General features: G+C 46.4%; 7 protein-coding genes and 2 non-coding genes across 11 annotated transcripts; 3 read left to right on the top strand and 6 right to left on the bottom strand.

Moving 5' to 3' along the window:
- Window positions 1–1,952: 1,952 nt before the first annotated feature.
- CX3CL1 (C-X3-C motif chemokine ligand 1) lies at window positions 1,953–13,890 on the bottom strand. Of its 3 annotated transcripts, none has more exons than XM_052655919.1 (3): window positions 13,756–13,890; window positions 7,392–7,512; window positions 1,953–5,088 (listed from the first exon to the last, which is right to left on the bottom strand). In XM_052655919.1, the coding sequence occupies exons 1-3, from the start codon at window positions 13,823–13,825 to the stop codon at window positions 3,873–3,875; spliced, it is 1,407 nt and encodes a 468-aa protein (XP_052511879.1). In that variant the 5' UTR covers window positions 13,826–13,890; the 3' UTR covers window positions 1,953–3,872. The 3 variants fall into 3 exon arrangements, with proteins under 3 accessions (XP_052511879.1, XP_052511880.1, XP_052511881.1); XM_052655920.1 differs by having other exon boundaries at window positions 7,392–7,507; window positions 13,756–13,884; XM_052655921.1 differs by lacking the exon at window positions 13,756–13,890 and adding an exon at window positions 13,657–13,739 and having other exon boundaries at window positions 7,392–7,507.
- Window positions 13,891–25,739: 11,849 nt separating this feature from the next.
- CCL22 (C-C motif chemokine ligand 22) lies at window positions 25,740–31,805 on the bottom strand. The gene is made up of 3 exons (XM_052656927.1): window positions 31,733–31,805; window positions 30,219–30,342; window positions 25,740–25,824 (listed from the first exon to the last, which is right to left on the bottom strand). Exons 1-3 carry the CDS (start codon window positions 31,803–31,805, stop codon window positions 25,740–25,742), a joined length of 282 nt encoding a protein of 93 aa, XP_052512887.1.
- A 57,448-nt stretch (window positions 31,806–89,253) lies between these two features.
- TRNAL-CAG (transfer RNA leucine (anticodon CAG)) lies at window positions 89,254–89,336 on the top strand. The gene has a single exon. It is a non-coding gene; the product is annotated as a tRNA-Leu (tRNA).
- Window positions 89,337–89,540: 204 nt separating this feature from the next.
- Window positions 89,541–89,623, bottom strand: TRNAL-CAG (transfer RNA leucine (anticodon CAG)). Its single transcript has one exon. It is a non-coding gene; the product is annotated as a tRNA-Leu (tRNA).
- A 17,005-nt stretch (window positions 89,624–106,628) lies between these two features.
- PLLP (plasmolipin) lies at window positions 106,629–134,522 on the top strand. Its single transcript, XM_052656937.1, has 4 exons — window positions 106,629–106,763; window positions 130,866–131,039; window positions 133,028–133,150; window positions 134,406–134,522. The coding sequence occupies exons 1-4, from the start codon at window positions 106,629–106,631 to the stop codon at window positions 134,520–134,522; spliced, it is 549 nt and encodes a 182-aa protein (XP_052512897.1).
- Window positions 134,523–137,182: 2,660 nt separating this feature from the next.
- On the bottom strand, window positions 137,183–143,682 carry ARL2BP (ADP ribosylation factor like GTPase 2 binding protein). The gene is made up of 6 exons (XM_052655755.1): window positions 143,384–143,682; window positions 142,604–142,665; window positions 140,619–140,725; window positions 139,556–139,641; window positions 139,231–139,327; window positions 137,183–138,598 (listed from the first exon to the last, which is right to left on the bottom strand). The coding sequence occupies exons 1-6, from the start codon at window positions 143,419–143,421 to the stop codon at window positions 138,497–138,499; spliced, it is 492 nt and encodes a 163-aa protein (XP_052511715.1). The 5' UTR covers window positions 143,422–143,682; the 3' UTR covers window positions 137,183–138,496.
- Window positions 143,683–146,630: 2,948 nt separating this feature from the next.
- Window positions 146,631–184,079, bottom strand: RSPRY1 (ring finger and SPRY domain containing 1). Its single transcript, XM_052656248.1, has 15 exons — window positions 183,986–184,079; window positions 171,428–171,932; window positions 166,861–166,913; window positions 166,068–166,180; window positions 164,837–164,963; window positions 164,118–164,176; window positions 162,008–162,074; window positions 161,074–161,205; window positions 160,097–160,212; window positions 159,022–159,165; window positions 154,104–154,215; window positions 152,491–152,593; window positions 151,977–152,129; window positions 149,675–149,779; window positions 146,631–147,449 (listed from the first exon to the last, which is right to left on the bottom strand). Exons 2-15 carry the CDS (start codon window positions 171,775–171,777, stop codon window positions 147,353–147,355), a joined length of 1,731 nt encoding a protein of 576 aa, XP_052512208.1. The 5' UTR covers window positions 171,778–171,932; window positions 183,986–184,079; the 3' UTR covers window positions 146,631–147,352.
- A 312-nt stretch (window positions 184,080–184,391) lies between these two features.
- Window positions 184,392–222,631, top strand: PSME3IP1 (proteasome activator subunit 3 interacting protein 1). Its single transcript, XM_052656181.1, has 7 exons — window positions 184,392–184,588; window positions 195,082–195,219; window positions 195,715–195,813; window positions 196,218–196,339; window positions 200,989–201,119; window positions 208,845–208,909; window positions 221,990–222,631. The coding sequence occupies exons 2-7, from the start codon at window positions 195,093–195,095 to the stop codon at window positions 222,205–222,207; spliced, it is 762 nt and encodes a 253-aa protein (XP_052512141.1). The 5' UTR covers window positions 184,392–184,588; window positions 195,082–195,092; the 3' UTR covers window positions 222,208–222,631.
- A 5,467-nt stretch (window positions 222,632–228,098) lies between these two features.
- Window positions 228,099–280,579, bottom strand: CPNE2 (copine 2). Its single transcript, XM_052656976.1, has 16 exons — window positions 280,477–280,579; window positions 259,704–259,921; window positions 256,930–257,109; window positions 255,103–255,177; window positions 253,211–253,282; window positions 251,778–251,861; window positions 251,400–251,489; window positions 250,315–250,413; window positions 249,774–249,860; window positions 247,415–247,474; window positions 245,453–245,586; window positions 243,349–243,403; window positions 238,470–238,521; window positions 236,908–237,041; window positions 229,920–230,156; window positions 228,099–228,611 (listed from the first exon to the last, which is right to left on the bottom strand). The coding sequence occupies exons 2-16, from the start codon at window positions 259,881–259,883 to the stop codon at window positions 228,504–228,506; spliced, it is 1,647 nt and encodes a 548-aa protein (XP_052512936.1). The 5' UTR covers window positions 259,884–259,921; window positions 280,477–280,579; the 3' UTR covers window positions 228,099–228,503.
- Between the last annotated feature and the right edge of the window lie 5,953 nt (window positions 280,580–286,532).

Below are 286,532 nucleotides of genomic sequence, written 5' to 3'. Positions count from 1 at the left end.
CGGGCAAAAGCCCGACTGGACTTGGAGTGGAACAGGAAAGCTATTGTGTGCTGCCAAGGGCAGTACGAGAATTTGCAGGGACTTCCCTGGTAGTCCAATAGTTAGGACTCTGGGCTCCCACAGCAGGGGGCGTGGGTCCTATCCTGGGTCTGGGAAGTAAGATCCCACAAGTTGAGCGGCGAGGCAGCAATTTCAGATTCTTGCAGAAACTTCAAAGCCAACTGTCTGTGGGGCTCGGCAGGTGGTGAAATGAGGGAAGCTGCACGTAAGAAAAATTAAAGGCCCATCATATGCTGTCTTTCCTGGTCCCACTTTTGATGAAGACTTGGGCTCAGAGAAAAATATCCTCTCTATGAGAAAAACGAGAGAAGGGTGATGATAATGGCAATTGACATGGCCATTGGAATCCGGAGCACCACGAAGTGGAAGGGGTGGTAGAGAATCCAGGATTGTCACCCTGGCCCGCTCCATTTCAAGGGGCAGCCAAGGCTCAGGCCCTACCCACTGTCATCTTGGGGGCGACAGCACACAGTGGGGCTGAGACCTTCCGAATCACTTGAGAGAACCTAGAAAAGTGGGCTGGTGTGTGTAATTTCCTGTTTCTTAAGTGTTGCCTCTAATTAAAAAAAAAAAAATTCCATGTAGACATCAAACCTAAAATGCCTCTAATGCAAAACATTCTGATATTTAATAAACTACTAGTAGAGAACAAAAGATCTGTCTATTAAACTGTGAAAAGTCATTAACTGTAAGACACATCTCGATTCCAAAGGTATTACAACGTGAAAAAAGAAACATGTATCTAAGAATCCATGGAATCATTTGTTCATTCACTCAGTCGTGTCCAAATATTTGAGACCCCATGGACTGCAGCATGCCAGGCTTCCCTATCCTTCACTGTCTCCTGGAGTCTGCCCAAACTCATGTCCGCTGAGTGGGTGATGCCACCCAACCATCTTGTTCTCCTTCTCCTCCTGCCAGCATCCGGGTCTTTTCGAATGAGTCAGCTCTTCGCATCAGGTGGCCAAAGTATTGGAGCTTCAGCTCCAGCATCAGTCCTCCCCGTGAATATTCAGGACTGATGCAATACTCTGTAATAAGCTGGACTTGGCCTTTGGCAATTTGCACAGTTTCCAGTCTACACAACTGTACAGAGCCGCTCGTGATGCCACCTTGGGCACTGGCAGTTCACACTTGAGTCACACCTCTGAATACCCAAGTCCCTTGAGAAGTAATCCCTCTTTGATCTTTATCTGGACCAGCAGTGAGTTGAGGCTGTAAAGAGGAAAATGTGGCCCTGTTTGCTCCCGTGGGTCACTAGATCCCTAATGGTGATACCAAGGCCCTCAAGGTGGTGGCTTAGTAGGCCTGGGCAGTGGGAGGGGCAGGGTGGGGGACTTCATAAGGGAATCTAATTCCTGCCAGGGATGGAAGCTGCTGGAAATCTCCCACCTGGTTTTTTAAAATCTTAAAAACATTTTAAAATTTCTTATAGTGGAGTATAGTTATTAACAATGTGGTGTTAACTTCAGGTGTAGAGTGAAGTCTCACCTGATTTTACGCATGCCCAATGTCACATACCTGGGCAGAGCAGAACTAGGCTAGAGGCTCAGCCGTCCTCACCCCTGTTCCCAGGGCCCCTTCTCCTGCTGCCCCTCTGCCCCAGGCATCTCCAATGCCTCCACAGAGAGTCTTTTGTTTATTTGGGCCACACTGCCCTGCCGCATGCAGGACCCCAGGGCCAGGGATCGAACCAGCGTTGTCTGCAGCAGAAGCACAGAGTCATATCCACTGGTGCACCGGAGAAGTCTCACTTCCCCAGAGAGTCTTGGCTCCTCCTTTGTTCCATCTTCCCAGAGGCCCCGATTGCTGAGTCTGACCCAGGAAAAACAACTATATTGGACCCACAAAACTTTTCAATTTTATTAGTAAAATATAAAATGGCACAGACATTGGCGATAGGGTTGGAAAAGCAAAATGATCAACCAACTCCTTCCAAAGCCCTCCCCAAATTGTCTTTATCCCTGTCCTTCTCCAGAGGACCTCACAAAGTCTGTGGAAGGGGGACCGTTGTCCCCAGCCGCATTATCACAGGTGGGAGCCCCATCACAGGAGCCCCATCCCTTGAAGGTTCCCCATCAAGAAGAACCCAAAAAGTGCATTCAGATCTGCTGTCCTCCTCTCTTAGGTCAGAGTGCCCCCAACCCGAGCCAGACCCTCAGGGGCATCGAGGAGGGCCAGGCAGACAGGGAAAGCTGGCTTCCCTGTCTCTGGACCAGAGCCGCGTGTGCACTCTCTCAGCATCTATCTGCAAAGGAGCATGCCACTTGTACATGGAAGAGCCTGGCCCGTGGGAGGCTCCTCTAGTGGGGTGCAAAGAACACTTTCAGAGACCATCAGAGGGAGGTGGGGAGCTGCCACCAGAGACCCTGAAGGGTGGAACTTGCAGGTCCAGCTCTGATGGTGGGGTGCTGGCCAGTCCAGAGAGCCTTCAGCCCCACCCAGTCCTGCCCAAGCCTTCAGTGCCTAAAAGGGAACCTCTGACGTCATGCCCACAACTTCCCCTCCCCTGCCCATCTCTCCCCACAGGACAGAGTCCCTTTCAGAAATAAACACAAGAACCTCAGGTTTCCATGGTGGACTCTGATCTTATGGAAATTCCTGGCCCTGCCTGTGGTGGGGGCGAAGGGGAGGCAGGAAGAACTCAGAGTGCAGAGGACAGTGTTTTCAAGGAGTGAGAGGTGGAAGAGGAAACCAGGCCGCAGAAAAGAAAGAGAAAATGCTGGACTCGGGTCCCTCAGGAAGAAGTGGAGGAAAGGGCATGGCTACTGCCTGCGGCTGCTCCCTGGCTCCTTTCTGGGAGCCTGCAGGCCTCTGCTCCTCCTACAGCCTGTCACTTGTGACCTGGTAGGCTGTCACAAGTCGTGTAGGGGTGGGGTGGGGGCAGGACCTCCTGGTCACAGCATCCATGGATGTGCCTGTCTCATCGATGGTTGAGAGCATCTCTACTGCTGAAGGTTGAGAAGCTGTATCCAGGGTCTGCAGAAAGGGGTCTCTGGATCAACTAGTGATGCCTGACAGGGATAGCCGTTATTGCCACATATCTACCATCCCTCTTCCCTTTCACAGATGAGACACCAGAGGGATGAATGTCTTCATGGACTGGTGAGGGCCTGGGACTAAACTCCCAGCCTTCACATTCATAGTCAATGTTCCTTCACAGATGCGGAGGTGGGGGGTGGGGGTGGGGGTGGGGCTGGTGAGGGTGGAATCCAAGCCTCATTCCCAAAATACCTGCCCAAGGGCAGAACCTTCGCTGGGAGCAGTCCCAGTAAACACCACACTAACTTCATGCAAGAAAAGACAGGTCCCCGCCTGGGGCATGGGGTCTGTACAGGACCCATGGAAAACTAGCACCGCAGGTGGCCGGGGTGGCTGGCGACCGCAGCGGGACCAAGAGACGTGACGAGGTCTGGGGGAGTGGGCAGGGGAGGCCTGACCGAGGCTCATTTGCGAAATGGGATCCCCGCGGTAACACAGGGGAAGTGGGTTAAAGGGGCCGGGCATTCAGGAAATAGTTGTTCACGGAGGCTGGCATGGTATCTAAGGGACCCTCTAACCAGCCAACAGCAGAGGGGCATTTTTTGTCTTGGGACATTGGAGTGAGCTGGGGAGGCCACCTGCTCTGTCCACAGTAGGTCACGAATGGTCAAGGGTGGCCTCCAGACGCTGGGAGCAGACCCACCCAGATGGCCTCTCCTTGCTCCAACCATCCCAGCTTGGGCCAGGCTCTTGGGTGAGGGTAAGTGTGAGGATGGGGGACCCCGGGCCGCTGAGTTGAATGACTGGACGGACGCAGGCAGGAGGGGATCTCACACTGGCACCAGGACATATGAATTACTGCCACAGCTCCGGGGGACATAGCAGATCCCTTCCACCATATCCCCCACCATCTTGCGGGGGCAGCTCTGCAGTCTCTGGTAGGCAAACATGCCCACCCCCAGGCAGAAGAGGAGACCGAGGAAGGCCAACAGCCCTACGGCCTGCCTTCGCGTGGCCACCTGGGAGTCAGGCACGGACGTCATAAGGATGCCCAGACTCTGGGGGCCTGCAGTGGTGAGAACGGGCTCCTTGGCCTTGGGGAGCTCCTCAGTCTCGGGGGCCCAGCTGCCCGAGGCCAGTGCATCCATGCTGGGGGTCCCTTCAGAGGCTATAGTGACCTCAAAGACTCTGGACACAGTGGCCAACCCCAGGAAGGCCTCCGTGTGAGCTAAAGAGGGACTTGTTTCTTTGGACCCTAGAGAGTTCTTTGATGAGTCCTGTACCTTGATTCCCATAGTTAGGCTTCCAGGCCCACTGCTGTCCTTTAAGACAGCGTGGGAAAGAGTCAGGGCCTGGGTGGAGGGGACCGGGGTGGAGGGGACCAGGGAGGGGAGGGCCTGGGTGGAGGAGACCAGGGTGGGGAGGGTCTGGGTGGGGAGGGTCTCGGTGGGGAGGGTCTGGGTGGAGGGGGCCTGGGTGGAGGGGGCCTGGGTGGAGGGGACCAAGGTGGGGAGGGTCTGGGTGGAGGGGACCGGGGTGGGGAGGGTCTGGGTGGAGGGGGCCTGGGTGGAGGGGACTGGGGTGGGGAGGGTCTGGGTGGAGGGGACCAGGGTGGAGGCGGCCTCAGAGGCTTTCCCCTCAGTCCAGAGGCCTGCCTCAGGTTGGTCGGCAGCAGAACTCTGCCAAGACGTGGTGGTGGTGATGGCAGCCTTGTTGATAAGCTCAGTTTTCTGAGTCCCTCCATCTGGAGCTTTTGAAGTGGAGGAGGACCTGGTCCCCATGGAACCAGCCACTCCTGGCGAAGTCCCCAAGGCACTCTCTGCCCCTAGACCACTGCTTTCGCCTGTGAAATTCACCTCTGAGGCAGAAGACCAGTACATCTCTCTGGCGCCCAGGGGGGTCCTGGGCTCACCCTCACCGATTTGCCTCTCGAATGTGCCGCTCTTTTGAGTCACAGCAGCCTTCTGGTCTAGTTGCTTCATGGCTTTCTGGACCCATTCCTCCTTTGGGTCAGCACAGAATGATTTACCCTTCACAGTCTTCAGGCTGCAAGGAAGGAAGACAAGGGAGCCAGTGATGCTTAGATGCCACGTGGAGTAGGAGCATCACACAAAATCTCTGCAGGTGAGCCGACCTGGCTGGAAATCAAGTCCCCACCACTTACTAGCTATGAGCTGTGAGCTTCTTAACCAAGGCAGCTCAGCTCACAGAACTTCTGTGCTCTCACTTGAGAACTGGAAAGAGTCCTGTCTTCTGCAGGGTGACCAACCATCCCAGAAAAACTGGGACTGAAGGGGTCTTTTGGTGAAAATTTCGGCAAACCAGGACAAGTTGGTCACCCGCTTCTGTGTTATTGTAAAAAAATTTTAAAGATGTAAAGCACCTGGTTCAGAGTGCATGAATGAGAATTCAGTTGCTTAGCCATGTCCAACTCTGTGCGACCCCATGGACTGATCTGTACCAGGCTCCTCTGCCCATGGAATTTTCCAGGCAAGCATACTGGAGTGGATTGCCATTTCCTACTCCAGGGGATCTTCCTGACCAGAAAGATAATAAAAATGTAAGTCATAATGTCATGAACGTGAAGATGGGGTCTCTTCGCTGTGAGCTTTCTGATTGGGAGATATCCCAGGTGTTCTCTGCCACGAGGTGTGTGAATGGCAAGCTTGGTGGTGGAAAAGACTCAATGTCAAAACCTCCTCTTCCTCCTCTCCTTCAGTTGAAAGCTGACCTCTGGACCTCTCTCCTCTCCTAGAGTGTATCCTCAGGCTACAAGGGCCCCTAGGGTGCTACAACTCTCTATATGGTGGCCCTGATGGGACCCTTAAAGTGAAATGTGAGTGAAAGTGTTAGTTGCTCAGTCATGTCTGACTCTTTGTGACCCCATGCACTGTAATCTGCCAGGATCCTCTGTCCATGGCATTCTCCAGGGAAGAATACTGGAGTGGGTCGCCATTCCTTTCTCCAGGGGATCTTCCCAACCCAGGGATCAAACCCAGGTCTCCTGGATTGCAGGCAGATTCTTTACCATCTGAGCCATCAGGGATGCTCAAAGCATGCTGGAGTGGGTGGCCATTCCTTTCTTCAGGACCCTGAGTTCCATCCAAATCTTGAGCTTCCTTTGAAGCCTGCGTGTGGCTTAGTACCAAGACCACAGCTCACAGCTGGCTGCTCCACCCCTGCCCCACACCCTGGCCTGTGCTCCCCATCCAAGAAATTTTGTCTCGTTAAACTTCATACCCTTTCTGCAAAATGGCTACTATATACATCCCCATTTTACAGATTAAAAAACTGAGGCTTAGAGGGGTAATATAAATGTGCCTGTCTCCAATATGTTAGGAAGCCAGAGAGGTCCAGAAAGCGAGCATGACCCTGAAGGACCCACAGGAGCAGTGCTGCCCCAGTGCCGTCATCCCCTCTCTGGAGCATCCCACTTCCCCTTCGCCTACGAAAGAGAAGCAAACATGTAGGGTAGCGTGGGGGAAGCGAGGTTTGACGGGTGAGCAGAGGTCAGGCTGTAGCGCACTTGCCCTCTTAGTAATCAGTGGGAGGAAGTACAATTTTCTTTAGCTGGGCCCCTGCTTCGAACAGGCTGTTTCCTGTTGCCAGGAGTCAGGGTCTGGCTGAGACTGCTTTAGGGCCCAAAGGTCAGTCCTGGGGAAAGGCCTGAGGGCTGGGCAACCAGGCAGTACCCAAGAGGGACCCCAAATGAGCAAGCAGCCAAGATGGCCAGGAGTCCCAACACCCAGAAGGGAAGCTGGCTTGGCTTGACCCTTCCCAGAAGTCTGAAGTCTGAGAGGGATTCTGTTTCCTTATCTGTTCAATGGAGATAATAATCTTGGCCTCTCCTATTGTCAGCAGCTTCCAGGCACACTGCCAAGAGCTTTAGTTTCACTATCTCCTTTCATTCTCCTCAAAACTACCCATTTTAACAGATAAGGAAACCAGAGCCCAGAGAGTAGATAAGATCACTGGGGCCACCCAGACTGTAAGTGGTAAAAGCAGCGTTCACACCAGATCTGCTGGCATCTAGAGGCTGCACTTTCAGAACACCATGTTTTCCTCTCCCATGAAACCCAGCAGGTGCCAGTGCTGCATAAAACACTCTTTGGCCCAGTAGGAATTACCAGCCCGGGTGGCTTCTCCAGGCCATTCAGGAATGCCACGGCTCACGTTTGCTCAGGGCACGGATATTAAGGTCAGAGAGAAGGGCAGCAGGTCAGGAGCAAGAGGAACACTTGCTGAAAGCCCTTGGCCAGGAGCCCAGTTTGGGGTGACAGGATGTGGACATGGATTAGCAGAGACCAGGGGCCTGAAAGGAATGCAGAGGCCGAGAGGGCAGTACCTACATGACAGCTCCATCATTGCAGGACTCCCGATTTCGTTGGTAGCCGACTAGACGAGACACGGGAATCTTCTGGGTCATTTTGTTGCAGGAGAAGTTACACTTGTTCACACCGTGTTGCTGTCCTGACCCCACAGAGGCCCCCAGTCAGCCCGACTGTCTGTGGACATCTGGCTTCCCAGCCCCATGCCAGCTTGTCCCAGACGCACCCTCCTAGTCAGAACCAATGCCCCACACCCTTGACCTCAGCCCCCTGTCCCCAGCCAAACCTCTCTAGGCCTCAGTTTCCCTACCTGTAAAATAGGGACAGCAATAGAATCTATCTCACAAGTTTGTTGTAAGGATGGAGGGAAATGAATTCTTATAAAGCTCTTATTATCCGGCACATCTTGTTTAATTTTAAAATTCAGTTGCTGGAGTGGGTTCACCGGGGGAGAGGAGTGTGAAACTGACAAGGATCTACCTGAGGTTACACAGCCAGCAAGTGATGGAACAGGCTTTCCTGCCAGGCCTGGCTCCCGGCCCTTCTGGACCCGTGACTGACCCGCTGCCATTTCCCTCTACGTGCTCTTACTCTAGTAAGTCACCTGCTCAACTCTCACCCCCTCGCATCGGGATCCCATCCCTCCATCTCAGCCTGATCCATTTCCACAGCCTCTGAGACGCCCCTAGATCTCTGTCCATTCACATCCCATGTGTATTCCCTGTATAGATAATGGTCACCGGCAACTACCGTAATGACACATTCATATGCCCAGACCAAAAAAAAAAAACCAAACACATAAAGGCATACATGCCACCAGGCCGAAGTAGCAGATAACAAAAAATTTAAATATATAACAATAACCACCTTCTAAGCAGTGTGCTGAGTAGACAATCCTTTGTTCTGCATTAAGAGTCAGGATGAGGGTTTCCCTGGTGGCTCAGTAGTAAAGAATCCACCTGCCAATGCAGAAGTCACGGGTTCAATCCCTGATCTGGGAAGATCCCAGATACTGTGGAGCAACTAAGCCTGTGCAGTAAAACTGTTGAGCCTATGCTCTACAGCCGGGGAGCCACAACTGCTGAGTCTGAGTGCCCTCTGGCCTGTGCTCAGCAACAAGAGAAGCCACCGAAATGAGAAGCTGAGCACCACAAGAGAGTAGCCCCTGATCGCCTCAACTAGAGAAAGCAGAGTGCAGCAAAGAAGACCCAGCACAGGCAAAAAGTGAATACAGATGTAAATAAATTGTCTATAAAAAGAGCCAGGATGAACTGGGAAGCAGCTCCAGAGAGGAACCAAATGGGCTGTTTGGATTCCCAAGACAAGCTGGGGGAGCAGGAGTAGGGAGGAGGGATAGAGATGGGGTTGTGCATGGGGTGGGGGCAGAATGGGATAGACAGGAGCTTAAGATGGCTGGGTCCCACATGGAGCCAGACAGAAACCCCAGGACAGAATGACAGTGACTCAACAGACAGTTGAGAACCCAGATGTTTTATATAAACATTCAAAGTGGTTTGCACTGCATCTCTACCTTCCCCTAAAATTTCCAGCAAAATTTGCTCTACTTGGTATAAATTCGAGAGGGGCAGGCCAAAAAATGAAGAGCTTGAGTTTCGGATCGGAGTCAAGGTCATTTGCAGCCAAAGCAAGACCTCAGAGGGTTTTGAAAAATCTAGAGGTTAGGACTTCCAGGGCAGTGGAGCTGAAAGAACAAACTTATTTTATTTCTGCAGAGCTTGGCAGGTCCCCAGTGATCCCTGGGGCTCCACCAGAACACACATCGCTCTTGCACAAAAACTTAATGCACGTGGACACAGAAACCAAATAAGATCCGCCTTCCCAAATACAGGCGGTGCACGCACACCTTCTAAAACCTGCTGCCCCTTCTCTCATCACGCCCCCTGCCTCAGCTCACCCTGCCTTGTGGGGAGTAGGGGGAGTCAGGGCTTGCAAGGTCAGGGCCAGGCCATCAGGGGGCATCACTAGTAGCCCCCAAGGTGGGCAGGGGGGCTCCCCGCAGCTAGTCCTTGAGTCACCAGCTGCCCTTTCTCTCTGAGGAACCAGGATGTGAAAGTTTCCTTGCTGCCTAGTCACCCTATTTTCCCCACAGCGGGACCTCAGGATGACTCAGCAGCCTCCCCACGTCCTGCTGAGCAGAGTCAAGAGTCAGTCCTCTGGACTGGAGTGGCAGGTGACTTCCGGGGGGAATCCCCAGAAAAGTGGTGCCCCTGATGACCTGGAGCCAGGGGGAGGCTGCCCAGTGGGCAGGAGGGACAAACTAGGGAAGCTCAGTGCCCTCTTCTGACTCTGCATCCACTATGCCCACCTCTGGGACTTAATGAGCCACAAAGGCAGCCTGTCTCACAGTCCCCACCTTCTGCCCCAGTGCCTGATGGCCTTGGCCGGGTTCTCGTCTCGCTTTTGCCTGGGAAGGTGGTGTAACTAACTGAGCGGGCTTTCCTTCTAGGAACTGAAGTTTTCTGTTCTGTAACTGGGGATAATGTCTCAACCAGCCAGTCGTCTGCTAACTGTCGTGTGAATGCAGGAGGACAGGGACCTTGAATGTCTTGGTGTCACAGTGTTTCTCATCATCAAGCATAAGGTGGATATAAATATTCATTGAATGAAATAAAGTCTCAGTCTACTTATCGCTCCACCCACCTCCCTACCTGTCTATCCATCCATCCGTTTATCTGCCCCCTCTTGTCAATCTGCTACCCATTCCCTGCCACCCACCTGTCTACCTCCCACCCACCCCTACTCACTCCAGTCCTTCAATCTACCCGTGCCCCCTCACCTACCTACCACCTGTCCACCTAGGCACCCTCCACCCCCTTCATCTACCCATCCCTCCATCTCTCTCCAGCCCACTCACACATGCTTCATCCATCCATCCACTCCCTGATTTGGCGAACATCTATTTGAGTTACTTTTGAGTATCTACAAAGACCCAGGCCCTCTTGTCCTTAACTCTGAACTCTTTCTCCCAGAGGTGCTGATGCTGAGCTCGGAGAGAGTACCTCAGTCCCAATAAATGCTATCAGGTCACCATGTTCACTTGGTCAGCCAACAAATACTGACTTGCCTCTAGCCAGGCCCTGTGTGGAGCAGAGGGATGAAGAAGCCTCATCTCAGCCTCAGAAGTCTCTCAACCTGATGGACGGCTAAGGCAGAACCACAGAGTATCAGAACCTTTCTTAGTAGACCACCTATGGTGTATTGGACCCTAGCTCAGCCCACACACATCTGCTGTCATTAATTCCTGCAAAAAGATTACTTTCATCCTCATTTTAAAGATGTGGAAGCTGAGAATAAGAGAGGTTTAATGACTCGCCCAAGGCCACACAGCTGCTTAGTGGCAGATCTGGTTTTCCTCCCAGCCCCTAAGACAGTCCACTGTTCTAGGCTGCCTTAAACGCCAAGAAAAAACACCATGTTCCAGAACAGACCTCAGAGAGGCTGCAGTTTACATGAGGGAGAGACCCCCCTCCAACTGCAAGTGATCAGAGGAGGTTTCTTGGAGGAAGTGTATATTAGGCTGGAGCTTAAGGACTGGAGCTCAAGGAGGGTTATTGGCAGGAAAAGATGGGAATGTTCTGGATCTCTGGGTTTTTGGGTGATAGAGAGAGAGCTTGAACCGTTACTCAGCTGTGTGTCTCAGACGAGTCACTCAGGTTCTCTGAGCCTCCCTTCCCTATAAAATAGACATAATAATAACTGCTTCATGGGATGGTTATGAGAATAAAGCTTTTAAAATATCTGGACCCTTAGAGCAGGGTTTTCTCGACAGCAAACACCACTGACATTTTGGACCACGTGATTCTTTGTTGTGGAGGCTGTACCGTAGGATGTTTGGCATCACCCCTGGCCTCGATGCACTAGATGCCTGAGTACCTCCCAACCAAAACATAACAACCAAAAATGCGGCCAGAAACTGCCACATGTCTTCTTGGGCGCCAGCTCCGTCACTGAGGACCACTGCCCTAGAGATACCCATGTGATTCTCCCCTGCCTCCCTCAATGCCCCCTTCTCCCCTGACTCCCTACATAAAATCTCAACATCTTCCACACCACCCTTTGATCCTTGTTTTTTTTTAATCACAGCATTTTTTTTTCCTTCTAACAGACCAAATCCTTTACTACTTCATTTTGAGTATTATCTGTCTTTTCCAGTTGATATTCAGCAACCCCAAGAGCTGGGATCACTGGCAGTTTTATTCACTGATGTGGCCCAGCACCTAGAATTTTACCTGGCACATAATAGGTGCTTATCTACTAAATGAATCAACAAAATGCACAAGGAAGCCACTTTGTACATGTAAAATCCCAACCAACGGGAAATAGAGGAATTTTTAATTTAGATTCGACCCGGGCCTGGATCTGACACTCTCAATTTATCCTCCTCTGCCTTTCCCACCCACCCCTACTGCTAATCAGGGGGGCAGACGACAGCAGCTTAATTCAGTTTTTTTTTTTTCCCTCTTTCTTGTCAGAGCTTGAGTGGGAGTGAATGCGTCACTGCTCAGGGAGGAAAATTCTCTGTTCTGACTTGTATCTGCAGGTTTGTTATATAAAGCAGAGAAGCCTCCTGCCTGACACAGCTCTGCAAACCCACATTTGGGAACTGACGCAGCCACCCTGCACCAGCCAGGGCGGTAGCCACAAAGTCCCCAGCTCCCCCTCTCTCCTGGCCTCTCCAGCTTGTAGTCCAATCCCTAAATCCTGCAGGGGCTCCCAGGGGGTCTCTCTGAGTCACACATGTCAGCGTGGCTAAGAATTTCCAAGATGAACTTGGCCAAATGCTCAGTTGTAAAGCAGGAGAGACGGAGTCTCAGAAAGGTCCGAATAATGAGAATATCTCCCAGCAAAACCAGTGTCCAAGATTAGGGTGGGCACCTGATGGTTTTGAAGCCTCAGGCTCCTGGATAGAGTTTCTAGAGTGCCTCCCACCCAGGATCCCTCCTCCATCCTAGCAGAGAAGACCTCCCCCCAACCCAGCTTAGTAGAAGCGATCCTCCTTTTTCTCCCACTTGCCAAGTGTCCTCAGCCTCACCACGCACATATAGGCGATAGCTATATTTAAAGGTGCAGCAGCTGGGATCAAAGAAGGCAATACCGTACTTAGGGTCACAGCTATGCTCAAGCAACCTCCACCCGACTCCTCATCTTCCAGTCCTCACTGTCCCCATACACCTCAGGGCTCAGGGGTTCAAGCCCAGGAAGCAGGAAGGCCAGTAGCGCTTGGCCTGCACCATCTCCACTCGCCTGCTCTCTGCCCCACTGGTGGCTTTTCCCCAAACAGAGGGACTCGGGGGACAGTGCGCTCCATGGAGGTGTCCTGGAAGCCAGAGACTGGTGCTCATTTTCCCAGACTGGCTGTGTGCCCTAAGGCAGCCTCCCGCCCTCTCTGAGCCTGTCTGCCAGATGGCCAGGGTATTCCCAGAGGATAGGGTTGACTCGAAGAGCTCTTGAAGGCAGTGAGCTCCACAGACGCAGCGCGTGCATCCGCGCTCCCTCCTGCACCCACTCTTACCCTCTCCTGTCCTACTTGCTGGCTGTGCATCTTCAGGTCAGCTTCTCAACCTCTTTGGGCCTCCATCCTACTCATGTTGGGTGGGATCAATACATCATGCCCTCCCAGGTCCCAGGCTCCAGAAAGCAAGTGACTGGAGGTGAAAACATTTTCTAAACTGTGCTTTGGAGGAGAAAGACAGTACCCTGTGGGGGGCAAGGGGGATGGGGACAGACATGGGCAGAGGGATAGGGGGCTAGACCAGAGGTACAGTGATGAGCCCAATTCATGAGGTGCAATGACCTTGACCTCCACTGGTCCTGGGTCCCTTCTCCTTGGGAGGCCTTGAAATTGGGCAGGAGAAAGTCCCAACTGTGGCCTGGCTTGGGGCCAAGCCGAGACGACAGGAATCAAGACCGAGGGTTACATATTAACCCCGGAAAGGGAGATGAGCCCACGGTCTGCCAGGGCTCCATCCGAGTGCCCACCGAGAGCCTCCTCAGGCTCCCCACCACCCTCACTCTCCCGGCACCCCACACCTGGCATCGTCTGCTGCCCACACCACCTCCCTGCACTGCCAAGTGGTCGCCACCTTGCTCCCTGCCACCAGGCAGGGACAGTCTCTGGCGAGAGTAAATTTTTCCAGCCAGAGGGCAGACCACACAACCAGAGAGGTGTCCAGCCGCATCCCCCCACCTCACCCCCACACCCAGCTCCTACTTCCCCCACCCAGCGTATATGTCAAGAAGGGGCTACCAGGGATCTCAGCCTTACCCGGGGAAGGCTCTGGGAGCCCTGAAGTCAGGCTTGAGGGGCAGAAGTGGGTCTAGGGGCTCCCCTTACCTCACTCATGCCTGAATCCACCCCACTCACCAGCTAGCAGCACAACCAAATGGCAGAGGACAGCCAAGCAGGGCAGCCACGAGAGAGGCAGAAGACCCATGGCTGGGGCGGGTGGGGGTCCAGGGGTGCCAGGCAGGCGGCAGGGGCCCTTGTCGAAGCTCAGTGCTTGTCCCCTGGCCGCCTGAGCTCTGCTGCGATTTATAATGGGGCTCCTCTGCCTCCGCCTCCGCCTCCAGCCCCCGCAGGCAGCAGGCAGGCGGTGGGAGGGGAGAGGAAGGGAGCGTGTGCAGCAACTGGATTCCTCAGGATGTTGCCAAGGAACCGAGCGAGCAGCTCCCTGGCTCTGGGTGGTGGGGGGACTGGGCTGGCTCCGCATATGGGGATCTGCCTGGGAGGCTGGACCCGGCCTGTTAGGGTTCAAAGGGCTTCCTCTCCTCCCATCTGCTGAGGCTGCCTTCCTACTGGGACCTGGCACATGTCCTAGGGTCTGAGCCGGGGCCCTCGCTCCTACGTGGGCCAAAAACAAAAGGACAGAGGACTGGAGAGTCCTGGCGGCAGGCAGGCAAGCCAGGAGGACTCGGGGGTCCCGCCATCTGGGGTCTGATAAAGTCTGCCCTGGTCTGGGAGGGAGCTCTCCGATGCCAGGAAGGACCTCTAACCCTTAACCTCTCAACGCCCCAGCACCTGAGGGACCTTGTTCATCAAGGTGTTCCCCGAGGCCAGCATGGAACCTGGCAAACAGTAGGGGCTCAATACAGCAAAAGCCTGCGGAAAGAAAGAGGCAGCCCCACTTCACAGGGGCAGATGGGGAAACTGAAGCCCTGAGAGGGGGCCAAGTTATTCACAGAGAGCATCAGAGAGGAGATCCCACCTCCCCCGCCACAGGGAAGAGCAGGCAGGCCCAGGAGGTGGGCGGTTCAGGACACGGCAAAGAGCCCCGGCCTCCCCACCTCCATGCCCACTACCTCTCCTTCCCTCTTTTGCATTTTCCTCATCTCCTCCCTCCCATCACCCACTCACCCACTGTGAGCCCAGGGGAAACACATGGCTGTCACCCCTGGTAACTTGGGGCCTCTCGGGTGGTCCTGAACTCAGCAATATGCCCTGAAAGATCCCTGCCCCTCGTGTGGGCTCCGTGCCCCAATCTGTTCGAGGAGGGAGTTGGGCTGATCACAGAGGAGGGACCCCAGCTCCTCAGCTCCGACTTCCCAGGCTCTCTCTCTGTCAGAGGCCATGACAAGAGGCGCAGGCGCGACTGGCCATCAGCTCCCACCAAACTGGCCGCAGAGCTTGCTGGTGTGAATGGGCGCTGCACAGCAGCTTTCGAGGCTGCCTTCCCCACAGGCAGTGGCAATAACGCCCAAGACTCCAGGAGACTCTAGCAGGAGCCCAGTCAGTCTGGGCAGGAGTTAACCATGAACCCACTCCCATCGAGGCGACTCTGGGCTGCCAGCCAGAGCAAAGCCGCTCTGTCTGTGAGCTATGGCTGCAGGCTATGGAGCCAGTGGGTCTAGGTGGGGCTGGGCAGAGGGGTCATAGCTCCCGGGGCACCTCTCTTTTACCCTAAAGCTGTCTGGGGTGTGGAGCTAGAAGGCTGGACCTTCCTTGACAGGGAGGGGCATCCCTGGCACTGGACAATGTCCACTCAAGCTCAGAGAATCTGTCTAGCCCACGCAGACATAAAGTAGTAAACTTCATATCCCTCAGTGTATAGCTGGGGAAATTGAGGCCCAAAGAGGGACAAGAAGTGATACAAACTGAGGTCCCAGGTTCTTTCTATTCTGCCCATGATGAGAAGTGGCGGGGGGAGCCGGAGGAAGGGGAGGAAGAACAGAACAGGGAGGGGCCGGGGAAGGGGGGGAGGACTTTGTTTAGTTGCTAAGTCCTCTCCCACTCTTTGGGACCCTATGGACTAGCCCGCCAGGCTCCTCTGCCCATGGGATTTCCCAGGCAAGAATACTGCAGTGGGTTGCCATTTCCTCCTCCAGGGGATCTTCTCGACCCAGGGACTGAACCCATGTCTCCTGCATTGACAGGCGGATTCTTTACCACTGAGCTACTGGGAAAACCCAGAAAGAGGAGGAGGGGGAGAGAAAGGAAGAGGGGAAGGGGAGAGGGGGGAGGGGAGAGGCAAGTCCTGGGAAACCCCACATTTCATAAAGGACAAGAACCAGGTTGGACCAAATATTTGGGGGTAGAGACCCTTGTTCTCTTGGCCCCATACTATGATCCAAAGAAGGATTTAGAAAGCAAGGACTTTGGGGTCAGATGATCCTGGTTCTGGCACTATCTCCATGCCATCTCAGACAGCTACCCTGCCTCTCTGATTTCACACTTACTCTGAGATAGGCAGTGTTTTAAGTGCTTTGAATGACTAATTCACCAAATTATGTCACCAAACCCAGGTGTAAACAAGATGCCATTATTGTGGTCCATTTTATAGATGAGGAAATTGAGGCATGCCAAAGTTAAGGAATTTTCTGAGTATCACCATCCCACAAGTGGGAAGCCTGGATGTGCCCCAGCCAGCTAACTCTGGAGTCTGAGGTCCTGACTCCAGATTACACTTTTCTCTCCACCCCCACTGTGAGGACTGCTGTGGGAATTGAGTTTGTGCCCTTAAGGTACCGGTTCAGAGTCTGGCATGGAACAGATACCAAAACATAGAGATAGCGTTGCTATGCTCTGTCCAGCCCTTAAGAATGTCCCCTGTCCTCTTCTGGCCCAGCTTTCGCTCCCACAGAGTTGGAATGGTCACCCCACCTCTCTCATCAGGGTGTTAAGAACTGAGTTTAGATTCAATTCAGACACAGTAGCCAGGGTTTTAGGTTGGTGGGATCTGAGACAAACATGATTCAACCACTTATGAGGGGTATCATCTTGGGCAAGTGACTTAACTGCTCTGAGCCTCAGCTTCCCTGTCTGTAAAATGGGTTGCTAATAGCCCCCTCACCGAATCACTCACTCCCTGCGGAGTTCACAAATCTGAGGACTTTCACGGTGCCTGACACACAGGAACCATTGGTGCTTGTTATTCAACCCTGATGCGTGCCTGGCACTGTGCTGGACAGGGATGGGAGGTGGGGCAGGAGGGGAGGTAGGGAAATAAGTCAAAGTTTTTGCCCTAAGGAGCCCCAGTTCAGTAGTGAAAGAAGATGCAAGTCCTATCTGTCAGAGATTCGAAGGCTGCGGGTCTTAGGGAAAGAGACAGGTCTTTGTTCTTGTCTGGGAATCAACGAAGGTAGGAATGAGAGATGATATTTCAGCCACAAAGTGGGCAGAATTTTGCTTGTTTTTTTTTACATTATTGTTTTGAAAAATTTGTAAACAATAAAAAAGGGATGAAACAAAGAGCTTTCCTGCATTTTTCCGTATTTGATTCATCTTTCTTCTTTTTGCCAAGCCATCTCAAAATGGTTGCCTGATACTTTGCCTCTGAATTCTTCAGCATGTACCTCCACTGAATAAAGACATTGTCTTACATGAATAGGATACTATTATCACACTTAGCAAAACTAACGATTCTCATATCTCTTATGACATTTAGTTAATATTCAAATTTCTCCAATTGTCCCGAAATGTATTATAAGTTTCTTCTCCTGTCTTCCCTCTTTCTCTCTTTCTTCCTTCCTATCTGTCTATCGACTATTGAGCCATGGTCCAATTTAGGTTCATGCATTGCTTATGGTTGTTTCTATTAATCCTATATTAGACTTCTTTTGCATTTTTCATGATTGAATTCCTGAAGAGTCAAGACCATTATCTTGCTCACTGTTTTTCTCACTGCGCGTTGTCTCTGAGGAAGGAATGGGCAGGAAGTCTGCCGTTAAACACTTTGAAGCTGGAGTGAGAAAAGAGGATGCTATTCAGGGAAGAAAGGAAGCTGGGAATCTTCTGAGCTGAGGAATCACCAGAGCAGCACCGGGTAGCAGGAAAGAGGGTTTTCGCAGGGTCAGTGGGATGGTAGGGAAAGAGGTATTCTCACCTATATTCTGTAGACCCACTGGTGGCTAGGACCCTCTATGGGTGCCCCAAAGAACAGGGAGGCTGCATCACTGTTGTGGAACATGGGGGATTCTCCCAGCATCGGAAGCAGGACAGAAGCAAGTGGGGAATGGGGTGGGGAGCCCAGGGCACACCTGTGGGACCCCAGTTTGGTAGGAGGAATGTGGTGGCCAGTGAGATGTCTCTCCAGGTCCCCCTGGGGGCCGCACTCCCTGCCCCAGCCAGCCCCACCTAGCTCCCCTTTTCTGACCTCTAAAGAGGGAAACATACATGCTCCAGACACTTCCCTCTATCTGTGCACGTGCCTGGCCACTCCTTCTTTTTATTGTGGTAAAATAACAATCACTTTGCCAACAAAGGTCCATCTAGTCAAAGCTATGGTTTTTTCAGTAGTCATATACAGATGTGAGAGTTGAACCATAAAAAAGGCTGAGCGCTGAAGAATTGATACTTTCGAATTGTGGTTCTAGAGAAGACTCTTGAGAGTCCCTTGGACTACAAGGATATCAAACCAGTCAGTTCTAAAGGAAATCAACCCTGAATAGTCATTGGAAGGACTCATGCTGAAGCTCCAATACTTTGGCCACTTGATGCAAAGAGCCAACTCAGTGGAAAAGACCCTGATTCTGGGAAGGACTGAGGACAGAAGGAGAAGGGAATGAGATGAGATGGTTGGATGGCATTACTGACTCAATGGACATGAATCTGAGCAAACTCCAGGAGATGTTTAAGGACAGGGAAGCCTGGCGTGCTGTAGTCCATGGGGTCGCAAAGAACTGGATGGGACTTAACGAACAACCACATACATCACTTAAAAAATTAACATTTTAACAAGTGTTCAGTTCAGTGGCATGATGTACATTCACATTGCTGTATACCCATCAGCACAATCCATCTCCAGAATTTTCTCATCTTGCAAAACTGCAAGTTTGGACCCAGTGAACAATAACTCCCATGTCCACCTGCCCACCGCTCCTGGCAACCACCAATCTGCTTTCTGTGTCTAGGAGTCTGACTCCTCGAGGAATCAGACAGTACTTGTCTTTTCGTGACTGCCTTCTTTCGCTTTCAAAGTTCATCCATGTTGTAGCAGGTGTCAAAATTTCCTTCCTTTTAAGGCTGAATCATATTCCACTGTATAGTTAGACAAGACTCTGCTTATGCTTCATCCATCGATGGGTGCTTGGGTTGTTTCCACCTTCTGGCTATTTCAGAAAATGCTGAAGTGAGTAATGGGTTTACAAAGATCTGTTCCTGTCCCTGCTTTCAATTCTTGTGTGTGGATGCCCAGATGTGGGATTTCTGGATTGTATGGTAGTTCTACGTTCAACTTTTTTTTTGAGAAACAGCCATACTGTATTCTTCAGCGACTGTACCACTTTACATTCCCATCACCAATGCACAAAGGTTCCTATTTCCCTACACCCTCACCAACCTTGTGTTTTCATAATAGCCATGTTAATGAATCTGAAGTGGTATCTCATTGTGGTTTTGATTTGCATTTCCCTAAATGTTTAGTGATGTTAAGCACCTTTTCCTGTCGCTGGGGAGGAAGAAAAATTTCCTCTACGTGTCTAGGTTCTTCTGCCTGGTCTAAGAATTAAATTGCCATGAGAGATTCACAGGAGAAAATCAAACAAGAGTTTAATAACATTATATTCACAGGGGAGACCATGGGAAACTGAGTAACTTGCCAAGAGAGCCAAAGCCCTCATATTAAATACCATTTTCAGCTGACGACAAGAGAATGTTGGGGGTAGCAGTTTGAGACTTCAAAGAGGAGGAAGACCATTCACAGGGAGGAAAAAAAAGCACAAATGTTTGGTAAATAAATGCTAGCTGCATCACGCAGAAACAATGGGACACAGACTGGATGTTGATCTCTAGACCTTGCAGTTTCCCAGATCGTACTTAGCTCCATATTCTTCGCAGATACCTCTAGTGATAGTTTTATTCCTGTCACGGGTTCTTCATTTAAAATCTTTCAGTCAGTCAAGGGGGCAGTAACCAAAAAATTTCCCAGGTCTTCTGTTTCTTAAAAATAATCAGCCTAAGATTTCCCTGGTGGCTCAGTAGATGGGAATTCACCTGCCAATGCAGGAGACCCAGAGTCGATCCCTGGTCCAAGAAGATTCCACGTGCTGCGGAGCAACTAAGCCAGAGCACCACAACTACCAAGCCTTCATCTTGCAACTACTGCAGCCTGAGAGTTCTCAGCTGTGCGCTCCAACTGCTGAAGCCCCGGCAACCTAGAACCTGTAAGTCACAAGAAAAGCCACCTCGATGAGAAGCCCATGCACCGCAATTGGAAAGTAGACACAGCTCGCCACAACTAGAGAAAGCCAATGCAAAGCAACAAAGACCCAGAGCAGCCAAAAATGAAGTAAATAAATCAGCCTATAGGATAGAAAGAATGAATTATATTTTCCAATGAGGCTATGTTATGAGACCATGAAATGTAATGCTCTAGAATTCTTTGAAAAAAATATTTCTGTTAAAGTTCAGAGGATATATTAAAATTGCCATAAGCAAAATATATTAATGATGTATAATATTTAAATGAATGTTAATAAGAAAGATAGAAGCAGCTCTTTACTTATGTAGATTTGCATATTAGTTCAGGTCAGTCACTCAGGCATGTTCGACTCTTTGCCACCCCATGGACCACAGCACACCAGGCTTCCCTGGCCATCACCAACTCCTGGAGCTTGCTCATCCTCATGTCCATCGAGTTGATGATGCCATCCAACCATCTCATCCTCTGCCAACCCCTTCTCCTCCTGCCTTCAGTCTTTACCAGCATCCAGGTCTTTTCTAATGAGTCAATTCTTTGCATCAGGTGGCCCAAGTTTGGACCAGTTTCAGCATCAGTCCTTCCAGTGAATATTCAGGACTAATTTCCTTTAGGATTGAATGATTTGATCTCCTTGCAGTCCAAGGGACTCTCAAGAGTCTTCTCCAACACTACAGTTCAAAAGCATCAATTCTTTGGCACTCAGCCTTTGTTATGGTCCAACTCTCACATCCATACATGACTACTGGAAAAACCATAGCTTTGACTAGACAGACCTTTATTGGCAAAGTAATGTCTGCTTTTTAAATATTCTGTCTAGGTTTGTCATAGTTTTTCTTCCAAGGAGCAACCATCTTTTAATTTCATGGCTGCAGCCACCATCTGCAGTGATTTGGGAGCCCAAGAAAATAAAGTTTGTCATTGTTTCCTTGTTACTCCATGTATTTGCCATGAATTGATGGGGCCAGATGCCATGATCTTCACTTTTTGAATGTTGAATTTTAAGCCAACTTTTTCACTCTCCTCTTTCACTTTCATCAGAGGCTCTTTAGTTTCTCCTCGTTTTCTGCCGTAAAGGTGGTATCATCTGCATACCTGAGTTTATTGATATTTCTCCTGGAAATCTTGATTCCAGCTTGTGCTTCATCCAGCCCAGCATTTTGCATGATGGACTCTGCATATAAGTTAAATAAGCAGGGTGACAATATACAACCTTGCCATACTCCTTTCCCAATTTGGAACCAGTCCATTGTTCTATATCTGGTTCTAACTGTTGCTTCTTGACCTACATACAGATTTCTCAGGAGGCAGGTCAGGTGGTCTGGTATTCCCATCTCTTTAAGAGTTTTTCACAGTTTGTTGTGATCCACACAAACAGTGGAAACAGTGACAGACTCTGCAATCAGATGGATATATCTGTCTTTTTCTCCTTTGCCTTTTGCTTCTCTTCTTTTCTCAACTATTTGTAAGGCCTCCTCAGACAACCATTTTGCCTTTTTGCATTTCTTTTTCTTGGGGATGGTTTTGATCACTGCCTCATGTATAATTTGTGAACCTCCGTCCATAGTTCTTTAAATACTCTGTCTATCAGATCTAATCCCTGGAATCTGTCACTTCCACTGTATAATCATAAGGGATTTGATTTAGGTCATACCTGAGTGGTCTAGTGGCTTTTCTTACTTTCTTCAATTTAAGTCTGAATTTGGCAATAAGGAGTTCATGATCTGAGCCACGGTCAGTTCCTGGTCTTGTTTTTGCTGCCTGTATAGGCCTTCTCCATCTTCGGCTACAAAGAATAAAACCAATGTGATTTTGGTATTAATCCTCTGGTGATGTCCAAGTTTAGAGTCGTCTCTTGTGTTGTTGGAAGAGGGTGTTTGCTATGACCAGTGTGTTCCCTTGACAAAACTCTGTTAGCCTTTGCCCTGCTTCATTTTGTACTCCAAGGCCAAACTTGCCAGTTACTCCAGGTAGCTCTTGACTTCCTACTTTTGCATTCCAGTACCCTATGATGAAAAGGACACCCTTTTTATTTTTAATTTTTTGGTGTTAGTTCTAAAAGGTCTTGTAGGTCATCATAGAACCATTCAATTTCAGCTTTTTTGGCATTAGTGGTTGGGGCATATTGTGATATTGAATGGTTTGCCTTGGAAACGAATAGAGATCATTCTGTTGTTTTTGAGATTGCACCCAAGTACTGCATTTCAGACTCTTTTGTTGACTATGAGGGCTACTCCATTTCTTCTACTCCTGCATATTAGACAAGGAGAATTTTAAAGTGGTTACTTTTTAGGAATATGCACAAAACTGAAAATATTTTTATTAGTCCCCAAGTAGTAGAATAAAAATGTTTTTTGTGTTAAAAAAATAATCAGCCTGAATTAACTCATGTCAAGGAGATACACTTTGGACTGGCAAATATTGCCCCCACTAAGAATGTGCTTATTAACCAGTTGAGTATCTTCTTTGGAGAACTGTCCATCCAAGTCTTTGCTTATTTTGTTATTGGGCTGTCTGTACCTTTTTATGCCATCAAATTCTCATAACTACATGTACTATGTGCTTTTATTGCCCACTATTCACAGAGGCAGAAACTGAGGCTCAGAGGGACCAAATAACTTGTTCCAGACACACAGCTGGTGAGAGTTCCTATGTCTGTCTGAACCTGTGACCTATGCCCTTCATGATGCTTTTCCATGCCTCTCAGTTAGTCTTCCGGGTGTCTGGAGCCTCAACCTTGGAAATCTCACTGTGAGAGCCAGATCCAAAAGGGAGCAAAGGCCACTTGTGCCAAGATATCCATGGAACAGACTGTACACTGAGGAATTAATGATGCAGCAAGAGCAGAGAAGTCCTTCTTCTGGTTGTTTTTGGTAGAGCAAGCTGTGTCCAGGAACTCCTCCGGGGAAGCAGACCCATTTGAGGGCCCAGGGAATTTCGGCACCAGATGAACTAGGTACTCCCCAGATCCACTCCCTCTTCTTCCTGGATACACAGCTTGGCTGTACTTCCCAGCATCCTTTGCTGTCAGGGCGGTCATGTGACTGAGTTCTGCCAATGGCACATGGGCAGAAGTGATGAGCCCCTGTTTCTGGCCCAGCTCATGAAGTCCTCCCACAAGCTTCCATTCTCTTTCCCCATCTTCTGGATGATGGATAGGAGACCTGGTCCTGGAGGAGGTTGGGGCCATGAGAAGGAAGCAGCTTGGATCTTTAAATGACCACATGGATGGAAGGTCACCACAGACCAGGAATGCCGGTCAGACTTCATGCGAGAAGACAGAACCTTGTATGAAGTTGAGCCACTGAGATTTGTGGGGTTGCTTTTGCAAGTAGCATCTCCTGACTAATACACTGTCCTCTGTCTCTGTGTTCTCCCTTGAAGGGGGAGGGTTAAGGTTGGGTTATTGAATGAGTGAATGAATATGCTTCTCATAGATCTACCCTTGAGGACTGAATGAATGATTTCATCAACTCCTCCTGTCAAGTGGTCCCAGGGTGGACACATGTCTGGGGTTCCCTGCTGGCACCTGCTCAGCTGCTTCCCAGGTCCTGAGGTCTGGCTGAGACTCCCCACCCTCTCACAGGGTGACCTTGGGCAAGCCAGATCATGTATCAATGTCAAGGGCTTCTCCACTGGGAGAGAGGGGGCCGTGGGTCTCCTGCCCCACCTCATAGGAACAGCACATGCCAAGGAACAAAGCAGACACTGTGGCAGAGGATTTATTTTCCAGAAGGCCTGAGGGGCAGGGGCAGGGGCAGGGGCAGGGGCAGGACAGGAGCAGAGGGAGGTTCCAGAACACTTGAAGGCCATGCGCATGGGCAGCGGGCAGGTTAACACTTCTAGTACCTGTAGTGGACAAATGGCCTTGGGCTCTAGGAGGGGACAGAAGCCCTGAAAGACACTGATTTTTATGCCTTGCAAAGCCACATTCTCTGTGGCTTCCACCTGAGCCTAACAGCAAATCCCTTAAGATGGGTATGCCCATTCTTAAGTGAGGCTCAGGGAGGTTAAACATTCTCCTCAGGGTCACACAGTGACAACCACCCTGCCATGCTGCATCAGGCTCCCTCAGAAAGGAAAAAGCACAGATACCTGGGGAACCTGTGGTCCCCAAAGAGGTGGAGATAAGTCCTAAATCCCAGTCATTAGCCTGGCCACAGCCACCTGAGAACAACCTCCATTCAAGGCTCTTTTCCTTAACTATACCCCACACATTCACCTCAGGGGTCAGGAAATCACTGCCTTGCTCCCCTCCCACACATTTCCTAGAAGTTCTTCCCATCATTTATTTGGACTTTTAAGCATTTGCCCTCTTTACTTATACAAATATAACTAGAGCTTATAATACCAAGCCAAGTGTAGTCATTCACACTGTGGCATGAATTTCATTACTAGCTATTTGGGAAAGGAGGAAGAAAAAATGAAGGACTCTGAAGAGTCCCTCTGAAGAGATCAGGCCTGGATGTTGGAGGTTGGAGGGGCAATAAAAACCCTAGGGAAGCAAGAAGGTTAAAGACTTCTAACATGCAGGTAAAATGGGGAAGAAAGGTGAATCTGGGCAAATTTGAGGCTTCCGAATGGACCCCACCAGCCCTTCTCTGCTGCTGCTGCTGCTGCTGCTGCTGCTGCTGCTGCTAAGTCGCATCAGTCGTGTCTGACTCTGTGCGACCCCATAGACGGAAGCCCACCAGGCTCCTCTGTCCCTGGGATTCTCCACGCAAGAACACTGGAGTGGGTTGCCATTTCCTTCCCCAATGCATGAAAGTGAAAAGTGAAAGTGAAGTTGCTCAGTCGTGTCCGACCCTTAGCGACCCCACGGACTGTAGCCTACCAGGCTCCTCCACCCATGGGATTTCCCAGGCAAGAATACTGGAGAGGGGTGCCATTGCCTTCTCCGAGCCCTTCTCTAGACGACCCTAAGTCTCTGTGCTGATGCATGAGAGCCTTGGGGAAGCAGGAGAGAGAAACTACTTTTACTGACTCAGTCTGCAGCCTCTTACTGAGCTCTGATTCTAAACCAGCCCCTGTGCTCTGTGCTGGAGGCCAGGAGACCAAAGTAACTCAGGTGTGGATGCTGATCTAGCTGGGAGGGCTGGAGGACAAGCTCCCAAGTCCCAAGAATTCTGGGCAGATGGCAATCAGTGTTGTTAAAGGGAGGCAGAGGACCCATGGAAATTTAAAAAACTGAATCTCAATTACTGGCTGCTTAGGTTGAGTGATGATGCCCTGGAGGATAGATGGGGGCAGACAGGTGCAGAAAATGGAAGGACATTCTGGGTGTCAGGAGCAGCCCAGGAAAAGAGCCAGAAGTGGAAAGGTATGACATGGGTTGGGAGAACAGGGAGCTGGAATCCAACATGCATGAAGGGAAATGAGGCAGGACTGGAGACTGAGGTGCCAGGCTCAGGAGCTCTGGCCTCAGCTGAGGGCAATGGGGAGCCATGGAAGGGTTTGGAGCGGAGGAGTGACTGACCAGGGTGGTGGGTCCTCTGGCTTTGGTGGGGCAGAGGGTGGGTTGGAGGGTAAGAGGGGAGATGAGAGTCACAGCTGGAGGCTTGACTGAGGGTGACAGCTGCAGGGATTAAGATCTCTCAGCACTGAGAGAGTCGTTGGCACAGGCTCATGTCAGGAAGCTGCTGTAACAGGAGGGAGGTGGGGATCCATGAGCCTTCCTGGAGGAACCAAGGCCACGGTCATCAGCTCAGGGGCTGCCTCATTGGTTCAGCTTCTGGAGAATCTTCTTCACCCAGTGCTGTTTGGGGTCAGCACAGATCTCTCGGTCCTTCACAGTCAGCAAGCTGGAAGGCAGAAACACCAGGAGGAGAAGGAAGCCTCATTAGCATGCAGCAAGGATGCCATGGTCCACTGCAGATGGTTTGCATACAGCAGGTGACTCATAAATGCAGGTGACTCACATGTCTTAAGAAGGACAGGGGGAAATAAACATCAAGGACTTCCCATACCTTCAGCCCCAGCCCCAAGAGCCAGGACAGGCTAGGAAATAGAATGCCCAAGAGGCTCATAATCACTGCTGACACTGTCTTGGGAGAGAGTATCGGGCAGTGGCCAAGAGCATGAACTTTGGAACCAGCTTATCTGGATTAAAGTTCTGGCTCTGCCACTTGTTAGCGAGTCCCTTAACTTCTTTGAGCTTCTGTTTTCACATTTGTAAAATGGGCATGATAATTGTGGTCCAGCTTCCTGGGAATCTGGTAACGATTTGATGAATTAAAATATAAACTGGAGTGCTCAGAACAGTACACAGCATACAGTAGATGCAACATAATTGTGCCAGGAGCTGGCCCGAAGGTCTTTTTTTAACTTTTTTTTAAAAGGCAGAGGAACCAGAGATCAAATTGCCAATATCCGCTGGATCATGGAAAAAGCAAGAGAGTTTCAGAAAAACATCTATTTCTGCTTTATTGGCTATGCCAAAGCCTTTGACTGTGTGGATCACAATAAACTGTGGAAAATTCTGAAAGAGATGGGAATACCAGACCACCTGACCTGCCTCTTGAGAAACCTGTATGCAGGTCAGGAAGCAGCAGTTAGAACTGGACATGGAACAACAGACTGGTTCCAAGTAGGAAAAGGAGTACGTCAAGGCTGTATATGGTCACCCTGCTTATTTAACTTCTATGCAGAGTACATCATGAGAAACATTGGGCTGGAAGAAGCACAAGCTGGAATCAAGATTGCCAGGAGAAATATCAGTAACCTCAGATATGCAGATGACACCACCTTTATGGCAGAAAGTGAAGAAGAACTAAAGAGCCTCTTGAAAGTGAAAGAGGAGAGTGAAAACGTTGGCTTAAAGCTCAACATTCAGAAAACTAAGATCATGGCATCTGGTCCCATCACTTCATGGGAAATAGATGGGGAAACAGTGGAAACAGTGTCAGACTTTATTTTTGGGGGCTCTGAAATCACTACAGATGGTGATTGTAGCCATGATATTAAAAGACGTTTACTCCTTAGAAGGAGAGTTATGACCAACCTAGATAGCGTATTAAAAAGCAGAGATATTACTTTATCAACAAAGGTTCATCTAGTCAAGGCTATGGTTTTTCCAGTAGTCATATATGGATGTGAGAGTTGGACTATAAAGATGGCTGAGCCCTGAAGAATTGATGCTTTTGAACTGTGGTGTTGGAGAAGACTCTTGAGAGTCCCTTGGACAGCAAAGAGATCCAACCAGTCCCTCCTAAAGGAGATCAGTCCTGGGTGTTCATTGGAAGGACTGATGTTGAAGCTGAAACTCCAGTACTTTGGCCACCTCATGTGAAGAGTTGACTCATTTGAAAAGACCCTGATGCTGGGAAAGACTGAGGGCAGAAGGAGAAGAGGACGATAGAGGATGAGATGGCTGGATGGCATCACCGACTCAATGGACATGAGTTTGGGTAAACTCTGAGAGTTGGTGATGGACAGGGAGGCCTGGTGTGCTGCGGTTCATGGGGTCGCAAAGAGTCAGACACGACTGAGTGACTGAACTGAACTGAACTAATAAAAGTCACATAATATAAAACATACTATTTTAACCATATTTAACTGGACAGTTCAGTGGCACTAAGTACACTCACATTATTGTGCAACTCTTACGATCATCCATCTCCCGAATTTTGCACCTTCCTAAACTGAAAGTCTGTCCCTATTGAACATAACTCCCCACCCACCCTCCCCACTCTCTGGCCCCTGTCATCTACCAATGTACTTTCTGACTATGAATTCAACTATTCTTAGGTACCTCACAGAAGTGGAATCAAATAGTATTTGGCTGCACCTAATGTGTATTGAAATGCATTTTTAAGGTTCACTTGACATATGTTGGCCTGAACTTTTAACATTGATTTTCTTCATAAATCTTTCAACAACCCTGTGAGCCTCCAGTATTCTATCTGCTTCACAGTGAGGAAAGTGAGGCTCAACGACGTAAAGGAACTTGCCCAAGGGCCACAGCTGGTAAGACCTGCCTCATTGTACTTGCTGTAAACTGGACGCTCTGGGGCAGGGCCTTCAGAGAACGTCCCCATCTGGGCCCGCCCCGGAAAGACCTGAGCACAGACAGGAGTGGGGAGCAATAACCCAAGACCACGTGGCAGTTGTGGGCTCGGGCTTCCACTTTTGCCAGAGCTGCAACAAACACCCCTGATCTGCACACATGTGCGCGCACATACACACAGATGACCAATGAACAGAGAGAACAAAGAAGGCAGAAAAGCAGGATTGATCTTGGCCGTGGGCAGCCTGCCCTGGCTGCTCTGTGGCACCAGACAAGGCTCGGCCTCTCTCTGAGCTTTGATCTTCCCATTCATCGAACCACATTCCTTCTAGAATCCCTTCCGGCTCAAGATCCAATAGCCACTCAGTGGCTCAGTGGTAAAGAATCCATGTGTCAAGGCAGGAGACTCAGGTTCAATCCCTGGGTCAGGAAGATCCCCTGGAGAAGGAAATGGCAACCCACTTCAGTGTTCTTGCTGGAAAATCCCATGGACAGAGGACCTGGTGGGCTACCGTCACGGGGTCGCAAAAAAAGCAGCTAAGAAACTGAGTGACTAAACAACAGCAACCGCCTCTCACTGAGCATCTATTACAGGCCAGAAATTGGGTATTACACCTCCCACTTATTATTATTATGCCCTGCGACGCTCAAAAAGGCCCCAGAACTCAGTGTCCACTTATTCACCTGTAGAAAGGAGATTTCACAGTACCTACTACACTGAGTTGTTTGAAGGACTAATATTTGTTAATATTTATAAAGTGTTTATAACAGTAACTGGCATCTAACAAGCACTCTCTACACGTTTGATAAAAATAAATGAAGGTGGTCATTCTCATTATACTGATGGGGAAACTGAGGCCCAGTATTGAAGTCACCAGAACCCTGGCAGGGCTTCCTGCTTCAGTCTTCTTGCATTTTACCCCTTTGAGGGGTGGAAGATGAATGAGAAGGATGAAGATGAGAAGATGGCACAGACCCAAAGAGGATCATAAATCCCCAGGTTCAAACACCCCACCCCCAGCAGACTCCAGGCCAAGGAAAAGGAGCCAAAGAAGCTGAGAGAAAGCAGCAGAGGAGAACAAGGACCCAAGAGTCCTGATTCCAGCCTGGGCAACCTTGAGTAGGTCGTTTCTCCTCACCCCATCCTGAGCCTGTTTCTCCATCTGTGAAGTGGAAATAATAGCACCTCCTTGTAGGATCACTATGAGAATGAAACAGTCATGCTCAGAACAGTGCCTGGCCCAGAGGAAGCACTTAGTGTCAGCTCTTAATATTCTCCTGGTAAGCATGGGTCGCCTCATTGAAAGGGAATGAGATAATGTCATTTGCAGCAACCTGGATGGACCTAGAGACTGTCACACTGAGTGAAGTAAGTCAGACAGAGAAGGAGAAATACCATAAGACATCCCTTATATGTGGAATCTAAAAGGAAAAGATACAAATGAACTTACTTACAAAACAGAAAGAGACTCACAGACTTAGACAACAAACTGATGGTTCCTGGGTGGGCGAAAGGACGGTGAGGAGGCACAGTTAGGGAGTTCGGGATGGACATGTACACACTGCTACATTTAAAGTGGATAAGCAACAATGGCCTACTATATACAGCACAGGGGACTCTGCCCAGTGTTACGTGGCAGCCGGGACGGGAGGGGAGTTGGGAGGAGAATGGATACATGTATATGCATCCCTTTACAGGTCCCTTTGCTACTCATCTGAAATCATCGCAACATTGTTTGTTAATCAGCTATATACCAATAATCAGAAAAAAGAATGGACTGCCTCAGATAACTAAATCTCAGGGCACTGGGGATCCAAGATGCTTCTGATGGGAACATCTTTGCTGAGTCAGCCTACTGCCTGTCCCCTGGACCCTACACTCTACAGCAGCTCTACACTACCGATCTCACCATGCCCGCGGATGCCCCCTCTGCGGTCTCAGAACCAGGCACGTGCTGCCTGGCACAAAGGAAGTGCCTGATAAGATCTGTCGAATGATCACATGGTTTTTTTCCCTGGTACACCCAAGCCTCAGCTGAGCCATCTAGTCCAGCCAGGGACTCCCCTGGCATCTGGGTGTCCAGCTGCATTCCTCCAGCCCCGGCGGGAGCCCACCCATGTGCACACGGATCCTCCTGGGCAACACCCCTCAGGCTCTCTAGGGCCTTGCCTCCCCAGCTCCCTACTCACACCACGCCAGGCCTCCGGCAGGAATTTGAAGTCCAGTAGTAATATTTCACCAAACGCAGGGGCAGAGGGTAACGGATGTAGTCCCGGCAACAGACGCTGTCCTCCACGTTGGCACCGTAGGGGCCTGGGGGAGAGGGTTGTTCAGAGGTGTCACAGGCTGGTCTCCCTTGGCCCTCACCTCTGACTCAGCTTTTCTGTTCTCATGCGAAAGGTTGGTGTCCAGAGGATTCTGGGCCCTCAAAGACCCCGCTCGTGGATCCCTAAGAAGCCACTAAGCACCCGGCGTCCACACTCTGCATCAGCCAGCTCAAAGGAGACGGAGTCAGACTGACTGAGCATCAGCAATGCCCTAAGGGGACTTCCCTGATGGTCCAGGGTTTAGGACTCTGTGCTTCCATTGTAGGGGGCACGGGTTCGATCCCTAGTCAGGGAACAAGGTTCTCTAAGTGGTATTAGCACTTTCCAAAAAAACAAACAAAAAAACAATGCCTAGTGTGGCCACGTGTAAAAAACCCACCAAAACTCAACGAAACAAACGGTACAATGCTGAAGCTCTAGATGGGACCCAGAGACTCTGAACAGGAAGGAGCCTTAGAAGTTTGCTATTTGAGGTGAGGTCCGTGGACCCTCATCAGCATCACTTAAGAGCTTGTCAGAAAAGCTCAGTGCCTCATCCCAGCCGGGCTGAATCAGATGTGCACTTTGAAGAACTCTCCAGGTCTTTGGAGAATTTCCTTTCAGCTCACATCTACTTTAATCCCCTTCCTGGAGAAAATGGTGAGAGTGGGGTCCAGAGAAGGAGGCGGATTTGCCCAGACCACACAGCAGGACCCAGGAGAGTGTCAGGTCAAGGGCTCAGACAGAGTCCAGTCACCCAAGCCCCGGTTCGAGTCTCACTCTGCCCTGAGTCACGTAACAGCTCTGAGACCTAATTTCCTCCTCAGATCCAGGGGGCAATAATAGTACCTACTCTCTGGGGCCTTTAATGCAGGGAAGAGTGCTCAGGAACCCCAGTAAATGAGCAATCACTGTTCCTGACTCCCAGCCCAGTCCTCATTCCCCTACCCAACACAGGGCAGAAGAGCGGATCTTGAGATGCAGAGAGAAATCAACAGCCCAGTGTTGAGGGCAGGTTCCGGAGCAGAAATGGGGCAGCGAGATGGCAGGACCAGTCTTCCAAGGGAATAGCCCTTACCCCTGCTCCCACCTTTCCCCACCCAGGCTGTCCTCCTTCAGGGGCTCCTTCTCCACACCCCAAGACCCCATCCTTGAGTTCTCTAGGGGGGACCCTGGGCCATGCCCACCACCACCCCTAACCCAGCTGAGGCAGACCCTAGACTCCAAGCCCTCAGCCCTGCTCATTTAACAGATGTAAAGACTCAGGTCTGGTAGAAGCAATGGGACTAGCCCAACAGCCTACAGCCTGGCGTCTTCGGCTCTCAGTTCAGTACTCTCTCCACCGCTACTGTCTGACCTTGACTTCTGCAGAGAGCCCTGCCTCTTCCCAATCTCACCTGCCTCTGTTGCTTGAAGTGTCATAGCCAGGAGGATGAGAGCAGCCAGGAGAGGGGTCTGCAGGCTGGCCATCGTTTTGACCTGTATCCCAGCTCAGGTGTCTACAATCGCCAAAGGACAGAGAGGTCTGGTATTTAAATGCTTGCTACACCCACAAGCCTCAGACACTCTTAGTCACCCGTGAGGCCAGAGTCTCTGACATTCACATTATGAAAGAAGAACTCCCGCTTCCTTCAGAGAGGAGGAAATTCTCTGTGGCCAGTAGTCACTCAAAGGGGACCCCCACGCTCACCTCTCCCTGAGTCTCAAGAGATGTGAAATCCCCCTTGAGCTGGGCCTCTTGGAGGCCTGTGCTCCCTGGGGTCTGCTGTCTCTGTAGTCTTGGCCATGTCACTGGACGTCTCTGGGTCTCAGTTTACCCATCTGGAAATGGGGGAGATGTTTTCAGAGTCCCACCGACTTACCCCAGAGGTCGTTTGTAAATCGAGTGAGAATGGGGACAGGAGACAAACAGCCCCAAGCCCTCGCCTGGAACTGAGGCCCGTCTTGTCCCCTTGGTGACCTTCATCGTGGGTCTGTCTTCAAAGGGAGAAGCCTATGGACCCCTTGGCTTATTTTCTCTGCTGCATCGCCAGCGTCCTCCAGGGCTTCTCACAAGGTCTCAACTTGGGCCAGTTCATGGTCATTTACATTTCCAGGTTTCCTTGTGGCTCAGCTGGTAAAGAATCTGCCTACAATGCAGGAGACCTGGATTCGATCCCTGGGTTGGGAAGATCCCCTGGAGAAGGGAAAGGCTACCCACTCCAGTATTCGGGTCTGGAGAATTCAATGAATCACAGAGTCAGATTCGACGGAGTGACTTTCACTTTCTTTTTGTCCTTCTTTCCAGCTGTCTCTACCCTCTTCCTCAGCCACCCCCTTCTCAAACTACCACCATGTCCCACTGATTCTACTTCCTAAGTCTCTCTCAGATCTGTCCCCTTATCTCTGTCCCCATTGTCCCTGACCTGTCCTGGCCACCTACACCCCAGGCTCAGGTGCTGGCCTCTCATTCCCCACTCCACAATGCAGTGACCAGAGGGAGCAGCCCTGATGCCAAGTTCCATGCACCTGCTTCAAAACCCTGCTGCACCCCCGCTAAACCCATTCTCCTGATTGTGACCTTCAAGACCTCTATTCCAGACACGACCCTCCCCCCCAAACTGGTATCCCTCCCATGAGGAATCACATCGCTCTCCTCACAGTTCCTCAAAGAGGTCTGCGGCCTGCCCCTGGCCATGCATGCCCTTTCCACTTCCCTCCTGCATAAACTCCCACTCGTGCATCAGGAGCCGTTTGAAATGTCAGCCTCTAGGTAAGCACACCCCCTCAGGACTTAAAATTCTCTGGGGTGACCTAGAACATGGACTCAAATGGATTACATCATATTTTCTCTTTCTTGGGCTCCTCCCAGAAGCCAAATTGATTCATCCCTTGGAAAGCAGGGTCTCCATTTATTTGCTTGGCAGTCCAGGGTCTCCCAAGATTGGGGTACATTGAGGGTGCTCAGAATACATCTAACGGAGGAGAAAAAAGGGACTTGCCAGTAAGTGGCTGAGCCAGCCTAGAGTTCAGGACTCAGCAGTACTCTACTTGTAAAGGGATCCAGCCATTCATTTATTCATCCATTCCACAAATCCTTATTGAGCCCTTGGTAGACAAAATAAAGAACCCCTCAAAATGTCCACACGTAATTCCCTAAACTTGTGAATATGTGACCTTAAATGGTAAAAAGGACTTTGCAGGTGTGTTTAAATTCAAGCCCTTCAAACAGAGAGACTTCCGGAATTATCTGGATGGACTCAATCCAATCTCAGCATCATTACAAGAAGGGCCAGTAAATGCGTCAGATACAGACAGGATAAGGAATGACATAAGCAGAAATTTACGTGATATGATGCTGTGAGCCCAGGAATGCAGGCAGCCTCGGGGAGGTGGAAAAGGCAAGGAAACAAATTCTCCCCTAGGGATTCCAGAAGGAAAACAGCCCTGCCAACCCCTTGATTTCATACCATTGAGACTGATTTAGGACTTCTGAGTTTCTAAACTGTGCATGGGTGCGTGCTCAGCTGCTTCAGTCGTGCCTGACTCTCTGCGACCCCACGGACTGTAGTCCACCAGGCCCCTCTATCCATGGGATTCTCCGGGCAAGAATACTGGAGTGGGTTGCTGGGCCCTCCTCCAAGGAATCTTCCCCATCCAGTGATCAAATCCATGTCTCCTGCATTGCTGCTGCTGCTGCTAAGTCGCTCCTGCATTGCAGGCAGATTCTTTACCCACTGAGCCACCTCTGAACATGCCACACGGGGCAACTAAGCCCGGGTGCTGCAACTGCTGAGCCTGAAACGAGAGAAGGCCCCGACTGCAACGAGAAGCCTGAGCACTGCAACTAGGGAGCAGCCCCCGCTGACAGCAACTAGAGAGAGCCTGCCTGCAGCAGTGGGGACCCAGCACAGCCAAAACTAAATGAAGAATTGAAAAAGTGAGTGTATTTAATGCCACTGAGCTGTATACTTAAAAAATGGTTACAATGGTAAATTTTACATTATGTATATATTATCAATTAAAAGGAAGAAAACAAAAGCATATGAAAAGATATTTCACATCTTATGTCATCAAGGAATTGCAAATTGAAGCAATGAGGAGATACCACTACACACCTATGAGAATGGCCAATGTCTGGGACAGTGACGACAGTGAGGATGTGGAGCAACATGAACCCACTCATTGCTGGTGCGATGTTAAACAGGACAGCCACTTCGAAAGTCTGGAGGTTTCCTACAAAACTAAGTATGCTTTTCCTGTCTGGTCCAATGATCACAATCCTTGGTATTTACCCAAAGGAAAACTGAAAAATTATGTCCTCACAAAAGCCTATAGTTTAGCAACTTTATTCCTAATTGTCCTTCAGTAGGTGAATGGATAAAACGTGGTACTTCAGACAATGGAATTATTATTCACTGCTAAAAAGAAAAGAGCTATCAAACTGTGAAAAGACACGGAGGAAACTTAGGTGCATATTACCGTTATTGTTGTTTAGTCGCTAAGTCATGTAGCCCACCAGGCAGCCCTGTCCATGGAATTTCCCAGACAAGAATACTGGAGTGGGTTGCCATTTCCTTTTCCAATGACTAGCTAAGTGAGAGAAGCCAATTTGAAAAGGCTAACTACTGTATGACTCCAACTATATGACCTTTTGGAAAAGGCAAAACAATGATAAAAAGATTAGTGGTTACCAGGGGTTAGAGGGAAGAAAAGATGAGTAAGTGGAGCGCAGAGGAGTGTTAGGGCAGTGAAAATACTCCATATAATACCATAACAATGGATACACATCGTTGTATTTTGGTCCATACCCATACACCACACACCAAGAGAGAATAAACCATAATATTATAAACTACAACCAGTCCATTCTGAAGGAGATCAGCCCTGGGATTTCTTTGGAAGGACTGATGCTAAGGCTCAAACTCCAGTACTTTGGCCACCTCATGCAAAGAGTTGACTCACTGGAAAAGACTCTGATGCTGGGAGGGAGTGGGGGCAGGAGGAGAAGGGGATGACAGAGGATGAGATGGCTGGATGGCATCACTGACTCAATGGACTTGAGTCTGAGTGAACTCTGGGAGTTGGTGATGGACAGGGAGGCCTGGCATGCTGCAGTTCATGGGGTCGCAAAGAGTCGGACGCGACTGCCTGAACTGAACTGAACTGATAGCCTTTGGTGGTTACAATGTGTCAAAGTAGGCTCATCAGTTGTCACAAATGCACACTCCGGAGGGGGATGTTAATAGCGAGGGAGCCATGCACGTGTGGCGGCAGGGAGTACACAGGAAATTTCTTTACCCTCCTCTCAGTGTTGCTGTGAACCTAAAACTACTTCAGACAATTGTCTTGAAAGAAAAAAGAAAGGTGTTACCCAGAGTCTAATCAAGCTCTAGCCCTGAATCCCATTTTATAAGAAATACAGGGTCTAGAGGAAGATGAATGATCCCACGAGAAGGCAGATAACTCCAGAAGGTGGGACCTTCCAGGCCTCCTAAAAGAAAGCTGTCCGGGGATCAACACATAGTCAATGTTCTGATTTTACAACATGTGGATCAGGGACATTGAAGATTAAAAGTGATTTAAGAGATAGTCAAACGTGTACAATATATAGACTAGTTGAATCCTTATTTTGAGAAACAGTTATAAAAGATCTTTTCAGGATAAACGGAAATTTATTTATTTTTCTTTTTTCTTTTATTTTTAAAATTTTATTTTTAATCAGAGGATAATTGGTTAACAGTGTTGTGTTAGTTTCTGCTGTACAACCACATGAATCAGCCATATGTATACATATATCCCTGGTGGCTCAGAGCTTAAAGCGTCTGCCCCCAGTGCGGGAGACCCAGGTTCGATACCTGGGTCGGGAAGATCCCCTGGAGAAGGAAATGGTAACCCACTCCAGTATTCTTGCCTGGAGAATCCCATGGACGGAGGAGCCTGGTGGCCTACAGTCCACGGGGTCGCAAGAGTCGGACACGACTGAGCGACTTCACCTTCACCTTCAAACATATATCCAGGCATCCCCGGTGGCTCAGCAGTAAAGAATCCACCTGCAATGCAGGAGACATAGGAGATGTGGGTTCCATCCCTGGGTCGGGAAGATCCCCTGGAGAAGGAAATGGTAACCCACTCCAGTATTCTTGCCTGGAGAATCCCATGGACGGAGGAGCCTGGTGGCCTACAGTCCACGGGGTCGCAAGAGTCGGACACGACTGAGCGACTTCACCTTCACCTTCAAACATATATCCAGGCATCCCCGGTGGCTCAGCAGTAAAGAATCCACCTGCAATGCAGGAGACATAGGAGATGTGGGTTCCATCCCTGGGTCGGGAAGATCCCCTGGAGAAGGAAATGGTAACCCACTCCAGTATTCTTGCCTGGAGAATCCCATGGACGGAGGAGCCTGGTGGCCTACAGTCCACGGGGTCGCAAGAGTCGGACACAACTGAGCGACTTCACCTTCACCTTCAAACATATATCCAGGCATCCCCGGTGGCTCAGCAGTAAAGAATCCACCTGCAATGCAGGAGACATAGGAGATGTGGGTTCCATCCCTGGGTCAGGAAGAGCCCCTGGAGGAGGAGATGGCAACCCACTCCATTATTCTTGCCTGGAGAATCCCATGGACAGAGGAGCCTGGCAGGAAGTGGTCCATGGATTCGCAAAGAGTCGACACAGCTGAAGTGACTAAGCACACAGGAATACACAGATCCCCTCCCTCGTAAGCCTCCTCCCCACCTCACCCCCATCATACCCGTCTAGGTTACCATAGAGCTCCGGGCTAAGCTCCCTGAAACCAGGAAATTTAAATGTAATATGACATTAGGGCTTTACTGTTGATTTGCTTAGGTATGATAAAGACTTTAAAGGTGTGTAGGAGGATGTCCTTGTTTTAAAGAGATGCACCTGAAGTTTTTAGGGGTGAAATTCATGATGTTTTACTTTCAAAGAGTTCAGTTCAGGTGAGGTATTCATGTATATGAGTACATATTGATGTGTGTATATAGACAGACATGTGTGTGTATATGTATGTGCGTATATGCATATGTATGTATGTACTGCACATATATATAGGTGCAAGTGCATACAAGTGTGTAATACCTACATCTGTGTGTTGTATACATATACATGTAAGCATGGACACTTGGTATGTGTGTGTACGCATGCATAGGTATGTGCAAATGTGTGTTACATGTGTGTGTATGCATATACCTGTACGATATCCCAGGGAAAGCAAACACAGCTGGATGTTAACCATGTTACAGTGAGGTGGTAGATACACTGGTGATCCTTAAACTGCTCTAACAACTTTCCTGAGCATTTTAAATGTTTCATAACAAAACATGGGGAGAAAAGAAGAAATATTTTTTAGATGTGGAAGTGATCTTGTGAAAAATGGACCGTCACTGGAGGGAGAGACACAGAACTGGTCTAATGGCTTTTCATCTGAACTTGGGGTTTCCTTCCACAGGGCCTCAGGGTGTGGGCTCAGGGGTTGCCCCCTGGAGAGCACCTTTGTCCCCAGCAGAGTCAGGGCCCCCAGCCTTTCCTGCTGACTCAGCCTCTGCTCCCCAGTACCCCATTTCCCAGGGGTTCGGAAAGAGGGTGAGCCTCACCTGCGCCAGCCGGCCTGCGCTCCCCCAGCCTGCTCCGCCTGTGCAGGAGGAGAGGCAGGCACTGCACTCACGGAGCCCTGAGTTCACAGACAGGGCTCAGGGGACCAGCTGTTAGAAAAAGGCAAGGGGAGTTTCTCTCGGGCTGAAGGTGGGGAATCCCCGGCAGTTACCAAGGAAGGGGATGCTGTCCCTCTTCATGTGGAGAGCTGCCCTGTGCTTCTGTCCTTCCGCAATGCTGGCAATGCATGGGAGGCTCCCAGATCAAACTCTCCTTTCCCCAGGTGTCCTTCTTCTTCTGTGTAAATTATTTTTTCCTTATTAAAAAAAATATATAAAAGTGGAAACCACCCATGTCCATCAGTGGATGAATGGAAACACACACACACAATGGAATATTACTCACCTGGAAAAGGAAGGAAATTGTGACCTGTGCTACAACATGGATAAACCTTGAAGACATTAATGCTAGGTGAAATAAGCCAGTCACAAAAAGACACGTGCTGGAGGATTCCTAGAGGTATCTATGAGGTACCTAGAGGTGGTCAAATCCATAGGCACAAAAAGAAGAATGGTGATTACCAGGGGCTGGAGGAGGAGGGAATGGCGAGTTATTATTTGATGGGATAGAGCTTCTCTTTGGGAAGATGAAAAAGTTCTAGAGGTGGAATGCGGAGACAGTAGCACAATGCAAATGAGCTTAATGCCGCTGAACTGCACACCTTAAAATGATTTAAAGCTTTAAAATGACTTAAAGCTTATGCTAAACTGCTGTTTATTTGCAGAGTTGTTCTGGACTCTTGTGACCCCATGGACTGTAGCCTTCCAGGCTCCTCTGTTCATGGGATTCTCTAGGCAAGAATACTGGAGTGAGTTGCCATTTCCTTCTCCAGGGGATCTTCCCAACCCAGGGGTCGAACTTTCTTCTGCTTGGCAGGCAGATTCTTTACCACTGTGTCATCTGGGAAACCCCTATGTGTATATTACCACTACAAAAATATAGTTATATGTAAATATGTATTTACACAAATACTTAGCTTACATCTGAAAAGATATACAAACGAGTCATCACGTGAGCTGCCCCTAAGGATGGACCTGGGCTAGTGGATGGGGCAGCTGTTTAGAGGAGGAAAGGTTTGCTTTCCACCAAATACCCTTTTGAATGATTTGAAGTGTTTTCCATATGCATGACTGACCTATTCAGAAAGAAAAAAGTTTTAATTCATGCAGCCAAAAAAAAAAGAAAAAGGGTAGGCTGAAAAGCCATTTTCTCACCTCTGACTTCCCCTCCACATTTCATTTCCTTTTCTCAGAAGCAAACAAGCTTGCTGATTTCTTATTTGTCCTTCAAAAACAGTCTATGTAAGCATATATACAAAGGCATTTCTTTGAAAGAAATGGGAGAAAGGCCTAAATAAGGAAGGGAGGAAGGGTGGGAAGGAGGGCAGCATATGTGCGTGTTATGTCCTCAGTCATGTCCATCTCTTTGTGACCCCGTGGACTGTAGCCCTCCAGGCTCCTCTGTCCATGGGAGTCTCCAGGCAAGAATACTGGAGTGGGTTGCCATGCCCTCCTCCAGGGGATCTTCCCGACCCAGGGATCGAACTTATGTCTTTTACGTCTCCTGCATTGGCAGGCCTCTTCTTTACCACTAATACTGTTCTGTTCCTTGCTTCTCTCACCTGAAATGCATCTTGGAAAAGTCCCTATCAGTAGTCTAGATCAGCCTCGTTCTTTCCAGTGGCAATCTGGTTTTTTCTGTATGGATCTACCAAAATTAATATAGCTGGTCTGCTTATTGATGGACGTTTTGGGGGTTTTCCAGTCTTTTGCATTTACATGCTGTTTGCTGTTCATGAGGGGGAACACATCTGGTGGATAAATTCCTAGAAGTAGTGTCTGGACTTTTGCTTCCACTGAGAGGCAAAGAGAAAGTCCCTGCCCTGAGGAGCTGCTGCCTCGGAGCTTCCTCTTTTCAGCAAAGCTGGAGGGGCCCTGGAGAGGGCTCCTCATGGGGCTCTGAGGACCACTCCAGGCTTCTGATTTCTGAGTGGCTGGGATCCCCACCCTGAAATTTTCTGGGGGAAACAGCCTGTCATCCATTTACATGGCAGGGAGGATATGAGCACCCCCAGATTGTCCCACAAATAGAAGGAAGGATATGCATGTTTATCTGAGGGCCTGGGGCAGCAGGTGGACAAGCCTGGGCCTTTGTGAGCAGAGAAAATTGATCAAGAGCCTAGCCAAGATGTGGCTGAGTCCAGAACTCCACCTGGGCCAGACAAGTGGACTGGGAAGCAAGAGGGAAATGGAGAAGGAAGGGTGAGGAAGAAGAAGTAAAAGATTTGGGGATTAATTGGCACAGTGGCAACCACTACAGTAATAAGAGGAGGAAGGAGGAGGAGGAGGAAGAAGGAGGAAAAGGAGAAAAAAAGATGAAGACAGCCCATCGGTACTCACTGAGTGCCAGATGCACCGAACCTTGTGTTTTATACCAACTGTCTCATCGTCCCCCCGCTGAGAAGGGGCCACCATCCTCACCCCCAGTTCTCAGATAAGGAACCTGAGACTCAGAGTCCACAGCCAGTGAGTGGTGAGGCCTGAATTTACACTCAGGTCTGATGCCAGAGTCTAGGTGCATTCTAATCACTCATTTCTGTAGCCAGACTAGGACCGAAGGCACCAGTGAGAGTAATGAGCCCCGTTAGGAGGGCTCAGATGGACTGAGAGTCCATCTCAGGCCAGCGCAGCCAGGGTTACCGTAAGCGCCCTAAGATGAGGAACCAAGGCTTAAAGAATGGAAGCCTGCTGCTAGGGCTGCATGGAGTCTGGCTTTGATCCTTTCTGTTGCTGCGGTTGTTCAATCTCCACGTTGTGTCCAACTCGTAGCGACCCCATGGACCACAGCACACCAGGCCTCCCTGTCCCTCACCATCTCCCGGAGTCTGCCCAAGTCCGTGTCCACTGAAGCGGTGATGCCGTCCAAGCACCTGTCTTCTGTCACCCTAAGTTTTTTTATTTTGTTTTTTGAGATATAATTTATGTACTCTGAAATTCACCCTTTTAAAGCGTATAAAGGATATACAATTCAGTGGTTTTTTAATATATTCACAAGGTATGTATCCATTTCCATTAATTCCAAAACATTTTCATCACCTCAAAAAGAAGCACAGTGCCCATTAGCAGTCCCTCTCCATTTTGCCCTCTCCCCAGACCCTGCTTTCTGTCTCTATGAGTCTGTCTTTTATGGACATTTCATATAAATGAAATCAGGCAATAGGTGGCATTTTGTGTGTTTCATTTTAAGTTCTCAAGTTGCATCCATGTTGTGGCATTATCAGCACTTTATTCTTTTTATGACTAAATAATATTTCCTTATGGATATAACATATTCTGTTTATCCATTTGAATCCTTTCTATTTTGGGGCTGTTATGAATAATGCTGCTATAAACATCTGTGTACAGGCTTTCGTATAAATCTATGTCATATGCGTGTCTAAGCAGGAGAAGAATTTCTGGCTCACATAGTAATTTTATGCTTAACTTTCTGGGGACCTGCCAGAGGGGCCTGGTGGGCGACTGTACATGAGGTCGAGAAAGAGTCAGACACGACTTAGTGACTACCCAGCAGCAACAGCAGAGTGTTTCCGAGGGGGATCTAACATTTTACACTCCCACCAACAATGTGTGAGGCTTCCAATTTTTCAGTTTTCTTGTGAACTCTTGTTATCATCTTCCCGTTTGGTTACAGCCATCCTGATGGGTGTGAAGTGGTATATCATTGTGATTTCAATTCACATTTTTCCTAATGACTAATGATGCTGAGTATCTGATCATGTGAATATTGGCTATTTGTATATCTTCTTTGGAAAAATGTTTATTCATACCCTTTGCCCAGTTTTAAATTGGGTTGCTTATATTTTTGTTGTTGAGTTGTAACAGTTTTTTATGTATCCTAATATTTGATCTTTATTTTCTTCCATTCTTTGGCTTGTCTTTTCACTTTATTGATAGTGCCCTTTGGAGCACAAAAGTTTTAAATTTTGATGATACTAATTTATTTTTTATTTGGTTGCTTATAACAAAGAAAGAGTCATATCTAAGAAACCATTACCTAATCCAAGGGCATGAAGACTTAGCCTTATGTTTCCTTCTTGGTACTTTTAGCTCTTACATTTCCATCTTTGTTTCATTTGGGGGTGATTTTTGTATGTGATATGAAGTAGGGGTCCAGCTACATTCATTTGCATGTGGCTATCCAGTCCCAGCATTCCTTGCTGGAAAGAATCTTCTCTCTTCATTGACTTATCTTGGCACGCTTGTCATAAACCAATTGCCCCTAAATGTATGCTGTCATTTCTGGACTCTCAGTTCTAATCCATTGATCTGTATGCCCATCCTTGTGCCAATAATACTCTTCTAGGACTACCATATTTTCTAATAATATTCTCAGAGGTTTTTTTTTTTAACTTTCAAATGAAATATTTCAAACATAGATAAAATTAAAATAATTTTGGGAACCTACAACCTAGATTTAATAGCAGTTGATATTTTGCTGTGTTTTGGTTCACTTTTTTTTTTTTTTCCATTAAGAAGTAAAATAGTTCAGGGCTTCCCTGGTGGCTCAATGACAAAGAATCCACCTGCCAATGCAGGAGTCACGGGTTCAAGCCCTGATCCGGGAAGATCGCACATGCCGCAGAGCAACTAAGCCTGTGTGCCCTAACTATTGAGCCTGTGCTCTAGAGCCCAGGAACTGCACCTACTGAGCCCTCAAGCTTCCACTGCTGAAGTCCACGCACTCCACAATCAGCCACCGCTTCTAAAGAGCAGCCCCAGCTCGCCACAACCAGAGAAACGCAAGCACAGCAAGGACGACCCAGCAGAGCCTCTGCTGCTGCTGCTGCTGCTGCTGAGTCGCTTCAGTCGTGTCCGACTCTGTGCGACCCCATAGACGGCAGCCCACCAGGCTCCCCTGCCTCTGGGGTTCTCCAGGCAAGAGCACTGGAGTGGGTTGCCATTTCCTTCTCCAGTGCATGAAAGTGAAAAGTCAAAGTGAAGTCGCTCCGTTGTGTCCGACCCTTAGCGACCCCGTGGACTGCAGCCTACCAGGCTCCTCTGTCCATGGGATTTTCCAGGCAAGGGTACTGGAGTGGGGTGCCATTGCCTTCTCCAGCAGAGCCTATAAATAAACAAATAAAATTATTCTTTAAAAGGAAATAAAATAGTTTAGATATAACCAAAGTTATCTTATTCCTAATAGCCCCAGCCATTTCCCCTCCCTCTGTCTCCACGGGTAACCACAAACCACCACTCTGAAGTTGCTGGGGTTCCTTTCTGAGGATGCCATTATCCTTTTATAGCCTTTTATTATGGTACTATTTTGGGGTCTTAATATTTTATGCAAGCAGCATCATACTGAATGTAACCTTTTACAACTGGCCTATTTCACTCAAGCTTATGTTTGTGAGCTTTTTTCATGTTGATCCACATGGATCTAGCACATTCATTTTCACTGTTGTATACAGCAAGTCGAAACAGAACCAATCTATTGCTTGTTTAATCCAGTCCCCTGGCAGTGGACATTTAGGTTTTTTCCAGATGTTGACTATTACTGAGAGTTCTGTAATGAGTGGACATCCTTGCCGGTGTCTTCCTGTTCTCTTCACCTTTTCGCTCACTTTTTGCTCTAAGCTGGGTTCTCCCCTGAGGACTCTGCTTCCCCTGTAGCCTTCTTAGCAAGCCATGGTTCTCTCCCTGAGGACCGCATACCACATGACTGGCATGGGAGAGGATCCTCTTCACTCCTCATAGATCCTTCCAAGCCAGCCTTTCTTCCCATCTTCTCCATAAAACTCCCAGATTCTTTGACACGCAGGTCAGCAGCCTCTCCATCCATTACTCACCCTTTGTTGCAGCCTTGTATACCTCTAGTCACTTCCCGTCCCACAGATAACACTAGCTACCAGCTCATCGTCATTCCCTCCAGCATGATCCTGTCATAGTCATGATGATTTCAACAGCTAGCCTCTCAGTCCCATGACCTTCTCTGCTCCAATAAGCTGATCTTCCACCTACTTCAGCCCCTTACTCCTAAGATACATGTTGCCCATATCATTACCAGTAACTGCAGTTGTATAATTTCAGTTTCCAATACCCCACTCTCCAACTACCGTCACCTCTCAGCCCAGATCATCAGCTTGAATATTCAATTCCAACAATCCTTCCACCACACTCAGATCAGTCCCCTCTCTTTCCCTTGACCCTTGCTCTCCACTCAGGTCTTTGCGTCTCTTGTTATTCAACTCAACTTCCTTGGTCTTTCATTTACAAACATCATTTACTCTCTTTCCCAAGTAACTTCAACTATCTGCTGCCCATTCTTGCTACACCCTAGCAAATCCATGACTGCACGGAGACAACTCTTCACTCGCTGCACTTGCACCCGTGTAGCTGAACGAGGCTGGAGAAAAGCACCCAGTCATGCTAACCAAAAATTCAAGCTCACTAATCTCCCACGGTCCTTCCATTCTGCCCCCAGAGTCCTGCTGTATATTCCTGGCTTGCTTGCTTTTGCATCCTCCTAGACTATTTCATCCTTTCTTCCTTCACTCAAACCTTTAATCCCTCCTCCCTGATCCCCACTCTCAACTGATGACCCTGATTCCTATTTTCCTGAGAAAAGGGAAGTTATCTGAAGAGCACACCCACCTGCAGCTACTGCTTCTACCCATGGATTTCCATCTTCCTTGCTTCTGACTAACCCCCTCTCCTACTCAAGGACATTACTCCTCAGTTCTCCCATTCTTTCCCGCATCATCAATTTCCCCCTCTCTACTGTATCTTGCTCATCTGAATGCAACGTACCGTTACTTCCTGCATCTTAAGAAAACAGTGCCTTGACCCCACATCTGCCTCAAAATACTGTCCATTTATAGCAACACTCAAAAGAAGAGTCTATCCTTGCAGTTTCCAAGTCCCCTTTCCTTGCCTCTCTATTCCCATGCTGATTCCAAAGATTTCTTTGGCATTCCCTGTGATGGAAGATTCATGAGAGAAGATCCACTTCAGAGAGGGGAGGAGGAGAAGAAACTCTGGAGCACATTGTATTTCAAAGGTGTTGACAGAGGTAAAAGAAGATATTTTTGGTCTATGTAGGATGTAGAAATTGTTAAACACATGAAGGATATAAAATGTCTTTCGTGGTTTTAAAAACTATTGGAATTAGGTAAACTAACATGTATTAGATGATGGAATACTAGATGTGGTAACAAACAACCCCCAAATTATATAATGGCTCAGATATGATTAAAAGTTGACTTCCCACCTTGTGAAGTCCAAAATAGGTGTTCCTGATTAATGGGCAGCTCTTCTCCAAGTGGGGGCAGGTGACTCAGTGGTAAAGAATCTGCCTGCCAATGCAGGAGACATAGGTTTGATCCCTGGGTCAGGAAGATCCCCTGGAAAAGGAAACGGCAACCCACTCCAGTATTCTTGCCTAGGAAATCCCATGGACAGAGGAGCTTAGCAGGCTACAGTCCATGGGGTCCCAAAGAGTCGGATGAGACTAAATAACAACTTCTCCAAGTGATGATTCAGGACCCAGGCTCCTTTCATCTGTGCTTCTACTGTAGTTAATGGAGTACTGTGCTGACCTGCAGGAAGCCAAAGAAGGGAAGACAGAGCAGGGAATGAAGCACGGGAGGCTTTTATGTCCAGACCTGGAAGTTGGGGTGCATCTGCTCTGCTCACATTCCAGTGACCAGAATTCAGACACATGGCCTTGCTTAACCACAAGGAAGGCTGAGAAATTCTCTACCTGACTGCCCAAGAAGGAAAGAAAACAGGCTTGATGAAGAGCCAGCCAGTCTTTGCAAATAATGGAAGTCCTCCAAGGACTTCCAATGAGCAGGCAAGAAGAAGATGATTCATCCTCCAGCATCTTATCCTGAATGAACAGCTTGCTCTAGCCTGGATTCAGAGAGCAAGTTCCATTGTAAAACCACATTTGTTTTTTTCTGGGAAGAAATCCCTTAGAAAAGCAAACAATTCTAACATTCTATTTATCTCTCCTGACATTTGATATGTTTAATGGGTTTCCAAATATGGTGTTTCAGTGTTGCATAAAAACAAGAGGCACCTTAAAGCCTGTAGGGTGTGACTAGCGTGGCCGTACCCGAAGTCTAGGACTATGGCATAGCTCCACTTCCAAGTGCAGCGAGAGCTTGGCTAACAAACTTCACACTCCTGGGACTCAGGCTCCAATTCTGTGGAACAAGTAACCCTTGCAATTCCCTTTGCTGGGGAATCAAAGACTTGCTCATTCTCTGCTCGCAGTGATCTTTACAAGAGCCCTTTGGAGCTGAAAGGGCATGAACGGTTATTGCTTATTTCACAGCTGGGGAAAGTCTGAGCTGGAGAGGTGACATGCCTGACTCAGGGAAATCCCACTTCACAGTCCCCAGGCAAGAGGTGGTGACTTAAGTTATGAGAGGAGGTGACATCAGAAGAGGGAAGCAGAAAAGCATGAGGAATGGTGTGGAAGGAGGAATGAAGAAAACCCACGAAAGTACATCTCCAAGCTTGAGGTTCTTTCCATACTGCCTCCTAAGCCTCACTTTCTTGTGATTTGTTGTCTGTGATGCCTGGTGATCTAGTCAAAGAGGGAGGACTATAGAGAAGTAGAGTGGGAACTCAGGGCATCTAGAATCCGCAGGAGCCTTCAGATAGGAGCAGGATGTAGATCACTATTGCTCCCGTGGTCAAAAGCTGCCTGTTTGAGGAAAGGATCCTAAAGGAGGAACCATGAAGTAAAGGAACCCTGCTTTTGCATCCTTTTATTCTGAGCTCCAGGGAGTTGCTGCTCAGGGATGCTGTATCTTCCGCCTAAGCCTGTACCTCTTATCTGAAGAGGGAAGATGATTAAAAAAAAAAAAAAAAGTGACAAAACATTAACCGTGAATCAAGGTGATGGGAATATAGAAATTCTTTATACTACTTTTGCAAGATTGCTATAAGTTTAAAATCACTTCAAAAGCAAAATCAGAGGATTATAAGCACCTAGAAGCCCCCTTATGCTCTGTTCCAATCAGTACTCCCTCAAGGGATGCCCCCATTCTGACTCCTAATATCTAAACCAGTTTTTCTGTTTGAATCATGTAGAAATCATAATTTTGTGTCTGACTTCTTTCTTTCAAAACTGTGTTGATGGGGGACTTCCCAGGTGGTCCAGAGGTTGAGACCCCCAGCTTCCACTGCGGAGGGAGGGGGGAGTGCATATTCGATCCTTGATCAGGGAAGCCCCTCGTGCCACATGTTGAGGCAAAAAAAAAAAAAAGGTGTGAATGAGATTCAGCTATGCTGTTTGTTTGTTTTCAGTTCACTCATTCTCATTTCCCTCTAGCATTCCACTGTAAGAATTCATCATATAGGGGTGGGATTTCCAGAATGACTGAGAACCTCTGAAAACACTCACTCCAAAAGATCAATGGTAAAGCTAGGCAAAATAGCCAAAAGCAATCATTTGAAAACTGGATATTTATCAAAATCATCCATGGTAGGCAGAATAATGACCTAATAAAGATGTTCATGTCCTAATCCCCAGAAACTCTGAATACATTGTTACACGGCAAAGGGGAATTAAGATTGCAGATGGAATTAAGTTTGTTAATTAGCTGATCATAAGATAAAGCCCTTCCTTCATTGGAAGGACTGATGCTGAAGCTGAAGCTCCAATACTTTGGCCACCTGATGGGAAGAACTGACTCATTGAAAAAGACCCTGATGCTGGGAAAGATTGAAAGCAGGAGGAGAAGGGGACGACAGAGGATGAGATGGTTGGATGGCATCACCAACTCAACAGGCATGAGTTTGAGCAAGCTCCGGGAGTTGGTGATGGACAGGGAGGCCTGGCGTGCTGCAGTCCAAGGGGTCACAAAGAGTTGGACACAACTGAGTGACTGAAGTGAATTGAACTGACTGATAAGATAAATGCGGGCGTCTCTAGAAGCCAGAAAAGGTAAAGAAATGCATTCTCCTCCAGGGACGGGGGAGGCTGGTGGGCTGCCATCTATGGGGTCGCACAAAGTCGGACACGACTGAAGCGACTTAGCAGCAGTAGCAGCTAGGTCTCCAGAAGAAAGTAGCCCTGTTGATACCTTGGTTTTCTTTTATTTTTTTTTCCCAAGGATATTTATTTACTTATTTGGCTGCATTGGGTCTTAGTTGTGGCACTCAAGATCTTTGTTGCATCACGAGGAATGTTCTGTTGTGGAGCTCAGATTCTCTAGTTGTAGCTCAAGGGTTTAGTTACTCTGAGGCAAAGGGGATTTGGTTTCCCAGTCAGGGATCAAACCCATGTCCCCTGCATTAGAAGGCAGATTCTTAACCACTGAACCACCAGAGAAGTCCCATTTTGATTTTAATGAGACCTATTTTATATTTCCGACCCATAGAACTATAAGGTAATATATTTTTCTAATTTTAAGCCACAAAGTTTGAGATAATTTGATATAGAAGCAACAGAAAACTAATATAGCATACAAGAAATTGAGAAACATTTACTTAAGAAAATCAACTAAACTTCAGTTAGGAGCGTTTACGTCTGCGGTGTTCAGCCTGAGGCTATGTCCATATTTCTCCTCCCTCAGCTTCATGATATATTAATAGAAGGTCTATCAAAGTGGTGGTAAAGAGGTGACTGTATTGGAGCAGAGTGCAGAAAATTCCATACCCAGAGGCATTATCAAAAACAATAGTGATCTCACTGTCATACAATTAGAGACAAATATCAAAGTTAGTCTAAGGTCTCTGTACTGGTTAGGAAAAGCAGTAGACCAACAGGTCAGCCAGAAGTTTTAACAGGGATATCTGGAGAACAAGACAGCCAAAGTTCTCAGTAAGATTCTACTGGCGGGCGATGTGCATACGAAAGACTGCACAAATCTCAGGGGATACTGGAGAAGATTAGAGCGAGCTACTCAGCATGAGCCTTGAAAACACAGGAATTAAAATCAGGAATAAACTTGTAAACTAGCTATACCCTGCATATATACCTCAAAACACAAATAGATCATTTAGCAAATGGTAGAAGTCTTATTGGCTCAAGAGATTTAAGCACAACTTATGGCCAATCATTGGATAACCATCAAAGAATGCTGACCCAGAGGCAACCCCTACTGGGTTTATAAAAACAAGAATAAAAAATAACTGAGCAGAGACATCAGCAGCCACATGCTTGGAGGAAACAAAATCCATAAAATTAGTCCAGAGAAGTCACCCCCCCCAAAAAAGAAAAGAAACTAACAAAAAACAGACAACAATAAACAGCCCCAGTGATGGGGAAGGGGTAAGAGAAACCAGAGTTGCTGCAATGTATGATCTCAAACAGTCAGCTGTCAACAGAAAGAGTTACAAGAGAGGCAAAGGAAAAAATGGGACTCCTGCATAACAAACGAAACAGTCAACAGAAACTGTCTTTGGGGGATCCAAATGCTAGAAGACAAAGTCCTCAAAGGAGCTATTATAAACATATTCAAAGAACTGAAAGATCAAGCTTAAACAAAGGAAAGTATGCTGACAAAGATTTATCAAGTAGGAAATAATAACGAAGACAAAGAAATTATTTATTTATTTTATTTTTGGTTGTGCTGGGTCTTCATTGCTGCATGCCGGCTTTCTTTAGCTGCTGTGAGCAGGGACTACTCTTTGCTGGGGAAGGTAGGTTTCTCATTGCGGTGGTTTCTCCAATTAAAACAGAGTTTGGAGAGTGGATTTTTAAAAGTATGATCGCACTATATTATGTCTACAAGAGATATACTTTCTAGCCAAAGATACAGATATTTTGAAAGTAAAAGGATAAAAAAGATATAAAACGCAAAAGAGATATGAATGTTAAAAAGAGCTAGGGTATCTATGTTGCTGCTGCTGCTAAGTCGCTTCAGTCGTGTCCTACTCTGTGCGACCTCATAGACGGCAGCCCACCAGGCTCCCCCGTCCCTGGGATTCTCTAGGCAAGAACACTGGAGTGGGTTGCCATTTCCTTCTCCAAGGCATGAAAGTGAAAAGTCAAAGTGAAGTCGCTCAGTCGTGTCTGATTCTTAGCGACCCCGTGGACTGCAGCCTACCAGGCTCCTCTGTCCGTGGGATTTTCCAGGCAAGAATACTGGAGGGGGGTGCCATTGCCTTCTCCAGGGTATCTATAATTCAGGTAAAGTAGACTTTGAGGCAGAATTTGTTACTAAAGTCAAATAAGAGTATTTTATAGTGATAAAAGGGTCAATCAATCAGGAGGACAATCATTATAAACATATACTCACCTAACAGTATTTCAAAATACACAGATCAAAAATTGACAGAATCCAAGGGATAATTCAACAATAATAGAGACTTCAATGTCCCATTTTCAGTAATTAATATAAACAGGTAGAAGATCAATAAGAATATAGAAGACCTGAACAACACTATAAAATAACTGAAACTTACAGACATCTATAGAACATTCTACCCAACAACAGGAGGATAAAGATTCTTCTCAAGTGTATGTAGAACATTCTTCAGGATACCATATGTTAAGCCATAAGACAAGCCTCAACAAATTTTAAAAGACTGAAATGATCCAGAGTATGTTTTCCAACCACCATTAAATATAATGCCAGAAGGAATTTTTGGAAATTCAGAAACTTAAAATTTAAACAACAAATTCCTAAATAACCAGTGAGTAAAAAAGAAATCACAAGAGGAAATTAGAAAATACCTTGAGTTGAATAAAAACAAAAGCACGAAACATCAAAACTCAGGTGAACTTCCCTGGCGGTCCAGTGGTTAAGAGTTCACCTGCCAATGCAGGGACGGGGGTTCGGTCTCTGGGCTGGGAAGGTTTCACATTCCTCTGGGCAGCTAAACCCATGTGCCACAGCTGCCGAAGCCCCCACTCCACAAGGCAATGAGAAGTTTATGCACCATAACTAGAGAGTAGCCCTCACTGGCCACAACTAGAGAAAGCCTGAAGACCCACCACAGCCAAAAGGAAATAAAGAAATACTAAAATGTTTACAAAGAAACTTAGAGAATACTGCTGAAACAGTGCATAGAGGGAAATTTAAAGCTGTAAATGCCTATTTTTGAAATGGAGAACGATCTCGTCAATAACCTAAACTTACATCATGAGAAACTGATTTTAAAAAAGAGAAAACTAAATCCAAAGCAAGCTGCAGGAATGAAATAACATAGATCAAAGAGGAGATAAATAGAAAACAACAGAGAAAATCAATGAAACCAAAGGCTGGCTCTTTGAAAATATTAACAAAAGTGACAGACCTTTAGCCAGACTGACCAAGGAGAAAAGAGAAGACATGAATTAACAAAATCAGGAATGAAACAGGAGATACTCCTGCCTAGAAAACACAGTTAGCAATTGTATGACAATAAATCAGATAACCTAGGTGAAACGGACAAATTCCTAGAAAGACACAAACTGCCAAAACTGACTAAGAAAGAAATAGAAAGTCCAAATGGATAAATAACAGCAAGCCAAAAGACTGGGTTAGTAATCAAAATGTTTCCCACAAAGAAAAAGAGGCCTGCCCCAGGTAGCTTCAGTGGTGAATTCTGACAAAAGTTTAAGGAACATTGAACACCAGTCCTCAAATTTTCCAAAAATAGAAGGGAATACTTCCCAATTTATTCTATTGAGATAGTCTGGGACTTGGGACCTGGCATCCGGGGTCCTTCCCTGGAGTGCTTGCACCTAGACAAATGCCTCCTGGAGCAACAGAATACCAAGAAACAAGAAGGGGCTAAAAATAACTGCATGCATGTGCAAGGAGGGCAAATTATGTATAAGACACAAAAAAGCCAAAGACCAACTGCCATTTCTGAGGTGCAGGAGCGAAAGCAGGGTACCGCACATGCCCCTGCACACAGCACCACCGAGAGAGCACGCCTAAGCCATCCCTGATGACCACTGATCACCCCACCACCCCCACCCCGTTTAAGGAGTCAGCCCGCCCTCCTCAGACGGCAGGCAAGGACACTTGTTCCTTGTTTTCACTCCCTTGTGCTACAGCCTATAAATCCTTGCCTGCATTTCTCGTCTGGCCTCCTACCAATCTCCACCGACTGAAGAGTTCAAGTACCCGGGTCAGTAACAAAGTGAAGCCAGTACTGAGCTTGTGTGTGCTCAGTTGTGTCTGACTCATTGTGATCCCATGAAGTGTAGCCCGCCAGGCTCCTCTGTCCACGGGATTACGCAGGCAAGAATATTGGAGTGGGCGGCCATTTCCTCCTCCAGGGATCCTCCCAACCCAGGGATCGAACTCACATCTCCTCAGTCTCTGGCTTTGCAGGTGTATTCTTTACCACCAAGTTACCTGGGAAGCCAGAAGCCAATATTACTCTGATACTAAAACCGGAAAGACAGAGCACACCCCAAAAAATTAAGGAATAAATAAAACTAAGAAAACCACGTCCCTTATGAATCTAAACGCAAAAAAATCCTAACGTGAAAAAAAATTAGCCAACCAAATTCAGCAAAACACAAAATGAGTTAACCATGATCAAGTGGAATTTACGTCAGGGATACGTGGTTAGTTTAACATACAAAAGCAATCAATGCAATATACCACATTAACAGAATAAAGAACAAAAACCACATAATCATCTCAATAGATCCAGAAAGGGAATTTGACAACATTCCACACCCTTTAATAACAAAAAATTACTCAACAAACTAAAAACGGAAGGGAACTTCCTGGGTCTGATAAAGGGCAACGATGAAAAACCCACAGCCAACACACACTTATGGTGAAAAACCGAATGCCTTCCCCCTGAGATTTGGAACAAGACAAGGATATTTCTTGTCAAGAAATTAAGCAACAAAGAGAAATAAGAGGCACTCATACTGGAAGGGAAGAAGTAAACATAATCATATATACAAAAAATTCTAAGGGGATTACAAAAACACCCAAAACAAATAAAACTACAAAACCGTAGCAGAAACAGTAGTAATCCTGTTGACTTCAGTGTGGAAGATCAGTATACGAAAATCACCTGTATTTCCATATGCTAATGAACAACCCACAAATGAACAATTCCATTCACAACTGTATCAAAAGAATAAAATATGCCAGAATAAATTTAACAAATACAGTGCAAGATTTCAAAAGTGAAAATTATATCTTTGCCAAGAGGGGTAGAAATCTAAATAGAGAGATATTCTAGGTCTATGGATTGGAAGGCTCATTATTTATGGGAAATTCTCTTCTATTTGATCAATAGATCTAACTCAGTCCTTATCAAAATTCAAGCAAGTCTGTTTCCTTTCCACACAGATTGACTATAGCTGCTTCTAAAGTTTATATTGAAAGGCAAAGGTCCTAGAATAACAAAAACAATCTTGAAAAAGAAAAACAAAGTTAGAGGACATAACCTTCCAATTTCAAAACTTGCTACAGCAATAAAGAGAGTGTGGAACTGAATAAGGATAGACATACAGATCAATGACACACAAGTGAGAGCCCAGAAATAAACTCTGACATTTACAATCAGTTGGTTTACAACCAAGGAGGCAAGAGGCAACTGGTTACCTACACAAAAAAAGAATGAAGCTGGACTCCCTACATCACACCATTCACTAAATTTAACTCAAAATGAATGAGACCTAAACGTAGAGTTAGAATTATAAGACCCTTAGGACAAAATCCTGGTGACCTTGGGTTAGGCAAATGTTTTGTCACCAGCAAAATCCACTGGGGTCCCAGAGAAAAATAAGAGAATTTAGGTGATAAGGTCTCATTTCTTTTGTGCTTAATTTAGTTTCCACTTGCCTGTAAATGGTCTTGCCCTTATCACAAAGGACTAGAGTTTCCACCACAGAATGGCTGTGCCCAAGACCTCCAGCTTGGCAAGGCTGTATGAAAAGCGTGAGCAGGGCACTTCAATTCGAGATGGTAGAGGAGGGGCATGTGCATAGACCCTTCACCTGGCACTGCAGTCCAGAGCGTGAGCAACACTCCTGTGCCAGACCCATAAGAACTGCCCCCTTCCGCACTTGACAAGAAACCTATAAGGCAGCCCCGCCCACAGCCTTTCAGTGGGAAAGGCAGCTGTGTACTCTAGAGTCAGGGCTTACACCTGTCCCTTCTTTGATCTGATCAAAGCCTAAAACATCCCTTTGCTTCTACTGGCACAAGAAACATGGGGAAGGAGAATCCTTGTTGGGGCTCTCCTTGGAAGGGGTGGTAACAGTTTCTTAGATACAACAGCAAAAGCCCAATCCACAAAATTAAAAATTAATTGAATTTCATCAAAATGTAAAACTATGAGTCACCATGAAGAAAATCTAATCACTGGAAGAAAATATTGGCCAATTACACATCTGCTTGAAGATGTGTATCCAAAATATAAAGAACACTTTATAGAATACCACTCAAGAACACAACACGTAGTCCAATTTTTAAAAACTGGCAAAGCAACAGAACAGATATTTCATTAAAAAAGCTATATGAGCATCCAATAAGCATATATTAAGATGTTCAATGGGGCTTACCCAGTGGCTCATTGGTAGAGAATCCACCTGCCAAGGCAGGAGAGATTGGGTTCCTGAGTCAGGAAGATTCCCTGGAAAAGGAAATGGCAACTCACTTCAATATTCTTGCCTGGGAAATCCCATGGACAGAGGAACATGGCAGGCTACAGTCCATGGGGTCAAAAAAGAGTCAGACACAGCTTAGTGACTAAGCAACAACAAGGTGTTCGGTAAATATCATCAGTCATTAGAGAAATATAAGCCACAATGAGATACTACTTCATACCACAAGAATGATGAAAATAAAAAAAAGACAGATAATAACAAGTGATAGCAAGGATGAAACTAGAGTCCTCAATAATTTGGAGGAAATGTAAAATGGTACATTCAGTTTAAAAAACAGTTTGGCAGTTTCTTAAGAAGTTAAATGTATGTGTTTTTCTGTATGACTCCACAATTCACTCCTCGGAACATTTACCCAAGAGAAAGGAAAATATATGTCCACACAAAGCTTAAATATGAATATTCAGGGCAGAATTATTCATGATAGCCAGAAACTGAAAGCAACCCAAATGTCCACTCATGGATGAATGAACAAAGTGTATTTTACAGACACAACAGTATACATTCAGCCACAGAAAGGAATGAAGTACTAATATTTGTTAAAACCTGGATGAACCTCACCAGCACTGTATTAAGTGAACGCAGCCAGGCATGAAGGGCCACTGGATGGTTCCCAGTATGTGGGATGTCCAGAAAAGACCTATCTATAAAGACAGCAACTAGATTGAGTAGTTAACTGGGGCTGGGGATGGGGAAAGGGGAGTGACTGCAAATAAGCATGAGGGATCTTTCTGGAGTAATGGAATGTGCTAAAATTTAATTGCGGTGACAGTCGCACAACTTTGTGCTTTTACTACAAATTGTTGAATTCTACATTTATAAGTGAAATAGAAAGACCCTGCAAAAACAACAACAAAAAAGACTATGTAATGTCTTCATTCATTCTACTATTAATTAGCATTTGGGTAGCTTCCAGTTTGGAGACATTATAAATACTGCAGGTATGGGCATTCTTGAACATCATTTGATGGCTATAAGTAAACATTTCTCTTAGGTGCGTGTTTGAGAGTAGGATTTCTGGATGGTAGGGTGTGCATATATTGTGCTTTGGTAAATTCTGCCACAGAATTTTCCCGGATCTTCTATAGACTGACAGCTCCGTCAGCAGTGATGAAACTTCTGGTCACTTTACATCCCAGCTGACCCTCGGCACTGTCTGTCAGTTCCCTTTTAGCCATTCTTTGAGTGCATAGCAGTGACCACAGTGGCTTCGGTCCGCATGCCTCTGATGATCAGTGAAGTTGAACCCATTTCAAGTTTGGCTGTTTTGTCTCTTTGACCATTTGGAAATTCTCTTTGTGAAATGCTGGTTCAAATAATTTTGCCCCCCTTCCCCTCTAAGTAGTCTGTAATTTTCTTACTGATTTTTGTGGGAGTTCCTTCTATTGAGTTGGCCCAAAAGTTAGTTTGAGTTTTTCCATAAGATGTCATGAAAACACCAGATGAACCTTGGGGCCAACCCAATATATTCTGGATGAGGGTTTTTTTTAATACCACTCTCTGACATGATTTTTCACTTCCTTGACAGTGTCTTTTGATGAACACAAATTTTTGCTTTAATGCGGTCTAATTTAATAATTTTTTTCTTATGGTTACTGTTATTTTGATGTCCCCAATTAAGAGATCATCTCCTTACTCATAAAGCTATATTCTTGTTTTTTCTAAAGTAGTTATTGTTTTACCTCTCTAATTTAGATCAACAATCAATCTGAAATTGATTTTATATATATATATAATTTGAGATATGGGGTCAATATTCCTTTTTTTCCCATTTGGATAATTGATATATGCAACACGTTTGAGGGGTTGTTTATTTTGTTTTTTAAGCACAGTAGCTTTAGTAAGTCTTGAATCGGATGGGTGAGTCATTCAGCTTTGCTTTCCTTTTTCAAGGCTGCTTCCGCCATTAAGTCTTCCGCCTCTCCAAAGAAGTTTTAGAATCTGCATGTAATAAAAACTATCCTGGGAACAAATTATCTTAAAATTTGTATGGGATAAGACCTCAAACAGCCAAAGCAAACTTGAGAAAGAAAAGCAAAGCTTGAGGCATTATGATCTTTGTTTTCAAATTACATTACAGGGACTTCCCTGGAAGTCCAGTGGTTAACACTCTGAGCTTCCGCTGCAGGGTCACGGGTTCAATCCCTGGCCCCCTGGTTGGGGATCTAAGACTCTGAGATGCCGTGTGGCCAAAACCAAAAACAAACAAATAAGCAAAACGTTAAGAAGAATGAAATCTTGCCATTTGCAGAAACATGAATGCCCCCCACCCCCACTGCCCAAGGAGGATTGAACCCACGTCTCCTGCATTGGCAGGAGGATTCTTTACTGCTGAGCCACCTAGGAAGCCCCCACGTTAGATACATAGATGTTTGTTACACACTATATGAGAGAAATTTTAGGCAGTGTCTTCTTTCAGTGAGAAGAAGATATACTCAGTGATGATACTACATTCTTAAATATTTCAAACGTATTTTTCTTTCAAGAATAAAGACATTCTAGGGATTTCTGACTGGAATTGCCTTAAACCTGTCAATCAGTTTGAAGAAATGAGAAATAGATTCTATAATCCTGAGTGAAATAAATGAAGTAAGTCAGACAGAGAAAAACAAATACTGTTTAATGTCACATGTTGAATTAAAAATGAAAAACAAGTTTATGAATACAAAGGACATGTTGGTAGTTGCCTGATTGCCAGACATGGGAAGCGGGGGTGGGAAAAATGGGAGCGTGTGTGCCCCCGACCCTTTGTGACCCTATAGACTCTAGCCCACCAGGCTCCTCTGTCTGTGGGATCCTCTAGGCCAGAATACTGGAGTGGGTTGCCTGTGCCCTCCTCCAGATCTTCCCAGCCCAGAGATCAAACCCAGGTCTACCGCACTGCAGACAGCTTCTTCACGGCTGAGCCTGGGCAAAGTGGACAAAAGGAGTCAAACCAGTTATAAAATAAAGAAGCCATGGGGATGCAATGTACAGCACGATGACATAGTTAATAACATTGTATTGTACATCCGAGAGTTGCTGAGAGAGTCACCTTAAGAGTTCTCTACACAGCCACCAAAAATTATAACTAAAACACGGTGACAGATGTTAACTAGATTCATTATGGCGCTCATTTCACAAGTATATACAAATATCGAATCATTAAGCGCTCCACCTGAAATATAATGGTGTATGTCAATTACACTTCAGTATATTTTTAATTAAAAAATAAATTTATTATTAAATATTTAGAGAAGAAAATGTTCCAAATGATTATGAAAAAACATTTTTATAATAATGTAAAAAAACAAAAAGTAATGCTTTGCAAGTGAATTGTAGACATCATGACACTCTGTTCTTTTCATATATATATTCAGTAAGTCATGCATGTTGTGAATTGTGTAACAAGCCTGTTCAGTTCAGTTCAGTTCAGTCACTCAGTCATGTCCGGCTCTTTTCGACCCCATGGACTGCAACAAGCCTGTAGCACTATTGTTTCCAAGGTTACCATAAAGCTGTGAAAAGCCTCCTTTTCAAACAGGAAAAGGAGGTATTTTCTGTACCCTTGTGAAGACTTTTCCCACATTAAATGTATACAGAATGTTTCCCACAAGCTTGTTGTTGTTGTTCAGTCGCTTAGTTGTGTCTGACTCTTTGCGACCCCTTGAACTGCAGCATGCCAGTCTACCCTGTCCTTCTCCATCTCCTGAAGGTTGCTTAGACCCATGTCCACTGAGTCAGTGATGCTACCCAACCATCTCATCCTCTGCTGGCCTCTTCTCCTCCTGCCTTCAATCTTCTCCAGCATCAGGGTCTTTCCTAATGAGTCAGCTCTTCAAATCAGGTGGCCAAAGTATTGGAGTTTCAGCTTCAGCATCAGTCCTTCCAATGAATATTCAAAGCTGATTTCTTTTAGGATTGATTAGTTTGATCTCCTTGTTATCCAAGGGACTCTCAAGGGTCTTCTCCAGTACCACAACTCAAAAGCATCAATGTGGAGGAAATTTTAGGCACAGTGTTCTTTCAGTGAAAGGAAGTTACAATCATTGAGTTAAGCTTGCAGTGAATCGTATAACAGACCTGTAGCACTGGTGTTTTTTTAATTTATTTTTTAATTGGAGGAGATAATTTCTTTATAATGTGCTGCTTTCTGCCATACAGTGAGAATCAGCTATAATTGTATATATATATGTTTATATGTATCCCCTCCCGTTTAAGGGCACTGGTGTTCTAAAAGCCACTTTGAAGGTGGAAAAAGCCTAGCTTTCAAATAGGGACAGGATGTATCCTCTTTTATGTCCGCAGGCAAAGACATGTTCCCACATTAGATTTAGAGAGATGTTTCTTACAAAACTACATGAAAGAAATTTTAGGAACAGTGTTCTTTCAGTGAAAGCAAGTTATACTCGCTGAGTGACACGTGTAATGAATCGTGTAACAGATCTGCAGTACTGTGTTTCTAAGGCTGTATTAAAGCTGGGGAAAACCTAGCTTTCAAACAGAAAAAAAACGCATCTTCCTTTCCGTCTACATGTAAAGACTTCTTCCCGTATTATATATATGTATATGCATGCTCAGTTGCTCAGTTGTGCCTGACTTTGAGACCCCATGGACTGCAGCTTGCCAGGCTCTCTTGTCCATGGGACTTCCCAGGCAAGAATACTGGCGTGGGTTACCATTTCCTACTCCAGGATATCTTCCCACCCCAGGGATCAAACCTGTGTTTCCTGCATTGGCAGGAGGATTCTTTACCGTTGAGCCACCTAGGAAGCCCCCACATTAGATACATAGATATTTGCTACATGCTATATGAAAAAAATTTTAAGCAACCTATTCTTTCAGTGAGAGGAAGTTATACTCAGTGATGATACTACATTCTTAAATATTTCAAATGGATTGTTCTTTCAAGAATAAAGATATTCTATATATAGGCAAAAGAAAAAAAAAATCTGGGATTTTTTATTGGAATTGCCTTAAACCTATCAATCAGTTTGAAGAAATGAGAAGCCGACTCTATAATCCTGAGTCTTTCAATCTCTGTTCATAGTATATTCCTCCATTCATTTAGTCTCTCTTTCAAATTTTTTCAAAAATATTTTGTAGTTTTCAATGTTGAGGCTTTGTGCAACTTTCATTAGATTTATTTCTAGGTTTTAAATTATTTATAATACTGTATGACATGTTAAATTTTCATGATTGTCTCACCTTCAAGTATCTATTTGTATGTTGCTTTTTCATAGAAATTTAATTAACTTTTGAATATTGACCTTGGATGCAGTGACCATGCTGAATTCACTTATCAGTCCAATAGCTAGTCTATAGATTCTTTTGGAAAGTTCCCTATACTCAATCATGTCATATGAATAATGATTATTTTTTCTTTCTATTTCTTTTTTTCCCCCTAATTCTTATGGCTTTTATTTCTTGACTCATTGCACTGGCTACCATACTAGTACAATGTCAAAGTGGTGACCTAAATCACGTGTCCAGTATACTATTTGTAGGAAAAAGGAAACTGGGACTTTCAAGTACATATATGCTTAGAATCTTTGAATCTTTCTGGAAAGATATGCAAAAAACTAGTCACCTATCACTAAGGTGGACTTCCCTGGTGGCTCAGTGGTAAAGAATCCACCTGCCAAGGCAGGAGACACAAAAGAGTTGGGTTCAGTCCTTGGGTTGGGAAGATCCCCTGAAGAAGGAAATGGCAACCCACTCCAGTATTCTTCCCTGGAAAATCCCACGGACAGAGGAGCCGGGCTCAGCCTGAATGACTGAGCACGTCACTAAGGCAGCAACTGTTGAAACTAGGGCTTAAATTTAGAACAAATGGTGGCTTCCTCAGACCCGCCCCAGCCATGCTCTGGAATGCAGGAATAGCCTGTCCCATTAGATTTTAAAACCCACAGAGTAGAATCACAGCCAAATTCTTACACCAAGATGTTAGGGACCAAACGACGGTCTCTAGGACCTGAGTCATGTTTACCAGAAAGAGACAGGATATGCGCTCATCCTGCCTGGCCAATCATGTAATGCCAGCTACTCCTGTAACTGAGACAAAGAACTGCCTGTATATAAGCCGCCATACTCCTTTGTTCGCGGCTCTTGTCAGATTCCCTTGTGTGGGATGAGACTTGGGCCCTAGCGCGCTAGGAATAAACAAACTCCCTTCATGCATTTGCAATACTGTGGTGGACTTGCTCTCTCGGTCGGCTCGGAGATACGGGCTCGGAGCATAACACAAGAGAGAGGTCCAAATGGGGCGTTTACCATTGTCTAGAAGGGAATGTGAAAGTCAAAGTCGATTAGTCGTGTCCTACTCTTTGAGACCCCATGGACTATACAGTCCATGAAATTCTCCAGGCCAGAATACTGGAATGGGTAGCCTTTCCCTTCTCCAGGGGAATCTTCCCAACCCAGGGATCGAACCCAGGTCTCTCAAATCACAGGCAGATTCTTTACCAGTTGAACCACAAGGGAAGCCCTTAGAAGGGAAAGTGGCCCAGGGGAAAAAAAAAAGACTCTTCCCTCTAAAGTAGGTTTTCTGGGCATTTCATGGTCCTGCTTTCCTACTGCTTTCTCTTGGCACTTTTCATCAGCATCTCAGTAACTCTCAAATCAAAGATCAACATAAAAGTTGTTGAAGAAACGGGCAAGAGTAGTTACCCCTGGGAAAGTTAACCAGGCGTCAGGGAAGGGGAGGGAGGTTTGTTTTTACTGTTATACCACATGCATATGTTATGGACTGAATGTTGGTGTCCCCCCAAAATTCATAGGCTGAAATCTAATCCCCAGTGTGATATTAGAGGCGGGGTCTTAGGGTCTTAGGGAGGAACTTGGGTCCTGAGGGTGGAGCCCTCATGAATGGGATGAGTATCCTTAATAAGAAGCCTGAAAGCTCAGGTCACTCCTTCTTGCCACTATGTGAAGATACAACGAGGAAGTCAGCAGTCTACAGCCCAGAAGAGGCTCCTGAGCAGAACCTGACCATGCTGGCACCGTGGTCTTGGACTTGCAGCCTCTAAAACTGTAAGAAGTAAATTTCTGTTGTCAGCAAGCCACCCAGGTCACATTATTTTGTAATAGCAGCCCAGCTGACTAAGATAACATGTAATGCTGATTCAAAAACAAATCTAGGATTTATTTATTTTATAACAAATAATGCAATTAGATGTTAAATCACCTCTCAGTTGAAAAGATGATTGTTGGCAAGCACATCTCTCAGAGAATGGGGGGAGGGAAGCGACGGGTGTCAGCCCCTCTCCCCAAACCCCACTGTGCTTCTGATGTGAAGAGAGGGACACGGAAGCCCAGACCTTCTGAGGGAAAGCAGTGAGCAGGGGCCACACTCTGTGAGGGATGTGAGGATGGGGCGCCATGGCTACCCTGGGAAGACTGAGTAAGGTTCTCTCGCTCGCTGCTTCAGGCGTGTCTGACTCTTTGGGACCCCATGGACTGTAGCCCACCAGTCCTCTGTCCCTGGGATTTCCCAGGCACAAATACTGGAGGGGGTTGCCATTCCCTTCTCCAGGGGATCTTCCCGACCCAGGGATCGAACCTGGGTCTCCTGCATTGCAGCCAGATTCTTTAGCAACTGAGCCAGCTGGGAAGCCTGGGGAGACTGAGCCGCCGCAGAAAAAGACCCAGAGAGAAGCTGAATCTCAAAGACGGCAGGGTGCCTGGCACAGGAAGCAAAGAGTTCCCATTCCTGAGTGGCGAGGACCCCCAAGGTATCCCTAGAGAGTCCCATCTCCTCATGTCCTATTTCCTGTGTGTCCATATGACACACCCACACCCCAGAAGTCCTGAGCACGTCTTGTTTCTCAAAGACATTGGCTCAAGTGGGGCTCTTCCGTTGACCCTGGAGTTGCCTTGGGAAGGCAACTGCCTCTTCGGGCTCTGTACCCACCCTGCTGGTCAAGGCTGGCAGCCGGCTCTGGAGGTCTCCTGCCTGCCCCAGACCAGAGGAGGGGACTGAGCTGCTGAAGGAAGCCCCAGGACTGCTATGCCCTTCCCTCTCTTCCCCACCCCAGGGGCATTCCATGTCCCTGCATGGGAGGTCCAGGCAAATTCTTTCTGCGTTTACAAAAGTCCGTAAGTCGGTGACCTCCCTCTAAAGCTGACCAGTCCCATAAGAGTTTTCCGGAGCCCTTACGCAAGAGGGCCCCTGATCGGGGTGGGGGCGTGTTTCTGTGCTCCATCTGGAGCAGACCCCCTTCCTATACTCCCACCTCCCCAGAGAACCCCCTCCTCCTTATGTCTTGACCCCTGGGGTTGGATCCCAGTCTACAGTTGGGACTTTCCAAAAGCTCCACTAGGCCTTTTTCTGGCCTCTCCCCCTTTCCAGGCCACCCATCAGGGATCTTGAACACTGGGTGAAGTGAGGAGCAGGTTTCTCAGAGCTCCAGAGAGCAAGATCGAGGCAAATGCAGAGGAAAGAGCACCAGATCACCATGCTGAAATTCTCCCTGAGTCCGATTACAGCATTAATTATGAAAGTTGGTAATAGGCAGCTCACTCACTTTTATGTGAATGCATTTATTTAACCCTCCCAAAAACCCTTTGAGGTGGGTACTATTGTTTTCCCTGATATTACACAGAGGCAGGCACAGAGAGGTTAGGAGGCTTGCCAAGGCCCACAGCTAGAAAGTGACAGAGCTGGGATGCAAACCTAAGTACTTTGATTCCAAAATCTAGGCTTTTGACTCATTCATTCTACTGCTTCTCACAGCCCCTGGGGAAGATCTCATATCTGAGCTTTGGGTCATGCTGTTCTCCCCTTCTGGAATGTTTCCTCCCTTCTCCACCTGGCAAAACGTACCCTTCCGTGCCCACCCAAGAGCTTTCCCTGGTATGGTCCCTGTCCCCTGCTAGACATGTCACGAGGTCTTTGCCCAGTCGTAATGCCACTCCCCATTGAGCTACAAACATTTCCAGGAAGGTCCTGGACCTTGTCCATCTTCATGTCACCAGCCTCACACACTGCAGACTTCTCCAAGGAGGTTCAACGTTCCGTATGGGGCAGGCCTCAGCCTCTGACTTTCTGCAGAATTTTGGATATATCACTGCCCTTCTGTGGTCTCCAAAGTTCCCAGGAGTGAGATTTTTCTCTGATCCTCAGTTGCTGAAATCCCCATTTCTCCCTGCCAAAGAAATCACCTGGGGACTTCTTTCTCCACACTCTGCTCTATGGGAGAGAGATTGAGAGCTGCCTGGTGGGCCACCCCTGGGATCTCAAGTTGGACTTATCCCAGAAAAACTTCTGAGTCACCTTCCTGTCTCAAGATGGAACTTGGCTGCTTTCTCTTGGGTGATGAAAGACCAGGAAATGTACTGACTCCTCCACCCAAACCCCCACTCCTCCTGCCCAGGCCTGAGGAGGAGGGTGATCTAATTACAACACCTCATTGATAATAATAACTGTTATTAAGGATCATACTACATATACTCACCCCCCATTCATTCATAGTATATGAATTCCCTAGCCTGGAAGGCAAAGGGGTGGGATAATTGGGACAACAGGGTGGGTTGAGCCAGAGCTCCAGATCCAGGGCTGTCTTGTCATCACTTCTCTAAGCCTCAATGCACCCATCCGTAAAATGGGTTAAGTGCCTTTCCTCATGGGTCATCACTGTGAAGAAGATACACATAAGCCCCACAGTGTCTGGCACATAGATATGGCTGAACGCCTGGCTTAGACCACTGTACAGATGAGAAGATCTGTGAGCAACTTGGGAGCACACAGCAGGTGCTCTATCCAACTCCCTACCCCCAGCACCCCATGCATGATAAATGTACAAAAGTAAAGAAGTGTTAGTCGTTCAGTCATTCTAACTCTTCGCGACCCTATGGACTGGAACCCATCAGGCTCTTCTGTCCATGGGATTTTCCAGGCCAGAATACTGCAGTGGGTTGCCATTTCCTTCTCCAAGATGTACAGAAGACAGTAGGAAATGTTCCCTTTTCTGCTCGTCCCAGAGGCTGTGTGTCTTTGGGCAATCTGCTTTCTCTCTTTGGTCCCAGCCTCTTTGTCTAGGAAATGTGAAGCTGTCTAAGCTTACACTTGAATATCAACACCCAAGGGGATAGTGGGTCACATTAGGGAATCTTTGGTCGGCAGAGCTGGCCTGGTGTGATTTCTGTCTCCAGTGCTAACTAGCTTTGTAACAAAGGGTAGTTCCTTGACCTCTCTAAACCTCAGTTTCCTTGTCTGTCCAGTTTCTTCCTTCCTCTCAGTGTTGTTTTGAAACTTCAGCACATGAAGACTGCTTGGCACAGACCTGGAACATCAGAAGTGCTCAACTAATTAAAGATTATTTAAGAGTGAAAGGAGGAAGTGGTGGGGACTGGGGAAAGATGGTTGTAAATCGTGTGTTGTGGGAACCCAGAGAAGCAGCAACTAATTCCAGCTGGTGAGGCATAGAGAGGAGCCTGGAGGCCCAGAGAAGGAAGGTGACCTTGCCAATGACACACAGCTGTTGTGGCAGAGCTGGAAGGAGGCTCCATAGATTTGGCCCCATTTTGGATGGAGAGGCAGCGATCTGTGATGGGGCAGGCATTGACTTACAGATGACCCATAGGGAAGGCGAATGCTCTTTTCTAGTGTGTACTTGGGAAGTTCTGATTTCCTTTCTTCTGAGAACCAAGGGTTCCTAAAACAAACAAATAAATCTATGTCTAAGCTCTGTTTCACTCAGTGAGTTTATTTAAAAGAATATCTCTTAGTAGAGACAGTTTATCCCTGCCAATTTTACCCTCGAACTTGAGGAATGTACCCCAGACCGGGGCAAGATGGGGTTCCAGAGCTCCCTGAGCCTCAGTTTACACTTCTATAAAATGACCAGATTCTTTTTTTTTTAGAGGGATAGTTGCTTTAGAAGGTTGTATTTGTTTCTGCCATACAACAACGTGAATCCGCTGTAAGTATACACATATCCCCTCCTTCAGGAACCTTCCACCCACCGACCCCACCCCACCCCCTAGGTCACCATAGGGCACATGCTCCCTGTGTGACTCAGCAGCTTCCCACTAGCTACCTGTTCTACACATGGTACTGTTGCTGGAAGGAGGACCTCTTCCAGGGCCAGAAAGCAGGAAATGTTCCCTTTCCTCCTACTTTCTCTTGTCTAACACTCAGAAACGAATTGTCCAGGGAGACACATGTGCTGACAAAGCAAGAGACTTTATTGGGAAGGGGCGCCCAGGCAGAGCAGTGGAGTAAGGGAACCCAGGAGAACAGCTCTGTCACGTGCCTCACAGTCTCGGGTTTTATGGTGATGGGCTTAGTTTCCAGGTTGTCTCTGACCAATCATTCTGACTCCTGGTGGCACACACATTGCTCAGACAATATGGATGCCAGCGAGAAGGATTCTGGGAGGTAGGCGGACACGCTGCATCTCCTTTTGACCTTTCCCAAACTCTTCCAGTTGGTGGTGGCTTATTAGTTCCGTGTTCCTTACCAGGACTTCCTGTCGTGAAAGAACTCATGCAAATGGTTACCAGGGTGCATGGCCAGGGTGGGCGGTTTCAGTAAGTGCACTTCCCCTAATAACTCCCCATTGAGAGAATTCATATTCAACATACTTCTTGGGAATTGGGGCCAAGGTTTCTTTCTTCTGTAACTTCTTCCTGCTGTGCATGGGCGTAGTCCTATCTAGCAGAGTAGAAGTCTCTCTCTCTCTACTTGATCTTAGTTGAGGTATTCTGTATCTGAAACAGGCTTCCATCCTTGGAGTAACAGCAATTTAGTCTGAAACTGTTGGACCCCCCAAGAGATGAAACAGACGGGCCAAACAGGAGACCTAACAGGATGGTCACCACTGGTCCTCAGAAAAGGAAGGCAAAATTTGGGGTGAGGGCCGCAATATGTGTAACTCTTTTCTGATTGGTTTAGCAGTGAGGCAACAGGGAGGTGCTCCAGGAATCTTGTGCTCAGCCTAAAGTTACCATCCTCCACCTGGGTGGGGGCCCCAGTCCTGTAGAAGAACTCAAAGATATTGTTATGCATATTCCTTGAGTAGGAACCAGGATTTTGTCCCAAGGTTGTACCACCATTTCCTCCTCTGTTTCTGTATCCCCTCCCTTCTCTGATCAGCAACTGTTTGGATCTGCCCTTTGAAACTCAGGGAAGGTTAAGGAGGCTGAATGAAGTCTATATCCTACAAATAAGAAACAGGAAATACAGAAAGAGTCTGTACTCCAGAGCCCCATGAAGTCCCACTCAGTTTTAATTCAGGGAACTGGGCAACTATGACTCTGATATCCTCTTGTCAAAATAGGGCAGAGGACTACCTCATTTTGGAGAATAGACACTGAATTGGAAGTATTTCTGAGTTCCAAGTTCTAGTCCTATATGATTAAAATCTCAGTCCCTTGTTCTACCATTTTGGTATAGCAGACCCAATTAGAAGTAGTTGGAGGAGTGGCAACTGGAATTTTAATAGACAAAATGAATCTCATTTCTTTTCAGAGGAATAGGCCTGAAACCCAATCTAGACCTGGCACTTTGGGGAGACTTGTAGCCAGTTGCCTCAGTTCAGTCCAGTTCAGTCGCTCAGTCGTGTCCAACTCTTTGCGACCCCATGAATCGCAGCACGCCAGGCCTCCCTGTTCATCACCATCTCCCGGAGTTCACTCAGACTCACGTCCATCGAGTCCATGATGCCATCCAGCCATCTCATCCTCGGTCGTCCCCTTCTCCTCCTGCCCCCAATCCTTCCCAGCATCAGAGTCTTTTCCAATGAGTCAACTCTTCGCATGAGGTGGCCAAAGTACTGGAGTTTCAGCTTTAGCATCATTCCTTCCAAAGAAATCCCAGGGTTGATCTCCTTCAGAATGGACTGGTTGAATCTCCTCGCAGTCCAAGGAACTTTCAAGAGTCTTCTCCAACACCACAGTTCAAAAGCATCAATTCTTCGGCGCTGAGCCTTCTTCACAGTCCAACTCTCACATCCATACGTGACCACAGGAGAAACCATAGCCTTGACTAGACGGACCTTAGTCGACAAAGTAATGTCTCTGCTTTTGAATATACTATCTAGGTTGGCCATAACTTTTCTTCCAAGGAGTAAGCGTCTTTTAATTTCATGGCTGCAATCACCATCTGCAGTGATTTTGGAGCCCAGTAGCCAGTTGCCTAGTTTTATAAAAAGTAAGCTTGCAGTTAATAGCTGCCAGCAGACATTGTTTTGAGAATGTCTAGTGGCATCCAAGTCGGACACGACTCAGAAAGCTCAAGTTTTTAGCAAAAGAAGGACTAGTCTGAAATTACATCCATAGTGTCACCTAGTTATTTCCTTGGATGTCTGAACCATAGCTACTCTATTTTGACTTTTAATTGTAATATTCTCCTTAGTAGCCAAAGTAGACGTCACCATTAATGATGACAGTGTTTCTCTAGGTATGAGAAGATGCAAGAATTGGGACTCATAAAATCTTCTCCTGAAAAGATCTAACTATCTAAAGGCCTGTTCTGCCAGTTTTTCCCAGAGCACAGCATGCTTCATTCCTGATTTCCACCCTGAACTCTTTTCAGCAGTGTTGAAGGTCAGCAGCTCCCATGACCATGATTTAATCTTTGCAGAGGTAGATGGCAAGTGTCAGTTTCCAGTTGGCAGGGCCCTTTCTTGGTCTTAAACTTGACCATGATTTGGGGGAAGGGGGGTGGTATTTCATGACCATTTCATCCCACAGTGCTGAGAATGTTCATTCTCAGGTCTGGCAAAAATTTTGTTGACAGGCCACTCAGTGGGCTGTTTTCTCTGGACCACCTGTCTTACTAACCTCTCGATCCATGAAAACATTCCCTCTTGTTGCTTCTTCCCAAATCTAGAGTTACACTGTTACCATCATTTGTCTCATATGGAACTACATATTATTTTATCAGAGGCTCAGTCACACATTTGGCAGTGTAAGAAACAGCAGTTTTGCAAAACAGGGGCAATACAAATAACATAGCCAGCAACATTAGTAAAGTCATAAGTAAGACTTAAGCTAAGAGCTTTCATCAAATGTAGCCCAGTATATTTCAGGTGGTCTGGCTTAGTCTATTCTGTATGAATCCTTATCTTCCAGGGAATTTATATGTTGGCATTGTCTACAAGGCACATAGCCCAGTTTCCTAGTGCTATTAGACTGATTATCCTTAGTACGATTTAATTGTTTCCAACATAGAGGAGACTAAACCTAAATTACCATAGCCTGGTATTATCTATACACATCCATCCCATAATTCTGGGAGATTTTTTCCCTTGCTGAAACTTTGCTTGTTGCTCTGATCGAACCTGAGTAATGCAAGAAAACTCAAATTTATGGCCAGGGTCAGAGCAGACATTATTAATTGGCCAGGTGAGGGGATCTCATCTAGCAATATCAATAGTGACCTGAATATGGCTATAATTTTTCCTTCAAAGTAAATTTTTTCAAGGCCAACCAATTAGAGCCTTGGGGTAGAGAAATTCACCAAGGTAACGCAGAACTAGACACAGATAATTGGCCACAAACTCAACAATTGGACTGATTTCTAAAATTAGCATAGGATCATGCCTATGATAGAAAAACATTTGATTTATAGGCAAAGGTCCAAGAAGTCAAGAAAACACTATAAATGATCATATGAATCGGGCCCAGCATCTTGGGCAAGTCTTCTACTTCTGATGTCATCTTCTCATGCTGCTGCTGCTGCTTAGTTGTGTCAGTTGAGTCCAACTCTGTGCGACCCCATAGACGGCAGCCCACCAGGCTCCTCTGTTCCTGGGATTCTCCAGGCAATAATACTGGAGTGGGTTGCCATTTCCTTCTCCAATGCATGAAAGTGAAAAGTGAAAGTGAAGTCGCTCAATTGTGTCCAACTCTTCGCAACCCCATGGACTGTAGCCTACCAGGCTCCTCCGTCCATGAGATTTTCCAGGCAAGAGTACTGGAGTGGGTTGCCATTGTCTTTTCCACTTCTCATCCTAGTATAGTGCAGTTTCCTCTGTTTGAGCATTGTTTTAAGGTAAGTTCAGGTCAGCAGTCTTCTCTATAGAGTAGTCCAGTATAGAAGCTTTTGGAAGTGGAAATTAATTTAAGAGTCAAAGTGAAGTCGCTCAGTCATGTCCGACTCTCTGCGACCCCATGATGGTAACCTACCAGGCTCCGCAGTCCATGGGATTTTCCAGGCAAGAATACTGGAGTGGGCTGCCATTTCCTTCTCCAGGGGATCTTCACAACACAAGGATTGAACCCCAGGTCTCCTGCATTGCAGACAGACGCTTTACCGTCTGAGCCAATTTCACTGTGCATAAGCTAGTTAAGAGTACCTGATAAAAATGTCCTTCCAACCAGGTTGGAGACAGTCCCTTAAATTATGTCTTTTTCCAGTCTTGGTTGCAGGTCATGAGGCATCTGATATCCATCCAAAGATAGATTACTGAGATAAGCTTCAGAAACAAACTTAGAATATTCTTTAATAATTCAATTAAATTTTACATTAATAATGCATAATAGCAAATAACTATCCAGGAAATGAGTCTTAGTAGATACAAACCTCCACTAACAAACTGGGATTTAACATTTATTGAAATATCTTAATCTCCCTAAAATTACCCTCATTTTTACCAAATATAACCAAATTAAAGCTAGTGTACTTGCAAAATAGGTCTGCTCTCAATAAATTTGGCCTGATGATTTATAGAACCATAATTGATCATAGACTTCTTGCTTTGCTGAAACTTTTATAGAATCTCAGACTAAACTTTTAAAATAAAACCTTTCAGGGCTGGGAAAGTCATACCAAAGGTTTAACACAGATTTTGCCTAGCAAATCTAGGTGAATTCTTCCCTTTTCAAGGTCTCAAAAATTCCTTGTGATTTCTGTACCTATTAGTGAGATAACCTTCCTCACTTATCTGATAAAGTTAATGGAAACCTAAGAATTTCCAATCTCTGGAGGAGTCATATAGAGAGAAAATATAATTGTTTCAATTTGTTTATAACATATAGTTTTACCAAATTACTATCATAATTAGTTTGAGGGGAAGGGTTTCCCTACTCCTGGAAAACACAGAATAAAGCCTGTAATTTTTTTAGATAGAAACCATAAAAGTTATAAGCATATTCACTGGCCCATTCAGTCCTTTTATTAACCTTTGTGAAGTCATCAGGTTTCCCATTAGAATACCAGGACATATCAGAATGTTAGGAACTCCATATAATTTCTAGGATATATAAATTACTAATATTTACCATACAATATATCGGAGAAGGCAATAGCAACCCACTCCAGTATTCTTGCCTGGAAAATTCCATGGGCGGAGGAGCGTGGTAGGCTGCAGTCCATGGGGTTGCACAGAGTCAGACACGACCAAGCGACTTCACTTTCACTTTCCACTTTCATGCATTGGAGAAGGAAATGGCAACCCACTCCAGTGTTCTTGCCTGGAGAATCCCAGGGACGGGGGAGCCTGGTGGGCTGCCATCTATGGGGTTGCACAGAGTTGGACACGACTGAAGCAATTTAAAAGCAGCCGCAGCAGCAACCATACAATATAACCGGAGAGGATTTATTATTCATTTGATAATATTTTCCATGTAATTTATCCAACCAAACAAACACAATTTGTTTAACATCTCTCTTTGGGGTGTTTTGGGGGCCCTCTGAAGCATCCCAAAGTTAGCTTGAGGTCCAAAGAACTTCAAGAGAATTTGATTTAGGAAGTTTTGTCAAAAATAATCAGTCAAAAATGTTTAGAACATTTAGTCAGATGTAGCCAATGCTGGTGGGTGTAGCACTTGGCTTGCTGATATGTCAAAGTGCATATATACTGAGGTTCAAGGTCTAGTGAAAGTAAACTCCGCCATCTTGGACCTAGTTGGCTCTAACCAGTTTTCCTTTGGCTGTGTCATTCCTAAAAAAATCCATTTATCCAACTAATTGTAATCCAATTTTAGAAAATCCTGATCATGCATAACTTTTTTCAGTATTTTTTTTCATAACTTTTACTGAAAACACATCTTCAATTCAGTTCAGTTCAGTCGCTCAGTCATGTCTGACTCTCTGCGACTCCATGGACTACAGTACGCCAGGCTTCCCTGTCCATCACCAACTCCTGGAGTCTACTCAAACTCATGCCCATTTCTTTCCCCAAAGTATTTTCCACAATGAGGTACATTTCTGGCTGACAAATCTGTAACAGAATACAGGCTTATTTGGCCTCTAGTAAACCTAGGTACAATAGAAGTATTGTACTTGTTGACGGTCTGTCAGCTAGTTAGAACAGCAAAAAGGAGTCCAAATGGTGGTGGCTAAAAGACAAAGGGGAAAAGGCCAGGAAAAGGGAACAAAGGAAAATCCACGGTCCAGAGTGAGAACCTAAGGTGAAACAAACATGCCTCTTCCTGGTTAGCCTTAATTTACATAGAGCAGACTCAGGGGGGAGGAGACAAAATGTATAAGAAGAAGGAGCCAAGATGGGGTTGGGGCCTCTACTTTGGGGTTAGCCTGCTGTCACTCCTTGAGGGTGTACTGTCCTTTGTTTACTGAATAAAACTTTGAGCTGTAACCGAGCTGTAACACTGGTCCACTGTTTCAAATCTGTTGTGGTGAGACAGAACTGAGGAAATTACACATTCTCCAGACAGTTCTAAAGGCATGTCTATGTTACCAGGTATTAATTTCATACTGAATATGTCCCAGTTCACATGAACCGAAATTCATTTAGCTTAATTTAGAATTGTTTGATTTGTAAGCATTTGCTTTTCTTTAAGCCAATTAAACAGAGCTCATTTACAAATTAATCTCAAAAATATTATCCAGAGGCAAAGACATACCTAGACACACACATATTCAGACAGACACAATGCAAGATCAAGTTTCATTTTCTAAACTTAGTCATGAACTAGATATTACAATATAAAATTTAGTAGTTTATAAATAAAATTGGAATAAGTAAAAAATCTGAGGGCTTCTTCCTGTTTTTCTTCAGTCTCAGGAGTTAGAGATGTTCTAGATAAGTGTTCCTGAGAGCCCCGGTCTCAAGGCACAGGGAAAGAAAATCAGGTTCTAACACAATGGCAGCAGGTCTAAACTAAATGGTGGCCACAGAGAGCAAAATGGCCATCATAAATCACAACACAGAACACAGAGTATAAAACACACACACAGACCTGGCAGTCCTAATCAGACACTCCCTTAAATACAAGATTACAGTTTCTCAGAAAACATCCTATACAGACACAGAACTTAAGCTCCAAGTACTAACAGGGTAAATGAAAATATCTCAGGTCTTCAAAAATTTCAGAGAGGAAAGGAAGCCAGGTTGAAAGAAAAGGGGGTAGGAGGCGGGAGAGGCGGGCAAAAGGGATGGCCTTACAGACGTCTCCTGCCACCTGCAGATACCCAGGTGTTCCCTGGACTTTACCCTTGGCCCTCAGAGAAGGGAGGACTGGAACTTCGCCCTACCAGAGACCAGGTCAGACCAGACTGGAACCAGAATTTAAACCAGAAACCAGACCAGAACCAGAATTCAAGTTCTTTGCCGAGAGGAGGTGATCAGCCTCCAATCCTCAGCTCAGGCTGAGGCCCTTCGACCAGATGCCTGCATCCAGGACTGGGGGACTAGAAAAAAAGGGATGGGATAGGAAACATTAAGGAGAGGAAACAAAGAGGGAAGGGGAGAGAGGTCAATAAAGACTCTTGCTCCTTACCCAGTCGGGGCACTCTAGCCAGTTGTTCGCATCAGGAGGAGACCAGGGACAAGAGGGTCCCAAGTTGCAGCTGATGGGTCTGGTCCATCAGTGGGCAAGCTGGTCCCTGAGTACCCAAGTGGTCAGGATGTCAGTCACAACGAAGAAGAGTTGCAGCAGAGTCACCATTTGTTGCAGGCAGGGAAACCCCCTTCTGGCAACAGTACTGTATATATGAAAATGACCAGATTCTATAGGCCAGCAGTTCCCAACATTTTTGGCACCAGGGACCTGTTTTGTGGAAGATGATTTTTCCATGGATGGGGCAGGAGGGGGAGGAGGGGAAGAGACGGTTTAGGTGGTAATGCCAGTGATGGCGAGTGATGGGAAGCAGCAGATGAAGCTGTGTTTGTTCACCTGATGCTCACCTCTTGCTCTGCAGATCTGGGGAGGAACAGAACTGAGTCTGTAGGAAACTACAACATTAGGAGGAGAAGGAGGGGAAAGATCGGCAAGTATCTGCTTCGACGTGCAGAGATGTCCTGGAGGGCTGCATGAGGAGCTAGTAACAGGGGTGGCCTCTAGGGCAGGAGACTAGGGTAAGGGAATGAAAGAAAAGTTATTCACTGTTTATTCTTTTGTACCTTTTGAAAGTCAAATTATGTCAGTATTGTTGTTGTTCAGTTGCTAAGTCATGTCTGACTCCTTGCCAAAGTAATGCCTGTTAAAATTTTTTTTAATATGTAATGCAAAAAAGATTAAGTTTTAGAAGGCAGCATTTTAGTACTTTTAAAAATTATATAGTAATGACTGCAGTTTTTGTTTTTTTTTCACACACTGAGGATCAAATAAGAAAAGCCCCCAGTGGGCAGGCTCTTTGGCCAGAGATTCCCTAACACTAGAGGGGGAGGAAGCTGGAGCACAAAGAGGAAGAAAGCATACTGTTCACAAATTTAAACTTGATTTTTAAAGATACAAAGGAAAAGTGAAATATTTCTCTTTCCTTCCCCAGAGATAACCTTGGATTTAAAATAACTTTTTGAGATTCCTTGCCAGGCTGATGGGAATTTAAAGCGGTGAAAAGAAAGGAAAGCAAAACAGGCACTGTGAAAGGCAAGTTTCCATTTAATAACTTGACTTTCCATTGTGAAAGGCAAGTTGGTTAAGCTTGGGAACCCTTAAGTCTGTTTCTGCAGTGATTTTTGTCCCGTTTCTCTGGGCACCGGCTGAGCCTAATTCTTCTTGGCCAAGAAAGCAAGCCAGGAGGCTTCCTAAGGAGCAGCATTCCTGTCTTCTCCAAGTTAGGCGGTGACATCCCTAGCTGGTTCCTAGGGAGAAGGAGGCCACAGAGAGCTTGCCTGGCCTGAAGATGTGACCCTAGCAAACAACCTCATACCTAGCCGTACCTACCGTGGTCATCTGCAAGCGTCTCCCCAGCTGGACTGAGAAAGGTGGTAAAGGTTTCCTAACATCTCCACCACAAAAATTATACATGCTCATGGTAAGAAATTCCAAGAGCACAGAGAATGGGAACTCTTTTCATTTCCTCTTCCTAGAGGGAATTGAGTTACCCACCAGGTTTTTTGGGCATCCTCCCAAAGTGGTCTGTAGGTCAGCCCTGAGAGGCATTGAGGGTAACAACGCCCGTTCTATAGATAAGGAAACTGAGGCTTGGAAAGAAGGAGAGAGTCTTGAGACACACAGCTGAAGTGTGGCAAAGCTGGGATTTGAACTTGACTCTCCTGTTCACAAGTCTACTATTGTGTAAGCTCTGAATGGCTCCATCCCAAGTTTATAGAACTTCTTTGGTACATCCCTTGTCCCAGGCATATACACACCACACACACACACACACACACACACACACACACACACCACAACACACACACATGACTAACTCAGTCACACAAAAATGTCCCAATACGTACACACACATGGGCCCAAGTGGGGTCCCCTTACCCCCATGGACACATCCATCTCTAAACCATGATACACACTCTCACACAATCACACATGTGCAGTGTGTATAAATAGACTTCAGACGCACACACATGTTACCACTCCCAGAGACAAACAGTTCTACACATGCATAGACACAGACACTGGGACGTGCCCTGTCCCCACTCACCTCTCCCTCATTCCTTCGTCAGAGCCTACCCCTCAGAGGGGCCACACTCCCCTTCTTGGCCATGCTGTCCACAGAGGTTTTGCCCTCTCTGCCCCCTCCAGTTCCAGCTGCTGTCTTCTAGACCAGTGATCATGCCAGCAGATGCCACCTGCCCCAGCCACAGCTGGGCCCCCTCTCTCCACGCCCTTCCCCTCCTGGCCAAGATTCTAAGGCAGCAGAAATCTAAGGCTCCTGTTCCCGCCCTAGCAGCCCTGGTGTGTGTGTGCATGCTCAGTCATAGTCAACCCTTTGTGATCCCATGGACTGTAGCCCACAAAGCTCCTCTGTCCATGGATTTCCCAGGCAAGAATACCGGAGTGGGCTGCCATTTCCTACTCAAAGGGATCTTCCCAACCCAAGGGTGAACTCACATCTCCTCCACTGGCAGGTGGATTCTTTACCATCTGAGCCACGGAAGATCCACAGTCCTGGTACCTCACAGAATTTTGGTGAAGAACCTTGAGGTTCATCACTCCCACCTTCGAAGATTTATATGAATAGGTATCTTGGAGAGGACCTCGGCTGGGAGATAAAAACCTGTTTTGCCAAAGTTTTCACTTTCTTCTCAGGTTCAAACAATTTGTTCACAAAATAAGCCACTCGTTATATACAAATAAATGATACAGATATTTATTAGAGAATTATCTAGCTTACTTTCAATATACCAACATTAAAAGAAAAGAGAAATAGAGTAGAGAGTACATTACCAAATTGGGTTTTGACCAACATCCAGATTTAAACAGTGCTAGAAAGTCCCATGTCTCAGCACAACTGGAATCCCAGTTGGGAAAAGGTCCCAGGCAGCATGTACGCTCTGGGTGAGACTTCAGAGATTGCATTTCAGGGTTCCTGCTTATATTCCCAGGGACGCAAACTGATATCATCATCAATCTGTGAGCAAATTGGAAGCCTGATTCAAGTTAATGATGTTTGTTTTGTCTTGCAAAACTTGGGATGTTGTTAAGCCTGGGGCTTGGTTGGCCAGAGCCCCTCCAGGGGCTCAACAATCTCAAGATTCCTCCCCCATCTTATATACGGTGCTGCAAGTCTTGCCCTCACAGAAGGGAGTCACTCACAGTCACTCACAGTCGGGGCAGTGTCCAGGCAGGTTAGAAGCAAGGTCAAAGGCCTGCTCTGCTTTGTCTCTGAAGCCTAAACAAGACTATTTAATTTCCCCTAACAAAACCCAACCCTAGGTGGAAGCCCATCCCTAACCCTCCTTTTAATCCCGTGACTTCATCTTGTCCAGTTGCTCCTGTTTGTGAAATGTTTCTGAACCCCTTGCCTCAGTTTCCCCTAGTAGTCCTCATGTAATAGGGAAGAACCTCGGTATTCTAAGTCACTAGGGACTTGCCCAGCAGTCCAGTGGTCTTGCTTTTACTGCAGGGGGCGAGGCTTCAATCCATGGTCACGGAACTAGGATTCCACATGCTGCCCCTCCGCCAAAAAAAAAAAATGTTAATCACTAAAGGGATGTTGCTTATAAACTTCAGTTATACATAATGGTCCATCTCTAGGAACCCTGCCTCCCAGGTAATAAGCGTTAAGCAGGAAACATCCTGACCAGGCCCACCTGTGAATGACTACAGGGAAGGAGAAATTAAGACAATCCCTCTGGAGTCTGGCTGGAACCAGGGCTTTACCCTCTCCCCTTTGAGTATAAAAGAATCCTGGATTCTATTAATAACTGGAAGAAGAAGTTTCTTTGGGACGCTTGTCCACTGTCTCAGACTGCTGGCTTTCTGAATAAAGTTGCTATTCCTTGCCCCAGTGGCTCATCTCCCCATTTACTGGCCTGTCATGGCAGGGGAATGATGAGTCAAGACTCAGTAACAAATACATTTAGTCTGACTTGAGGCTCTCCTAAAAATGTGGCTCCCTGATGCCCAGAGACATAGCAGGAACCTCAGGAAAATGCACTCCTATCCCCACACCTGCTTGGGGTTCCCAGGGCGGGGGCAGAGTGGGCACTCCACCAGGTGGTGAGTAGGTGGAGAGAGGAAGTTTCTGTTGTTCTGTAGCCTGACGTTAACTAGGAGAAACTTGCTTCCTCTGAAATGTAATCTTGGGGATGAGAGCAAGAGGACTGAGGTCCTTAGTTGGGATGCTGTAAGCGTCTGGGGGGACAGACTCTGAATGTAGGATTTATTCATTTGCTCAATTAATGACTATTCCTGAGTGCTTACCTACAAGATGCCAGGTGCTGGAGACCAGGGGTGAATGAAGGGTCCAGGCAGGCCCTGCTCACATGACGTGTAGGGTACATGTGGCCTGAGAATCTCTCTCTCTCTCTCTCACACAGACACACACACACCCATGCTGGGGACTCTGGTTCAGACAGGGGAGCTGACTCAGGCTGGAGGCCATCTGGGGTGTCCAGTGGACAGCTGAGGGATATAAAAACACTGAGGCCCTTTAGCAGTGCTGAGACTGCCTGACCTAGAAAAACATTGCATCAGACTCTGTCTCATTTTTGCAGGGTGCTTGATCAGCCAAGACACTTGCTCTATAGATCTGTGGAAACCTTTGGAGAACTGAGATGTCAGTAATGCTTTTTTTTTTAGAATGAAAAGTAATTTTCACGGCTTTTTTTCTTTTGCAATGCAAAAGCAGTGAATTGCAGCGAATGGGGCTCCCCCAGAACATCCCTGGCTGAGGGGCCAAACACCCTGATTTTTCACTACTCAATGATGCCTTACTGGGACTCAGTGAGTCCACTTGTCCAGGCCCCTGCTGGCATGTCCTCTGTTGAAATACTAGGTCATGGGTACATTTTCTATGACGTATCTAGCAGCATCAGAAAGGGACTGCAGGAAACAGGCCAAGAGAAAACACAAAGCATTAGGCATATCGAAAGATCAGAGGGAAACTGGGAGCTATTTGTGGGTGAGAGAATTTCCAAAGGAAATGGTAAAACTGAGGGCCTCTGAGCTAGTAGGAAAGACCTGCAGATGCTGGCTCTTGTCCCTCCCCAGAATTAGGGCCTTCCTGTCCTTGGAAACTCCACTTTGATGGGCTCGGGCATGTAACACACATAGCCTGCTGGATTCTGGCATCTCAGGGCAGGGGCCAGGGATGGGGTGGGGGCGGTTGTGGAATCCGACTCTGGATACCTGGGGAAGTGACGACACCTGTCCTGGGCCTCATGACACACACAGAAAATGTGTGGTGGCTGAAGGGAACATGGAACATTTGTCCCTTTGAACTGGACCCTCCCTAAGGTCCTCAGCTTCTATGCAGAAATCCATGGCCCATCTTAACCCTCCAGCTCCCCTATTTCACCCTCGTTTCTCCTCAGACCCTGTCCTGTTAGTCCCATGCTCAGGCCTTTGCTCTCGCTGTGTCCCCTATCCCTTCCCCTCCACCCCTACAAAGCAGAGCTATCCTTTTGTGCCCACCTTCTCCAGCAAGCCTTCTCCTTGGCATCTTTGGAGTTCTTTTCCAGTGGGGCTGTATCATTATTTGCATAGGCTCTGGTCTCTTGCTCCCTCATATTTTACAGGTGAGTGAAGAAGGCTGGCACTGGCCAGTAAAAACATAACACAAGGCACCCATAGTTAAAATTCCAGTAGCAACTTTGAAAAAATAGGAATAGATGACATTCATTTTAATAATCTGTTTAACATAATATAACCAAAGAACTATCACTTTAACATATCAACAGTAAAAAGTAATGATAAAATAGGGTTGACCCTTGAACGACATGGAGGTTAGGAGTGCTGACCCTCTGCATGGTCAAAAATCTGTGTATAACTTACAGTCTGCCCTCTGGCACCTGAGGTTCCTATGCATCCACGGTTTCTCCCATCTGTCGCTCCGCATTCATGAACAGATTCAGCCAACAGCAGACTGTGTAGTGCTATAGGTTTCACTGTTGAAAAAACCCACAGAATTTACAAAAGAAAAAACCCAAGGGTAAGTGGACCCACACAGTTCGAACCCTTATTGTTTAAGGGTCAGCGCAGATCAAGGCCATATTAGTCTTTGGGTTACAGGTAACAGAAGTTCACATTAAACTGACTTAGTGGAAAAGGACATTGGCTCATGAAACTGAAAAGACCAGGGGCAGACGGTTTCAGGTACAACTAGATTCAGGTGCTCCAATAATATTGCTGTCACCAGAGTTCTGACTTTCCATCAGAAACTTTTCCAGCCCTTCCCAAGCAGGCTCTGGATGGCATAGCAATGACAGCCACCACCAGCCTCAGACTTTTCTCTACCAGCTCAGCCACCTGATCCCCACACCCAGTTCCTCTTCTCCAAGAGTTCCCCCTCACCAGACTCCCATTGGACCAACTGGAACTGTGTGCTCATTTCAGAACCAATCACTGTATAGCTAGGTGAATGGAACTGGCTGATTGGTCAGACCAGAGTCACAAGCCCATTTCCCCCTCACATGGTAGGAGACTAGAGTCAGCTTATGTGATGTGCCAGGACAGAGAGTGGGTGAGACATTGTTTCCCAACGGAAAATCAGGGGACTGGTATCAGAAGACCTGGGTGGGGAGAGACAAGCTGTGGAAGTGGGAAGTGGCCAGAGTAGGGGTGGGACTGAATCAATAAGGGCTCCCAAAGAGTAGCCGAGTATCAGGTCAAACAGGAAAGTCATAATGTAGTCCTGCAGAAATGTTTAAAACTTTAATGACTTGTGTAACATCTTCCAGCTTTGTCAGAAGTGGGATTCAAACCCATGCCTCCAGGGGAGACTGCAACCTGAATGCAGTCACTTAGATCACTTAGTCACTTGGATCACTCGGCCATCCTGACTACTACTAAAAAAAAATAAAGCTAGTGGAGGGGAGGGAATTCCAGCTGAACCATTTCAAATCCTAAAAGATGATGCTGTAAAAGTGCTGCACTCAATATGCCAGCAAATTTGGAAAACTCAGCAGTGGCCAGTTCAGTACAGTTGTCGCTCAGTTGTGTCCTACTCTTTGCAACCCCATGGACTGCAGCATGCCAGGCCTCCCTGTCCATCACCAACTCCCTGAGCCTGCTCAAACTCATGTCCATTGAGTCGGTGATGCCATCCAGCCATCTTGTCCTCTGTCATCCCCTTCTCCTCCCACCTTCATTCTTTCCCAACAGCAGGGTTTTTTCCAATGAGTCAGTTCTATGCATCTGGTGGCCAAAGTATTGGAGTTTCAGCTTCAGCATCAGTCCTTCCAATGAATATTCAGGACTGATTTCCTTTAGGATTGACTGGTTGAATCTCCTTGCTGTCCAGGGGACTCTCAAGAGTCTTCATCAACACCACAGTTCAAAAGCATCAATTATTCAGCCCCTAGCTTTCTTTATAGTCCAACTCTCACATCCATACATGACTACTGGAAAAGTCATAGCTTTGACTAAACAGACCTTTGTTGGCAAAGTAGTGTCTCTGTTTTTTAATTAGCTGTTTAGCTTTTCTTTCAAGGAGCAAGTGTCTTTTAATTTCATGGCTGCAGTCACCATCTGCAGTGATTTTGGAGCCCCAAAAATAAAGTCTCTCCCTGTTTCCCTATGTATTTGCCATAAAGTGATGGGGCTAGATGCCATGATCTTAGCTTTCTGAATGTTGAGTTTTAAGCCAACGTTTTCATTCTCCTCTTTCACTTTCATCAAGAAGCTCTTTAGTTCTTCTTCACTTCTGCCATAAGGGTGGTGTCATCTGCATATCTGAGGTTCTTAATATTTCTCCTGGCAATCTTGATTCCACCTTGTGCTTCCTCCAGCCCAGCGTTTCTCATGATGTACTCTGCATAGAAGTTAAATAAGCAGGGTGACAATATACAGCCTTGACGTACTCCTTTCCCAATTTGGAACCAGTCTGTTGTTCCATGTCCAGTTCTAACTGTTGCTTCCTGGCCTGCATACAGATTTCTCAGAAGGCAGGTCAGGTGGTCTGGTATTCCCACCTCTTTAAGAATTTTCCAGAGTTTGTTGTGGTCCACACAGTCAAAGTCTTTGGCATAGTCAATAAAGCAGAAGTAGATGTTTTTCTGGAACTCACTTGCTTTTTCAATGATCCAATGAGTGTTGACAATTTGATCTCTGGTTCCTCTGCCTTTTCTAAATCCAGCTTGAACATCTGGAAGTTCACGGTTCACGTACTGTTGAAGCCTGACTTGGAGAATTTTGAGCATTACTTTGCTATCGTGTGAGATGAGTGCAACTGTGCGGTAGTTTGAGCATTCTTTTGCATTGCCTTTCTTCAGGATTGGAACGAAAACTGACCTTTTCCAGTCCTGTGGCCACTGCTGTTTGATCTCTGGTTCTCTGGTTCCTGAGAGAGAAAACCAGAGATCAAATTGCCACCGTCCCTCTGTCCGTTTGTCCATTCATCCACTCGTGCAGAACTTATGCCTCCAGTTCCTGCTATGTGACAGGTACTGTACTACTGCTAGGACCACCTGGTGAACAAGATGGCCAAAGTTTCTACTTTGATAAGAGCTCAGAGCCTAGTGAGAGAGAAGCATGATCATCAAATAAGCCAGCAAATACGCACGGTGACTTTGCATCTGTCAGAAGGAGGCCAGGCTGAAAGTGAATGCGAGGTCTGGGGGCCATTTTAACCCAGATACTGACAGGAATGCTGAAAGGAGCCAACCCTGCATGAGCTGGGGGAAGACGGCCCCACACGGAGGAAACACAAAGTGCAAAGGCCTGAGGGGGAACAGAAAGATGGGTGCAGGGAGCTGGAGGTGGAGATGAGGTGGAAGAGGTGAGCAAGGCTGGATCAAAGAGGGCAGACAGGATACTGTGGTTGTCGGGATGGCCCCGTAGATACTACTTCAGCAACGTCAGTTTGATAGGTGGGAACTTGCTCCACCACGTTTACCAGATGCATGCAATAAATGGTACACTGGGGACCAATGGAAATGACCAATGGTAGGTGACGGTCTGAGACAGCACCACCAAGCTGGGAACTGGGGAGATGACCTCAAGACCATGCAGGATCTCACCTCAGTAATGCAGGCACTCCTGCAACAGATTCAAAATAAATTTCAGACCGTATCTGACCAGATCATTGGAATAACTGATGACATCATCGTGAGGGCCTTCCCTTGTGAAGTGGTTAAGACTTCACCTTCCAATGCAGGAGGTGTGGGTTCGATCCCCTAATTGGGAAGCTGGGATCCCCACATATCTTGTGGCCAAAAAAACCAGAACTTAAAACAGAAGATGAGATGGTTGGATGGGATCACCAACTCAGTGGACATGAATTTGAGCAAACTCTGGGAGATGGTGAAGGACACAGAAACCTGGTGGGCTGCAGTCCATGGGGTTGCAAAGAATTGGACACGACTGAGCAGCTGAACTGACGGAAAACAGAAGCGATGTTGTAACAAACTCAATAAAGACTTTTAAAATGGTCCACATTTTTTTAAATCTTAAGAAGAAAAATTGATGACATGGGCAATCATACTGATGACCTGGAGAAAAATACCGCATTCAGACCATGTCCAGTTGGATCACTGGAAGAACTGATGACCTGAGAAGTCACATTGGTGACCTGGACAGAAGCACCACAGACCTCATGACACGGGCTGGGGTGGAAGAGCTGGATGGTGAAAACAAGATCCCTGCCCCACAGAAGAGTTGAAGTTTGCCCATCCAAACCAGACTCAGCAGCATCCTTTTCATGAGCCAAGAGAAGACGGAAGATGGGTGGCTTTTTGCAACTAATGTGCACTAATGTGTAGCCAGGTTTTCTATTATCAAGTGGGCCCTCCTCTTACCTGGTACTAGAGTTAGTTTATAGAGTGATTTCCCTCCCCTACCTTCCATGTTTCCCGAACATGGTAACTTCATATCTCGGACCTTGGTCAGTTGTGCTATTAAACACTAAAACTTTGGCAGTTTTGGAGTGGGGCAGAAGAAGTGGTACATTGGTTTATTTTTCTGGGTTAACATTTAAAGCATTTATTCTATTCCATGAACCCTAAATGTACAGCACGTATTAACCCTTCCGTCTATGCAACCCTTTGAGGCAGATACTATTCCTAAATCTATTTTGCAGATTGGAAAACTGAGGAACAGAGAGGCTAACTAACTCTCCCGTGTCATAGAGCTAGCAGAAGCAGGATTTGAACTTAGGCGGTTCCAGAATCCACATGCTGACACATTCAGTCATGCTCCTTCAAGTTAAAATTGGCTATGCAACCACATGAGCACTGCAACCCTTGCTTATTAGAGTGTTATGCCACGGAGTCTCCCCACTCCTGGGGTTCTCTTTCTAGGGAGACTGAAGGCTTTGGGGACATGATAAGCAGTCTACAGAACTTGGAAGTGAGTTCCTGGTCCTTGGTGCATTCTGATCACCACTGTCCACATGATTCATTCAAATTCTGGGAACTGGGTTGCCCAACTCTCCGCACCAAGGGAGAACCTGGGGTCTTTGGCTCTGGCTCCAGAGAGACTGAGCGGTTCCTATCCCACCCCATCAGAGATCCACACCTGCTTCATCAGCTGCACCCCTGAGCTCCCAGCTAAGTGGGCCAAGATGCCCAAATCAGGCTTGGCAGGGATTCACTTCTGGCGCTGAATCTTGGCCAAAGAAACCAGAGCCTGAAGCAAAAAACTTGGCCTTGCCAATTGGACTGGCTTGCTGGGAAACGCTTACCCTTTCTTTTAAGTCTGGTTTATAATGAAAACAGGACTAAAAATAATGTCTCCAAGTTCAGCCTGCCACCTTAGCTGGCAAGCCCCCATGGCTTTCTTTCTGGCTTTGTTTCTAAAAAGAAACAATGTAAATAAAGCACTTATCACAGATGTGACCTAAATTAAATCCCTTACAATTATATGGTGGAAGTAACAAATAGACTCCAGGGATTAGATATGGTAGACAGAGTGCCTTAAGAACTATGGACGGAGGTTCATAACATTGTACAGGAGGTGGTGATCAAAACCATCCTCAAAAAACAGAAGTGCAAAAAGGCAGAATGGTTGTCTGAGGAGGTCTTACAAATAGCTGAGAAGAGAAGCAAAAGGCAAAGGAGAAAAGGAAAGATATACCCATCTGAATTCAGAGTTCCAAAAAAATAGCAAGGAGAGATTAAGCCTTCCTAAGTGATCAATGCAAAGAAACAGAGGAAAACAACATTAGAATGGGAAAGACTAGAGATCTCTTCAAGAAAATTAGAGATACCAAGGGAACATTTAATGCAAAGATGGGCACCATAAAGGACAGAAACATTATGAATCTAACAGGAGCAGAAGAGATTAAGAAGAGGTGGCAAGAATACACAGAAGAACTATACAAAAAAGATCTTCATGACTCAGATAACCATAATGGTGCGATCACTCACCTAGAGCCAGACATCCTGGAGTCCAAAGTCAAGTGGACTTGACTTTGGAAGCATCACTTAGGAACAAAGCTAGTGGAGGTAATAAAATTCCAGCTGAGCTATCAAATCCTAAAAGATGATGCTGTAAAAATGCTGCACTCAATATGCCAGAAAATTTGGAAAACTCAGCAGTGGCCTTAGGACTGGAAAAGGTCAGTTTGCATTTCAATCCCAAAGAAATGCAATGCCAAAGAATGTTCAAACTACCACACAATTGCACTCATCTCACACACTAGCAAAGTAAAGCTCAAAATTCTCCAAGTGAGGCTTCAACGGTATGTGAACCATGAACTTCCAGATGTTCAAGCTGGATTTAGAGAAGACAGAGGAACCAGAGATCAAATTGCCAACATCCGTTGGAGAATAGAAAAAGCAAGAGAATACCAGAGAAACATCTACTTCTGCTTTATTGACTATGTCAAAGCCTTTGACTGTGTGGATCACAGCAAACTGTGGAAAATCCTTAAAGAGATGGGAATACCAGACCACCTGACCTGTCTCCTGAGAAATCTGTATGCAGGTCAAGAGGCAACAGTTAAAATCGGACATGAAACAACGGACTGGTTCCAAATTGGAAAAAGAGAACGTCAAGGCTGTATATTGTTACCCTGCTTATTTAACTTTTATGTAGAGTTTATCATGCAAAATGCTGGCTGAATGAAGCACAGCTGGAATCAAGATTGCCGGAAGAAATATCAATAACCTCAGATATGCAGATGACACCACCCTTATGGCAGAAAACGAAGAGAAACTAGGAGCCTCTTGATGAGAGTGAAAGAGGAGAATGAAAACGCTGGCTTAAAACTCAACATTCAAAAAATGAAAATCATGGCATCCAGGCCCATCACTTCATGGCAAATACGTGGGGTAACAATGGAAACAGTGAGAGACTTTATTTTTTGGAGCTCCAAAATCACTGCAGATGGTGACTGCAGCCATGAATTTAAAAGACACTTGCTCCTTGGAAGAAAAGCTATAACAAACCTAAACAGCATATTAAAAAGCAGGCATTACTTTGCCAACAAAGGTCTAGTCAAAGCTATGGTTTTTCCAGTAGTTATGTATGGATGTGAGATTTGAACTGTAAAGAAAGCTGAGTGCTGAAGAACTGATGTTTTCAAACTGTGGTGTTGGAGAAGACTCTTGAAAGTCTCTTGGACTGCAAAGAGATCCAACCAGTCAATCCTAAAGGAAATCAACCAGGAATATTCATTGGAAGGACTGATGCTGAAGCTGAAACTCCAATACTTTGGCCACCTGATGCGAAGAGCCTACTCATTAGAAAAGACCCTGATGCTTGGAAAGATTGTAGGCAGGAGGAGAATGATACAACAGAGGATGACATGGTTGGATGGCATCACTCAACAATGGACAGGAGTTCGCGCAAGCTCCGAGAGTTGGTGATGAACAGGGAAGCCCAGCGTGCTGCAGTCCATGGGATTGCAAAGAGTCAGGCAAAACTGAGCAACTGAACAACAAAAAGTCACTGTTATAGGCTCAGAATAGTTCTCAAGGAGGGGTATTAAGCCAGAAAAATCAAGCTCCGTTTATCTGTGTGACTCTGGGTAAATTACTTTGCATCTCTGAGCCTGATTTACCTCATCTGTAAATGGAGGTAATGCTACTCTGTATTGTGGCAATGCTATGAATGTTCAGCAAAATAATGGATAATAAGGGAGGCATTCACTAAAATTCAGTTTCCTGCCATTCTTTTTGCAGGCAGAGGTGGGTATATATGCCAAGATTCCAGGGATGCCAAAATCCCTGGAATTTTTAGGCCCCTCGGTTGGCTGAGCATCAGGCTCCCACTCAGGGACTGACTCCATCTGTCCCTAGCAGAGGTGAGCACAGTCACCTGGGACTTCCCCAGCTGCTAGTAGACTTTCCAGGGTGAGCTCAGGGGACTTTCCTCTCCCCAGCTGGACAACTTCCGAGAGTAGAAAATGAGTGAGGCTGGTCCCTCAAGGATTGATCGTTGGTGTCTGGGCTGCTGATAAGGGGACTGTGAGATAAACAGGAATAGTGACCCTTTCCCATTTTTGGAGACCTGGGCCTGGAATAGGGTTCTAAAATGGCCTCTTCCATGCCACAAATCTAGCACCTGAAAGGTGTCAGAGGAAGATAGCTGACCATCCACCCAAATCCAGGAGGTAGGTCTGAGTGGGGCCACAGCACTGACCCTCATCAAATCAGCACTTCTCCCAGCCAGGCAAGGAGAGGAGCAGGAAGAGTGCGACTGACTTGGGCTGTAGCTCTGGGTTTGCCGTTGTTTTCTTATCTCCAAAGCATACACATTTAGAAAGGTTGGTGGTAGAAGGCATGAGGGGAGTGTTCCAGAGGTCATGACCACAAAGCTTCTGCCCCAAAGAGGACCCTGGTGAGTGACTCAGCCTGTGTGAGCCTAAGCTCTCTGCTGTGCAAAATGGGGCAGGAGGACAGAACTAATGGTTCCTGTCCGAGCACTGGCCTCAGAGGGAAGTTGTGAGTGTCTGATAACCCCTCTGATCTTGGTGACTTTCTGTTGCATCCCTACACCCCCCTCTCTCCACCTTTTTGTATATAGGCACTCACACACAAAACACTCACTCACTCACACACACACACACTCACACACACACACACACACACACACATCATCCAGCCAGCAGGGCTTATTACTTATACCTCCAAAACACACCTTGAATCTTGAACTTGACCACCCTTTGCAATCTCCACTTCCCTGGCTCAGTCACCGTCATCTCTCATCCTCCTTTCCATGACCGTCTCCCTGGGCTTTTGATTCTCCTCTTGCCTCCCACATCCATTCTCTGTAGATCAGCCAAATGGATCATTTTGAAAGGCCAACTGACTCTTGTTACTCCTCTGCTTTAAACACTCCAGTGACTCCAACACAGACAGAAGAAAATCCAAACTCTTCCTGGCACCCCAGCTCTGTGTGATATGGACTTCAGCCTCCTCCCATGCTTAACCTTGTCCCATTGGCCTTGCTGCCTCTTCAACAGACCAAAATCCCTCTCTGGCCCAGGACCTTTGCACAGGCTATGCACCCCCCGCCCCCGCCCCCCCCACCCCAGGGAACACTGCCATTCCTGGCTTTGACTGTGCTTATCTCTCCCTTCAGAACTCACTGTCTTCTGAGAGGGGCCCTCCCTGACCACCCTTCCTATGAGAGCCTCTAGTCACTCTTGATCATTGGTAAAAGAGGCTTTTTAAAGGTAAAATTATGATTCTCACCTACATATAAAAAGAACACAAGTCAAAGATTCCATTTAACTCAGAATTTGTGAAAAAAAAAAAAACAACAAACACCAAGATGCTACAACTGATTCAAAACACACACACATACACTGACAATCAGAAATGATAGAATGGATTTATAATACAGTTATAAAAATGGCCAGTATTCACAGGGCAATAGTTAATTGCATTCCACTCCAACCAAATTCGCTTGCGTTTCCATGACTAAGACTCATTTGTATGTTGTAGTAATGAAAGGTGCGGGCCCTAGACTCAAACAGGACTCGGGCCCCAGACAGGACACCCAGTTATTTGTCTTGGCCTATTTCAAGGTCTCTTGCAAGTTTCTTGACGTCCTCTTTCTTGCACTTAGCAGCATTTTTTTTTTTTTTTTTGCCATTTTGCCTTTCACCTATTTCTTAGCTCTCTCCCTGTACCCCAGGTTTGAATGTGTCTTGACGGCAGAAATTCTCTTTAGTATATAGGCCTGCAGGAAATCCCATGGAGAAAGGCACTCTCATAACCTGGGATCTTCTGGTTCCTGGACAGAGCGAGTGCGTGGGTAATTCTGGTTGGGTTAGGGAAGGAGTAGGTGGAAGGTGCTGCGGGGTCTAGGGAATGCCGGAAGGAGGCGGCGCAGGAGGGATTAATCCACCGACATTCCCTGCCCGCCTACTGTGTGTCAAGCAAGGTTGGGGCGCTAGTAACACGGTCAGGAAAAAGATGAATCTGAGGGCTTTGCGCGCTGCAGGCCTCGGTGTAACCTGGAGTCTGAGTGAATGAGTTAAACACACATACAAAGGTGAATTTGGCGTTTTGACGAATGTTAGGAAGGAGAACTCGCGGTACGCTTGCCTTGCGATACCCCTGGCTTCACCTGATTCAGAGACCTATAAGCCAAAGGGAATGTGCAGATTTGTCTGCTTTGTGCGGTAAAGGCATGAGGGCATGTATGCAGAAATGTAAATGTATACAGACATGCAAATCAAAGCTGATGTGAACAGTAAGTACATGAATGCAGAATGAAAGCCTGTCGGCGGCACGAATGCAAGTAGGTGGGAGTCCTCTGTTTCTTCGCCTTTCAGACTCTCCAGCATACCGCGCGCGCCCTCTGCTGCTGCCCAGGCGGGTTTCTGTACCTTCGCGTTGCATTTCGCTCCTCCAGTTGGAGCAAAAGCTTGTATCTAGCTCCTCCTAACGCTGGGCAGAGAACAAAACCGCAGCGCCTGCCGTTCGCCACGCATGCGCACACTGGAATTATTTCGAAGGGGATCGCTTGCAAAGCCCTTTCAGCGGTAGTCAGGATGGCCGAGCGGTCTAAGGCGCTGCGTTCAGGTCGCAGTCTCCCCTGGAGGCGTGGGTTCGAATCCCACTTCTGACAAGGCTAGATCTTTTTCGTTTTTCACGAACGGCGACGTCTGAAATATGCCCTGTGGATATTAACCTTTTTACAAAACAAGTATTTTCTATTTATGACAAGTTATTTCCTGAAGACTTATTTTGAAATGTAAAACTAATCCTTCTCTGAAGCCGCAAAGCCATTCTTCAGACATTTGAAGTAAGGAAAATGCAAAAGCTAGAGTACTGTCAGAAGTGGGATTCGAACCCACGCCTCCAGGGGAGACTGCGACCTGAACGCAGCGCCTTAGACCGCTCGGCCATCCTGACTCCTGGAGATAGAGTTTGCGTGGGATTCTATTTAAGTCACTATTGGTGCGACGTGGCTTGGGAATTATTCAAATAATTCTGGGGTCTCTCGCAGCTGGAGATCCAGCCACACAGCCCCTTGTCATCCACAATCAATAACCACTGTACTGCCAAGATTTATCGTTACCCTTAAAGTAGTTCAGTCTTTTTACTACTTACACGTTTTAAAAGGAAACTTTGTAGCCTACACAGAAACGGAAAATTAGTTTCTCTTGCCATCAACAGGAAATAACCATAAAAATAAATAACAATGGAAATGAAACTATATTATTGAATTCTAGTCATTTGCCAATGCTGTGACTAAGTTTTCACATTATTTTTAATGACTAAAATTACCTGAAAGGGTCTAGACTATTGTTGGGCCCCTGGGGGGAAGTGAGAGGAGGTCTAGAGGATTCTTTTTGGAAGAAGGTATTATGGACTTTGCATGGACTCCTCAATGGATTGAAGCCACTGCAATGGGCTTCCATTCCGCATGTGTTTAGGTGAAGCCTCATCAAGAAAGAGAAAGTTGGCTTTTATACTTTTTTAATAAACTGAACGAAGGAAAAGCTAGAAAATGTTAAACTTGGAGAAGAGACCATTTATCTGTTTACAAAAGCCTGCTGTGTTTATGGGGTTGGAATTGTGCCGTTGAATCTTGCTGCAGGAACTGAGGCTTGATATGTAGGTGCAATGGGTGGGTAGTTACCACAGGGGAAGTTTTCCACAGAAGAGCTTGCTGAAAAGAAAATAAGCTGCCTGTGTAGACAGTGACATCCCCTTCACAGGAGGCATTCAAGATAAGGCTGGACAGTCACTGCAGGAAAGCGGGTGAGGGGATTCGACGGTTCCCGTATTAGTTTCTTTTTGCTGCTGTAACAAACTGCCACTAATTTAGTGGCTTAAAACCACATCATTTATTATCTTATGGTTCTAGAGGTCAAAACTTGTCCCTTCTGGTGGCTCTAGAGCAGTGGTCCCCAACCTTTTTGGCACCAGGGACCGGTTTCATGGAAGAAAATTTTTCTACCGACCGGGGTGGGGGATGGTTTCGGGATGATTCAAGCATATTACATTTTCTGTGCACTTTATCTCTATAATTATCACATCAGCTCCACCTCAGATCATCAGGCATTAGCTCCCAGAGGTTGGGGACCCCTGCTCTAGGGAATATCCATTTCCTTTCCCTTTCCACCCACATTCTTTGGCTTATACCCTCACATCACTCCACCTTCTGCTTCTGTCTTCAGGATGCCTTCTGTGCCTCTGACCCTCCTATCTAACCTCTTCTCACCTAAAGCAAGTGTGGTCGCCCAAAGCACAGCGAGGCCAAACACACCTGAAGGTCAGTTTGGAGCAGGGGAAGATTTATGGCAAGGGCCATGCAAGGAGAAGAGGTGGGTCATGCTCAGAAGGTCCGAACTCCCCAAAGGGTTCCAGGGAAGAAGTTTATACGGGCACTTTAAGGGTGGGGAGGGCTGCAGGGTGTGTGTAACCTCCCTCTGATTGGTTGGTGGTGAGGAGACAGGGCGGTGTTCTAAGAACCTCAGTCATTAGCATTCTGGTTCCAGCCAGCGGGTGCTCAGCCTGAAATTACCATCCTCCGCCTGGGCTGGGCACTTAGCTCCCATAGACCTCAGAGATGTGTGTCAGGTTATTACATCACCAGCAGGACCAAGAGCACACCCCAAGGCTGTGCTATGGTTTCTTTCTGCATTCCCTCACTGTAATTACTGTTTGAATCAGAGAAGGTCTTGGAGGCTGAAACCTTTTTCCTACAAACAAGAAATGGGCGGGGGAAAAAGAGAAATGCTAGGGGCAAAGAAAGGCCCTTGCATGTGGGGAGGGGCCCACAGGGTTCTGCACAGTTTCGATTCCTCCTTTTCTTTGATATTCCTCAACGTGATGGTCACAGGTATTGAATAGAACGATCACTCATAAACTTGGCAGAGGAACTTGATTTCAGGGGAACTCAGTTTCATTACAAAGATTATTTATTTAAAATATATATGTATAATAAAATGTTCCTATTAAAGTCTCAAAGGCCACAGAAACATCAGGACCTGTGATTATCCCCGGGTGGTGGCATTTATTGTGAATTTTCTTTTCTCATTGGTTACCTGCATGTGATATTTATATTTTGAACATGGATTACTTGGGTAATTCTGTTTTAATTCAAAAAACTGTCAGGAGGACTTTCCTGGTGGCTCAGTGGAAAAGAATCCTCCCGCCAATGCAGGAGACACTCATTCGGTCCCTGATCCAGGAAGATCCCACAGACCTTGGAGCAACAAAGCCCAGGCACCACAATTATTGAGCCTGTGCTCTAGAGCCAGGGAAGTGCAAGCATGGAGGCCTCCTGCCCAAACTGCTGAAGCCTGAGCATCTAGAGCCGGTGCTGTGCTACACGAGAAGCCACTGCAATGAGAAGTCCGCCCGAAACTAGAGAGTAGCTCCCACTCTCTGCAACTAGAGAAAGCCCACCCAGCAACGAAGACCCAGCACAGTCAAAGCATAAAAAATAATTTAAGAAAAAATTTTAACTGTTAGGAAAATTGGAAAAGAATTTGAAAAAGACAAAAGATTTCTGGATGTTCTTTCAAATGAATGTTAGGTGTTGTCTACAGCCGTTCTGTCTATTACAGAAGCCACTAATCACATGTAGCTACAGAGCATTTGGGATGTGTTGTCATCTTAGTGCAAAAAAAGAAATGCAAGATGTCTCAATAAAAATGTTTATATTGATTACATGGATTTTGAGGGGTGGTTTTTTTTTTTTTTTCGGCTGAGTCTTACAACTTGTAGGATCCCTCACCACAGATTAGAACCTGGGCCCCAAGGGAGCGTAGCCATTGACCCACCAGAGAAGCCCTTTGGCTATATGTATTCAGGCTTTTTGAGTGTGCTCCTCTAGTGACTTCTTGTTTTTGTTTTTGTTTTTTTTTTTTTTAAGGTAAGAAGTAGATTTATTCAGATACAGAGAGAAGCACACTCCACAGACAGTTGGGGCCATTGCAGGGAGCGAGTGTGGCTTGTTTTTTATTTTTTTTAATGGATTTATTTTAGTTGGAGGATCATTGCTTTATAATATTGTGTTGGTCTCTGCCATACATCAACATGAATCAGCCACAGGTATATGTATGTCCCCTTCCTCTTGAAGCCCCCTCCCACCGCCCACCCCATATCAGCCCTCGAGGCTGTCACAGAGCACTGGGTTTGTGACTTACACCGGCTATCGGTTTTACATGATACTGGACCTGTTTCCATGCTGCTCTCTCAGTTCGTCCCACCTTCTCCTCCCACTGTGGCCACAAGCCTGTTCTCTATATCTGCGTCTCCACTGCTGCCCTGCAAATAGGCTCATCATGCCACCTTTCTAGATTCTTTATATATGTGGTTTTTTTTTTCTTTCTGACTTCACTCTATAATAGGCTTTCATTTCATCTACCTCATTAGAACTCATTTCATCTACCTCATTAGAACTGACTCAAATGTGTTCTTTTTATGGCTGAGTAATATTCCTTTGTACATATGTACCACAACTTCTTTATCTATTCATCATGCTGTTTTAATTGTTTAATATTTAGTTCATAAATTTGCAAACAAATCTTGTCTATAAAATGAAATCAATTCCACCCTTGGTAAAAGCCAGTTCTGCATCTATGAGCAAATTCACTTTAGCATTGCTAATTGTGACAGATACGTACATGTATGTGTGTAAGTGTACACACTTACACTAGACAACCTTCACCACCACCCTTCTTCAGTACTCTTTCCATCTTGCAAAACTGAGACTCTGTGCCAAACCACCATTCTATTTTCTGTCTTTATTAATTTGACTATTCTAGATAGCTCATATAAGTAGAATCATGTAATATTTGTCCTTTTGTGACTGACCTGTTTCATTTATGATAATGTCTTCAAGGTTTGGTTCTTCCTAGGTGACTCAGTGGTGGAGAATCCGCCTACACTGCAGGAGACATGGGTTCAATCCCTGGGTCAGGAAGAGCCCTTGGAGAAGGAAATGGCAACCCATCCCAGTACTCTTGACTGGGAAAACCCACGGACAGAGGAGCCTGGCGGGCTATAGTCTACGGGGTTGCAAAGGGTTGGTGGACACAAATAAGTGACTAAACAACAACAAACTTCAAAGTGTATTCATAGCACGCGTCAGAATTTCCTTCCTTTTAAAGGCTGAAGAATGTTCCATTGTACATCTATACTACATTTTGCTTTTTCCATGTATACTACAGTTATCCATTCATCTGTAGATAAACACTTCGGCGGCTTCCATGATTTTACAACAATTTTTAAGGGGGGTTCATGTTTGGGAACGCGTGTACACCCGTGGTGGATTCAAGTCAATGTATGGCAAAACCAATACAGTATTGTAAAGTAAAATAAAGAAAAAATAAAAACTAAAAAAAAAGAAAAGAAAAGAAAAGACATTTTAAGGCCAAAAAAATTTTTTTTATTTATTGATGCATAGTTGGTTCACAATGGTATGGCAATCTCTGCTGTACAGCAATGCGACTCAGTTATACACATAAATACTGATACATATTTATATAGTCTTTTCCATTATGGTTTATCACAGGATATTGAATATAGTTCCCTGTGCTATACAGCAGGACCTTATTGTTTTTCCATTCTAAATGTAATAGCTCAACAGGTAAGGAATCTGCCTGCTACTCAAGAGACACAAGAGACTCGGGCTTGATCCCTGGGTTGGAAAGATCTGTTGGAGAAGGAAATGGCAAACCACTCCAGTATGCTTGCCTGGAAAATTCCATGGACAGAGAAGCCTGGTGGGCTACAGTCCATGGAGTTGTGAAGAGTCGGACATGACCAAGCACAGCACAGCACAATTATATAATCCTGAATAATCTCATTTTAAAGTCCTTAATCACACCCGCAGAATCCCTATTGCTAGAAGAGGTAACATTTACAGGTTCCAGGGATTAAGAGGGACCATCTTGGTAGAGTGGGCATTGTTCAGCTTGCCACAATTATGTCATATACTACTACTACTAAATCGCTTCAGTTGTGTCCAACTCTGTGTAACCCCATAGACGGCAGCCGGGGGACCAGAGTCCCCCGTTCCTGGGATTCTCCAGGCAAGAACACTAGACTGGGTTGCCATTTCCTTCTCCAAAGCATGAAAGTGAAAAGTGAAAGTGAAGTCGCTCAGTCGTGTCTGACTCTTAGCAAACCCATGGACTGCAGCCTACCAGGCTCCTCCATCCATGGGATTTTCCAGGCAAGAGTGCTGGAGTGGGGTGAAGACTCCATTTATATGACTTTCTGGAAAAAGCAAGGCAACAATGACAGAAGATAGATCAGCGGTTGCCTGGAGAGTAGAGGTCATGAAGGACCTTTCTGGACTAATCACAATGTTCTATATTTTAACTTCGGTGGTGAGGAACTTCCTTGGTGTTCCAGTGGTTGACTCCACCCTTCCATCTGCCTGCCAATGCAGGAGCTTCGGGAGAATGGGTTCAATCCCTGGGTCAGGAAGTTACCCTGGAGAAGGAAATGGCAACTCACTCCAGTATTCCGGCTGGAATAATCCCGGGAAAGGGGAGACTGGTGGGCTATAGTCCATGGGGGTTGCAAAGAGTTGGACATGACTAAGCACACATGCTTCCAATGCAGGGGGTGTGGGTTTAATCATTGGTTGGAGAACTAAGATTCCACATGCCTGGTGGAGTGGCCAAAATTTAAGGAAAAACATTTCTGTGTGTTATTATGAGAAAGCGATGGCACCCCACTCCAGTACTCTTGCCTGGAAAATCCCATGGACGGAGGAGCCTAGTAGGCTGCAGTCCATGAGGTGCGAAGAGTCGGACATGACTGAGTGACTTCACTTTCACTTTTCACTTTCATGCATTGGAGAAGGAAATGGCAACCCACTCCAGTGTTCTTGCCTGGAGACTCCCAGGGACGGGGGAGCCTGGTGGGCTGCCGTCTATGGTGTTGCACAGAGTCGGACACGACTGAAGTGATGCAGCAGCAGCAGCATACATATTTATCAAAATGGCACAAAGTGCGAGAAACAAAGTAGAGAAAAACAATACTGATCTTGGGTGGTCTCAGTTGGCAACAGCTTAATCTCAGTTTCCCCCCCAATCGGAGATTGAAGCCAGCCCATGGCAGTGAGAGCACGGAATCCTGGCCACTAGACCATGAAGGCCAGTGGCTAGTGACAAGACCCTGGCTTGCCTGCTTGGTGGGAGTGAATTTCGACAAAGGGACAGAAACAGGTGAAATAGTGAAACAAGTTAAATATTTATTAGGAGGGGGGGGGAAAGTAAGTGTGAATAGGCACACATGAACTGGCTCAGAGAGAGGGTTCTGGCTTCTTGGAAGTTTAAACCACTCATATGGAACATATCTGGATTTCCTCTCATCAATCTTCTTACTTTGCCTGGCTCTGAGTCCATCTTTGGGCTTCCCTGGTGGCTCAATGGCAAAGAATCCACTTGCAATGCAAGAGATGCAGGTTTAAATCGTTGGGTCGAGAAGAGCCCCTGGAGGAGGAAATGGCAACCCACTCCAGTATTTTTGCCTGAAAAATCCCTTGGACAGAGGAGCCTACAAGGGCTGCATGGGGTTACAAAGAGTTGGACATGACTTAGGGACTAAACAGCAGCAGCAACAGAGTCTATATTTGGTATAACTTAGTGTCCTCCCCTGTTTGGGGTACACACGTCTTAGCCAAGATGGAATCCAGCACAGAAGCCTCTGGGAAGGCTGACACCACCTATTATGGGGTGGCATCACCAAGGAGCCTTTCTGCAAATGTGTAGTCGGGAAGGTCTTCTTGACCTCATGAATGAGAAATATGTGGTCTCTATCTTTCATCCAAGCAGGACTCAGCTCTTCCTTGTTTCTACCATTATATTTATTTTGGAGTATCTTTCCACAGGGGACAGACTCAGCTGCTCAGCCTGGGGCCTCAATAGCAACACAGAAAATAACCGTGGGGAGAGGGGATCCAAAATATAAAAGGAGCTCCTAAAAAAAAAATTCCACAAACCAGGCTGCAATGTTGGAGGGAGCACAGAACTCCGCAAAACTGTTGTCACTTCTGCAAGGTTCAGGGGGTGCTCCAAACCACCCTCAGGCGATTCAATAGTTCATTAGCTACAAGGCCTCACAGAATGTACTGCAAGCTCTTATTGTTACAGTTTGTTACAGCTAAAGTACACGGATTACAATCAGAGGTGGGGTGATGGAGATGTTCTGGAATTAGTGGTGATGATAGTTCATGACAGTGAATACACTAAAATCACTGAATCGTGTACATTTTAAAAGGGTGACTTTTGACTTCCCAAAGTGGAACATCCATTGTCCTCTCCCCAGGGAGTCACGCACTCCAGGCATTCCTTACGCAGCACTGATGTGTGACAGTCCATACAGACTACTACCAACCAGGTAAACTCACCTACCGCCTGGGGAGCCACAGCCTTTTTGGGGAGTTCATCACCTGGCTACGGGTTGACGGCTCACATCACCAAGCTCAGTTTCCAACTCTTCCAGGTGGAGCTGCTTGAACTGACAGCCTGTGCCTCCACTCCAAACCACACTGTTAGACTATCTGGTGTGACCAGACCCTACCCTACAGAGGCATGACATTTCAAGGGCGATTACTTCTCAGAGACCGAGGAAAAATGATCAGACCACTCTTTGGCCTAATTTTCAATTCTTTAGTACACAGAAGGCAAATGACTCAAACCTTAAATTCACAGAAAAGGAAATACAAATGGCCAATACTTGTCACCACCAGCTAAATATTAGGAAATACACATGGAAACAAAGAGACTTCTTAAAAAAAAAAAAAAAAAAAGCTCACCGCACATAGCCATGTGGGCTTCCCAGGTAACTCAGCAGTAAAAAATCCACCTACAATGCAGGAGACACAGGTTCAATCCCTGGGTCAGGAAGATCTCCTGGAGAAGGAAAGGCAACCCACTCTAGTATTCTTTCTTGGGAAATTCCATTGACTGAAGAATCTGGCAGGCTGCAGTCCATGGGGTCCCAAAAGAGTAAGACATGACTTAGCATTTAAACAATAGCCATGTGACTCAGGTGGTAAAGAATCCGCCTTCAATGAGGGAGACCTGGGTTCAACTACTGGGTTGGGTAGATCCCTTGGAGAACAGAATGGCTACCTACTCCAGTATTCTGGCCTGGAGAATTCAGTCCATGCGGTGGGGCTGCAAAGAGCTGGACATGACTGAGCCACTTCCACTTTTCAGCCACCTGCCTACTCAGTCACGTCCGACTCTGCAACCCCATGGACTATAGGCTCCTCTGGCCATGGGATTTCCCAAGCAAGAACACTGGAGTGGGGTGCTATTTCCTTCTCCAGGGGATCTTCCCAACCCAGGGATCAAACCTGGGTCTCTTGCATCTCCTGCATTGGCAGGCAGATTCTTTACCATTGAGCCATCAGGGAAGCCCATTTTCAGGCATGGGGCAGGTAAATAGTTAAGTTCACCTACTCTTAACGTGGGCGTTAACTAATAGGGACTTTTGGAGCAATTTGGCAGTATCTAGTTTTAAAAACCGCAAATAGCCTCAATCCAGTGGTTCTGTTTTGAAGACTGGATTCATATGTGTGCAAAAATGTAAATAAGAGGCTTATATAATATTGAAACTACATAACTCCGATGGGATTCAAACCCAGCCTGATCAGGGACTTCCCTGGTGGCCCAGTGGTTGGGAATTCACCTGCCAATACAGGGGACAAGGGTTTGATCCGTGGCCTAGGAAGATGCCACATGTTGAAGGCCACCTACACCCATGCACCATAATTACTGAAGCCTGAATGTCTAGAGCCTCTCTTCTGCAACAAGAAAGGCCACTGCGATGAGAGGCCCACCTGCCTCAACTAGAGAGTAGCTTCAGCTCTCTGCAACTAGAGAAAGTCCACACAGCAACAAAGACCCAGAGCAGCCAAACATAAATGAACAATTTTTTAAAAGAAAGAAAACTTCTCAGATTGGAACTTGAACACATAGGCCAGGATTCAGAACTGTTATCTTTTAACTGGGATCAAAAACCTGGTTTCAGGACTTAATGAAGCTCAGGTTCTTTATGTCGCAGCACAGAAGGAATTCAGCAAGAAGCAGTGATAGGTAAGAAGTGGATTTATTTACAGGCATACACATTTCATAAACCAAATGTGGTGTCTTGAAACGGGATAGCAGCCCCAAAATACGAGGCGGTTAGTTTTATGGGCTGGGTAGTTTCACAGGCCAATAAGTGGGAGGATTATTCCAACAATTTTGGAGAAGAGGGCAGGGATTTCCAGGATTTGAGCCACTGCCTTCTAACAACAGCCTCTTCCAACAACACAAGAGAATACTCTACACGTGGACATCACCAGATGGTCAACACTGAAATCAGATTGATTATATTCTTTCCAGCCAAAGATGAAGAAGCTTTATACAGTCAGCAAAAACAAGACTGGGAGCTGACTGTGGCTCAGATCATGAACTCCTTATTGCCAAATTCAGACTTAAATTGAAGAAAGTAGGGAAAACCTCTAGACCATTCAGGTGTGACCTAAATCAAATCTCTTACAATTATACAGTGGAAGTGAGAAATAGATTTCAGGGACTAGGTCTGATAGACACAGTGACTGATGAACTATGGATGGAGGTTCATGACATTGTATAAGTGACAGGAATCAAGACCATCCCCAAGAAAAAGAAATGCAAAAAAGCAAAATGGTTGTCTGAGGAGGCATTACAAATAGCTGTGAAAAGAAGAGAAGTGAAAAGCAAAGGAGAAAAGGAAAGAGATACCCATTTGAATGCAAAGTTCCAGAGAATAGCAAGAAGAGATAAGAAAGCCTTCCTCAGTGATCAATGCAAAGAAATAGAGGAAAACAATAGAATGGGAAAGACTAGAGATCTCTTCAAGAAAATTAGAGATACCAAGGGAACTTTTCATGCAAAGATGGGCTCGATAAAGGACAGAAATGGTATGGACCTAACAGCAGAGGATATTAAGAAGAGGTGGCAAGAATACACAGAAGAACTGTACAAAAGAGATCTTCACGACCTGGATAATCATGATGGTGTGACCACTCACCTAGAACCGGACATCCTGGAATGTGAAGTCAACTGGGCCTTGGGAAGCATCACTACAAACAAAGCTAGTGGAGGTGATAGAATTCCAGCTGAGCTGTTTCAAATCCTGAAAGATGATGCTGTGAAAGTGCTGCACTCAATATGCCAGCAAATTTGGAAAGCTCAGCAGTGGCCATAGGACTGGAAAAGGTCAGTTTTCATTCCAATCCCAAAGAAAGGCAATGCCAAAGAATGCTCAAACTACCACACAATTGCACTCATCTCACACGCTAGTAAAGTAATGCTCAAAATTCTCCAAGCCAGGCTTCAACAATATGTGAACCAAGAACTTCCAGATATTCAAGCTGGTTTTAGAAAAGGCAGAAGAACCAGAGATCAAATTGCCAACATCTGCTGGATCATTGAAAAAGCAAGAGAGTTCCAGAAAAACATCTATTTCTGCTTTATTGACTACACCAAAGCCTTTGACTGTGTGGATCACAATAAACTGTGGAAAATTCTTCAAGAGATGGGACTACCAGACTACCTTACCTGCCTCCTGAGAAATCTGTATGCAGGTCAAGAAACAACAGTTAGAACCAGACATGGGACAGAGGACTGGTTCCAAATTGGGAAAGGAGTACGTCAAGGCTGTATATTGTCACCCTGCTTATTTAACTTCTATGCAGAGTACATCATGCTAAATGCTGGCTGGATGAAACACAAGTTGGAATCAAGTTTGCTGGGAGAAATATCAACAACCTCAGATATGCAGATGACACCACCCTTATGGCAGAAAGTGAAGAACTAAAGAGCCTGTTGATAAAAGTGAAGGAGGAGAGTGAAAAAGATGGCTTAAAGCTCAACATTCAGAAAATAAGGATCATGGCATCTGGTCCCATCACTTCATGGCAAATAGATGGAGAAACAATGGAAACAGTGGCAGACTTTATTTTGGGGGGCTCCAAAATCACTGCAGATGGTGACTGCAGCCATGAAATTAAAAGACATTTACTTCTTGGAAGAAAAGTTATGACCAATAAGGCAGCATACTAAAAAGCAGAGACATTACTTTGCCCACAAAGGTCTGTCTAGTTAAGGCTATGATTTTTTTCCAGTGGTCATGTATGGATGTGAGAGTTGGACTATAAAGAAAGCTGAGTGCTGAAGGATTGATGCTTTTGAACTGTGGTGTTGGAGAAGACTCTTGACAGTCCCTTGGACTGCAAGGAGATCCAACCAGTCAATCCTAAAGGAAATCAGTCCTGAATATTCACTGGAAGGACTGATACTGAAGCTGAAACTCCAATACTTTGGCCACCTGATGTGAAGAGCTGACTCATTGGAAAAGACCCTGATGTCGGGAAAGATTGAAAGCGGGAGGAGAAGGGGACGACAGAGGATGAGATGGTTGGATGGCATCACCGACTCAATGGACATGAGTTTGAGTAAACTCTGGGAGTTGGTGATGAACAGGGAGGCCTGGCATGCTGCAGTCCATGGGGTCGCCAAGAGTCGGACGCGATTGAACTGAACTCAGGCTTCCCAGCAGTGAAGAATCTGCCTGCAACACAAGAGAGGAGGTTTGGTTCTATCCCTGGGTTGGGAAGACCCCCTGGAGGAGGAAATGGCAACCCACTCCAGTATTCCTACCTGGGAAATCCCATGGACAGAAGAGCCTGCAGGGCTATAGTGCATGGGGTTGCAAAGAGTCGGACATACATATGCACATACTTAGCCTCAGAGCTGTCCTGGAGCCTGTGGGTACGTCATTTAGCATATGCTATTGCATTACAAGTGTATAATGCTGGGAAAGATGGAAGGCAAAAGGAGAAGGGGGCAGCTGAGGATGAGATGGTTAGATAGCATCACTGACTCAACGTACACGAATCTGAGCAATGTCCAGGAGGCGGTGGAGGACAGGGAGGACTGTGCAATCCGTGGGGTCGAAAAGTCAGACATGACTCAGCAACTGAGCAACAAAAACAAAGCGTATAATGAGGGTCAGGGTCTACTGAAAGTTGACTCTTCCACCCTCTGGGGCCTAATATCCTCAATGGCTATGTCATTCTTTTAAAGGTTATGCTCTGCCCCCTTCCCTCCCATTGCAATATAACTTGTAATGAGGAACTATTAGGAACCACTTAACTGTTTACCAATAAGGGAAAGGATACTGTAACAGCCATCCTATCAAATATTATTGTTGTTGTGTTAATCGCTCAGTTGTAGCCAACTCTTTGCAACCCCATGGCCTGTAGCCTGCCAGGCCCTTCTGTCCATGGAATTTTCCAGGCAAAAATACTGGAGTGGGTAGCCATTACTTTCTTCAGGGAATCTTCCCAATCCAGGGATCAAATCTGGTTTTCCCGCATCGTAGGCAGATTCTTTATCAAATATTATATGACATGTAAAAAGAATTATGTCAATCTTTGTGTGTTGTTGTGGAGAAATGTCCAAGACATGTTAAGTGAAAAAAATATAAAGTTCCAATGCATACAGTCTATTCCCATTGCTTGGTAAAAAATTTTTAAAGTTACACACAAAGCAAGTCTGTATATTTCCACATATTATATGGTCATGAAAAAAATAAGAAAAAGAGAGATCTGATGGGATACTCCAAATTCTTCTCAGTGATTAACTAAAGGTGAGGGTCCAGATTTGGAGACGTGTGTATGATGTGCAGTGAAACAAACTAATGAAATAATTGTGCAATGAAAAATGAACCAAACCTACCAACCCCACAGCACTAAGCACAGGGCCAGTTGGAAAAGTGTTCAGTCAATATTGGCTGATTTTAATCAGCAACCTCCTAAAGCTGGCTTCTGGATTTTGTTGGATGACCCCTCAAAGGAATCTTTCTATGAATTTTTGGAAAAATTGGAAATCAGATGGTGTAACTGCCCGCTAATGGTCTGTTTTTTAATAATAAAATCCAGGAATACTCTAATGGTACAGTGGTTAAGACTCTCTGCATCTACTTCATGGGGCACAGGTTCAATCCCTGCTCTAGGAAATAAGATCCCGAATGCCACAAGGCACAGCCCAAACACTCTCTTAGCAAGGATTTTAGACCTAGGTGACCTGGCTCCAGGCTTCCCATGTGGTAAAGAATTCACCTGCCAAGCAGAAGTCGAAAGAGACACAGATTTGATCCCTGGGTTGGAAGATCCCCTGGAGAAGGAAATGGCAACCCACTCAAGTATTCTTACCTGGGAAATCCCATGGACAGAGGAGCCTGGTGAGGTCAGGGCGTCTCAAAGAGTTGAACACAATTGGGCACCACCACTGACCTGGCTTTTGGCTGCCTCTTGAACTTCACTTCTCCCCAATCCCTTCATTTTATAAATTTATGTCCCTACTCCAAGATGCCAAAGTCTTTCCTGCCTCAGGACCTTTGCACCTATAGTAATTTTCTGAGCCTAGAACGGTCTTTTTCTGTCTGATTCTTATGCATTCTTCAAGTCTCTGCCTAAGTGCTTACACTTTCCCTGACACAGTTGTTTAAATGACACCCCCAAATCTCTATTATTCTTTCCCAGGGCATCTTTTTTTCTCTTGTAGTATATCATCAAATTATCTATATATCTGCGTATTTGTATATCTCGAGACTGTCTCTCCCATCACATTCCCTGAGGGTAGAGTCTCTGCTAGGATGGCTCACAGCACTGTTCTCAGTGCCTGTCGTTGTTCAGGAGCTCGGTCATGTCCGACTCTTTGCGACTCCATGGACTGCAGTATGCCAGGCTTCCCTGTCCTTCACCATCTCCCGGAGCTTGCTCAAACTCATGTCCATTGAGTCAGTGATGCCATCCAACCATCTCACCCCCTGTTGTTCCCTTCTCCTGCCTTCAATCTTTGCCAGCATCCAGGTCTTTTCTAATGAGTCAGTTCTTCACATCAGGTGGCCAAATATTGGAGCTTCAGCTTCAGCATCAGTCCTTCCAGTGAATATTCAGGACTGATTTCCTTTAGGATTGACTGGTTTGGTCTCCTTGCAGTCCAAGGGACTCTCAAAAGTCTTCTCCAACACAATTCAGAAGCATCAATTCTTGGGCGCTCAGCCTTCTTTATGGTCCAACTCACATCCATACACGACTACTGGAAAAACCATACTGTTGACTAGATGGACCTTTGTTGGCAAAGTAATGTCTCTGCCTGGTGCACACCAAACATCTGCTCAGTGCTGGAATCCCCACAGCCCCTGCAATTATCCTCCACCCCCACCCCAAGGACAACAAGCCCTGAACACAGTAGGGGCTTGATCAGAGTAGGGAGACTTTGTAGAATTAAGGAAAACTTCCCTAGTGGCTCAGTGGTAAAGAATCTGCCTGCCAATGTAAAAAACACAGGAGACGTGAGTGCTGTCCCTGGGTTGGGGAGATCCCCTGGAGTAGGAAATGGCAACCCACTCCAGTATTCTTGCCTGGGAAACTCCATGGACAGAGGAGTCTGGGGGTTACAGACCATGGGGCCGCAAAGAGTCGGACACAACTAAGCAGGCACAGGTTAGACAGGTGCTCTAGATGATGTGTGGAGGTGGCCTTTCAGACAGAAGGAGGGGAACTCACCCTGGGAACAGAGAGACCCTCTCCTCCACAACCTCAGCTGGCTCTCTGTTCCCCTGTCCCAAGAACCCAGGGCTTCCTTGGCAAAAATGGGGGCTCTGGGTGGGCGTCACATTCCAGCCTGGGGACAGGTTCCTTCCCACTTCTTCTGACCGGAGGCGAGTGAAATTGGTTTGGAAGAAAAGGTCGAAGGGAAAAAAAAAATACAGTACAGTGATTGAGTCTTGCTTGTTGCCATTTGAAAGGAATGAAAGTGGGATTAAGCAAAAACACAGAATCCAAACCAAAACCAAAACAAAAATACTCTACTGTTTTAGAATCTGCCTTGGAAACAATTGTCTTACTGTTTTCTGTGTCATCCTAAAATCAAGGGTTTGCTCGACAGCTTTGTTCTGCACTTGGCTTTGAGCAGTCTGCAGAGAGGCTGGGCTCTGGGTAACGATTTTGCTGTTACCAAGAAGCATTTCTCATTCCCTGAGTATCTACTGTCTGCATGGGGGTGGAAAAGAGGGTCTCAGGTGCTTTGGGAAGGGGATGGGAGTGGGGGTTGAATATCCAGTTGAGTAAATATCAAGTGTCACCTTCTCTGAGAGATTATCTTTGATTTCTTTTTTTTTTTTTTAATATCTGCTTATTCATTTGGGTGCACCAGGTCTTAGCTGCAGCAGGTGGGATATTCGATCTTCCTTGTGGCCTGTGGAATCTGTAGTTGTGGGATCTAGTTCCTTGACCAGAAACCAAACCCATGCCCCCTGCACTGGGAGCATGGAGTCTGAGCCACTGGACCACCAGGGAAATCCCCGAGAGGTCATCTTTGACTACTTTGTCTAAAATTTACCTCGGGGTCATCTCTGTCACACTCCTGTTTTACTTATATATGTATTTAGGGGCCACACCACGTGATATCTGATTTCCCTGACCAGGGATAGAACCCATCCCATCTGTGAGAGCCCTGAGTCCTAACCACTGCACCGCCAACAAATTCCTGGTTGTTGTTGTTTCTAGTTATAGCACTTGTCACTATCTGAAGTTATCTTTTCTCTCCAGCTTATACTTGTCACCTCCATTAGGAAGTGGGATCCCAGAAGGCCTTGTGTGTTTTTTTGCTTGCTGTATTCACATGGCCTGGGGTAGGGCCTGACAATATAGTAAGATCTCAACAATCTCTGGTTGATGAATAAACGAAACAATTGTCTGTGCAGGTCTCTATAACCTGAGGGTGTGTGTGTGTGTGTGTGTGTGTGTTTGCGCGCGAGCAAGTGAGTTTTAGGGCGCAAGTGAAGCAAAGAAACTGTAACCACATCATCTCCCGCTTTCTGACAACCTCCCCGCCCCCCACCCAAAGGCAAAACCTTTCCGTGCAATATTTCATTTATTCTGCCCGCGGCTCTGTGAAGTGCGATTCATTCCTCTCCTTGTATTACAGACGAGGAAACTGAGGCTCAGCGATCTTGTCAGTTCAGAAGACCACATCAATTGAGTCATAAAAGGATCTCCTCCTTCCACGCACTCCCACATTTCATCCAGACCCTCCCCTCATGGATGCTCGGACATCTGGGACCCTTTGGGGTTTCCTTGGTGGCTCAGAGGTTAAAGCATCTGCCCGCAATGAGGGGGACCTGGGTTCGATCCCTGGGTCAGGAAGATCCCCCTGGAGAAGGAAATGGCAACCCACTCCAGTATTCTTGCCTGGAGAATCCCATGGTAGGCTGCAGTCCATGGGATCACGAAGAGTCGGACACGACTGAGCGACTTCACTTTCACTTTGGGAGTCTCGACACAGCGATGACGATCCCGCTTTACGGGGAGACTTCAGAGAGGTGCAGGGGCTCGCCCAACAGCACACAGCGCTAGAGAGACATCCAGGAGGGATGTGGGTAGCTTTGCAAGCAGCCGGCAGTTTATCCCAAGGCTCGGAAGCCAACGGCGAGAAGGGCGCGGAGCGCTCAAAGCCGCCCCGGATGTGGGGGAAATTGCCAGCAGGCGGCTTTCCGGGGAGAGACAGGTGCGGCTGTCTAGGCTGGTTCTGGTGAAGCCATCTCATTGACCGCGGCCTCACTTTCCACCTCTGTAAAGAATTGGCACCTTCGTGTGCGGATCGGAGCTGGACCGGCCGGCGGTGAGCGAAGGGTTAAAGGGGCGGGTCTCGTGACAAGGGCCGGGCCGGGATTCCTGTAGCACCTGGCGGCTCGCGGCTCCCCGCCCAGACGCCGCGCGTAGCTCCGGGAGCCGCAGCGCCAGCGGGAGCCCCCCGGGGAGGAGCCGCGCAGAAGCCGGCACCTGCCGCGGGAGGGGCGGCGACGACGGCCGGAGCAACCTCGGGAGGCGAGCGGCGCCATGGCAGAGTTCCCGTCCAAAGTGAACACGAGAACCAGCAGCCCGGCTCAGGGAGGCGGCGCCGTGGTGTCGACACTGAGCCCCGACTTGGGGTTCGTGCGCTCCAGCCTCGGTGCGCTCATGCTCCTGCAGTTGGTGAGCGCGCTCGCGGGGCCTGGGCCCCGGGACCGGGTTAGGGTGGTGGTGTAGAGGGGTCCCGGCCGGGCCTGGAGGGATCGGGGATCCGGAGCTACCCTTTATCTTTGCTCCCCGCACACCTCCAACCTAGGCTCACACGCGCCCCAGTGCGCCTTGCCTTCCTCTGGGGGTGCTTGTAGGACGGGCGCTCCAGAGATCTCCTTGGTACCCTCTCACCACGAGACGCCCTAGTTGCCGTCTCTTAGAGCACACGCAAGCTGTACCAATGTCAGAGTGCCTATCACTAGCGCCCCATCATTCCGTCCCCTCTGGTCACCAAGAGGTCATCCACAGAAGCGCTCATAAACGCCACAATCACTGCGCGCGACTGTTTCTCCCGGACTCTGGCTCGCCCTTTGCCAGGAATATGCCCTCAGCTCTCCAGCACCCAGCCTGAGGCAGTCCGATCTCAGCTGATCCTCTGCCGAGCTCCGAGCTGCCCCCGGTGGCTGGCGCCCCAAAACACTCCTCGTCTAAACAAGCGGGCACATTTGGAGGCAACACAGACACTTCAGCGGGCCCTACGGCCCCTGCGAGGGAGCCCGACCCATCTAGCTTCCACTGGGTAACCTGCCGCTTTCCAGCCGGTTTGGCCCCTGGGGGTCAAGATACCACGCCCAGCGTTGGGGGAGGGTTTGGTGGGAAGGCAGAGGCAGGAATCCTGTATCTAATACCTTCGGTAGACCCCTGCCGAGGCGGATCGATGGCCACATCCCTTTCTGCAGCAGTTTCAGGGTTGGAGGTGTTAGCTTCCCGCCCACCCCTGCTCCGCCCCGCAGTACCCTCTGGTTCCAGTATGGGAGCTGGGTGGCTGCCCTGTGGGAGGGGTTTGTTGCGTTTTCAGGGGACTAGCGGGAAGCTGGACGCGGGTCAAGATCCATTTTCCGTTAGGGCACCTCCTGCTGTCCCACTGCTGGATCCTAGCAACAATGCCAGGGGTCAGCACAGAAGGCAGGGGCCTAGATCAAGCTTCCCTCTTTACCCAGGGGATCACACTTTCTCCTGCACCAGTGCTATCTCTTTCAGTTCAGTTCAGTCGCTCTGTCGTGTCCGACTCTTTGCGACCCCATGGACGGAAGCACCCAGGCTTCCCTGTCCGTAATCAACTCCCTGAGCCTGCTCAAACTCATGTCCATCTAGTCGGTTGGATGGTTGGATGCCATCCAACCATCTCATCCTCTGTCATCCCCTTCTCCTCCTGCCCTCAATCTTTCCCAGCATCAGGGTCTTTTCAAATGAATCAGTTGTTCGCATCAAAGTATTGGAGTTTCAGCTTCAGCATCAGTCTTTCCAACAAATATTCAGGACTGATTTCCTTTAGGATTGACTGGTTGGATCTCCTTGCAGTCCAAGGGACTCTCAAGAGTCTTCTCCAACACCACAATTTAAAAGCATCAATTCTTGGGCGCTCAGCTTTCTTTATGGGCCAACTCTCACATCCATACACGACTACAGGAAAAACCATACTGTTGACTAGATGGACCTTTGTCAGCAAATAGTCTCTGCTTTTTAATATGCTGTCTAGGTTGATCATAGCTTTTCTTCCAAGGAGCAAGAGTCTTTTAGTTTCATGGCTGCAGTCACCATCTGCAGTGATTTTGGAGCCCCCCAAAATAAAGTCTGTCATTATTTCCACTGTTTCCCCATCTATTTGCCATGAAGTGATGGGACCAGATGCCATGATCTTTGTTTTCTGAATTTTTTTTTTTTAATGTGAATGTTGAGTTTTAAGCCAAATTTTTCACTCTCCTCTTTCACTTTCACCAAGAGATTCTTTAGTTCTTCTTCGCTTTCTGCCATAAGGGTGGTGTCATCTGCATATCTGAGGTTCTTGATATTTCTCCAGGCAAGCTTGATTCCAGCTTGTGCTTCATCCAGCCAGCATTTAGCATGATGTACTCTGCATAGACGTTAAATGAGGAGGATGACAATATACAGTCTTGACATAATCCTTTCCCAGTTTGGAACCAGTCTGCTGTCCCATTCCAGTTCTAACTGTTATTTCTTGGCCTGGATATGGATTTCTCAAGAGGCAGGCCAGGTGGTCTGGTATTCCCACCTCTTGAAGAATTTTCCAGTTTGTTGTGATCCACATAGACAAAGGCTTTGGTGTTGTCAGTAAAGCAGAAGTAGAGATTTTTCTGAAATTCTTTTGCATTTTCTATAATCCAGCGGATGTTGGCAATTTGATCTCTGGTTCCTCTGCCTTTTCTAAATCCAGCTTGAATATCTGAAAGTTCTTGGTTCACATACTGTTGAAACCTTGCTTGGAGAATTTTCAGTGTTACTGTGCAAGTGTGTGAGATGAGTGCAATTGATCTGTAGTTTGGACATTCTTTGGCACTGCCTTTCTTTGGGATTGGCGTGCAAATTGACCTTTTCCAGTACTATGGCCACTGCTGAGTTTTCCAAATTTGCTGGCATATTGAGTGCAGCACTTTAACATCATTTTCTAGGATTTGAAATTGCTCAGCTGGAATTCTATTACCTCCACTAGTTTTCTTTTTTGTAGTGATGCTTCCTAAGTCCCACTTAACTTTGGACTCCAGGATGTTTAGCTCTAGGTGAGTGATCACACCAACATGGTTATCTGGGTCATAAAGATCTTTTTTGTATAGTTCTTCTATGTATTCTTGCCACCTCTTCTTAATATCTTCTGCTTCTGTTAGGTCCATACCATTTCTGTCTTTTATTATACCCATCTTTGCATGAAAATTTCCCTTGGTAGCTCTAATTTTCTTGTTGAGATCTCTAGTGTTTCCCATTCTGTTCTTTTCCTCTATTTGTTTTCATTGATCACCGAGGAAGGCTTTCTTATCTGTCCTTGCTATTCTTTGGAACTCTGCATTCAGATGGGTATAGCTTTCCTTTTCTTCTTTGCCTTTAGCTTCGCTTCTTTTCTCAGCTATTTGGAAGCCCTCGTCAGACAACCATTTTGCCTTTTTGCATTTTTTTTTCTTGGAGATGGTCTTGATCACTGCCTCCTGTACAATGTCACGAACCTCCATCCATAGTTCTTCAGGCACTCTATCAGATCTAATCCCTTGAATCTATTTGTCACTTCCACTGTATAATCATAAGGGATTTGATTTAGGTCATACCTGAATGGTCTAGTGGTTTTCCTGAAGATGGAGAAGCTCTATACTGTCAGCAAACACAAGACCACAAGACAGGGAGCTGACTGTGGCTGAGATCATGAACTCCTTATTGCTATCTCTTTCAGAATTCCTCAGATCTCCTCCTGTGAGCCTTGTCCCCAACCTCACCCTCAGCTCTCTTGGAGGGGCTTGTAGGTGTTTGTCCCCACCCCAGGAAAATATGTGGAATTGGAATCTCAGTCACTACAGCCCAGAAATCTGCATTTTAAACTCCTCTGAGTTGTCTGGCAGATTCTCTGGGAAGGGAGAGGGAGGGGCAGAGGTTCCCCCAAATTTAAATCTGCTGGTAGGAAGGGCCTATCTGGAGCGATGCTGAGTGCTAGGCTTCTGCCTGCTTGTGAAGGGAGCAGTTGCCAAGCATGAAGGAAGTCCCCAACCCAAGGGTGTGAAAGCGCAGAGGAGAGAGAGAATCAGTTCTGAGGTCAGGAAGGCTTTTGACATTGCCCTTTGGGCTTTCCTTGCAGCTTAGCCGGTAAAGAACATGCTGGGTTTGATCCCTGGGTTGGAAAGATCCCTTGGAGAAGGGAAAGGCTACCCACTCCAGTATTCTGGCCTGTATAGTCCATGGGTTCCCAAAGAGTTGGACACAACTGAGCGACTTTCACTTCACTTCACTGATATCTGAGGCAGAAGTAGGGAAAGGGTGCTAAAAGGGCAGGCGATCATGCAGGCCAAGGCTTGGGGCTGGGGAAGTGGAAGAGAAGTGGGGAGCAGGCTTCCCTGGTGACTCAGATGGTAAAGAATCCACCTGCAATGCTGGAGATCCAGGTTCAACCCCTGGGTCAGGAAGATCTCCTGGAGAAGGCAATGGCAACCCACTTCAGTATTCTTGCCCAGGAGATCCCATGGACAGAGGAGCTCTATGGGCTACAGTCCATAGGGTTGCAAATAGTCAGACAATGACTGAGTGATTGAACACACATACACAGGTGGGGAGAGTAGCCAGCAGGTTGATTTAGCCGGTGGAGGGGAGGAAGAAGTTTTCCTCTACCCGTTGAGTTCTTCTGGCTGGTCTAAGAGTTAAACTGACATGAAAGAGATGAACATGAGAAAAATCAAACAAGGTTTAATGCTATGTACACATGGGAGAGACCCAGGAAAACTGAGGAACTCAAAAAATGGCCAAAGCCCTCCGCTTAAATCCCATCTTCAGAAAAAGAGGATGTTGAGGATGTGAGGTCAGTTACAGGATGTGACTGGGAAAAGCACAAGGAACAAGGGTAAGGTTGTGGCGCAAGTTTAAGTCACTGCTTTTTCCATGGATGTGTTTCTAGAGATTTGGTCAACCTCCTCTCCCTGGTACTGTGAGGGAGACATCCTTATAAATGTAACTATTTCTTACAAAAGGGTAGGGAGCCTTGGTTCTCAGCTATTCCCTTGCCTGCTTTTCTTAGCATATAACCAGCTTAAAATTGATATGCCAGAAAGATGAGTTTGGGGATGGTAAATTTTGCTCCCCTACACCGGAGTTGAAGCACTTGTTTCCGGGTGGCCAGAAGCCGAGGGAGATAAGTGATGACGGTTTTCTGTTTGCATACTTAGGGGGTTTGGAACCGCAGGGGCCTCTAAGCTGGGCTGAGGATGAGGAGGCCATGGGGTGGGTCCCCCACGGTTCACTCTTGGTAGACAGGACCTGAGCATCAGCCCCTTTTGCATTTGAACAATGAGACTTGGAATAAGGGGAACTAGAGGAGGGTCCTGCTGTGTCTGCAAGAACTGAAGTAGCTTCCGCTGGAGGAGGCTTGTGTCCCTTGATTTGGGGGTCCCTGTGGGCTTAGCAGCCCGGTCCTGAGCATCTGGGTCCCATCACACACAGATGTAGACAGAGGTGTTGATGGAATGTAGGACTGCCCAGAGAGCTGTAGGGGAGCTTGGCACTTAGACTCCAGGGACTGGCTGTGAGTGGGATGGCCTTCCTTTGCCCTCCCTGCAGTGTTTTTGGAGCCCAGGGTGGGAGGATGAGAGTCTCCCATTGGAGTGCTGAAGACCTGCACTTTTTCGTGACTTCACCAATTGGCTTGTGGGAGAAGCTGCTTCCTGAACTGTTTCTCCGGCAATGGACAGTTCCATGGGGTCTGAGACAAAGGGGGCTCCACTCAATAGGCACCATGTCTGCTGGGCAGCCAGTGTGGCTCCCACCACTCAGATGCCAACTAGGCTTCAGGCTCTTTGCTAAGAGCTTCATATTCTTGTATATTCCTCCACTTTACAGGTGAGGAAACTGAGGCCCAGAGGTCAGTTCTTGGCCCAAGAGCACATAGAGTGTTAGAGCTGGGATTGAAGCCCCCAGTGGCCTGACTTTTCTGATCTGCACTTTGTTATCACACTCAGCTGGGCTCCTCCCCAGCTGGACACTGGGTGTGGTGCTGTTGTGGGAGCAAAGACCCTAGGTCCAGTGCCTGGTCTCTGGAGCTCTTGGTCTCTGAGGGAGGTGCTCAAAGGATGAGCTTCCTATGGAGGGATTAGGTGGGCTGCCTGGAGGAGGCAGTACATGGGAAGGTATCAGACATCCGTGTTTCCCAAGACATGGTGAAGGGTTCCAGATGTGGGAGGAGGAAGAGGGGCTGGGTGGGAAGGCCCCAGCTTCTTGAGAAGGAGATGTGTTCTTTGTTTAGTATTAAATGTGTCCTGAAGAACCAGCCTCAGTGTTCACTGATTGTCACTTCCCCCACTCCATCTAGCTCCAGAAATAATATGAAATGGGATATGATATTAAGTCACATATGACAGAAGAGTTAAAGTAATATATTTTTTAAAGTTGGTAGTATGTGTGTGTGTGTGTGTGTGTGTGTGTGTGTGTGGAGATGGGGTAGGGGCTGACTTAAAGAGAGCTGGGAAAAATCTAGACTCTGTCACAAATTTAAGGCTGTTGATTCTTTGTTGAGTTTCCTAGCAGCCTAGGCAAAAAGGGAAGCAGGAATTTATACAGATAGCATCTAAAGAGAAAGAAAAATAAAATAAAAAAGGAAGCAGGCATGCCTGGTCTAGAGATAACTCTTGGTCTTAAAAACCGGGAACCTTTGATGCTGCAGATCTTTGTGTGGCTAGTTGGTGGTGGAACTTTGTGGAAGCTGTGGTTAACTTGGCTGATCCCAGAGACTTATATAGAGTAAGTATAAAGTGAAGCGCACATTTCTTCTTCTTGTTATTTTTTTTAATCTTCCTCCAGCCCAGGGGAGAAAGGTGATCTCCTGGGTTTGCATGCATGTATGCTAAATTGCTTCAGCTGTGTTTAACTTTTTGCAACCCTATGAACTGTAGCCCGCCAGGCTCCTCTGTCTATGGGATTCTCCAGGCAAGAGTCCTGGAGTGGGTTACAATTTCCTCCTACGATCTTCCCGACCCAGCAGTCGAACCCATGTCTTTTATGTCTCCCGCATTGGCAGTCAGGTTCTTTATCGCTGATGCCACCTGGGAAGCCCCACGTGGGTTTACTGATGAAGGAACAGACTTAGCGAGGTTGAGGAACTTGTACAAGGACACATGGGGTAGAGCGGCCAAACTGTGATTTGCACTCAGATCTGAGAATCCAAAGCTTGGCTCTAGCTGTGCTTCCTTTTGTTTTGTTTTTGGGATTTTGTTTTGTTTTTGTTTTTGGTGGGAAATGGGGTGCCTTGGAGGGGAAGAAGAGGAAATTCAGCATGGGAAACTCATCTGAGGCCAGGGCCACAGGGAAGTCTTCCTGATAGAAATGGGCTCTGAAAGGTTTATTATGTGAAAGGGGTAGTAAGAAGGAAGTACAGAGCACATGAACCTTGGAGTATCTCATATAAAGACCCAGCAGTCAGAAGGCTTGGGACAGAGAAGCCCTATGAATGGTCTGTGACAGTAGAGCCATTTGTGTTTAGAAGCGTCTCTCCTATCCTTGGGGCTTCCCCAGCGGCTCAGCAGTAAAGAATCCACCTGCAATGCAAAGATGCAGGAGATGTGGGTTCGATCCCTGGGTCGGCCAGGTCCCCTGGAGGAGGAAATGGCAATCCTCTCCAATATTCTTGCCCAGAGAATCCCATGGACAGAAGGGCCTGGTGGGCTACAGTTCACAGGGTCGCGAAGAATGGGACATGATGACTGAGTGACTGAACACACACACAATTCCCAGTTAACAGGGGAACAAACAGATTGGAAGCTTCACTTGCCACTTGATCACAGTGATCCGTGGGCGGTCGTGAGAGGACTGGTGGAAGCAGAGAAGCTTGGTTTCAAATCCTGGCTCTGTGATCTTGGACAAGTTCCCCAATACCCCAGTTTCCGTGTCTGTGAAATGGTGATGGTGAGATTGTGGGGAAGGTGGAAGCTGATGCCTGCAGAGGGCTTAGCACAGTGTGTGTGAGAATGAAGGGAAATTATTAGGATTCACAGGGTCATAGAAATCCAGGACTCTTACGCTTGCTCCCAAAGGTCCCCGGGTGTCTCCTCAGCAAGAGCTTGTATGCTCCCAGGGACAGGGAGCTCAGTCTCTCTAAAGGGTGCCTGCTGCACCCTTGTGCGCCTGGGACGGTGAGAAAGTCCTTCCTCTCAGTAATCCTGGATCTCTCTCCAGCCCCACAAGGCATGGCAGCTCCTCTCCAGGTTGGAGGCAGGACAGGACCTGAAAGTCAGCTCTTCAGCCTGGTGAGACAATGCTGTTGAGGTCTGAGAGGTGCGAGCAGAGGTTGGCCATGTTGGGATCGCAGTGTTGGGGACTCACAGGGTTTCCTTAGCCTTGAGTTTTGTGGGGCCCATCTCCCTAGGGCAGCGTTCCTGCTGCTGCCTGCTCCCCACCTTCCTCCGTGCTCTGCTGTAGGGAGCACAGCCGTGCCTGTACCGTTAGCTCCGCCTACACACCCCACTTGTGGCTGGGGGATTCTCGAATGTTTGGAGTCAATTTGTAATTATATAACCAATATATGGACACGTTGATCCCTAGGTTGGGAAGATCCCCTGGAGAAGGGAAAGGCTACCCACTCCAGTATTCTGGCCTAGAGAATTCTATGGATTGTATAGTCCATGGATCCGCAAAGCGTTAGACACAACTGAATGACTTTCACTTCACTTTATTTTTTTATTCTTTGTTTTTTTAAAACTTTTAATTCTGTTTGGGGTGTAGCCAATTAACAATGTTGTGATAGTTTCAGGTGAACAGCAAAGGGACTCAGCCGTACATATACATTCCATTCTCCCCCAAAGTCCCCTCCCATCCAGGCTGCCACATAATATTGATATAGCATAACAGTACTATGCAGTAGATTCTTGTTGGTTATCCATTTTATATGTAGCACTGTGTAAATGTTGATGGGCTTTTTTTTTTTTAATGCTTTTATTCTTTTAAAAATATATACAGATATATAGCAAAAACACTTCAGCAGTCCAAAGGGCTATTAATGAATACCAAGGGTTATCAATGAATATATAATCTCTCATCCGGGTTGGGTCACTGTCCACACCCCTATCCCTGGCCCTCGCCGGAGGCATTATGGGTGTGACATTCCAGGGCGAGTCAGTGGGTTATTTACACAAAACATAGGTAGCCCCACCGCACCTGTGCCTTTCCAGTCTTTCCCTCCTGGCAATATACCTAGGGATGTCCTGTATCATTGCACAGAGAACTACGTATGTCTTTCTTTTTTAATCCTTTCTTTTCTTAATTTCTTTAATAGATAATATATTTACAACAGTCCAGAATAAAATAGAATGGGAAAGAGCACCATGAGCAATCTCTGTCCCCTCTGGATAGAGTTGACCGCCCCCATGCCCACTCTGTTCTATTTCCTGTGTATACCCCAACCTCTCCCCGCTTTACCCCAGGGATATCCTCTAACCAGGTGGCACAGTGGTAAAGCATCTGCCAGCCACTGCAGGAGACTTGGATTCGATCCCTGGAGAAGGAAATGGCAACCCACTCCAGTACTCTTGCCTGGAAAATCCCATGGACGGAGGGGTGTAGTAGGCTACAGTCCATGGGGTCACAAAGAGTCGGACACGACTGAGCGACTTCACTTCTCTCCCTCCCTATAACCCTTACAAGTTCTGACTCTTTATTGCCAACTTATAACTAGACCAACTCCAGCTCATCCTCAACACCATTGAGGACATCTTTGTGCCATTTCTTTGCAACAACTTTTGGGCACTACAACCATTTGGGAGACTATCTTGGAAGGGATGGGATCTAAAATTCTAAGTGTAAATCTTGACCAAATTGTGTATTGGATTTTAACTTAACAGTAAAATTTTGGATAGGATAGGAATTAGAGACATTATCTCAATTTGGGTCTGAAATGGGTCAGGCAGCATCAGTCCCAACCAATACTCCCCTGGGTCTTATCCTCCAAGATTGGGAAAGATTCAGACTACTGGGATTAAAAACAAGGAATCTTGTTATGGTATGTAATCATATTTGGCCACGACATGAGCTAGGAAGCCAAAAAAAGTGAAAAAAGGGAAAGTGAAGTCGCTCAGTCGTGTCTGACATTTTGCGACTCCATGGACTGTAGCCTAAAAGGCTCCTCCATCCATGGGATTTTCCAGGCAAGAATACTGGAGTGGGTTGCCATTTCCTTCTGCAGGAGATCTTCCCGATGCAGGGATTGAACCCAGGTCTCCCACATTGTAGGCAGACAGTTTACTGTCTGAGCCAGAAGCTAAGAAGAGTGGCCATTAAATGGATCTTGGAGTTATGATACTATAATGCACTTAGATTATATTGTAGAAGGAAATATGTTCAAATTTTCATGGCCTTGTATTTATATAGTGAGACCCAAAAGGAATTTAAGGTGCGTGTAGTTCAAAGGGATAATTCTAGTAAGGAGACAGAAGACATTTTAACTGATCTACCCTATGGAGCCATCCAAAGGTTAAATCCTCTGCAAGGAGGAGCCAGAGCTACTCCTTGCCTACTGGGAGGAACCATTACCTCAGGAACCATTACCTTTTATCCCTATCACCTAGGGATAAAAAGAGGCCCCACCCATATTCAGGAACTTCTTCTTTGTACGCTGAGTTACCCAAGTTCAGTTCAGTTGCTCAGTCATGTTTGACTCTTTGCAACCCCATGGACCGCAGCACGCCAGGCTTCCATGTCCATCACCAACTCCTGGAGCCTTCTCAAACTCAGGTCCATTGAGTCAGTGATGCCATCCAACCATCTCATCCTCTATCTAACCCTGCTTCTCCTGCCTTCAATCTTTCCCAGCATCAGGGTCTTTTCCAGTGAGTCAGTTCTTCATATCAGGTGGCCAAAGTATTGGAGTTTCACCTTCAGCATCAGTCCTTCCAATGAATATTCAGGACTGATCTCCTTTAGGATAGACTGGTTGGATCTCCTTGCAGTCCAAGGAATTCTCAAGAGTCTTCTCCAACACCACAGTTCGAAAGCAACAATTCTTTGGTGCTCAGCCTTCTTTATGGTCTATTTCTCACATCCATACATGACTACTGGAAAAATCATAGCTTTGAGTAGACCTTTGTTGGCAAAGTAATGTCTCTGCCTTTTAGTATGATTGTCATAGATTTTTTTTGTTTGTTTGTCATAGCTTTTCTTCCAAGGAGCAAGAGTCTTTTAGTTTCATGGCTGCAGTCACCATCTGCAGTGATTTTGGAGCCCAATAAAATAGTCTCTCACTGTTTCCATTGTTTCCCCATCTTTGACGTGAAGTGATGGGACCAGATGCCATGATCTTTGTTTTTTTGAATGTTGAGTTTCAGGTCAGATTTTTCACTCTCCTCTTTCACTTTCATCAAGAGGCTTTTTAGTTCCTCTTCACTTTCTGCCATAAGAGTGGCGTCATATGCATATCTGAGGTTATTGATATTTCTCCTGGCAATCTTGATTCCAGCTTGTGCTTCATCCATTCCAGCATTTTGCATAATGGACTCTGCATTTAAGTTGAATAAGCAGGGTGACAATATACAGCCTTGACGTACTCCTTTCCCAATTTGGAACTAGTCCTCTGTCCCATGTCTGGTTCTAAATGTTGTTTCTTGACCTGCATACAGATTTCTCAGGAGGCAGGTAAGGTAGTCTGGTAGTCCCATCTTTTGAAGAATTTTTCACAGTTTATTGTGATCCACACAGTCAAAGGCTTTGGTGTAGTCAATAAAGCAGAAGTAGATATTTTTCTGGAACTCACTTGCTTCTTCTATGATCCAGCAGATGCTGGCAATTTGATCTCTGGTTCCTCTGCCTTTTCTAAATACAGCTTTAACATTTGGAAGTTCTCAGTTCACATACTGTTGAAATCTCGCTTGAAGAATTTTGAGCATTACTTTGCTAGTATGTGAGATGAGTGCCATTGTGCGGTAGTTTGAACATTCTTTGGCATTGCCTTTCTTTGGGATTGGAATGAAAACTGACCTTTTCAGCTAGCACTGTCAATGATATAAGTTACCAACCAATGCCCTTACAGTGTTGCCTCTGAGAGAAGTTTCTGATGGAAATTGAGGAACAATATGTGTCTATGTACCTTTCTCAATGTCTGATCTAAGTGTGGCAGAGGACAAGCTGAGAGGTTTTTCTGAGGATCCTGAACTCTTTACAAAAGAATTTACCCTATTAGTAAGATCTTTTGATCTCACCTGGGGGTACTTAACAGATTTTACTATCCCTTTGCTGCACCGCCAAGGAAAAGCAGGATATAATACTGGCAGCCAGAGCCCATACAGACCAATTGGCAGCCCAAGCCAACAGGGCCATGCAGTGCACTGGGTGGGGAATGATGCTGTCCCCGAGGCAAATCTGCAATGCAATCACCAGCTGATTCTATTGATAATAGATAGATGGGACCATATGATTAACTGTTTAATAGAGATTATGAAGAAAGTTACAGTAAAACCTGTTAATTATGAAAAAGGTCCAACTGGGATAGGATGAAAAACCTGCAGTCTTCTAAAGGAGATTAGTGGAAGCTTTTAGGAGGGATACCTAAGCTTTAAGGAGTATATCCCTCCTCCTCTGAGGGATGGGCCCTTTTGGCTATGCATTTCATAGCCCAGTCTGCCCCAGACATCAGGCATAAAATTCAGAAAGCAACTGCTGGTCCTCAGACTCCAATGAATGATTTGTTCCAATTGGCTTATTTGGTTTTCAATAATGGGGATATGGTTAAAAAGACTGAATGCACCCAGAGAAGTATGCAAGAGACCCAAATGATTGCAATGGCTTGGTCTGCTCAAAGACCACCAACTAGGAGGCTGTCCTTGCTTGGCCAATCTGGTCCTGGTAGACCACGAGGCCCATGGGTACACATACAAGGCCAGTGTAGCCTCTGTGGACAAAAGGGGCACTGGAGGAAGCACTGCGGTTGATGTGTCCTTTGCAAGTAGCCAGGCATTGGCAGAGGGAATGCCCCAGACACCAGACAGCAGAGGCCCCTCAACCATTGATGGTTTTGCAATCAGAAGACCGATGGGACCCACGGCCAAAAATGGCTCTGCCTAAAGATACCATCTACATAACTAATGTCAAGCCTCGGGTGATCATTGATGTGGCTTGGTAGAATTTCTTATAGACACGGGTGCAACCTTCTCAGTCTTAGCCCAAAGGATTGGAAACCTTAGCTTACATACCAACAAATAAAACACAGGCAGTTTTGAAAGTCCTAGGCTTGATAGAGGAAATGCCACAACCTTGTTATAACAAGGGGGAAAATTGGGCTAAAAATAGGGGGTTAATAAGTCAAAGGGGATGATGTATGTTAGATGAAAATACTGTGATTCCACAAACTCAGCAATGGAAAATAATCAAGGTTTTATATGAAACTACCCACTATGGATGTGAAAGTGAAGTGAAAGTGAAGTCGCTCAGTCCTGTCCGACTCTTTGGGACCCCATGGACTATAGCCTACCAGGCTCCTCAGTCCATGGAATTTTCCAGGCAAGAGGACTGGAGTGGGTTGCCATTTCCTTCTCCAGGGGATCTTCCCGACCCAGGGACTGAACCTGGGTCTCCCGAATTGCAGGCAGACGCTTTACTGTCTGAGCCACCAGGGAAGTAAGATGTGAAGCTCTTTGGAATTTACTACAAAGATTGCTTGTGGGTAAAGGAATGAAAATGGTGGTGGCCCAGATTACCAAATCATGTGACACATGTTTACAAAATAACCCTAGAAAAATGCCACCCCTTCTCCATTATTTAGACCCATTCAACACCAAGGAGAACGGGTACATTGATTTTACTCAGATGCCCAAGTCCAGAGGAAACAAATATTTGTTGGTAAAGGTAGACACATTCACTTGGAGAAGCCAATGGCACCCCACTCCAGTACTCTTGCCTGGAAAGTCCCAGGGACAGAGGAGCCTGGTGGGCTGCAGTCCATGGGGTTGCTAAGAGTTGGACACGACTGAGCGACTTCACTTTCACTTTTCACTCTGATGCATTGGAGAAGGAAATGGCAACCCACTCCAGTGTTCTTGCCTGAAGAATCCCAGGGATGGCGGAGCCTGGTGGGCTGCCGTCTATGGGGTCACACAGAGTCGGACACGACTGAAGCGACTTAGCAGCAGCAGACACATTCACTAAATGGCTAGAGAACTTTCCCACATGGACAGAAAGAGTAACAAAGAATTTGATTAAAAAGATACTCCCACCTTTCAGATTACCTCAATATATACAAAATGATAATGAACCTCTCCCAGGTTTAGGAATTATTTTGGTAAAATGGTTTGGGTTCTCAAGATCATGACTAAAATTCTGAAATAGAAACTAGGAGGTTTCTGTGTTTGTGTGTTCATATGTGTCTATATGTGTGTTCTAGATGTATAATATTGCCAAAAGTTAATTCACAAAAGAGCTCTACTTAATTGACTTAAAGGAAATTAAATGCTCATATAAATACTCAAAAATACAAAATAGTCCGGCGAGAATTTAATTTCAGTCTCATGTTACCTGAAAAATACTCAGGACAAAACTGATATCTGGTGATTGAAAAGTGAAAGACTGAAAATTTGAAAATGGTTTAAGCTTTCTGGTGTGATTAATATAGGCAAAGAGTTACACATGATCAGGATTTTCTAAGACTCAATTAAATTTAGTTGGGTAAATGGATTTTGTTAGGAATGGGTTTGATTTCTCCCTCCAAAGTAGTCTTGAAATGCTTCTTTTGACAAACAGATTGAGATGAGTTTCTTTGCCTATAAGTGATTTGTATTTGCTTTTGAGATCTTTAGGGAAAAAAACCTTTAGGTAGGGAAAAAGTATTGTCTCCTAGTGACTTATGATCTTATCTAACTGAAACTAACTTTGGGATGTTTTAGAGGGCTCCTGTGTTATCTCAAAGAGAAATATTTAACTAGGGTTATTTGGTATGTTGTGTTAAATGTGATCATTTGTAATTTTGGTTATCCAACTTTATCGTACACTGTAATCAGATGTTTGACCATGCCTTTCGAGTCTTTTGTCATTTATACATATTTATGTACCCTGGTGCTGGTTCAAAAAATGCTTCATCAACCAGAAGATACATAGGAAGGCTAAGGAACCAGTTACAGCAGTTGTACACCAAGATGGCTCTGTAGGGATTTCAGCCCATGTAGACTAAAACAAGGAGCCTCCCTTGTCCCTGGGGCCCCTAGATCGGGTATCCAGAATTACGGAAGATGAACCTTCCCTTCTGCTTCCCAAACTGGGTTTTGGCTGGGTTGGTGTCCCAGCCACATGGGTTCAAGTCCCAAGCTGGGTTTTGGCTGGGTTTGAGTTCCAGCACATGGGTTCAAGTCCCAGTCTGGTAAATGGTTTCACCCCAACCCTATTCCCAGCAGGCAGAGAGGCCAGGTCTCATGGGGCTAATGAAGTGCCTGTGATCCCAGCAGCCAGCTCTCTCTGGAGGGCCAATGGCAGGGACCAGCCTAGGGTGCTGAAAACATTGCTTCTGTCATCCCCTCAGGGTTCAAGGACTGCCCCTGCCCCTTCTCTGCTCCCACCTCCAGGGCACTCCCAATTAGTCTCCAGGGAGAGTCCCTACCTTCTGGGATTTGGAATTCTGTTCCCCACTGGGCATCTCTCTATCTGCTGAGTCACAGAACTGGCCCCACCATTAACTGTGCATAATCTTGGGTGAAGTTCATCTTTTCCAAGTGACTTGGTTTCCCCATCTGTGAAATGGGCCATGTGCTTTATGTAAAGAGCTGGGCTTCCTGGGAGTGAAGCACTGGGGCAGCGTGGGGAGAGGGGTTGGAGTTGAGTTGCACTTGACCTGGGCTTTCAGGGGGCCTGAGGCCTTCCTGGGATAGCTCTGTGTGGCTATTAGAGTCTTTGCGCTGGGGAAAAGGCACAGATTGGCCTTCTGGGGAGACCAGGAGACCCCAGTGGAGGGAGGGGAGGAGGGTAGGAAGGCAGGCAGGTAGGATGTAAATTTCTGGAACCTCACTGAGGGGCTGTGTTGCTGCTGCCTCTGGGAGCCAGGGAAGGCCTTGGCGATGCCTCAGGGGGCCCCCACCTGCCTCCACATGCCTGGGGCTGTCTGTGGAGGGGACCTGCTTAGTCTCTGGCCCCAGAGTGCTGTTTGAGGTTCAGGTTGGAAAGGTTTTTCTAGAACCCCGAGAGAGACCCCAGAGGAAGATGGTGGCAGTAGGCTCCTTGACATTCAGTCTGCACGCAGGGGCTGGAGGTCCCCGTTAGGGGGGTCTGGGGGTGGCAGGGCTGTGAGGGTAGGGGTGTAGAGGTCTCTTTCATCTTTAATTCTGTAACTCAGGACTCAGGAATAAGAAGCACTGTGATAAAGGCTCTGTTTGGAAAGCCTTGGAGGTGACCCAGGCCCTGAGTCAGTGTTCCCCTCCTCCCCCTCCTCCTTGGCAACCCAGGCTGGGAGCTGCATGCTTGTGGGTGGGGACCTTGGCTGCCTGGCTCTCTCCCCGCACCCCACACTCCCTGAAGCCTATAACAGTGCCTGGCACAGAGCAGGCCCTTGGGGGAGAGTTTGTTCAGTGACTCGATGTGGTAACTCACGTGCCTGCTTTTCAGGTGACAAAAGGGAGGTTTGGCAGAGTTAGATACCAGCCCAGACCCGGTCAGTTGGCCCCAGGCTGGGTTATGAACCTGCCCCGGCGTGGCCTGCAGAGCACACAGTGGGAATTCCAAGGAGCCTATCCCTCTGCAAGGGGAGGAGGGGGGGTGTGGAGTTGTGGCACCCCACCGCCCGGCGCCTCTGTTCCCTGCGCCTTTGTCTCCTGTGACACAATGGGTGGCTTTTTGTCCCCATAAAGTCCCTTTCACCATAGGGAGAAGGGCCAGAGCGGGGGTGGAGGCCGGGCCGGGCCAGGCCAAGTTCTGAGTGTCCTGAGCTGCCCAGATGTGTCCCTGTGTGGGGAAACCCCTGGAAGGGTTCACGTGGTCCCCTGGACCTCAGTTTTCTGGAAGGTGTAGTGGGGAGAAGGGAGTCCTGGGGGCTGTTGAATGGGCCCCACCCTCACATTGTTTCCAAAATATTTTGTTTCATTACCAATGTTTAAAAAACTGAAGATTTCATGTAGAAATTTGGATTTCTAATATCTCTTTAAAAATTAGAACTTCTTCAGATTTCCCTGGTGGTCCAGAGGTTAAGGATCTGTGTTTCCACTGTAGGGGGCACGGGTTTGATCCCTGGTTGGGGAACTACGATCCAGCATGCTGTGTGGTGGGTGCAATAAAAAAAAAAAAGTTCTGGCTATCCCAGACCTGCATTCCCCCAGACATCAGCTGGTTGCTCTCAGCTCCACAGACCTCCCCTGGCCCACCTTAGTCTTTTCTGTGACCTGCCTGTCTTGGTAGCTGCTGAGTTTGAAACCACAGTGTTAGCTCTGGGGCACAATGTCCCACCTCGTGCCACCCCACCCCCCCAACTCTGGGGTTTACTCCCTCTAAGCCCCAGGCTGTCTAACAGCCTTCCTAGCCACTCACAACCTCTGCAACTGTTCACTTTTTCCTTTATTTTCCCTGCATGACATACCTATGAGGTAGTTGAAGGAAGGGGGATCCCTTCCAGGGCCCAAGAGTGGGCTCTTGTCTAACCCTCGGAAGTGAATTGTCCGAGGAGACACACGTGTTGACAAAGCAAGGGACTTTATTGTGAAGGGGCGCCTGAAAGGAGAGCAGGAGGGTAAGGGAACCCAGAACTGCTCTGCCACGAGGCTTGCAGTCTCGGGTTTGATGGCGATGGGGTTCGTTTCTAGGCCAGTTCGTCGTCTCTGGCCAGTCACTCTTGATTCAGGGTCCTTTCTGGTGGTGCAGGCACTGCTCAGCCGAGACGCGTGCCAGCGAGGAAGATTCTGGGAGGTGACATCTCCTTTTGACCTTTCCCAAGTGCTTCTGGTTAGTGGTGGCGTGTTAGTCCTGTCTTCCTTACCAGGACCTCCTGTTGTAAAATAACTCACGCACATGGTTACTATGGTGCCTGACCAGTGCCACGGGCAGAGTTCCTCACGCTGGCCCCCAGCATCCAGCGTGAGGAACTCCACCCATGGCAGACCAGGGTGGTTGGTTTCAGTTGGTATGTTTCCTCTAACAAGGTGACCAGCATTGGGGTACATTCCCAACCTTCTTATGTGTCAGATGAAAAAACAAGCCAAAAAGGTTAGATGACTCTATGATGAACCTAGACAGCGTATTAAAAAGCAGAGCATTCACTTTGCCAACAAAGGTCTATATAGTCAAAGTCAAAGCTATGGTTTTTTCAGTAGTCATGTACAGCTGTGAGAGATGGACCATAAAGAAGGCCGAGTGCCAAAGAATTGATGCTTTCGAACTGGGGTATCGGAGAAGACTCTTGAGAGTCCGTTGGACTGCAAGGAGATCAAATCAATCAATCCTAAGGGAAATTAACCCTGAATATTCATTGGAAGCTCCAATACTGTGGCCACCTGAGGTGAAGAGCCAACTCACTGGAAGAGATCCTGATGCTGGGAAAGATAGAGGGCAGGAGGGGGCAAAGGATGAGATGTTTGGATGGTATCACTGCCTCAATGTGCATAAGTTTGAGCAAACTCTGGAAGATAGTGAAGGACAGGGAAGCCTGGCACACTGCAGTCCATGGGGTCACAGAGAGTCAGACACGACTTGGTGACTGAACAACAATAAGGCCACTCTCAGCCCAGAGAGTGGAGAGTATTAAAAGGAGAGTTGAGTGACCATCTTGGGGCAGGAGTGGAGTTAGCGAGTGCTCCTGGGATTGGTAGAGTCCCTTCAGTCAGTACGAGGGAGGAGAGGCTGTGGGTACCCCTGGAGGAGGCCTGAATTGAGGAGTGTCAGGGCTCAGACCGAGAGGAGCCTTGGAGAACGCTGAGCAGACCTCCCTGCTTCTGCTGCACAGAGGGGAAGACTGAGGTCTAAACGGGTGAAGGTTCTGCCCTGGGGCCCTTAGCCTGTGAAGAGAGGAGGGAGTGTAGCTGCAGGAGGAGTCCTAGGGTGGGGTTGGGTTGCATTCTGCTCCCCTTCACCTCCACACCTCCACCACCTTAGGATAAGCCCAGCTGCCTTATCTGAAAGGTGGGCGGGGCTGCACTGATGGATGGGGTGAGGAGGTGACCCTTATCTGCCAGGAACTATGCTTGGTGCTTAAGGTTAAATACCTTCATCTCTCCAAGCCTCACACCCCTAGGAACTGCACATGCTGGTCCTACCCCGTCTACTGCAGGAAACCAGGCACAGGGAATGGGCTGGAAAGCCCAGGTTCTAACCCCTCGAAGTGATAATGACATTAGGGCATGTACTGAGTGTCGAGACTGTGTTGGGTGTTGGTCTGAGTGCCTTTCCTACATTGCTTCATTTACATCTACCCTTGTAAGGTGGGCACATTTTGAAGATGAGCACACGGAGGTACAGAGAGGCTCAGCAACTTGCTGGAGGTCACACAGCTCGTAAGCTAGCAGGGCCAGAGCTCAAACCCAGGGAGTCAATAGACCAACTTTTCATCAGTTAATGCCAACATCTCCCAGTTAAATCAGATCATAACAGCCATTCACAGCCTCAAAGAGTAGCGAAGAAAGATGTGTTCGTTTCCTAGGGCTGCCATAACAAATTCCCACGAACTAGGTCACTTAAAAAACAACAGAAATTTATTGTCTCACAGTATTAGAAGTTCAAAGTCAAGGTGCTGGCAAGGTTGGTTCCGTTGGGAGGCCCTGAAGGAGAGTCTGTCCCATGCTTCTGGCCAGGAATCTTTTGTTTTCCTTGGCTTGGAGACATATCACTCTGATCTCTGCCCCCGTCTTCACATGGCGCTCTCTCTGTGTGTGTCTCTATGTCCAGTTTCCCTCTTATAAGAACCTCAGCCCATGGATTGCTCCCCCACAACTGATTACCCCCCACCAAATGCCTCATGGTCAGGCATTTGTGACTAATCCCTTTCCTCTCTGACTCAGCAGGTGCTTTTAACAAAAATCTCTGTTATCCAGTTGAGAAAAAAATTTTTGGAAGCTCGAACGTCCTGGAGCATGTGTGAATGTGACCTTTTTGACAGTGTTAGTCGCTCAGTCATGTCCGACTCTGCAACCCCATGGACTGTAGCCCACCAGGCTCCTCTGTCCATGGAATTCTCCAGGCAAGAATACTGAAATGGGTTGCCATTTCCTTCTCCAGGGGATCTTCCCGACCCAGGGATTGAACTTCCGTCTCCTGCAGATTATTTATCGTCTGAGCCACCAGGGGAATTGTCGTTTAAAGACAAAATCCCTCATCTGAAATCTTTAGGTTTTCAAGAAGGAAAGGGTTTTTTTTTTTTTCCCTTCAGGATTTCCAGGCAGTTCTCTTGGTTCATCTGCAGGGGGTGCCTGAGGAGGCATGGCAGGGGCCTCAGAGTTTGGAGGGGCCAAGGGGTGAGGTTTCATTCTGTGCATGTTTGTATGTGTGTGTATGTCTGTGTGTCAGTCTTTGAAGAGTAAGACACACAGGTGTATGTGTCAACATGGGGTCAGAGGTGCATGGGGTCAGAGGTGCATAGGGACAGAGGTGCATGGGGGCAAGAGTCAGGGACCTCGAGAGTTTGTTACAGCACCGAGTTCTGCTCTTCCTCACCTGGCTCCTTCCTTTTGCCAACTTCCCCCCCACCCCCACCCCCTGCTCTCATGTCCTAGTGAGATCTTTCTTGACCTTCTTATCCCTTCTCAGCTGAATTTTTCCCCATAACACGTTTCCTGTGCTCCCCTCGTGTACTAGGCTTTTATCTGACTCCCCTACCCCCAACCCAGCTGTAGAGTGAGAGCTCCAGGAGAGCAGGGCTTCCCGTGTTTACCACTCACACAGTGGCAAGTGCTCAACAGATGTTTGGCTTACTTATCTGGCAGCACCAAGTCTTAGTCACAGCATGCAGGATCTTCAGTTGTGACATGGGGCCTCTTGGTTGTGCCTTGTGGGATCTGGTTCCCTGACCCGGGATCGAACCTGGGCTCCCTGCATTGCAGCGTACGGTCTTAGCCACTGGACCACCCGGGAAGTCCCACCACAGATACTTGTTGAATGAGTAAACCCAGAGGGAGGCACACGGTGGGGCCTGTGCTCAGAGCGGGGGTGTCAGAATTGCACGAGGACCTGTACGAAGCCCAGCGGGCAGGTGGCAGAGTCAGGGCTGTCTGCCTTGCCCTCTGGCTACTGCTTCCCTGCTTCCCCTGCACGGCGGGGTTTATTGTTCTGGACTGGACTGTAAGACAAGTCTTCTGGCCTCTTCCAGCTGGACTGTGGGTCCGCAGCAGGTGGGAGGGTCCAGCGGCTCCTGCACATTCTAGAGATGAGGCCTGGGCCCAGCTTCCCATGCCTAGCAGAGGGTCAGCACATGCGGGGTTGCCCTATCCTGGACTGGGGTGCTCCGGCAGATTCTTGGGGCTGGGGGTGAGGGGACGGGAAAAACCAGTCTGTCAGGTTCAGATGGACCTTCCTTGTTGGAGAGCAGAAACCGAGGCAGCTCCCTGGGCACAGGGCCAGGGAGGCAAGGCCGGAGGGATGCCAGATATTCTCACTGCTTATTCCAGCAGCTTTGTCTCCCAGAGGCTGCGCTTGCTGATCTGGAAATCAGGGCTGAGCAGGAGGGAGAGGCAGAGACCAGGGAGCAGGGATGCCAGCTGGGCCTCGCCCCTCGGAGCCAGCCCAAGTGTCCTCATTTTTTGTACATCACTAAGTAACTTAGTAGACCAGGTTTCAGAGAAGGGTTGATCTGGGTTCAAGTCCTGCCCTACCCTGTCCTTGACTCATGGGTGACTACAGATGACCATGGGCACATTTTCCTCTGAGCTCCTGTTTGAAAAATGGGGCTAATAAAAAAGCTTAATGAGAGGGTTATGGGAAAATCAGTGAAATAAAAGGGAAGGTGCTCACCTGAGGCTTGGCACATTACGAGCCAGAGGGCATTAGGTGGTTACTTGTGACCAAGCCCATGAGTGATAACACCACCAATTGATAAGTGTACATTAACGTAAACCCAAATCATTCCCTTCATGATTTTTAATTCACTGCATTTTCTAACTTCCTTTCAGATAGTTGTAACCAGGCAACACGATGGCATGGAGGCCCATAAGGACCCTGCTTTAAAGCAAGGAGATAATTAGGGACATCCCTGGAAGTCCAGTGGTTAGGGTTCCACACTCCCACTGCGGGGGCACGGGTTTGATCCTGCACGCCCAGTAGCATGGCCAAATAAAAAGACAAGGAGATAACTGTCTGCCCCTGGAAGGGTCCTGTGCCTTGCTGCTTTGGGGGTGTCTGTTCTTTTGAGCAGTGACTCCCCTGGGTCTGGGGGCTCTTGGCCCCCCTGATGTGTCTGTTTCAGGCAGTGTCTGTCCGAAGGATGAGTGGTAAAAGCTTGGGGGTCTGGGCTGAGACACCCTGACTCTGGGTCCTCATGGATAAGGACTCCCCTCCAGTGGTGTGACTGCCCACAAGGCCCTGCTCCCTGTCCCACCTTCCTCACCACACACTGGGCCCTGTGGGCCACCCAGTCTATTGGTGGTGGCTGAAGGAGAGCACTAGAGGCTGGAGGTGGGGCAGGAAGGCTGGCAGGGTGCAGTAGCCAGGTGGGCAACCCTGGGAACTCACCCCTCCCCCCCAGGAGAGGAAGAGGGGCAGGTGCAAAAACCTGGAGAGAAGGGGGAGAGGGTGCCTTCCTGAGTCTCTCACTCCCACCCCTGGGTGGAGGGAGGCAAGGCTGGGAGCATATTTATCGACTCAGGCCTGCTTCCTCCTATAACACACAGCACCTGTGCCGGAAGGGTGTCTGGCCCCTATTTCTTGGATAAGGAAGCTGAGGCCGGTTAGCGCCTGGGCATGTGTTTACTGAGCAGGTACTCTGTGCTCGGCACTGCAGGGCACTGGAGACGCAGTGATGCCCAAAACCCAGGGGCCTGGGTTCTAGCGGGTGGACTAGAGATGCCCTGGGGAGCCGCACAGAGGCGGGGACACTTGCCTGGTGTCCCACCACACAGGCAGGGTGAAAGCCCAGCAGCTGACTGGAAAGCCCAGGGCTCTACCTCTCATTTCCAGTGGTGGGGGGAAAGGAAAGCTGTCAAAGGGGCTCCTGGACTCTGGGCCTCAGCTAGGGTCACCCCTGCCCTGCCCCACACGTGGAGGGGGACTGATACAGAAACTTCCCTTTTGGTCCTTGGCACGGGACCCTCTCTGAGGGCTTTCCTGGTGGCTCAGATGGTATAGAATCCACCTGCAATGTGGGAGACCTGGGTTCGATCCCTGGGTTGGGAAGATCCCCTGGAGAAGGGAATGGCTGCCCACACCAGTATTCTCCAGTATTCCTGGAGAATCCCATGGACAGAGGAGTCTGGCGGGCTACAGTGCATGGGGTCTCAGAGAGTCGTATATGACTGAATGCCTTTCACTTTAGGGGACCCTTTCTGGCTGCTCTGGGGTGAGTGACAGCTCTCCCTTGTCTGGGAAGCTGGGGAAATTTTTGTCCTTCAAACCAGCAGGCAGAGGTGGGTTTTGCTTCTGAGCAAGTTAGGTACCCCTCTGCCAAGTTCCCCAGGATGCCCTTGAGGTGGGTCAGCCGACCTGCCTGTGTAGAATTCCCTGCGGGACGGTATCCTCAGCTGGGAATAGTTCCTTTATATACATGAACCCTCATGGGCGCTGACCTTATAGAGTAAGTGTGCTCTTCATACTCACACGACCAGTGCTGTGAACACAGCACAGAGTGGCTGTGAGTTGCCCCAGCGTCACACAGCTGGCAAGAGGAGTGGGTTTTAAATCAGGCGGTCGGCTCTGGAGGCCGTGGAGTTAGCTACTCTGCACACGCTGGGATGTTGGGGCCCACCTTGCCACGTACAAATGGCGAGCTAGTCCCTTGGCTTCTCCGAGGCCCAGTTTCACCTGAAAGGCAGGGATGGTAGCACCTGTATGGCGCAGTTAGGCGAGTCGGAGAAGGCTGGGTGGAGGGGGCTTGGTGGGGCTCCAGGCAGATGTCACTGTACCTCCAGGCCTCTGTGATTGTGTCCCTGCCTCAGGGATGTGCTGGTGACTTCATCTTTCTTTCAGTAGCTTTTCCTAAGCCCCTGGCCGAGCTTGGGTCCTGTCCTGGGTGCCAGCATGCACTTATGAATGAGCCAGTCATGTTCTTGGGGAACTGGACGTGCCCGGGAGACCACCCTCTCCAGGGCTGCAGGGGTCTCACTCTGGAGGCAGCCGAGTGGATGGCAGTGCTGCTGTGGCTTCCGGTCTGGGGAAGGAAACAGAATTTGTTTTGGGTCGGTGGTGCCTGAGGGGCCATGTAAGCCCAGAAGAGGGCTCTGGAGCCCAGACTGGAGGAGTATGGAAGGTTCCCTGGAGCACGTACCATTTCAGCTGGGGTCTGAAGGAGGTAAGTTACCAGGCAAGGGCTTTGTATGCATGTGGTAAAAGCCAAAAAAACATTTCTCCTGCAGGGGGCGCGCCAGGGCGAAGGCCTGGAAACCTCTGCTCTGTGGCCTCCGGCCTGAGCGCTGGGGACTCTGGGAGACTCTGGCTCCGTCTCATCCCCTCCAGGTGCTGGGGCTGCTGGTGTGGGCCCTGATTGCTGACACTCCGTACCACCTGTATCCATCTTACGGCTGGGTGATGTTCGTCGCTGTCTTCCTCTGGCTGGTGACAATCATCTTCTTTGTCCTCTACCTGTTTCAGCTGCACCTGAAGCTGTATATGGTGCCCTGGCCGCTGGTGGTGAGTCTGGATAGGAGCCCTTGGGGTGGCTCCTCTGCCTCTGGGCCGGCTGTGACAATGTGACCTTCCCTGAGTGAGATGTGGTGGCTGGGGGTTGACTGAAGTCCTCGTTGGCCTGTAGAACTGAGTCGGGGCGCGGGAAGGAGGATGAATGGTTTGGGTGTCCAGTTTTTCTGAGCGCTGAGAGCTTTGAATCCAGGATGACTCAGGCTTGACTTTCTCCCACGGAGGGAGTACAAGTGAGGTGCTGTTTGAGATCTTGAAAATATTTTTCCTTTTTGGGGGGTGGGCAGTTGGGATTTGATTCTGTGGGTGCTGTGGCTCTGGCTGGGCCCAGACTGGCAGCCCTGGGCCTGCAGGCTGGGGTGAGCTGGCAGGAGTCACCGAGGCTGGGCCTGGTGTGTGCAGGATGGGCTGGGTGCAGGGTGAGGCCCCCGCAGCCTGGCAGAGGGTGGTGTCCTCAGTTTGCCTAGGTCAGTCTCCTTAGAACACAGAGCTGAGAGTGTCCATAGGAAGTACCCTGGCCAGACACAGAGAAAGCTGCTGGGGCTTTTTTTTCCTCCAGCCCGGAAAACCCCTGCAGCTGGGGTCTGAGGCTTTCAGCGAGCAGAGAGGCGAGAGAGGCACATGATTGTCAGACAAGCAAGGCTGGGACTAGGCAGCATTGTTTGCAATTCAATGACTTTTGAAGCTGAGGAAACGTGAGTCATCCTCAAGACAGACCGGGTTTGTTAGATCTTGACATCACTGGTAGGAGCCAGGTGGTGTTTGCAGTGGGCACTGGGCTGGGAGGGAAGATCCTGGGGTGACGAGGGGGTGGCCTGACTTCCTGGACAGGGTCCAGCCCCTGCCCCGTGTCCTAGGAGCCTTGAAGAAAGACATCTCCGGAGATGGAGGGGCCTTGGTGTCTCTTAGCACTGCTGTGGGGCTCCAGTCGCAGCTGCTGATGGGAGAGGCTCCTTTCCCAGGCCATGATGGCAGGGCAGTGCCTCACACTCCTAGATCAGGTGAAATTAGGATTGCCAAATCGGGCTTTTCTGGGATGGGGACTGCAAGCCGCCTTTGGGGCCCAGGCAAGAGGCCCTAAAGAAAAGACATACGAGTGAAGTAGGTCAGGAGGGGTTCTGGAGAACTTGTCTGTCCATAGGAAGCCGCCTCGACTCAGCTCTAACTGTTGTTAGTGGGAATGCAGGTGCCAAATCTTGATGTTTTAAGATTGAAAGTTTTATATGAAATCTAATTTTAGAATGTTGGTAATTGTTTTTTAAAAATGTGAGATAAACCAAACATGCCTAAGGGCCATCAGTTTGCTGTCTGGCTGGGCTAAGAGATCTGCTAAGAACTGACTTCAGGGACCAAGCACTGGGGAAATGGGACCTGGGACTGGTTGTTAGCCCAGGGCCCTTCCTTGGCAGCCAGCTGAGGGTCTTTACCGTGGCATTTGACGTGGGGCCTAGAGCCTAGGATGTGGCCAGAAGGCAGAAATAGGTTCCTCCCACTGGGGGCAGAGGTAGGGATGTGAGGGCCCCCCAGCACCCACCCTTCTGCCACACCCCTGGGGTCAGCCTCAGAGCCAAGCCCTCAGGGGCCACGGGAAGGGCCAGGCTTGGCCGGGAGCCACCGCGGAGGAGCAGGCCCTTCAGCTGGAGCACTGAGACAGGCTCGGTTTGGCCTCTTGCCATCAGGAGTGAGTTTTAACATATGGAACTGTTGATGTTCCAGCCAGATCACTTTAGGCCCCCACCATCTCTCAGCCATAAACTATGTTTATGTTCTCTGCTCATAGGGCCTCCAGGCTGGCCCTGTGTAGACCTCTGCCTCTGGAGGCCCTTTTAGTGGGAAAAACCCACATGGTCTCCATCCTCCTCCTCAAGCCCCAGTCCCTGTTCTGGCTACTGAAGGGATGTGTCAGTGGGAACAGGAAGTTCCATAGTTACTGTAAAAGCCTCATGTCTTAAGCCTGTTCTTTCCACTCCCCCAACCCCCAGTTAATGGTATTTAACGTGGGTGCCACTGTCCTCTACATCACGGCCTTCATCACCTGCTCTGCTTCGGTTGAGCTGACATCCCTGAAGGGCACTCGGCCGTATAACCAGCGTGCAGCAGCCTCTGTGAGTATAGTTCCCTGGGGCACCCTCGGCAGTTAAAGGGGAGATGGGTCAAAGCGAGGTCTATGCCCCTGGACTCCCGCTGCTCCCTGACCCCAGGCCCAGCACCTGCCACATGCTCAATCACCCTCCAGCTCCCAGTGGACTCACAGGTGTCCATGTTGTTTAGTCACTAAGTCGAGTCCAATTCTTTGCGACCCCGTGGACCACAGTCCGCCAGGTTCTTCTGTCCATGGGATTTCCCAGGCAATAATACTGGAGTGGGTTGCCATTTCCTTCTCCAGGGGATCTTCCCTATCCAGGGATTGAACCCGTGTCTCTTGCCCTGGCAGGTGGATTTTTTACCATTGAGCCACCAGGTGTCCATAATTAACAGCAAAAATTAACAGCAAAACCCCGAGGAACCAGAATGCTTGGGAAATGCTTCAGGTTGGCAAATGAAGCTTGGGCTACCTGTTGAACTTTCCTGTGCCACACTGATCTAGGGTTGTTTGTCTCCTTGGAGAGTCTGTTAGAAGCTCTCTATCATCCACCTTTGAGAAAGGCATGGGCAAACTATCTGGGAGAGTCTCAGGTTCTCCTAGGCAACCCAAACTTGGGCTCCATGTCTGGTAAAGTGTCAGAACCCCACACACCTGGCATGCATCACCCATGAGTGTTCTTCCACTCCGTGTGTGTGTGTGTCTGTGTGTGTGTGTGGACAGGAGGGTCGGGGGGAGAGGGACGGCCAACCCTTTTGACAGACCAGGAAACTGAGGCTCAGAGCGGTGAAGGGACACACCTAGACTGAGCCCTGGGTAGGGCTAGACCAGGACTTGGGCTTCCTCATTCTTCCTGGTGAGGATGGTTTTGAAACCTGTGAACTCAGTCACCAGAAGAGAGACATGGAGATTTCTGGAATGTGAGTTACATAATATTCCTAGGGCAGCTTTTGAATGTTGCCTTTTAAAAAACAAAATCCCGGAGCTGGGTCTAAAGCAGCTCCTACCCCTTTGTCACTCTTAGCATATTGTCCAGTCTTCCCTCTCAGTCTGACACAGCTTGCCTGGGTTAATGCAAAGTTAGCACCCAGAACCTGGTACCCATCAGCCTCAGTCATTAAGTGACTGTACGGGTACCAGGAGTTGGTGTGGCTCATTAGGTTAATTGAGGGGCTCTGGCTTCCCTGTCTGTGCCTGCCCTCTGTGTTTCACTGCTGTGGCCCCCAGCCCCACGTGCCATGCTTCAGACAGACTCACCTCTGTGTCTTCTCTTTCAGTTCTTTTCGTGTTTAGTGATGATTGCCTATGGAGTGAGTGCTTTCCTCAGCTTCCAGGCCTGGCGAGGAGCAGGCAGCAATGCAGCCACCAGTCAGATGGCTGGTGGCTATGCCTAAACCACCTGTGCCATGGGCCACTGTGGGGCTGAAGGCTACAGCCTGCTCCCAGTGCGGGTGGCTCCGGAAGCCTGAAGTCTGCGCCCCGTACAGAGTCAGCCTGGAAGGGACTACGCATGCTCATCTCTGCTCATCAGGCTCCTCGGGCTTACCCGACACTCCCAAGGAATCAGGACCCTTCCTCTGGCAGGCATGTGGCCTGGAGAGAGGCCAACAGCCAAGACAGTCCTCTCCGCCCTCCATATTCAGAAGGTGATGGGGGATATGGGACTCTCTTGCTTTGTCCTTAGGACTTCGTGTTCAAAGCTGAGACCTAGCCTTCTCGCCAGCACTAAATACACTAACAGTGCCGCAGCCCCATAGAATAAGCCTAACAAGCAGCAAGTATTTATCCTTGTTTTTGTTCTGGGAAAGCTGAGCAAACTCATGAAACCATTCTGATTCCTGAAAACATTAACTCTAGTTTGACCCTCCCCCAAGCCAATATGTCACTTGTAGGGAAACATGTAGAAAGGGTTATGATTCTGACAGCATGGTTTTCCTTTCCTGCCTTTCGAACGTACCAGTTATTTAAAACAAATCAGTTTTAAGAGACTCTCAATGATGAAAACCTAATCCAGGCTTCCCTCCCTTTCCCAAGCCCTTGTTTTGTCATTTTCCCTTTGGGGAAACTAACATCAATGCTGACTGCCTCCCTGACGCTGTTAATTAGGCACCTGGGATGGGAGGGAAAGTAAGGCCTTGCTGGTGAGTTGCCTTGTGCATGGTGGTAACTTTGTTTTTGTTTTTTACAAAAATAAAGACCGAAGAACTTATTTGGAAAATATGTTGGGGAATCATAGTTAGAGATGCTTATAAACACCAGGAAGCCGCAGTCTAAGTCAGTACAGTTGGCCTTCTGTATTTGTGGGTTTTACATCCGAGGATTCAAACAATTGGTTGATAGGCCTACCTTGATAGCTTGTGAAGTTCAGAGATCAGATAATCCAGGTGCTTAGTGTGTGGAGCTGACAGCAGAAAGAAGGGGGAGCAGCAGAGAGAGGTGGGTCCCCCTGAGCTTATTTTCCTACTACAGCACAACATGCTCTGAATAACAAGCCACAGGCATTTCTGGGCACCCCTTGGTCCCACCTTAAAAAATTGGGAACAATGAAAGTGTAATTAGAGTCAAACAGTTGTGGATGAGCTCCTCTCTGGGGGAGAGGGGCAAAGGAGAGGGTAGGTTAAGTCAGATGCCCATGTCCCAGCTGGCCCAGTATAGGCCTAGTTTGGGCCTGTTGTCCTGGGATGACAATTAACTGCATCCCTTTTTACTCTCCAGTGCCTCAGAGTTTGAATAATAAATTATAGTCATTGCAGGATCAAGCCATAAGAAGAGCATTTTTAAGGAGGACCAACTTATTTTCTTTTGAGGCTTAAGAGAAAACAAAATCCTCAGCTAGGCTTCTGACATCCTGAAACAGCTTCTTTGGGCAGAGATGTTAACATGCTTTGTCAAACAATTACCTTGTGGTTCAGGCTGATGCCCCCCAAGTCCTCAGCGCCTGCTGTGTGGGTGAACAGTGCTGCCCAGGGCTGAGGCCTAAGCTATAGGAAGAGGCAAGTGTCCCCCGAAGCTGGGGCCAAACACTGCACTTTCTCACGCTGGCCATTCCTGTTGCAGTTGCTCAGCTGTGTCCAAATCTGTGACCCCACAGACTGCAGCATGCCAGGCTTCCCTGTCCTTCACTATGTCCCAGAGTTTGCTCACACTCATGCCCACTGAATCAGTGATGCCATCCAACCATCTCATCCTTTGTTGTCCCCTTCTCCTCCTGCCCTCAATCTTTCCCAGCCCCAGGGTCTTTTCCAATGAGTCTCTTCGCATCAGGTGGCTAAAGTATTGGAGCTTCAGCATCAGTCTTTTCAATGAATATTCAGGGTTGATTTCCTTCAGGATTGACTGGTTTGATCTCCTTGCTGTCCAAAGGACTCTAAAGAGTCTCCTCTAACACCATAGATCAAAAGCATCGATTCTTTGGTGCTCAGCCTTCTTTATGGTCCAGCACTCACATCCATACATGACTACTAGCAGAACCATAGCTTTGAGTATATGGACCTCTGTCAGCAAAATAATGTCTCTAGCTTTTTAATAACGCTGTCTAGGTTAGTCATAGCTTTTCTTCCACAGAACAACCGTCTCCTTGGAAGAGAAGAGACACCTAAGCCCCTCTAAAGGTGGCATATGATGATATAAGTTCCTGAGTGGACAGAGAGTTCTAGTAAGTTGTTTTTTTTTTTAATCAGAAAGCCTATTTCCTAATGGGAAGCTACAGCAGGCTTGCCTGCTTTTTTCCTGAGTGGAAAAGGATGAAAAAAAAACCCATCTGCCTTTCTTGTTCACGTTTCATAATTTCATCTTTGCATTTGTCCACTTGCTTTTTCTCACCCAGACTGATCAGTGGGGTCTTCCTCGAGTGCTTCCAACATACCCAGCCTGTGACGGGCAGTCCCATTTATAAAAAGAGCAAGAAGGGGTAAGCAAGGCCAGGACAGTCAGTGTTTAAGGAAGCCTTTGGCTTGAAAGACCAAAGCTCTGATAACCTGATGGCAGCAGCAGTAGTACACAAGGGATTGGCTCATTTAGAAAGATGGTTTACGCAAAACACCTCAAATCCTACTCATGGTACAAAAGTATTTAATAAGTGCCATGTCGGTACAAAAAAACACACAGCCTGTAGCTCATCCTTTAAAACGAAAAGAGTCAACTGAAAAGTTAGTAGAGATTCCTATTTTTACTTTAAAAATAAAAACAAAAAACTAAGTACACATGGGGTATTGAACCACTACATTTCTTCTTTCACTCATGTTTTCCGGCCGGCCAGTAATGTGCTCTCCAATACTGTAAGAAGACAATGTACTGAATCTAAGCAGTATGACCAGTAAAGCTGTTTGCTATCTCCTACTCGTGCTAAGCTAGACCATGGAACACTATCTTGGTAGGATTATTTTGACAGCCAAGAAGGAAGTGCAGAGCCCCTACCCCAAACCTAAGGAGCTGATTTACACAGAAAGGGTCTTAAGCAAACCTGCACAAACACGAACATGCTCTAAGAAAAGGATATATTTTAGACTACTTCCAGCATACATTCACTGGCATCCAGTAAAATGGACCACCAAGGTAGAAAGCATTTTAGCTTTCATAGCACTAACAGCTAAAAAGCACACAGCATATAATACTTTGATCTTGAAGTGGGTAATCATGGAAGTTCCAAGATTGTATCCACTAGGTTAGCCTGAGTATTCATCTATAAAAATATTTTTTCAAAAACACGTATACGCGGGTTATGGAAACAATGGGACTACATCTGGACCTGTAGAAGACGGTGATGCAAAGACTGCCCACGTAAGACTAGGAACTGATCTTCCCATGTAGCTTTTAGGTAAAGGAAATCTCTGTAAGTTGATTCCTTCTAGCTGTGATGGTAGGATTTTCAGAAATCCTGAGATGGGCAGCTAGCTGCAGTTAACCCCTAGATAAATCCTCCCAGTCAAAACCCCCACTGAGGCTGTAGGACTCAAACTGTGATCCATATAAAGAGCTGTGAATGCACGAAAAGCCTCCTGGGACATGTAAGGCCTGCTGGGCCAAGAGAGCTGATGGTGAATTTTCCCAACACGGACACCCTGACATGAATGCTGGGGATGGGCATCCCAGGTAGAATGCTGGACTTGGGTTTGCTGCAGGAGCCAGACTCCAAAGCCTGAGAGAGGGGTCTACTCAGGGAGGAGTACTAGGGTTACCAAAAACAAGAATGTCTTGTCCCAGGAAGGTCAGGTAATTATCTTCTGACCCATCAATACTTAACATCAATGAAGAGTTGCAGAACAGTCAGTCTTTCCAAGATGTATTCTTCTGACATCATTAGCCAAAGCCTCTCCCGGTCTATTGAGCAGGTGATGTCCAGGAAGAGTCCAGAGCCTGAAGGTGGGACCTAGGGCCGCAGATTGTTCTGGGAGGCTGGCACAGAAGATGATTTGCACAGTGAAGTCACCACTAAACCACTGCTCAAGTCCAGTCCCCGGCCTTCTTTTTCCTACAAGAGAATACCACAGCTTTAAGAGGCAAGGGACAGAAGAAAGTCCTTTCTAGCTCTGACTGGGGAGGGAGATGTTTAGGGTGGGAGGCTGGGCCACCAGGGAGCACACAGGAAGAGGGAGGATGTGATTTTGCACTTTTGTTCAGCACTGGTCACTCAAAAAATGTACGTCTCAGGGTACACTGGACCCTGGAGGTCCAGTGGTTAAGACCCCACTGCAGGTAGCATGAGTTTGATCCCTGGGTGGGAGAACCTTGTGCCAAGCAGCAAGGCCAAAACAAACAAAAAACACCTCTCTTCAATGAAAAATATTTCCTTCTCCCATTAAAATCCTGTGTTACAAGAAAGGCAAGGCAATCAAGACTTGTTTTTTGGCTTTGTCCTTTTGATTATACAGGGACCCTGTAAGGTGCCTGGGACCTTTGGTTTCACCAAAACTGTGAGAGTGTAATTCTTCATAAGCGCCCCAGGCCCCAGCCAGAGCAGCTGCTTGGCTGGCATGCTGCTCGCTGTCCGGCTGACACCGGCCAGTGTTACAGCAGGGAGCACAGAGGGCGGTTTGTGCCTGACAGGTCCACTTGGAATTTTCTAAGCAGTTCACTATGGCATACCAGACAAGAAGGACTTACTGCTCGGTAGTCCAGAAACATTTCTTTAAAAGCCAGAAAATCCGTAAATGTGAGCAGCATGTCAAAAATGTCACCAGCCACTTCATCTTTATGGTGCCTGCGAAGAAAAAGGGTGGTTGCTTCATGAACAATTGACGACACAGACCATCTCCTTGAGATTTCCTTCAAAGGTATGGAGGGCCTCCCACCCAGGACCTAACCACCAAGTGCTCTGAAGCTTGATGTTCAAGCACTAGGGGGGAAAAAAGGGAAGAGGGTCTATGAATTTTCAGAGTTGAGGAGGAGCAAGGTACCAAGAGGTTAAAAAAAGTCAAGTTCAACTCACTGTAAAGTTGTAGTAAAAGCCGCCATGTTAAATCCAGGAATCCGCTCCAACAGCTGTTCTTCAATATACTTTTCTACCAAAGAAATCTGTAACAGTAAAACTTCTTTTCAGATAGCCTGTTCTCCAGCCCTTTGCAAACATTTCTGTGTGCCTGGCTCCCTGCTGAGCGCTGGGGGCACCAGAGAGAACCCAAACCCAGCTCCTCTCTTCAGTGAGCTCATCCCACCCCTGCCCTCCGCCCTCCAGGGGAGAGGTATACGCAGGTAATTACACTGCAACAAGAGGAATGCTCCCAGGTGGGTAGGGTTAGAAAGCAGAAGGGCTCCCACCCCCCACGGCACCAAATGAAGAGTGAAGTAAGTGGGGGCTTTTCTGCCTGGGTAGATAGAATCTGCGGAAAGAAACAGATGAAAAAGCATACAGTGAAAGGCAATCAGAGATCTGTTAAAAGTGGAGGCTTGGCTTAAGAAACTTTCACCAACTCTGCCATACTTTTGCATTCAAGGAATTAAGTCCTGGAGGCTCAAACTTCTCAGACAGATGAGAGCCTAACAGGAGGCTGCACAGGGCCTTGGCATATGCAAAGACCCAAGGGTCCAGAGCCAAGGTTCCTGGGTTCTAGTTTGGTTTTGCCACCAACTAGTTAGTGATCTGAGTCTTGGTTTTCACTTTTATCTAACAGTCATGCATACTTGATTGAATTATGCAGTAAGAAAAAATAGTGTGTGAAAGCTGAAAGGTCAAAAGTATGTAAGTGCAAGGTATGGGGAGCCCATATACTGTAACTGAAAGCAGGATTATGATAAAGTCAACCATGTTTTTAAAACAGATGAGATCATTAACTATTTGGAAAACAGCCCCAAGAACTATGCAAAGGAAAATAATAGGTGATGAAGACTAAACCCAATTCTAATTAGACTTCCTAGCAGGGTGCTGGTGGCAGATTCTAAAAGCTGAGCAGATTTCAACATTATTTGATCCTAAATTCATCTTTTAAAGAAATCCTAAATTCATATTTCAAAGAAATCCTAATCTCCAGTAAGAGAAATAGGAACCCACTTACATATTCATTAAAAATAGGCGTGTAGGTGAGCTTATTCTCTTCCGTGTCTTCAAATTCCTGGTAGTACTTGTCCATGAAATTCCTCTGTAATAACTGGAACTCATCATCTGAATCGCAAGAGGAAACATATTCTTTTTAACACGTGGGAATTAAATGGCAGCAGAACTGCTTTCTAAATGGCCAGCCTTTAGGAGAGGGAAAGCTAACGGTGTTAAGGGTAAAGTTCGATGGCATTAAGAGGCTTCACACTGTGTGAAACCACCGCCACCACCCTCTACCCAGTTTAAACACAGCCATTCAGGGTGGGGTGGCTTGGGAACTCCACAAACGGTTCTCTTAAATTCAGCTGCAGTGGTAGAAACAGTGTAGTGATTAGATGGCTGGGCTCTGATAGAGGCTAGACTGCTGCTGCTACTGCTAAGTCACTTCAGTCGTGTCCGACTCTGTGCGACCCCATAGACGGCAGCCCACCAGGCTCCCCCGTCTCTGGGATTCTCCAGGCAAGAACACTGGAGTGGGTTGCCATTTCCTTCTCCAATGCATGAAAGTGAAAAGTGAAAGGGAAGTCGCTCAGTCATATCTGACTCTTAGCGACCCCATGGACTGCAGCCTACCAGGCTCCTTCATTCATAGGATTTTCCAGGCAAGAGTGCTGGAGTGGGGTGCCATTGCCTTCTCTGAGAGGCTAGACTACCGGAGTTTAAATCCCACCTCAACCACTAACACTGGGTAACCTTGGGCAGGTTAATTTCTCTGAGTCCCAGTTTCTTCAACTTCAAAGTACCTATCATAAAAGATTGCTAGGTGGCATTTAGATGAGGATTCACGTATAGCGACTGATTCATAGCAAACACTTATTAGGGTTTAGGGAATTTCAACAACCAAATAGAATATCTTTTCCAGAAACTAAAGGAATGCTTCACAAATGGCCTAGACGTAGGAATAAATGCCCTGGGATTACAGAAAGCTCATTTCCCTCACTGCACACAAGGTTCTTGTAGAGGCCAAAAGAACTCCAGGTATTCCTCAGCATTCCCCAGGAATCTTCTGATTGACATAGGACCTTAATGTTGTATCTTCATCTGTATTTAGGAGTTAAGGTCATGAACCTTTATAGGACCCAAAGGTACAAAACTGGGTCAAGTGATTTTCACTAAACAAGACTAAGAAATACAGCTAATAACACTAAACAACAGTGTTCTTTTCCTTATTCTCAGCAAACTTAAAGTCACCCATACGAGAGATTTTTTCAAGTTTTTCTTTCCCACACATTGGTCTTAAATGAGAGATGCCTGTTACCACTTATTACTTAGCAGGACCTATGGATGCCAAAGTGAAAGTTGCTCAGTTGTGTCCGATACTTTGAGAGCTCATGGACTATATAGTCCATGGAATTCTCCACGGCACAATACTGGAGTGGGTAGCCTTTCCCTTCTCCAGGGGATCTTCCCAATCCAGGGATCGAACCCAGGTCTCCCGCATTGCAGGCAGATTCTTTACCAGCTGAGCCACCAGGGAAGCCCAAATGAATCCACAAATAGGAACTCAGGACCTAGGAAAATACGGAACCAGCTGAAGCATGACACCTTGTTCCTCATGGACACGTGTGCTATGGTTATGCTATTACACTGCTCTGCGTCACAAAAATATTAAGACTCAAGACTAAAAACCGCTCTTACTCTCTGAAATAAAGTAGTTAATATTTGCTGAAGTTTTGCCATGAGCCCCATAACTCCAAGGTGCCGTGTTACCTGAATGAGTCCCTTCTGGGGACTGAATCTATGGTAATCAATTATCTTCAGGAGTAGGGGCTATATGACTTTAAGGCAAACCACAGGACGGCTTACTTCGTATTTCAGTGTGCCACATTAAACATTATATGCAGCATGATGTTTTCTCTTTTTAAAAATTAACTCTACAAGTGGATTTCAATGTTGTTAAAAGCAAGAGTCTAAAAACTAAAGAGCCGGAGTAGGGAAGCTTACCCATGATAATGTCCTCTAAATATCCAACCACAGCATCAAATTCTGCATCAGAGGCGGAAGAGCTGAAAAACAGACCTGGATTAGGTACTGTTTCAGCTTAATTCCTGGCCCCCTCCCCGCAAATGTACTATGGCCCTTTTCAAATGAATTCTAGAAAACACACTTTACACACCCGTGACATCAAAGTTTAATGTAGTGGATCTACTTTCACAAAACTGATGGGACACAAGGAGTCACAGAGGGACAAATAAAAGGTGTCAAGGCTCACATCAGACCTCTTAAGGCTCCTCACATTTATTTCCTGTGGGTTCTACTCACCGCATCTTCACTATCACCCCACACCAATCTACTCGTGGGCGGGCGTAAACCTGGTGCGGTCAACACACAGGCCGGGGTAGGGAGGGGCAAATTAGAGTCCCTGGGGGTGGGGGGGGGGGGTGGTGGTGTGGTGGCGGTGGAGGGTCTTCTGACCCGCGGTCGAGCCTCGGCCGCTCAAACCCACCAGGTTTTGCTGACAACTAAGGACTGGAGACCGGGGGATTGTGACAGAGGCGTGTATCATCGCACGACACCACGCTGCGCTCCTGTCCTCCGCGCCTGAAACCCCGCGGTCGCCGCAGAGGCAGAGTCCACCGCGGGAACTTGGGTGGGGTGGGGTAGGGGGGGAGTCTTGTTTGTTTCCCACCCCCACTGAGGGCACTGGTTTCGCAGGGCGGAGGCCTAGGCCAAGCGCCAGCAGCCCCGGCCTTCAGCCTCCTGGGCTCGGGCGGCGTGACTCACAAGGACAGCGCGAAGCTCTCTTCCTCTAGGGTGTCCATCGCCGCCGCCGCATCCACCGCGCGTCAGGGAGCGAACCCGTTGGCTTTCTACCCTTGCCTGCGGCCCGGGCGCAGCCCCTGCTTTGCACCGCAGAGCTCCAACCGGCATCCGGGAGGCCTCGCCGCCGAGCCCACGGCCGGCTCACGGCCCAGCCGGGTAGCGCCTGCGCGCGACGTCCCGGCCTCAGGGTCCCCGGCTGCGGCCACACGCCAGCCGGGCCTCCCAGCCCTCCCAGGCCTAGCTAAACTCGCCTCTACCGCCGCTGGGTCCGGCGTCAGTTACCACGCCCCGCCTCCCGTCACCATGGCCACCGCGATCCTTCCGCCGCCTCGGGGCTCCTAGCAACCAATCACAGGTCTGCGTTACCCAAACCCAGGGGCGGGACAAAGAGAGAGAGAGGAAGTGAGGCAAAGGGATAGAGGATAGCCAGGGGAAACTGGGCCGCATACAGCAGGTCAGGGGCTCACTGAAGTATACTCACGCTCTCGGGCGATTAAAGCCAAGACGTACCCAATGTGAAGAGCAAGGAATGGAAGGCCAGAGAGAGCCTCGATTTACCCACTTGCTACTTGGGAATGAATTACAAGATTTAAGAAGATTAAGTTATTCAAATTAGTTTTTGAAGTGAAGTGAAGTTGCTCAGTCGTGTCGGACTCTGTGGACTGTAGCCCGCCAGGCTCCTCCGTCTATGGTATTCTCCAGGCAAAAATACTGGAGTGGGTTACCATTTCCTTCTCCAGGGATCTTCCTGACCCAGGGATCGAACCTGGGTCTCCCACATTGTAGCCAGACGCTTTAACCTCTGAGCCGGCACTGTAAATCAAGAAGTCTTTCCACAGTCAGTCCCTTAGCTTTTGAGCCAGATAGTGCAGACATTTGATTTTCGAGATAGTTGCTCCCTCTCGTGGAACTACCACGAGACAGCTACCAAAGCTAGCCCCACCGCAAGAACTGGATGTCTTGTAATTTACATCATGAACATTCACATAAAAAATTATTCGGCAGTAACTCGTTTCTTGGGTAACTAGGCAAGATTAACGTTGACAAAACCACTTTGAGCAACGCAATCAGGTGACTTTGCTCCAGGATAAGCCCCCTCCGAAACTGCCCAATTTTACAAAAGGGTACCCTAGACCTGTTCTCTGATTGGATCACTAGACATTGTGTCTTTTCGGTTACATTTTATTTTTTGGCCAAATATGTGGTACATTTTAGATATGGTTCATGTTTGATCGGGCTCCCCTGGTGGCTCAGAGGTTAAAGCGTCTGCCTCCAAAGCGGGAGACCCCGGTCTATTCCTGGGTCGGGAAGATCCCCTGGAGAAGGAAATGGCAATCCACTCCAGTACTCTTGCCTGGAGAATCCCATGGACAGAGAAGCCTGGTAGGTTACAGTCCACGGGGTCGCAAAGAGTCGGACACGACTGAGCCACTTCACCTCACCTCATGTTTGATCTGTGGGTCAGATGGCCAGCCTGAATGGACAGATATCTTTAAATTAAGGTAAAATAGCTATCAGTGGGGTGTGGAACTAAACTCGTTACCATGACACAGTTGTATCTAGGGTGAGATCAGTTCTCAGAGGTACTATCTCTGTTTAGTACCAAGTAGAAGGCAGGCATTCAGAAAGGTTTGGTAAATAACCAGACCAAGTTAATACATAGCATCAGAGCAGAGAAGGAAACTTGATTCCATCTATTCTGGTTATCTAATGCTGTTACTAGCCACCCAAAAATTTCTGGCCAAAAAAAAGAAAAAAAATTTTTTTTGCTCAGTAATCTGTAACGTGGACAGGACTTGGTAGGGACAGTTTGTTTCTGTTCTACTTGGCATCAGTTGAGGGTAGCTGGAATGGGGGTAGAGAACCTCTTCCAAGAAGCTTACTCAAATTAGTATTAGCTGAGAACAGCTCAGTTGTGGATGTTGAACAGAGGACCTGAGGGGTAGGGGGCTGTCTCAGTTCCTCTCCATGTAGGTCTTCTCATGGATATTTGGGTTTTCCCACACCATGGTGGCTAGGTCCAAGAATATTTCAAGAGACAGGAAGTGGAAGCTGCCAGTCACTCAACCACCTGAGACCAGAAACTGGCTCAATATTTTCAGTCTCTGCCTGGCTATATCCCTAGGTCCTACTTCCTCCTTTTTTTTAATTAATGTTACTCCTTCAATGAGATTTCTCTCCTTCCCCTCACCTAAATTAGGTTCTCCTTGCTCTTTCTCAAAGCACTCAACAAGTTATTACAATAAGGAAAAAGTCTTCTCCCCACTACCAGACGTCAGCTCCACAAACAGATCTGTTTTTGTATACCACATAGTTGCAGTGCCCGAGATATATTAGGTGTCCAATAAAGGTTTGCTGGATGAGTAAGTGATTAACCTTGCTTCTGAGTTCTAATACTTGATTCTATCCTAACCTGGAAAGGATAAACCTGAGTATCCTGGAACCTTATCAGCAGGCACCAATGAAAGTTGTGAAATCTTAAGTCAAAAAAGGCAACAAATGTTTTATTTATTCAATGCAAATAACTGTATTTACCACAAGCTAAAGAAGAGAACATATATATATATATTTATATATATATTTGAATTTATGGAAGACTAAAGACATGGAAAAAATCCAGCACCCCAACAAGTACAGCCAGGAAGGAAATCAGCTCTGTAATAGGACGATTTAATGAACTACAAACAAGAAAGGGTGGGGAAGGAAGAAAAAAATGTGCATTGAATTTAAGACATTGAAAAACTGAGAAGACATATTTACTATTCAAGTATAAACTCAGTAAGGACTTGGCATAAATTGAAAGGCAGCTGCTGAGGTACACCATTATAAAATAAGTTCTATGAATTTACAATTCTACCTTCCAATTTTCTGGGAGAAAAAACCAAACTCTTGAAGGTCTTCACCAGAGACCCTGAGAGGGAATAACACTTTTGATGAAGACATAGTCAACAATCCATGACTGAATTTACTATTCAAAAACATGTATTTATTTTAAACTATAGGAATACGTGCTCTCAGACTGTCCTCTAAGAGTTTTTGAGACTATTAGTTCAACAGTTTCAAAGTATATTACTTCCAAAAACAATGCTGATTTTAAAAAATTATTTTAAACAAAAACCAAAAAGACCTGATTTGATGGTACCTTAAAAATACCCTAAATACCAAACTTTCTCCAGTCTAACATTGCAATTAATTTAAGAATTCCTCCTGCATTGTTAAAACATTTGTTCCTCACAAAATGTGGGTACTGAAATTGGATAGAAACATCATGAATGTGAAAATACCACCAATTTTCTGCAGTTAAAAAAAAAACAAACTAGAATGTTCTTTGGGATCACTGAAATATCAAAAATTGGGTTTTGTTTTGTCTACAGTCTGTGCACCTTCTTTCAGGCCCTCCATGTTGCTTGTAGTACTGACCTGTGGGATTCTAGTTTTACGGCTTCAAGTCTTGCAGTGCAGTATCCATGCTTAAGATACCAGTGGCTCTCTGACCAATGGGAAGTTATGCTTAACCCAGAAATGCTATCATTTACGTCTCCATAATGACTTTTGCCCAAAATAAAAACTTTAGAATATGAGACAAAACATCCTGTGTTACACAATCAAATGAACCCAACCTGGAGAAATCCAGTGTGGTTTCAAGCACTCAAGAGGGCATTATCTCCTATAGCTTTTCATGGAATTACCACAGGCCTAGCTACTGGCATTCAGCTTTCCTTGCCCTTAAAAGGAATTTTTCAGGGCTGGCAGGTTGGGTTAGATTCTAGGAGAATTTTGTCTTTGATAAACTATCATTTTTTTAGCATAAAATCTGGCCATGGCTATAAGTTTCAATGTGCATACAACTGATTAGAGATTTTTTTCTTTTTCTTTTCAACATTGGCTGGAATTGAGTAGAAATAAGTCCATGAGGCCTCTTCACGTGTGTCATGAGATATGAGAAATCTGTCTGACTCTAGTCACTATTTCTTTCCGACACAATGGGCAAGTCTCCAGTTGCAAGGCACAATCCATGCACAGATCACTGAGGAGAAAGACATAGATACCAGTTAGGTCAGTTCTTCAAAAAGTCAGACTGATGATGTGCTGACTCAATGGAGCATGTTAACCGAAAGGGTAATAATCACACAAGGCTGAAACATTAAGTAAATATATAAACAGTAAGTCTCTCTTCCACTTCTGACCTTCAATCTTCCTCTTCTGAGGAATAAGTTAAAAGTTCGTGTGCATTCTTCCAGAAAGTCTGGATATATACAGCCTATGCATAGAGATGTGTATCTGTAGGTAGAAATACAATGCTTTTTTTCCCCCCCAGACAGTTAGCTATCTGTCCCATTATAATTTGTTGAACAGTCTGTCTTTCACCAGATTTGACATAATGTCTCTATATTTTTCTTTATAAGTAGTTCTACTTTTGGGCTTCTGTTATATTACTGTGTCACTCTTCATATATTGGGACAAAACTATTAAATTTTTTTTTTCCCTAAAGGTGGCATTTTACACATATTCTTTCTCACCCTGGTTTTTTTTTTTTAATTTATTTATTTTTGGCTACACTGGGTCTTTGATGTTATGTGCTGACAGCAGGCATCCTTGTCTGGTCCCTAGCATCTCTTGGAAGGTTTCCAGTGTGTCCCCCTTAAAAAGATGCTTGTGTTTGAGATATATATATTTTTTATATTGTAAAGGAAGTATCCATCCATCCTTAATTTATACTTTTATTTTCTATATCCATTTCTGTTTTGTAGTAGTCATTCATTTGAGATGGATATTGAATTTTTAGCATTTTTGCACAAAGTATTAATTCTCTGCTCCACTGTCCCTTGGCCTATTTGAGAAATTACATTTGAGTAAATACATTTGAGAAATTACACTGATTTCCTATGTTGCACTAACCTTGCATTCCTGAAATAAACCCCTCTTGGTCATGTTGCTGGGTACTAGTTGCTGATAATTTAGGATTTTTATGTTTATATTCATTCATTCATTTTTGTGTTTCATCAGCTTTTTGTATGATTAACATGCAGGCTTTGTAAAAAGATTGTGACTTTGCTATTTTCTCTGCGGTCTGAGAAGTTTATATAGAATCCATCCATTCCTTCAAAGTTTGAAAGAATGTACTTGTGAAACCACCTGGGCTTTCAGTGGGGAAGGCAAAGGGGGAAAATAATTTCAATTTCTTTCATGGTATTAATAGTAGGAATGTTTAGATTTTCAGTCTCTATTCTAGGGAGTGGCACATGTCACTCAGTTTAGCCAGATTTCCATTCTTAACCTCTACTCAACGGAACTGTTGTTGCTGAAAGTGGAGCTGGACTTTCTTATAATTCTTTTAATTTCCTCTTCCAACTTTGTTCTGGATATGTCTAGTGTGGAGACTGTGGTCATACTTAAGATACTTGATTCTAAGTTTTTAGATTTCAGCCCTCTTTCATGAGCACTTATTGTGTACCAAACCACCAATAAGGGCCAGAGTGCTCAAAGAAGAATAAGCCCAGATCCTGAGGAGTTCTGGGCTACAGAGCTGATACAGGGAGACCTGGTAGCTAAAGCTATGTGAAGAATAAGAGCAAGGCAGTGTATGGGATAGGCTGAATTACAGGGAGTTGGTCTGGAACACTGGGATAGAGGTACTGCTCGTATACAATCAGCACACATGCCTGGGCCAGGCCAGGGTCAGCACACTGCCCAAGCTCCTCTTTCTCCTTCTAACCTTAGTTGCGAGGCCTTTTTAGGGGACTGTTTACTTGCTACTCTTGCTGATGTTTAGACACTCTGTTCTACAGGATCCAGGCTGTCCTCATTTCCTACAACTGCAGAGTGGTTAGATGGTAGGGTGCTGCCCCTCTCAATGCTGAGGAGGGTAAAGAGTAAGTACATGAGAAAGCTCTAAAACTAAAAGGGATTTCCTAAGAGACCTGTAATTAGCATTAAGTCTTTTACATTTTGGAATGAAAAATGTGTTAAAAATAAAGTAGTGAGTAAACAAAGTAAAACAAAACAAAAACATGGGTCTTCTATATCAAGCAGCTTCTTCTATTTCAGGTTCTTTCTGGAAGACAGACTTGGCAAACTCTGAAAACTCCTTCAGCCCACTTTGGATATTATGAACCTTGATGAACAGCTAGGGAACTGGTAACACTGTAAAAGCAATTCAAGAACAGGTAGAACTTTGTCTACCTGTACACAAGTACTGGACTTGTGTACTGTAATGTACACAAGAGGAAATAACCAAACAAACCCTCTGACCTGTGTCCACATGGCTTCAGTTGCGTGTCTGCTACCTCATCACAACACAGGGAGCAGCAGTTTTCCCGGATACTGACTTGCTTCAACAGAGCAAGACGCCTGTGCCTGAGTAGAAAACACAGTTGGAAGTTCATTTGATCAACAAATAAATGAGCAGTGATGCATATGAAATGCCTTGAAAATGCTCTGTACATGGGAGTCTACCATGTATTCCCTCAGCTCTATTCAGTAAAGTTTTCACACGAGACATCTCATTTCAATCTTACAATGATTTTCTAAAACAGAGAATGGAGGAGGCTGGTCATTCTCATCTTACCTGGTGGCTCAGCTGGTTAAGTATAACATGGACACAGAAGTAAACTGCTTTCCTGAGTTCTGTGGCGGGAGCTCTAGCAAATGAATCAAACCAAAGGTGGAGGGCATGGGAGCCTCCAGTTACAGCGAGTTGGTCATGACCTAGACTTGTGACTGGCACATAAAGTAGGAGGAAAGGGCAGTCCTGCAGGACTAAACCCTTCTCCAGGCAGGGTCTGAAGCTATTTCCAGGTAGATGGTGTCAGAATCAAGTTCACTGCTCAGTGGTACTGGAAAACACATATTAGACCATTCTAGTAGCAGGAAGAGTTGTGAAAGCAGAACTTTCTAGTGCAAAGACCCTGGAGCTACAGTAGCAGACTTGGTCTGTTTCAGGAGCCGCAAGGAGGCCAGGATGGCACAGGGGAGAGTGCAAGAGGTCTAAGAAGTAGTGGAGGAGAAGAGGGGACAAATCCTACAGCGTCTGCTGAGATTCAAGCTTTTACCTTAAGTGAAAGAGGAAGCCACTGGAGTCTGATGAGCAGAGAAGTGCATGATCTGATTTATGTTGTAACAATCATTCTGGAGGCTGTGCTGAACAGACTGAAGGGGTTAAGATGGGAACAGGGAGACTAGTTTGAGGGCAGGAACAACCCAGGTGGGAAATTGGAGGCTTTAGCCATGGTGGGAACAGGGAGAGGGAACAGAAGTTGGTGGCTGGGATATATTCTGAAAGTACAGCCCATAGGATTTGCTGAACAATCCGTCATAGAAATGGCAGACACTCATACTCTGCCTTGTCAAGGATCCTCTAGGACCACAGCCAGGGAAACAGAATCGACAATGGAGCTATTAACAGAGAAAACTGTAAGAGAAGCAGGTGGCTATGAGTGGTGACTGTTGTAGCTGAGAGGTGGGTGTGTATATATATACATAGTGTATATATATGTGTGTATATATATATATATATATATATATATATATGGTGCTTTACTGTGCTATTCTTTTTTTCTTTCATGTGTATTTGAAATTTTCTATAATAAAAAGTTTAAGAAAAAGAAGAAGAAAAAGAATGAATGGAAGAAGAGGTAGAGACAGAGAGGATTTACAATACGGAACACTTTACAAAATGCCAAAGTAGAAACAGGGCCCTGATCTTCTACCCTGAAGTCAGAAAAGAATACTATTCCTATGAGTAAAACAGGAAACTCTGGCATTAAAGAGGCCATTCAGTTAGTCTCTGACAACTTCTGTCTTGGTGTCACTGTCACAGAAAATAAAATTCCAATGCAACGCAGGACTGCCAAGCTGGTAACTCCGTTCTTATCCAAGGCAGACTGCACTTTGGGCGCCAAGATCTTAGGGTACTGAGACAGTACACAGAAACCGCCCATAAAAGATGACTTTCTGACAGTTGGGGCCTATTGCCATCTGACTTTTGGAAAGTTTAATTCTGCAAGGGTGGTTAACTAAATGCTGAAGCAGTTTTAGCTAAGGTCAGCTTCCAGGGGAACACTTAGACGGATCAGTTGGAACTTTCAGGGTGTAGGTGAGAAAACAGACCTGTTTATGGGCCGCATCCAAGAAAGACAGGCTACATAACAAAGTGATGGGGTATGTATGACAGATGAGACAGGTGTTACTTCACACTTTCACCAGGAGGAATTTAAAGTTCAGAATCCCTGTCAGGCGCTAAGACAAGATGAAGAGGGGTTCTCAGAATGAACCTCAGATCTCTGAGCTGGGAAATAAATCGCCCTTCAGTTCTCGGGATATTACAGAGGCTCTGTTGCAGCAGGCAGGGCTGTCATCACTCCATGACATTTTCTGGTTCATCTGGAAACTGCTGAGCCACTCTCAAGCCTTGGGACACTGAGTCCAAGGTGAAGTACAGCCCAGAAGGGCTTGTTACAGACCTGCTTTTTAAGCCAGAACAGGAGCTAGGATTACACTGTTACATTATAGACACCCTTAAGGGCGCAACAGGCCAACACTGCTGATTCCTTACCTTGGCAAAATGATTTTCTCTTCAGCTGTGAGGAAGGCATAGTCATTAAAAGTGCTAAATTTCATAGACGGTGGATATTTGAATGGTTTTGCTCCAAAATTGAACTCACATTGTTGATATGACATGAAACTAGCTGCTGCAAAAAATCCAGATCTACAAATAAAAATGAGCAGAGATCAAGAGAATTCATAGAAACAAAGTGAAATCATACACAAAGTGGTTTTCAGAAATAAGTTGGAATAAGAAGTCAGTCAGAATAAGTCGTACCCTGGCAGAAAGAAGGGTGGCATTATGTTTACTAAACTAGACGGGACTATAAACCAGAGAATATCCTGTTCTTATCTTCCTATATCAAACTCTGGGAGAGTTCTAGGTATGATCAAATGAGTCCCCAATTACTTGAAGTATAGTGATTTCTCACACAACTGACTATATAAATGGACAGTCTTTTTTTCCTAGAGAAAAGGACATTCCATGCATCTACTTGAATTTTTGATTGAGAGAAGGTACTTACACAGTAGATGAAAAGACTTGCTTCTCAGGAGGCAGCTGGTTGCCGTTTAAAAAGAAGATCATTTGCTTTTCATTCAAGTCTAACAGAAATCCTACCGTGTCTCCTAAAGGATGAAGTGGAACACTGTTAGGACGGGAAGATTCTGCTGTCTCAAGGGTTTTGATATCACTGTATTAAGTCTGTTTTTGTAGCCCTATACTCAACATATTCATCTTGCTTCTTCTGCAACTGATCTGACCCCTTTACATCAATATTTGGAAAGGAAAATGCTGCCAATTAATCTATGAAAAGTCATCAATTGTAAGATGCACCCCAATTTCAAAGATGTGAAATGTGGGGGCAATGTGCATTTTTGGACCAGTAAAACATGGTAAGATCAAAATCATGAACTTTGCTTCTCTGATGAGATTTAAAATTCTCTGAGAGGGAATTCCCTGGTGGTCCAGTGGTTAGGACTCTGTACTTCCAATGCCAAAGGCAAGGGTTCAATCACTAGTTAGACAACTAAGATCCCTCCTACAAGACTGCATGGCCAAAAAAAAAAATTTTTTTCCAGAGGTTCCATCTGCTACCATATGACTCTATGTCTTAAGAACAAGGTGGGGTGCACCAGGAGGCCCCCTGAGAATACCACCCTTGGTGCTGTGGTGTGAGGCAGAAAAGCCCTGTTTCATTGTATTTAGTTGGGGGAGAAAAGACTCACTCATCTTAAATCCTTTGGTCTAAGTGTTGGACAAATCAACTGTGTGGTTCTAACTATGCTGGTTTGAATCTTTCATTAATAAATGTTTTCATGGCCTTGGATACAGCAAACCAGTTGGAATACAAATTGAATGGGGCAAAAAAGATGAGGCTGTTGATAAGATGTATTCTTGCGTAAAATCCTCGTGCTTTGACTCAGAGTCCTGGTAGTCTCTACCCCTGCAGTGTCTTGAGCCTGATGTTTGGAGAGCTGAGGCTGGGGAGATGTTTTTGAGGCCAAGAGTGCTCAAGTCAGCCTGAAAAGGTGCATCTAGAGGGGCCCAGAATGTGTCCACTGAATAGTGCCAATGCTCTGAAGAAAATCTCATTTTATTGGCATTACAATTTCAGTGTCCTTAATATCTCCACAGCTGCTCTAAGACATATACCCAGAGAGGAAAGTGGAATTCATATTAATCTGAAGCAGCATATAAATCTTAATTCATATTAATGAATATTAATTAATAATTTCCCCACTAAATTAAGAATTTTATAGTCTGAAATGTTTTGCTGAAGGAAGGGCTCCATCAGAGGTGAGTATCAGGAGAGTACTGTTCACACCCATGGTAGGGGATACAAATGCTAATACCCCTTCCCACACTTAATCTTTTTCCATCAAAAGATTTTTTAAAATTAATTAATTTATTTTAATTGGAGGCTAATTACTTTACAATATTGTAGTGGTTTTTGCCATACATTGACGTGAATCAGGCATGGGTGTACATCTGTTCCCCATCCTGAACCTCCCTCCCACCTAACATCCCATCCCTCAGGGTCATCCAAAACATTTTAAAGCCTAACATAATGAATGCTTTGCCAGAACCAGATGTCTTACCCTAGTTGATAAATTCATGATGGAGAGGAATGCGTACCTTCTTTCCAGCAGGGGTGTAGGTGCGGCTTACTTCTGGCGTTGTACCAAATCAGCTGCCGGCAGCCGTCGTATGCACAGGAGTATTCATCGTCCCCGATGCCATAGCCTTCCTGGAGGGAGATAGGGCCCAGAGATTAGTGAGGCTCTGCCTGCTGTGTTATGGGAAAAGTAAGTGTGTCTTTTATAACCATTGAGCTGGTGGCTGGAATTCTAAGCTTTCTAGATGAAGGGAGAGAGCCTATTATGGTTCTTAGAAGGTACCAAAATTTTGACATGGAGTCAGAAGAGAGTATGACCTCACTAACAAATTATTTCCCAAGTTTCACATCTGTTAGTTTATTTAATTCTCATGAACCACCTTGAGGCTGGGAGTACTGTATTCCATTTTAAGAAGAAATAAAGTCTCAGAGAGGTCAACCAACTTGCCCAAGAACACATTACTAGAAAAGTCAAGTTTGGACCTTGGGATTTTTTGATTCCAAGGCTGGTGTGGGCAAATACCTTTTTTGCCTGTAGTACACTTCAAAACACTCCCTTGCTCAAAGATGTTAAACCTGGGTACAACAGAGAGGCTATTGTGGGTTATTAGCAAACAGGTATTCCGAGATATCTGAACATTATATAGGTTCTTGGCAACTTCTTTTATTACTTATTGCCTTTTAATTGTTTAATAATTACTTTATTGTTAACATAAAAGGATGGGTTTGAGATCTTAAGAAATTATTTTGAGCAGTTATAAGAAAAAAAATAGAATGAATACAGAAAACATGCAGACCAGACAACTGCTATCTTTAAGGCTCAATGGTGAAAGATTCTAGTAGAGAAGGCCACTGAAAATGTTGGCCAGATCCAAGTAAGACTTCAGATCCTGGGGATGGTCTGCTTATTCTGTGTGATAATACAATCACAAGACAGACTGGAACAAGGGCTCCAACACACTCTTTGACTACTTAGACCACAACATACTGAATTCGGATGTGTGTTCTCCAAAGTGAGAATTAGTTGTTCTGAATGCACTGCTCAGACTACTCAAAGGTTAAATATTCTGCTGTGTAAATTCTCAGCAGAATATTCACCAGTCTATTATTAACAGAAAGAATGCCTTGCTATCCCTTTCAAAGCCTGAACAAGTAAGTTCAAAAAAAACTGTAACAATAAACAAGATAACTATTCTGTAGGTGACCTGAACAAGATCTACCCTTTAGCTTCTCAGATTAATGATCTATCTCCAAGCCTAACACCTGATCATCTTTTCAACAGCAAAGCTCAATCAGTAAGAGTTAAAATAAGAGGCACCATGAATGGACTTCAAATTTTCAGAAACTGGGTGTGTTCTAGGAAAGACTAATTCCACAAAGCCACACCGTGTCTGTACAGGCAAAAAGATTCAGAATCACCAGAACAATGTCCACAGGAAGCAAAGTTTTAAGTATAGTAACAATATGAAAATGCTGTATTGGGGGAAAGATATATCAGATTTCATCAATTTCTAACCAACCAGTACTTAAGTCAGGGAAAAATGTTTTATTTTTTAAGGAAAGAAATTAAGTCTATCAAGCAATCTGGAGGGATAAGAAAATAGTATTCTAAGTTTCTTGAGAAGCCAAAGTTTTTGCAACTATATGGCAGAAATTAGTTTCACTCACGAGATAAAATGATCCAGCTTCATTGGCCATTAAAAAGAAACTCTGCAACGTTCAGTCTCATATACACTACTCTCAGACCTGCAGTGTGCTGCCATATTAGGAGATACACAATTTATAAAGCTTTCTCCCAAAAGAAGTCCATATTTCTTCTAGTCTTGGGACAAATTTTTACTTCCAAATGAGACAACTAGCTAATTCTCTGAGATTATCCCCATTTTCAAATGCAAAGAACACAATTATTGAAGAATAGGAAGGGGAATGAACTCAAGTCCTAGTTTCGTTTTGTCCCAGTCTTAGTTTCAGTTTTCTTGCCTGTGAAATGGAAATTATAACAGGAAAAACTGTTGTGGGAATCAGATGATAAGCTTTAAAACGAAGTGCTCTGGAAATTAAGATTTTTTAAGTCCTAAAAAAATCACCTTAAGGACATCATTTGGAGCAGACTATCTGTGTAATTGATGCCACTTTCTTTAAGCCAGCGCCCAAGTTGGGCACTAGAAGATTAACTAGCACTGTTCTCCAGAACCACTTATTTTTGACTACATGGTGCCACCAAAAAAGCCTCATTCATCCAGGTTTTAGTTAAGGCCCAGTCAACTAGAAGGCCCTGAAAAGGGAAGGTTCCCAACAAAAGCAATGACAATTTAGGGTCCAGTTTTCCATCCTGGACAAAAATCCAGACCTGCCCTTTCCATGGGCCCTCTTCCTCTAATCTGTCTCTTTCCAGTGAGCAGTTTAGTAAAATGTCATAAACAATTCCAGCATGCTGTACGGCCTTGCTGAAAGGGCACTTTAGAAACTATTGTTATGGCAGGCAAAGTTGTTTGACTTTGTTGGATCACTTCTTTTTTTTTTTTAACTTACCAATATTGTATTGGTTCTGCCACACATCAACATGAATCTGCCACGGGTGTACACGTGTTCCCCATCCCACCTCCCTCCCTGTACCATCCCTCTGGGTCATCCCAGTGCACCAGCCCCAAGCATCCTGTATCCTGCATCAAACCTGGACTGGCGATTCGTTTCTTATATGATATTATACATATTTCAATGCCATTCTCCCATATCATCCCACCCTCTCCTTCTCCCACAGAGTCCAAAAGACTGTTCTATACATGTGTCTCTTTTGCTGTCTCACATACAGGGTTATCGTTACCATCTTTCTAAATTCCATATATATGCATTAGTATACTGTATTGGTGTTTTCCTTTCTGGCTTACTTCACTCTGTATAATAGGCTCCAGTTTCATCCACCTCATTAGAACTGATTCAATGACTGAGTAATACTCCATTGTGTATATGTACCACAGCTTTCTTATCCATTCGTCTGCTGATAGACATCTAGGTTGCTTCCATGTCCTGGCTATTATAAACAGTGCTGCAATGAACATTGGGGTACATGTGTCTCTTTCAATTCTGGTTTCCTTGGTGTGTATGCCCAGCAATGGAATTGCTGGGTCATAAGGCAGTTCTATTTCCAGTTTTTTAAGGAATCTCCACGCTGTTCTCCATAGTGGCTCTACTAGTTTGCATTCCCAATAGTGTAAGAGGGTTCCCTTTTCTCCACACCCTCTCCAGCATTTATTCCTTGTAGACTTTTGGATAGCAGCCATTTTGGACCACTTCTAAAACCCATCCTAAGACCTTATATATGGGATGGGAGGCTATATTATTTATTTATTTTTAATTGGAGGGTAAGAGGCTATTCTAGTCAAGGCTATGGTTTTTCCAGTGGTCATATATGGATGTGAGAGTTGGACTATAAAGAAAGCTGAGGGCTGAAGAATTGATGCTTTTGAACTGTGGTACTGGAGTAGACTCTTGAGAGTCCCTTGGACTGCAAGGAGATCCAACCAGTCCATCCTAAAGGAGATCAGTCCTGGGTGTTCATTGGAAGGACTAATGTTGAAGCTGAAACTCCAATACTTTGGCCACTTGATGCAAAGAGCTGACTCATTTGAAAAGACCCTGATGCTGGGAAAGATTGAGGCCAGGAGAAGGGGACGACAGAGGATGAGATGGTTGGACGACATCACCGACTCATTGCTCATGGGTTTGGGTGGACTCCGGGAGTTGGTGATGGACAGGGAGGCCTGGCGTGCTGTGGTTCATGGGGTCACAAAGAGTCGGACACGACTGAGCGACTGAACTGACCTGAAGAGGCTATTATTTATTTTTATTTATTTATTGTTTTCTTTTTGGCTCTGCTGGGTCTTTGTTGCTGAGTGAGGGCTTTCTCTAGTTGCGGTGAGCAGGCTTCTCATTGCAGTGGCTTCTCTTGTTGCAGAGCATGGGCTCTAGGGCACACAGGCTTCAGGAGCTGTAGCATGTGGGTTCAGCTGCGGTTCCTGGGCTCTAAGAGCACAGACTCAACAGTTGTGGCACTTGGGTGTAGCTGCCCCATGGCATGTAGAATCTCTGGGACCAGGGATTAAATCCATGTCCCCTGTGCCAGCAGGTGCATTCTTAACTACCGGATCACCAAGGTAGTCCAGATAAGAGGTCATTATTTAGATTAATGACAAAAATAAGTCTAAGGGTATTTTCCCAGCTCAAAGGGTAAAAATCATATGGCCACAAAATGTTCCTGATCAAAACTGGATTAATTCCAAAGAGTATATACTATGACTATGAGAATGAAGCTGATTGGGTTAGACATCAGAAGGGTATAAAGTGGCAAGAAATGAACACCTGAAGGAAAGGGAAGAATCCTAACCTCTCGCACTCAAGTAGAAGTGGTCCAACTCTGCTTCCTCTAGTGAATTTAATCTCCCCTTATATCTGATAGCTTTCTGTAACAAAAGATAAATACTAAATATTGAAAATAAATATGCCTACAAATTACAAGTTAAAAGTAAAATGAGAGGAGTCAAGCCAACATTTATGATTTCACGAAAGGAATAGAATTCCTACAAAGTTCCTAAAGCTTAAACGCAAGATAAAACCCATCACTGATAACAATATAAAAACTGAGCCAAAGATGTGGCTGGGGCTGGAGCAGAGCCTAAAAAAGAAAAAGAACACATGTAACCTCTGGGTGGAAAATTAACATGAACTTAAAACTTTAGGGGGAAAAAAATGGCTGAGGTTCACTTGTGTTTTCCTATTTCTGAATCAGTTTATAAACCTGATGTTGCAGATTTGGCACCATGTGGTTCAGCCCAAGGAATGATTACTGGGCAAACCTACCTGAAAAAATGAGTATGCACCACCCACTTGCCAAAATCACCCGCTGCTGCCCGCATCTGCCCAGGTCTCCATAGTACTCACGTGGTTGAGGAACTTGCTGTCCCGTGTGGCCCAGCCGATCTGCATGACACCAGAAGTGACCACAGTAACTTCATAGTACCACACCCCAGCATCCACACAAAAGGTGCAACGCACACTTTCGAAAGAAGAGGCATCGCAGCGAGCCTGGAAAAATCAAAGGGCATGGCAGCCCACCATCAATGCCTGAAGACCACCAGAGATAACAGACCGCTCAGAAGGTGGAATCTATCTTTTCTCATTACAGCTCCTGCTGGACTACTGTCTCCTTCTCTGTGCATTCTCAGTGACAAAATATACAAAACTGAATGAAGGATGCTATTTTACAGTTTAGTTTCCATGGAGTTCCAGATTGAAAGGACTGGAAGACCTGAAAGTAAGAATTAGTGAAGGCTACTGGCTTCATTTTGAATTACTTACAGAGTTTTGCTCTCACAGTAGAATCTTTTACAAATGCATAAACACTGCCTTAACCTGTTACTTGTTAGGGAGGGAAATGAAGGAGAGGATATTGAAGGGTATAAGATGGAGTATCTAAAAATAAGCTAAAGCAGAAAACTACATAAAGCATTTGGTAAGATGTAAGATCAAAGGGCTGTCTGCAGTCATTCTTCAAACAGCTCTTTAATCTTGACATGTCTAGTGCCTAAAGCAGCTGTATATAAGCAGCTCTTTCATTAACCTTCACCCGCCCCCCGCTGCCAATCAGCAACATTTCCAACATGCACGGAGAAGGTAAAGTGCTAGATTGAATATAACTGGTTATACAGGGATTAAAAAAGAAAGGGCCTCTTTTAGAAATACTAGTCTTTGTACCTTTAACTGCATAAAATAGAAGAGATTAAAGTCAGACACTTAAACAAGTCAATAAACATTATAGCACTTACTATATGTATAGGATCATGTGAGATAGGAAAGAGTATATAATACCTCAGACACTCTCTCTTCTACCACTTCTACCTCTAACCACTCTCTGAGTATGTAGTAAATTTCCATCTATTTTGCAAGGATTGCTTTTGCTCAGAATCAGGGCATGAAAGATTTTCTCCCTAGAATGGTCCATCTATGGAAACTTTACCTCCAAGCCATGAGGCGAGATCTTCAGGTACTCGCTGACATCGTTGCTATTCAGCATGGCCTTAATGCTATTCAAGTCCACTTTCTCATAGGTCAGCTGCCTACCCTCTTTCAAAACTGCAAAAGAAGAAGTGGGTACGTTTCTAAGGCAGGCTATTGTGGAAAAACTGTTGTCATCGCTGGCTGCCACTCTTGTTAATAAGTTGAGGTGCTCAAAAATGGCAGAATCGGTAGACATAACCTTAGCTTTGGGGCTGCATGGCTGTATGAAGATTAATTAAGCAAATTAGTAAAGGCAGCAAAGGTAGGTTTATATTTCTATTCCTTACAGTCATTCTTGCATGCAGCAAAATCCAAATGGTACTTTTTCAGAATTATTCTTTAACTGGCAATACACAGGCTGTGCACTGAGCAGTTCCCCACAATGCTGCGGTAGGAGCAGGGGGATTGTGCTAACTATGGGGTGGGGGAAGTGAGGACAGAGCAGTAGTCTAGTTTTAGTTCTTGCAGCCCTTGGAGGAGAAAAATAGTTGGGAGCAACTCTCAAGGTATAGATATGATTTGAGTTTTGAAGAGCAATGCTGGGACAGGGAGAAGAGTGAAGAGAGGGAATTCCAAGTGAGAGGAACAGGCCCAGAGATAGGAGTGACTGGGAGCTGCTTCTAAGACAGTGAAGAGAGTCTGTGTTGGGAAGAGTTGGATTACACAATAGCATCTGATTGGTGGCCTGGATGCAGCAGGAAACAGGAGACCAATAACAATGTCTGAATAGGAGAGCACCGCAATTAGAAGCATTCCTTCCATCTGATTGTCTGAAGAGTCCCTAGGATTCGTTACTGCTAGAATATAGCCAACCTATCAGTAGAGGACTTTATAAGGAAAAACTCACACTGTCACAAATGAAGACCAGTGATCCTATTTAAGAAGTGGATTTGGAAATGAAAACAGGCATTTTAATACAGGACAACTGCTACTTACAGAGATTGTCTAAACTCCACTGGGCACAGAAACCAACTTGACGTTTCAGATAATCAGGATCATCAGTCCAGGACTCCAATGTGACAAGCCGGTCACTAATACTGGATTCAGAAATAGTCAATTTATTTTCACCTGTTTGGGAAGACATAAACCTTAAATTAACCATGGACGAGTAGGAGCATTTGCTGGGCAGATTGATGGAGCGAAAGAATACAGAGAGACAATTAGAGAATTTGGAAACTATACTAACGACAAAGCCCAAGAGCTCTATTTTCTAGAAGGTAGCAATACCATCACTAAATTTTCTAGCTACAAAAAGTGGCTAATCACAGTCACCAATTTTGATTCTTTAGGTGAGAAAACTGTTGCCTTTGTCATCATATTATAGACCTTGAGATGTTTATCTAGACAAATCAGAATGTATGCATGTTATTTCAGAGAAGGCAATGGCACCCCATTCCAGTACTCTTGCCTGGAAAACCCCAGGGATGGAGGAGCCTGGTAGGCTGCAGTCCATGGGGTCGCTAAAAGTTGGACACGACTGAGCGACTTCACTTTCACGCATTGGAGAAGGAAATGGCAACCCACTCCAGTGTTCTTGCCTGGAGAATCCCAGGGATGGGGGAGCCTGGTGGGCTGCCGTCTATGGGGTCGCACAGAGTCGGACACGACTGAAGCGACTTAGCAGCAGCAGCAGCAGCATGTTATTTTATTTAGCTGCATGACTTGCAGAAGTTTAGTTCCCCAACCAGAGATTGAACCTAGGGCCACGGCAGTGAAGCCTAGAATCCTAACCACTAGGCCACCAGGGAACTCCCCAGAATGTGGGCATATCTGACGGGGTTCAAAGGTGGCAGCTCATCCAGTAACTAAGAAAAATTAACATTTTTAACAGGCAATATAGATCATTAGTGCAAGAAGTCACTATACCTACTTGTCTGTGCAAACTTTTCCAGTGCGATAAGTGCAAAAAGCATGACTGTGGGGTGGGACTGTAATTTCTGAAAGACAACAAAAGATAAATATATACATACATGCACATATATATATATATCATTGCCCTTCTGGGGTGACAATTTCCTCTTCTTACCCATTGTGTGCTAGACCTTTTTTTTTGGAGCAGTCATCAAAGTTTTACTCATTCAAGTCCTTGATTATCCACTTGCTACTATTGTTAGTAACTGACCACAACAGTCTCCTAAAATCTTATTTTCTTGTTCATTTATAGATATGGAAACATCAAAAGTATCTTGTTAAATGCACTATTTTATTTAGTAACACTTATATTTGTTAAATGAAATCATGCTGATTCTTACATTCATTTAAGCAAGCCAAACAGAAGCTTAGAAGTATAGCTAAAAATGGCTTTTTTATTCAGAACCCTAAAAGGAATCACTCATCACTTATCAGGTTCCAAAATTATAAATAATGAAATTAACAACTCATGGCTTCATTTTCAATCTGTTCTCTGAAAGGAAGCCTACAAATGCTGATTGTAGGTGGGCGAGAGCAACAAGTGAGCTCTTTCAGTTACAAGCTCTTTCAACAAGTGAGCTCTTTCAGTTATACTTAAGTTCACATCACATGTGTTCACATTTGAAGAAAGGTCTATCTGCTTAACATCACATCTGCTCCCAGCCCTCCCTCCCCACAGTTATGCTAGGAGCCTGCAAAAGAGCTCCAGAACATGACCTGGTTTCCATTCACTCTTCTGGTGCCCAACTGGGTTCTGCAAAGCTCTTCCCTGTTACAAAGCCTGTTTAGCACTTTACTTCTTGCCATAACCATCCTCAATCCCTCTGTCTGGCTTTTTAGACCCTGAGCCCTCCTTACCTGACTACTCAGTCTATATCCTCCTGTCTCTGAATACTGTCTTCTGATCAGACAGTTCTCTGTAATATGCTGGGAACACAGCCATTTCTGTCTCTGGGCTTCTGCCAGTGATTTGCCTTTAGTCAAGAATCCCATTTTTTTAAAAAACTTTATTTAAAAAAAATTTTTGGCTGCGTCATGTGGCATGCAGGATCTTAGTTCCCTGACCAGCGATCAAACCTGTGCCCTCTGCATTGAGAAAGAGCACAGTCTTAACTACTGAACTGCCAGGGAAGTCCCAAAGCCCATTTTTCCTCTCTTGTGTGCATAATCAAATTCTCACCCTATGCTGTGACCCAGGTGAAGCTTCACCTTTATCAGGAAGTCTAGCTCCCACAATTTCCAGTCCCCATCACCCATACCTCCCACCTCCCAGTCACTTGTCAGAACTCCTGGCACTTGGTCTGAAGGAAGGGGTTTTGCCCTTGATCATATCCCACCATAAAGTAGAGGCTAATTATCTTGTCTGAGCAGTTTTGTTCCCTGAACTAATCAGGAAACTTGAGGGTGAAGGACTGTTAGACTACTTCTGTATTTCTACAGTGCTTACTTAGCATAGTGTTAAATGCTTTAAGTACATATTATCTAGGTACTGAAAATATTTTTCAGATTTTGAAAAAGGCCAATGAATAGCAGACCTGCAAAACATAACTTTAAAAAATACAGACCAGACAAGCCTGGTCTGTGCGAGAGATCTAACAGCATAGCCTTGGCAAACCACAAGCTTCACAGACCATACACCAAATAACAACAGTTATTTAAAGAGCAGTAGGGAGCAGGGAAGGATGGAGGAAGAGAGAGATTTACATACACTGGGAAACTGACCTCACAGTTTCCTGGCTTGGAATGCTGTGTAATTTTGTTTCTACTGTGGAGGTTCCTACTACCATTTGGCAGACTCTAAGGATGCATACAAAAAAGCCAATCATAGCACCTATCTTATGACTAAATTTAAAACCAAACCGACTCAGCTGTTTTTGCTTGTAATAAATTCCTATCCTGCGCTTACTTTTTTTTTTTTTACATAGGAGGGAACAGATAAACACTCAGGAAACACCTGCAAATAAAATTTATAGCTGATTCCATTCTCTGTGCCATTGGCTAAGCTGGAAATGTTAGAAAAAGCACAATTCTAGATGACTAAGAATAACTAGCTTTGATGTCTCACTTACCAGACACTGTAGCAAATATTCCAGTATTCCTGGGCTAAGTAAACCAATACTTGCAGGACCTAGACAAATACAACAAACACTGGATATAACTAAATGTGTCATATTAGTTGAATTGGTAACTAAGACCAACAAAATCATAGAACTCTTTCATCTAGCTAAAATTTATAAACTGTGTATATATTAGATTAAATATCATATAAACTTAGCCTTTTCTGTTATTTTTAATTTTTAAAGCAAATAAGGAAAACTTTTTTTTAATGTTGGTATATGCTTTATTCTCAAAATTGATAAGATTCTAAAATTTATAAACAAATGCAAATGGCTACATATATAACCAAGACAAATTTGGGAAAAAAGAAAGCAAAGTTGAAGAATTCATGTTACTACTCATCTTCATTTTGGAGTATGTATAATTATGGCTGATCTTTGTTGCTGTATGACAGAAACCAACAAAACATTGTAAAAATTAAAAAAAAATTTTTTTAATGAAAAAATAAAGATCCTGCGCCTATACTCAGCAAGGTGTAATTAAAAAAGAAACTCATCAGCAGAGGTTCATTATCAGAAGAGACTCTGGGGAGAGATGTTTTTACCAAAAAAAAAAAAGAAAAGATAAGTATTTCTTGTATTAATAGGAAAACTCTTTGTTTTAAATTTTCCATCTTCCCCTTAAGGTCAAACAACTTAAGGTTTTCCTTGGGGGAGCGTCCCAGAGTTACCTGCTAGTTTCTCTGCCAAGCAGCCTAGGACTGCAGATGTGTTCCTGTGTTTGGCAGGATGACCTGAGTCCTGGCAAGCTACTTCTCCATTTAGGTTGAGAATTTCAGTCAGTTTTTGGAGTGCATCCTAAAAACAAAAACATACAAGTGGATCTGGTAAATATATGACTTAGGCTTTTTATCCCCAAGGTAATTCTTTGGCACAAAAGTAATAACCAGGTGTTAAATTAACTCAGAATTACCATGCAAACATGATAAAATATACCCAAAGGATACCATTATTGATGGGAAATATTATTTGATCTGAAAGTTTTCTTACATGAATTTCTAGATAACATTTCACTCAAAATGTACTAGTTGTATCAAATATATGCTATATACTCTTGGGTCATTCAACAGACTAAATCCACCCAAATGCCAATATGATTGATAACAATAAGGCCTCGTGATATTGAAGTAGAAAGTTCCTTAAAAAAAATTTTTTTATCCATCAAGAACAAATATCACCAGAATTTTTAAGGCAAATTATAATAGAAACCTCCTATAAGACTAGGCAAAGGTCAATTCATCAGTGACAGATCAAAGACTTTTTCCCTTTGTCCATGTTTTTCCATGTTGGGCCTAAATATGTAGGGCTTAGACAAATGAAAGATGCCAGAATCCAAAATTTTTAAGAAAGGATTCCATAGACCATATGGAATAAGGCAATGAAAATTTGATACTTTTGTTCTAACTTGGAATAATCAAAATTATGCCAATATACCAATATTAAGACTCAAAAGTGTTTTTGGTATAACAGTTTTTTTTTCCTTAATAGAAAATATTTAAAGAAAGTTTTATCATGAGGAAATTGTTTAGAGAGAGAATCAGCTTAGCAATTGAACATTCCCTTCTAATTTCAAAGAATGCCATTACAGATACCTGGGTTGGACCCGTACACTCTTACAAAAAAACCCAAATGAACTTTTTGGCCAATCCAATATAAATGCTCCCATTTTTGACATTTTAAAAATTTTAAACTAAAGTTTTTGAGTAAGCTACTTATAGACAGAGGATGTAACAATTCATAAGTAATAAAAAACAAGTTTATACAATGAAATGAATATTAAATAAAACAGACTCAAAATACTATATATAAAGAGGAAATGCATTATACCAAATGTTCTTTGTGGTCATTCATCTTGTGTTTAAGCACAGATGTCAGTTTCATAAAAGATAATTATTAACTTACTTTAGTGGGCAATGGACATTCATCTAGTAATAATGTTATAACAGCTGGTCCCAGTGGATCTTCCAATGGAATAACTCTAATTAAAGACTGGACAACGTCTAACCATCCTTCATCTAAGAGCAAATCAAGAAGATTATATGATAAAGTCGCTATTTTTAAACTGTGAAAATATGTAACTTATAACACAAGATGACTTCACAGTAAAATATAACCACTCTTGGAGAAGAGAAACATCCTACAGCTTTTAAGCAGCTAGTATTTGGCATGGACATGGTCATCAATTGCTGGTCATCATGGTAGAAACAAAAAATCCTAATTTACAGGAGTCTGGTGATTTAGGGGTATCTTTATTTGAAGAAAATTCAAGCTATGTTTCTGGGTTCTCAAATTATGATTAAAAGTTTCCAGCCTTTATTTATGACACAGGAGTTAACTGAGAAAATTAAGTATCTGAAACAGTTGGCTCTATTTTCTGAATGACATTTAGAAAATTGAGGAACAAAAAATTATCTTCCTATTCTAGAAGAGTTATAGTCAAAGATCTGTCAATGCCAAAATAATTTTAATAATTCCAGTGAGATAAAACCATTACTAAAAGATGCAGTATATACTCAGAATACAATACAGTGCTTTTAATTATTGCCCTTGTGCAGGAAAATTTCCATAGACTAAGGGCTTTTTTCCTCATCATGTATGTTAAGTATTTTTGAAGTATTTTTTTAAAAGTGGCTACATTTCTTCATGATCATTAATTAATCAATTAGGAAGTCTTTTAAAAAACTTAAAAAAATACCTGTTTCTGCCATTTCGTGCAATGTAATCATTGAATAGGGAGGTTCCTGATCACTGAAAAATAAACATTCAAGACATCAAACTTGAAGAAATAAGAAATGACAATTTCAAATAGTAGTTCAAACTGCAAGTTTGGGGGTTAGAAAGGAACACGAGTGAATGTAGAGAAAGATGGAGGAGACAACCAGAGCTATAATCTTTAAGGACAAATGCACACCACATGTACTTATTTACAAGGTCACTGTCCATGAGAGCCCACAAACATTAACAAAATGGGCAGAAAAGCACGTGAAAGGACCACCATGTGGCCTGAAGTCAAAGCACAAGACTAACACTGAAAGCCAGAGCTCACTTTCAGTTTTACCTCCAACAGTTTAACCTCTCCAATGCCAGCAGAGACAAGGCAAGGAGACCAACATCATCTTCCTCATACATACCTCAAAAGTGCCAGGAAGGCAAACGCAATCCCAAATGAGGACTTACAGAAGCAATGGCCTACATAACAGCTTCGTTTTTAGGTGGCGTTCTGGTAAATATCACTATATGCTTAAACTTCATAAAATGAGGTTAGAAGAAAAAGAAACCAAACTTAATTAGTCATTGCTCTAAAATGGCATTTTCCCCTTAATTCAGTGGATTTTCAAACTGATCTCAGGAATTCAAACAGATGCTTTAGGGGAAATTTAAAAATGAAGGAAATATATTCCATCAAACTGATCATCTAATTATTTAAAGAATATATTCACTGCTTATTTGTTTATATATTGTGGCTCTCTGTTTCACTGTGAAAAAAGAAAAAAAAACAACCAACTATTGTTTTCAATCATTTAATCCTCAGAATAACCTTGCAATATGGGAATTACTAAGTTCATGTCGGGTACTCATTAGGTGCCAGTGTTGGACGCATCCTATTCCTTTTCAAAACAAGGGAAAATTCTTATTTTTAAAAATTATATTAAATGATATAACTAAGTAATACAAACACTGCTCTGGGGCAATCTGGCAATAATGAAATTAAGTATGCATATATTCACCAATGCTAGAGAAATAATTACACAGGCGCATATGAGGCTATTTGCTGCAATGCTATTTGTACAAACAAAAATTCAGAAGTAGTAACCTAAGTGACTGTCACCACATTATTGGGTAACAAAATATAGTACTTTGAGCATACAACAGAATACTCCGTAGCAGTCTCAAACACAGTGCTGAGAGGAACTAAAACCAAAGAGACTTCTCTAATCATTAAGTAAATTTTTAAAATCATATACAAAACAATATATATATAAGCTTTCTACACAGACATAAACATATGTCAGGCAGATTAGAAGAACATACCTTAAATTCAGAAGAATGGTTACCCACTGATATTTGGAGGTGGGAGGTGAAAAGGACAATGTGATTAGGGAAGAAGGGCAAAATAAGAAAAATGACAAGGTCAGCGACCAGTAAGGAATATGAATACCTGAATTCTATACAGACACACTTAAAGGACACACACATCCTTACCCTCAAACAAACAATATAAAGACCTCCCTAGTGGTCCAGTGGTTAAGAATCTGCCTTGCAGTGCAGGGGCTGTGGGTTTGATTCCCAGTTGGGGAACGAAGATCCCACATGCCACCAGGCAACTAAGCCCGTGGGCCGAAACAACTAAGACCCAGTGCAGCCAAACAAATAAAACATAAATATTATATATTAAAAAAGAAGATGACAAAAATTCTTTGTGGAACAGAAACAGCAGGAACTTCTGGTAGGAGGCAAATGCTAAAACCATAAGATCACTAAGCTCTGGGCCAGGAACTAGACAGAGGTCACCAGGAGCTTTATGTCTGCAAGGCAGGTAAGGGGGACCAAAGCCCCACTGTTGCAAGGGATGGAGCAGACTTACCAGATCAAGTGGGAACAGCATTCCTCTCTCAGTGAAAGGAGTTGAAAAGCTCTAAATAGTAGCCTGAGCTGCAGCTGACGTAAAGTTGCAAGTCTCCAGTGACAGAAAAAGGCAGAGAAAGCCAGGTAGCAGGACCTGGGCTTCCTAGAGTGGGGTGGGACCTCAGAACCACCACTTTTAGGTTCAGTTGTAGACTGAAGGCCCCTGGGCCCCAGATGGAGACAACAAAAGTGACAGAGAGAACGGGAGAAAAAGACAGAGAACACGCACACACACATAGAAAAAACTTTCATCGAGAGGAGCCTGCGAATTAAAATTCCAAAGTCATGAGGATAAGTAACATTACTACCATCAGCAATCGGAGTATATAATACCAAGAAAAAAAAGCAAAAGAGTTGAACTTCAGAATGATTTTTAAATTAAGTATATATTTCAAGTGTATTTCCTATAGCAAAGCTCTCATTATGCCATTAGGAACCATGCTGTCCTCTCAAATCAAGGTCATTCTCTTGTAAGTAACAGGAGGAGAACAATAAATATTAAGATCACTTTATAAATGTGATATCTGCATACATCCTTTTACACATATTCTTACTAAGCCCATCTGTCTTGTCTTCTATGTTTAGTTTTAATAGCCTTATAAACTTTGTAGGTTAGCAAATTATTTTCTCTATAGCAGTTTCTTAAAAAAAAAAAAAAAAAGCTCTGTAACTATGTTTACAAACTCTCTGAACCTGCTTTTGCCATTATGTTCTCCAATATGTCCCTTTATAGTTGTTCTGCACCTGCCAAATTTTCCCATTTTCAGAAGAGTTTTCACTGTAATTCAGTAAAAACAGGTTTAAGGTAAAAGTTACCCTATTATTCAAGTGTACACTACTTGCCTCATAAGTCCACTTCTAATGTGTAATACTGTTCTGAAGCTTAGAAATAAAGCTCCTGCTTTGCCCCTACACTCTCTTAACCACCCTATAAAAAATATGTCAAAGTCTATTCTGTACCTGTTTTCCCAATGGGCTTAAATAATACTGCTGTGGTTTACTTCCTTATTCGGGAAGGACAATTTTTCATTACAATTTTACAGCATGCTTTAAATGTCACCATGAAGAAACTTTACATAACAGTTTCTAGACCTTTGCTTGAATTTAGGGGATGCAAATGGCATAGATTTATATTAAATATATTTCCTACAAACATATTAAAATGACATTAAATTCAGATACCAGAACTACTTCAAAGGCAGGTTTTAATAAACTTAGGAAGGCCTTTCTGAGATGGTTACGGAGTATATTTGTAAGAATATTTTCTAGCATGCTCTATAGCAGAAAGAAACTGTAAAATAAATTTATTCCTACGAGGACAAAAAAACCCCCTCAAAATAATATGCACAGGTCTATCTTGCTTTATGCTATCATTTTTCAGGAACTAAACAAAACTATTTTCTCATAAATGTGATTATCAATATTTAGATACTTAAATATACTGGCAGACCCTGAAGCAAAAAGAACCCAGACAGAACTTAAAAAAAAAAATCTATCCTCTATCGAGGACATGTTCTATACAAGGCAACATTTGTATCTGTGCTCAGCCACATCCTGACTCTTTTTGAACCATGGACTGCAGCCCACCAGGCTCCTCTGTCCATGGAATTCTCCAGGCAAGAATACTGGAGTGGGTTGCCATTTCCTTCTCCAGGGGATCTTCCTGACACAGGGATAGAACCTGCGTCTCTTGTCTCCTGTACTGGCAGGTGGATTCTTTAGCACTAGTGCCACCTTACTAGATGATTTATATATATTTTCTCATGATAATCCTTGTCAGAAAGGTATTATTTTCTTTTCATAGATCAGGAACCTGAGGCTTAAAGAAGTGATTTGCTCAGTGTCATGTAGCTAGTCAAGGGGCTGGGCCAGAATCTGAACCTTTGTTCGCTACAGTTCTAAAACTTACTGTTACTTTCTGTGCTATACGGTTGAGTTAAAATGCTTCTTTCAACTTGAACAATGCCCTTTAATCTCACTGTTATTCAGTCTGGGATTTTGCACTTAGACAAAGCAGGGGAAGAAACAAAACAGGGCACAGGTGTGTCCTGCAGTTTCTTTCAATTTCCAAGTTTCCCAAATGGATCTAGGAGGGTCATCTAAGGGAAATATTGGTAAAAGAGGGAGAAGGATAGAAACTCTTCTTGACCTACGTCCTTCCATTGCCAACAGAAGTTGTGTGCAGCTACATTCTTGGTACCGTGGGGTCGCAAAGAATCGGACACGACTGAGCGACTGAACTGAACATTCTTGGTAAAACAACTTATCTTGAATCTCCAGTCAGTACAGTAGATAGCCAAGCAAGATAAGAGTGAGTCTTCACAAAACCATTTCCTCTTGTAGGCTTCAACACAAACTCACTCCATATTGACTACATTTCCCAAGAGAGATCAAAGCTTTCATTGGTGTATTCTGCTACAGAAATGTTTAGACATTTCCAGACTGGAGTAGATATTAGCAAGTAAAATGATCAAACCTTATAATTTACTCTCATGAGAAATGAAATAGTCTACCCCTGCCCTACGAGTAATGAGTCTTGGGAGATATATCTTAATGCACTGAAGGAGTCCAAGAGTTATGATTCCTGGCGTAAGGCTTTTCATTAGATAGGAGGTGACCATGAGCCAGATACTTACTTATCTACAAGAGTCCGTATGACTGCCAGTGTGTCCAGCACTAGCCCGTCTACATTTTGTTTTTTCCTCCTTGGCTCATGTGGTCCTCGGCCTCTCCTTGGTGGCCGAACAGGGTCCCGGGGCTGGCTCCTCGTGTCAGCGGCGGGGACTGCACTGTTATCGGCCTGTTGCTGCTGGGTGTCAACACTGTCTTCTGCTCCGCTGTCGTCTCGGCAGATACAGGAATTGCCCATGGTCGCAGTGGCACCTCTAGTCCCCAGGAAGCGGGCTATGTGCTCCTCAAGAGTCAAGAGCAGACCCTGGCCAAGGCTTCTGCTTGCTAAGAACACGGCCCAACCAAAGACAATCATTTAGATAGTTTTCAGTTTTCCAGGTACTGTTTTCATAATCTGGAGTTGAGGAACTTGCATCCTATTTGTATTTAACAACTGAATGCTGAAGAAAGTTGCAGAGTTGATCTCCAACATTATCAATTATAAGGAATCCTGGTCATCCAGTGGCAGTTCTAAAAGAGAAAAGGAAAATGAGTCAAAGGTTTCTTGGCTACTCAATTACTCAAACTTTCCTAACTTGATTTTATAGATATTAGGACTACAGTGAAGAATCATCTTTGGTTATTTTTATAGGCTTCTGATACAAAGAGATGTCTTTACGTAAGAATTAACAACCAGTGATTTATCATTATAGTATAAAGCTGGTTGCTAAACCACATCCTTGTAAACTACAGGCATTAAAATAGATTTCTTTTTTAACATATGTGTGTTTCTATCCATATAGAAATACATTACAAGAATGTGTGCAATTGCTTTAAGGGCTCCTTTTGTGGATTAAAAAAAAAAACTATTTTTTGAGTGTGTGAGAAAATTTAATATGTTTCAAATAAAATATCTAATTATAGATGTCTGTTTAAAAAAAGTTATGATACAATGTGATAGCACCCACTTGATAACAAGAATAACACAAGGATAGAGTGTTCCGTTTAAATGACCAAACTGCATAGATTTCCCATTTGGAGGACACTTGAGAATTCACAGAGATAATACAAGTAGTTACAAAGTTTTTCCTTTATGAAAGCAAGACTTTGTTTGGGGGAAGGTCAATATATATCACAAGGTTATTTTTCACAATGATAAGTTTGCTGCACGTCTGCTACAAGGTTAAGAATAGGGAAGCACCAATGATCTTTGTCTGAAAATACTGACTAAGCTAATACTGCTACCAGGCACTGGGAGAATACAGGTTGGCACTGGGAGAATAAAGAACAAGATATAGTCCCCACCCTCCAGAAAGTTGTAGATGGCCATTCTCATCCCACAAAGCATGTTTATCATAAAAAAAAAAAAAAAAGTCTAATGATAGAGTCAGCCCTTCATTAAGTTGAGAAAATCTGGTTAGGTGTAAAAGGAAGTAAAGATTTGGAAGCAGAAGACTTAACACAGTAGCAAAGGGTGAAAACAAAATCATGTGGAGACCTGAAGACCAGGATCCCCAAGGACACTAACAGACACACAAGGATTAGAGACTGGTATGGAGTCTCTACGCAACATTTGCTGTTTACAAATAAATCCTATCTTGAGCACTGGCTTAGGAATAGATATAAATATTAATAAAGTAACTCAGTGGGATTAGAAGCAAGAGAAAACTTGTTTCTGTTATTTTGGACAGATTTGCGGCAAATTCTTTCAAATATTTGCCCAGTTTAATTACTACTCATAAGAGAAAAAAATGGAAGGGAAAAAGTAGATGGAGATAAAAATTCTTTATATATATAATACTTAATCTAATGTAATATGTAGAGAGACGGGGAGGGACAGGGGAGGGGAAGAAGGGGAGAGGAGAGGCAATGGAGAGGAGAGGCAATGGATAGACATTATCTCCCTCCAGAGTACCAAGACAACAGCTGAGCCAAGTATAAGACCACAGATGTTCTTGGTTCTCCCGAAAGAGTCAGGCCATCTTCAAAATTTGGAGGTTGTATCGTAAACATTTCATGCAAAGATGGGCTCGATAAAGGACAGAAATGGTATGGACCTAACAGAAGCAGAAGATATTAAGAAGAGGTGGCAAGAATACACGGAAGAACTGTACAAAAAGATCTTCACGACCCAGATAATCACGATGATGTGATCACTAATCTAGAGCCAGACATCTTGGAATGTGAAGTCAAGTGGGCCTTAGAAAGGATCACTATGAACAAAGCTAGTGGAGGTGATGGAATTCCAGTTGAGCTGTTTCAAATCCTGAAAGATGATGCTGTGAAAGTGCTGCACTCAATATGCCAACAAGTTTGGAAAACTCAGCAGTGGCCACAGGACTGGAAAAGGTCAGTTTTCATTTCAATCCCAAAGAAAGGCAATGCAAAAGAATGCTCAAACTACGGCACAATTGCACTCATCTCACATGCTAGTAAAGTAATGCTCCAAATTCTCCAAGCCAGACTTCAGCAATACGTGAACCGTGAACTCCCTGACGTTCAAGCTGGTTTTAGAAAGGGCAGAGGAACCAGAGATCAAATTGCCAACATCCGCTGGATCATGGAAAAAGCAAGAGAGTTCCAGAAAAACATCTATTTCAGCTTTATTGACTATGCCAAAGCCTTTGACTGTGTGGATCACAATAAACTGTGGAAAATTCTGAAAGAGATGGGAATACCAGACCACCTAACCTGCCTCTTGAGAAATCTGTATGCAGGTCAGGAAGCAACAGTTAGAACTGGACATGAAACAACAGACTGGTTCCAAATAGGAAAAGGAGCACGTCAAGGCTGTATATTGTCACCCTGCTTATTGAACTTATATGCAGAGTACATCATGAGAAATGCTGGACTGGAAGAAACACAAGCTGGAATCAAGATTGCCAGAAGAAATATCAGTAACCTCAGAAATGCAGATGACACCACCCTTATGGCAGAAAGTGAAGAGGAGATAAAAAGCCTCTTGATGAAAGTGAAAGAGGAGAATGAAAAAGTTGGCTTAAAGCTCAACATTCAGAAAACGAAGATCATGGCATCTGGTCCCATCACTTCATGGGAAATAGATGGGGAAACAGTAGAAACAGTGTCAGACTTAATTTTTGGGGGCTCCAAAATCACTGCAGATGGTGACTACAGCCATGAAATTAAAAGACGCTTACTCCTTGGAAGAAAAGTTATGACCAACCTAGATAGTATATTCAAAAGCAGAGACATTACATTGCTGACTAAGGTCCGCCTAGTCAAGGCTATGGTTTTTCCTGTGGTCATGTATGGATGTGAGAGTTGGACTGTGAAGAAGGCTGAGCGCCGAAGAACTGATATGTTTGAACTGTGGTGTTGGAGAAGACTCTTGAAGGTCCCTTGGACTTGCAGGGAGGTCCAACCAGTCCATTTTGAAGGAGATCAACCCTGGGATTTCTTTGGAAGGAATGATGCTAAAGCTGAAGCTCCAGTACTTTGGACACCTCATGCGAAGAATTGACTCACTGGAAAAGACTCTGACGCTGGGAGGGATTGGGGGCAGGAGGAGAAGGGGACGACCCAGGATGAGATGGCTGGATGGCATCACAGACTTGATGGACGTGAGTCTGTGTGAACTCCGGGAGATGGTGATGGACAGGGAGGCCTGGCGTGCTGCGATTCACGGGGTTGTAAACAGTTGGACATGACTGAGCGACTGAACTGAACTGAACTGTAAAGGATGTGATGAAACATAGGTAGGAGCATGATGCAAGGATTCAGCTGAAAATAACCTTTTAAAAGAGAGCACAGTGAGAGTTCCCTGATAATCTAGTAGTTAGGATTCAGTGCTTTCACTGCTGTGGCCCAGGTTCAATCCCTAGTCAGGGAATAGATCCTACAAGGTGTGCGGCGTGATCAAACATAAACAAACAAATAAATAAATAAATAAAATAAAAGAGAACACACTCGAAAACCAGCAAAGAGTGCAAGTAATACCATACCATTCCCATCACTCCAAGGATGGGAGTGATTGTGAGGAAAGCAGTGGGTTAAAAAGACATTTGTAGACATGGAAAACCAGTGGAAAAGTATGATTCATGATACACACGTGATGTGATGATACAATTAACTATCCAAGTAGAGGGAATGAGATTCCTATCACAATCACAAGATTCCTCCCCATATTCGAAAATTCCAAATGGATAAAAAAATTTTAATTTAAAAATAAATATATAAGGAAAATAAGTTTGTTGGATCTCAAATTCTTAAACTTTATTCCGTCCAAATTATTTTTGCTAAGGCTTATTTAAACTGAATGTAGAATAATTCATGCACATTTCTATTTAGTACATTTCAAAGCAAATGGAAGAAATAGGTATGGGTATTTCCAAAAATCTGACTAATTTGGAAGAATTATATGTGGTGATTTTTTTTTCCTATTCCCCAAATGAACTGAAGTATAGTTCAGGTCAATTTCTTCCAAAAGAGTCATTTTCTTTAAATGCCCTAGAAAATGATGTCAGCTATAAAATTTGTTAAGAGAAGGAAATGTAAAAAAAAAAAAAAGGTTATACCTTCAATATTTTAAAACCAAAGACTTTCTTTTTTTAAGGACTAGCTATAAAGACCAGGTGCAAAGAAGTTAATTAGGTGGGAAAAGCCAGGAGGCATTCATTTCAAAGGCAAGACTATGAAACAAACATGGGGGAAAAAAAAAAAGAGCTGTTATCTTCAAATTTTTTAGCCGTGATCTTTAAATGAGCACACAGAGTGCTCTTGAAGGTTAAAGCCAAAAGCAGGACAATTAAGTGAACACAGTGTATGATCTTTCAGATTTATTCAAGACTAAAACATGGATAGCTTTTCATCTGGAAAAGCATCACTCACGACACTTCTCAGAGACTAAACTGTGAATACTTTAGGCAAAAGACTGAGTGGTGAAGCTAAACAATTATACTTTATACAGCTTTGTTTTATCTCATTCCAAAAAGCATTATGTGATTCACTTTCTACAGACCGTTGTTTTAAAACAGTAACATTCATCTCACACAGGACACCAGAGGCCACCTAGAGTACAGGGCACAGGCTTTGCAGTCAGTCTGGGCGCAGGTCCCAGCCCTGCAATATTTACAGCTATGCATTCTAATTACGCTGACTACTGACACACTTCAAAACATGGAAGATAGTAACAGTTCTTACACCTCACAGTAGTTCTGTGAGGACTACATGGAACAGTACCTGTAAAACATGGCACGGAGCCCAACACTTAAAACGAGCCCCACATGCAAGATGTTATTATCAAATGAGTACACAGCTAATCAGAAGTAACCAAATAATCTGGGAGTTGGGGGCTAGGAATAAGACCTGTCTTAATTATGAGCACTAAGATAACTAACAAACTTACCTTTTATAGAACTCATCTACACTGCACTGAAACGATGTTTACTTATCTGTGTATTTTGGGGAAAAAACCTTGGAAAAGAATGTAGCTTAACAATCAACCCCAAAGGTGATAGGCATTAAAATCACTTAGGTGCCTCTTAAAATACCAAGTCCTGGTTCTACGCCAAATAGGCAGCAGCATCTGAATTTCTAGGATGTGGCCCAAGCAAGTGTTTTCTTAAAGGCTCCTCAGATGATTCCGATGGTGGCCATGTCTGGAAATCACTGTGCTATAGAACCTAACACAGAAACTGGGTCTGTACGCAGGACCTCCTGACTGAGTGAAGGGACAAACTGGGAACACTAAAGAGTGATTCTTCTGGGGTCTAAAAGGTGAATCTCCTTTCCCAGAGAAATGAACTGAGGATATCTTTGAATATACTCTTTTGGAGAAGCCAGTCAAAAACCCACCAGAATACAGCTACATCTAGTACAGATGATGTACAGTACATGTCAACACAGTGGATGAAGCAGTCCCCTGTATTTCCCACCACAGCCCCCTATGAAGCATCATACTGAACCAGGATGGTATGCTGCTTATGGGTAATGTTATTCAAGGGCTGACAGACGGCACGGGATAGAAAATGAGTAAGACTCACACAGAGTCGGACACAACTGAAGCGACATCACTTTCACTTTTCACTTTCATGCATTGGAGAAGGAAACGGCAATGAACTCCAGTGTTCTTGCCTGCAGAATCCCAGGGACGGGGGAGCCTGATGGGCTGCCATCTATGGGGTCGCACAGAGTCAGACACGACTGAAGCGACTTAGCAGCAGTAGGAGAGATTACGTAAAGGCAACACATTTGTAATATCTACATACTTCACCCTAACATTTAAGACTACTTAGCATTAGATGGTCAAGTTAGTTTTGAAACAAAACAAACAAAAAAATCTAGTCACATAATTTAAATATATACAACTATCAGATCTGCAACTGTGGCAACCATCAACTGATTTCATGATGGATGAAATTATTTTCTGATAGATGAAATGGCACTGGATGCCATTACTTAGTAGAAATACTTCTCTTACCATCTAAATGGTAATGCTTTTAAAATCGTCTCAGTGTTCATAACCATTTTGCTGAGAGGACCTAATTACAATCAAACATTTCCTTTGCAAATCTACTTCTCTGAAGTGCAGTATTATTTATTTTTATTCTCCCCTTTGAAAAAAAAGAAAATAAAGGCTATTCTTTCCATTTCAGTATCATTTATGACTTATTCTCCATTTTATATATTTTAAAGCTGCTCTGAGAGGGGGAAAAAGCCAAACTTGGGCTCTCAGTAAGGTTAGTGTTAAAGCAGCGAGGACTAGTACTCAAAATACAGACCTCTACCATCATAAACAGCTCACCACAGAGACATCTGCCAACTGATCTAACCCTCTCTAACAAATGGTCCAGGAATCAATGATTCATCTATTCAAATATTTGCTTGAATTCAGTCATAATACAGCTTAGTGACTTTAAGAACATTTTCTTTTCTCTGAAAAATAAAATCTCAGGACTATGCTGCCAAGAAAGGAGAGGCTGGTTAAATGAAGGAAGAAAAACCAAACTTTGGGCATAAAATTACTATTGCTGTCATTTTTACCTTATTGTTCCAAAACAGTGAATGCAGCACTTTTTTCCAGTCCACCCTACAGAGGCTAAATTGTACAGCATGAACAATAACAATATATTACACACTGGAAATCTTAATGATTTTCTCTTCTTAAAAAATGTTTTGGAATTTTCTCCTAAGACAGTGAATGCATTTACAAGTGATAGCTTCTAGTGTTATGTTTACTATGCTCCTCCAATATTTCATTATGAAAAATTTCAAACATACAGCAAAGTAGGATTTTACAGTGTATACCTATATACCCACCACCTGGATTCACTATTTACATTTTACTGTACTTGCTTTATCACATCTGTACACACCTTTATCCATCATCAATCCACCTTTTTTTCTTGATGCATTTCAAAGGCATCTATGAACTTCCCCCTTAAAAAATCAGCATGTATATCACTAACTGGTTTCAATATGTTTTGAGGTTACATTTACATAAAATGTACAGTTCTTAAGCATGTAGGTGCTGAACTCTGTCTACTGCATATACCTGTATAACCCTATCAAGATAGGGAAGCTTACTCCATACATTTGCTTTTAAAATATCCTGCTGGACACTCCAAAGACCACAGTTTTCCTGTGTTTAAATGGGAGGTCAACGTGTAAATCTTGGAGGTCAACGAGATTATTATATTTGGTAGCAAAATAAGTAGGTAAGAAAGATGTATTGTATATCAAGAGTACACTTGCCGTTTGAAACAGAAACCACCTGAGGACATTTTAACAAGAGCATGTTTTGCCTCTAAAATCTAAGATATCTCAGAGGAAAGGGAAGGGAAAGATTGTGAAATATTTGGTTGGAGCTTCACTTTTCCCCCAAAAGGAAGGGCAGCTCTGATATTTTTACATGCCACTCAGGTGTTGAAGACTATTTGTCTGCAGTGGCACTGGGCACTTGAGGTTTAAGTCACATAAGGTATTCTTAACCACTGGATTGTAACTTTGAAGTTGTCTGGGAAAAAGCACTGAATGATTCTAATACTTCTCTTGTGCACTGAGGTTGAGGTTGGTTTAAGAAAGTACATTTTTGAGGGAAAAGTAGACAATTTTTTTGGTTGAACTGTTGGAGAAGTACTTAGGGTAGGACAGAGTAAGGGATTTTCAAAAGCAAATGACAGTAAAAACGAGAGAGGGGGGAAAAAAGGAGTAATGAATAATCCTGCCTGGTCTCAAAGGCTGAAAACTTTGCCTTGGACCCAAAAAGGAAACGCTAAGGAAGAACTGAGGTAAGTGCTAATGATAGCTGCCATCCAGAGGAGAAAAACAAATGTAATACTCCATACTATGGGGGATTTTTCACCTCCAGAAGACCAAATAACAGGAAATCATATAGATGTGTCATTCAAACATATGATTCACAAATCTGAAAAGATTCTTCTGTTATAGAAAACTCTTTGCTGCTAAGAAAAGCAAACAAAAAGTAAACAGTAGGAATAGCAACACCTTTCTCAATGAAACCTACTTAAAATGGTGTCTGAAACACTCAGTTGCACACTTGACTGTGTATCTACTGGAACCTAAGAGAAAAAGTGTTAGTTCAGGTATGTCCGACTCTTTGCGACCGCATGGACTTGTAGTCCATCTAACAGATACTCAGTAAGTATTTTAAATGAATTCATTCTAAAATCTGTAAAAAGTATTCTTTGAAAAGCTGAGAACACATCACTCAATAAATATGAATCCAAAGCTAATATGCTAGGCACAGAGCAGAGATGACAAAAGGTCCCTCATACTTTTCTTAAAGGGATGAAGAGCAGCCACAGACAACAGAGTGCCCAATCCATAATCCAGCACCTGCCACAGAAGCCCATGCGTACAGTGTCAGGTCCACCAGAAGGAAGCCTCTCGCTCCACTATTTTTCCAGTGGAAAAGGAACTTAGTTAACATTCAAGTATCTGTACAAGGAAGTTTTTAGGTGACTATATACATTAGCCTCGGCAACAGGGGAATGAAGGATTTAGATCTGCACTGCAACACATTCATGTCTTAAATGATAAGCCAAAATATTGTTGGTACATATATCCCTGACCATGCAGTTGAAAGGTTAACCAAAAGTCCATACACTTAGTTGATAAAGATGAAGATAATGGTAACGCTAATGAAAAACAAATAAAAGAGGAAGCACAACGAAAAACCAAGATCAATTTGAGACAATACTGATGATAAATCCCAAATAAGCACCTTTCCTGAATACTGTAAGTATCCCCATTCTGCACATGACATGGTAAGAAGCTCTGTGCTGCTGCCAAGTGTCTCACGACAGTACTTCTGGGAAAACAACGTTATGCTAGTCTTGGTTCATGAACATCATGGTTTAGGGACCTGTTAAATTATTAATAAGTAGTCTTTAGGTGCAGCTAAGTATGAACAACTATGAAGCAATAAGAACTGAAAAAAAAGCCACATTTTCAACAAGGCGGGGCAGGGTAGGAGACATACTCTGAGAATCATTGCATTAAAGGAGCACAGAAAAGGAAACTTAATTCTTTAGGAGGTAGAAGGAGTAAGGAAAAAAAAAAAAAAAACTAACACTGAAACATTAAACTGAGGTAATAATAAACCTGCCAAATAAGGTATTTCAAAACTTTCTACTTGATGTATATAAGACCCATGAAATTATGCTTGAAAAAGTTACATGCAGGGTTCATTCCTTAACAAACTTAAGGAGTGTATCAATCCTCTGCCGTCTCAAATGCATTCTTAGTTTTCCAAAGCTTAGAGAGGGAGAAAGTGGAATATTCTCCAAGAGTTCACCACTACTTATTAGGTACTACCTCAGTTAGCCTTGTATATATCATAGTTATCTATAGTAAAAAAATGATTTTACATACTAACCAGCAAGCATTCCCTATTAAAATGGACACTGAGACCCAAATTATGGCATTCACTATTTCTTAACTATTCTGTTTTTCAATTTTATAATTTGAATACCAGGAAAAACTACCCAAATTCAATGGGAAATGCTTTGAAAATGCCCAAATATTTGAAGAGAAGCTAAATAGTTTACTACCCACCCCCCCATAACTCTTTTGAAATAGATTACTGGTTCCAGTGTGGTTCCCGTTTGTGGTGTCTAATGACTTTTCACTTACTTTTGCAACCCTATGACTGTCACATCCTACTTTACAAGAATTCCACCACAAAACAGAAAATTTCCAATTTTAAGTAACATAGGTAAAGTATCTGCCTGCAATTCGGGAGACCCAGGTTCGATCCCTGGGTCAGGAAGATACCCTGGAGGAGGGAAGGGCAGCTGCTCACTCCAGTATTCTGGCCTGGAGAATTTCACAGACAGAGAAGCCTGACAGGCTACAGTCCATGGGGTCGCCAAGAGTCAGACATAACTGAGCAACTTTCACTTTTCACACAAAATGCTAGGTTTTTATTTCCCCTTGATTCTTTACTAAGTGAAAAGTTATTTTGCTGATGAAGCAGAAAAAGTCCACATAGACTATGCTGGAACACTTCCTATAATCAATAAAGTAAAAATAATCATGAAGTGCAGAAATAACGAAGGGTTTATGAAAATGGCAAAAGCAGGACTCAGATTAAAGCAGCAGGTCTGGACAATGTGTATCTTGGGAACCAGAAAGCTCACAGAATCACCACAGGGATTTTTTTCAAAAAAGACTCATGGAACGTAAGATTAGAAAAACAGGAAATTCAAGTCAGCTTTTTGTTCAGGAAAAAAAAAAAAAGAAACTTCAAAAATCACAAATTACTCAATATTTGTTAAACCAGCTCGAACAATTGCAACTAACCAAAAATTAGGAAAATGTCATACATGGACACAGTACTTATAACCTCATAGAGGGATTTACAAAGCAAGATGTCATCCCAGGAAGTGCAAACTATACATGGGTGAAAAACAAAAACAACCGTTGTGGGAAAAAATTTTTGAAGCCATTGCTAATGTGCCTCATAATGTATGGTTTGGGGTGACTACAGGCAGGCATAATATTCATGGAGAGGAAACAGAGGTCTCATTTACAAAATCAAAACTGAGGGAGAAAACATGATACTCACTATCTGTACATAAAAAGGCCACGAGTATATATATATGGAAAAGGGAGGGTGGTTTACAATAATGAGATTAAATTACCTGGGAGAAAATTTCAGCAGTCAGAAAAAAAAAAATTCCTAAAGGAAAAGAGTGTATCACAGTGTTATCTCTTGCAGTATTATCAGAGGTTCAAAGTAAATTAAAACTCTGGGAAAAAACCATCCTCCACCCCCATCTAAGCAGCAGCTGAAATCATGGGTTTAGACTCTATGACCTAAAAAGCTGGAAACCTTGAAGCTTTCAGTACAATATGGCTCCCCCACTCCATAGGTGATCAACAACGGTATTAATGCTAATCCCTTACATCTACATACTGTTTCACAGTTTAGAAATAGCCTTCACTTTCACTCCTCAACGGCAACCCCTTTGATGGCAGAATCACAATACTTTCACACAGCCTGTAGTCTGAAAAATACTTTCACACACTGTGTTATTTTACAGAAGAGACCCAAGGAAGTTGAGGAGGAGGAGATGGCAGGTAAGGGGCCTGGACAACCACCATTAAATTGACTCTTCTAACCTTTAGAAGTTGAAAGTACAACACTCCAGGGGGGGCAACCTCATTCAGACAGCTATACAGGATAGAACTGAAGAGTCTCAGTGGATCATTTCTGCCTCAGTCTCCGACCCCAAACACCGGGAAACTGAGGTAGCAGGTAGAACATAGAACAAAAGCCTGATCGAAAAGTCACGCACGGAGTGTCGGTGGGACAGACTTCCCACCACTCCACTCCACCTGCACTGTGTCCAAAAACGGCTGATTCCTATGTTTCAAAGGAAAAAGCTTGCCATTCCCGCTTCCCTCTATTTCCCACCCGGGCTTTCTTATGGCTTGGGGAGGGGGGGGAGGGGGATCTTCCTCCCGGAACCGCGCAGCAAACCCCCTCTCCCCAGGCTCTTACTCATTTTTCATATCGGGCCTCCGAAGTAGGGAAACCCGCTAGCTCTGGCTCCCAACTCCTAGCTTCTCGCTCTCTCTGAGGCGTTTCTTGACCCTAAGGCACGTCTAAGCCTCCCCAGGGATGGTCTTCTGCCACTCCTGCCACCTAAACCTCAAACTCCACAAAAGGAAACCCTCTCCAAACATCCTCCCATCTACCCTTCTATCCTGGCCACCCCTGAGGAGCAACACTATATATCAGGAGCCTCCCAGGAGCTACCTGCCTCTCACCTGGGCCCCTTTGGCCTCGGCCTCCGCAGAAGGGCGACCCCCAACAATCTCCTCGGTCAAGAAACCCCTAAAGCGGAAACACCCTCTTCCAGGGTCCTCTCCCGGAGCCTTAAGCACGGGCCTCGCTAGAGAACCTCCGGGCTGTTTTCTGGGCTCTGCCCAACGCCACCCGCTCCCAGCCCCCTCCTCAGAATCTCCCCCAGCCCAGTCCTGTCTCGCCGCCGCAGATTCAGGCGGCTGTTCCCCTCCCTCACGGACGTCCCCAGCCCTGGGACTCCCCCCGCTTCGCGTTCCTAGGGGCTTCCCGGCTGGGCTGCGGCACTGACTTTCTCCAGCTCTCGGGCGCACTCGAGGGAGGGGGCGGCGGCGGCTGCGGCGCGACTCCTTTGTGACAGGTCCAAGAGAGCGGTAAAGATGGACGCGAAGCCACGGCGCTGCCATTACGTGCTGGCCCACCCCCCGCTTCGTACCGCCCCGGCCCTCCCTCAGTCCCCTAGGAAACGCCCCTTCCTCGGTGGCAAGCCCTCTTCCTCACACCCAATCAGCTTTCAGGAAACACATCACGTGACAACACGACTCGGCCCGCCCTCCTTGAGGGAGCTGGCCAATCCCCTTGCTGAAGTGTGAATGGCCCAATCAAATCTCTCCCGCTAGCTTTCAAGGCACCGGATTTCCATCTGGCTCCACGGGAGGAAGGGAGGTACGGATTGGGTTACACCGCCGGAAGAGGGGCGGAACTTTGTTGTGGCGGTGAGGAAAAGGAAGCCCTGAAGGGTAGAAAGAAATACCAAAGCAAAGGCTGTTTTCCTGCTTTCATTCTTTCTGTTTTCCTTCTTTTTATTTTTTCTTAAGAGCGAGCGGCGTTTGCGGTGGCAGTTTGGGGTGGGCGCCGCCGAGGTGAGGGGGTCTCGCCTCCTGCACGCTGGTAGGTGAGTGCGGCCTGGGCCCTGGCCAGGCAGCGAGACCAGGGCGCCAGCGTCCTCGCTGAGGAGGTGGGGGGCTGCGTCTGACGTGAAGTTTAGGGCCAGGCCTGCCCTTAATCTGCGCTCTCGCCCAGGGTTCTGAGTCACCAGAGACAGGGGCTTGTGGGGCGCAGCCTGAGGGAAGCCGAGGGAGCCCGCGGGAACGCCTCCAGGTCCTGTGGAGGAGGATGCCGACCCTTTCACGCGGTCTTGGGGCTCTGGGGCTCTTGTCGGCTCCCCTCTTCGTTTTCTGCCAGGTGGCAGGCTTCCAGCGAGGAGTGGGCTCTATCAGAGGTCTTGGAACGGCTCCAGGCTACTCCGGAGATGTGGGGGTGCCTGTCTGGTTGCGAGTTTCTGAGTCAATTAGTTTAGGATGGAAATATTAATTATGTTCCATGTACCAGTCTCTGTGCTCAGTGCACTTTCTTGTAAAGGAAATCAAACTGGCGTGTTCGTCTTACAGAAAACTTAACTGAGGGTTGAAGGGTCTTGAGAGCTGCTGGCCCAGGTGAAAGCCGGAGCGCATCGCGGTAAAGGTGGAGACCTATTCCTTCTTAGCACTGGTTTTGAAATTAGCAGAAAACAAGAGCTTCTGTGGCCCTTTTAAAATGCAGATTCTCGGACCCTCCACCCCAGCTAGTCCGACTCAGGTCTTGAGTGGGACCGAGGAAGTCAAGTGCAGGTCTGCCGGTCAGAATTCCCAGTGACCTCTTGTGTACCAGCTGTTGGGTAAGATTTGTTGGTAATTCAGCTGTTTGCCTTATTGGTGTGTTAACAAGGACCTCATAAAAATGGTTTGGAAAGCACTGCTTCTGAACGCCTTGAAAGGAATTAGTGTGTAGACTCCTTTTTGATACAAGGAATTGAGTAGAGATAAAGGCAGCTTTTACAGTCTTAAAAATAGAGCTTGAGATGAACAGTTTGTAAGGGTCTGAAAGCTGAGGCTGCCCAGTTATCTTTCTCAGAGGGGTCTTGGTGCCTTTCCCTCATGAGGAAATTCTTCGTGGTTGTAACAGTTATATCAATACCTTTTACCTGGTTAGCAGTCGTTCCTGGTTAGCAGTCGTTCCCGTTTAAGAATCTTGCTGTTTTGATTAGAATCAAGCTGCTGCTGCAGAAATTGAAAACCATGTATCTGGTAAATAAAGTGATTTAAACGCATGGTTCAGCTGTAGACTCAATCAGCGTAATTACATCTTCATGGCAGGTAAATTAAGCAATTTCAGTGTGCTCACTATTGATCTCCTTTTGAACAGTGCTCTGTCTTCATTCTCAAATACCACCTGTTTCACTTTATCTGTAGCATGTGTTTTACAGTTTATTTCGTCTTTGGTTTTCTGAATTTTCCTTATGATGTATGCAACTGTGGATTTGTTTCTGTTCAGTGTGTTTGGTGTCTTATTACACGTCTAAATTTTTGGATTAGTGTCTTTCATAAGTTCTGTAAAATTCTTAGTCGTTTATACTCATGTACTGTTTCTGCCCTGTTGTGTATCTTCCTTCTTTACTGATTTAATGTAGACCTTTCCCCCCTCTTCTTTATGCCTTTTCCTCTTTTTACTTTTCTATACTGCATTCTGCATAGTTTGTTTTTTATGAATTCTCTCATAAATTATTTCTAATCTGTTACTAAACTCATCTGTTGTGATTTTAATTTATTGCATGTTTTAGTCACTGAAGTTCTGTTTTTTCTTTTCAAATGTGCCTTGCCACTTGAACGGTTTCTTATGCTCTGCTGTTAATTTTGAGGCCTGGTTTTTATTTCTTTAAACATGGTAAGCATAGTTGTTTTGTAATCTGTATGTGTTAATTCCACTGTCTGGATGTCCTTTGGTCTGTTTCTGTTGCCCATTATTCCTGCTTTTTTTCTTACCAGTTCACCTTTACCTGATGCTGTAGTTCTTTGGGGTACCAGATTAAGATGGAGAAGGAGGTGGTTATCAGACCCCACACACCCTACCTGGGTTCTCTGCTTTTGACTTTTACTTCCCAAGGGCACCAAAACAGTAGCTTTCAAGATCAGAGAAATCCTCAGGATGAAAACCAGTTTGATTTGAATATTGGGCTCGGTTTCTGCTTTTCACCTTGTTTTGGGTTTTTGCCGAATTCTTTACTGTCTTGTTAGCTTTTCTATTTGTTTAAGAATTATTTTAAAAAACTTCTTCCAGTTTAATTTGTTGCAGAAGTGAGGGATTGGTCTCAATTACCTAGCTTGCTATTTTGTGGAAATGGAAGCCCCCTTTGATTTTAGGAGTGAAATTTGTCTTTCAGGCAACTTTGAGTTAAAGGTTATTTTTCTTCACCTATCTAAAACTTCCACCACCTTTCACAGGGCAGCATCCTTGTTATTCAGTTGCCTACTCATATCTGACTCTATGTGACCCCTTGGACTGCAGCATGCCAGGCTTCCCTGTCCTTCACCATCTCCCAGAGCCTGCTCAAACTCATGTCCATTGAGTCGGTGGTGCCATTCAACCATCTCATCCTCTGTTGTCCCTTTCTCCTCCTGCCTTCAGTCTTTCCCAGCATCAGGGTCTTTTCCGATGAATTGGCTTTTCACATCAGGTGGCCAAAGTATTGGAGCAGTGTCGTAGCTGCTATCAAAATTAAGCTTCCCCAGTGCTTTTTCTAGTCTTCCTTTTCTGAACTCCTTAGTGCTTAATTTCTTTTCTCTTAGAGCATTTACTCTCATTCTCCATTTCCTTAAATTGCTCCTGTACTTACCTTATCTCTTCTTTTGAATTCAAATTCCTTATTTGCTAAAAAGTAGTGCCAGTTTAGTACCTAGCACTGTGACTTGCACATAATGCTATTGCTGCTTGATTGTGTCCGAGCCTTTGCGACCCCATGGACTATAGCTCAGCAGGCTTCTCTGTCCATGGAGTTTTCCAGGCAAGAATACTGGAGTGGGTTGCCTTTTCCTACTCTAGGGAACCTTCTCTACCCAGGGATCGAACCCACATCTCCTGCAAGTCTTGCATTGGCAAGCGGATTCTTTACTACTGAGCCACCTGGGAAGCCCTGTCTTGCACATATGTTCCCTGTAAAGATTTACTTCAAAAATACAACTGAATGAGTGGGCCTTGTATGTTTGGTGTAGTGTAAAGTCCTTTTTTTTTTTTTTCTTAATTTGGTTTTGGAGAGGAGATCCATAAAGCTTGGAAGGTGGGGGTGGGAGAGAGTATAATTTAGTGTGGGTTAGGTTCCAAACTCAAATAGTGTGTAGTCAAAGCTATCCTCACATCAAACTGTGGAAAATTCTTAAAGAGATGGGAATACTAGACCGCCTTACCTGCCTCCTGAGAAATCTGTGTGCAGGTCAAGAAACAACAGTTAGAACTGGACATGAAACAACAGACTGGTTCCAAATCAGGAAAGGGGTACATCAAGGCTGCATATTGTCACCCTGCTTATTTAACTTATATGCAGAGAACATCATGCGAAATGCCAGGCTGGATGAAGCACAAGCTGGAATCAGGATTACTGGGAAAAATATCAATAACCTCGAGATATGCAGATGACACCACACTTATGGCAGGAAGCAAAGAACTAAAGAGTCTCTTGATGAAAGTGAAAGAAGAGAGTGAAAAAATTGGCTTAAGACTCAACATTCAGAAAACTAAGATCATGGCATCTGGTCTCATTACTTTGTGTCTAATAGATGGGGAAAAAATGGAAACAATGAAAGACTTTATTTTGGGGGGCTCCGAAATCACTGCAGAGGGTGACTGCAGCTGTGAAATTAAAAGATGCTTGCTCATTGGAAGAAAAGTTATGACCAACCTAGACAGCATGTTAATTATTTTGCCAACAAAGGTCCATCTAGTCAAAGCTATGGTTTTTCCAGTAGTCATGTATGGACTATAAAGAAAGAGAGTTGGACTATAAAGAAAGCTGAGCGCTGAAGAATGGATGCTTTTGAACTGTGGTGTTGGAGAAGACTCTTGCAAGTCCCTTGGACTGCAAGGAGATCCAACCAGTCCATCCTAAAGGAAATCAGTCCTGAATATTCATTGGAAGGACTGATGCTGAAGCTGAAACTCCAATAGTTTGGCGACCTGATGGGAAGAACTGACTCATTGGAAAAGACCCTGATGCTGGGAAAGATTGAGGGCAGGAGGAGAAGGGGACAACAGAGGATGAAATGGTTGGATGGCATCACCTACACGATGAACATGAGTTTGAGTAAACTCCAGGAGTTGGTGATAGACAGGGAGGCCTGGCGTGCTACAGTCCATGGGGTTGCAGAGAGTTGGACATGAATGAGCGACTGGACTGAAGTGAAAGCCAACCTAGATGGTAAAATAATGTGTAGCCAAAGCTATCCTGGGAAATCTATTAGGGAGGCACCATGTTGGGTATGGCACCCCACTCCAGTACTCTTGCCTGGAAAATTGCCTGGACGGAGGAGCCTGGTAGGCTGCAGTCCATGGGGTCGCTGAGGGTCGGACACGACTGAGCGACTTCACTTTCATGCATTGGAGAAGGAAATGGCAACCCATTCCAGTGTTCTTGCCTGGAGAATCCCAGAGATGGGGAAGCCTGGTGGGCTGCCATCTATGGGGTCGCACAGAGTCGGACACGACTGAAGTGACTTAGCAGTAGCAGCATGTTGGGTATAGGTATACCAGTGTAGCAAAATTCCAACATGGCCATATTTTTCTCCAGCTTTGAAACAGATGCTGTTGTTTCCCTTTGAGTTTAGATAAAGTAGTTCGCATTTAAGATTCACTGTGTGTAAAAAATATAGCTCATATTAGAATTACATATGGTGAGGGAAGTGCTTATACTCTTGAGAGGCATGGATGAGGGGAGTTGAGGATCAGCTAAGGGAACCAATATTATCTTTTTTTCTTCCAGTGTATCTATCAGTAGATAAATTCAAGGTATTTGTACATATGATGAAACTGTTCTTATGCTGTGGAAAAATACATGGCATGTGTTTTCTAGATGTCTTGCAAAAAGAGGTTACTTCAAGTTGCTGTTTATAGTAAACATTGTACATATGAATTGCATTTACTAATGCTGTGCCCTCATTTTTAGGTTCTTTCAGTCCTCTTTGCTCGGAGAAGGCAATGGCACCCCACTCCAGTACTCTTGCTTGGAGGATCCCATGGACAGGGGAGCCTGGTGGGCTGCAGTCCATGGGGTCGCTGAGAGTTGGACACGACTGAGTGACTTCACTTTCCCTTTTCACTTTCATGCATTGGAGAAGGAAATGGCAACCCACTCCAGTGTTCTTGTCTGGAGAATCCCAGGGACGGGGGAGCCTGGTGGGCTGCCGTCTGTGGGGTTACACAGAGTCGGACATGACTAAAGCGACTTAGCAGGAGCAGTAGCAGCAGTCTTCTTTGCTAGTGGAGTAGGTTAAATAAACCTCAGTGTTAGAAGAGTGAGAATTACGTTTTCTAGTAATAAGTGCTAACAGACTGTTCTCTGTTACTACTAACATGTCATGCTCTGAAGTCTTATAGGGAAAGTTGGCTTGACTTAAGTTACTGTAGCTTGATAGAAGTGCCTTCTGGCCAGAAAGCAGTCTTTTCTAGAATGATTTTTAGTTTGCCAAATTCCTCTTAATTTCTGTCCTACATTTTAAAATCTCACGTGACTTGAACATCAGGATAATGTTGAAAGAGCAATACTTAAGTATATTTACTAACAGAAAAAACGTGGCTTGGCCTAATGTTTTTGCTCCCTTTGGGGAAATGTTAGACCATTGTGACACAGAGATCTGATCTGCCCTGGTGTATTTTTACAAGTACAGTGTATCTAATGTTAGAAGTTAGGAGGGTATGGTGGCCAGTGATGTAAACACTTAAGTAGTCTGCCATCACAAAATTCAATTCCAGAGGAAACCAGATCTCATTGACGTGCATCATGGCATGAGCTAAATGGAATAATTTTCATGTCAGCAATGGTAGTTATCTTGGGAGCAGTTTTGTTTCTTGAAATTTATATAGCATGCTTTGCATAAACCCATTCTATCTCACCAAACTGGAAATTAAATACTACAATCTCCAGTACAAACACAGTGGTGCAGTGTTTAACATTTATTTCACCTTGAAATATAAGAACATTGTTTGTTTGGCTGTCACGCGAATTTGAATATTTGCATCAGTTTGAAACTTTTAAGTTGGGACAAAGTGATTTTGGTATGGTTTTGGATTTCCATGAATTCTCTATTTGAAAAACTTATATAATCCTTTAAAAAATACTGTAATGTTTAATTTGATAATTGAACTTGAATCACTGTAAAAAATGCTATGAGAGTAAAGAAAAGTTGGCACAGTTATTCTTTCTAAAATTAAATACAGTAAGGACAAAATAAGCATTCTCAACGTAAATCTTCTTCATCCCTAAATGAATTTTTAATATTAAATCCCCAGACCCCTGGGCTTTTGTTTATTTGTGTTTTGTTTTTAATTATTCTAACAAAGGAGGAAAATAAGAGACTTGTGAAAATTTAGGTAAGCTGTAGGAATTAGAAATAAACACTTTAGTTTCTGATTTCTCTACTTCTGGAAGAAGGTAAATAAGTTGAAGTTAGAAATCACCTTTCTTTTGCAAAATAAACAGCTAATGAATGTTGGACTTGTCAGAGAAAAATGCTTTGTCTAAGAAATTTTTAGTATGAGCATTTTTTTTTTAGTTAGCTGAAATTAAAAGGAAAGTAGCAAGAGTTATTCTTGAAGATGTCAGTTATCTAATATAGTAAGGTGATGAAATCTTTGGTCCTGTGTTTCCTATTGCACAAGTTGTATGATGTTTGAATAGAATTCCCTGTGGGACAAAGACACGTTAGTGATTGCTTATTTGATGACTATTATTTTCTATAATTTACATTGGACAGTATCTAAGAATATGTGAGAACATTCCTCTCTGCTTAAATTCTTCAAATTCTCTTCCTGGTTGGTTTATCCAGTAAGTGTTTCTTATATACTTAATATATGCCAGACACTGTGCTAATAAGCACTGTGGATACAAAGAGTTCTTGGAATAGTCGTAAGTGATAAAACACAATGAATAAATGCTATAGTGGAATTAGAAATAGCTGGAATGGGGGCCAGAGGAGAAACAGAAAGTCTTAATAGAATGCTCTTAGAGTAGTTTGTGCAAGGTGAGGCCCTGAAAAGAAGAGATTAGAAAGGAAAGGATAAATTAAAGAGAGATCATTGTGAAGTAGAAACAACAGAACTTGGTGACTAGTGGGATATAAGGGACTAAGGAAAAAGGAGTCTTAAGTGTATGTCCAGGTTTTCAGTTTGGGAAACTGGGTTGATCCCTATTTGTGCCCTTCATTACTGCCTCTTAGCTGTACTGTTTACTTTGGTAGTTCATTAAATACACTGTTTACCTGTTAGGAACTAGTACTAGCTTTTTAAAGTTTATTTTCTTTATGCACCCTCATATAATTTGCACAATGCTGGACACAGAGTTCAGCATTCATCCTGATGTTGAGTTTATTTAATTTGAATTAATAATAAAACAATAAAATAACTATGGTAAAGGGGAATTATAGAATTACCAAATACGTATACATGGAAGCTTTTCCTGATTTCTCTCAGTTTCATCTGGTCTCTTTCCCATTGGTTGTTTATGTCACTGATTTATTTCTCCTACACTCCTTGAGCATAGGGTAGTATATTTCTCTCACTCCCATAACCAGAGCTCAGCATAGCTCTTTGCAATAATGACAGACTTTTTAAAGCATTTTTAAGCAGGTCCCAAACACTGTGCAAAGTACTTTCCATGAATTATCTAGTTTATCTCACAAAAGCTTTATGTTGTGCAGTACTCTCTGTCTCCATTGATGAGTGCAATCTATGGATTAGGAAACTAAGCCTTAGATGAGTTAAATGACTTGCCCAAAATCATACAACTTACAAGTGGCAGAACCAAGGTCTCTTGATCTCAGAATCTATACTCATCATTACCTGTTTTCCCTCCTGTAAGGAGACTGCAACAAAAGGTATATGGTATATGTTGGTTGAATTAGATTAGGTTGTCATGAAAAGTGTCTGAAGTTAAGCTGGCTTCTTGGCAGTATTTATTAATAGGGAAGTTTTGAATATTTCTGGAGAAGAAATATTCTGGGTATTATCTAGCATACTGAGGAGTATGACCACTTGTTCATAAACATTTTCTGTCCTTTGACCTCTCCTAATATAGAAAATTCATTAACCAGAGGGCCATTGGTGGCATTGCAGGCAAGAGGGGAATAGTAGTTGAAGTGCCAGGGAATGAGGACCTATAGGAGATGTGCAAATTGAAAAAAGAGATGGATGAAGCAGTCTGTGTTTAGTGTTGGTCCTTTTAAATTCACAGAAATGTTTTATAATTAGGCATGGCCATCTAGCTTTATTTTGGGAATGAGGGAATGTCGGGTTAGGTTTAAAGAACAGATTTTTACAAGTGGTCATTAGTTTTGACAGTGTGACTTTTCTCAGGAAACCAACGCATTGAAAGAATTAGAAATTTTTTCTGTCAAATTATGAACCCATTGTCTTTAAATTTCCTTTTTAAACGTGCTTCTGCCTGATTTTCTTTTCCATTGACCGTCCGCGATTCTTGATTCAGTGCTACATGGGAAAGACGGGGAAATAGCACAGGCCAAACTCTTTGGGTGAAAGTTCAGTTCTAACACTTGAGAAAAAGATGAAAAGGAGAGTAAGAATGTCTTGGAATCCCATAAATTCATCTTTTTCCAAAAGTAATTGATAAATGTTGGGAAAATTCTTATTCTCTAAGAGTTTCTATTTCAAATTCAAACCTTTGTTTACATGTATCTTAAAGGCTCTGACCCTTGAGTTTCAGGGATTTTTTTTTTAAAGTCAAATGAATTGTTTTTTAAAGTCAAATTCTTTTTTTTTTTTTAAGTCAAATGAATTCTTCTTTATCCAAAAACTCAACAGGCTATGAAAATTAAATAAATGGCTTTACTTCCTTAGTTTTGCATTATAAGAATAAATCTTGAGTCTGAATTCTTACTTAGATGGAAGCATGTAAGATTCAAGATTTGTATTTTGAACTGTAAGAAGAGTTCTTTCAGTACTTATATATTTTTTATTTTTTCAAGTGTAACAAGAGTAAAGAGATGGATTCAATGGCATGCCAGTTTTATTACCATATCCTAATATTGCTTTCCCAGGTTTAAATCATAACAGTTTAAGTTCACTGTTTTGAGACAGTTTTTTCATGTTTTTATAAGATTAAAGGAACTAGGAATGCTTGACCTAGAAAAATGACAAATTAGGAGGAAAATGGGAGTTGTTTTCAAACAGCTGAAGCATTGTTGTGTTGAAAAAGGGATTTGGCTTCTTTTGTGTAGTCCCAGTGTATTTAACCTATCTGTGGAATTTATAGGAAGAGAGATTTCAGTTCAGTTTAAGGAATAGCTATCGTGCTAGTCAGATCTGCTTAGAGGGAGAGTCAGCTGCCTGAAGGGAGCGCAGTTTTAAAGTATGGGTTGGATGAAAATCTCCTGGGTATGAATGGTGGGTTCTGTTGCCAGATGGAGAATTGTTTGAGGTGGGCTATGAGGACCCATCACATTCTGAATTATTTCCCAGTAAATAAGGGTAAGAGGAGGAAACCAGACAGCCAGTATAGGATGAGAAAGGAGAGCTATAGCCGAGAAAGAGGACAGTGAGGGTCTAAATTGTCTCTCCCACCCTTTAAAGTTCTACATCTTTGGTGTTTTCTCTGCCAGAAATATTTAAGAAAATGTTGGCCCTTGTTCCATAAGAGGTCGTTCTACAAAACTTGAGGAATTTTTGTCATGGTCACAGAGACGGAACAATTCTCTCTGTAATAGGCCTTTGGCTGGAGACATTGAGTAATGCTAAGTCAGAAATGTCCAGGGTTGTGGGCTTTAGGTAGGAGCAACAACTTGTGTCCATTGATTTGGTTTTCTTTCTAGTAAATTTAAAAATTTTCTGTGTTGTTATGATGTGCTAAACTTCAACAGTAGGCAAAGACTATTCTTTTGTTCTGCATGTTTGGATTTATTTCCTCCATTTCCATTTTCATCTTCACTAGAGGAAGATGTTCCATGAACATTCTCAGCACTGGAATTTGGTATAAGAAGAAAGCTGAAATTGAAATGTCCTTCTTCTTAAGGAAGATCCCTGGTTTCTGGGGAGGGGTATGATTAAGTGGGTAAGAGTATGAATTTTTGCCCTCAGCTGATTCTCAGCTCCACCATTCGCCACCTTCCAGGCCCTCTTGCTGATTTTGTAGATAAACATAGATGTTGATAAAACTACATAATACATTAAGAAAATGTAATCCTGTGCTTTTGTCAGTGACTTATGAGTTAAACTACTTGAGGATTTCTCAGTTCAAGGCTGAAGGAAGTTTTGAGGTAGTCCGTTGCTTGGGGGAAACAGAGGTCAATCTCCTTGTTTCTCTTCAGAATTTTAATTACAGCTCTCACTTGAAATATTTTGTTTGTTTTTTAGACTGTTCCATTATGGATGGAGGGGATGACGGTAACCTTGTTATCAAAAAGAGGTTTGTATCTGAGGCAGAGCTAGATGAACGGCGCAAACGGAGACAAGAAGAATGGGAAAAAGTTCGAAAACCTGAAGATCCTGAAGGTATAGAGAGGCTCACAGACCTTTAATCCTTACAACCCTGCAGGCTATTAACATCACTTTAGAGTAGAAGAACTGAGGCTGAGGGGGTGAAGGGACCTATGTAAGGTCTCCATACCTGAGAGCAGACCAGGATCTGCACCTCCATGCCCTTTCCACTCTACCACACTTTATTCCAGAAGATTCCACCGGTCTTCTAGCTATTCAGCTCCAGAATCTGAATAGCTGAGCGTGCTGCTACCATGCAGGGTTTGTTTTGGGTGGATCCCTCATCCAGTTAGCTGTCTCAGTCCATGGGCCCTGTTCACACTCATTGGCTTTGAGAACTGCTGGCTCCTGTCTGAGGTCTAGAGGGAAGCTGTGAACTTTGTACTATTTTTGTGTTCTTTGCCCTCAGATCATGCAGAGACTTGAGTTTATCTTTAAATCCTTTGTGATTCCAAAATAATATGAACGGATTGTAAAGTATGTATTTTTTCCCCCTCCCTTTTCTTTCAGAATGCCCAGAGGAGGTTTATGACCCTCGGTCTCTGTATGAAAGGCTACAAGAACAGAAAGACAGGAAGCAGCAGGAGTATGAAGAACAGTTCAAATTCAGTAAGCTTCAGAAAAAACAGCGTCTGAGGGACTCTGCGGGGCCTTTTTGGTGCACTTTTGCCTTATGCAACACTTTGTCTAACCAGCCATGAAATTGTCTTGATTATCTAGTCTCTAGGTGCTCATTTGGTGGAAAAGAGATAGCTTTCTACCATCTAGACCACATTGAAAATTTTTGCTTAGAACTCAGTATACCCGTTTTAATTTTATGCTAACATTTAGTAATGGGAGAGATGCTTTGATTTTATGCCATGTTATCTATCCAAAAGCTTTGGTGTTTACAAATTCTTTCTTCTAATCCCCTGAACAATCTGCTGTTTATTAAAAAATAGGACAAGGAAAAATCTTGACTATATTTTCCCTTTAGCCTGCTTTAAGAGTTCCTTATTTAATTATTTCCTCAGAAAACATGGTAAGAGGCTTAGACGAAGATGAGACCAACTTCCTTGATGAGGTTTCTCGGCAGCAAGAACTAATAGAAAAACAGCGAAGAGAAGAAGAACTGAAAGAACTGAAGGAATACAGAATATCCTTTGTACTTTGCTAGGAATCTATAAGGTGTCAGTTTCTCATCAGCATCTATGCATTTCAGTTTTTTCATTATAGAATGAGGGTCTTCTGCCTGGTCATCTTTAGTTCCCTTTCAACTGTGATGTTCCTGTGATGCTGAATAACTGGCAGCGATACGTAGAGTTATGTTGCGTGCAAGAGTCTGTTGGCAATCAAAAGTCCAGATCCTTCAGGATTAACTAAAGGCCTAAATCCTAATGGTCAGTACCACAGTATTCTTGCCTTGTGAGATTAGACTCTGAAACAGATGGGCGATGCAGTAAACCTCATCCAGGGGAGAAACTGGCTTCTAGGTTTTTTAAAGGAAATTTTTAGCAACCCTCCTGTGTCCTCAGACCTTCCCTACAGATACAGCCTGGTCTGTCTCCACAGAGAGGTAGGGAAAGCAGCCAAGAGGACTTTGCTTTGGCTCACTGTTATCTTTCTGGCATCCACGTGCATGTCTTACTAGGCATCCCAAATGTAACTTGGCTCAATCAAAATTCTCAGTTCCACGCCTCACTACTCCTACCTTCACTACATTACCTCCCTCCAAATCTCTTCTTTTTCTGGTATCTGCCAAACTACCTCCAAAATGTACTCCAAATCTTCCAGCACTTGCTGTCTCTGTTGCCACTGCAGTCGTCCTAGACCTTCTCTGGACTACGTGACCATCTAATTGTCTCTGCTTCTGTTCTCCCTCCCAGTCCATTCTCTAGATGATAGTCTGGGGAACTTTTGAAAACATGTGGGATCATATAACTTTCCTGTTTCAAACACTAGTGGCTTCCTGTTGCATTTAGACTTAAAATCTGCATTCTTAATCAGGCCCTACAAGGGTCTGCATGATTTAGGCCAACTCACCTCCCTGTTGTATCTTGAACTACTCTAGTTCTTGTTTACCACATTCCAGCTTACTGCCTGTCTTTATGTTCTTCTCGTACTGAGCTCTGTGATTCCATTTCAAGGCATTTGTATTTGCTATTTCCTCAGCCTGGAATGCTCTGCCCTCAGATTTTACAGGGCTTGCATTTCATGACACTTGGGTCTCAGCTCCCTTCCTCATAGAGATCTTCCCTAAGCACTCCATCTAAAGTTGCAGCCACCCCCATCACTGACTATAATGTCATTTTTAAAAATAGTACGTCACTACCTGAAAATCTTAATTTATATACTTACAGGTTTGTTTGCCTCTTTAGTGCTGGAATATAAAGTAAGCACCATGAGAACAAAGACTTGATCACCACTGATTTCTCCAGTGCTTGGTATATAGTAGGTTCTTAGTATATGTGTGAAGAAATAAATGAATGACTCATAGAAGAGGTTAAAAAGGCCACCTTAGCAACTTCCTCCTGTGAGAAAGCTTATTTGAGTATTTCAAGCTTATATGTTGAATAACCTCACTAGTGTGGTAACAGACTTTTTTACCTCTAAAATTGTTGCTATGACTGTGTATGCACTGCTGCTGCTGCTGCTAAGTCGCTTCAGTCGTGTCCGACTCTGTGCGACCCCATAGATGGCAGCCCACCAGGCTCCCCCATCCCTAGGCAAGAACACCGGAGTGGATTGCCATTTCCTTCTCCAATGCATGAAAGTGAAAGTGAAGTTGCTCAGTCGTGTCTGACTCTTAGCGACCCCACGGACTGCAGCCTACCAGGCAAGAGTACTGGAGTGGGGTGCCATTGCCTTCTCCAGTGTGTATGCACTAGTTGGTATTTTTTTTTGCAGTGTGTGTGCAGTGGGTCCCATTAAAGAGTTATGTAGGAGAAAATGTGAACAGATTGCCAGGAATTTGGTTAAAGACAAGGTGACTGACGGTGGTTGAGACAAGGTAGCAACATGCTGCCACAAAATGTGCTCTGAACAGGTAGTGAAAGACATGGCTTCCAGTCTCTGTTTTCCAAGTGGAATTCTGGTATAACACTAAGATAGAACTTGATAGAAAAATCACACCTCCATCCCAACTGTAGAATTGAGGTTGATTCTTCTGAAGCTTCCTTCCCCCACTCTATTGTGTCATGACCCCAGGATGGTATTATGCATTGATGTTTGCAGCGATGGGCAGGTATATGTACTGCATTGTTTCAGGCATCCAGCTTTTACCTCTAAGGAAAAAATACATTTTCACTTGAATTACGTCTTGTTTTTGCTTAATTTGGCAGGCAAGCAAATAAGACAGTGTCTCCCAAGGCCACATTCTGGAGAGTATTGTTGGTGTGGTATGAGTATGAGAGGCCCTTGGGTTTTCAGTTCAAAGGGAAGGATGAACAGGGCAGCTGTGAGGCAAAAGAAACTTTTCTGTCCTGATAACATTGCAGTACAACATTGAGGAGGCTCCAGGGTAATTAGTGGCTTTTATTGGAGACTTGGAAAGTTCTGTCTAGAAAAACTGAAACAAAGCCTTCCAACCCACTGATGTATAATGGACTAATCCCAAGCATGCATGTAGCCAGAGACATGTTGAGGTAGGAATTGAGGTTTAGACATCTGTTTATTAAAGCTCTAAATCAGGAGATGGTTCTTGGTTTTGCTTGGTTGGTATAAGATATGTTTCATAATGTGATACTTGTGAAAACAAGTAAGCTGCAGTTTGTGCCAGTATAAACAGAACTTTTGTTTTCTTTAGGTTAGAACAGTATGTATTAATATGTGTGTTCAAATACGATGTGACCTTTTAAAAACTGCTTCGTGTAGTCTATTCCTTGAGACTTTGAAATGTATTTGTATATTTAAAACATTTTAGGGGGAGAGGGTCTTAAGGGGGAAAAAGGACTTGGGCCTTGGATGTGGATCAAAAATATTAACACCTCCCTACCTGCCCACCAAAAAAGAGGTTGAGAGCTTTTCTTCACTTAAGAAGAATAAAAAGTTAAATGTTGGTTTTTATCTTTGTCTTGGTATTATAAATGTGTGATTTTGTTAAATTTTTTCTGTTGTACTTGAAAGTTTCTATCCTTTATGGTGGAGTTGTAGGTAAAAATCACAGCATGCTCATGGATTTTGATATTCTGTACTAAAAAGATGAAATTTCTATTTCATTTTTATTCTTAAAAAAATGAACATTTAGTATTAACATATCAGTTTCCATGATTACCTTAAAAACATCAAATATAAATAGATGAAACTCAGAATAATGCTGAGTATAAAGTATAATCCCTATTGAATATTACAAATGTTTAAGATAACTGGTTCCCACAAGAATTGAGCCCCTGAGAATTAGACACTAGAATTAGAAATTAAAATTTCCTAATTTCTGATACCCAGTTTTTCCATTGTTTAAACATACAGGAATAGCTTAGACTGTGTAGTCCCACCTCCACTCCTCTGGACTGATAATACATACGTCTTGGATATCTTGAGCACTAGATGTCGCTGTTGTTCCAGCAAGGCACCACCTCATCTTAAGTAAGGAATTGCACCATGTTCCAATACTTATTTATGGACTAATACCTTGTGAAAGCATGAAAGGGAAGGAGAGGAGGCAGTTGGTGAAGAGAACAAAAGAAATTGACAAACCTTGGGAGCCATAGATTGACATCAAACTTGAAAACAGTATGTAACAAATGAACTGGTTGTTTTATGCTTTTAAACAGCTTTTCAGTCCTTGTGTTGTATTGTCTATGCACAGGGGTTTCTCATTAAAATCACCCTCGGAGTGTTTAATACAGGTTCCTGGGCCTTTGGAAGTCCTCATTCAGTAAGTAGGTTTGGGACAGGGGAGGGACCCTGTTTTTTAAGTGAGCCTTAAGATGATTCTGATGTCTTACATCCACAGAATAGGAGTTAGTCTTCATAATATCTAAAGCTGAATGCTACTGATAGTCATAGGACACTCTGCAAAATTTTATTTTATCCTTAGAGGGAAATCAAATAATTTTTCTGCATTCAGGGGAGCTACACTTTTTTCTGTTGGATTCTTCAGGATCTTCGTTTTCCCCAACAAGTATGATATTGGCCATGTTTTTGGTAATAGCACGTGCTCTGGTCATCCTCAGGATTTTCTTTGGGAATCAAAGGGAGAAACATTGCTTCTCTGTATTATTTTGGGCTTGCTTTGCCATCTTCCTCCTCAGTTCAGTTCAGTCGCTCAGTCGTGTCCGACTCTTTGAGACCCCATGAATCACAGCACGCCAGGCCTCCCTGTCCATCACCATCTCCCGGAGTTCACTCAGACTCACGTCCATCGAGTCCGTGATGCCATCCAGCCATCTCATCCTCTGTCGTCCCCTTCTCCTCCTGCCCCCAATCTCTCCTAGCATCAGAGTCTTTTCCAATGAGTCAACTCTTTGCATGAGGTGTCCAAAGATCTTCCTCCTAGTCATCTTCATTTCTCTTTAAATCAGCTGGATTTGACTGGCAGAATAAAGGTGGGGGGGCTTTTTTTTTTCCTTTGGCAGTGCTTCTTGGCATGTGGAATCTTAGTTCCCCAACCAGGGATTGAATCTATCCCCCTGCAGTGGAAACATGGAGTCCTAAACACTGGACTGAAAGAAAAGTCTGGGGAGGGCATTTTTTAAATAAGTAGGCCAAACATTCCATGGCAGAGCTGAAGTGCTCGTCTTGATTTATCACTGTCCTGCTATAGCTCTTCTTTTTACTTAGTTTCATCCTTAACCTGTAACTCACAGTAATCTCAACAAGGTTGGAATTTCTTCAGAAAACAAGAAGGAAGTGGAGAAGAAAGCTGTGAAACCCATAGAAACCAAGAACAAGTTCTCCCAGGCAAAGCTGTTGGCAGGAGCTGTGAAGCATAAGAGGTCAGCCTGCATTCACACGACTTTAATCTCCCTCTGACTGTGTGCCCCAAGATGCCAGAGTAATGGTAGTCAGAACAGAGTTACCTAAGCACAGGGCTTGGTGAAGTTCCTTGTGGCCCTCCCTCGCTCCCCTGTCAGATTTGGTGTTTTCTGACACCTTTGACCTTGTTGTCTCTGTTCATTCAACATAATAACCACTCTTCATTAGACACTTAAGTACTTTCGGTGCAGGTGATATTTTATTCCTCTATGAAGTACAGAGACTGAGAATCTCAGAGGTTGAGAACCTTTGTCCAAAGTCAAAAAGTAACGGGAGAGGTGGAATTCAACATTTGAGCATCTGTGTTTCTAGGCAAACAAGGTAGCAAGTTCTGTGGAAGGACTTATATAGGGTGTAATGAGAGCAGGGAGGATAGCATATTAAAAAGCAGAGACATTACTTTGCCAACAAAGGTCCATCTAGTCAAGACTGGTTTTTCCAGTGGTCTTGTATGGATGTGAGAGTTGGACTGTGAAGAAAACTGAGCACCAAAGAATTGATGCTTTTGAATTGTGGTGTTGGAGAAGACTCTTGAGAGTCCCTTGGACTGCAAGGAGGTCCAACCAGTCCATCCTAAAGGAGATCAGTCCTGGGTGTTCATTGGAAGGACTGATGCTAAAGCTGAAACTCCAGTACTTTGGCCACCTCATGCGAACACTTGACTCATTGGAAAAGACTCTGATGCTGGGAGGGATTGGGGGCAGAAAGAGAAGGGGACGACAGAGGATGGGATGGCTGGATAGCATCACCAACTCGATGGACATGAATTTGAGTGAACTCTGGGAGTTGGTGATGGACAGGGAGGCCTGGCGTGCTGCGATTCACCAGGTCGCAGAGTCGGACATGACTGAGCGACTGAACTGAACTGAATGAGAGCAGGGAGGAGAAATAACTGCCTGGAGTGGGTATATGTGACTTGTGTTGGGGAAGTTAAGGAAGGCATTAGAAAGGTGACTGATTATATAGGACTATGAGGGCTTTAATAGGCAGACAAGAAGAGCGGAACATCTCAGGCTGGGAGAAGAGCTGGGTCAAAGGCCCTGAGGTCTGTAAGAAGGTGGCAGCTGGGACAGGGTTACACACCTGGCTGGAACTCTGCTTGTTTGATGTGGGGTGGCAGCACTTCCTAGAGGTTTTGGTAAGTTCTCTGTTGTTTGTTCCTCCCCTTTCAAACCCTGAAATGACACCAAAGTGATTAAATTTGGTCATTTCAATTTGACCAACTCTACTATAAGCAAAATGATACTAAGCTGAAGTGCAGTCTGTTAGGAAAATCAATATGGTATTTTGGCAGCCAGCCACATGTTTTGAAGAAAGTGCTTTGATGGAGTTTTGTGGTTTGTAAAACACTGAATGCTGGAACAATTTCCTGGAACCATTGCTCGCAACATTTTTTACATGTAAAAATGTCATCATGGCATAGCAGCAAAGGGGAGGCGTTATCAGAGGCCTGAAAAGGGCCAGTTACCCAAGCCATGGATTTTTTCCTGTCAACTTTTCATAGAAAGTTGCTTGCCGGGTCCAGTATCCTTGGGGATTTGGACTTGGGTGGGTTGTACTGGGCTGCACCAAGAGGGGGGGTCTCTAGGTAGTCCGTCAGTGTCTCTAGTGCCTTGCTTCTAGCAGAATGGGTGTTGTGAGTATCTCTCCTAGTCCTTGTGCTGTGCTGTGCTTAGTCGCTCAGCTGTGTCGGGCTCTTTGCGAACCCATGGGCTGTACCCGCCAGACTCCTCTGTCCATGGGGATTTTCCAGGCAAGAATACTGACGTGGGTTTCCATGCCTTCCTCCAGGGGATCTTCCCAACCCAGGATCAAACCCAGGTCTTTACCATCTGAACCACCAGGGAAGCCCCTCCTAGTCCTTATATACCACTTTTATTAGATATCCTTTATTGTTGTTTTGTGCAGCAAGGTAGTAAATGATTCTCCTGGGGCAGGTGTTCCTAATCTACCCAGCTTTGGGTTTATTAGAGTCACCTGGGAGTTTGTTAATCCTGTGGATTGCCTCACACTGATGCTGGCTCAGTATCGAGTGAGGTCTGGGAGTCTAAGTTCGTGGATGACTCTAATGCTCAGTGAAAGTCTGATGCCTGATGAGTGTATGAAGAGAGAGAGAAGTCGCTCAGTCATGTCTGACTCTTTGCGACCCCATGGACTGTAGCCTCCATGCATGCGATTGTCCAGGCAAGAGTACCGGAGTGGGTTGCCATTTCCTTCTCCAGAGGATCTTCCTGACCCAGGGAGCAAACCCAGGTCTCCTGCATTGCAGGCAGACACTTTACCGACTGAGCCACCGGGGAAGCAAGCATAGTAATAAAACAAGAGCCTGTGAACCCCTCACTCATCTTAAGACCTAGAGCATTAGTGATACCGAGTCTGCCTCTGTGCTCTTCCCCATTCTGTCTCCCTGCCTTGTCACCTCACACCACTTTCCTAAGTCTAGTTCAGCATTCTTTAGTCTTTCTTAGTCGGGTTCTTTTTTTGCTTCCTATGTAGGTATCCATGAACCATATAATAACTTGCTTATTTTTGAACTTTATTAAAAATGATTTCATGTCAATACACCATCTTCTGTGAATTTGGCTTTTCGCTCAGATTGTTTCTGTGACTAAGACAGTTTTGTGTATGTGCAGCTGTAATTCATTCACTTTCACTGCTGTATAATAGTGCATTATTTGAGATATCAAACTTTGTTCATTCTCCTGTGACTGAATGTTTGAATTATGACACATGGTGCTGGTGGACAAACTTTGTACATGTGTGCATGTTTCTCTATTATGTGTCCAGTATGATAGCCCCTGACTACCTGTGGCTGTGTAAAGTTAAATTAATTAAAATTAAATTTAAAATGCAGTCCCCTAGCCACAGTAGTCACATTTAAAGTGTTAAATGACTCCATATGGCTTGTTGCTACCCTAGGGGATAGCACAGATACAGCAAAAAAGTGATTTATAAAATAGTATCTCCTTATGGTCTTAATTTGCATTCCCCTGTTAACAAATGTAGTTGACATTTTATATGTTGGTTTGCCATTCATGTGTCCCATTGTCCTAAAAGATCTATTCATTTATATTGCCTTTTTTTTTTTACTGTGTTATTTGTAATTTTCTTACTGATTCACAGGCTTTTTTTTTTTTTTAACATTTTTTTCTACAGTTTAAGCTAACCTTTTTAATTTTAAAATGGTCATATATATTCAGTTTTAAGATGGTCAGTTTTAAAAAACTGGTATGTAATTGATGTATAACAGTTTCAAATATGCAACATAATGATTTGATTTGATATATATATATATATAGTGAAATGATGGCCACGATAAGTCTAGTTGACATAGTTACACAACCATACATAGTTACACAACCATACATAGTTACACAACCATACATAGTTACACACTTTTTCCTTGTGATGAGAACTTCTAATATCTACTCTTAGCAGCTTTCAAATATACAATAGTATATCATTAACTATATTCATTATAATGTACATTATATTCTCAGAACTTATCTTTTTGATAGAAGGTACATTCTTCTCAGGGATGTCGTGTCTATTTTTGGCCACTTCATTCTTCTATATAAATTTTAGATGTAGTTTTAAGTTCTTTAACAGTCCCTATTGGGATTTTTATTGGAATGGTATTAAATTGCTTGATAAATTTATGGAGAAATCAGATCTTTATGTTTTTGAGCCTTTATTCATGGTTTATATCTACATTTGTTTGTTTCCTTTAGTTAAAGTCATTCAGTAAAGTCTTAAGAGTTTTGTTGTTTTTTTTCAAAGATGGTGTACATGTCTTTGATTAGATTTATTCCTAGGTATTTTATATTTTTTTGTTGCTGGTAAATAAAAATGCATTTTAGTATATTTGTATGCAGCCACCCAACTTTTATTAACTTTACTGATAATTCTTATCAACTATAATAATTTATTGGTGGACTCTCTGAAATTTCTATGTAGGAAGTCACTAAATGATGAGTTTTTTCCTTATACCTTTTAATTCCTTTTTCTTATTGAGCTGGTTGGGACCGCCAGCAAAATACTAGAACAATTCCTGTGCACATCCTTGTTTTATCTCTAATTTTAAACTGAATGCTTATAACTTTTCACTGCTAAGGATGGTATTTATAGTTCTGTTCCTAGTTTAAGAGGGTTTTTTTTTTTTTTGTAGCCATGAATTATTAAATCTTGTCAGTTTTTTCCTGCTTTTGAATTGATAAAATAAATTTTTCTTTTTTACTGTTACAGTGAAAAAATAGATTTTTCTGATGTTGCATTCCTGGTGATAAACCCAACTTGCAGTGATATATTTTCTTCTCTTTTTTTAAACTTTGCTGGATTTTGTTTGCTAATGTTTTGTATAGGTTGTTGCATTTTTGATCATGATTGAGACTGGCCTGTACTTTTTCCCCCCACTTTATCTGATTTTGATGTGAAAATTAAATCTAACTTCACAGAATGATTTAGGGAGTGTTCTTTCTTTTTCTGTTTTCTAGAGCAGTTTGTATAAGATAGTAGTGTTCTTTTGTGAAGGTTTTGTAGAACTCAGTAAAATCACTTTGGGCCCTCTTTTTATTTGGTGACTATAGGACTATCTACCTTTCTCCAGATCTCGTTGAGTCAGTTTTTTTAGTTGTATTTTCTGGGAATTTGTTCATTTTGTCTTTTTTCAAATGCATTAGCTAAATTGTCAGTATTCTTTATTTTTCTAATTGCTCTTGTCCCCTTTTCACCCCAAATATTGATGAGTTGTACTTTTATTCTTATTTTGACTATTTTCTTGAGATGGTAGTCTCTGTTTTATTAGCCTTTTCAAAGCCCTTTTGGGTTTAGTTCTTTTTATTTTTGCTCTTTAATATCGTCTACATTCTTTCTTTGAAATATTCTTTACTTTCTCAAGCTTATACTTTTATTATTTCTGTTACAAACAACTGTCAGATACGAAACTTAATTAATTTTCAGCTCCTTTTCAGTTATAGGCATCTAAAGCTATAGTTTTTCCTCACCTTTCATTGTGTACAATTTTGTTTCCAAGTAAGTATTTTAAAATATCCATTTTGATTTCTTTCTTGACTCATGACTTAAAGACATTTTAAAAAATTTCCAAACATACTGAGGTAGTTCACTTCAGTTCAGGAAGTAGCTCAGTCGTGTCTGACTCTTTGCGACCCCATGAACCGCAGCACGCCAGGCTTCCCTGTCCATCACTACTGGGATACACTGAGATATACCAAGATACTGAGGTAACTTAACCGTATTTCATTGATTCTAAGATGAATCTTCTTCCCCCCACATTTTAATACCTTGTAATCAGTGATGGCCTGGAGTCTCTGAAATATAATCTTTCGTTATCAGTTTCTTCTTTAATTGCATTGTGGTTTCACTGCAGTCGCTCAGTCGTGTCTGACTCTTTACGACCCCATGAATCACAGCACGCCAAGCCTCCCTGTCTATCACCAACTCCCGGAATCCACCCAAACCCATGTCCATCGAGTCGATGATGTCATCCAACCATCTCATCCTCTGTTGTCCCCTTCTCCTCCTGCCCTCAATCTTTCCTGGCATCAGGGTCTTTTCCAATGAGTCTTTCAGTTCAGTTCACCAACCATCTCATCCTCTGTTGTCCCCTTCTCCTCCTGCCCTCAATCTTTCCTGGCATCAGGGTCTTTTCCAATGAGTCTTTCAGTTCAGTTCAGTCACTCAGTCGTGTCTGATTCTTTGCGACTCCATGAATTGCAGCACACCAGGCCTCCCTGTCCACCACCAACTCCTGGAGTTTACCGAAACTCTTGTCCATGGAGTCAGTGATGGCATCCAGCCAATTTCTGCCTTAATCGCATTGTGGTTTATATGTACTAATTCTTTTGAAACTACTTAGATTTGCTTTGTGACCTTTTCCCGAGATTAATTTTTGTGTATGTTCCAAGTTAAGGAGAATTTGTGTTATGTGATTGTTCTGGGTCGTATGTAGGTGCAACAAAACAAACTTGTGGATTGTATTGTCAAATCTTCTGTGTCTTTAGTATTTGTCTGCTTGTTTTATTAGTACTTGAGGGGAGTATTTTGAAATCTCCCATTATTGTAATGATTTGATTTTTCTTCAGATTCTATTGAATATATTTTTAAGCTCTTTAATTAGAAGCATAGATGTTTGGGATTGTTATTTCTTTGTAGTGATTTAAACTTTGTTTCATTATAAACTAACCTTCTTATCCCTTGTAATACTTTTGGTTTTAAAGTCTGTTTTCTTAATATAGGTGCTCCAGCCTTCTTTGGGTTAGTATTAGCTATGCTGACTCTTTTTCCATTCCTTTTCTGTAAATCTTTCTAGGTCATAAGTTGTTTGTTTTGCTTCTGTTAAGTTTTTAGTTAATCATAAATAGCTGACTTGAAATCATCTGTTAAACTCTCTTTAAAGGTAGGCTTGGACTTACTAGGGTTTTTTTGTATAGTTTCTGCTATCTTTTCTAAAATTAATTTTTTGGTCATCCCACGTGACTTGCAGGATCTCAGTTCCCAGACCAGGGATTAAATATGGACCATGGCAGTGAAAGCCTGGAATCCTAGCCACTAGACCACCAAGGAACTCTGCAGTTTCTACTATCTAATGTTATTTGTCTTTTTACTTGAAAACTCTTTTCCTTATATTCTTTTTATTAAAATTTTTGATTATAATTGTAAAATTTTTAATTCTTTTTTTCTTTCTATTAGTTCGGATTTATGTATTCTGTTTCTGTTCTTTTGTGCCTTAAGTTGGCAATTTACCAGGAATACTTAGCAAAACCATAGAGTGAATAGCTGTCTTACTTGCCCACAGAAGTATCCATAGATCCTAGAACTTTTAGCCACAATAACCTCCTTGCTTCCTTACACGCTGTCCAGGACTTTAGTATGGTCATGTTTAATGCCACAAATTAGATGTTGTTTTTTATATAGACATCTAAATATAAATGTTTATTTAGATTTGTATTGGTCAGTGTCTTTGTTCACCATCTCTTCCTTTTGGGATTAAGGCCTTCCTTCTAGGACCATTTTCTTCCTCTTTGAATTGCATTCTTTTTTTTCTCACTGTCCTAAATTGTTTAATAGGTACAAATTTACAAACGTTACATATATTAGTAGTAATGGTGGACCTGGAGAACATTGTGCATTTTCTGAGCCACATGGTGAGAGAAGTACATTCTTTAGATAATCTTTTAGTGAAGGTATTTTGGGTGACGTTCAGACTCGTTAGCATGTCACTAAAGATACTTCCTTTAGTCTTTAATAACTACATTTTTGTCATTTATAAACATGTCCAGATATTCTTGAAATCGATCTGTGGTTCTAACCAAGATGAATGATGACAATAAAGAATCTGACTTTTAAGTGATACTCGAGGATATAATACTTCACCCCTTGAATTGGTCAGAGGTTTAAATTCTTTATAACAATAATTTAATTGTTCTCTAAAGCAATTGTCCTTGAATTAAAAAAAAAATTAAAAAATATATAATTGGAAAAATATATATATAATTGGAAGGAGGTTAAGAAGCTGAAATGAAGAGTTTTCAGATCATCTCAGCTCCTTGAGGCTACCTAAAACCCATATAAAATGGTTTTTGGAGCTCCTGATTCCCAAAGCTTTGATCCCTAAGATTTGACCTAGCTCAAATCACGTATTTTGTTTGTTTGTTTGTTTGTTACAGTTCAGAGAGTGGAAACAGTGTGAAAAGACTGAAATCGGACCCTGACCCAGATGACAAGAATCAAGGTGGGTGGCAGCTTTCATATCATTCTTTACCCATCATACACACGAACCATGGTAAAAGGCTGGAATGCATTGTATCTGCGGAGGAACGTGTGTATCCCCGAGCAAACCTACCTAAACTTACCAAGCCATTTTAAACCATGCGGGATTTAAACCTAGGATTATATCAGCTGCCCAACAAAGTAATATGTGACACCATGGAACTGATAAATGATAGTTGTGTTCTCTCAGGAGTGCTAACAGAGCCAAAGCCCTGGTGATATGAACCTCTGTTCACAAAGGGTTTTTCTCTTTCTCCCTTAAATGTCAAGTTTCTTCTTTTTACCTGGCTGGCTACCAGTGAGAGGTAGAATACCTGGCTCCTTCTGTTGGTTGGATTGGGTTGGACCAAGAGGCTAAATAGTTTCTAAAGAGTATACTTTCTTTGGTGGTTTCTTTCATGTGATCAAATCTGGTACTGTATTAAGTGGCACCAAGTTATAAGTGAGAGTGAGTGTTACTCAGGACTGAATCAGGGATAAGAAATTCAAGAGTGTTTTCAGTTCTTCTGACTTCCTGTGGAATTGAGGCTCTGAACTGAACTCAAAGGGTCGTCATTGAAACAGGGCTTACATTTATTTCTCTTTTATTTTTTATTTTTTTACAATACTGTATTGGTTTTGCCATACATTGACATGAATCCACCACAGGTGTACATGAGTTCCCAACCCTGAACCCCCCTCCCATCACCCTCCCCATTTCATCTTTCTGGGTCATCCCAGTGCACCAGCCCCAAGCATCCTGTATCCTGTATCGAACCTAGACTAGCAATTCGTTTCTTACATGATAGTATACATGTTTCGTTGCTATTCTCCCAAATCATCCCACCCTCTCCCTCTCCCACAGAGTCCAAAAGTCTGTTCTTTACATCTGTGTCTCTTTTGCTGTCTCGAATATAGGGTTATCATTACCATCTTTCTAAATTCCATATTTATGTGTTAGTATACTGTATTGGTGTTTTTCTTTCTGCCTTACTTCACTCTGTATGATATTTTAAAATATATTTTTTCTTTCAAAAATTAATGGATATTTTAAAATACATATATACTGAAGTCCAATAATAGTGGGCTGTTGCTGATACCTTTTTGTTCTAGAATTTACTTGTGAAAAGGATCTTCAGTGAAGAACTTTCCTTCTCCCTATATGTCCTCTTCCATCTAATTCTCCTTCCCAGGGGGAAATACGTTTTTTGCATGTATATCTGGATATATGTGTAGAGCCAGATTATTCTATGTGTGTGTCAGTTCAGACACTCAGTCTTGTCCGACTCTTTGCGACCCCATGAATCGCAGCACGCCAGGCCTCCCTGTCCATCACCAACTCCCGGAGTTCACTCAAACTCACGTCCATCGCGTCAGTGATGCCATCCAGCCATCTCATCCTCTGTTGTCCCCTTCTCCTCCTGCCCCCAATCCCTCCCAGCTCTTTTCCAATGAGTCAAGTGTTTGCATGAGGTGGCCAAAGTATTGGAGTTTCAGCTTTGGCATCAGTCCTTCCAAAGAACACCTAGGACTGATCTCCTTTGAAATGGACTGGTTGGATCTCCTTGCAGTCCAAGGGACTCTCAAGAGTCTTCTCCAACACCACAGTTCAAAAACATCAATTCTTTGGCACTCAGCTTTCTTCACAGTCCGACTTTAACGTATAGGCAATTACAAATATGCTCTTTTTTAAAAAAGTGTTATTATAGCTAACTTAAAACATATTTAGATATTGAGATAAATGGTATGATGAACCCCATCATGTACTTTCAATTTTTAACATGCCAATTTTCTTTTCTTTTTAAAGAAAGTTTTATTTTCTTATTCTTTATTTTGGCTATGCCACATGACTTGTGGGATCTTAGTTTCCCATTTGCTGTGGCTAAGACTTTCAATACTGTGTTGAAGAGAAGTGGTGAGAGTGGGTATCCTTGTCTTGTTCCAGATTTTTAGCAGAAAGGTTTTCAGCTTTTACCATTGAATATTATATTGGTTGTGGTTTTGTCATAAAAGCATTTTATTATGTTGCGATATGTTCTTTCTATACTCACTTTTGCAAGGGTTTTCATCATGAATGGATGTTGATTTTTATCAAATACTTTTTCTGCATCTGTTGAGATGATCACGTTGGTTTTGTCCTTTCTTTTGTTGGTGTGGTGAATCACGTTGATTTCAATACACTGAACCATTGTCATGACCCTGGAATGAATTCAGCTTGAGTCGTGGTGTATGACCTTTTTTATGTGTTTTTGGATTCTGTTTGCTAGTTTGAGAATTTTTGTGTCTATATTCATCAAAGTTACTGGCCTATAACTTCCGTTCTTGGTAGTGTCTTTGGTTTTGATATCAGGATGATGGCTTCATAGATGTCTTTGGTAGTGTTCCTTCCTCCTCAGTCTTTTGGAAGAGTTTGAGAAGGATAGGTGTAAGTTTTTCTTTGTATGTTTGTAGAATTCCCCAGTGAAGTCATACGGTTCTGGACTTTTGTTTGTAGGGAGTTTTTTTATTACAGATTCGGTTTCTAGTGATTGGTCTGTTCAAGTTATCTGTTTCTTCTTGGTTCAGTTTTGGTGGACTGTATGTTTCTAGAAAGTAGTCCATTTCTTTGAGGTTGTCAGATTTGTTGGCATATAATTGTTCATAGTATTCTCTTATGGTTTTTTGTATTTTTGTGGTATCTGTTGTGATTTCTCCTCTTTTATTTCTTATTTATTTGGGTCTTCTCTCTTTTCGTCTTATTGAGCCTGCCCAGAGGTTTGTCAATTTTGTTTACCCTTTCAAAGAACCAGCTCTTGGTTTTATTCTTTTTTTTCCTATTTTTAAATCTCTTTTATTTATTCCCTCTCTGATCTTTATTCTCTTCTTCCTTCTGCTGACTTAAGTTTTGTTTGTTCTCTCTCGCATTCTTTTAGGTGGTGGGTTAGGCTGTTTGGTTTATATTGTCTTGAAGGCCTGTATTGCTATGAACTTTCTAAGAGCTGCTTTTTCTGCATCCCATGGATTTTGTGTGGTTGTGTTTTCATTCTCATTTGCCTCAAGATATTTCTTTAATTTCTTCCTAGATTTCTTTGCTGATCCATTGGTTTTTTAGTCATGTTATTTAGCCTTCCTGTAATTTTTTTTTCTTGTTTCTTTTTCTGTGGTTGGTTTTTAGTTTTATATACCCTTGTGGTCAGAAAAGATGCTTGAAGTAATTTCTATACTCTTAAATTTGTTTAAGCTTTTTTGTGTTTAATCCTAGAGAATGTTCTATGTGGACTTGAAAAGAATGTGTATTCTGCTTTGGGGGGATGTAATGTTCTGAAGATATCAATTAAGTCTAAATGCTCTATTGTATCATTTAGGATCTCTGTTGCCTTTTTCTGTCTCAAAGATGTGTCCATTGATGCTGAGTGGGGTGTTTAAAGTCTCCTACTATTGCTGTATTCCTATCATTTTCTCCCTTTTTATGTTATTTATGTATTTGGTTGCTCCTATATTGGGTGCATACATGTTGACAAGTGTAATATCCTCTCCTTATATTGATCTGTTTATCATTATATAGTGTGCTTCTTTATCTTTGTTTATAGCCTTTGTTTTAAAATCTATTTTGTCTGATATAAGTATTGCTACCCTTGCTTTCTTGTAGTTCCCATTTGCATGAAATAACTTTTTCCGTTTCTTCACTTTTAATCTGTGGGTGTCCTTTGTCCTAAGGTGGGTCTCTTGTAGGCAGCATGTTGTAGGCTTTTGTTTTTTTTTAATCCAGTCTGCCACTCTGTGTCTTTTGATAGAGCACTTATTCATTGACATTTAATTATTGATAGATATGTATTCATTGCCATTTTAAACTTTGTTTTCCTGTTGATTTTATTTCTCTTCCTCTTTTTTGTTTTTCCTTTTGTCCATTATGCTTATGTTCTCTTCTTTTTGGATTTTGTGAATCTGTTGTAGGTTTTTGATTTGTGGTTGCCCTGTTTTTCAAGTATGTTAACCCCTTCTTTATCTTCTTGCTTTCGACTGGTGGCCATGTAGACTCAAACACATTATATATATTTTAAAAAATCCATGTTTTCTTACTTTCCTCTCCCACATTTTATGATTTTGATGTCCTCTGTTGCATCTTCATGGTCATCCTTTTGCTGTTTATTGTGGTTATCATGGCAGAGAAAGTTTTAAATATTTTAAAATCTGTGTAATGTCTTACTTAAGTGATTTATTTCCCGTTGTGATTTTTTCCTCCCTATAGATTCTTACTACTTTTCTATTTTGAGCTGACCTTTCAGTATTTCTTTTTTTAAGACAGGTTTAGTATTGCTGTATTCTTTTACTTTTTGCTTATCTGAGAAATTCTTCCTCTCTCCCTCTGTTCTGAATGATAATCTTGCTGGGTTGAATATCCTAGGTTGCAGATATTTCCTTTTCTGGAGTTCAAATATATCTTGCCATTCCCTTCTGGCCTGCATTGTTTCTGTAGAGAAATTAGCTGATAGCCTTATAGGTGTTCCCTTGTAATTAATTTTATTTTTCTTTTGCTCCCTTTAGAATCCTCTTTATCTTCAGCTTATGCTATTTTTATTATAATACATTTTGATGTAGGTCTGTTAGGGTTTATCTTGTTTGGGACCTTCTGTGTTTCCTGTATCTGGATATCTTTTTTTTTTTCTTTTGGTTTGAGAAGTTTTCAGCCATAATTTCTTCAAGTACATTTTCAATCTCCCTTTCTTTTTCTTCTCCTTATGGGATCCCTATTATGCTTTATATTATCCCGTAGGTCTCTTAAATTGCTTCCTCTTTTTTTTAATTTGCAGTTCTAATTGAGTGATTTCCATTATTTTTTCTTCTAGATCACATCCATTTTTCTGCATTATTCATTCTGCTTTTCTTAGCCTTTAGTTCAGCTTTTATCTCGTCAAATGAATTCTCTAATTTTTCTTGGCTCCTCCTCGTCGTTTCTAATTCCTTTTTGTAGTAATCTATATTTCTGTTGATATTCTTAATTCCTTCAGTATTTTCATTATCTCCATTTTGAACTTGGTGTCTGTCAGACTGAAGAGGTCTGTTTCATTGTTTGCTCTTTTAAGGGGAATTCTCTTGATCTTTAATTGGGAGTGATTCCTCTGCTTCCTCATTTTACTTACATTTCTCTTGCTCTATGAATTTAGGAGAAGCAATTACCTACTGTAGTCTTGGAGGCCTATTTTTATGTGGGAACAACCCTTTGTAGCCTGCGTGGGTTTAATTTTTTTTGATGTGAGGGCTGTTTTTAGTATTGGATGCCTGCCACCTCTTTCCTTAGTGTATGCTGGCATTGTCCCCTTGAGAGGAGGTGTGACTGATATTGTGGTGACTGGAGCCGGCACTGGATATTGAGCGTGGCCTCCCTTTTGCTCTCTGGTTGTCACTGCCCTGTCTGGGGCAGGATCTGCTCCCTAGTTGTTGGAGTAGAAGCCCCCAGCTCTATTTCTGAGCTGCATTTCTTTTTAAAAATCTATTTATTTATCTTCTTTTTGGCTATGTTGGGTCTTTGTTGCTGTGAATGGGCTTTCTCTAGTTGTGGTGAGATGGGGCTACTCTCTAGTTGTGGTACACGAGCTGCTCATTGCAGTGGCTTCTCTTGTTATGGAGCACCAGCTCTAAGACGCATGAGCATCAGTCATTGCAGCTCGCGGGCTCAGTAGATATGGCATGGGGGCTTAGTTGCCCTGTGATATGTGGAATCTTCCCAAACCAGAGATCGAACCCCTGTCCTTGGTATTGCAAGGCAGATCAGGGAAAGCCCCCTGAGCTGCATTTCTGATCTGTGGTGTGAAGTACCTGGGATTAGAGTGTTCCCACTGGGAGAGGAGTCACTGAGTATTTTCTGTTAGAGCTGATCACCTGTGTGTGCTGTGCTGTGTCACTCTTCACCTGTTGTGGGCTCACAAAGTGTACTGTCGTTGGCACCACCCTCTGCCCCACCTCAACTGTGAGTATCCTGGCAGTCGGCCCTGGTGCCTCTCAGGCTTTGTTTTCACAAAGCCTCCAATGCAGATCCACTGAAGTCAGGTCCCAGGACTTCAGTAGTTGCACATCTGGACCCTCTGTGGGAGCTGTGCAGGCAGCTCAGACCCTAGCCCTTCCTGGTCTCAGGAGCAGCAGTTGTCCATTCAGATGTTCCACAGACACTGAATTCACAAAGCCAGCCGTAGAGGTGTAAATCTGTGGTTTGTGCAGTTGTGGGGAAAGATTTCAGCTCTGCTTTCTAAGTCCCGTGATCCCTGGGGGCTCAGCTGTGATTTCAGCCACACCTCTGTTGGGCACCCCACGAGCGTCTACTCCCAGGACTGCTGAGGCAGTGGCCAGCTCGCTGGAGCCTACCTGGGCGGGCCCTCTCCTGGAGGAGAGGAAGCAGGAGCCGGCAAGTGAGGAAAGAGGCTGCAGTGGCAACCCCACCCCCTCTCTTTCACATGCTGATTAACAATGGTGCTTAGCTTCTCTGGTGGCCTAGGATTCTTCCCGTTACACTCCTGGTTTTTGTGCCCTACACTTTACCCCCTTCAAGCTGTCTCTGCACAGTCAACAGCAGTCCTCTCCCTGGGTCTGTCCTCTGGAGCCTGCATTCCAATACCCAGCTCCCATCCATACCAGCAGACATGTGTCTTAGGCTGGAGCATACAGGATGGTGGCACAGACCATCTCTGTAAGTCTCTCTCCTGCCTGCCACTAACTCGTTGTTGTGCTTTCATCTGAGCCTCTTTTTCGTCCCAGGTGACCTCCTTGCTGGTGAGGGGACTTCCCAAGGCACCAGAACTTCTGTTCTCCTTCAGCTCCCTCCCAGGGGTGCAGGACATGTCCCACTTCTTTTCGTTTTCCTTTTGTACTAACTGGTTACCTAGAAATCTGTCTTGTCTTTTCAGGTGTTTGAGATTTTCTGTCAGTGTTCAGTAGGTGTTCTGTGAGATTGTTCCATTTATAGATGTATTCTTGATACATTTGTGGGAAGAGGTGAGTTCCATGTCCTGGTACTCTGCCATTTGAATTCTGATCTGACAATTGGTTTTTTAAAAGTCAGTATCCAAGGAAGGATTAGACATTGTATTTGGTTTACATGGCTTAAAAAAATGATTCAGATATAATTCACATACCATAAAATTCACCCTTTTAAAGGAGACAGTTTAGTGGGTTTTAATAATGTGTATTTATCACCAGTGTCTAATCCCAGAACATTTTGTCATGCCAAAAATGAAGCCCCACCCATGCCCATTAGCAGTTATTCCCTATTCTTCCCTCTCCCGAGCCCTAGCAATCATCAGTCTACTTTCTGTCTCTCTGGATTTGCCTTTTCTGGAAAATTTTATGTAAGTGGAATCATGCAACCTATGACCTTTTGTGTCTGACTTCTTTTCACTTAATATGTTTTCATAGTTCATGCTGTGGCATGTATCAGTACTTTTTACAACTGAATATCCCATTGTATGATACATTTTTGTCCACTCATCAATTGATGAACATTTGGGTTGTTTCCACATTTGGGCTTTTAGGACCCATGCTGTTACGAACATTCATGCCCAAGTTGTGTAAACAGCTATTTTCAATTCTGTTGGGAGTATACCTAGTTGTGGAATTGGCTGGGTCATATAGTAAATCCATGCTTAACTTTTCAGGAGCTGCCAAACTGTTTTCCACAGTCACTGCACCATTTTTATATACCACCAGCAGTATATGTGAGGGTCCAGTTTCTTCACATCCTTATCAATACTCATTACAGAAACTTCTCTGGTGGTCTGGTGGTTAAGACTTTGCATTTCTACACAGGGCGCATGGGTTCCATTCCTGGTCAGGGAACTAAGATCTCACATGTCATATGGCACACAAAAAAAGAAGAATAAAAAAATAGAACACTTGTTACTGTCTTTCTTATACCCATCCTATGGGTATGAAGTGATCGTTTATTATAGTTCTGATTGGAGTTTCCCTAATGACTAATGATGTTGGCATTGTGTACTTAATGACCTTTGGTTTATCTTCTTTGGAGAAATATATACTCATATCCTGAGCCTACTTTAGAATTGGGTTATTTTTCTTTTTATTGCTGAGTTATAAGAGTTCTTTATATGTTCTAGATGCTACACTATTTGTCAGAGAGGTGATTTACAAATATTGTCTCTCTGTGGGTCATATAGAAAGAACATGTGATAATGTTCTTTGGAGCACAAAAGTTTTAAATTTTGATGCCATCAATTTATTTTTCTTCGGTTGCTTGTACTTTTAAGAGTCATATCTAAGAAACTATTGCCTAATTCATGGTCATGAAGATTTACACTTAAATTTTTTTGGAGAGTTTTATAGTTTTAGCTCTTAAATTTTGATCTTTGACCCATTTTGTGTTAGTTTTTTGACTCAAAAGTATGCTGAAAGGACTTCTTCCCTCCACTGAATTGTTGTGACGCTTGTTGAAAATCAGTTGAACAACATGTATGGGTTTGTTTCTGGACTGTCTTTTCTCTTCCATTGATTTATATAGCTGTTCTTACGCTGTCACCACACATTTTTAACTTGTTGTTTGTTTGTGCTCCACGGCTTGTGAGGGCCCAGAGTCCTAACCACTGGACCGTCAGGGAAGCCCCATACGCAGTTTTGATCATTCTGGTCTTGGAAGTTTTGAAACTGGAAAGTGTTAGTCCCACACGTTTGTTCTTTTTCAAGATCATTTTGGCTACTTGAGGTCCTTTACATTTCTGTTTGAATTTTGGGATCAACTAGTCAGTTTCTATGAAAAAGGCAGCTGGGATTTTGATAGGGATTGTTCACATCTGTAGATCAGTTTGGGAATATTGCCATCTTACAGCATCTTAACAGTAGACTAATATGTCTTTTAAGTTTCATTTAACCTGTGGGTTCTTCCTTTTTCTTTATTTTTGTTTCCTTTATATTTTACTTGCAAATAAACTGGGTCTCTGTCTTGTAGAGTTTTTTACCCTCTAGTTTTGCTAATTGCATCCCCATGGTATTCCTTTATACCCTGTGTTTTGTGTAAAATGGTAATTAGATCTAGAGCTTGATCAATTCAAGTTGATTTTTTGGTAAGATTACTTCATATGTTGTTTCGCATTTCCTATCATTATCTTAATTAACATATGCTTCTGTTTGTTGCTTAGTTACCTTGGGAGTCATAGCATACTTATGCATAAAGAGCTTCTTTATTCCTGTTTAAGGCTATGTAATCCATAGTATGGTTGTACCATAGTGTATTAGTTTTTTTTATTGATTAACATTTAGATTGTTTTTATTCATTTTCTAATGTGATGTTTCATTAAATAACCCTGTGCATCCATCGTTTTTTACATAAAATTATTGAGTCAGATATACATTTGTTCAGTTCAGTTCGGTCGCTCAGTCGTGTCCAACTCTTTGCGACCCCATGGATCGCAGCACACCAGGCCTCCCTGTCCATCACCAACTCCCGGAGTTCACTCAGACTCAGGTCCATCGAGTCAGTGATGCCATCCAGCCATCTCATCCTCTGTCGTCCCCTTCTCCTCCTGCCCCCAGTCCCTCCCAGCATCAGAGTCTTTTCCAATGAGTCAACTCTTTGTATGAGGTGGCCAAAGTGTTGGAGTTTCAGCTTCAGCTCATTCCTTCCAAAGAACACCTAGGACTGATCTCCTTTAGAATGGACTGGTTGGATCTCCTTGCAGTCCAAGGGACTCTCAAGAGTCTTCTCCCAACACCACAGTTCAAAAGCATCAATTCTTAGTTTAGATAATATTGTTGAATTGCCCTTGCTAAGAAGTTGTTCCAGTTTATATTCCCATCAGTGATGTAAGAGTTCATTTTAACTGGGATCTTTTTAATACATAGGAAACTTGCTAAACTGTGGCTGCTTAAATAGGGTAAGTATATATACTGTGTGTAAAGTGTCAATAGAAATCTAAAATGTATTACAACTAGTTACCAGGGAGCCCTATATCTGGTGCTTATACACTGATAGGAACTATCTGCATCAGTCAGTGGAAAGGAAAACTTGTGGGCTTCTTTAAACTCTCTAAAGGCAGACAAATTGTGTTTAAGAGCCATCTTTTCTTTGCTATTCTTCTTCCTGCCCTTTCATTCTTATTTTAGAAACTGGACAAGAAATATCCTCTTGCTAGGAGCTAAGGCCCGGTGAGAAGACTGTCCCCTGAAGCTTTAGAGTCTTGACCTTGGTCAATAGAAAGCTTTGTCCCTTGAGTCCCCCAGAAGATAGCTCTGTGGTCCTTATGGAGATTCAGGCTTCCCCACTGGAGGCGCTGGCTTAAGCTCTGAGCAGACCCAGTGAATGTACAAGTTGGCCCCATCTACTCTCATGTCACGCATCTGTCTGAATCCCAGGAATGTTCTCCATTAGTAATTTTCAGCGTCAGTTTAGTATGATAATGTGGTCCTGCAGAAGTTGGCAGGAAACTTCACCAAATGGGTGAGATCGGAGGGCACCATCTTGTTCTCTGTGGGCATTTAACTGCTTTTGGAATGAAATTTGTTAGAGCTGCCATCTCTTTTATTTCTTGAAACTTCCTAGATAATTGGGAGATTTGGTTCTTTCACTTAAACTTTGCTAATGCCATCATGGTCCCGATTCCTTTGGTTACATTTCTGTGGCTGGCTTCCATCTTTCCTTTAGGTCAGCTCTAGTCCTCCACAGGTGCTGTGAACTTGACCCTTCTTTTCTAAAATTCAATTCACCCTTGAAATACTTAATAAAATGACACATCTCACTGAATGCTGCTGAGTCACTTCAGTCGTGTCCGACTCTGTGCAACCCCATAGACAGCAGCCCATCAGGCTTCCCCATCCCTGGGATTCTCCAGGCAAGAACTCTGGAGTGGGTTGCCATTTCCTTCTCCAATGCATGAAAGTGAAAAGTGAAAGTGAAGTTGCTCAGTGGTGTCCGACTCTTAGCCACCCCATGGACTGCAGCCTACCAGGCTCCTCCGTCCATGGGATTTTCCAGGCAGGAGTACTGGAGTGGGGTGCCATTGCCTTCTCCCACACAAATTACTTTTCTGAGTAACTGGTTCATGCCCTTATGATATCAGGGTTTTGTTTTAAACAAAAGTTTCTCACAAAATGCTGAAAGTGTCATTGTATGTGTGAGCATAGTAGTACAATGAATGTTCAGGTAATGAATGAGATATAGTTTGATATTATGTCCTAAATTTTCACATTCTCCTCACTCCCACCTCCAAAATCTAGCCATTTGCAGTGAAACTCTGTAATTCATTTTCCTGCAATCTCACACTTTATGAATGTTGTCCTGCTCTGTGCCCAGGGGATGGGATAGAGAAAAGGGCCCTTACCTTCTGGAGACTTCCAGTCTGAAGAGAATGTGGATAAGGAGAAGAGACACATTAGGACTGTCAGTCTTCTATAGCCTTCCTGGCTATAATACAGGAGTTATGGAGCTAGAGGGGCTGTCCTTCCTAATTAAGTACCCTACGATACTCTTTAAATTTTTGCATTTGGCTTTCTTAAAAATTGTGTGGATTAGGTAGTCATATGAGTCTGAGTGAACTCCGGAAGTTGGTGATGGACAGGGAGGCCTGGTGTGCTGTGATTCATGGGGTCGCAAAGAGTCGGCCACGACTGAGCGACTGAACTGATGCACATAATAACAAATTGAAAAGGGACGAAAGAGTGTGGAATGAAAAGTTATTTTATCTTAGAGATCATTGAATACCAGTACACACAGAGATGCTCTACTCTTAATGGCTGGATACTAGTCCCTTACATTGGTCCTCTATTAATGCACCTTTTGGTTTCTGTTATCAACAGTGTTGCTTGAATATCATTTAAGTGTGAAGAACATGGCCACATTGTCCTACATTCCCTCAGCAACATGTATGAATGCCTATTCCTCCTTACATATTGTTTATGCTTTAAAGTCATTTGTTTCTTTTTTGGTGAACTGTGTCTTCTGTCTGCTTTTCTATGTAGTTGTTGATCGGTTGTTGGTTTTGGAATAATTTTTATATCATAAAGAAGTTGGCTTTTGTGATACTAATTGTAAATATTTGCCTGCTTTTTTGTAACCTTGTTACCACCTCTTCTGCAGTCATTGTCAGCTCTCATGTCACTCTTTTGCATCTCCATGTTTTCACATTGCTTATCTTTAGCAGCTTCCTTTTTCCTTATTGGTAATTCCTGTATGAGCAAGTGAACTGTGTGTACTGGCTGGTTGAGATCTCTGTCTGCTTCTCAGTGGTTTTTTTACTTACTCCTCATTTCATCTACTTGGATCAGTGTATCCTTTTCGCATTTATATGAGGTGTTAGGGGCTTGTTGGGTCGCTAGGAGTTGGACACGACTGAGCGACTTCACGTTTACTTTTCACTTTCATGCATTGGAGAAGGAAATGGCAACCCACTCCAGTGTTCTTGCCTGGAGAATCCCAGGGATGGGGGAGCCTGGTGGACTGCCGTCTATGGGGTTGCACAGAGTCGGACACGACTGAAGCGACGCGGCAACAGCAGCAGCAGGGGCTTGTTAAGGCAAAACCCTAGAAGGTAATGTGCTTGTCAGCCTGAGACAATGAGTTGAACTCCAGCCGTACTGTGGAGTGAGCTCTGGGAACATTTTAGAACATTATCTTTTGATTCAGGCTTAGTGTAATGTTTTCTGCCCTAAGTGGCCTTTAACTTTAGGCGGGTCTTTGGACCTCCCTCATCAGCAAAATGGGGGATCCCTACATACCAGGTTGTTTCAGTGATTAAATAAGGCTGAAACAGGGAAGAAGAAGGGGGAGTGGAGGAGAGTCCTTAACTTTTCCTCTAACCTACTTTGAGGCTTTTTGTCGTGGAGGTGAGGCCATGACAGTGGGTTTCCTTGGGCGAGAAGAGCCTCAACTACTTGGTGACATCCTACATGGTCTTAAAATGTTCTCTGCTGTGGCTTTAGTTTTCTCAATTGCAAATGAGGTGCACAACTTTGAGATGAGTGTGATGATAGTGTTGACTGCATAGTGTTGTTTTGAGGCTTCCAAATGTGAAGTCCTCAATGCATGGAAAGCAGGCTATCAACTTTGGAAAAGGGTGCTGAAGTAACAGTCCCCCCTGCTTTTTTGCAGAAGCTCCGTCCTGCGTGTCTCTGGGAAGCACCTCCCTGAGCAGTCCCTCCATCCACTGCCCGTCCGCGGCCGTCTGTATCGGCATCCTCCCAGGCCTGGGCGCCTACTCCGGGAGCAGCGACTCTGAGTCCAGCTCAGACAGCGAAGGCACCATCAACGCCACGGGCAAGATTGTCTCCTCCATCTTCCGAACCAACACCTTCCTCGAGGCCCCCTAGCTCCTCTGTTTTCACCGCAGGGTGCTCCTCCCCACGAGTAGACTGGACAGTTTATTCTGCCTACAGGCATTACTTCCCACAGAAAACTCCTTTGCCTGCTCCTTATGCGCACCGTGACATTTTTAACTGCATCTAAGAATGTGCCAGAATCCACTTGTGGCCAGACTTGTGTTTGGTTTCTCTTTCTACTCCGGTCCAGATGCCCAGGCCAGTCCTGCAACCTCTGTCCGCACTGATGCAGATTTCAGCCCAGCCAAAATTTCACCAAAAACACCCTGGGAAGATAGGTACCATGCAGCTTACAAAGAATTTGGATTCTGTTGCCTTCTTGTTTTTTCTTTTCTTTTTTTTTTTTTTCTTTTCCAACATCATTAAGAAGCAGGGACAGTTTATTGAATAGATATCATTTAAACATTCTAAGTGATTATATTGCATTGTGGAGTGTGTGGCAGGCGGGGGTGGGGAGAGGAGAGCCCTAGTAATGGAACAGCGTGCAAGGCCCTGGAAGTAGCTGATTCTTGATGTTGTGTGACTAAGTAAAGATTCTAAATTACGTCCACAGGGGGTGTCACTTAACACTTATTGTTCATTGATAAGTTTTTTCATACCTTTGGCTATTCCTTCTCCCTCCATCTAATCCCACTTAAGATTCTAAATCTTAGAGAAACAAACATAGGCCTTATTTTGTTGTAGCCAGAAATCAGAAGTACTGATAGTGTGTGGACAAGATGACTTATTTCTCGCAGCTCCTGATTTTAATATTGCCAGTCAGTGGGACACCACCCTGTCTGTTGGATACATTTATAGTTGTGTCTTCAACTGTGGAAGCTGTTTCTAACCTAAAGGTGCCGCCCTCGTCCTTTCCTCTGCTTTGGTCTGCTGCCCTTCCTGCTCTGCTCTTCCCATTCAGAGCAGCCGAGACCCGGAGGTGCTGTTCCACCCCTCTCCTAAAGGGGGGCAGCGGCTCTCCCTTTGGGAGGGAAGGAAGGACAGGAGGAGACAAGGTATGGAGGCATTGAGGACAGAGGTGACCATTAGCTTTTAACAGCAGCAGTCTGGAGGCTTCCCTGCTTCAGAGGAATGAACCCATGGAGTTCTTTCTTCCCTTGGGTTTGTACGTCAGTTGTTTCTACTTCCCTTGGGTGTGAGACAGAGACACACACACAGAATGTGTTGACACTGTGATGCTGGCAGGCAGAGAAGCTACTCTGTTTTATCGTGGGCAGAGAGGCCCTTGGATCTCTTCCAGCCCACCCCTTTTCCCTCCCAAAGCACTGACACACTGGTGCCCGCTGGCAGATGGCGACTTCCCTTCACCCATAACCGATGCCTTGTGAATTCTTTTTCCTTTTCAGAGCTACTCTGTGCTAATTGTTCCTGACTGTCAGTACAGGCGCATCAGCTCCATCCTAACAAACAAGACTGAGGTAAAACTGTAGGCACCTTCTGCCTGTGCTTCATTGTTCCTGCGATTGTGCTCCTGTTATTACAGCCTGTACCCAGGGCAAACTCGGATCATCTCAGGAGGCAGACAGAGAAGCCAAAGTCACGATCTTCATGTGGTTTGACTTTTCAGAGGCCATTACTATGCCTCATGGCCTCTGTTGATGTTGGGAGAAGCTGAAAAAGGTTTGCATGGATTAAAAGCCTCCATTACTTTGAAAGCTAATCCACCTGTCAGAGAACAAGATCTTGCTTTTCCTGTACTGGAGCTTGTGCATCCAACTCCCTCCCCATCCATTGTAACAGCTAGATTGTGTCGAGGAGGTTGAGACTCTTCAGACTGCGATTTCTGCTCTTTATGTCACAAGAGCAGTTGAAGATGACCGGTAATCATTTTTCCCCATACCTGTTAGTGGAGAGCCCTGGAGCTGAGACATGAGTTCTGTAGAAACTACCAGTAGCAAAGCAGGGTCTGGTTTGCCTAGTGGAGGAAGCTCCCCTGGAAAAACATCTAGTGTAGACTGTGTGTTTCAAACCCAAAGAACAGGAAAACCAAAGATAGAAGGAAACACTGCCTAAATCACAAAATGCAGCTCTCCTGCCTTGGTAGATAATTAGGATTTTATAACCAGATAATAAGGAATAAAAGTGGGGTTTGGGGTGGCTTCTTAAAACCTGTTGCATTGTCCTGAGTGGTAGTCTTCTTACAACTTTGAACCATGTGAGGGAGAAGGCTTGTCTATGAGGAATGCTGTTGCCAGCCCTGTGCCCAGGAGGAGAGAAGGCTGACTTCTCAAACCCAGAGTTGGGAGGGCATTCTAGACTTTTTCAGGAGCATTCTAGACTGAAAGTCAAACCCCTAATGAGGAGTGGCTTAGGCTAGTCCCTTGCATCCTCATTTCTTTCAGTCTTCACCTTGTGGGTTATTCCCTTCTGGCTACCTCCCAGGAATCCCAACCTGGTTTTGCCTTCTGTGGATATATCACAGTGGCTTTGTGCTTGGAGCCAGACATTTTTACTAGCTGAGTCACTTGGGCGAAGTCCTTAACCTCTCCGAGCCTCAGTTTCCTCCTTGGTAGATAGGAATAAGGATACTAGCTTCACAAGTGAGGGTGAAAGATGATTTGGATTAGATACTTGGTGTGGTACCTGGTGCTCAGTAAATGGTAGCCATCCTAATGGTAGTAGTTATCCTCGGCCTCCCCCATCTGGGTAGGGTGTCCAGAGTTTCTGTGAGTAGTGATTTATGGCAGGTTTGTCTGTCCTGCTGGCATTCCTCAGTTGTAGCTTGAACACTGACGTGATGATGGGTCATATCTGGCCATCAGAGCTCCAACCGCCTGCTTCTCCTGTGTGCTTTCCTCTCAGTTAAATGTTAATTGCTCAGGCACACCCAGTTCCTTGGCTTGGGTGTCCTAGCCGTGGGTATATGGCTCAGCTGTCGTCTTTAAGCCCCTCCAGGAAAACAAAAAGAAAAAGCCTGGTGGCAGCGTACAAAATCACTTGGATTTGGATGTTTCTTGATTTCTTGGCGTGCCCAGCCCACTTAGGCGTAACAGTATGGAATGCGAGTTCTACTCGGTGGGAGGCTAGATCTTGGCAATACTTCCATAGTGTTGAACCAAGAATTCAGTCTCGCATTCTTGCCTTAGTGATGCTGGCAGGGGCTGATATTTTGCTCCCTTACCTGCTGGAGCAAGGGTTTAGGGAGAGGCGTGTCACAGCACGAACAGGCAGAATGGGGCCCAGCATCAGAGCTCCGCGTAGCAATGGACAGCATGACCAAGAGACAACATCCACTCTGAGCTTCAGGTCATTGGCTAGGCGTCTCCTTCAGTTCTAGGCATGGTCATGCACATCCGTATCCCTTACGTTGATTTGTTCATTGGTCAGCATTTACTGAGGGCCCGCTGTGAACGGGCCAGGGGTGTTTGGGATGTTTGCAGATTATAGTGTCTTCCATCCTGAAAAAAAAGTCCCGTGAAGCAGCTCTTCTCTACATTTTATAGAGGAAGCTAAAGCTCACAGTGATTCAGTGACTCGCCCAAGGTCACACAGGCAGATGTCAGAACCAGAATCTTAACTTCAGCCTGTAAGTCTGGGTTTCTGTGGTTTCAGTGAAACTTTAAAACAAATGCTCGTGCCCAGGCCTCAGTGACTGAGGAGTGAAGGAGTCTTAGTCAGATTTCTGAGTTCACTTTTCATCCTGCTATCCACGTGCAAGAACCAAATAGCACCAAGATGTGGTTTGTTCTTAGTGAAATACAGTTGACATATAACATTAGTTTCAGGTGTACAACATAATTATTCAATATTGTGTATATTGTGAAGTGACCTATCACCACAGTTACCAAACCATCTTTTTCTTGTGATGACAGCATTTGAGGTCTGCTGCCTTAGCAAGTTTCAAATATACAAGCTGGTATTATTAACTATAGTCAACATGCTGTATATTACATCCCCAGGACTGACTTATCTTGGTTTGTTTTTTAAGTGGTGATTTACCTGGTCAGGAGTTTAGTACATTCCTTTCCCCAGTGAACTCAAACCAACTGGGAGTAGAGGGCTTGCTTGACTGATCCATCCAACATCGGGCAGAGAAGAGGGAAGAAAGACATGACTATAGATCTGCTCCCTTGTGCAGCTGTGAAGTGGGGGTTGCCGGCAACACACTGAGGTAGGTGGTCCACAGGAGTTGGAGCATTTATGATGGGCGTGATGCAAGGCAGGGACTCTGCCTTAACCCGTCCAGCAGATGTCAGTCTCCATAGCTTCACCAGTCTGGTAAATTATTCGCAAGGGGCAGTGTATGGGAGAGGTCTGCATCAGAAGGTGTCTCCCCAATATACGCATCCCCTGGGGGCTAAGGAGAGGATGTGGGGCTGGGAGGAGAAGGCTGGTCCACTAGAGACGCCTCTGGTCAATCTGAACTTGAAAGATTCTCCCAGGCTGAACTGGGTACAAACTTCCCTGGATGTGACATCCAGCTAGACTCACTTCAGCTACCAAACAGGAGGTTAAAGTCAGCAGTCGTGGGGTGTTATTTCAGCCACCATGCAGTCTTGCAGCTGGCCTGAGCAAGGGCTGGGTATGAACCAGAGGTGCCAGTCCTGGGATTCTTGGCTGGTGGGCTGTGACTTCCCAAAGGTCACTGAGGCTCCCTGCAGTCCTGCGGCCCTCTCAGGAGAGGTGAAGATGTCCCTCGAGAATGTTTCAACTGACTTGGTGGCCATGGAATCAGCAGAGGCATCAGAAGCCTAGGATATACATGTCCCTCGCTTACTTCCACCAGATGGACACTGGCTCCTGAACTTACTGGGAACCTGGAGGTAGCAACATGCCTGGTGCACCATCCCGGTCCACTGGTAAGAATCGCTGACCTGGGAGAGTAGGTTTAGATGACTGACTGCCCAGTTCATTGGAGAGGAAGGGCAAATTCAGCAGCAGCTTGAGCAGAAGACGGCCTCGTAGAGTCTCAGGAAGACAGTCAGTGCAGTTGAACAAGTGCAGGCTCTGGAGATGGCCAGACCTGGAGCTCCATTCTGGCTGTGCCTCTAATAGATTCGATTAGCCTCTGCTTGTTTCCTCATCTCTGAAATGGTCATAGGCAGGGGCTAGTGGAAGGGTTCATCAAGATTATGCCAGTAATATGCTTAGTGGGGAGCTGGAAGCCTAGTGCTTAATATGAATATCTGTTTGTTGTTGGTTGCACTCAGGCCTGTGGCGTAGGGGCTGACTGGACCTCCAAGGAGGAGGTGGACAGGAGAGAAAGATGTTTGTTATGTTGAGGAGGGAACTGGACTTCTGGGGTTTCAGAGATGTGTCACCTGGCTAGTTTCATGAGGTTGGGCCTGAGCCCCGGGTGGGGCATGCGAGAGAAACCAACGGCTGCTGTCGCTGGGACAAAAGCAACCCTGTTTAGTTAGCATGCTGAAGCCAGAGAGGCTTTCACGTGCTGTAAACCGCAGGGCATGCCCTAGTGCCTGGAGGACCTCCAGGAGAAGCAGATAGGTGGCAGCCACTGCAGTCTTGTGGAGGGGTGAGCAGGTTTGGGGAGACATAGGCCAGGGTGTGGACCAAGAGGGAGAAGAGCAGGGCACCATGTGTGTGGGCCGGGACAGCATGGGCTCTGCCGGGGCCCCGAAGGCCTGCGATCACTGGTGAGGGCTCATGCATTCCATCCTGCTGCAGATGTTTATTGAGCGCACACGGTGTGCCAGGCTGTATGCCAGTTTAACAGCTGTATTCTGTTTGTGTGGAATGCATGTCCCCAAGTAGAGGTGATGGTGCTGACTTCACAGGCTTGCTGGGGGAAAGGCGTTCTCATGTTTCCTTTCCCAGATCAGTGAGCCTGTCAGGTCCCACCTGAGGAAGGAGCTGACACAGGGACATCCAAAACTCCTTTATTACCCTGAGTATAACAAATAGAACATGGTCACAGTATAAAAAACAGCAGGAGTTAGGTGCAGGCTACCGCAGAGGCACCGGGGACACGTTCCTTTGAGTCTGCAGCTAGTTACTTGGAAAAAGCCAATTATGATTGTAAAAATTTTATTCTCTTTAATAATAATTCCACTAAAATTATACAAAGTACATTCAATACTTAAGAGTGGAGAGGGTGGGGAGAGGAGGAGAGGAAGCCAGTTTGGCCTGGAAGCATCATCAGTCAACTCCAACAAAGGAAGCCCAGCTGGGCTGGAGGAAGTTGGGGGTGGAAGGCCGGTTGTAAAAAGTAAAAATGTGGATCATTAAAAAAAAAAAGGGCCACCCACAAGGAAGCAGGGTGAGCGTGCATGTTCCTGGGGAGGGCAGGAGGCCCAGCCGGCATGCTGCTGCTGGGTGAGGGCTGGCACTCAGGCGGGCTCTGAGTTGGTGGGGCGCAGGTTTTTATGCTTGAAATACTGAACAACTTGTTGGGGCAGTTCTGCCAACACAGCTTTGGCCAAGGTCTCTTTTGCCGCCTGCAGGGTAGGGTGAAGAGTGAGGAGAGAGAAAGGATTACTGGGTGAAGTGGGGAGGTGCACCACACCCAGGCAGCTGGTAAAGAAGGTGTCCCTGGAGGAAAAGCTGGACCAGAAGACCAGAGCTGTCTAAAACTAGCATCCCTCAGCCCAGCCCAAGCCTGAAATCCCACCCTCAGCAGCGCTTTCCTTTGCCTTGACACTAAGTGTGACTCTTAACCTGAGCACTCGACGTGCCCGGGAGTAACATTTCAGGATGAATTTGTCTGTTGGAAGCTTTTGGGGGAAAGAGATGGTGGAAGCAGGCTGCACAGCCTACTCATCTTGCAAACATTTCCTGATCTCCTCCTTGGCTGGGATCAAGGGGCTGTGACTGTCTGATTCGCTGCTCATCACCCAGGCACAGGCCGGGCACACCAGGAGCTTGGTCAGTATCCATGCGGTGCCTGGGTGGGCAGTGCTCAGCACTTGTCCTCAGGAAGCTCACACTCCAGAGGAAAGAACTGAACCAGCTCAGGCAAACCCACAGGGTACTGGGCAGAGAGGTGAGTACCAGTGCTTCCAGACTGGAGTGCCCAATTCTTCCTGGGACTAGTTCCCAGGACCTGAGCCACAGCACCCCAAAGTCCTTTTGGTTGAGGCCAGGAGGAGAGGAACACAGTCTGCCTCTCATCAAATGAGAGGTAGGCTCCAGGCTGGCAGTACAGGGTGGTATCTGAGAGCTCCCTCTGGGGCTGCTTGTGGGCCCTGCTGCAAGGGCAGTGCCCAAGAAGTTAATGCCAGCCTCCTTGTAAGCAGACCTGGGTCCCCTGCAGAAGGACTGGAGTCAACTCTAGAAGCGTAGGAGGCCTCCAGTTCTCCCTTAGAGAAGCCCTCAGGGAGAGGAGGCCATTGTAAGGTGGGCCTTGTTTTCCACATGAAGTGAGGAGGTTGGTGAGCTATGAATCCCAGGAAAGCCCCTCGCACCTCAGGGCCTCTGCTCTCATCTCTTTCTCCTGGGATGCTTTGCCCCACGTGGATAATTCTGACTTGGTTCAGGGTTAGAAGGCAGGTCCTCCTGGAACCCCTATCCTGAAGCCCCAGTCTGGACTGGGCACAGCTCCCCTGAGTTGCTGAAGCAAGTGCTCAGCGACTGTCATGTAGCCTCATCTGGGCATGTAGTAAGCCCTCAGGAAGTATGTAGTCAACAGAACTGAGGGTAGAGGAGCCTAGGACTGGGCAGGCAATCCCAACGCCTTCAGCCTGATTATTAACTATGCTGGTTGGCGTCCTGTAACTGCCCCCTCCCCAGTCCGCGCCCACACTCACGTTGCGGAATTCTCGAAAGGGCACAAACTGCACAATATCGCGGGCTGCCTCCTCTCCCGTGTGGGATCGCAGCATGCGGCTGTCCCCGTCCAGGAACTCCATGGCTGCGAAGTCGGCGTTGCCAACGCCCACGATGATGATGGACATGGGCAGCTTGGAAGCCTGCACCACGGCGTGCCGCGTCTCCTCCATGTCACTGATGACACCGTCCGTGATGATGAGGAGGATGAAGTATTGCTGTGGGAGGGGGTCAGCAGGCACTCAGCACAGCCCATGGCCCCTGGCTGCCCTTCCCCTCCCTCCTTTCCCACCTTCCCCAACCCCCTCTGACCCCCGGAAGGAAGGCCGCGCTTCTCCCAGAGCTGCTGCCAGATCGCAGGTGCCTCCCTCCACGCTGGGGCCCTTCAGGCCTCTATCACAGCCGGAAGCACAGACTGCTTGCTCTCTTCCTCTGCCTTTCCCAGCTCAGGAGAATCTGAGAGCTCCAGACTCCAGGCCTGCCTCTGACAGTGGCTACACCGTGGGACTTGGGCCACTGTCTCAACTGGCTGTGCCTCAGTTTCTTCATCTGCAGAATGGGAGTTCCCACACCTCTCCGAGACCATGCCAGCCATGTGGTAGCAGCTCAGTAATTGACAGCTGTGCCCCTGGCAGAGTGAGGTCCGCAGCTGCTGCGGAAGATGCCTTCTGGCTTTGAGACAAGCCTGCCCTTCTCTGTTCTACCTGCATGTGAACTCCTGTGACCCTGCTCATCCCCCATCAGCACAGCCGACCCTGTAGGAGCTAAGCAGGTCATCTAGGTCAGTGCTTCTGGGAGTGTGGGGTCTGCTGGCAACAAGCAGACTCTGGGCACACCCCAGACACAGCATCAGTCACAGTGGGGAGGGTACTGGTCTTGCAGTGCTCTTTGAATTCTACAAACTGTACCCAGGAGAAAGTCTGTCTGGTGCCAGTGTGTCACACTTGCTAACGCTCCCTATTAACAAAGAGAAGGCAGGAACCTAAGAGCTCCAGAGACAGCAGTCTCCAGGTATACCTTACTACCACTGTGCTGCCTGATGTATTTATTTTTATTGTTACTCTCTATCCTAACTCTATAACTTTTCCTGTACAGTGGGTTATAGTTTCTTTATAAAATTAAGTGAAAAAAATACTGAATAATAATTAGTGTAGGTGACAGGTGGCCATAGCACAGACTGTGGAGATGGGGGGTGAGTAAATGAAGTTCCGGAAAGCTCACTGGATGATCTCTGGGCAGAAGCCCCAGGACTCACAGCTGCCTGAGATCTCATCTTCAACTTGGGCTCTGTGCCTAGCAAACCCTGGCCCCAGTCTTCCCCATCCATAAAATGAACAGAAAAGCCCCTGTGGTCTTAATAGTCTCTGTTTAGGGCTTTTGCCTTTTTGTCTGACCCTTCTGATTCTTAGGAGAGGCAATGTGGACCCAGAATAGTCAAGGTCATAGAGGTAAAAAGGACAGAACCAAGCCAGCTCCCAAGTCAGCATTTGGTGACCTTCTCACTCAGCAAAGCCGTTCACTGCCTGGGAAACAAATGGAGACCACAGGTTCAGCCATAGAAGATTCCTTACTCTCCTGCCTGTCCCAGGCACAGCTGTGGAAGGCAGGAATGAACCACACGGAGGTATGGACCCCACCATCCTAAGCCCCAACCCCCAACAGTAATCCAACTTCTGCACTGTGCCTTTAAGAGACTGATCACTTGGCTAAGGATGGATACCTGTTGCTATGGAGATGGCAGCCTGAATCCTTGTAGTGGAGGCTGCTGCTGCCAGTCCCCATTCCTCTGGTTGGGGGTCACCTCATAAGCCCTTCCAGACTCGTCCCCTCACAGCTCACTGTCATCCCAGCCAGCCACTTTGTGGCCCTCTAACCCCACTGCTATCCTACCACAAATGGTCCAGGACAGTATTTCTGGGGTACCTAAGTTGGCAGGAGAAGGCTGACAATGAGGACAGAAAAGAACACTTGGCCTTGGGTGACAGGCTTCTCCTCTCAGCGGGTGGGGCTGGTTTCCAAGCCCCATCCAGCTCAGACCACAGTCTCCCACCCTGCTCCTGACACGGCCCTCTTGACTCTTCCCTTTCAGCCAGCCGTGTGTCTGCACTTGGAGACTTGGAGCACGCAGGCCAGGATTTCTGCAGAACTGTAGGCACCAACTAAAAGGGTGAGTCAGGGTGGCAGTGACCACACCCTCCCTGTCACCCTCACGCTGGGATTCTCCTTTTGGAGATGGGGAGACAGGCTGAGGGGGTCACTGATTTGCTCAAGGACTCAGCCAGAAAGGGCATAGTCGAGGTTCAAGCCCAAGCCTGGGGCTCTTGCCACAGTGCTATCGGTGGCCAGTAGCTGTCTCTCCAATAGTGGGGACTGGCAGGGCAAAGGTTTCTGCACCCTCTCCCCTAGCACCCCAGTGTCAGGAGGCCTGAATATCCAGAAGAGCCGCCTAGGGCAGGGCCCAGAGGCATGGCACGGGACTTCCAACCCTCAGTCCTGTGTACCAGCCAGACACCCACAGTGCCCACACCTATGTGCCCAGCCTCAGCATCTGTGCAGCTGGGCCTGCCGGGGAACAGCCTGGGCCAGCCTTGGCACTGGAAATGCCGCTGACAAGTCCTGGGCTTCATGCCCATCCCAAGCAAAAATGAGGTTGTCCAGGAGCCTGAAAGTCTACTGAAACCCCAGGGGTCCACGATCCCATCCCTAAGACATCAAAGGAGAGATGGGAAGGATGCTGTGGAAGAGGAGAAAGAAGGGAGGAATCAGGCAGGAGGAGGTGGGCGGGGCCTCTGCTGTCCCCACAGACAGTCCTGGTCTCCCCTACCCTAAGCTTTTCCACCTCCGTGCCTTTCCTGGTTTACCTCCTGCCTGGGAACTCTCCCCAGCCACAGTGCCAATACTCCCTGGAGGCCTGAGCTCTGCTTCCACTGCCAGTGACTACCCCCTGGGGAGGGCTCCTCTGGACACACCTCCCCGCCCCGCCTCGCACCCTAAGAGCTCCTCAGGGCAGCCCCTCCCCCCAGGCCTTCGGTATCTCATGGGCCTGGCACCCTGTGCGTGCTCCATAAACAGGACCAGCTGCCACCAGGTCAAACCCAGATCCCAGATCCCCAACACATGACAAAGATAGAGTGTATCTTGCCCTTACCCAAGAGGCTTTCAGGTTTCTCAGGCTGTGAGTAGCCACTTCCCCCAGCACATTTAACGTGTGACTTGATTTATATGAAACTGACTTGACCACAGAATTCCAGGCAGAGTCCGGGAAAGTTGCACTCATTCCTCCCTAGCTTACTTCTGAGAAGTTGGCAGCTGAGGGCCCTGGGGAGTGGAGGGAGAGTCCCAGGGTGCTGACTGCTTCCAGATTGCAACCCCCCTGCCCCTCACCATTAGGATACTGGTTGCCTAGGCAGCCAACCAACAATGGACCATGGATGGGAAGGCCCAGGGCAGAGGGGAGGATGAGGAGCGCTCCACAGTAAGAGCCCTGTGGTCCCACCCAAATTTAGTATCTTTCAGTGACTGTCAGTGCCCTCAAGAGAAAGTCCAGGTTTCTCACTAGCTTAGAAGGCATCTCTGGGACCTGGCCTACCTTTCAACCGTACCCCCACCCACCCCTCTTACATCACACCCCTTCCTTCAGTTACGCCACACATCACACCTCCAAGCCTTTGCCCTATTCTGTTCCCTCTGCCTGGGACACTCCACATACACACACACACACACACACACACACCCTTTGTGAGGCCAACCCTTAAGCAGCCTCCAAGTCTCAGTTTGGACATCACTCCTCAAGGAAGCCAGCTCTGAGCCCTCTGTCTGGGGTAGGTGCCACCTTTATAATCCTGTGCTTCTGCCATCACAGGTTTAATCGGTTGGCATTACAGCTGCTGTCTCCTGGCCCAGCTCCCCACTAGACCACCGGCCCTGGAAGGGCAGAGGCCATGGCCTGGGAGCATGGTCTCCCCAGTGCTGGACAGAAACACACACTGTAGAACTGAGCTGTGTGAATGAATGGGAGAGCGTGGAGAGATGCTTCCGCCACCTGCTCTTGATTTCCTGTGCGTGGGTGTGCGTGCATGTTCGTGTGCCGGGGACAGGGAGGATGAAGCCACACCAAGTGTTTCCCAAACAGCGGCTGTTCAAAAGCATCAGGTAATGCACAGATCACTTCCTTTCGCTTTAGGCCTAAATGAGCTCAGCATCACCAACTGCTGGCCCAAGAGGTGTCCTCAGAAGATTCACCAACCCACGTTGATTAGGGGCTGTCAAGCGCCAGGCTCTGCTGAGCAGTTTGGATGCCGATCTGCTTGAATCCTTGCAGTGCTTCCCTTAGGCAGGCAGCGTTCCATCATCCCCGTTGTACAGGTGAGAAAACCGAAGTTTGGAGAGCTTAAGCAACCTGCTCTGGGTCCCACTATGAGGAAGTAGGGGAGCTGGGATGTAACCCAGGTCAGTGGGCCCCCAGAGCTTGAGGCTGAACCATCAGGCAGCCCCACCTTCGGTGCAGTGATATAGACAGAGTGAAGGCAGGAGGTCTTCTTGGACAGCAGAGTGGGAGGGGCCTCTTGCAGCCCAGAGATGCTGGCCCGAGGTCACACCTAGGGTGGGTGACATGCTTCCCCAGGGTGAGGGAGCCAGGGTTGGAAGGACTTGGCATGACAAAAGGGGCTGGGGTATTGTGAGGATTAGGACTGGTCAGGATTAAGACTGGCTCAGAGCAAGGGCCAAGCTCTTCCCTGTGAGGGCCCTCAGCAGTTGTTCCCTAGAACACAAAGACGCCTTCCTGGCAATCCCCAGGGCCCAAGCCTCTCCAGACTGAGGCTCTAGCGGGTACTGGCCCCCTTCTCCTCAGGACCTCCGCTCCTGCTTGGCAGCTGAAAGAGCCCAAGAAGAACCCTGGGCTCCATTCCTGCTCCACCCCATTTTTTACGCTTAAACAAGAATGCAGGCCATTCTTCCATCCCTCTGAAAGCGAGTCCAGGCAGATAAAAGACTAGGCGGGACAGCAGCCTCGGCAGCAGCAGGCATCCAAACGGTGTGTGAGGTGAGGGGCTGCCCTCCCTCTGCCCTCTCCAATTCTAACCCAGGAACATAAAAAAAGCAACTCGCAGGTCCTCCCCAGTTACCTCCCATTCAAGTGGGCTTACTTGTCCCGTTTCATAAAGGAAACAGGCTCAGAGCCATCAGCTGCTGCCACCAAGACCAGGACTAGAGCAGGTCATGCTCCCTGGAGCAGAAACGACCGGGACCACCTTCCTTCGAACCGACCTCGTGCAGTGACCTCCCTCCTGTCCCCTCTGCCTGGGGGCTCTTCCCAGAACCCTCTGCCGCCTTTCCTCGTTCTCAAGTCTCACTGGTTGTCAGCTGGTGTGTTATCACATTTTAATCCTAATACCACCACCTCAAGGTAGGTCCTATTACTATGCCCATGGTACACACGAGGCTCAGAGAGGGTAAGTGATTTACCCAGGTCACACAGTGATGAACAGGCAGGGGCAGGATTCACACCCTGGCAGGCTGACCCCAGGACCCCCTTTCCCACAGACCCTCTGCTGCCTCCCAGTCAGTCAGACCATGTGCTGCTGTCCTGCCCTCCCCAGGCTGACCGGTGTCGTCTTCTCGCATAACCTCCCCTCCGTCTTCGGGAAATCAACCTCTACCTCTTGGGCAGGTGCCTCCCTCCTCCAGGCAGTCCGAATGGGACCTGGTCCCTTTCCCTTTGAGAGAGGCCCTGGCTGAGTCACCTCCTCCCAGCTCCTCGTGCAGTGCACAGCACATGACTGGGGCCAACTTAAATCCGTCCATTCCCTGAACACGAGCGTCTGCCGCAGCACAGGCCCCGGAGTAGATGAGAGACGACACACACACGCTGAGCGGCCCCACAGGGCTGAGGGTCCAATGCGGGAGACACACCATAGACAGAAACGCAGAGTGTGTGAAGGAGATGTTGCCGCCACCATCAGAGTCAAGACAGGAATAAACAGAAGGCGGGAGAGAGGCTCGAGTGAGTGTTCAGGGAAGCAGCAGTGGAGGGGACGCTGAGGGATGGGACAGAGCCAGCGTCAGGAAGAACCTCCAGGCGGAGGAGACAGCAGAACAAAGGATCTGCTGGCAGACAAGCTGCTGTCTCTGAGGGGCAGGAACAAGGTGGAGGTGGGATGGTCACCGCAAGTGAAGAAAGGGGCATGGGCCCGCGGGGACCAGGGAGAGGTGGCAGTGGCCACGGCCGTGGGGCAGCTGGCGAGTGGAGGCAGAGTGGAAAGGGCAGTCAGCAGAGACTGCAGCACCTGTGCAGCAAACCCTTTCCTTCCAGAGGAGAAGGAACCCTCCTTCTGCCAAGGGCTGGGACTGTGGCAGGGGCCCAGGGACCTGGTCAGGTGGGAATTGGACCCATGCCTCAATCACAGTTCAGGTTCCACCACCCCAAAGTGGGTGCCGGTTCCCAGTCTTGGCTCACCCTACTTGTGGCAGAAGACCCCGCAACTCATGTCACAAGCCCTGGTGGACGGCAGGGGAGGGAGACTTGGTGACCCCAACACTGGCACTGGGAAGGAGAGCGGCTGGGATGCACAATGCCCAGGACAGCTATTTGCCATATATTCCAGATGCCACACGGCAGCCCTGTCACTGACCGCCAGACCTGGGCCAGACAGTGCCAAAGCCCTCAGTGTGAGATGGGAGCTGCAGGGACCCCAGGCCCAGGTTTCCCTCTGCCCATGAAGGCACTTCCCAATAATCGCAACCCTATTTTCTGCTAAGCACAAACAACGGAATGGCTCTCTGTCCTGCAGTCTGTGCTCGAGGAAGCCAGAACCAAGGCAAGCTTGCCCCAAACCCCTTCCATCCCTGCAGGTAAACTAAAAGTGGAGAGACACCGGGCTCACCTAGGATCTTAGGACACGGAGAGGCAGAACACCCAGCTGGTGCCTGCCCCACCCTGCCCGTCCACACCATTGGTCACCTACTCACCGTGGCTGTCTGCTGCTGCGTGGCTTGGGCTGCAAACCGGGCCACATGGTTGACAATGGGAGAGAAATTGGTGGGGCCATAGAAGCGGATGTGGGGCAGGCAAGCCGAATATGCCTGGGCGATGCCGTCCACACCTGCCTCAGGGAGAAGAGGAGGCTCTGCATCAGCCTGGTCCTCCCTGACCCTGCACCCACTCTCTGCTGCCCCCACCCGCCGGGCCCTGGGGTACTGGAAGCTCCCAGAGAGCAGTTCCAGGGTGGATAAAGAGCCCTGAACATGGAGTCTGACCTGAGTTCCAATCCTGCCTTTACCACTTCTTAGTCATGGGGCCTGGAGGAAGGTACTTAAATCTTTCTGATCCCGTCAAAGGGGCTGGTAATCTCCACTCTTGGGAAGCTGGCAGGAGGGGGTCTAGCAGGCTCCTGTAGTGACACTCTGGGGTCCCAGGGAGCCATCTGGGGGTCCATTTTGCATATGCCATGGCTTCTCAGCATTGGTGAGGGGACTAAGGTTTGCACAGCCCTGCAGACAGAAGGTGCTCTGTAAATAGCTGCCATTACAAGCCTAAGAATACCGCCTGCCCTGCCATCCTGTCCAGAAGGCCTCTGGCCAGAGATGAGGTAAATGGACAGAATGTCTCTGCTCTAAACCAGACAGACCCCAGCTGGAGGACAGGACCACACTTCCAGTCAACAGAGGCCCATGGCTTCTGAGTCACAGCATCATCCCTAAGGTGGTGACCTGATGCAGTCCCCTCCCAATTACAAACCTGACCTAGCTTCAGGGATCCCCAGGGAAGGCAGATGCTATATCTGAAGCCAGCTGAGGCTAGAAGCTCTCATGGGGTCAGGGACCACCTTCTTCCAAACCCCTTCTCTTTCACTTTTTTTTTTTTTAACATCAAACATATTTATTTAATGCCTACAATAGGCAAGGTCTTGTGGGTGCTATGGTTTAGTTGCTAAGTCATGTCCAACTCTTGCGACCCCATGAACTGTAACCTGCCAGGCCCTTCTGCCCATGGGATTCTCCAGGCAAGAATACTGGAGTGGGTTGCCATCTCCTCCTTTCACTGACTCTGGGAGGCTCAGAAATCCTCTGAGGCCTGGGGTGGGGAGAGCACAGATACCATGCTCGCTGCCTGCCGCTCCCTCTTGCCCAGCACCCCTGCCCAGGTGGGGCAGGACAAGGCTGGGCTCTCCCCGTGAGGGCAGGAGGAAGGGGAGAGGCAGGTGTGTAATTTGCTGCCCTCACTTCCTCCTGATCTACACAGGGCTTCCTGTCAACACTTCCCTTTATTCTCACCCGACTCCTCAGTGAGGTGAGCTCCCTCCCCTGGGGCAGGTGAAGGCCCAGTGGGGTGCAGTGACCTCTCCAACTCACAGCCAGGAAAGGGCACAGCTGGCCCTGAATGCCAGGCCACCTGTCTCCAAATTCCAGCTTCTCCCCATCTGCCATCCTGAGCAAGTGTGATGGGGAGAGGAGCAAAAAACAGAAAGCTGTACTCCGCCCCTCTCTCCACCCAGGGAGACCAGGGCTGATGCAGGGGGCTTGACACTCACCCGAGCAGAAGGGGTTGGTGGGGTTGAAGTTGATCGCAAACTCATGGGAGACCTGAAATGCAGAGAAAATAGTGAGTCAGAGCCTCCTGGCCTATACTTGGACCCAGGCAGGCTTACCCGCTGCCAAGCAAGACTCCCTCTGAGGGAGACTGGCTCTTTGCTGCCTGACCCCAGGTCAAGGCTGTGATACCCCACTGCATCTGCTTTCACCCCTACTGCTGGCTGAGTGACCACGAGGCCCAACCACCTCCACTTCATAAACAGAAGAAACTGACACCCTTCTCTCAGTCGTGTCCGACTGTTTGCAACCCTGTGGACTACATCCTGCCAGGCTCCTTTGTCCATGGGATTTTCCAGGCAAGAATACTAGAGCAGGTTGCCATTTCCTACTCCAGGGGATATTCCTGACCCAGGGATTGAACCCGTGTCTCTTGCATCTCCTGCACTGGCAAGCAGATTCTTTACCACTGCGCCACCTGGGAAACCCCCAGATCCTTCTACACCATCGCGATCTCTTCTGGGGGGCCAGGGCTGTCTCTGCCTCCTCGCCCAACTCAAGAAGCCCTGAATAGGCAGAGATGTGTCTGAGGGTGACGGGTTCACTGGAGCACTCCTTTGCCACCTGCTTTCACGGTAGACTTTCACATAACTAGAATTCCCCTTCTTCAGGCCTTGAAGGCCTTCCCCCATCTCACTAATAAGCACGAGTGCTTGGAAGAAAGCCCACCTTATGCCAGCGACCCAAGCTGGGGCTTAGCTGAAAACCCACACAGAGCAGGACTGGGGGATCGGGAAATGTAATGGGGCCAGAAGGGCAGGGAGTAGAGAGCTCTGTCCCGGTTCCTGCAGACCCAGCTGCGAGCCTGGGAGGGTCACCAAAGTGACCCTGCACACTCCCAGAAGCCGTGGGCCCGCACAGGGACCCATAACCAGACCCCATTCAGGGCTGTGGGTAAGACTGCGGTGGATGCAGAACCCAGGAGCCCAGGAGGTCCAGAGCTCAGGTGGAGGTTAGGGTCTGCCTTCTCTCCCTTCCACTGTCTCCCAGCCAGAGACCCCACACAGCCCTTTCCCTGAGAACTGGGTGCTTTAGCCCATGTCCAGCCCCTTGCCAGCAGTCCCCTCACTGGTTCTTCACAACAATCCAGAGAAAGGTCTGGTGTCACCCCCTGTCACAGATGTAAAACTGAGACAAAATGGACCAGATGACCCCATGGTCTCACATCTACCGAAGAGGAGTGCTGGGACCAGAACTGAAATCGGGCTGTCGCCTGCGCTCGTATAAACTCACTAACCTGAGAAGGTGCTCCTCTCCTGAGTATAAATAGGAGGGTGAAGAAATGCCTGGGGGAAGGGACCACCGCCTTCAGCTGCTGGAGGAATGTTCCAGTCCAGACACAAAGAACTCCAAATACTGTAGCTCCGAGACACTACAGTGAGGGTGTTGGAAGCCCCTGCCAAGTCCAACATTCCCACTTCACAAGTAAACTAACTGAGGCCCAGAGGTACCAAGACCACAGAGCAGAAGAGACCTGAAGCCTAGGATCCTCAAGCCGGGTAAAAGGGTTGGTTGGATCTCTGACCTTGCAGAGCCCTCCTGGACCAAGATGGGAGGGGAATTCAACCCAGCACTGCCGTATGTCTGCTAGCCTGAGCAGCAGACCCCGGCCCGTTCAGGGGAATGGGCTTTTCTGTTCTTTGCCCCCTCAGCCCTAAGTGCCTGGCATGGAGCCATTCCCCTGATGTCCCTCCTGGGCTCTTCCCCTGCCCAGGGGCCCTCTTCACCCTGTCCCCAGCCTGGGCTCCAGGTGTGGGGGTTGGAGGTCCTTGTTGCCATGGAAACTTCATGAGCCTATACAGAGATTAAGAGGGGGGCTTGTACAGAAGGGGGCTGAGAGAGGAAAATGGTTGCCAGGGAAACAAGTCTCCCTTGGGCTGGCTTCCTGCAAAATCAGATTTTAGGAGATTTTAGAGACCAAGGGGGAAAACCCCCCTCCTGACAGGAATGGATTAATATTCCATTTTCTCAGCCACCCACATTCTTCATTCCCTATTTTCCTCTATTTAGGGGAGAGTAGGGCCTTTGGTCAAATGGGTGGGGCTGTGGGAGATCACCCATCTACTCTGGATGCCTCTCAGGTCACCTGTTCCACCCAGCAGCTCTATTTCACAGGTGGAACAACTGAGGTTCAGAGAAGCCCAAGGAATGCCCAGGTCACATGACTGAGCCAGAGCTAGAGCAGAGCCAGGACCGGATCCAGGGGATAAGAGTTCATGCTACCTGTGGCAGCCCAGCCCCCTCCCACACTTGCTGCCCTGGTTTGCCTGAGAAATGCCAACAAACATGACAAGCTTCTTGGAGGCTACCTCAAGCTGATTAGGAGCCCCTGGGGACTGGCCAGCCATAGAGCTTTGTTCCGGGACTCTACTGCCTTCTGATGGTCAATGGTTCCATTGTCCCCACCTGGCTGGGCACAGCCCATGGTCCTGAGTTACTTCAGAGGCCATTCCCTCTGGTCCTGGCAGGGCAGTGGGTTGGGCCACATAGGGGGTTGAAAGGACCTCAGTGATCATCCACCCTGAGCCTCAGTTCTCCCCATCTGTAAAGTAGGAAGAGTCCTAAACTGTGCTCTTTCCCACTCCGGGCCTTTTTGCACAGGCCAATCCTTTGGCCCAATCCCTTTCTTCACCTAACTCTGGCTCGTCCTGAAAGGTCAGTCCCTCCACCACTACCCAGGACAGGGGTCTTCTCTGTGCTCACCTGGACCAGACCCAGGCAGGGACTGAGGTCCTGAGGGCAGACCACTCACTGAGTCACATGCTTCTTCTAGCTCCTTCCAACCTCCCACTCGGAGAACCAACACCTCTGTCTGCTCAGGCCAGCAGGCCCCAAATTTACGGTCCACAGTCACATACTGCACACCGTGTGTGTGCCTGGAGCCCGACATAGCAAGAAGGAAACCAAGAGCCTTCCCTGAGCATTGAGCCTCCCTGAGACAATGAGAAAACCAGCACAGAGTGCCCACAAAGTGCTGGAGGACAACGCCAGGGCAGGCAGGCGAGGCCTGAGGAAGTCTTCCTAGAGGAAATGACCTCTAGGCTATGAAGCAGCATGGGAAGTCAGTGAAAGGGGGCCAAAGGCCAGGGGAAGACCACATGCAAAGGCCCTGAGGTGGGAACGAACAAAGGAAGGTTCACGTGGCAGGGCACAGCAAGTTAGCTGAGAGGGAAGGTAAGGGACTGGGAGGCAGGCCTGGCCAGCTCCAGCAGCAAGGGGAGGAGGGGAGAGCATTGCCCTTTCCACGCCTCGCCCCAGCAGCCCTCCTGGCACTGCTGGGCACTCCGGCCTGGCCACGCCCACTCTCCCCAGAGTTGCCCTGTGACATTTCCAAGGAGGCTTTTGCGCAAGAAAACATCTCATTCAGCCAGAGTTCTTTGAAAGCTGGCTGGTGTCCTAGCAACGAGCTCATGCCAGGCCTGGCCGCGCCGGCCTGCCCTCCCCCCAGCGGCATCACTGTGTCTGCTCAGAGGCCCAGCTTTGGCCCCACAGTATCCTGTCCCCTGCCACATGATGGCCAGCATGCCACAGAGCCACTCCCTGAAGTCCTAGCTGAAAACTGCCCTCCCAGGAGAGGACGAGAGGGGAATACTCAGCGGAAACAGCACATGGTACAGGATGACAGGCAAGAGAGGGCACTGGCTGAGACATAATGTAGATTTAGGAGTCCTCTGTGCTCACACCCCCAGGCTTCTCATCAGAAAGGTAGCACTTTCTGAGAACAGATTTGAGAGTCCACCTGCCCAGCTGGAATTCAGGCTTCCTGTTATGAAGACGTCCTTGGACAAGTCACTGAGCCTCTGTTGTTTTTTACCAGTGATGGATAATGCCCCTCTCTCCATCCCTCCATTCTGCCCAGCATCACCCAGACAGCTCCCACTCAGCAGCCAGAGTGGGCCTTCAGAGTGCCAGCAGCATGTAGACCCACTCATAGCGTGCTGCATGCCTGGCTCCCCACCTCTTCAGCCGCATCTCTATCCTGCCCATCTTTAATGGAGAGTTTACCACGCCCACCTTCTTTCAGTTTCTCCAACTCACCCTGCTCCCTCTATCTCCCAGACTTTGCACAGGCTCTTCTCTCTGCCCTGAACACTCTACCTGCCACACCACCACCTCAAGTCACTCTGCAAATTCCTACTCTCCCTTCCCTTCTTGGTTTAGACCATGCCTCCTCCAGGAAGCCTTCCCTGATACCCCCAGGCCAGGTTGGGGCCCTCCTCTAGGGACTGCTGCCCCATCTCGGCACTGATGACACTGCCTGTCTTTAGGGCTGCCAGACAGAGTATACAATGCCCAGTTCAATTTGAATTTCAGGTATATAATGGATAATTTTTTATTATAAGTATGTCCTAGGCAATATTTGTTGTTGTTTTACTCTGCAAACCCATGGACTGTAACCCGCCAGGCTCCTCTGTCCAGGGGGTTTCCTAGGCAAGAATACTGGAGTGGGTAGCCAATCTCTACTCCAAGGGATCTTCCTGACCCAGGGATTGAACCTGTGTCTCCTGCCTTAACAGGTGGGTTCTTTACTGCTGAGCCACCAGGGAAGCCCTAGGTGGTATAAAGGACATACTTAACCTATTTATCTGATAGTATCTTCCCCCACATGACTGGATGCCAGGGAGTAGATAGGATAACTTATTCCCTGCTCTAGCTCTACTACCTGTGTGAGGTTCAGGATGAAAAATGAGTGTGGGTTTGGGATAAACATGAGAAGGCAGGGAAGCTAGGCCCCAGCCCAGCCTTTCTAAGGCAGATTCCAGAGAGGCCATACACAAAAACCTCATCTCAGCCAAAAGGAAACAATCTGGCTCCACTTACCTTCCAGTCTGGGGGTAACTGTGCCCCAAAGCCCAGAGCTGGAAACATCTTATCACTAATCAGAGAAAGGAGAAAAAAAAAATTACTGTGAGACAACCAGACAGGGGCCTCCTCTGCCCATGCTCACCCTCCCCACCCCCTCCCCAGGGCTGGGCCCACACTGCTGTGCACACTTCCACAGGCCAAAAAAAAAAAAAAAGCTCACCGCCTCTAGAAAAAGCTCTGTTTGAATGATCTCCAAACCCACTTCTGCGTATCTGGTGAATTAGAGTCTTCACCCCCATCTACATCTACGGCAGACATTGCTAATCAATCACAGCACTTCTAACCAATGGGCCTGAGTACCTTGAGATCCTTCTCAAACTGGGACCTTGGAGACCACTAAACCACAGTCACGAAGCAATTGAAATGTACTGGCTGTCTCTTTGCCTCCCTTTTATGACTGAGAAAAATTCTAAAGTGAAAACACTGGCTGACATTCAAGACCTTTCCTCACCTCTTCCAAGAGTCTAGTCTCTTCTACCGGCCCTCCCTCATTCCCCACTCCCGGTCACTGGCTACTCGCTCTTCCCCAAACACATAGGGGAACTATGTTTAGGTTTCAACTTCAGGCCTGTTGCACCCCTTCTTGAAATACCTCTCCCCAATCTCTTCCCTGTGGCAAACTCCTACTCATTCTCTAAGGCCCAATTCAAATGGCCCCGTCTCTCTGTGGGTTTTCCTGAGACCCCAGGCTGCCTCCCTCTTTGGTGCGCCCATAGCTCCTGCCTCACACATAAACTGGTCTCTGGGAACTGCAGTGATTTCCTGTCTTCTTCCTCGAGTGGGAACTCCCTGAGCACAGGGACCATGTCTCATTTGTTCATTCAGCATGCATTTACTGAGGAAATCTGTGGCTGCTGTGTGGAGAACAAACTGTCAGGGGCTAGGGCAGAAGCAGGGAGACCAGTGAGGGGCTGCTGACTCAGTCACTCTGGGCAGGAGGTGATGGTGGCTCAAACAGGCTGGTGGCCACGGAGCGGGGAGAAGAGGTTGGATTCAAGTACGTTACGAAAGGATTTCCTGAAGGAATGATGGGAGAGGTGAGGGAAATAAAGGAAGCAAAGGGTTTTCAGTGAGTGGCACAGGTGTCCAGTTGCATCTGAATGCCCATGAGACAGCCCAGCGAATACAAGGGTCTGGGCAGATGGATACAAGGGCCTCTGGAGCGGCAATGGTAGGCTTCCCCACCCAAAGATACAGGTGGGGACTTCCACCTCCCTTGCGCTGCTTGCTGTACCTCTCTCAATGTGGCCTGGGGTCACAGCCACCGCCTAGACCCTGAGCTCCTGGGAGTCAGAAGCTGGTCCTCAGGGTGCCTCTCTCAAGAAGGCCAAGTGCAGACAGACTTCCCAAGCCTGCTCTTGTGCCTGCCAAATCTCAAGGACCCACTTCCCACGTATTGGCCTCCTGGTCATTCCACCCTCTCACCTGGACGTTCCAACAAACACCATCTGTGAAAATGACACCATGACCCTCAAGCGACTTCTGGATCCTCCAAGGCCCTCTTGACTTTGCATGTGGCCCATCCTGTCAGTGGTCACACTCTCTGTACAGCTCTCCTTCACTGACTCCACTGTCCTCCCAACCAAAGATCTCTAGGAAGCGTGGTCATGGGCTGAGGGCCCATGCAGGCAGGCTGCCCCTCTGAAGTTTCCCATAGGAGTGAGACTGTTAGGCCATTACGGGGCAGGTGCAGGAATCAGAATGTCTGGGTTCCAGTTCCCTGATCTGTGTGATAAATTCTCTCCCCACACTTTAGGCCTGCTCTTCTCCAGCTCTAACAGTGAAGGTTGCAGCAAGAGCAGATGAGTTTCATTTTCTGTCTTGACTTGTTTTCTTACTGGCTTCGTGGTGTATGGTGTGGAGAAGGATCTCAGGATGGAGCTAGAACCAGGTGGTAAGAGATCAGCAGTTGATTAGCAATGTCTGCCACAGGACATGCATGTCCTGAGCTACCCATCCCTAGGTTTGATGATCTCTGGGTCCCTTCTAGCTTTGACAACTGAGCTTCCTGGAATGGACGGAGCCCAAGCCGACCATCACAGGCCCTTCATAAGCATACCTGTCATAGTCCTGAATGATCTGCCCAACCGCCCAGATGGCCGACAAATATTCGTTGGTGCCCATGGGGTTGATATAGTGCAAAGAGGAAGGGTCGAGGGGATTTCCATTGGAGGCTGTGAAGTCTATCCCAACCTGCAGGAAAAGGCCAGAGACCCCAGCTCCCTATCTTGCCTCCAGGGAACAGAGAGGCTGATGGAACATGGGAAGCCCCATTCATCACCCCACCCTGACCCCCCTTCCATAAGATGGTCCCAAACCTGGAAACTGACCATGTCACTCCTCTGGCTCTAATGCCATCTATGGCTCCCTATTGCCAGAGCATAAAGTCTACCGCCTAGATGTGATATAAAACCAACCTACAGCCCCAACCCTTTTCCCTGTCACAGTTCCGTTTCCAGGCCTTCATTCATGAGGTTCCCTCTACCTGAAGAGCCAGGCCATTTTTTCATTCTCCTCCAATTTTCAGGCCCAATTCAGATGCCACTGCCCCACTGAAGCCTTCCCAGACACCTTACCCCCACACCAGGCCATCTCCCCATTGTCCCTCAGATCTCCAAGGGGCACCAGGACCTGGGGCAATGCCTGCACATCTAGTCACAATGGATGCTCACTGCAGGTAAGATGCATGGTCCCAGAGCCAGGTCCATGGCGGGGCACAGAGCACCAGGCAGGAGCCCCACGTGGACTGAGACTGGCAGATGGGCAGGATACTGAGTTCCACCTGCTCTCTCAGCCCTAGGGGTTTCCAACCCAGCCTCTGGATGGGAGCAAGAAGGGGGGTGGGCAAGGCTGCCCAGCCAGAGAGAGACCCAGGGCATAAGATGGCCACCCGAGCACTCAGGCACAGCCTGGAGCCTGGCACACAGGAGGTGCTCGATATCGTCTGCTGAGTGAACACAGGAGGAATACCAGGGCCTGGCCTCTCTGCGGGGTAAGGGGGCAATGACAACTAGCAGGGTTACAGGTCAACAAGACCAATCCCCTGCCTCCTAAGAGTCCTGTAGATGACTTCCAGCCCCCATGGGGTCTAGAGGTGGTGATGGGAGAGCAGGGAGGCTAGGTGGGAAGTGGGCAGAGTGTAGGACCCCTGCAGGTTCTCCCCTGGTCCTGAGCCTTCCCTTTGGGTGAGGAATGGGACAAGTCTGGGGCATACACTCCAGGCCACCGGCAGAGTGACCACTCATTCTCTCAGTGAGTATTTACTAAGCATGTGCTACATGCTGGGTACTGAGTGATACCTCGAGGATGGAGAGGAAACGAAACAGCAGCCCCGCACTCAGGACACTCAGTCACTAGTGGCGCAGGGACAGTGAAATATACTTGAGAATCCACTGCAGGGGGTGCGGGTTTGATCCCTGGTCGGGGAACTAAGATCCCACATGTCACGTGGTGTGGCCAAAAAGTAAGAAAATTTTTTAAAAATACTTGAGAAAATTTCAGAGTGGCATGTGTCCTGAAGTTACTAAAACAGGAGATGGGACGGAGACGAATAGGAGGCCTCGGCAGAGGTGACCTGTGTCACGGCCTGCAGGGCAGCAGACACAAGAAGGTTCTGGGGAGAGTGTTCCAGGCAGGAGAAACAGCAAACACAAAGCCCCAAGACAGAGCAGAGCTGAGCTGGTGCGTGGGGAAGCAGTGAGGATCGGTGTGGACGGAGCTGAGTGAGCAAGGGGAAGGGTGCAGCAGATGAGGTAGGAAGGAAATGGGAAAGAACTGGCTTTTTTTCCCTCCTGAAGAAGTGTAGCCTAACCAGTGACGCTCAGGGCTGAGCAACCAGGCTCTGACTCAGACCCATCCACCCATACTGTCTCCTCTGGGCCAGTCCTGGGAAAGCCCATGCCCTGGGAAAGTCCTTCCTGAAGTCTATCCCAAGTCGCTCCTGCTGAAGTCGTAGCTCAAGCCCTTCAAGAGGATCCTCACTGGGGAGGGGAGAGGTGGGGTGGGGTGGTGGAAACCTTACGGTGAACATGAGCTGGCAGCCTCCCAGGATGTAGTCCAGAAAGGAGTAGTCCCGGGTTATCTGGAAGAAATCAGAGAGGTCAGTGGGCCCCCACCCCGCACCCGAGGGCCAGCCCTCATTTGGCCATGCTCTCCACAACAACCTTTGGGGAGCTGTCACTCTGGGCCCGGATGGTGGTCAAGGAGGCTGCAAAAAGCAGATGCACCTGATCTGATTACCACAGAACCCTAATCCCTCTGTAACAATGGAGCAACGGTTCCCAATTGGTGGAACATCTGTACACACACAGATGTACGATAAGTTCACACAGTGTCCCAGGGCCCAAAGTCAGTTCAGTTCAGTCGTTCAGTCGTGTCCGACTCTTTGCGACCCCATGAATCGCAGCCCGCCAGGCCTCCCTGTCCATTACCAACTCCCAGAGTTCACCCAGACTCGCGTCCATTGAGTCAGTGATGCCATCCAGCCATCTCATCCTCGGTCGTCCCCTTCTCCTCCTGCCCCCAATCCCTCCTAGCACCAAAGTCTTTTCCAATGAGTCAACTCTTCGCATGAGGTGGCCAAAGTACTGGAGTTTCAGTCAGTAACAACTACCAATTATATGACAGCTGCTGTTTAGTCACTAAGTCGTGTCTGAGGCTTTGTGACCCCATGGACTGCAGCCCACCAAACTCCTCTGTCCATGGGATTCCCCTGGCAAGAATACTGGAGTGGGTTGTTGTGCCCTCCTCCAAGGAATCTTCCTGACCCAGGGACTGAACCTGCGTCTCCTGCACTGGCAGGTGGATTCTTTACTGCTGAGCCACCTGCGAAGCCCAATTACATGACAAAGAAAGCCTCCATTTGTTGCCATTTGGTCCCTAAGTCTCTCTAGCTCTTACCGACCTCGACTTGGAACAGAGAGAGGCCAGGCCACCGGATCAAGACCTTCTGCTGTAAATTACTAAAGCTGTTAAAACATAGTTTGGATGGTCTTTGTCTCCTTTTGGCTGGCCTTCCAATATTGGTGACGTTAGAAGTGTTCCTTGCAAAACAAATATTTTTAAGTAAAAAAGACACCAAAATGGGAGGAGGAGGGGGGCTAAATACAAAAAATAATAAGGCAGGAGCCAGAAATCCAGAAGGGGGATGTGAGTGACACAAGTTTCAGAAACAAGGACGTGAAATCACGATGCTGCAACCCACCAGCTTCACTGTCACAGGGTACTGCTGCGTTGTGACCGCACTGATGCTCACGTAAATCTTAGTCTCCAGGTGAGGAAACTGAGGCCTGGGGGCTGCCAGCTGGTAGAGCAAGTGACAGGGACCTTCAAGCCTGGTGTTCAGGGCTCCTGCTGCCCTGGCTGGCGCTGCCTTCCTTAACATCCCACCCGATTCCAGCAGACTCGTGGCCACCAGACATCCAGGGGGCCTGGCCCCTGGCCTCAGCCTGGCCACAGTGGTATGAACATTGTCACTGCGGGCCTCAGTGGCTCCAGTTAGACCACAGGGCAGGAACCTGAGCTCCCACTAATGTCACTGCCAGGGGATAGGGTGCCCCGGCCCAGTGTTCTCTCCCTCTCTGATGCTGAACACGCTAGGGACAAGCATGGGAAAAAGCAACTCCCTACAGTTACCCTGGGCCTCCCTGGTGGCTCACTGGTAAAGAATACCCCTGCCAGTGCAGGAGACGCTGGTTCTATCCCTGGGTCGGGAAAATCCCCTGGAGGAGGAAATGGCAACCCACTCCAGTATTCTTGCTGGGAGAATCCCATGGACAGAGGACTACAGTTCATGAGGTGGTAAAGGGTTGGACACAACCGAGCAACTAAACAACAACAGTTACCCTCCAACCAGGAGACCCTGGAAGGTCATCTCATGCCCTCCTTGACCTCGGCACAGGAACAGGATATGAGACTTTATATGCTTAATCATGTTAACATTTCCATTCCACAGATGAGCAGACTGAGGCTGAGAGAGGTTAAGCTCAAAAGGTCTCAGAGCCAGGACAGAACTGGCAGAACCAGGATTTGAACCCAGGCCTTGCTGGCTCCACTACCCACCCACTCCAGTATGCTTGGGCTTCCCTTGTGGCTCATCTGGTAAAGAATCCGCCTGCAATGGGGGAGATCTGGGTTCGATTCCTGGGTTGGGAAGATCTCCTGGAGAAGGGAAAGGCTACCCACTCCAGTATTCTAGCCTAGAGAATTCCATGGACTGTATAGTTCATGGGGTCGCAAATTGTGAGTTGGACACGACAGAGCAACTTTCCCTTCACTTCGCTTGCTGGCTCCACACCTAGTGCTCTCTCTCTTCTGCAGTGATATCTCTCTGCGTGACCCCAAACCTTGCCCCTGCACCATGCCCACCCAGGCTGACTCACCTTGCAGGAACGCAGGATAATGACGCCTGAGTTTTTATAGTTCTTCTTCTTCTTTTGCTTCTTGGGGTTGATACACTCAAACTCCCGCTGTGCAACACAGAAGGAGAAAGAGCTCAGCTCAGGGCTTCTGCAAGGACTGACCCTCCCCTGGGCCCCAGAACCTATTCTACAGCATTGACCAAGGGTTAGCACACCTCCTCCAGGAAGCCCTCCCAGAACTGGTTCCTGCCACCCTGGGCTCATGCCTCCCAGAACTGGTTCCTGCCACCCACGGGCTCCAGCTCATGCCTGGAGTCAAATGGATAGCTCCTGAGGGCTCACTATGCACTTCACCTATATAATCTCATGTAATTCCCACTCTACTCTTTTGCCTCCACTTGACAGATGGGGAAACTGAGTCTTAGAGAGAGTGACTATCTTGCTCAAGGTTATAAGGCAGAGAGGTGGGATCTGAGCCCCCGCCTGCCCCTGATTCAAAAACTCTTGCCCCTTCCCTGTCCCCTGTGGAGGTCTTGGGGTCATGCCCTTGTGCACATCTTACCGGGACACCATCACGAGCCTCACACATCTGTGACACCGAGGTCTGGAACTCACCGATGAAGTCGTGGCCCCCGTCGTTGTCGTAGTCATAGCACATAACCTGCAGTGGATCCAGCGAGGTCACCCCAGAGCTGCCCACAGCAGGCACTCACAGCTCCTCTCAGTTTCCTGAGCAAACCCCATGTCTTTTTTGGGGGGGGGTGGTGCCTCCCTCTCCCTCTCTAGATCTGACTACCTGGCTTGGGGTGATGACTGTAGCTCCTGAACTGCCTCCTACAGGAAGCCTTCCATGATTGCTGGGAAGAGGAGAAAGGGTGTCCACTCCAGTAATGGAGACTCCTCCCTCTGGTGCAGGAAGCTGCACACCCCACACACCTGACACTGGGCTGCTACTCTTGGGTTGTGGCCCACTTGGCCTCATGGGCTGTGGCCTGGAGTCCTCCCTAGACTTGTACTTCTTTTCCTGAGATGGGCACAAAAAGTCCCAGCTTGATATGCTAACTTAGCTGCCATGACACTCCTAGAAGGACGGCAGGAATTACTGTACCCATTGTACTGATGGCTAAACAGAGGCTCTAAGTGGGAAGCACTGGCCCAAAGTCTTACAGTGGCAGCTGGAGAGGCAGGACCAGAACCCAGTTTCCTGGTGCCCTGTCTGAGGGTCCCTACATGGCCTTGCTGCCTCACCCCACCCTGTCTGCTCTCAGACCCGGCCCCAAGGACTGAGGGCTTTTAGAGACTAGTAATCACCATCTTCATCACAGCGACAACATTTGGTTGTTTCCAAGGTGATTCTGCATTCATTAGCTTAGCGAGCAGCACACAGCCCTCTAGGAAGAACAGGGCAGTCACTCTGTTCCCATTTTAAACAAGAGGTTCACAGAGATGAGGGCCCTGCCCAGATCAGTCAGAGCGTCAGGCAGACCTGGGACAAGGACTCAGGTCTCTTGCCCCTCCCCACCATGGGTTCTTTTTCCATCTTATTAAGAAAGAGCTTTGCCAAGGCATCCCCAGGAAGCCTCAGGCGACCAGGAGGCCAGAGCTGGCAGGGTGGGCAGCAGGGTTCCCTCAGCCCCCCTCACACACCTGGATGGGCTTCTCCATGTCTCCATCGCACAGGGACACCAAGGGCACAGTGAACGGCTTCCACACGGGGTCCAGCGTGTACTTGATCACCTGCAGGACAGTGAGGAGGTAGGGGTGAGCTGGGACCCAGGGGTGGCAATGCTCTGGGATCGGGCCAACCCAATGGGACAGAGGGAGGGCAAGGTGGAGAGACCCACAGCCACACTTCTGGGCATGGACGTGAGCACCCCCATGATGAGGAGGGAGCAAGTCTTCAGGGGCCATCAGGGGTTTTCCTGGGCACTGTAGGATGTGCCTGCCTGGTCCCACCCCGAGCTGTCAGGGTGGCCAGACTGCAGGCCCACTGGCTCAGAGACCCCTGGTGCCCCACACACCCACCTCAGTCCTATGGACCAGCATCCACTTGCCGTCATCTCCTGGTTTATAAAACTCGAGAAATGGGTCCGACTTCCCGAAGAGATCCTGGAGGAAGCGGGAGGATGTGGGTGAGGGAGGCATAACTACCGGATTCAGATGGGGTGGGGGTGTGGCCCAGCTGTCTCCCCACCCCACCCCACCCCCCAGCATTGGGAGCGGGAGCTGCTGGCCCCACCCCCTCAGCCTCTGCAGGGCTCAGCAGAGACCCAGGCAGTAGCAACCTCCTGGAACCAAGCAGCATCCCCAGGAGAAATCGCCCCATCCTGGGGTGACCAGAGCTTGTGCTCAGAGAGCCAGAGGCCTGGAGCCTGTAGAAGTTACAATTCCAGCATCTCAGGTAGGGCAGGATGTCAGAGAGAGAATGTTCAGGGCAGGGGGAGGTACCCAGCAAAATGGGATTTTAATTTATTTTAGTGGGGTTCTGAAAAAATAAAAGCAAATTATCCTAGCAGAAGAGTTCTTTAAAACTCCATTTAAGAAAATGTGGACTCTATAACAGGCGACATTCAAGAGGGGGGAGACGTAAAACAAATGAGTAAATAATATACATTGGTGGTCCAATGGATAAGAATCCGCCTGCCAAGGCAGGGGACACAAATTTGATCCCTGATCGGGAAAGATTCCATGGAGCAACTTAAGGCTGCACACCGCAACTACTGAAGCCCACACACCTAGAGCCCGTGCTCCTCAACAAGAAAAGCCCAGCACCACAGCTAGAGAGCAGCCCCGGCTCAGCGCCATTAGAGAAAGCAGCAACAAAGTGCCAGCGCAACCACACACACACACAAATAACAATAATATACACTAGGCAGGAATTAGTGATAAGGAGACAAGTAAAGGAGGAGGGGGGCAGAAGGTTAGGGACCACTGCACGGTCCTTTAGGGAAGGCTTAATTAGAAGGTGACATTATAAGCAGAGGCCTGATGAAAGTGAGGGAGGGGCCAGTCATGAAAAAATTCAGGGGGAAAAGCATCCCAGGCAGAAGGGACAGCAAGTGCAAAGGTCCTGAGGCAGGAGGGTGCCTGGTTTAATCCCAGACAGTGAAGAGGCTGATTTGACTAAAACAAAATGAAGGCAGGGAATGTGGAAGGGGTGAGGTCAGGGAATCAGGGGGCTATGGATGCATTAGGTGGGATCCAAGCATTTACAGAGATGGGGACCCCCAATGAGTAGGCTTCCAGCCACATCTTGAATACCTCTAAGTGATAAAAAAAACCTCACTACCTCAATGGTGAAGCAGTCTTAATTTGGAGTGGCCTGCAGGGCCGTGTGTGATGGACTTGTCCCTGGAGGGGCAAGAAAGGTGGTGGCCGGAAGTCCCAGGCCATACAACCCCAGAGCTGGGGAGGGTTGGTGCCTCTTGATGGAGAACCCCCTCCCCTGCCTGTCTCACCTTCTTGTCCAGCTTCCTGCCCGCCAGGCTCAGTGTGATGACCCGGTTATCTGACAGCTCCTGAGCAGCAATCTGCAAGGCCAGAGGAAAGTTGGGGGTTGAGGCCTGTCTCCAAGACTCCCTCCTCCGACCTCCTTTCAGGCAGGGTGGACATGGGATGCCCTAGCAGTCAATTCTCCGGGGTGGGGCGGGGCGGGGAGAGGAAAAGCAGTACTATGTGACTTGGCATAAGCCTCTTGTCTTCCTAAAATCTCAGTTTCCATCTTCGGGAAAATGGGGCTAAATAACTCATCTGGATCTGAGAATCAGAAAGTAATCCCAATGTGGCTCAAGATAGGAATGAGATGGTGGGGGAGACAAAGCGGGGATCAGACACAGGGATGGTCTAGAGCCCTGGGGAGAGGTTCTGGGTAGGGGAACAGCCTGCCAGGCTTCCTCATCCCCTCGCTGCTCTCTCAGCTAGGACTCCCTCTCCTCCCACATCTCTAGGATAGCCCTACCTGCTGAACGAGCTATTTGACTCTGAGAACCAGGGACAGAGGCCAGGCCGGAGGCCCCTCTCTCCTGCCTCCCCTCCAGCTGAGACCTTGCTCAACAACCCTGTAGGGTAGGCCCTATCATTACCCCTATTTCAAAAGAGGTGGGTACCGAGGTCTGGAGGGGAGCTGCTGGAAATGCTGGGGAAGGGCACACCAGCTGGGTGGGGTCCTTCTGGGCTGGCTTCCATGTGGAGGACAGCTGACCAGTGGAAGCACTTAAATGGGGAGGTTTTGCACCCCAAGAGGTGGGAGGAGGCTGGGAGGGGACACTCAAGGTGGCAGAACAATGGATAAGAGCCCGGGGTAAGTGCTCCCTGGTGGCTCACACCGTAAAGAATCTGCCTGCAGTCTGGGAGACCCAGATTCGATCCCCAGTTGGGAGGGAGAGGGGCAGGGAAGATTCCCTGGGGAAAGAAACGGCTACCCATTCCAGGAATCTCATGGACAGAGGAGCCTAGCGGGCTCTACAATTCATGGGGTTGCAAAGAGTCGGACATGACTAAGCCACCAACACTTTAACTTTGTGCTTAGAATTCAGTATGCCTGAACTCAGGCCCATGGCCATGAACGGGGTGAAAAAACAGCTGAGATTGCTGGGTCCCTCCCAGCCCGGAACGCCCGGCTCCACAGGCAGTGGGGAGCCAGAAATGTTCCAGAGCAGGCAACTAATGCTGCATGAGTGAAGAAACACAGGTACAGCCCTCCTCCTCCTCCCAGCACGGCCAGTTTCCCTGGCGTCACAGGCTCTGAAGGGGGACAAGCCAGGAGAGAAGCTCACTGGCTGAACCGCCCCAGGGCACTTTTTGTCCGGGCTTCTGTTCCCTCCTCTGTAGAAGCAGACTCTGCTTTCCCAGAGTCTGAGGACCGAAGAGCTCATCCGCTCAAAGGGCCTGCGCATCGCAAGAATCACTCTGCAGCGTAGGGATCATTGCGCATCACTGAATCTTGGCGTATCAGAGGAATCATTGCGCATTGCAGCCATGAGCCAAGCTAAGAGGGGCAAGGAGCTCCTGAAACCTCCTGAAAGACCCCCCAAGGGAGGACAGCAGGGGCCAGGAGGGGATGCAGGGAGGGGTAGGAGCGCCCCAGCCCGGGAAGACGCTGTGGGGACCCCTGGCAGTCCCCCTCATCCCCCAGCTTGGCAGCCCCGACGCATCATATATGGAGCCAGGAGCCCGTTGCTAAGAGACCTGTTGCTAAGTTGTAAGTTGGGCCTTTTTACTCCAAACAAAGCTGGTTATTATCTGCCAGTGAAGCGGCCCATTGATGGGGGAGGGCAATGGGCAGCGCGGGTTGGAGGTGGGGAAGGCGGTGGCAGAGGGTGCCTTTAGAGAGCGGGACGGGGGCTGGTACCGTAATCAAGCCCTTCCCCGCAGGCTTGTCATTCATCAGCAGCAGAGGCCGAGTGATCTTCTTGCTGGAGACAATCTGGAGGGAGAGAGGAGGGAAAGGTGCTAGAAAAACACTCAACAGGCACTGCTCGCAGCACAACACGCCATGCCAGGAGCAGGTTAAAACCTCCCCCTGTGGGATCCCCTCCGTGGGAGACAGACCGCCACCACTGCTAGCTCCACTGGGCAGCTGAGGCGACTGAGGCCCAGAGAGGTTGAGACCCTTGTCCGAGGTCTCACAGCTGGGTTGGAATTCAGGCAGTCCGATCCCTGGGGACCTGCAAGCCCCCAGGAAAAGGCTCCTGGAAGGCTCACATTCTGGAGGCTGGCCAGTAACCACCTCCCCCAGAGTTATCCAGAGACCCCCACCTCCCTCTGGGTGTGATCCCTGATGAAGAGGATCAAATCCTGACTCCTTCCATGTGTTTTCTTTCTTTTTTTTTTCCATGTGTTTTCAATGGTTTGAATAATGAAGACGTTCACACAGGATTCAAGGATCAGTACAATAAGGGGAGGACAAGTGGATCACACTGTGATGTCCCCCTCCCACCCACCTCTGTACCCCCCAGTCTCACCCCCTCCGTGTGCCACCACGGTTCTCTGTTTCTCGGGGGAAATGCTCGTACTTCTTTGTGCTGATGTGAGCACGTTCTTACTGTCTCTGTGCTAGCTTTTTGTCCCCACCAGTTCCACGCTCAGCCTTCTCTGTGCCACTGTGGACTACCTCACCTGGCTCCCCTGTCTTCTAGATTGTGGGGGTTCACTCCTCCCCCCAGTGGGGGTCTAGCAGGAGGGGAGAAAGGCTAGGATGAAGCTTTGCTGCTCATCATCGGCCTCAGTTGCAGTCCTGGGGCCTCCCCATGGTGGCGACAGCTCTCCCCTGGCCCCTGGCAATACCACTTCCTGCACTGCCCCTCCCTCCAGACCAGGGGCAGCCCGGCTTCCGCTGGGGTCAGGCCCTGTGCAGGTTTCCCCACCCCTGTCGGTTCCTGCTCCGCCCACTGGTCCTTCAGCTCTCTGCTCCCTTTAAGAGTGTAGACACATGGTGGGGACCCTGCCAGACACAACCTCACTTCTTAGGCCACTGCCGGGCCCTTGCTTTTTTCATTGAACATCATTTCCTGGAAGGCCCAGGGTGTTTCAGTCTCCACAAGAACCTCTTGGAGCCATTCCCATTTTATTCATCTACTATCCCTATAGGCTGAGCAGAGCAGTCATCACTGTTCCCAAGTAAAACAGGAGGCTCAAAAGGCCGTGGGGCTTGCCCTAGAGCCCAGAACTGTTAACACTGATTGGAACTTGTATCAGGAAGTCTTAGCCCTGCAACTTCCATAAGCACACCAGAGAGTGAGCCGGAGGGGGAAGTGTAGCCCAAAGAAGGAAAGGAAGTTGCCCAGAGTCACACAGTGAGCCAGCTGCGGAAGTGGGACGACCAAGGGTGTCTTCCGTGGCTGGTCAAATGCTCCTATCCCAGGAAGTCAAGACCACACCTGCCTGCTTCTATCACTCAGAAGCTCTGGCCACAGGGGTCCACACCCCTCTTTGCCACTATGCTCAGTGTCTTGGGATGAGAGCGCTTCAGCCCGGCCCCAAGCCCACCTGGCTCCTTCCTCCTTTTGGTGCCTGCGGGCCCCCAAGGCTGTCTGCATTTGCGTTGCCACCTCCAGAGGCAGGTGGGGAAAGTGGGACCAGGGAATGCAGCAGCAGGAGACTCCCTAGGAGGTGCTCCATCCTTAGGAGCCAGGCGACTTGCACTGACCCCATCCTCCTGGGGGGGCGCCCGGCTCACCGTGCCCAGGCTGCAGGAGAACTGGCCCAGGAAATCATGCTCCTCCAGCTGCATGCTTGACTTGTCCTGGTCAAACAGGGCAAACTTGAGCTTCTGCACCTCCTCAAAGTGGTAGTCAAGCACGAACTTCTTGGAGAAAGCGGGGTTGAGGTTGTTGATAGCAGTTTCTGTCCTGTCGTACTGGCAAAGGAGCAGGGAACAGGAGTCAGAGTCGGGTAGCCAGTTCACCGCTTCTTTGTCATTTAGTCACTAAGTGGTGTCATTCGTGACCCCACAGATTGTAGCCTGCCAGGCTCCTCTGTCCATGGGATTTCCCAGGCAAGAATACAGGAGTTTTGCCATTTCCTTTGCCAGGGGATCTTCCCAGCCCAGGGATCAAATCTGCATTAGCCGGTAGCTTCTTGACCACTGAGCCACTAAGAAAGCCCTGTTAACCTCTTCCTGGGCTACAGGAAATCATGGTGTTTATTCATGGAACACCCATCTCCGTGCCAGACACTCAGGACAGTTATCCGCGTGGCTGAAGCAATCATTACTCCCAGATCACATAGAACACTGAAGCACAGAGAGTTTAAGTGACTTACCCACGGTTGAACAGCTAGAGGGCATGGCCAGGGTTTGAACCCAGTCCTGACTCCAGCTTTCACGCTTCTAACACACTGGCCCTGGCTCCACGCCCAGGTTCTAGGATAAGAGTTCAGACCCTGTCCCTGCCAAGGTTAAGTGACAGAGGGAGTCTCATTTCCCATCGGAACCTCATTCCACTTCTGTAAAATGAAAGGATTTGAGTGTCTGTGACTTTGCTTCCTTTTTATTTGTGGAGAACCCTTTCTTCAAACCATGTTTTACATGAAGCCGAGAGAAGAAACAGAAGGAGGAGGGGTACTTAGGGGGAGGTGAGGTCGGGGTTCCCTGTCTCCCATGGAGGCAGATGTTTGTACCTTCACGGAACCCTGGGATGTCAAAACTGGGAACTGAGCGGCCCCCACCCCCCATTTAGAGTGGAAACTGAGGCCTGGGGAAGGACAGGGCCGTACACTGGGGGCCACTGGTGGGGCTGGGACAGGAACCCCGCCTCCTGGCTTCTCTGCACTGAGGCCCCAAACCACGGAGTGGGTGACCGTCTATTTTGGGGCCTGGGCTGTGTTGATTTTTCCTCCCACCCATTCCATTTCCAAGGGCCAGAGAGCAGCAGGGATGGAAGAGGTCTTGGCCCCGGGCTATTTTTGGCCAGGGTGGCTGGCCTGGGTGGGAGAGAGATTGTAGAGGAGGGTGGGGGACTGAATGGAGGTGGGTGCCTGGGGGAGGACGGGGTAGACATCACCCCCTGAGGGGTGGGGTGGGAGTTCCGGAAATCTGGCAGATAGGACTCAGGCTTCTCCCAGCAGTCCTTGGCTGACCCCACATCCCACCTCTCACTTTTGGCTGCATCACCAGTGTGCTGGGTGAGACAGGTCAGCCCCTCCCTACTGTGGGCCCCATTTTCCCCTCTGTAAAATGGGTCAACAAGCCCATTTCCTTGGCATCCTAAGAAGGAGCCAACATCTGTGGAAACTCTTTGTAAACCACTGTATGTTCTGGGGAACACCCACTGAGGCCTCGTTAAATAACTATGAAAATTAAGAGACATAAATATGGAACCAACCAAAACTGGAAAGTTTATATGCATGTAAAATTATCTGGAAGGCTGGATACCAAACCATTCACAGCTGGTTCTCCCTGACAGGTGAGTTCCCAACCACTTTGATTTTCTGGATTGTCTCAGTTTACTACAATGCATACAGATCCCTTTTGGAATAGGAAACAAAGCCATTTTTAAACCTTGAAAGTGTTAATGGTTTGGATTTCCCAGTATCCTTCCTTAAGCTACATCTTTCCCCAGTCCACAGGCCAAAGTCTTCTAGCTCAGAAATCCTTGGCTGTGGCACCATCAGCATCCTCAGCTCTGAGGCTCTTGGAAGGTAGGCATAAAAAAAGAGAATTTCACAAATGAGGAGACAGGCTTAGAGAGGGATAGCCACTTGCCCCAAACCACACAGCAGGGAGTAACAGAGCTGGGTCTTGGCTCAGCTCTGGGACCAAAGCCTAACAGAGTTGCCTGTTTCTCTTTTTGCTCCTCACTGACTGTGCTCATTGAGGAATAAGTGGGGAAAGTTATTTTAAAAATGGAAGCAAGCATTTTGCAAAACTCTCTTTTAACCATTATAGTAACTATTATAGTATTATAGTAACTGAAGGGCTTCCCTGGTGGCTCAGTGGTAAAGAGCCCACCTAACAATGCAGGAGACACGGGTTCGATCCTTGGGTTGGAAGGATCCCCTGGAGAAGAAAATGACAACCCATTCCAATATTCTTTCCTGGGAAACCCCATGGACAGAGGAGCCTGGCGGGCTACAGTCCATGGAGTCGCAAAGAGTCGGACAACATTGAGTGACTAAACAACAACAGTAACTTAAAATATAATAAACACTAAATATAAAATTATGTAAACCTAAATCTACAAATTATTCAGTTCAGTTGCTCAGTCGTGTCCAACTCTGCAACCCCATGGACTGTAGCATGCCAGGCTTCCCTGTCCATCACCAATGAATTATAATAAACACAACTATAAATATTTTAACTAATATTATAAACATTTCAGAATAACAATTTTCCAGGTAATCCCCAGCTCCCACTCCAAGTACTTCCAAGGGCCTGACCCCAGGGAGGCAGGGGGAGCGCTCCCCAGCGACGTCGCCCACCACCCAGGGCATCCGCACACCAACGGGCCTCACCTCCATCCACCTGCCATCCGTCTCTGTGAAGAGGACACAGAAGGGGTCGGACTTGGAGGTGACATCCCGGTCCAGCAGGTTCTGGCCACTGACCGACAGCTCCACCTTGCACACGCAGTACTGGGAGCCGACGGGGGCTGCCCCCGAGGCTGGGGCACCTCCACCGGGTATGTAGGCCATGGGGGCTGGCGGCGGTGGCGGCAGCAGCGCCTCACAGTCTAGGGGGACAACGCTGAGGGTCAGAAAGGGGACAGACATCTGCTGTGGCCCTCCACACCCTGGGGAGGCACCACCAGGCCCTCAAGATGCGGAGAGAGAAGGGTGTGTGAGTGTGTGGTTGGGGAGGGGAGGGGGGTGGGGATGGGGCAAAGCCTGGAGAAAGAATGCAGGAAAAGCATGAGAAAGGAGTCTCTGTAGGTGAGGGTTTAGTTTGTCCCTGAAGTTGTTCTCTGCTTTGGTCTGGCTTTACCCGTGAGATACACGCAGGTCCAAGTTGCTCCTGTCAGAGCAGTGACACATCACGGTGGACACAGGCATCCCATTCATGTTGCCAGGAAAACCTGGGCTTCTCCTGAGCAACTGACACCTTGGCGCCTTGCGACACCGAGGCTCGCTCATTCACTCCAGAGTGTTTACCAAGCGTCTGCTGAGTCCCAAGAACTGTGCCAGGGCTGCGCCCAGCAGTTAAGAAGATGGCCCAGCCTCAGCCCTCTCTGAGCTCCTGTTCCAGCCTGGAGGGCAGCCAGGTGTTGTGGGCTGGAGGCTCCCACGGGGAGCCGGGGCTTTGTTCTGAGAGTGATGGAAGCCTTGGAGGGTTTTAAGCAGAGAGGTGACATGATCTGATTTGTGTTTTTAAAAGCTCACTCCAGCCCCTGTGGGGAGAATGGGTTGTTAGACAGAGGAGAGGCAGCAGGGAGGCCAGCGAGAAGGTGGCTGTCATCCAAGCAGAAGGATGGAGTCACAGTGGCAACCCAGGGCCCAGCCCACTCCCTGAGCACCAGCCTCTCGCTGGGCCCAGGTCTCAGGAGGCCTGGGCGAGTGTGGGGCTCCAGACGCAGCGCCCCGGGGCGTGCCTGGCAGGCAGAGGATCTGGGCAGAGACAAAGCCAGTGCTCAGCCCCCTCCCTCCCACCGTCTGTCCCTAGAACCTCATTATAATCACACCAGCCCAGAGCATCAGGACAGCACTGCAATTTGCCTGCAGGATTTATTCATGTCGTGTAAAAATTAGTTTCCATCGGAGGGGCTGGAGCGTCGCACTCCCGCTCACTGTGTGCAGCTGGGTGGCCGTGCCCCGTGGGGGAGGGGCGAGCAAATCCTCGACTCAGCGAGGAGAACAGGGAATAGTGATGTCCCGCATAGACATCATGGACTTCCCTCGTGATCCAGTGGCTAAGACTGTGCTCCTAACGCAGGGGGCCCGGATTCAATTCCTGGTCAGGGAGCTAGATCCTGCATGCCCCAATTAAAGATCCCGTGTCCTGCAACTAAGACCTGGTGCATCCAAATAAGTATTTTTTTAAAAAAAAAACAGGACATCTTGCCAGGGGGCTGAGAGAACACCTGTTTATGCTTACACCTACCCATGGAGGATGGGGAGGGGAAGCATGACAGCCACTCCCATTTTGCAGATAAGGAAACTGAGGCTCAGAAGCAGAAGTCACCTGTCCAAGGTCACATAGTCAGGAACCAGCAGAGGCAGGGCGTGAGCCAAGTCTCCGGACTCCCAGGCCAACGGATGGCGTTCTGGCCAGGTCAGGGGGACTGCTGGGCATGGTGGGAATCTAGAACCTAGGTGGGGGCTATCTGGGGTGTCAGCCAAGCCCAAGGGAGCCTGAGGCTAAGAGAGCCCCAGAGCGCCCAAGGTCACTAGTTCCTCTGGGGTTACCCTGTCCACACCCTTGCCTCTCCCATCATCACTGATGGAGTGGATTCCAGCCCACTCACCTCCTCTCCACCTCACAGGCCCCCTTTCCTAACAGCTGAGATGCCACTTGGGCCACCATCCACCCCACTGCCAAGTCAGAGACCTCTGTTTTCTTTCTGGGGGGCCAGGTTCACACACTTCCTGGTGCATGTACACACAGATACACACAAATACTTAGGCCCCCAGACTAACAAGTGTGAAGGCAAGCACTCAAGTGATCACTCAGGGGCCACTTCTTCCCGCTCTCCCCCGGATCTGAGCCACCATCACCACGCGGTTCCTGCACTGTCCTCCTTCCCCTCACTGGCTCTGTCCTGGCTGAGGGTGTGGCCAGGAGGGCCAGGTCCCACGGGAGGGTCGGACTGGGTGGGGCTCCTCAAAGCCCACTGCCACCCCACCTGGATCAGCTCACAGGCCCCAGAGAGCTGGAGTGATGGGTGGGTGGGGAAGGGGCACTCCTCCCCCAGTTAGGGGCAGGTCCCCCATCCCCAACTCACCCTCTGGCTGGAAGCTTCTAGATGCCCGAAACGGGGAACACATGGTGTCTGGAGTGGGGGCAGGCGGGGGGTCAGAGTGGATCCCTCTGTGCCAGCCGGCAGCGGGCAGGCGGGCCGGACCCTGAGGCCTGACGCAATGGAAAAAGAAACCACAGCCTAGGCTGGGCTGGGCCCCCTCCCCTCCTACTCCAGCAAGAGGGCCGGCAGGCAAGGTGTCATTAAGGGAGGGCTGGGCCTGCCATGCGCATCTGGGCAGGGCAGAAAGCTCCCTGATGCAGCGCCCATGCGCCCGGTGCCCCGCAGGTAATTGGAGGCTTCGGGCTGGAGAGGGGGTCTGGGGAGCCAGGGCCCGCTTGCGGATGGTCCTGACTCCTGGCCTAGATGGACATAAGCCTTCTGGGGTGACCAGGGCCCCAGGGTAGGAATCAGAAGGCAGGGATACAGAAGGGATAGTATTCCTTTTTACAGAAAGCTGGGCAGAGAGCAGGCAGGGCTTGGGAATTCCCCTTCATTCATTCAGTCAACATTCCTTGAGCACCTTGGGCTACAACAATGGATAAGACTCAGGCTTAAGCTCCCACAGGGTCCACTGGCCCCAGGCTTCTAAGGCATCTTACTCTTTAAGCAGAAAAAACAGAATTTAGGGACCCTGGTGCTGAGCCACACATCTAGAACATTCCAGTTTCAGCCAGAAACCTAGGAACCCATCCTTGGCCTCTCTCTTTCCTTCGCCCCCTGTCCCACTACTGCGGTCAGCCCTGCCTCCCAGATGTGCCCAGTGTCATCCCCATCTCTCGCTTCTACTCCCCTGGCCAACGTCAGGCCTCCCTGAGCAACCCCAGGCTCTCTTTTCCACACCAGAGCCAGAGGGAGTCTTGAAACGTGCACTCTGGGGGCAGGGGCTTCCCTGGTGGCTCAGTGGTAAAGAGTCTGCCTGCCAATACAAGAAACACATTTAGGTTAGATCCCTAATCCAGGAAGATCCCACATACCACGGAGCAACTAAGCCCGTGCGCCACAACTACTGAGCCTGTAACCTAGAGCCCGGGAGCTGCAACTACCGGAGCCCGCTTGCCTAGAGCTTGTGCTCTGCAACAAGGGAAGCCACCACAGTGGGAAGCCTGAGCTCTGCAACTCCACTCTCTGCAGCTAGAGAAAAGCCCGCGCAGGAGCGAAGATCCAGGACAGCCAAAAATAAATACGTTAATTAAGAGGAAAAAACATGCAAATCAGATGCTACCACAGCTCTCCCTGAAAATCTCCCAGGGCCTGCACTTCCTGGTCACACAACCCAAATCCTCTCCCGACCCTCCCCCTCCGCCACGCTCGCCCTCGCTCCCTGTGCCCCAGCCGCACTGGTCTCCTCCCGCTCTGCAAATGTGCCAACCTCGCTCCTGCCTCAGGGCCTTTGCACTTGCTCTTCCCCCTGCCAGAGATGCCTTTCTTCACACGACAGATCTTAGTTGTCAGCTTAATGTCACCCCCCTAGAGGCCTTCCCTGGTCACCCAAGCAAATGGACTCTCAGCCCCACACCATTTTCCCTGCAGATCAATGTGATACACAAGCATTTTACTATCTGTCCATCTGCCTTGTGCGCTGCCTGTCCCTCTAGAGTGTACATTCCACAAGGGAAGGATCACCACGGTTTTCCCAGCACCTAGAAGAGCACTTACACTGTGGGCAGGTGTGGGATAAATTTGTGCCAGATGAATGAGGGAGGGACTGCCCCCTCCCCCGCCAGCCCCAGAGGAATCACAACCACTGCCCCACCGCACACATCACTCAAGAGACCACAAAGCCCTTTCTGAATCCTGGGACCCTCATCACTGCTCCAAGAGGCCAGCACTAGAGGGGTTCACAGTCCCACTTCACAGAGGTACAAACTGAGGCTCAAGAAGGGGCAGTGGTGCCAGGGAAGGATGGTGCTGAGGCTAAGAGCTGTGGCCACCCAACTCCATCCTTCTCCCTCACTGCTGACCCCAGTGGCTCAGGACCCAGCAGCTGGTTATGCACCCCACCCACTGTGGGGAAGAGATGCCAAGGTGGCCTGCAGAAACCCCAATTCAGAGATGGACAGTGATGGGAGACACTGAGAGGGGCAGGCTCAAGGGGCAGGCGCGGGGAGAGGGATGGCAAGGGCAGGGGAGGCAGCGGCGGGGGGTGGAGACAGAGACCCAGATGGCGAAGAGGGAGATGGGAGGTGGAGCTGCACAGGGAGGCAGCAGCCTCCACTGCAGAGTCTCATCCGGTGGCGAGCAGGGGGCAAGTGCAACAGCAGGTGCCCTGTCAGAACTGGGGGCCTCGTGTGCCCTCTCAACAAGCCTGCTCAACCTGACACCTAAAAAATGAAATCCTCTTTTCAGTGCTAACCGCACGAAGTGATGCTCTATAGACTCTTGTCGTGGAAGTTAACAAGGATAGGAGGGAGGTCCTCTGGACAGTACGGTATCAGAGTTGAGAGCACAGACTCTGGACTCAGACTGTCGGGGTTTGAATCCTTGGGGCTTTCATTTACCTGCTGTTTGGTCTCAGGCAATTTACTTAACCTCTCTGGTCTTTGTTTCCTCTCTATAAAAAACAGGAACAGGGACTTCCCTGGTGGTCCAGAGGTTAAGAATCTTCCTACCAATGCAGGGGCCAGGGGTTCCATCCCTGTTAAGATTCCACATGCCTCAGAGCAACTAAGTGCCATGGGCCATAGCTATTGAGCCTTCGTGCCTAGAGCTCCTGCCCTGCAACAGGAGAAGGCACTGCAATGAGAAGCCCGTGCACTGCAATGAAAAGCACCTTCTCACCACAGCTAAAGAACGTCTGCATCCAGCAATGAAGATCCAGTGCAGCCAAAATTAAATAAATAAAATACAGAAACCGTAAAAAAAAAAAAGGAACAATAAAAGCACTTTCATCAGGTATTGATATCGAGGATTAAGTGAGGTGAAGCACTTAGAATGACACTCTGCAGCTCCTGCTATTAGCAGTGATTCCAGGTGGCTGGGGTCAGGGGGACAGAAGTGTGAGGTTTCCAGTGCGTATAAAGGGGACTAGCGGTTAAAACTGGTTGAGTATATGGTCCTAGGCTCCCCTTCTCAGCTGGAAGACACAGCTCAGAGATGCCAAGGGAGACCAGGATGGTGAATGCAGGGTCAGGGAGGGAATAACAGACTCAGACCCCACACACTTCAAGGTCTACACTCCTGGGTCATGGCCCCCAGGATCCTGAGGGCATCTGAGCCTTCATTCAGGCAGCAGACCGTGCTCACTGGGGTCTGGTCACTGACAGCAGAGGTTCCCAGAGTGGCCTCTACTGTCATCGCTCCAACTCTGGTTCCCAGTTGGGCCTCCTCCCTCCCTCCTGCAGGTTCCTGGGCCCCAAACAGACCTGCTTAGTCAGAGTCCCCAGAGTGGCATTTGTGTTTTAACAAGCCCTCCTGGTGGCAGGGCTTCCCTGGTGGCTCAGACGGTAAAGATTCTGCCTGCAGTGCAAGAGACCTGGGTTTGATCCCTGGGTTGGGAAGATCCCCTGGAGAAGGGAATGGCAACCCACTCCAGTATTCTTGCCTGGAGAATTCCATGGACAGAGGAGCCTGGCGGGCTCCAGGTCATGGGGTCTCAAAGAGTCAGACACGACTGAGCAACTGACACTTTCACGTTCCTGGTGACACTAGCAGTGGGTTCAGGACACACAGATCCCAGAGGGGTGGGTAGGTGGGGCATCTTGTTAAAATGCAGTTGCCAGTGCCCACAGGTCTGGGGAGGGAGCTAAGAGTCTGCATTTCCAACAAGCTCCTAGGTGCCACTGAGGCGGCCCATCTGAGACCACACTTTGAACACCAACCTGCTCCATGGCCCCCAGTGGCTGACCACACCCAGGGATGGCTGTGGTTTAGCCTACTCTTGGCATAATGAGGCAGTCATCATACTTGGTCCCCATAAAAGCCCTGCCAGCTTCACACACTGAGTTCCTGCTGTGTCTCGACAGACCTCTGAGTCTGTAGGCTCTGGTCTTAGGTGGTGACACCCTGGTAGCCGGAACCCTTGGTTGGCCAGCCACATGCCTGGTCCCCACTGGCCCTGATGGCTGTGTTTACTGAGCTTTCAGGGTGGGAATGTGCCTTGAATGCATCCAGATCTAAGTTGCCTCCTTCACCCCATTTCCCAAAGGAGAAGACCCAGGAAGAAAAATGGCAACTGTGTTAGAGTTCTCCCGAGAAAACAGAACCACTAGGAGGATATCTGCATAAAGAGAGATTTCTTTTAAGGAATCAGTGCATGCATTTGTGGGGGCTGACAAGTCTGACATCTGCAGGGTGAGATGCAAAGCTGGAAATTCGGGTTACAGTTGATCTTGTATTCTTGAGTCCCAAATCTGGGCACTAGGCAAGGTTTCTCTGTTGCAGTCTTGGGGCCAAATTCCTTCTTCTGGGAGAAACCTTAGTCCTTTCTTTTAAGGCCTCTGATTGATTGAATGTAGCCCACCCACGTAATGGAGGATTAACATAAGTCTACCGATTTAAATGCTAATCACATCTGAAAAATACCTACAAAAGCAACATCAGATAGGTGTTTAACTGAACAACTGGTCACCGTAGCCTAGCCAAGTTGACACAGAAGATTAACCATCAGAGCAACCTTCAGGTCCTGGGAGACCTGCCTGGGGCAGGAAAACAAGGTGCTGAGGCTGGAGTTCTCAGCCAGCCCTTCCTAATCATGGGAGCTAGGAGAGCCCACTCCTATCCTGTCAGCTGGCAGGGAAGACAGGTGGTGGCGTGGCTGGGCAGACAGAGACAGGAGGTAAACAAGAGTAATAACAACACCTGCCTGAGGCACTGGGCCCAGTGTGCTACAGACTTTAACTTCTATAGCTTCACAACATCCTTGAGCAAGGAGCTCTCACCACTCCCACTCTCCAGATGAGCAAACTGAGGCTTGGAAGGATTTGCATTCCAGAGCCTCTGCTAATATGATTCTGGACAAGTCATAGGCCTTTCTGAGTCTTCACCTTGACAGCCTCCCCCCCCCCCCCCCCCGCCCCACACTGCCTCAACACATTTCTGGTTCTAGCTATGCTGTTCACAGGGTCCCAACAATACTTTTTCACACCTCCGTAATTTTGCACATGTTGTTCCATCTGCCTGGAATGCCTTTCCCTCTTCTTGAGTTAGCTCTCTCCTTCTTCAAACTCAGCTGAGCAAAACCAAACAAAATCAATGTTGCTATGCTCCCACCCCCAGGATAAAATCTTAAAAGTTGGTCCAGTGGTTAAGTCTCCGTGCTTCCACTGCAGGGAGTGTGGGTTTGATCCCTGGTCGGGGAACTAAGATCCTGCATGCCATGCGGTGTGGCCGAAAGGAGTAAATAAAAAAATATGTTTTAAAAGCTGGCAATACCAAGTGTCGGCAAGGATGTGGAGCAACTAGAACTGTCATGTGCTACCAATGGGAGTGAGGACTGGGACAACTACTTCGGAGAAAAGTCTGGCAGTGTTTACAAAGCTAAATAAAAGTATCCGTTATGACGATCCCAGCAATGCCCAGCAGAAACATGCAGTATGTTCCCCAAAAGACACACCTGAGAACTTCCAGAGATAGCCCCAGGCCAGGAGTCCCCTATGTGCCTATCATCAGGAAAGGGGATAAATAAACAATGAATGCGCACACAGTGGACTGAACTGCCCTGAGCCCAAGGAAGCACAAGGACACCAACATGCTGAGTGGAGGAAGCCAGACACAAAGGAGCATGTCATCCTGTACCATCTCATTCTGTTGCTGTTGTTCCATCACCCAGTCATGTCCAACTCTTCACGACCCCATGGACTGCAGCATGCCAGGGCCCCCTACCCCCCACCATCTCTGGGAATTTGCCCAAGTTCATGTCCATTACATCAGTGAAGTTAAACTCAGACAAAACAAATCTATGTTGTTGGGAGTAGGGGTTGCAAGATAGTGGGGGAGGGTGTGAGTGACTGGGAGGGGCTACCAGGGGGCTTCGGGACAGTCATGTTTGTGTCTCAGTCCAGGGAGTGCTAACGCAGATGTTTTCGGTTTGTGAACAGTCATTGAGTTGTACACCTGGGAAGTCTGCTCTATATTGTGTATTATACTTCAACAAAATGTTTAAAAAAAAACACAACTTGGAGACTGCTCTACAAATCGCCCCCTGAGCCCCTGGCCCCAGACAGGGATGCACTTAAACTGTCACCATATTGCAACCACTGACTTAGGAAATCCAGGTCTATTTTCATCTCTGTTGTTCCAAGCGCAGAGAAGCATAGAATGAGAGCTCGACAAACCCTTGCTGAAAGTACAGAAGAGTTAGGGTGAAGGGGAGACGACCCATGGCATCTTGGAATTGCAGAGGCCCACGACTAGGATGCAAAGAATCCAGAACCCTGGGATTCCAGAAATTAGGACTTCACTGAATCTCTGAGCTTGAAAGGCTTGAGTTTATCTCTCCCACCTTCCAGCCACAGCCCCACCATCCCCATGTCCCACAGCCCTGGTTCTCTGAAGTATATGTGTGTGGGGGTCCAGCCCCCAGCTGCTCATACCCCCTGGGGCCCTCCCTGTCCACCCACTGCTGCACTGGCCCCCGCCAGCAGGCATGCAGCCCCCAGAGAACAGCCCAGTGCTCTTGTCAAGGTGGAAGGGGCCAGCATTTTGACACAAATCACTTCTCCACTTTAACTGAGGCTGCTGTGCCCTGAAAATGCTGTGCTCCCGACAGGCAGTCAGACTATTGTAGGGATAAATATAGATACAGACAGTGTGGGGAGGAGGCTGCTGCAGGGGTCAGCCCTGATGCCCCCTTCTATCCTCTGAGGCCCCCAGCTTTGGCCAGACCACACCCAGAGGGAGATTATTCCCTGCAGCCCCCACCAAATCCATAAGCTTTAGACTTGGGGGAGGGGGCCTCCTCTAGGATCCCAGGGACCCTGGTTCCACTGAGCCTTGTTTGGAAGGGCTCGGTCCCGGGGTCTCCCAGCCTACCACCCTAGGGGTTGGCCCAGAAGGCTGAGCGGCAGCCTCTACCCTGACCTCCAAGGAGTCAGGCACCAGGTTCTGCCCATTTTTTGCCCCCACCCCATGTCTCAGCTCCTTTATCTGCAAAGTGGGGCTGGCCATACCCTCGCCTCTGGCCTACAAGTAAGCACTCTAGGGGATGGGCGTAGTTGGACTCTGGGATGCAGAAAGTATATCAGGGACCTGGGAGGGGGGGGTCTGGCCAGACTCAGAGTGGGGAACAAGCTAATGGAGGGTGGAGGGCATGGTGACAATGACCACCAGCCAAAGTCATTCCAACCTAGCTTCATTCAAAGGGTAGCTGCCTGTAGCTACCAGGAGCTGCAAGTGGAGCAGCCTCAGGGACTGGGGTATAGCCCTGGGGCTCTAACCTCTGGTGCCCACACCCACCCAGGGGCCCTCCATGGGGAGACTAGGAGACAAGGGCTCCCACCTCTAGATGTGAACTCCCCACAAGTCGTTTTCGCTCTCTGCCTCAGTTTCCCTGCCTGTCAGGTTGCAGGCTCCTCCCAGCTTTGGGGAGTCTACATACAGGCCTCTGTCTTTGCTGGGCTGCACCAGGCTTCTAGCCCAAGCTCCCGCCCAGAATCTCCAGGCTGATTGGGTCTGAAAGGTCGTCTGGGCTCACTCAAACGTCTGAATGGCCTTGTGGGCTCCTACCACGGCTGGGCACCCTAGCTCTCTGCAGATGGGACTCCCCACTTTTTGTTAAGGGTTTTCATCCTACCACACTGAAAAGGCGCCCAGCCACCCCTTCCCATCCAGACAGTGTGGAGGGGCCTCTCCAAGCCTCCATATCCCAGGTCACCCGGCCCCCAGTCTGCCTCAGCGAGTCCTTCTGGGCACGGACATGGCCATCTGCCCCCCAGCTCCTGGTCCCAGCTCTCAGGAAGTCTTCACGCAGGAGATGGAAATAATAGCATTGACTGAGTGCCTGGCCCTGTCCTGAGGTTTCCACCATTCCATTTAGGCTGCCCTGCAAGCCTGGCAGATGAGCCCTATTACTACCATTCCATTTCACAGATCAGACAGCTGAGGCACAGAGAGGTCACATAACCCACCTATCAGAGGCAGAACTGTGTCCCCTGGAAGAGGTGTTAAACCTTCACCCCTGGCACCTTAGAATGCGACCTTATTTGGAAACAGGGAAGTTGCAGATGTGGAGTTAAGATGAGGACATCCTGGAGCACCATGGGCCCTGATTCCCCCGTGACTGATGTCTGTAGGGGAGGATAACGTGTGAGACACAGAGGGAAGGCGGTCATGGGAAGGGAGCAGAGACTGGAGTGACACTGCCACAAAGCAAGGGATGCCTGCAGCTACCAGGAGCTGGAAGAGGCAAGGAGGCACCCTCCCCTAGAACCCGCAGAGGGAGCACAGCCCCGCCAACACCTTGAATTTGGACTTCCAGCCTCCAGAACTGTGAGCGAATACATTTCTGTTGTTTGAAGCCACCCAGTTTGAGGTGCTTCATTACAGGGGTCCTGGGAAGCTAATATTCCACCCAAGGTCACTCAGCTAGGCAGGGGCAAAGCAGAGTGTGAAGTGAGGCAGGGCCCACTGTGCTCTTGCCCAGCCCAGCACATCCCTCGGGGAGCCCATGGGGATGGGACTTTGACTCGGGAAGATTGTTGGGACCCTGAAGGAGGGAGCAGTTGGACAGCACCATCTGCTGGGAGCCAAGCATGTGGTCTCCCATGTCATGGGGAAGGGGACAGTCAGGGTTCAGCGGGCAGGCCAGATGCCCCAAGCTCCTGAGGGGACACGAGAGCCACCGAAGGAGACAGAGATGGGAGTGCTGGAGGGAACAGGCTCTTGGAATACCCTGGGCAAGTTCCCACCTCAGGGCCTCTGCAGGTGCTGCTCTCTCTGCCCGGACACCTCTCCCGCCTTCATTCATTCAAAAACACCCACGGAGCACCTGCTGGGAACCAGCCATGATGTCATTAACATCTCAGCTTGAATGTCACCACCTCCTTCTCCAAAGTCTCCTTGACCCACGTCTCCCCCTACCCTATCACATCTCAATTACTCACCTGGCTTTATTTTTTCTATGGCATTTTTGACCACCTAGAGTTTTCCTATCTCTTTGTCATTTGCTTGCCTTCCTCTGTCCCCTCAACTCTATTTGGAGCTCTGTAGTTGTGCCTCAGCTTTGACACAGTGCCTGGCACAGAGGAGCTGGTTCAGAAAATATTTGCTGAGAAGTCTGCCCAGACAAGATGGCAAATAGAAGGATCTGAGCTCACCTGCTCTCATGAAAACATCAAAATCACAACTAAATGCTGAACAACCATTAACAAAAAAGAAGTGGAATCTACTAAGAAAAGATCTTCTACTTCCAAAGACAAAGAAGAAGCCACGATGAGATAGGGAGAGACACCAGAAGCAAAAGGAACCATGACCCTGCAGCCTGTGAGACTGCAGACACAGCAATTAGATAAAATGAAACAGCAGAGGAATATGTTTCAGATGAAGGGACAAAATGGAACCCCAGAAGAACAACTAAGTAAAGTGGAGACAGGCAATTGACCTGAAAAAGAATTCAGAGTAGTGATAATAAAGATAATCCAAGATCTTGAGAAAAGAATGGAGTGCACAGATCAAGAAGATATAAGAAATGTTTAACAAAGAAAATTCAAACAGTCAGAGATAAATAATAACATAACCAAAAGAAAAAATACAGTGGAAGGACTCAATAGCAGAACAGATGAGGCAGAAGAATAAATAAGTGAGCTCAAAGACAGAATGGTGGAAATCACTGCCATGGAAAAGAATAAAGAAAAAAGAATGAAAAAAAAAAGAGGACTCTGGGACAACATTAAATGCATCGATATTCACATGATAAGGGTCTTAGAAGGAGAGAGAGAGAAGGGGTCTGACAAAACATTTGAAGAGAAAATAGCTGAAAACTTCTTTAACATGGGAAAGGAGACAGTCACCAAGTCCAGGAAGCACAGAGAGTCCCACACAGATATACCCACGGAGGAACACACTGAGACACGTATTAATCAGACTGACAAAAATTAAAGACAAAGAGCAAATATTACAATCAAAAAGGAAAAAGCAACAAATAACAAAAGAGAATGCCCATAGGTTATCAGCTGAGGTTTCAGCAGAAACTCTGCCGGCCAGAAGGGAATGACATGATATATTTGAAGTAATGAAAGGGAAAAAGCTACAACCAAGAATACTCTACCCAGCAAGGCTTTTATCCAGATTCAATAGAGAAATCAAAAGCTTTATAGACAAACAAAAGCTAAGAGAATTCAGCACCATCAGACCAGCTTTGCAACAAATGCTAAAGGAACTTCTCTAGGGCAAAAAGTAAAGCCCACAACTAGAAGCAAGAAAATCACAAACAGGAAAGCTCACTGGTAAAGGCAAACATACAGTGAAGGCAGGCAATCATCCATATGCAAATATGATATCAAAACCAGCAACTGTGAGGAAAGTACAAGTGCAGGATATTTGGAAACACATTGAAGTTAAGAGACCAGCAACTTAATACAATCTTGTTTATATATCAAACTGCTATATCAAAGCCTCATGGGAATTGTAAACCAAAAATCTACAATAGATGTACACAGGAAAATGGAAAAGGAATCCAAACACAACGCTAAAGATAGTCATCAAATCACAAAAGAACAAAAGAGGAAGGGAAGAAAACAGACCTACGAAAACAACCCCAAAGCAATTACCAAAATGGCAACAAGAACGTACGTATTGGTAATTACCTTAAATGCAAATGGATTAGATGCTCCAACCAAAAGACACAGACTGGCTGAATGGATATAAAAACAAGACCCATACATATGCTGGCTACAAGAGACCCACTTCAGATCTAGGTACACAAACAGACTGAAAGCGAGGGGATAGAAAATGCAAACAGAAATCAAAGCTGGAATAGTAATAGTAATACTCGTGTCAGACAAAATTGATTTTAAAATATTGTATAAGAAACAAAGAAAAATACTATATAATGATCAAGGGATCAATCCAAGAAGATGCAACAACTGTAAATGTAAATACACCCAGCACAGGAGTATTTTAACTTATAAGGCAAATACTAATAGCCATAAAAGGAGAAATCAACAGTAACTTTGGGGGACTTTCACATGCACTTACATCAATGAACAGCTCATCCAGACAGAAAACTGATAAACAAACACAGACTTTAAATGACATATTAGACCAGATGAACTTAATTCATATTTATAGAGTATTCCATCCAAAAGTAGCAGAACACACATTCTTCTCAAGTGCACACAGAACATTCTCCAGGATAGATCATATGCTGGGCCATAAAGCAAGCTTTGATAAATTTAAGAAAATTGAAATCATCTCAAGCATCTTCCAACCATAACACTATGAGATTAGAAATGAACCATAAGAAAAAACTGTAAAGAACATAAACATGTGGAAGCTAACCAAGACGGTACTAAACGAAAACAAAACACGATGATCCAAAACATACGGGACACAGCCAAAGCAGCTGTAAGAGCGAAGCTTACAGCAACACAATCTCACCTCAGGAAACAAGAACACTGCCAAATAAACAACCTAAATTTACACCCAAAGCAACTAGAAAAAGAAGAACAAACAAAACCCAAAGTTTAGCAGAAGGGACGATATCATAAAGATCAGAGCACAGATAAATGAAACAGAGATAAACAAAACCAATGAAAAGACCAATGAAACTAAAAAGTTTCTCTTTGAAAAGAGAAAATTGATAATCCTTTAGCCAGACTCATCAAGAAAAAAAAAAGCAAGAGTGCTCAATAAAATCAGTAAAATCAGAAATGAAAAAGGAGAAGTTGCAATGGACATCACGGAAATACAAACGGTCATAAGAGACTATATGAGCAACTATATGCCAATAATATGGACAACCTCGAAGAAACAGATGAATTCTTAGAAGGGTACAGTCTCCCAAAACTGAACCGGAAGAAATAGAAAATATGAAAGGCCCATCACAAGCATTGAAATTGAAACAAAACTCCCAACAAACAAAAGTGCAGGACCAGATGGTTTCACAGGTGAGCTCCATGAAACATTTAGAGAAGAGTTAACACCCATCCTTCTGAAACGATTTCAAAAAATCACAGAGGAGGGACTCTCCTGGTGGTCCAGTGGCTAAGACTCCATGTTCCTAATGCAAGTGGCTATGTTCAATCCCTGGTCAGGGAACTAGATCCTATTAACACATGCCTCAACTGACCGTTTACACAATACAACTAAATATCTGAAGATCCTTCATCACACAGCAAAGATCAAAGACCTGGCACAGACAAATAAATAAATATATACACACACATACATACATACACATATACACACATATGTGTATACACATATACACACATATGTGTATGTGTGTATATGTGTGTGTGTATATATAGTTAAATTGCAGAGGAAGGAACATTACTAAATTCATCTCTAAAGCCACAATCACCATGATACTAAAACCAGACAAAGATATCTCTCTCTCACACACACACTATTATAGACCAGTATCACTGAGAAACATAGATGCAGAAATCTTCAACAAATACTAGCAAACTGAATCCAACAATACATTAAAAGGATCACACACCATCACCAAGTGGGATTTACCCCAGGGATGCAGGGATTTCTCAATATCTGCAAATCAATCAGTGTGATACACCACATTAACAAACTGAAGAATAAAAACTATATGACCACCTCAAAAATGCAGAAAACACTTTTGATAAATTCCAACATTCATTTCTGATAAAAACTCTCCAGAAAGTGAACAAAGAGGGACTATACCTCAGCTTAATAGAGGCCATATATGACAAAGCCATAGCTAACATCATACTCAAAAGTAAAACCTTGAAAGATCAAGAATAAGACAAGGATGTCCACTTCTACCACTTTTATTCAACATAGTTTCGGAAGTCCTAGCCATGGCAATCAGAGAAATAAAAAAAGGAATCCAAATTAGGAGCAAAGTAAAACTGTCACTGTTTGCACGTGACATGACACTATACATTTGTTGTTGTTTTTCAGTTGCTAAGTCATGTCTGACTGCAAAATACCTAAAGATGCTACCAGAAAACTAGTAGAGCCCATGAGTGAATTTAGTAAAGTCGCATGATAAAAAAAAATACAAATCTGTTGCATTTCTATACACCAAAAGCAAAAGATCAGAAAGAGAAATTAAGGAAGCAATCTTATTTACCACTGCATCAAAATGAAGAAAACACCTAAGAATAAACCTACCTAAGGAAGCAAAAGACCTGAACTCTGAAAACTATAAAATACTGATGAAAGAAACTGAAGATAACACAAATAGATGGAAAGATATACTGTGTTCTTGGACTGGAAGAATCAATACTGTCGAAATGACTATAGCACCCAAGGTAATATAGAGATTCAATGCAATCCCTATCAAATTACCAATGGCATTTTTTGCAGACCTAGAAGAAAAAAAATCTTAAAATTTGTGTGGAAACACAAGACTCTGATAATCGAAAGCAATCTTGAGAAAGAAAAACTGAGCTGAAGGAATTAGGCTCCCTGGCTTCAGAATATACTGTAAAGCTGCAGTAATCAAAACAGTATGGCACAAAGACAGACTTAGAGATCAATGGAATAGGACAGAAAGCCCAATAATAAACCCGTGCAGCTATGGCCAACTAATCTATGACAAAAGGAGGCAAGACTATAACGGAGAAAAGACAGGCTTTTCCATAAGCCGTGCCAGGAAAACTGGACAGCTACATGTAAAATAATTCTTTTACATCATATACAAAAATCAAATAAAAATCAATTAAAGACCTAAATGTAAGACTGATACTATAAAACTCTTAGAGGAAAACATAGGCAGAGTGCTTTTTGACATACCACAGTAATATTTTTTTTATTCATCCCCTAGAGTAATGAAAATAAAAACAAAAACAAATGGGACCTAATTAAAAACTTATGCATAGCAAAGGAAACCATAAACAAAACAAAAAGACAGAATGGGAGCAAATGATGCTACCAACAAGGGATTAATTTCTAAAATATACAAACAGATTATGTAGCTCAATATCAAAACAAATAACCCAATCAAAAAATAGAGATCTAAACAGACATTTCTCCAAAAAAAAAAGATGTATACATGGTTAAAAAGTACATGAAAAGATGCTAAACACTGCTAATTATCCCGAAAAATGCAAATCAAAACTACAATGAGGTATCACCTCACACCAGCCAGGCCATCATCAAAAAGTTTACAGACAACAAATGCTGGAGAGGATGTGGAGAAAAGGGAATCCTCCTACACTGTTGGTGGGAATGTAAACTGGTATGGCCACTACAGAGAACAGTATGGAAGTTCCTTAAAAAAACTGAAAGTAGAACTACCACCCCATCCTATCCTATCACTATCATTCACAGCAACACGGATGGACCCAGAGATGATCACACTAAGTAAGTCAGAGAAACACAAGTATTATGTATCACTTATACGTAAAATATTTTAAAGGGTTATACAAATGAACTTCTTTACAAAATAGAAATAGACTTTGCAAACAAACTTACCAAAGGAGAAAGGTGTGACAGTCGGGGGTTGGGGGGAGATGGATAAATGAGGAGGTTGGGATTAACATATACACACTACCATATATAAAACAGATAATCAACAAGGACCTATTGTATAGCGCAAGCAACTCTACTCAATATTCTGTAATAACCTATATGGGAAAAGAATCTGAAAAAGGATGGATATATGTATAACTGAATCACTTTGCTGTACACCTGAAACTAACACAGTACGATAAATCAACTATAATATAAAATAAAAAGTTTTTAAAGTCTGTGAATAAACAAATCATACCTAAAACAGTAAATAAACCCTTGACATATTGACATGCGCTATTACAAAATATTGTTGAGGAATGAATAGATGGCTGCATGATGAGAAAAGCCTTCCTGAATGGCAGGGAGCCAAAGCCATCGGTGGAAACCACACTACCTGGGCAAAGCCCTCTTTGGTTTACAAGCCCTTTCATAGCTGCCTTTAAGGACCACGTGAAGAAAGCAAAGGAACAGCTCCTGATGGAAAGTTCCTGCATGGCTAGATGAAGAAACTGAGGCCAAAGAGATTAAAAAACGTGGCCCAGGTCACCTGGAGGATGGGTGACTCTCCCCAGAACACCCCAGATCCCTGAGTCTGCAGACAATGACCCACCCAGGTCAGCAGCTGCCATGCCCTCCTCCCCCAGATCCCAGGGTGGATCAGTGCTGGATGAATCTCACCTCTCCCAGACTCACACCTTTCCCTTCCCCCAGGCCAGCGCTTGCTCCTCCTCCATCGGCAGGGCCACCGCCCTCAGATAGTGCCCCAGCACTCAGCACAGTGAGATAAGGATCTTCCCAGAGTCCCCAGAGGGTGAGCTCTGGACTCTTCCGAGTTCCATGACCTAACATCACAGACCCATTCAACAAGGAGGGGCAGACTCAGCCATCTTTCCAACACCGACCGAGTACCTGTAAGTGCAGGGAAAATGCCCTGAATAGGATGGACGTAAGATGCCCTTGTAGTCCCTGGAGCTGACCCTCTGGGGAGGAGGGCAGAGAACAAGCTGACATACACACACCACCCCCACCCCCCAGGTGAGGGGAGAGTGGCCAAGAGCCCAAGAAAAACTAAGCAAGGTGATGCGACAATGAGGGAGGGATCAGCCGCTAGTCGTTTCATCTCGCCACTGGTGGAGAAATGCTCCAGGCCATGGGCCTGCACACCCCTTGGCTTCACCACAGAGCAGAGGCCGGGTGGCCCAGCAAAGGGAGGGGACACTGGTCTGGGAGCCAGGAGATGCCGTGGGACTTCAGGAAGCCTTGAATCCCCTTGGGACTCGCATCCTCCCTCTGGGGAACGGGGGCGGGCCATGATTCATCTTCTCCACCTGCTGCCTTCCCAGATCCTAGGGTGACCTGGCCTCCCAGCTCCCAAAGAGCCCACCCTGTGTCCTGTGGTGGGGGGAGGGGAGCAGGCAGGAGGGGAGGGAACCCTGCCTCCTTTCTGAGGCCATATTCTCTCAGCTGGAGGGGGCTGGATTCCTGAAGTGACCACTGGTGACTCAGCAGCCCCTGCAAGTATTTGAGGAGGGGACAGCATCAGGCAGATGGGACCCCGGCCTCGACTGAGAGCTTCTCAGAGCTTGCCTGGTGACCCTGCTCCTGCGGGAATTCCTAGAGAATGCTCTTCTGTTTTCCATCACGCATTAGAGCCCTGTGAGGCCGGCCCAAGGTGGGGGAAATGGGACCACTCCACTGGATGTACCACCCCCATGGTGCTCTCTTCAGCCTATTGGCCCCTTCCTGCTCAGGACCTGCCCCTGGGAATAGCCTAAAAGTCTGCCATCTGGATTCTGAGGCTTCTCTCTCCAGGAAGAAGGGGGAAGAGAGAAGAGCTGAGCTGGCCTGACAAAATCCCAGAAGGAATCCTCAAATCAGCAACCCACATCAGGCTTACTAATATTCCCATAACCATGATAACCATGGTTAACGCTAACCCAGCGCTTATCACAGACCAGCCACCGCGCGGGCGCATGAGCCCTCTGTTGTGGAATTTAATCCTCACGGCTCCCTTTCAAGAACAATACAATCACCCTTAAAAGATTATGAAGGTGTAGAGTAGTGCTCTCACTACTGGTACAGAAACTGAGGATCTCTCTCCGACCCTCTTCTTACATCCCTGAGTTTTTAAATCTTATGGCCTCTGGGAGGAAGGTCCCATGTCCACCAGTGCACCTAATTTTGCAGAACACCTGCCCCCTGCCCCCAGTTCTAGTCTCCCAGCAGCCCGGTAAACTGGATTGAGTCATATTTTGCTTCATTTTACCACCGGAAAAGCCCTTAAGCCTTAGGAGTGGCAAGGCACCTAAAAAGGGACGGGGCAGAGGGACAGAACCCAAGAGTACCCATTCTTAGCCCACAGTTCTTTCCACAGAGAAAACTGCCTGGGTGATCCCTCTCACCCGGGCCAGCTCTGTCACGTGCCTGGGGCATTCTCACTCACTGGGCTCCACGTCAAGGTACTGCAATAAAACCACTCTTTATGCTTACACCCTGCCTCTGTACGCATAGACTGTGGACAATCCGCCCATTTTACAGATGATGACCTGGAGACTCAGAGGGAAGGTTTCAGCCAGGGGCCCACTGCTGGCTAGGTGTTCAGACCCAGGTCTCCCCAGCTCCCCATGAGGGCTGGTCAGAGGCAGGCTGCAGCTCCCGAAGGTTACAACCTGGCTTCTCTCCCCAGTGACTGAAGCTGTGGGTACCCCCAAGAAACTGAAAAAGTTCCCCCATCCCTCAGTGACAACTGACACCCCTAGGGGAGGAAAAACTAAGGGTCAGTGGGACAATTCTCCCAGATCCTCCGCCCCCTCGTCACTTCCCCCAACACGTAACAGGGCCAGGGGGAGTCCCAAACAGCAAGCACCACCTCCACCTGGCTACCAGAGCCCTGAGTTCCACCTTTGACCCTGGGCAAATCACAGCCCTCTCTGAAGGAGCCCCTTCCCCAAAGAGGCGTGCCCAGCGAGGCTGGGGGATGGAATAGGAAGAGGAAAGTCAGAGCCCTCTATCTTTTCAAAGGAACAGCGCTGCGGGAAGACGAGGACCTGGAAGACAGAAAGGGTCTCGCTCTTTACCCACACTTCCGCCCTCCCCGCCCCGCCCCCCCCCCCCCCCCCTCCAAACACACAGGTGCCAGACAGCTTTTGCAAGAAAAAACTAGTTTGCAAACACACTCCGACTTCTGGGAAGCTGCCCAGTTCCACTCCCTTTCTTTACTCCCCCTTCCCCGGCAGGGAACTGATTCTCTAGCAGGTCCCAGAGGCTGCGGGCGGAGGCGGGGGTGGTGGGCCCGGGTGGGAGCAGGGCAAAAGTTGGCGAGGAGCGCCGCGAGCCAGCCTGACTCCAAGACTTCCGCAGCTGCGACGGTGGCGGGACTCCACCTTCCCGACGCCCTCCCTCCCCACAAGGGTCCTCGGGCGAGGTAGGAGGGTCCGGACGCGGCTGGGCTCGGACCCCGGAGGGCACCTCCGTTCTCCAGGCACCCTGCCCTCGGCTCCCCCGCGGTCCGGGAAGATGCCAGGGCGCCCCCGCGTGGCCGGGTCGGAGCTGAGTCACCGAAACGCTGGAGTCTGGATGCGAGCCCGTGGCAGGGGCTTGGGGCTCCGCAGCCCCTCGAAGCCGAACCCAGCTTCTTTCCAGCTCGCCACTGGCTCCAGAAGCCAAGTCCCCAGGCCGAACTTGAGCCCTCGCGCCACGGGCCCCAGCCCGCCCCTTTGCCCGCCAGGGCCCCCGCTCACCGCGGGTCCGGCGGGCGCCGCTCCCCGTCACCGCGCGGCTGCCGCTCCCTGCGCTCCGGGCCACTGGGGCATCCCAGGGCGCTCCCCTGCTCGGCCGGGCCCGCGGGCGCGGGACGGGCTCAGGGCGCTGCCCCTGCGGCCATGGCCAGCTCGCGTGGGCTCCCAGCCGCTAGCGGTCCGGTCCTCCTCCCGGGCCGGGCGGGCGGGCGGCGGCGGCGTTGGCTGCCGCTCGGGCTCCTCCCTCGGCCGAGGAGGGGGGCGGGCGTGGGGCGGGAAATGGGAGGCGAGGCGGGCGCTTCCTGGAGGGGCGAGCGCTCCCACGGGCGGAGCGGGGGCGCTGTCCCGCCCGCCGCCGGTGGTTCGGACCCTGCGGCTGGCGCGCCCTGGTGCTCGGGGCTCCCAGCGCCTCGGGGCCCCGTGGGTTCGAGGCGGGGATCCGAGGGTCCTAACGTTGCCCGCTGGAACTCCGCGGATCGGAACGCAAGGTGGCTCGCACTCGCCCCAGGCCGGCCTAGTCCGAGCTGCGGGCACCACCTCCGAGTTGCCTGCACTGTGCTCCCGGGTCCAAGGGTGGGCTCTGCCCGGGCCTGCGGGGCCGTAGGGCGCCGCCTGCTGCCTCGACCCCAAGAGCTGTTGGACTCAACGCTGCGCCCTCGGGGGATGCACCACGGGGTTTGGTTCTGGACTGTACTGACAGCACTGGGATCGCCGCGTTTTCTCTCCACTCCTCCCCTTTTTTCTTTTTTTCTTAGTAAAAGAGCTCGGCGTTTTCTTGTCGCCGTCAGGAACTGGGAAGATGACACATACCACACATACGTATTTCTCTGACAGAGACAATGGGATAAAGACAGTTCGAACGGTGCCTGGAACTAGGCAGCGGGAGGGCGACTAGGCGGGCCCCTGAGAGCCTGGCGCCCAGTCCATCCTTCGGCGGCGGCCCTCTTTCCCTATAAGAGGCACCGATTTCGACCTACAGGTCACTCGACAGTATTTCCGTGCCTGCTCCCCCGCCCCTCTCCCTAGTCCAGTGCTCCAGATAGGAGCCTCATTTAACCAAACTGTGGAGGACAGGTCTCCGGACCTCAAGTCCACGTCCAAAGCCCTTGGCGCCGGGGCTCAGGGACTGGAGTTAACCCGGAGCACTTGGGTTGTGAGTTTTCCATTCCAGGCAGGCGAGGGTTAACTGGGAGACTCACGTTGCAGCCAGCGAGCCTCCCTCCACTTCTGAGTCACTGGCACTTTGCAGCCTTAGAGGGCGGCTGTTAAACAGCCCCAGGGCTCTGAGCTTTGTTCTCTGCCTGCTTGCTCCCCCATCCATCCTTCTTTCCTACAAACTCTCTCCTGTCTTCCACCTAAAAGTCCTCAAAGCCCTCAGCCCAGCTGTGGGGCAAACCAATCCAGAGTCATTCTTAGAGCCAGCTGCAGCCCCTCTTCCTCCAGGAAGCCTTTCCTGATTGATCTGACCCCTAGCGTCCCTCTCCTCTCCTCGCTCCAGAGCAGAAGAGCCAGGCGCTGGGATGGATGGTGGTGAATCCAAGCTGAGAGCCCTTCCCTTAGGGTGCTCACCTCTCAGAGGCAAGACCATGGCCCGGGCAATCATACTGCTGTATGAGAAGTACAAAGGGAACTTCCCTGGTAGTCCAGTGGCTAAGCCTCTGCACTCGCGTGCAGGGGGCCCCAGGTTCCATCCCTGGTCAGGGAACTAGATCCCACAAATAAGAATTCCTGTGCTTCAACTAAGGACCCCACATGCCACAAAGAAAATCAAAGATCCTGAGTGCTGCAACTAAGACCTGGCTCAGGCTAATTAGTTAAAAATTATAAAATTATAGTGATGGTTACATATCTGTAGATATATTCAAAACCATTGACTTGTATACTTTAAAGAGGTGAATATTATAGCATGTGAATTATATCTCAATAAAGCTTTTTTTTTTAATGTCAGGAATTAGGAGAGCATAGAGGTCAGTTGTTTAAGGCCAACTGTCCATCACGGTGGATTCTATAGTCTGTCTTTGATCCACACACAATACAGGGCTGTTACTACAAAATGTTGAAGTCTTTTCTTGCCCTGATAGAGACTTCTCTGTGCACAGTTGGGAAGCCTCCATTTCTCTAAAAAGGGCTGATAGGAGGGTGTGTGTGTCCACGTGCACCTATGGCCTGTGGATTAGACTGACTTGAAGCAGCACCACCTGTGTCGGAGGCCCTGGCTGGCCTCAGGTGTGTGTAAGCAGGGTGAGGATGGAGCGTGTCCAGTAATCTACACTACGTCTTAAATCACCCCAAGCATTGTCATCTCTCAGGGCTCTGGGGGCCTGCTGGCTCAACTATGGCAGTTCTTGCTCAGGATTTCTCACAGATTTGCAGTGAGGCCGTGGCTGGGCCTGGAGTTATCTAGAAGTTTTCTTACACACTTATCTGGCAATTGATGCTGGCTGTCAGCTGGGACTGCTGCTGGAACACCTACCTGTGACCCTTCCATGTGGCCTGGGCTTCCTTATAGCATGGCGGCTGGGTTCCAAGTGCGAGTATCCAAGGGAACCAGGTGGAAGCCTTATGCCTTATTATCTTTTCTAGGACTCGGCTTTGGAATTCCTATAACACCACTTTGACTACAGTCACTGGCTCGTTCCATAGGCCCCACCTTTAGATGAGAGGAAGTTTTAGGAATTATCTTTATCTTTAGGAAGACCATGTGGGAGGGGAGATATTATGGTGACCATCTTTAGAAAATACCATCAGCCCACAAAGGGGGTTGATGTAGAGACACATTAGTGATAGAGACATCCCACTCCAGGATCTCACTGAGAGTTGGGTGTGGCTCATCCCACTCCTACATCTCGGGCACAGAGTTGTGGCCCCTGGTTTGCATTCCAGCCTGTCCAGTGACCACCTAGGTGAGATCACTCAATCCTCTGGGCCTCAGTTTCCTCCTCTGTAAAAGGGAAGGACAGAGTTAGTATCTGGTGTCTAGCCTGGTACCAGGGATGCCTGGACAACAGGGCTAGCCTGTTGTTATTACTACTTTTAAGATCCAGGGTTGTAGTCGCTCTAATACAGAGATAGCTCCTTCCAGGGTCAGGATGCCCAGGACTCCCCCACTTCCTCAGACTTTCCCTTTATCGGCCCGACATGCCCACCAGCCCAGGTCTTGTACTGCAGGGTGCAAGTGGGTGCAGGGGTGGGGACTATGGCACAGAAGACTGAGGGTTCTGGCCTCCGAGATGCAACCCGAGGACCCCATCTGGTGTTTGCTCTCTAGGGAAAGTTCCTCTTCTGTCACCTCCTCCTCAGGGCAAAGGTCAATTTCCGGGCAGCCAGGGCAGGGCTGGGGCTGGTGTGGGATGAGCAACAAGGTGTGGCTTCCAAAGGCGGAAGGCAGGGTTAAGGGGCCAGGGCTCCAGCTCTGGGGTCACACTGGGTGGGGGTGGGGTGCTGTGCTGGGGTGGCTGCGGGAGGGAGGAAGACCAGCTGCCCCTGGGAGCTTTACCAAACCAGCCACTGCAAGGTCTCATCCAGGGAGCTCCAGATATGTCCAGATAGCACACACAGTTCTGTCTGGGGCCACCGCCCTCAGGCCTGGCCTTGCCCACATAAGGGTGGGGCTGAGGGCCAGAGGCAAGGCTAGCAGGTCACAGAGCCCCTGTGCCTTCCTAGGGGGCCTTCTCTTTGAGGAACACACACAGACCCCAGCCAGGACTGCCCCAAAGTCCTCCCTCCTTAAATGCTCCAAAGTTGTAATTGGAGCTCCGCTAAATACTTGCTGTGTGACTTTGGGAACATCTTGTGCGTCTCTGGGCCTCATTTGTAAAATAGAGGACGTTGTCACTGAGACTGTGGCTATGGGCCTTGAGGAGTTCCCAGAGGGTGAAGTCCTACAGAACTCTCACCAGGAGAGGCAGCCAGCCGAGGATTCAGACCCCACCTGAGGGAGTGCAGTGATGAGCCATCAGGTCATCTTAGCACCTGGAGAAAGTAGGTCCTTGCGCTTTGACTCATTTTGCTCATGCCCTCACTAAACAGATGCAGAAACTAGGACATTGCCTGTGGGATTCAGAGTCGCAAAATTTGAAAGTTGTTAAGAGAGTAGATCCTAAGAGTTCTCTCAAGGAAAAAACATTTTTTTTTTTTAAATTTGTATCTATAGGAAATGATGCATGTTAATAAACTTAGCATGGTAATCATCTCACAATGTATGTATTCATAAGTCACTTTATCATACATTTTAAATTTATACAGGGCATGCGTGCTCAGTTGTGTCCGACTCTTTGCAACCCCATGGACTGTAGCCCACCAGGCTCCTGTGTCCATGGGATTTCCCAGGTTGGAGAAATCCCATGGACAGAGATTGGGTTGCCTGGAGTGGGTTGCCATTTCCTCCTCCAGGGGATCTTCCAGACCCAGGGACTGAACCTGCATCTCCTGCATTAGCAGGCAGATTCTTTACCTCTGAGCCACCTGGGAAGTCCTAAACTTATACAGTGCTATGTGTCAATTATATCTCAATAAACTGTAAAGAAAACAAACAAAAAGTTTGTAAAGACCCAGGTTCGACTCCTGGCACTAGCATTTACTAGCTTTCACACACAATGCTTACTAGACTGCCTTTGGGCAAATTAGGAAGAATCTCTGGGTCTCAGTGTCCTCGTCTGGGGAAGGAGGGTCACCAGGATCTAACAGGACAAGATAAGAAACATACATGTAAAGGTTTACCTCGCCTGAGTGGCAGCATACTCTAGTGGGTCGCCAACGTGGCTGCACATCAGAATCACCTGTGGAGCTTTCGAAGTGCCACTCCATTCTTAGGAAAGGAGGTTAAAAAGCTCCTCAGGTAATTCTAATATGCAGTCCGGCTTGAGATCCACTCACTGGTCTGTGGTTTTACTCAGTGCAACCAGCAGCACTGACATCACTCAGGCGCTTCTTAGAAATGCAGAATCCCAGGCCCCACCCCAGACCTGCTGAATCAGAATTTGCATTAATGAACTCCTCAGATGGTTCAGTGCACATGACAGTGTCTATAACGGTGATTTTTTTTTTTTTCAGCTGGAGAGGTACTGGCTCGGAGCGTGAACTTCAGACATGTGTTTAGGGGAAGGATGGAGGGGGCAATTTGGGAGGATCTGAGACCTAAGTTCTATGACTCCCTTCAGAAAGGGAGTCTGTAAAACCATAGGATGGAGGCCAAGGGACAAAGTAGCAAAATGAGTTGATCCTAGCCTTGCAGTTAGACCTGGGAACTCACCAGCCTGGTCACATTCTTCGTGAGAAGACTCAGGCACAGAAACGGGGAGCATCTTTTTAGTACATGTGCTGCCGGAGTGAGCACATGGAGCTCCATTTTGATTCTGGCCCAGAGCCTTAGGTTTCTTTGAGTTTTATCTGTTTTCATTTATCTGTTTAAACTGAGGCTTACTTTGGGAAGGAAAGAGTGTGGAGTAGAAAGATAGTCCCAGCCTTGAAACAAGTTGGTTGTGGGAAAGTTAGTTTCTTTTTTTTAAACCAAGTGAGTGTGCTTAGTCGCTCAGTCATGTCTGATTCTTTGTGACCCCATGGACTGCAGCCCACCAGGCTCCTCCATCCATGGGGATTCTCCAGGCAAGAACACTGAAGTTGCTATGCTGCAGGAAACCAAGTGTGGCCATTTTAAAAATATTTATTTATTTGGCTGCTTTGGGTCTTAGGTTGTGGCACGCGGGCTCAGTGGCTGTGGTGCATGGGCTAAGTTGCCCCATGGCATATGGGATTCTAGTTCCCCAACCAGGGAGGGAACCTGGGCCCCCTGCATTGGAAGGAAGATTCCTAACCACTGGACCACCAGGGAAGTCCCCAGAGAGTAAGTTTTTTAGTAATATGAGCATGGTAACTGTCCCTGACGTCAGCCTGGGCAGCTCTTCAGGGCTGACAGTGCTGAGGTTTATTTCCAGGCATTTGCTGCAAGTTTCTTGGAGTTTATAACTTGAACAAGGACACAACTAAGTGACTTCACTTTCACTTTTCACTTTCATGCATTGGAGAAGGAAATGGCAACCCACTCTGGTGTTCTTGCCTGG

This window comes from Budorcas taxicolor, chromosome 18, assembly GCF_023091745.1.
Source record: "Budorcas taxicolor isolate Tak-1 chromosome 18, Takin1.1, whole genome shotgun sequence".
Lineage (NCBI taxonomy): Eukaryota > Metazoa > Chordata > Mammalia > Artiodactyla > Bovidae > Budorcas > Budorcas taxicolor.
The sequence above is the reverse complement of the archived record's forward strand: the minus strand, read 5'-3'. Positions and strand labels throughout refer to the sequence as shown.

Bases quoted from the DNA above. Each gene is read 5' to 3' on its own strand.
- CX3CL1 (XM_052655919.1), bottom strand. From the start codon at position 13,825: ATGGGTCTTCTGCCTCTCTCGTGGCTGCCCTGCTTGGCTGTCCTCTGC. The intron at 7,513-13,755 runs GTGAGTGGGGTG...CTGTGGGGTCAG, and splicing joins TTTGGTTGTGCTGCTAGCTG to GACAGCAACACGGTGTGAAC. The intron at 5,089-7,391 runs GTAGGTACTGCC...CCTTCCTTGCAG, and splicing joins TGCAATGATGGAGCTGTCAT to CCTGAAGACTGTGAAGGGTA.
- CCL22 (XM_052656927.1), bottom strand. From the start codon at position 31,805: ATGGCCAGCCTGCAGACCCCTCTCCTGGCTGCTCTCATCCTCCTGGCT. The intron at 30,343-31,732 runs GTGAGATTGGGA...CCTCTCCCCCAG, and splicing joins ACTTCAAGCAACAGAGGCAG to GCCCCTACGGTGCCAACGTG. The intron at 25,825-30,218 runs GTGAGTAGGGAG...TCTGCCTTCCAG, and splicing joins TGCCGGAGGCCTGGCGTGGT to CTTGCTGACTGTGAAGGACC.
- PLLP (XM_052656937.1), top strand. From the start codon at position 106,629: ATGGCAGAGTTCCCGTCCAAAGTGAACACGAGAACCAGCAGCCCGGCT. The intron at 106,764-130,865 runs GTGAGCGCGCTC...CATCCCCTCCAG, and splicing joins CGCTCATGCTCCTGCAGTTG to GTGCTGGGGCTGCTGGTGTG. The intron at 133,151-134,405 runs GTGAGTATAGTT...CTTCTCTTTCAG, and splicing joins ACCAGCGTGCAGCAGCCTCT to TTCTTTTCGTGTTTAGTGAT.
- ARL2BP (XM_052655755.1), bottom strand. From the start codon at position 143,421: ATGGACACCCTAGAGGAAGAGAGCTTCGCGCTGTCCTT. The intron at 142,666-143,383 runs GTGAGTCACGCC...TCTGTTTTTCAG, and splicing joins GAGAGCTTCGCGCTGTCCTT to CTCTTCCGCCTCTGATGCAG. The intron at 139,328-139,555 runs GTGAGTTGAACT...TTTTCTTCGCAG, and splicing joins GCTTTTACTACAACTTTACA to GCACCATAAAGATGAAGTGG.
- RSPRY1 (XM_052656248.1), bottom strand. From the start codon at position 171,777: ATGATTGTCTTTGGTTGGGCCGTGTTCTTAGCAAGCAGAAGCCTTGGC. The intron at 166,181-166,860 runs GTATTTTTTTAA...ATTTGCTCTTAG, and splicing joins GCACGAAATGGCAGAAACAG to ATGAAGGATGGTTAGACGTT. The intron at 164,964-166,067 runs GTAAGTTAATAA...TTTTGTTTTTAG, and splicing joins AATGTCCATTGCCCACTAAA to GATGCACTCCAAAAACTGAC.
- PSME3IP1 (XM_052656181.1), top strand. From the start codon at position 195,093: ATGGATGGAGGGGATGACGGTAACCTTGTTATCAAAAAGAGGTTTGTA. The intron at 195,220-195,714 runs GTATAGAGAGGC...CTTTTCTTTCAG, and splicing joins AAAACCTGAAGATCCTGAAG to AATGCCCAGAGGAGGTTTAT. The intron at 201,120-208,844 runs GTCAGCCTGCAT...TGTTTGTTACAG, and splicing joins GGAGCTGTGAAGCATAAGAG to TTCAGAGAGTGGAAACAGTG.
- CPNE2 (XM_052656976.1), bottom strand. From the start codon at position 259,883: ATGGCCTACATACCCGGTGGAGGTGCCCCAGCCTCGGGGGCAGCCCCC. The intron at 251,490-251,777 runs GTGGGTGTGTGG...ACTGTCCTGCAG, and splicing joins TGCTGGTCCATAGGACTGAG to GTGATCAAGTACACGCTGGA. The intron at 245,587-247,414 runs GTAAGGTTTCCA...CTTTTCCTGCAG, and splicing joins GCTGCCAGCTCATGTTCACC to GTTGGGATAGACTTCACAGC.